At 46.7% G+C, this 239,183-nt stretch overlaps 1 protein-coding gene across 5 annotated transcripts; it reads left to right on the forward strand.

Moving 5' to 3' along the window:
- The first annotated feature begins 42,766 nt into the window (after positions 1-42,766).
- Positions 42,767-199,897, forward strand: TOX2 (TOX high mobility group box family member 2). Of its 5 annotated transcripts, none has more exons than XM_015148957.3 (9): positions 42,767-42,948; positions 100,115-100,180; positions 133,827-134,072; positions 182,309-182,548; positions 185,314-185,541; positions 195,070-195,150; positions 196,008-196,403; positions 197,051-197,178; positions 198,939-199,897. In XM_015148957.3, exons 1-9 carry the CDS (start codon positions 42,850-42,852, stop codon positions 198,973-198,975), a joined length of 1,521 nt encoding a protein of 506 aa, XP_015004443.3. In that variant the 5' UTR covers positions 42,767-42,849; the 3' UTR covers positions 198,976-199,897. The 5 variants fall into 5 exon arrangements, with proteins under 5 accessions (XP_015004443.3, XP_028684268.2, XP_028684272.2 ...); XM_028828435.2 differs by having other exon boundaries at positions 199,139-199,897; XM_028828439.2 differs by lacking the exon at positions 42,767-42,948 and adding an exon at positions 43,843-44,166.
- The last annotated feature ends 39,286 nt before the right edge of the window (positions 199,898-239,183 follow it).

Raw genomic sequence — 239,183 nt, forward strand, 5'->3', positions numbered from 1 at the left:
AAGAGGTCCTTCACATCCCTTGTAAATTGGATTCCTAGGTATTTTATTCTCTTTGAAGCAATTGTGAATGGGAGTTCACTCATGATTTGGCTCTCTGTCTGTTATTGGTGTATAGGAATGCATGTGATTTTTGCACATTGATTTTGTATCCTGAGACATTGCTGAAGTTGCTTATCAGCTTAAGGAGATTTTGAACTGAGATGATGGGGTTTTTTCAATATACAATCATGTCATCTGCAAACAGGGACAATTTGACTTCCTCTTTTCCTAACTGAATACCGTTTATTTCTTTCTCCTGCCTGATTGCCCTGGCCAGAACTTCCAGCACTATGTTGAATAGGAGTGATGAGAGAGGGCATCCCTGTCTTTTGCCAGTTTTCAAAGGGAATGCTTCCAGGTTTTGCCCATTCAGTAACATAATGGCTGTGGGTTTGTTATAAATACCTCTTATTATTTTGAGATACGTCCCATCAATACCTAGTTTATTGAGAGTTTTTAGCATGAAGGGCTGTTGAATTTTGTTGAAGGGCTTTTCTGCATCTATTGAGATAATCATGTGGTTTTTGTCTTTGGTTCTGTTTATATGATGGATTACGTTTATTGATTTGCATATGTTGAACCAGCCTTGCATCCCAGGGATGAAACCAACTTGATTGTGGTGGATAATCTTTTGATGTGCTGCTGGATATGGTTTGCCAGTATTTTACTGAGGATTTTTGCATCGATGTTCATCAGGGATATTGGTCTAAAATTCTCTTTTTTTGTTGTGTCTCTGCCAGCTTTGGTATCAGGATGATGTTGGCCTCATAAAATGAGTTAGGGAGGATTCCCTCCTTTTCTATTGATTGGAATAGTTTCAGAAGGAATGGTACCCACTCCTCTTTGTACCTCTGGTAGAATTCGGCTGTGAATCTGTCTAGTCCTGGACTTTTTTTGGTTGGTAGGCTATTAATTATTGCCTCAATTTCAGAGCCTGTTTTTGGTCTATTCAGGGATTTAACTTCTTCCTGGTTTAGACTTGGGAGGGTGTATGTGTCCAGGAATTTATCTATTTCTTCTAGATTTTCTAGTTTATTTGTGTAGAGGTGTTTATAGTATTCTCTGATGGTAATTTGTATTTCTGTGGGATCTGTGGTGATATCCCCTTTATCATTTTTTGTTGTGTCTGTTCGATTCTTCTCTCTTTTCTTCTTTATTAGTCTTGCTAGCAGTCTATCAATTTTGTTATCTTTTCAAAAAACCAGCTCCTGGATTCATTATTTTTTGAAGGTTTTTTTATGTCTCTATTTCCTTCAGTTCTGCTCTGATCTTAGTTATTTCTTGCCTTCTGCTAGCTTTTGAATGTGTTTTCTCTTGCTTCTCTAGTTCTTTTAATTGTGATGTTAGGGTGTCAATTTTAGATCTTTACTGCTTTCTCTTGTGGGCATTTAGTGCTATAAATTTCCCTCTACACACTGCTTTAAATGTGTCCCAGAGATTCTGGTATGTGGTATCTTTGTTCTCACTGGTTTCAAAGAACATCTTTATTTCTGCCTTCATTTCATATGTACCCAGTAGTCATTCAGGAGCAGGTTGTTCAGTTTCCATGTAGTGGAGTAGTTTTGAGTGAGTTTCTTAATCCTGAGTTCTAATTTGATTGCACTGTGGTCTGAGAGACAGTTTGTTATAATTTCTGTTCTTTTACATTTGCTGAGGAGTGCTTTACTTCCAACTATGTGGTCAATTTTGGAATAAGTGCGATGTGGTGCTGTTGATTTGGGGTGGAGAGTTCTGTAGATGTCTATTAGGTCTGCACCAAGCAGACCTAATAGAATCTGGGTGCTCCTGTGTTGGGTGCACAGGATAGTTTTATATTTAGGATAGTTAGCTCTTCTTGTTGAATTGATCCCTTTACCATTATGTAGTGGCCTTCTTTGTCTCTTTTGATCTTTGTTGGTTTAAAGTCTGTTTTATCAGAGACTAGGATTGCAACCCCTGCTTTTTTTGTTTTCCATTTGCTTGGTAGATCTTCCTCCATCCCTTTATTTTGAGCCTATATGTGTCTCTGCGTGTGAGATGGGTCACCTGAATACAGCACACTGATGGGTCTTGACTCTTCATACAATTTGCCAGTCTGTGTCTTTTAATTGGAGCATTTAGCTCATTTACATTTAAGGTTAATATTGTTATGTGTGAATATGATCTTGTCATTATGATGTTAGCTGGTTATTTTGCTCATTAGTTGATGCAGTTTCTTCCTAGCATTGATGGTCTTTATAACTTGGCATGTTTTTGCAGTGGCTGGTACCGGTTGTTCCTTTCCATGTTTAGTGCTTCCTTCAGGAGCTCTTGTAAGGCAGGCCTGGTGGTGACAAAATCACTCAGCATTTGCTTGTCTGTAAAGGATTTTATTTCTCCTTCTCTTATGAAGCTTAGTTTGGCTGGATATGAAATTCTGGGTTGAAAATTCTTTTCTTTAAGAATGTTGAATATTGGCCCCCACTCTTTTCTGACTTGTAGAGTTTCTGCCCAGAGATCCACTGTTACTGATGGGCTTCCCTTTGTGGGTAACCCCACCTTTCTCTCTGGCTGCCACTAACATTTTTTCCTTCATTTCAACTTTGGTGAATCTGACAATTATGTGTCTTGGGGTTGCTATTCTCGAGGAGTATCTTTGTGGTGTTCTCTGTATTTCCTGAATTTGAATGTTGGCCTGCCTTGCTAGGTTGGGGAAGTTCTCCTGGATAATATCCTGAAGTGTTTTCCAACTTGGTTCCATTCTCCTGGTCACTTTCAGGTACACCAATCAGACGTAGATTTGGTCTTTTCACATAGTCCCATATTTCTTGGAAGCTTTGTTCATTTCTTTTTACTGTTTTTTTCCTCTAAACTTCTCTTCTCGCTTCGTTTCATTCATTTGATCTTCAATCACTGATACCCTTTCTTCCACTTGATCAAATCAGCTACTGAAGCTTGTGCATGTGTCACGTAGTTTTTGTGCCATGGTTTTCAGCTCCATCAGGTCATTTATGGTCTTCTCTACGCTGTTTATTCTAGTTAGCTATTCATCTAATCTTTTTTCAAGGTTTTTAGCTTCTTTGCTGTGGATTTGAACATCCTCCTTTAGCTCAGAGAAGTTTGTTATTACCGATCGTCTGAAGTCTACTTCTATCAACTTGTCAGTCATTCTCTATCCAGCTTTGTTCTATTGCTGGGGAGGAGCTGCATTCCTTTGCAGGAGAAGAGGCACTCTGATTTTTAGAATTTTCATCTTTTCTGCTCTGGTTTCTCCCCATCTTTGTGGTTTTTATCTATCTTTGTTCTTTGATGATGGTGACGTACAGATGGGGTTTTGGTGTGGATGTCCTTTCTGTTCGTTATTTTTCCTTCTAACAGTCAGGACTCTCAGCTGCAGGTCTGTTGGAGTTTGCTGGAGGTCCACTCCAGACCCTGTTTACCTGGGTATCACCAGCAGAGGCTGCAGAACAGCAAATATTGCAGAACAGTAAATGTTGCAACCTGATCCTTTGGAAGCTTTGTCTCAGAGGGGCACCTGGTTGTATGAGGTGTCTCCCAGTTAGGCTACTCAGGGGTCAGGGACCCACGTAAGGAGGCAGTTTGTCCGTTCTCAGATCTCAAACTCCATGCTGGGAGAACCACTACTCTCTTCAAAGCTGTCAGACAGGGACATTTAAGTTTGCAGAAGTTTCTGCTGCCTTTTGTTCAGCTATGCCCTGCCCCTAGAGGTGGAGTCTACAGAGGCAGGCATGCCTCCTTGAGCTACGGTGGGCTCCGCCCAGATCGAGCTTCCCTGCCGCTTTGTTTATCTACTCAAGCCTCAGCAATGGCGGACACCCCTCCCCCAGCCTTGCTGTCGCCTTGCAGTTTGATCTCAGATTGCTGTGCTAGCAGTGAGCAAGGCTCCGTGGGCATGGGACCCTCTGAACCAGGCATGGGATATAATTTCCTGGTGTGCCGTTTGCTAAGACTGTTGGAAAAGTGCAGTATTAGGGTGGGAGTGTCCCGATTTTCCAGGTACCCTCTGTCATGGCTTCCCTTGGCTAGGAAAGGGAATTCCCCAACCTCTTGGCACCCTTGTGCTTCCCGGGTGAGGCGATGCCCCGCCCTGCTTTGGCTCACACTCCATGGGCTGTACCCACTGTCCAACAAGCCCCAGTGAGATGAACCCAGTACCTCAGTTGAAAATGCGGAAATCACCCATCTTCTGCGTCGCTGAGGCTGAGAGCTGTAGACTGGAGCTGTTACTATTCAGCCATCTTGGAGGGTGACTTCAGCATATTTATTTTTAATCTGCCTGCCTTACTGAATCTATTATTATTTCTAACAGGTTTTCAATTCATTTTCTTGTTTTTTTTCCCTAGGTAGAAAATAATAAAATGTTTAAATATTAATCATTATACTTATTTTCCTAATAGTTGTATCTCTAATTTCATTCTCTTGCCTAGTGACATTGGTAGCACCTCCAGAAGAGAGAGCAAAACCAGTGGTAGCACCAGCCTCCTTAGTCTTTTCTCAGATTTAGGGGTAATCTCATGTGTGTCTTCCTTTTGAGAATGATGCCAACACTCATTTGATGTACATGTGCCAATGTTTTTGTTGTGGAACTATCTTTCTATTCTTGTTTTATGAAACATTGCCATCAGGGATAGATATTACTTTTAAAAATTGTATTTTAGGGCCATGCGTGGTAACTCACACTTGTAATCCCAGCATTTTGGGAGGCTGAGGCGCGTGGATCACTTGAGGTCAGGAGTTCAAGAACAGCCAGACCAACATGGTGAAACCCCATATCTACTAAAAATACAGAAATTAGCCAGGTGTGGTGGCACGTGCCTGTAATCACAGCTACTCGAGAGGCTGAAGCAGGAGAATGGCTTGAACCCAGGAGGCAGAGATTGCAGCGAGCCAAGATCATGCCACTGCACTCTAGCCTGGGCAACAGGGCAAGACTCGGTCTCAACAAAAATAAAAAATTGTTTTTTAGGTATTTATTGAAACTTTTTTCTTTTTATATTAACAGCCTACGAAATTTTGAATAACCCTTCCTTATTCTCACAATTTTTCTTTTAATGTCCTGTTTAGTTTATTTGCTGCATGTATATTCATAATTTATAGTCTTCCATTTTGTGCTTGTCTACTTTTAAAATATTTAATTCTGCATAATTTGTAAAATTAATTGAAAATTTTCTTTATGCATTGGGACAATTTAAATGGCAACACATTTCTATGATGTTTGGATTTTTGAAAGAGTTCTCCTTCATCTAATGTTATCATGGTTCTGCTTTCTGCTTGTTTGTTTTTCCTAGAACAATTTTTTTGAACAAGTTTTGCTGGTCCTCTTACTCATAGTCTTTCGGAATCATTTTATTTTACTTAAGTGTTTGTGGAGTCATATTTTATGTTTTAATTTAAGCTTTTAAAAAAATCTGTGTTTATTCCATTTTCATTGGTTGTCATAATAATTTCTGTTTAAAAACGTTCTTAGGTTATTTTGTTTGTTGTGATTCATCGCAGTATAATTTGCTTTGTATCTTTTGCTGTACTGTTCATAATTTTTACAGTAATTGAATGCCCATATAGATTCTGCTTTTAGATCTATTGATAATTGAATAACTTGATTAATCCTCGTTCTCCAATTCATGAGTTTTAGAAGTAAGGCCTTGCCCTTTGTCTTTCTCTATGAACAAGAAGGCCAGCTGCACGTTTTTGATTCCTCTCATTCTCTCCTCCGTCAATATCAATTCCAAATCCACCTCACCAGATTTGTGTATCCTGAATTTTTGCCCCAGTCTATTATAAGGAACTTGTTAATATTTGTATTAGGTGTCTGTCTTTGTCAAAGAACTTAATATTTTTGTTCTTTCTTATAACAATATTTTCCATGGCTATTTAGTCTTCATTTCATGTTTAGAATTTGAATGCAGTTTGGATGGATTTGGCTCTTACCCCAGGCTTTCTACGACACACCTTTCATGTTCAGAAATATGTACTTATTCAACTAGTTCTTGAGAGAGTGTTTACGTGATCTCCTCCTAAAATTTTCTGATGTTTGATAACAGCTTGTTTCCTTACCAGGTGACTGGCACCTTGTCTGGGCTTAGAATTTGGGGGCTTAGAACTTAGGACCATATTCCTTTTCTTCCTTTAAACCCTGCCTTGTCTTCTGGCAGTGAATTGTACGGCAGAAACATCAGAGTACTTTTTCTTCAGTGTAGATATTTACATACCTTTTTGTTTATAACCAAAATGAAATAATTTTTATCAGAATTTGCCTTGACATTGCCTTCTTTGTTCCTCTTTCATATTAGGAAATATCTCTTCTTTCATGTTTCGAACACTGTTTCTGTCTTTTTTGTCTTTTAATTTTTGAGATGCAGTCTCACTCTGTTGCCCAGGCTGGAGTGCAGTGACGTGATCTTGGCGCACTGCAACCTCCGCCTCCCAGGTTCAAGCAATTTTCCTGCCTCAGCCTCCCGGGTAGCTGTGACTATAGGCGCACACTGCCATGCCCAGCTAATTTTTTTTGTATTTTTGTAGAGACGGAGTTTCACCATGTTGCCCAGGCTGGTCTTGAACTCCTAAGCACTGGCAATCCACCTGCCTTGGCCTCCCAAAGTGCAAGGATTACAGGCGTGAGCCACTGCACCCTGCCTCTAGTCTCTTCTTTAGGAGCACCAGTTATCCTATACTCCATCTCTTTTTCTTTCCTCTGTGGTTTTCCTCAATCCTTTGTCTTTTGCTTCTACATTCTGCATTGTTTTCTCTCAACGACTCTCCATCTTGCCAATCTGGGTTCCTTCAGTGATTAATCTGTTCTCCCTCCCTTCCTACCCATTTAAAAAATGTTGCAGTAGCATTGCCTGGCTTCTTACCATTTTTTTCTTAGCTCTGCCCATTCTTTTGTAAACCCAATCCATAGTTACAGGAGCTCAGTTTTCATCCGTTTTCTTCTTTGGAGTCCTTGAACTTTTTCCCATGCCACTGAGAATAGAAAGTAGATTTGCCCCAAATTTTCATGTTTTATGGGTTCAGTGTACAGAAACATGGTCTTCATCTGTCTACCTGCTGTATTCATTTCCTTGTCACTGGTTGCTAAGTTCTTGCTTCTCGCTTCCTTCTCACCTTTGAATAGGATTTGTACTTGCCTTGAGCTGGCATGGGTAGGTTTTCCTTCACGATTCCTCACACTTTGCACTCTACCCTTATGTATTTGGGTAGCTTCAGAATCGTCTTACTAGAACTCTAAGTGAATATGTATCTGGGTGCATTTTGAGAGATTCAGAAGGATGCAAAACCAATAGAAAATATTGGTTACTTTAAAGTAAGATTGGAGGGAAATTCTATTGACCTTTAATTGAAAAATCTCTCTTAAAAGATGGGCAAAGGCCGGGCGCGGTGGCTCAAGCCTGTAATCCCAGCACTTTGGGAGGCCGAGACGGGCGGATCACGAGGTCAGGAGATCGAGACCATCCTGGTTAACACAGTGAAACCCCGTCTCTACTAAAAAAAAAAAAAAGTACAAAAAATAGCCGGGCGAGGTGGCGGGCGCCTATAGTCCCAACTACTCGGGAGGCTGAGGCAGGAGAATGGCGCAAACCCGGGAGGAGGAGCTTGCAGTGAGCTGAGATCCGGCCACTGCACTCCAGCCTGGGTGACAGCGTGAGACTCTGTCTCAAAAAAAAAAAAAAAAAAAGAAAAGAAAAAAGAAAAAAAAAGATGGACAAACATTATGAATATCAGATAGAATGTATAAATGACTAATCTGTTATGTAAAAAGATGTTTGACCTTGCCGATAGCTAGTGAAGTACAAATTAAAACCACACTTAGGCATCATCACTTGCACATCAGATTGAAAAAGATTTACAATTTTATAATGTCCAATATGGTAAAGATGTTGAGAAAGATACACTATTTCAAGAATTTTTTTTTTTTTTTAAAGGGAACTTGGAGACTGGATCATGTAACTTAATTTTAGGCATTTACAACTCAGACTGAAATGGGCCTATGGACAAAGTGGGCTAATTTAGTCTTTATGTATTTTGTTTTGGCTAAATAAATATTTCACATATGTTTAAGAAACCTTATAAACAAATTCAAGTACAGACTTTAGTTTGCATTAGGATTGCCTTCAGTTTTTCTGTACTTTTATGTTTTGCCTAAAATGTGATTTCTTCACTGCTTTATCAAGAGCTGGACCTGACCAAATACATCAACATTATAAAATAAATATACATATGGAAAACAGTATGGCGATTCCTCAAGGATCTAGAACTAGATGTACCATATGACCCAGCCATCCCATTACTGGGTATATACCCAAAGGATTATAAATTATGCTGCTATAAAGACACATGCACACGTATGTTTATTGCAGCACTATTCACAATAGCAAAGACTTGGAATCAACCCAAATGTCCATCAGTGACAGATTGGATTAAGAAAATGTGGCACACATACACCATGGAATACTATGCAGCCATCAAAAAGGATGAGTTTGCGTCCTTTGTAGGGACATGGATGCAGCTGGAAACCATCATTCTTAGCAAACTATCACAAGAACAGAAAACCAAACACCGCATGTTCTCACTCATAGGTGGGAACTGAACAATGAGATCACTTGGACTCAGGAAGGGGAACATCACACACCGGGGCCTATCATGGGGAGGGGGGAGGGGGGAGGGATTGCATTGGGAGTTATACCTGATGTAAACGATGAGTTGATGGGTGCAGCACACCAACATGGCACAAGTATACATATGTAACAAACCTGCACGTTATGCACATGTACCCTACAACTTAAAGTATAATAATAAATAAATTAAAAAAAATAAAAATAAAAATAAAATAAAATAAATATACAGAGCTTGAGGGCTTCAAGTTCCTGTCAAGGTGACCTAGAAGCCCACACTGATGGTTCCTGCCATGAACTCTACTCTGGAGAAACCACAGAAATAGGAGAAAACATGGATTAGAGGAACTAACAAAGAACTGCTTGGAAGCCCCTGGAAGGGTCTCATGGCTTCTTTGAGCTGAAGTGTGTGTATATGTGTGTGCACACACTCATGTATGTTGGGGGCAGTAATGGATGGGACAAGCAAAGGCAATGGTGGGAGGGTGGGTTAGAGCAGTGATTTGCAATCCTGGTGCACGTTAGATATCATATGAGAAGCTTTAAAAAATATTCACACCAGATACCAGGGAAATGTAGGAGAATGTCCTCCTCCTTAGTTGTTGAATTACTAGCTGTCTGCAACTTATTTCCAAATGCTTCAATGAAACAAAACACCCCCTAACAGAGAATAAGAGAGAGAGAGGATGAGAGCAACTGTGGCAACTTTTGGTGAATCCAGGTGAAGACAGCAGTGATGTTCTCTGTACTATTTTTTAAGACTGATTTGTTGGTTTGATTTTTGTTTTCAAAATACAGTGTTGAGAAAATCAATACTCACCTCCAACCCTTATCCCGGGTATTCTGATTTCACTGGTCTGTGATGCAGTGGCATTTGAAAAATGTTCCAGATGTGAGTGTAATGCTGAACTAAGATTAAAACCCGTGGGGTTGGCAGGAAGCTTTTAAAAAGTTCTACTCTTGCTGCTTCTCCTGAAGTGCCTTGATACCATCTTTGACTTCCACTTCCCCATAGAAATTGGAAGCAATAGTCCAAACCTCCAGTACCAGTAGACATGGAACAGCTGGGTGCTCTGCTGAGCGAGGAATTGATGCAAAATGAAATCCCAACCAGAGGAGTTGTCGGTTACAATGGCAGCAAAGAGCAGTGGCTAACTGTTGTTTTGTGATACTTGAGCTTCACTACCCAGAGGCTCATCCCTCTACTTAACTGACATTCATCCACAGGGACACAAATGACAGCCTGGCCCTTGAGATTCCATTCAGATGCTTTGCTAAACAAAGTAGTTGATTCCATTGTAGGAAAATGAATTCACAGGCCAAGATACCTAGACACCTGAGAAATACTTCTCTTATTTAAAAAAAAAAAAAAAAAAAAAAAAACTGAATGCATTCCACCTGAAGCAGAATTATTGAGAGATGGCTTCAGAATTTAAAATAAACATTATAAAAATAATTAAGAAAATAAGAGATGATTTTAAGCATATGAAGAGAAAGTAAGAAATCATTGACAAGAGCCAAGTGGAAATATCGAGTATGAAAAGTATAACGGCCGGGCGCGGTGGCTCACGCCTGTAATCCCAGCACTTTGGGAGGCCGAGGCGGGCGGATCACAAGGTCAGGAGATCGAGACCACGGTGAAACCCCGTCTCTACTAAAAATTACAAAAAATTAGCCGGGCGCGGTTGTGGGCGCCTGTAGTCCCAGCTACTCGGGAGGCTGAGGCAGGAGAATGGCGTGAACCCGGGAGGCGGAGCTTGCAGTGAGCCGAGATCGCGCCACTGCACTCCAGCCTGGGCTGGGCGACAGAGCGAGACTCCGTCTCAAAAAAAAAAAAAAAAAAAAAAAAAAAAAAAGAAAAGTATAATAGTTAAAGCAAAAAATACAAGAGATAGAATTAATACCAGGATGGAAACAGCTGAAGAACAAATTAATGTAATGGAGCACTAGGTAGAGGAATTATTCTGAGGCAGTAGGAAATGATGAAGAGGGAGAAAAATATATATTTTCAAAATGCTTTGAATTATGGAGGATAGAAGTAAAAGTGTTAGTATTTTAAAAATGAAAACACTAAGAGAAGAAAAAAATGGAGAAGATGAAATATTTAAAGAAACAGTGAAGATTCAACTTCCTAAAATTGAAGACAAGAGTCTCTGGCTTGAAAAGTCCTATAGAACACCAAAGAAAATAGATAAAGAAAAAGCTATACTTAGCTGGGTGTGGTGGCTCACACCTGTAATCCCAACACTTTGGGAGGCTGAGGCAGGAAGATTGCTTGCATCCAGGAGTTCAAGACCAGCCTGGGCAACACAGTGAGACTACTTCTCTACAAAAAATTAAAAAACTAGATTAATGTGGTGGTGTGCACCTGTAGTCCCAGCTACTTGAGGGGCCTGAGGCAGGAGAATTGTTTGAGCCTGGGAGGTTGAGCCTGCAGTGAGCCATGATCGTGCCACTGCACTCCAGCCTGGTGGATAGAGTGAGACTTTGTCTCAAAACAAAACAAAGCAAACCCCACAAAGAACTTGTACCCATATTAGAGTAAAATATAAGAACATCAAAGACAAATTCTAAATGTTTTTGAAGTTGAAGCAGATCACCAACAAACAAGAATCAGACCAACGTCAAGTGGGTACTACAAGTGATGTGAAAAACATGGAAGACTAGATAGAAATATAGTCAAGTTCAAGAAATAAATAAGGATAAATAAACTTGAGTATGGGTCTTAAATTAAGGGCAACTGACACAAGGCCCAAAGCAAAATATATAACTTTTGAACCAGCAAAAGGAAATTCTCCCTACCCAAAAGAAAGTTGGATAGAAGGAAAAAAGAAAAAGAAATTCCTATAAGTGCAAATTGTGAAATACATTATAATGTAACAATAATAATAATAATACATGAAAATGGATTAAATTCTCTAATTAAATTCACAGACATCTCAGAGTAGATGTTTTAAAAGAAAGAGACAACATTGTGTATTTAAAATAAGAAATAAGCAATACAAAAAGGCAAAGAAAGTTGAAAAATCAGACTGGATTCCAGGCAAATATGAAAATATTGATAGTCTGGCAATTTCAACATATGACAAAATAGCATTTAATGCTTAAACATCGTAATGAACAAAGCAAGAAGTTATATAGTAATAAAAGGAACAATATAACAAAAAACCCAATACAAATATATATGCACTTAAAAATATACACTAAAAATATATCAAGCAACAATCGACAGAGTCACAGGGAGAGGATGATAATTCATTATTTGCAGTTGAATCTTTTATTGTATTCCTCCCAGGAATGGACAGATTAGGTAGTCTAAAAATGATCAGAAATATTTTAAAAAATATTTTCTTTGCTCCCAGTGTTCTGAAATTTCACGATGATACGTTTCAGCATGGGTCTATTTTTGTCCATCTTACTTGGTACTCATGGGCCTTTTCAGTCTGGCAATTCTTGTCCTTCTCTTAGGGACATGTTTTATTGTTGTTTTGTTGCTGACATGCTCCCCTATGTTTCTCTGTTGTCTCTGGAACTCCTTTTATTTGGATGGCATCTTCTGGATGGTTTCTCTAGTTTTTTTTTTTTTTTTTTTTTTAACTTTTCTTTCCTATTATCTATATCTTTGTCTTTTTGATCTACTTTCTGTGAGATTTCCTCATCTATAGCTTCCAAGCCTGCTGCTGACTTTAAATTTTTTCTATCGTATTTTTAACTTTATGAGCACTTTCTTGGTTTCAGAATGTTGCTTTTCTTAAAATAGAATCCTGTTCCTATTTCATGTTTGCAATACTTCATCCCTTTGAGGGAACTAATACTTTTTAAAAAAGAGATTTTCTTCTTTCTGGATAATTTCTGTTTCTCTAAATACCCCTGTTCTGGTTTTTTTGCTGCTGTAAAATATTAAAACAATATGTGTATTATCTTATAGTTCTGTAGGTTAGATGTTCAATATGGGTTTCACTGAACTAATATGGTGTTGGAAGGATCGTGTTTCTTTCTGGAGGTTCTAGGGCTAATCTGTTTCCTTGACTTTTTCAGCTTTTAGAGATCAGTCACATTTCTTAACTCGTAGCCCATTTCCTCACATCTCACTGTCTCTTTTCTAGTTGCCACATCTCCCTCTGACCATGGCAAAGAAAAGTTCTTGGCTTTTAAGGACACATGTGATTTGACGGGGCTCACCAGGATAATCCAGAATAATCTACTCATCTCAAAATCAGATCATTAACAACTTTAATTCCATTTGCAACCTTAAATCTGCAAAAGTGCCGTGTAACATAATATATTCCCTGGTTCTGGGGATTCGAACATGCACATTTTGGGGGGCCATTATTCTACCTACCATACCCCATCCCCATAACCTCTCTCTTTTTTTGTTTAGTTTTGTTCTCTGATTTTCACTTTGGAGGTTTTCCTCACATGTCTGGTAATCTCTAGCTATCTGCACATACTTAGGAATGAGAGATTAAAAAGTTTATTGGAAGCTCTGAAAACATGAGTGGAGCTCATTGGCTGTATAACTGTGGATTATTTGACAGACTATTTCCCTGGGCAACCCCCATGTCAGTATCTCAGGGTCTTTCTTGTTGGGCTGGTCAATTCCCCAGAGAAGACTTGTACAGTCTCCTCCCTAGACGCAGAAGGCCTGGCCACCTGAGTCACACTATCTGAGCAGGTGAAGAGTCTTAAGAATTTCAAGATCTGGGATATGTGTGTTTAGACTTAATAATTCTCTTGTGTCTGTCAATTATACCTGTCATCCCTTTTGCAAAAACTAGACATTCAGTCATCTGCCTGGATGTAAAGATGCAGGGGGAAAATGGGGCAGGGGAGTCCAAATGTCTCTTAAACAGACTTTCAACAACTCTTGAATTATTAATCAAATATTCACCTTTACTTCCAGAGATCCTGGATAGCAATTGCTGAGTGATTGGGGGGCTCTTTAGTATAAACTAGGTTGGTTCTTGGATTTACCCTACATTGGCTTATAACTCAACTTTCTCAGTCCTCAGCTTGTCTGTCTGCTTTCCAGTTTCCAAAATTTTGATGTTGCTTTTTTCGCTATTGGTCCTTGTTAATAGATGCCTTATTGGTTGTTGTTAAAACCCTTTATTGTTGCTTTAATGGCATTTCCAAAGAAAGTAGAGCTCAAAGCTTGGGTTCAATTCATTATTTTTTTAACTGGAAGTTGGTACATTATTCCATATTTGTTGAACCCACTGTGCAACATGAGCCATGGAAGTGCCCTGTCCCACTGTGGATGCCTCTTCTGACTGACATATTTCTCTTTTTTTGGGGTGGACTAACCATATCAAAGAGAAGTCAAACTAAAGGAAAAGCTCATAACCACAGGCTTTCTGTGTTGAAGGTTGCTATGACTTTTAATGGCAAAACCCATGATTATGTTTGCAACAACTTAATAATATTCCCAACCCAACAAGTATTTGTTGAAGATGTTGGTCTATAGCTCTGAAAATAGTTCCCAAATGATATTTTCCAGTCTCTCTGATTCTGCCTTTGCCTTCCTGACATCCATGTGTGTGCCCACTTGTGTGTGCTTGCACACACACACACACACACACATTTTCTTCCTTTTTTAGAGTGTACCCTTATCAGTATTAAGAATCTGACTCAGAACGATGGGGAGGGCTTTGGTCTTCTTGTTCAACTATTACCATGGCTCAGAATGCTGTCTATGCCAGGAGATGAGTCCCTGATTTTTTTCATGGCCCATCCATGTCTTTCCCTCATGCCACCAAATTGAAGATAATGCTATAACTTTGCATTTAGTTTTATAGCTATAGGAATATCCAGGACTATATATGTTTAAATACAGGATAACCCAGAACATAAAACACCTCAATTCCTTTTCTAGTTGAGAATAATCTCCAGAATTTTGGCCAATTTAAGTATAGATAACCTTTAGTATAGATAACCTTTAAATCTCAATTTCAAATTGAGATTTTGAAATTGAGATTTACTTATAAATTTGATTGGAGTAGTTTCATTATATATACAATTTAAAATTATATATTGTAAAAGTAACTTAATTTACTGCTTTTTTCCTACTCATATGATAATAAAGTTGTAAGAAACAATTTTATCCAAACTCCTTACTGGCGTCTTGGACATTAGTGTCTCTGTCGTCAGTAGAGCCATTTTTAAAAATCGTCCAACACAGTTTTCCACAGTACATTGTCTTCATTTCCATTTGAGGCATTTTGACACATTTATGTTTGTATCTATATGTTTACTCCCACAGAAACTTCTATCCCAAGCCACAATAGCCCATTACGTGGGGACAGATTTTTGGTTGTTTAATTTGTCCTGATGATATGTGTGCATGATTTCCACAGACAACCATTTTCTGTATTGATTTTCAAGTGAGCTTTAGAAGGATTGTTTACAAAGACATTTGACACTTGCAATTGTGAGGTGATACCTTTAGCAATAATTACTAAATCTGTGTCAAATTTCTTTGCCTTCCTTATTTACTGATTCTGTCAGGTGACATCTCTAATCATTGCAAACAAGTATTGATTGAGGTCATTTCAGGCTGATGTTTCTTTGCCAAACAAGATTTTTGTTCAAAATAAAGAATTTGAGCCTGGGCACGGTGACTCATGTCTGTAATCCCAGCACTGTGGGAGGCTGAGGTGGGTGGATCACCTGAGGCCAGGAGTTAGAGACCAGCCTGGGCCACATGGTGAAATCCTATCTCTACTAAAAATACAAAAATTAGCTAGACGTGGTGGTGGGTTCCTGTAATCTCAGCTGCACGGGAGGCTGAGGCATGAGAATCACTTGAATCTGGGAGGCCGAGGTTGCAGCGAGCTGAGATTGTGCCACTGCACTCCAGCCTGGGCAACAAAGCAAGACACCATCTCAAAAAAAAAAAAAAAAAAAATTTGAACGTACATTTCCATAATAGTGCCTTTCCAAATTGGTCTTCTTGTTCAGCCTTATCATCATGGCTCAGAATGCTGTCTATGGAGGGAGATGGGTCCTTGATTTTTTTCATGACCTGTCCATGTCTTTTCCCTCATGCCTCTTCTTATAGATTACCCAGTCTCAGGTATTCTTTTATAGCAACACTAAATGGACTAAGACACTTTCTCTTCAGACATCCACAGGACTCTTTTCCATAATATGAGAGATTTTTTAAGGATGTAAATTTAGAGTAATTCTTTTCTGAGAGTTAATTTTTAGAAATTATTATATTTGGAGTAGATTCCACACTCAGTTGGTTTTATTGCTTATTGTTGATCCCCTTTTATCATGATCTTCTCATTTCTGGATCCAACACTTTGATCTAATAGCCAATGGGATTTAAGTGCCATGATTTTAAACGTCATCTACACACTGATGGTGCTCAGTGTTGTACTTCCAGTCTTGACATTTTCCTTGATCTTCAGTTTATATATTCATCTGTCAACTCAACATCTCCTAAGCCTAAACCTAAATTGATGTTTAATAGGCATCTCAAACTTAAAATGTCCAATATAGAATTAGTTCTCCAAGAGTTGGATTTTATAAAGCCAGGATGTCCCTTGGGTTTAGTCTCTTTGCATGTATCCACTGCCCATTTGGCCTCTCCACCATGTTATACTGCAGACCAGTAGTCCTCACCTTGGGTCATACCCTTGAACTTCCCAGCTTGCAGAACTGTGAGCTAAATAAACCTCTCTTCTTTATAAATTACCCAGTCTCAGGTATTCTGTTACAGCAACAACACTAAATAGACTAAGACACCCTCCCTTCAGATATCCACGGGACTCTCTCCATCATTTAATTCAGGTCTCTCTTAAGATCTTATCTTCCCAACTGCAGTATCACCCCACTGACACACACTAGTCACTCTGTAACCCTTCATTCTGTGTTCTTTTTCTTTATAAAACTTACCATTCCATGCCACTGCATTTACTATAATTTAAATATTTATTATTTACATTATACTCACTTGTTTATTTTCTGTTTTACCACCAGAATGTGGGCTTCATTAAGGCTAAAACTTTGTTTTGTTCATGATTTATTCTCAGTTCCTAGCACCAAGTCTGTGTTCAATAAATATTTGTTAAATGAATTAATGAATGAACAAACCAGTTTTCCATATGATGGATCACATATTTAGGTCTCCTTTCATCCTTTTTCTTTTACCCACTGCATTCCTGCTTTCCCTTTTATAATTTTCATCCTTCTTTTATCACTGCATTCCTGACATCTTATCAACATCGATGACTTGATATGCATTTGTTTTGCTGCAGTACTTAATTACTGTTGGCACAGTCCAAAATTCTGTCATAGCATTGTTTATTTCTTATATTATTAGTTTCTTACAGTAAAAACAATCTCAGCCAGGCTTCTGTTCATCTCATTCTTCTGCATTATTATTTCTTCTCTCATCTTACATTTCATAGGCTCTACATTTTCTTGAATTTCATTGGGAACTTAAACGTTTCTTTTAGCAAGTGATTTTCTTCAGAAGACCTTTTCTTTTGCTTCCTTGCAGAGGGTTTAGCTGTCTCTCAACATCCACACAGAACCCCAAAGTGAAGAATGGGAGATGTGTTGGTCTGAGGCATTTAAGGAAATCTCTCTTTAATCATTAGTAGCTAAGCTAAGCAAGCAGAGACTTCAGTTACAACATGTGACAAAGAATATAGACTTTATAGAATAATTCCAAAGGCCACTAAAAAAAATTAGCAGCAGCAAAAACAAATAATAATAACAAACTCTGGAGAGGGGGAGAATCTGATTTCCAGAGTTACCATATTATATTATTTTAAAGGTCAACTTTTTCAATAAAAAATATAAGTTATGCAAAGAAGTCAGAAAGTATGGCCCATAAACAGGAAAAAGGCACAAAAACAAGAGAAACTATACTAAGGAACCCCAAATGTTAGATTTATTAGACAAAGGCTTTAAATTAGCTATTTAAAATATGCTTAAAGAACTAAGGAAATTATGTCTAAGGAACTAAAGAAAAGTTTAAAAATGTTGTCTCATGAAATATAGAATATCAATAAAGTGATGAAGTTATTAAAACAAAAATTCTGGAGGTGAAAGTACGGTAACTTAAATGAAACATTCACTTAGAGGAGCTCAACAGAACAGTTTAACAGGCAGACGAAAAAGAAGTCAGCAAACCTGATGATAGGTCAAATGATACAATCTGTCCAAGGAAGAGAAAGATAAAAAGAATGAAGAAAAATGAAGAGTCTCAAAGACCTATCAAGCATACCGAGATATACCAACAATACAAAAATATGCATAATGGGAGTTCTAGAAGAGAAGATAGAGTGGCAGAAAGAATATTTGAGAAAAAAAAGGATGACTAAAACTTCCCAAATTTGATGAGAAACATTCATCTACACATTCAAGAATCTCAACAAACTCCAACTAGGATAAACTAAGAAAGATCCTTACCTAGACACATCATAATTTAACTATTAAGAGGCAAAGACAAAGAGAATATCTTCAGAGTATCAAGAGGGAAGTGACTCACTATATATAAGAGATCCGTAATAAGATTGTCAGCTGACTTTTAATCAGACACCATAGATGTCAGAAGACAGTGGGATGGTATAGTCAGAGCCCTGAAAGACAAACTGTCAACCAAGAATTTTATATCCAACAAAACTATCTTTTAAAAATGAAGGAGACATTAAGACATTCCCAGAAAGACAAAAATGGAGGCAGTTTGTCAGGTATTTCAGCCTGAAGGACTGAACATTCATTAGTATTTCTCTACAAGAAATACTAACAAAATTCAGCTTTTCTACAAGAAATACTAATGAATGAATGTTCAGTCATTCAGGCTGAAGTGATAGGATAACAGGAAGTAACTCAGATCCACCTAAAGAAATAAAGCTAACTACATAGGTAAATACAAAGGGAAAAATAAATACAAAAGGAAAAATAAATTTATTTTTTCTATGTAACTCTTTTTTTCCTCTTATTTGTTTTAAAGGACAGTGATATGAAGTAAAAATTATAAGTCTATGTTGATGGTCATACAACATATAAAGATGTAATCTGTATGACAAAAACAGTACAAAAGTTGGGGAGAGAATGAAGCTATATTGGAGAAAGGTTTATGTATACAATTGAAATGAAGATAATACTAATCCAAATTAGGTTGTTATAAATTAAGATGCTAATTATAATCTCCAGGGCAAACACTAAGAAAATAACTAAAAATATATAATGAAAGAAATGACAAAGGAATACTAGAAAATATCTACTACAAAAGAAGGTAATCGTGGAGGACTAGAAGAAATAAAAAACACATATAAAAACAAACATCAGCATGGCAGACATAAAGCCTACCTTATCAGCAATTACATGAAATTACTCTACATAATCAAAATATAAAACTTGTATGTTTCATTGGACACCATCGAGAAAAGTGCAGAATGAGAGAAAAGTTCAAATTATATATCTAATAAGAGACTTGTATCTAGAATATATAAAGAACTCCTACAGTTTAACAATAACTAGACAAATAACCCAATTAAAACATTGTACAAAAGATCTGAATATACATATCTCCAAAGAAGATGTACAAATGACAGTAAGCACGTAAAAAGAGGCCAAACGTCATTAGCCAGCAGGGAGGGTAGTGCAAATTAAATCAACGTTTTTTGTTTTTGTTCTTTTTAAGAGATGGGGTCTCACTGTGGTGATCAGACTGGAGTGCAGTGGTTACTCACAGGCACATTCATGACACACTGTAGCTTCAAACTCCTGGGCTCAAGTGATGCTCCCACCTCAGCCTCTCAAGTATCTGGGACTATAGGCATGCACCACTGCACCCAGCTTAAAACAATGAGATAGTACTTCAGACCCACTAGAATGGCTATGATAAAAATGTTGGACAACAATAAAGGTTGGTGAGGATGTAGAGAAATTGGGACATGCCTACAGTGATGGTGGGAATGTAAAATGGAGCAAGCTGCTTTGAAAAATTCTGGCAGTTCCTCATAAAGTCAGACATACAGTTACCACATGAACCAGCAATTCCATTCACAGGTATATGACCCCCAGAATTAAAAATCTATGTTCACACAAAAACTTGCACAGAAATGTTCATAGCAGCTTTATTCATAATAGCCAAAAAGTAGAAAGAACCCAAATGTCCATTAGCTGACGAATGGATAAGCAAAACATGGTATATCCATACAATGAAATATTAGTCAGCCTTAAAAAGGGATGAACTACTGATGCATACAAAACATGGATGAACCTTGAAAACATTTTGTTAAATGAAAGAAGTCAGACACAAAGAGTCACGTATTGTGTGATTCCATTTATGTGAAATGTCTGGAAAAGGCATATCCATAGAGACAGAAAGAAGATTAGTGGTTGCCAGGGGCTTGGAGAAGGGGTAGTGCAGAGTGGTTGCTAATGGTTACAGAGTTTCTTTTTAGAGTGATGAAAATGTTCTGGAATTTGATAGTGGTGACTGTTGAACTACTCTGTGGATATATGAAAAACCACTGAATTGCAGTTTAAGGGGTAAATATTATAGTGTGTGAATTAAATCTCAGTTTTAAAAATGGGATGGAGTTGTGCCTAGACCTCTAATGTGCAAGGGACTTCCTCCTATGTCCTACCTCTATCACCTGGACATGTCTAAGTGGCCCTCCTGTCATCACCTTGACCCCTCTTGGTCCCTGTATTAGTCAGGGTTCTTCAGAAAGACAGAACCAATAGGATATCAACATCAATATTGGCATTGACACCAGTATCTATATTGACAAAAATATTGATATATAGAGAGATGTAGACACGTAGAAAGACCAGGTGTTCACCCCACAAGCTCCTTCCTGTCCCCTTTGGGAGCTCTATTCTTTATATTCCCAGTAACTAGCTAGGATTCCGTGACTAGAATCGTCACTCCGATTCCCTTCTTGTTATTAGGTTAATGAGGGGATACATATTGAGCCCAGAACCTGGCCAGTCCAGGGCCTGTGGATGTCCTGGTGAGGGTGACTGGCTGACAGCTCCTGAGATGGAGAAGATGAGAATCGATGGTTCTTTGAACAGTTCATGGCTCCTGAGACCCTAACCTCTATGCATTGACTGGCATATGCTCAGCTTTTTTAGAGACTAGAATTAAACATCTAGTATTATTACAATTCTGCTCAAAACCTTCACCGACTCCCCATTGCGTTCTAAATAAGAGCCTAAGTTTAGTCTAACATTCCCTTTTCTAGAATATGATCCCAATCCACCTGTCTAGTCTCCTGTGCAATAGTCCCTCAGTTCCTGTCATTCTTCTGCAGGACACTCGACCAAACATTCCAGAAAACCTGGTGTCTCCCTCATGCATTGAACATGCCATTTGGCACAATGCCATTGAGAAACTGGACTTGGGATACAGGGAGACCTGGTCAGGAAGTCCAGCTCTGCCAAAGACTAGCTGGCTAACCTTGGGAAAGTTACTCTACCTTCTGCTTAGTTTCCTCATTTGTCAAAATGAGGAATGAGTCTACCTGTCTCAGTCAGTGGTCACAAGGTGTAAGCGACGTAGAGTATGTGAAGGGCCTTAGAGAACTAATTTAGCCTAGTCTAGCATCCCCTTCCTGGGGGAAGAGGCCCCCTCTCCTACTCCCTCCCTTTGGTTCTGTGGGCGGCCAGTCATTGCCACTTTTACTTCTCTGGACACACAGGTGAGGAAGTGGAACTCTTTGGGAACTTTCAAGTTGGAGTTAAAGAAGGATTGCTTCCTTAGGATGGAAGAGCCTGGAAGATGTGAAGTAGGGAGGCAGTGGTGCCCATGTGGCCCAGAAAGCCAGTATGTAAGCATGAAGAGAGCCCGGGCGGCATTTAATTTTGGGGTTCTGGTTATTTCTGCAGCCAGCTGCAGCCCTTTCCACATTAAGCAAACTCACCCATCGATTACCTTTTCACCCAAACTGGATTAAGACAGACTTCTGATCCTTGCATGACTGGTGAACTCAGGAGTCAGGGATTGGGGGACCCTTCCCAGACTCCTCGTTGCTCCAGGTTTGTGTTCTTATTCTCCACTCTTACCTTTCCCCTGAGATCTGAGGCTCTGTCTAGGCAGGGAAATAGTCATTTGACTTGCTCCTCCCTGTGAGCCAGCCTGGGGTTCAATCAGTGTTTGGGCTTGACCCTTGAGGCTCAGGCAGCATCAGCAGGGCAGTGAGAGCCTTTGCTCAGGGAGTGGAGGCACTTAGACAACTTTGAGATGGGTGCCAGGACTCCTGCCAGTTCCAAAGGAGAGAACTAAGTTTGGACTTCTATGACTCTCAATGGCTAAACCACCTTCATTTCCACTCAGACCCACCAAATTCAAGTTTCTGGAATTGAGTCCTGAGAATCTGCATGTTTTTCAAGATCCGGGTGATTCTCATGTGACCTAAACTTGAAAATCTCTGGGCTGAGTCTTTTATGAAGCCCTGAGTTCATAGTTCTACTTCTTCAGATTCCTGAGTACAGCAGTTTGGGGAAAGTTATAACCACAACAAGCCAGCAAGCTAGTTTCTTATGCTAATGGTCACACAGATCTCATAATTACATGGAGGACACAAGTGTCTCATAATTAGCGTCTGCTGTTCTGTTCCTGGGGGGCAATTGTTCTGCAACAATGGCCAGGCTCAGGGCTCGACCACCAGCGTCCCTCAGCTCACTCCCCTCCACCACATTCCAATCTCATGAGAGAAGAGCCCCTAGTTCTCAGGACTTTAACCCTCTCCTGCCAGGACCCCCCAGGGCCAGTGCTGAGGTGGGGGAGGATTGGGATCATATTCTAGAAAAGGGAATGTTAGACTAAACTTACGCTCTTATTTAGAATGCAATGGGAGTCGATGAAGGTTTTGAGCATAATTGTAATAATATTAGATTTTTAATTCTAGTCTCTAAAAAAGCTGATCTGATGCCGGGCATCCAGGGGGAAGTGGGAGAAAGAAATGTGGAATGACTGAGTACTGGGGGCAGCTAGCACTTTGCATTTAAAGCTGTGTTTCTCACTCAGACCTAATGAAGCATAACTTATGGGGTTGAGGTGCAGGAACCCCCTGGGAATTCTGATTTTACTAGGATTTGAGACTCACTGACCAAATCTTTACCTCTTTCAGGCTGACAAGTTGGCTAAAAGGGCAGGAGGACTTACTACTGACATGCATCTGCCACTCGAACCATCACAATAGCCTCTCACCTTCTCAGTGGGATAGACCCACTGAGAATGACCCAGTAGCAGGAGGCAGCAGGAGGTGGTGACAACACACATCGGGCCCTAAAACTTGGGTCACATCCTGGCTGCCATTCACCAGCTATGTGATTTTAGGAAAGTGGATTTACCTCTGAGCTGCAGATTCCTCATCTATAAAATGAAGACAAGAACACCCATCCTTAGTATTTGGGTATTTAGATCGTTTCCATTTTTATTTTTATTTTCAATTTTTTTGGGGGACAGAGTCTCGCTCTGTCGCCCAGGCTGGAGTGCAGTGACGCGATCTCAGCTTACTGCAAGCTCCGCCACCCGGGTTCCAGGTTCATGCCATTCTCTTGCCTCAGCTTCCCGAGTGGCCGGGACTACAGGTGCCCGCCACCACGCCAGGCTGATTTTCTGTATTTTTAGTAGAGACGGGGTTTCACCTGTTTCCATCTTTTAAAATTTCTTTTACCATATTCTTGGCATTACGAGTTTAGCATTCAAGGTTCTGACCAACAAGTGATTGCAGGGGTGTTCATGAAAACCCCTGGGAGAAGCTTTCACAAAATAAAGAACGGAGTCTACTGAGCTGGAATTTGTAAGGACACGACTCAGGAATGGAGTATTTGGAGAAAGTTCTTCAGGTCTTCCTAATCACACTTTTATCTTTTATTTAAAAAAATTATTTATTATTTATTATTATTTTTTTAGAGACAGGGTCTCACTCTGTTGCCCAGGCTAGAGTGCAATGGTGCAATCACAGCTCACTGCAGCGTCGACCTCCCAGGCTCAAGTGATCCTCCCGTGTCAGCCTCCTAAGTAGCTAAGTCTACAGGCATGTACTACCATGCCAAACTTATTTTTTAAACATTATTTTTGTAGAGACTGGGTGATAAGATTTGGCTGTGTCCCTGCCCAAATTTCAACTTGAATTGTATCTCCCAGAATTCCTATGTGTTGTGGGAGGGACCCAGGAGGAGGTAATTGAATTGTGGGGGCTGGTCTTTCCCCTGCTATTCTCGTGATAGTGAGTAAGTCTCACGAGATCTGGTGGGTTTATCAGGAGTTTCCACTTTTGCTTCTTCCTCATTTTTCTCTTGCTGCCACTATGTAAGAAGTGCCTTTAGCCTCCCTCCATGATTTTGAGGTCTCCCTAGTCAAGCAGAACCGCAAGTCCAATGAAACCTCCTTTTCTTCCCAGTTTTGGGTATGTCTTCATCAGCAGTGTGAAAATGAACTAATAGAGTGGGTTTTGCTCTGTTGCCCAGGCTGGCCTCAAACTGTCCTCAACTGATCCTCCTGCCTTGGCCTCCCAAACTGCTGGGATTACTGTTGTGAGCCACCACACCTGGCCCCCTAATGCATACTTTTATTCAAACTTATCTGTGAGAGGCCTGGAAGGACTTCGACATGGGAAAAAAAAAAGTGTGATTTTGCAGAGGCATTGATTTAAATTGTGTACACTGATGGGTTAGGGCAAGTTAGTTAGCAGGGAGTGAGCCTAGACAAGAACTCAGCATAGACCTGTCTGTCTCCTTTCTAAGATTTCCAAAGGGCTAAACACTTTACTTATTATCTTATTTAACCCTAAATTTGTATTGCTGCTCTGGGCTACTAGACCAGGTCCCTAGACCCATATATCCAGCTACCTACCTGATCTCTCTGTTTGGATGGGAATAAACACCTCCAGTGTGGCTGGTCCCAACTGAACTTCCGATTCCCCCTAAACCTGCTCCAGTCTCGACCTCAATGGCAACTTACTTAATGACAATTAAATTCTTATGATTTCTCAGGCATTTTGAATATATCCTTAAATATTCCCTTTCTCTCACACCCTACAACCTATTCTTGAGCAAATTCCACTGACTCTACCCTTGCAAAACATCCAGAATCCAAAAAGTTCTCATCATACTCACGGCAACCTCTGTATCCTAACGCACTTTCACCTCTCTCCTGAATAATTGCCATTGTATTAAGGCAATGTCTCTGATGCTTGTTTTTTATTTTATTTTATTTTTTATTTTTAAGAGATGAAGTCTCGCTCTGTTGCCAGGCTGGATTGCAGTGGTGTAATCTTGGCTCACTGCAACTTCTGCCTCCCGGGTTCAAGCGATTCTCCTGCCTCAGCCTCCCAAGTAGCTGGGACTACAGGCACGTGCCATCATGCCCAGCTAATTTTTGTATTTTTAGTAGAGACGGAGTTTCACCATGTTGAACAGAATGGTCTCAATCTCTTGACCTCGTGATCCACCCGCCTCAGCCTCCTAAAGTGCTGGGATTACAGGCATGAGCAACCTCACCCAGCCTTTTTATTTTATTTTAATTTATTTTTTGAGACAGTGTCTTACTCTGTTGCCCAGGCTGGAGTGCAGTGCTGAAATTTCAGCTCACTGCAAACTTCATCTCCTGGGTTCAAGCAGTTCTCCCACCTCAGCCTCCGGAGTAGCTGGGATTACAGGCCTGTGCCACCACGCCTGGCTAATTTTTGTATTTTTAGTAGAGATGGGGCTTCACCATGTTGGCCAGGCTGGTTTCAAACTCCTGACCTCAACTGATCTCCTGACCTCAACTGATCTGCTCACCTCGCCCTCCCAAAGTGCTGGGATTACAGGCTTGAACCACCGTACCTGGCCTAGAGAAGAGGCCTTTTTATCCTAGTCTCCCAAATTTCTCCGAGCTATGCCATGCCAACTCTGCAGGAATCCAGGCAATTCTAGTCAGTGTGGACCTGAAAAGGAACTGAATCCTCCGTGACTTTTTTGCTCATTGTTTCCACTTGTAAGGAATCCTAAGGAGAAAAATAGAAGAATCATGTGCACAAAGATATTTATCTCTAGGCTGGGCGCGGTGGCTCATGCTTGTAATCTGAGCACTTTGGGAGACCGAGGTGGGCGGATCATGAGGTCAGGAGATCAAGACTATCCTGGCCAACATGAAGAAACTCCATCTCTACTAAAAATACAAAAATTAGCAGGGCATGGTGGCACATGCCTGTAATCCCGGCTACTCGGAAGGCTGAGGCAGGAGAATCGCTTGAACCAGGGAATCGGAGGTTGCAGTGAGCCAAGATCGCACCACTGCACTCCGCCTGATAACAGAGCGAGACTCCGTCACAAAAAAGAGAAAAAAAGCATATTTATCTCTTAATTGCTGGTGATGATTTACTCAGTAGAATCCTTGGAATTACAAATCTGAGCTCCGGAGCCCAATGTTAAGAGGTCTGGGAGAAGAGGCCGGGTGCTGTGGCTCACACCTGTAATCCCAGCACTTTGGGAGGCGGAGCTGGGCAGATCACCTGAGGTCAGAAGTTCAAGACCAGCCTGGCCAACATGGTGAAACCCCCGTCTCAACTAAGAATACAAAATAAATTAGCTGGGCTGGTGGTGCATGCCTGTAATCCCAGGTTGAGGCAGGAGAATCGCTTGAACTTGGGGGTTGTGGGGGCGGAGGTTGCAGTGAGCCAAGATTGCATCACTGCACTCCAGCCTGGGTGACAGAATGAGACTCCATCTCAAAACAAAACCAAACATAACAAGAGGTCTGGGAAAAGAGAAAGAACCAGTAAAAGACCCCAACAAGAAGTGAGCTGGGAGGTAGGAGGAAACCGGGAACAGGAACGTGTGATGTCCTGGAAGGCAAATAAAAACGTGCCTCGAGGAAGATTCCTAGCAATAAGATCAGGAATGGGTCTACTAGCAAAAAACAATGAATCTCCACTGAAGGATATGAAATAGGACTTCAATAAATGAAGACACATCTTTGATAGGAAGTGTTAGTATAGTAAGGATGTCTGTTCTTAGATGCGTCTTTAACTCAATGTAATTCCAGTAAAAACACCCTACTCAAACTGATAGGAACTTAACGAAGTTATTATAAATCTGGGAAAATTGGTAAAAGAATAGAATTGAATTTCCTGAAAAGGAAGCATAATAAGTGGAACTTGCCCTACCTGTTTACCAAAACATATTATAAAGGTAAATTAATGGAAACCAAACCACAGGCGCATGGCATGATGAATAAGGGGGCCGCTGAGTGCAGACTCAGGCTCCAGCATCACGGCTGTTCAGTGGATAATGAAATTGACCACTTCACATCTGGGGAGGAAATAATGAATTACTTATTAATTTTTGTTTAAATTAGCTAGTCATTTAGATTTAAAAAAAAAAAAAAAAAAAGCTAGAAACTGTCCCTGAGTCTTACTCCAAAAGAGACTTCAGAAAAATGGAAGATAAAAAGAAAAAAAAAAAATCTATACAGTATAAAATAGAACACAACAGAATAGTTTAGTAATCTTTAGAAAAATAAAGATTTACAGATTTAATTACACAAAATAAAAAACAGAGCAAAATAAATCATAAAACTAAAAGATAAACACTACTGTGAAATAAAAAAATGTTTAAACATATATGAGAGAAATGATTAATATCATTAACGTTAACTTTGGAGTAGGAGTAAAGTTGGGAGCTACATAAATACTTTGGTAAGGAGAGGAAGAGCCTTAAACTCTGTCCATCAATTCCTTCCTGCAGATATAGGCTCCCTGCACCCGCACCAGATCAGGCCACTTCCAGGTGGGCAGGCTGGGCCAGGTTCCTAAGTACCTAGGCCTGAAAGCCCCATGTACTCCTCTCCTCCATCCTGGTGGTCCACCTGGACCCTCCTGTCCCTCCTCTGCACCAGGTGTGATGGTAGGGGACAGGAGGAGTCACCGGAGACCTCTTCTCTCAGAAAGCAAGACCAGGCTGGCATCCAAGCTAAAGGCAGGGGCTAGGAGTGCCAGGCAGAGGGATGGAGTGGGTTCTGGGTCAGAGGATTGGTGGGAGGAGAGGGAAGGCTGTGCGCAGCGGCAGGGAGGGGAGGTGAGGAGGGGGAAAAGCAGAGACGGGAGCCCAGGCAGCTAGAACGGGGAGGCGGCAGTCGAGGGCAGCAGAGGTGGGACAACTGAGGTGGTGGGAGGGGGGTTGTCCTTGCAGGCCCCAGAGCTGCCACTTCGCCTCTCCCAGTCATCCAATTTGCAATGAGTTCCCTTTACTACATGGAAAGTATCCTCCTGAACTTGTTTGCAGGAAACAATGCAATGCATGAATGCCCACTTGGAGATGTTAATTACTTATTTGGTTGATTTATTAAAAAATAATTTATTGTTTACTCTGAGTCACACTTCGCTAGGCACTGGGAACACTTGGAATACTCACCACACCCGTGCGTTTATAACTTTTAAGACAATGTGAGAATGCTTAGATTTAAAATGGAAAACCATAAATGACAAGGTTTCTCTGCCAAGTCTACTCAACTGCCTTTCACCAAGGTCAGAGAACTCCGGGGTGTGGGTTTCCTCCTAAATTTACTGAGGCTGCCACGGGCCAGGCAGCACGCTGGCCTCTGGGGTTAGAGTACTGGCTATCCTCATGCGTTTATTAATTTAAAATGAGGCCCAAACACGGGGTCACATGGTGTCCAAAAAAAAAATAACCTTTGGACCGACACAGCTTGTTTCAAAACAGCTGAGATCCGTTGCCTTTTTGGCATTTGATTTTTGGTGCTGGGCCAAAAAAAAAAGTGGGGGAGGTGTATCTGGGAGGGGATCATAAATGCAGCTATTTAATCTGCTATCACTTTGTAAGAGCCCCATTGAATTTTTGATGGGAAAAATGTTTTTGCCTGGGTTGAGCTTCAGGACAAAAAAGAAATGCAAGGAACACAGAGCAGAATTGATAGTGTTTAAAAATATGTTAAAAGATCTTATACTTTGTAACAAAGTCAGTTAGCTACAATGGAAGAATTCCTGACACAGCAGAGGCCTGGCCAAGCCCCTCCCCTCGGGGCCCCCGGGGAATAAAAGCTTCCTCCTCCAAGCTGTCAGTTGAAAGAAATCTTCCTGCCTAATGGCCATGTGCCACTCTCTTGATGCTTGGGAACAAAATTGTGATGTGGCAGACTACACATTGTTTTTCTAGAATAACACAGGAACAGATTCTGGAGAATCAGTTTAGACTTAGGTAATCTGGTGAGCCAGTACAGGACTGGGAAACAGATGCCCTGGGTTCGAGTCCCAGCTTCACGGGAGTGACCTTGCCCAAGGCTTGCTCTCTCTCAACCTGTTTGCTCCTCTGTAAAAGAGGAATAATGAGCTAAAGGAGCTCCATCTCCCAAGACTAAGTGAGGATGGAATATAGCAATCAGTGGGTGAGAGAGCCACTCATGCTTTGTTCCTTCCTCCCCACACACACATCATCTCCATGTTCCAGTTAGAATCTCAGGGAAGGCCAAGAACTGAATTCAGGGTGGCTGCTCATGTCCTTGGCCACTGGCACAAATCTGTGTCTCGAGGCCCCACCTTCCTCTTGTTTCTGTCACTTCCTATGTCAGTGCACCCAAAATCTCTGCTGGTCCTTCCACGGTGTAAAATTGTTTTGAGGAGGCGTCTTTCCAGTCTAGCACTATGTTTCCTAGCCAGCGTTGCATCTGGGGTTAGCTATACGAAAAGTTCTCATCAAGGGAAAGTGAGCAGAAGCAATGTGTCACCTCTGGCCTGGGGTTTATGTGAAGCAGGGGGATGGTGGAGCCAGTGATAGAGGAAGCCTGGATCCGATAGAGGAAGCCTGGATCCCTGAATCACCATATGGAGGAAAGCTGTCAGCAAACAAGGAACTGGACTTTTCAGTGAACTGGAGTAATCAGTGAGCAGGAAACAGACTTCTGAGATTAAGCCACTGAAATTCAGGGCTTATCTGTTGCAGTAGCTAATGTTACCCAGAAGATACACACCATCCACACACTCGCTTTCCCTGGCACAAGCTGCCCTTTCAAACCTCTCAGACATTCACAGATCACATCCACACAGATCCAGGGGAACTGGATCACTGATGTTATCAACTTAGTCATTGATTGAACAAATATTTATAACTCATCTGCAGTGTGCAAGGAGCAAGACTAAACATCCCCAACACAATGCAGATCGCACCCCTACCCTTTCTGGAGGAGGTCACATCCAGGCCTTCTCCCAAGTCCAGCTGCTGGCCTGAGGCCTGAGGCCTGAAGCCCTCATTCTCCCACCTGGGGATCCAGCCCACCCTTAGACCCTTGATCCTGGACTTTCCCTTCTTCAAAAACCAGCCCCTACTCACTGTGAACAATACACTCTAGAGCAGCAGTTTCCAACCCCTAGACCCATGGACCTCTACTGGTCTGTAGCCTGTTAGGAACCGGGCTGCACAGCAGGAGGTGAGCGACAGGCAAGTGAGCATTACCGCCCAAGCTCCACCTCCTGTCAGATCAGCGGCAGGATCAGATTCTCATAGGAGCGTGAACCCTATTGTGAACTGCACATGAGGGATCTGGGTTGCACTCTCCTTATAAGAATCTAATGCCTGATGATCAGAGGCGGAACAGTTCCATTCCTAAACCGTCCTTCCCCCATACTACCAGTCCGTGGAAAAATTGTCTTCCACAAAACCGGTCCCTGGTGCCTAAAATGTTGGGGACCACTGCCCTAGAGACTGTGTTCCCCTTAGGACTGCCACTCCCCCTCATTCGTGTAAAAATCCAACTGGAAGTCCTCACCATTCCATCCTCAGCCCTCTCACCTTTCCTCCAACTGTATCCCACGGAGACCTCCAAAACCAGAACCCCCTCCTTTTATCATTATCTGTCCCCCGCCTGCCTTCCCTTCACTCTTAATCTAGGATCGACCTGAGAGTTGAGCATTTTCACTGTGTCTTCACCCCTGGTACAGACGGCAGGGTGCATGTTCAGTCATCCCTGGCGGCCCCAGGAGCTACTAATAGTTCTCCAGGGCCTTCTCATTTGTCCTGATTCTTTTACATGGCCTCCCTTCAGATGTAGTGCCTGCGTCCCCCATAGCACACACACATTGCTTGGAGCTGAGGACATCACTGTCCACCCCTGGAAATGAAAATGTAAACTGCTGACGCCTTTGTAAGCTGACCTTGCCGCCTCTTTAAGTGAAGGGTTTAACTGTGTCCACAGATCTTGGCCAGCAGACCATAGGCTGGATTTCAACTTCATTCACTTCCTTTACACAGTACACAACCTATGCAACTATACATGGTCGACTTGGCTTTGAGCTCCTAAATTTGGCTTGTGGGGTCCTCCCTCTGGCTTGCCCCTCCAGCTGTATCCAGGCCCTTTCTGTCATGCCCTGGATTCTCCACCAATAGACAGCTTCATGGGGAGCCCTGTGTATAGTGGGCTACTTCAAACCACCCTGTCTTTGCTCTTACTGTGTCTTCTGACTAAAGAATTCTGCTTTGCTCACCTGGCTCCTGTTCATCTCTGAGACCTCGTTTGGGAGTGTCCCCATCCTGGAAGTCTTTCTGCATCCCTTCTTGCCTCCTGCAGCCTCCACTCCCAGCCCCTGTGGCCCCTGGGTAAACCCCATTGGCACTCATTGCCCTCCACTGCCGTTTCTGTCCACATATCTGTCTGAACACAGCCTCTCTCCAGCAGGGATCACATCTGTAACCTTGGTAGCCTGCTCCAGTTCAGGACCTGGCAGCAGAGGACAGCAGGAAATGGAATTAAATGAGGAAAAACGGTTTTAATCTAAAAGAGTGCTTGATAGGATGAAATGAATCCATTCTGATAGATTCACTCATTCATGATCCACTGGGTCAACAAATACTTCTTGAGCACACGCTGTGTGCCAGGCGCTGTGCTGGCCCCGGGGCACTGTGAACAACCATTTCTGGTTATGTGGAAGCTCCCAGCTTTAGCTTTCACATATATCATCGTACCAGAAAGAGAAGTGTAAATAGTGATTCTGGTTTGGACAATGTGAGAGGAAAGGAAAAACTGGGCCTAACCTGGAATGGGCTGGGGATGGAAGCCCATGATTCTGGGAGCAGAGGGAGGGTCATGGGCTGCAGCCAAGGCCTGGGAGCTGTTCCCCACCCACCTGTGACCTTCAAGAGTCTAGACCTGGAAGTTAGGGTCCTGGACTCCCAGGCCTCTCTCTCAAGTGAGCGGCTCAGAGAGCCTGAGCAAAGCACTGCCCTGCTCTTGGTTGCAACTTTGAGGGAGAAGAATCCGTGGCTGAATGAAACTTGAGCCCCGAGGTCTGATCTCAGTCCACGGGGGGACTGACCTTGGCATAAGTCCCTTGCTTTTGGGTACAGAGGCCACCACAGAGCCAGCGACAGCCAGGACCTCTTTCTGGGCCAGACCCAGGCTGCTTGCTAAAATTCGAAGAACCCATCTGCTTACCCAGTGCTGCTAGAGTTGCCATTTTAATAACCAAGTTTAGAAGATTCAATTAAGATTGGGAGCCTCAACCCTCTTCTAGGGAGGCCTCACAATTGGTGTTTTTCTTTGCGAAAGCATGAGTGGGGCCCTTTGCAGGGGTTTTTGTACAGCAAGCAGAGCCCAGGGAGAAAAAGAAAAAAAACCAACAACTTTAGTTCAAAGATGCCAATAATAGGGGATTTCTTTTCCCGTCTCCCCATGGAAGGTTGTCGACAGTACAGCCACAATCAGGCTGGCGGCTGGCCTGCTCAGAGAGGGGGACGTGTGCTCCTTTGTTAGGACGGGCTGAATAGGATGTCCCTGCACCCAGACCTGGTCTCCTGGCTAACAAAGGACCCCTTTATCACCCCGGGCAAAGAGTGCTGCTGAGGTTGCCACAGCAACTCAGGGACACAGACTTAACGTGCAAGTGACATTTCAGATGGTAACCGGGCATGCAAAAATTCAGATTTCTTTATGTAGAGTGGTTTCCTTCTCTGGATATTTTAAAGGAACCACATCGCAAACAAAAGAAAAAAAATAAGTAAACAATAAACACGTGGTCAAACAGCAAACAGAACATTGCAATTCAGCATGCTGGCTCCTCCCCTCCTGATGAAAAAGTTGGGCGAAAAGCCTTGCTGAGGGCATTGTGGGAGGCCCTGGGTGAGCTGAGGGTTTTTCTTATCTGAAAGGCAATCAGACATCGTTAAAGAAAGTTAGGGGAAAAAATCATCTGAAATTCCAGTCACTGGACACAGGACACTTTTCCTTGTCTCTGTCTTTGTGTTTACCAAACATTGCTACTGGATGATACGCCGCATGCCAGGCTGAGAGCTGGGCTGGGGCATGCAAAGAGATGTCAGGTTCCTGCTGTCCAAGGTGGATGGTAGAGTGCGTCCCATGTAAACGTGATCTCCATACAATGCTGCATTCCCTTTAGTTGAGGTCAAGGCAGAGGAAGTAATCGATGTGGCATGAGCAGAGGTGAGCAGGGAATAGTGGAACTTGGATCTGCCACCAACCCAGTGTTGACACTTTGTTGCTATTCGCTGGATGGAATGAGGGAGACCCTGAGGGAAGGAAGCAAGACAAAGAGGAAGGGCTACCTCTACATTCTTCTATAGTGGAAAGCATGGTAAATAGCACGATGCAGGCACAAATATTTCCCCAACTGCCACCATAACACACAAGGGATTTTCCCTCCACATTTTATGATGACAGTTTAATAAACAATGTGGAAAGAATATGAGAGCGAACACCTGTAAACCACCACCTGGATTCCACCATTACTTTCCTCTCCTGGTTTTATCACATACTTACTATCCATCTATCTGTTTCTCTATCCATTCATCAAGCTGTCTTCTTTTGGGGGTGCATTTCCAATTGCAGACATCCTTTCACTTCCCCTAAAATACATCAGCATGTGTTTCATCAATTAGAGTGTACTATTTGTTTATAATTTTTTAAATGTGAAATTTACATACAATGCAATGTACAAACCTTAAATGTATATTTTCTGAGTTTTGAGGAATGTGACTGCTTGTGTAACCTAAGCCTTCATCAAGATACAGTATAGTAGGGTTACCTCAGAAAGTTTTCTCATGTTCCTGCCTAGTTAGTTCCTCCACTTACCAACCATTATAGCAAAACTAATGTTCTCATGTTGCTTTCTAGTTTTCATGGTAATTAATTCTTCTGTTCACTTAATCAATTCATTCTTTAGTTACCCAGGGCCTTCACTGTCCCAGGCACTGGGGACATGTCCCCATAGGAGATGGTGTGTAAATGCCCTGGGTTTGAATCTCAGGCCTAGAGTTTTGTAGGGCAAGCCATCTAACCTCTCTGAACTCCACTTTCCTGACCTGTAAACTGGGGACGGTAACATTAGCAACAACCTCACAGTGGGTATATTATGTGAGATGATACATGCCAACCACTTAGCACCTAGTAAGTGCTCAATAAACATATTGTCTTGAGGGAGGCCATAGCTGAATTGTTGTTGTCAGCACTCCAGGACTTTAAAACCCTTTATTTTTCTCATGGCCATTAACTCGACTACTGTCCCTGTCTAATTTTGGCTATTAAAAGCCCTCCTTCTCTGAACGTTTTTGGACAAGGACATTTAGGCTTCTGCAGAACAATTTTCCAAGGCTCAGTAGAGAGTTGGAAGGGAGTGACCAGAGAGTAGTGCATCTTTTATTTTTATGTTCTTGTCTTCATGTGTCCCTTAAAGTCGGCTTGCTTACGAAGCCACCAGCTGTTGGGGAATGGTCATTACCATAAGGGGCTTTGCCAAAGGTCTTCTTCAAGGTGAGAAGTAGCAGCTAATTCTTATCTTTATTTTCCTTTGCCAAAGCCTGTGCTATAACAGATGATAGAAAATAAGGCACCAGAAGGGCATATAGGACCAAAGTGAAGTATTGTCATCCTTAGAAGGGGGAAACATTAGTAGACATTCTCTTGTAAAAATGAAGGAGCCTAAGATCACAAATTCCTGGGTCCAGGCAGCTCACCCTTGCTCAGAGCTGAGCCACTTGAAAATGAGTCCAAAAGCAAGGACAAGAAACAGCCATCTCTTTCACCTGCCTAACTCCTACTCATCCTACAGTGCCCATCTCAGCATCACCTCCCTCAGGAAGTCCTCCTCTGTGTTCCCAATTCACTTTGTACTTAACTCTATTATGTTTATCATACTATACTTAATTGACCACTTACCTGTCTGTCTCCCCATTTCAACTATGAGCACAAATCATATCTCAATCATAGTTTGAATCTCTAGGCATGTGCTAAAAAATATTTTTCTTATATTAATTTAACCAATATTGCCAAATGCTTTCTAAGTACTAGGTGCTTTACATGTATTATCTTTGTTTGCAAAAATGTTAATTTTTCTTCCCAGTTACTATAAAAAACTTGGAGAATATAGAAAATAGAAATATAGAATAAAAATGTAGTTTAATGACAGACAAACTTTAAGTATGATTGATTAAGAAGAGAAAGAACATATATAACAGATACAAGAGCATTTCAAAAATCACAAGATAATACTAAAGACATGTTTAACCCAACACGTTTGAAAAGCTAAGTGAAATGAACAATGTTCTAGAAAAGCATACCAACATTTACTAAGAAAAAATGATATGATCATCCAATTATAATTAAAGAAGTATAAAATTTTTTAAGTATACATTTTTTTTTATAATTTAAGAAGTTGAATCAGTTATTAAAATTCTTCTTTCCCATTCATTAGGCAAAATCAGTATAACCTTGACACATAAAGCTTGGCAACAATAGCACAGAATTTTATACTAATTTTGGTTATTAATATAAAAACCCTAAGTGAAATAACTTCAAATGGAGTTTAGCAGTATATTAGAAAATAAATTATGACTGGAGGTAGTGGCTCATGGCTTTAATCCTAGTCACATGGGAGGCTGAGGCAGAAGGATCACTTGGGCCCAGGAGTTCGAGGCGGCAGTGAGCTATGATCACATCACTGGACTCCAGCCTGGGTGACAGAGTGAGACCCCTGTTTCCAATAATAATAATAAAATTAGAACCAAATAGAAGTCCCAACAATTACCCAAGGTATTCAAGGATGGTTCATTATGAATAATATCTATATATATAGTACATATCATTAATAGGTTAGATGATAAAACCCAGATGGCTATTTCAACAGATGCCAAAAGTAAACCACATTGTAAACTACAATTAATTCATGCCAGAAAAAATATCTTAGTGACTAGGAATAAAAAGAAACTTTATTAATTGATAAAATATATTACCAAAAGCTACAGTAAGTATCTTACTTAATGGCTTAATGGTGGAATATAAGAAGTAGGTTCACTGAAGTAAGGAATATGACAAGAATGCCTGATATCACCACTTCTTTTTTTTTTTTTTTTTTTTTTTTTTGAGACGGAGTCTCACGCTGTTGCCCAGGCTGGAGTGCAGTGGCGCGATCTCGGCTCACTGCAAGCTCCGCCTCCCAGGTTCCCGCCATTCTCCTGCCTCAGCCTCCTGAGTAGCTGGGACTACAGGCGCCCGCCACCGCGCCCGGCTAATTTTTTGTATTTTTAGTAGAGACGGGGTTTCACTGTGGTCTCGATCTCCTGACCTTGTGATCCGCCCGCCTCGGCCTCCCAAAGTGCTGGGATTACAGGCTTGAGCCACCGCGCCCGGCGATATCACCACTTCTATTTAACATTGATTCTAGAGGTGCTGGACAATGCAATAAAAAAAGACAAAGAAAGAAGTGGTAAGATTGAAAAGGAAGAACAGAATCAATCACCCCTTCCAGATAACATGACCATCTACACAGAAAGTCAAAGGGAATCTATAGAAAAACAGAGCAAATAGGAGAGTTTTAAATTTTTTCTTGGATACAATATCAACTTTGAAAACTTTAATAGTATTCCTGTCTGTCTATCTGAATTAAAATAACTTTTAATAAAAAATTTAAATTCTCCCCAAGTTAATTGAATAATTAAATGTAATTTCAAGTAAAATACTAATGGGGTTTTCTTTTTACCTTAATCTGAAATTTGTATGACAGATCAGAAAGATGCAGTGAGGTGCAGTAGTTATGAGTGTGAATTTGGGAGCAAAACTGGCTAGTTGCACATCCTGGCTACAACTTGTTCTAATGGCAGGTAAGTTACTTGGCCTCTCTGTGCCTCAGTTTCCTCAGTTATAAGATAGGGACTACCTACCTCATGAGATTGTTGGCTAAGGGAGTTGAGCAGAGTCCAGGACTTGCATTCAGAGTCTTTCACATCTCATCTGGTATTCTTATATACAGGTGCCAGAGTAAGTCACTTTGTGCCAAAGTCTGTCACACACATGTTGGTCCATTAGATCTTTTGTCCAGCAGACACTTTGAGTGCAAATTATGGGCTTCTTTGGCTCATTGTCAGAAATAATGGACAAGTTGTCATGCTGTTGGCCAGAGGGCACCATGGCCAGGGCTCTAGGAATGCCAACTGCTGCCTCAGACAATAGCTACCCACCAACCAAGTTCCTGAAGGAGAAGTGTATAGCTTGTGCCCACCTCTTTGCTTAAGGGCTTTCTCTGGTTGCCACAGCCCTGTTGTGCCTCTCAGTCTGAGCTGCCAGGAATGAATGCCCCAGACAGTAGGCTTTAACCAAGTGTGTTAAGAGAGTTGGTGGGTAAAGACCCCAATTCCTTGTTCTTTGAGGGGATAACTCTGAGTATGTGCTCTACACTATTTCCAGAATTCCCCAGTGGAGTTAGGCTCTAGTCACTCACAGTAGTAATTTGTTGGATCATATGCCCTTTCTTGACTGTCTTCCTTTCTTGTCTCACTTTCCCACACCACTACCTGTGTGTCCTGGAATTGCTCTCCCATAAACTACTTGCACCAGAATCTGTGTCTCAGGATCTGCTTTTGACCTCAACTAAGAGAAGTTGAGCTTTTGAAGTGAGGTTTTCCCAGTGGACTTCCATTTTCTGCACCTCAATCCAGCTTAACATATTCTACCACATGTATGCTGGCTACTGGGAAGGAGGGGACAGAGACAGATGTAGCTAGGGCCTCACCGGAGGGCTGAATTGTGACTTCCCTCACTGGCAAACATGGCCCATCTGTGAACTGGAATCTGAACAATTAAATTCTTCATGCGTGTGTGAGTGTGTGTGTGTGTGTGTGTGTGTGTAGGAAGGGGTGTGTCTGTATGTGTGTATCTAGGAAGGTCTCCCCAGAGGTGGGCATGAAGCATCCAGGATTTGTTAGCCCCTGTGCTAGTCACTGGTGACACTGAGATGAGTGAGCTATGGTCTTTGCCTTGGAGAAACTCATTGGGCAAATGTGATGTTGCAGTTCTTTGAGATTCACACTAGTAGTCCTGCGTGCAGATGGTTATTGGAGCAGCGAATTGGAGCACTAAGTTGGAGTCTTAGAGAAGTCTTAACCAAACAAATGCTACTTGAATTCAGTCTTAAAAAATGAGTTGACATTTGTTAGGATTTTTATGGCTCAGAGAATAGGATTAAATATGCTCAGGCCCTTAAAGCTTCCACCTGTAAGTGACACACACCACTTCTGTTCATGTTCCATTAGCTAAAGTGTCACAGGGTCACACCTAAGTTCAAGTCTACCATGTGCCTATAAGGAGAAAGAGGAAGAAGATTCATTACTAGATCTAAGTGCTCCCACAATTGGGTATTTAGTTCCTCTGCCATAGTTGTTTTTTAGGGATTAGTCATTTTGATTTAAAGCCAAGACATCCCCTAGGTAAAGGAGCAATAGGTGGAGTAGGACTCATTTCCCTCTTGGATCCCATGGGTAAGTGGACACATCTTGTATTAACCATGTCTTATTTTCTGTATTCTGATACTTTGACATCTGGGGTCTTGCAGACCCTGGAGGGACTGCCCCTTCTAGGGTTAGTCAATACCTAGAAATAGGAAACAACTCACCTGTGAGCCCATGAGCATAATTTTCAGATGCAAAGCAATACAGAGCATACACCTCCAACCACCTGTATTATTGGGCTCTCACACTCCCACTCACTATCTACCTGCCCCAATTACTCCAGGGCCAGTACCAGACAACTAGGGACAGCCCCTATGCCCCAGAGCTGCTGAAATTATTCAAACATGCCAATCGTAAACCTGCTGACCCTGCCTTGTCTGCTCCTTCCTGCAGAAACCACAGAAAAGGCTCTTACCCACAGTTCCTTCTCCCTCTGCCTCCTGACTGACCTGGTGCTTCCCCAGTGGCCCCCAATGGCATGGCATGTCCCCTTCTCCTGACACCTGGGAGTATCAAACTATCTTTTCCATGGCAATCATCTCCTGATGTGTTGTCCTTACCATACCTCAAGGTTAATAAAACATATTAAAACCCATATATATTTTGATATCTCAGCTATTTATGATATCAGAACTGAGAGCTGGAAGATGAACAAACAAATACTCTGAGTCTCCAGACTGGACCAGTTGGGCTACTGGCTGAGATCTGAGGTTCCTCTCTCACAGATATTTCTTTGCAATCAAAGGGAAGAGAGGAGAACTGAAGCGCCACTCCCATCTTCAAGACAACAGATGAGGCTGTGGTGTTTCTTTGGGGGAACTGAGTCATCAGCTTCCTGTCTGATCAACTGCCAACATGAAGTGGCAAGATCAAGCTTTGGGGCCTTATTGGATTTTGCTGCTGGACTTCTCAGATATCTCCTTGGTGCTGGCTCCCTCCCCAGGGAAGGAAGTGGATATAGGTGACTGGCAGGGTTTATGGTTGCTGCTGCTGGCAGACTCCAGAGAAGTCAAATAGCTGCCTGTAGCTGACCCATTGCACATGCATCTTCAAACTCTGGTGGACATTGTTCTACACCTCTGGCCAGAGTTAGTGGGACTAACACTGTGGAAATATGGGCAGTAGGAAGTGCTCCAGGTGGAATTTCCAGACTTAGGTGTAGTCCTGGCTCTACTATTAACTGTCATGACGTGCATTCCTCACTGGCTCTCAATCTTCTCATCTGTAAAATGACCACAGCAGTCTTATTTCCTGACCCAGAGTATTTCTGTGAAGACTGATTTCCCCAACCTGCAACAGAGGTATCTGTAAAAAAAACTGGATCACAAGACCAGGAGATCAAGACCATCATGGCCAACATGGTGAAACCCTGTCTCTACTAAAAATACAAAAATTAGCTGGGCATGGTGGCATGCACCTGTAATCCCAGCTACTCGGGAGGGTGAGGCAGGAGAATCGCTTGAACCAGGGAATGGGAGGTTGCAGTGAGCCAATATCTCACCACTGCACTCCAGCCTGGTGACAGAGTGAGACTCTATCTCAAAACAATAACAACAACAACAAAAAAGCAAAATTAAACAAACAAAACATAAAACTACAGCAAGCATTATAACTAATGGTGAAATGTTGATATCTTTCCTTTGGAGATCAGGAATGGGACAAGAGTGTCTGCTACTATTACTTCTTTCCAAAATTATATTGGTGATATTAGCCAGTGCAACAAGGCAAGAAAAAGAAACAAAACTTCTAAGAATTGAAAAGAAAAAACTAAAACTCTCATTTTTACAGATGAGATAGAAAATGTTTTTTTTTTAAGCCAAAGAGTCTGCAGATGAATTACTAGAATTAATAAATGAGTTTGGCAATGTTGCTGGATACAAGGTCATTATATAAAAATCTATTTATATTATGTTTCAGGCCTATATTGCTAAGTAACAAATCACTCCAAAACTTTGTGGCTTAAAATAACAATAATCATTTATTACCGCTCATGTTTTCTGTGCATTTTGGATTCAAGAAGGGCTCATCTGCACAGTTCAGCATTTTTCATGTGGGTGCAGGCAGATAACAGATAGAACAGGAACAGTACGAGCTGGCACAGCTGGGGACTGGCTAGGAATCCCTCTTTACTTAGTATCAGGGTCTCTGCATATGATTTTTTCTGTGTGGGTTAGTTTGGGCTTCTTCAATGCATGGCAGCCTAAGAGTTCTTATATGATGGCTTAGTGTTCCAAAGATAAAAGTCCTGAGAGAGGTAGCCAGGTAGAAGCCCTATTAACTTTTATGATCTAGCTAGCCTCAGAAGTCACATAGATTCACTTCTGTCACATTCTTTTTGTTAAAACCCATTCACTAAGACTAACCCTTTCCCAAGGGGAAGAGTGTTAGACTCTACTTCTTGGGAAGGTTGTAAAAGAACTTGTGGACTTATTGTAAAACAACAACCCTGTACTGACAACAAACAGAAAATAAAGAAGCCATTCATAATAGCAACAAAAAATACCTAGGGCTAAATCTAATAAAAGATGTGCAAGGTCTCCACACAGAAAACTACAAAACATTACTGAGATAACTTTTTTTAAAACTCCAAATAAATGAAGGGACATACCATGTTCATGGATAAGAAGTTTTACTATTGAAAATGTTAATTTTATTCCAATTGATCTAAAGGTTCAAAGTGATACCAATTGAAATCCCAGCAAGATTGTGTCAGTGTGTTTGTATGTATGTATATAAGTAGGTACGCTGATTCCAAAATTTCTGTGAAAGTATAAACATCAAGAATAGCCAACACAGTCTTAAAGAACAAAGTGGGTAGACTTATTTCATGGAACATTTAGACTTATAAGGCCACAGTAATCCAGACATTGTGATAATGGCATAGGGAGAGAAAAATAGGCTAACAGAACAGAACAGAGAATTCAGGAACAGTCTCATGCACATATAGACTACTTGATTTATGACAATGTTAGCACTGCAGAAGAGTATGTGTGTGTGTGGGTTTGGGGGGGTGGGTGGTGGTGATCTTTTCAATAAAGAGTGCTGGTCATTTGGCTATTCAGATGAAAAAAATGGAGACAGGACAATGGAAAATTTTTTCTGATGAGGTGTGGCATTGTATTTCTAGAAACAATGCTGAAATTTATTTGGAAGTTCTTTCCTTTCTGAGCTATAATTTCTCTCTGTTGTTCCCAAGCCTTCAGTGAATGTCTGTTTCCCACACCTATCTTTTGTTAATGCATCTTTCTTATGGTCCTAGTTCTAGGCCAGGACCAACAAAGCCCAAGCAGCAGTTGAGAACTAAGTTCTAAGCTAGCTCCTGAGTGGGCAGGAAGCTCAAGTCCTTTTCTCCCAGTGGCATCCTATATCCTGATGCCACACAAGAATGCCATTCTGGCTGACTTCTGTTTCCTGGCCTCTCCCAGTCAGACATACCTGGAGCAGTCAGTGAGCAGTGAGATTGCTAGTGGAGATTGCTAGTGTAGACAATTCTTGCATGAAAAGGGGGATGGGGTGCAACAGTCTAGCAACCAGCAAGTGATATCAAGAACTAGAGGGTTTTTTTTTTGGTTGGGGAGGATCCCCGTTTCACAGTCATCTTTCTGACCCACCATCACAGTCATCCCATTCCAATCTCATTTTCTTCCTTTCCTCACTCCAAGAGACCGTGACTGCAGGCAAATCCTAGACCCCTCTTCAGAGCTTCCGGCTCTAGGCATTACTACGGCCCTCCCCTCCCTATCATTAAAAGGGGTGGGGTCCTTCTGCCTTCTCCAAGTGGTTTCAGTTCTGGATCCTTTGGGAGCAATGGAGCCCACCCTCCTGGAGCTCCATTACTGGTGCTGCAAGTCTTTGACTCAGTTTCCCCATATGTGAGTGAGAGTTTAAGCGCGGCAATTTCCGGGGGGGGGCGGGTGGCTCTCAAACTGACTCAGATCAGTGAGATGAGGAGGGGGCGGGCATCCTAAGAGCATCCTCCAGCGCTGGCTCGCGTCCCCCGGGGAAGGCAGCACCCATCTCTAAAGTGGTCCTGTCACCACCTTCCTCTTCTCCCCCGGCACCCACGCCGCGGGGCGGGGGCTAGCGCCGCCTCAAATATTTAGGGCAAGGGAGTGTCCCACTTCTGGGGAGGGGTGTCGTTCGGGCTTCTCTCTCTCCTCACCGTGGGTGGCGAAGGGCGGGACGAAAAAGCGCCGTCTGGACAGGGGCGCCCACTCAGGGATGCAGGGCCGGGCGGGGGACCCAGCGGCGACCCAGCCCGTAGGACGGACCTCCCCGCCCCGGCCTGCGCCCCGGGGCCCCCGGGCCCCCGGCCCTAGGCAGCGCCCGAGGCCGGAACAATAGCGCGCGCGGGCGGGGCGGGGGCGGGGGCGGGGGCGGGGGCGGGGCGGTCCTCCGGGCACCGCCCCCGGCCCGCCCCCCGCGCTCGCAGTCCCGCTCGCACACTGGCTCCCACCCGCCGCCCGCCCAGGCACTGCCCGCGGGAGCCGCCGCCGCCGCCGCCGCGCCCGCCATGGACGTCCGCCTGTACCCCTCGGCGCCCGCGGTGGGCGCGCGGACCGGGGCCGAGCCGGCCGGCCTGGCGCACCTGGACTATTACCACGGCGGCAAGGTAGGCGGGGGCGGGCGGGGGTCCCCGGCGGGCGGGGCCGGAGTCACCTGGCAGCTCGGGACTTGGGCGCTCTAGGGGTCCCACGGGGCCGCGCACATCAGCCCCGCCGACGGGCACGGGCGGCTCACATCGATCCCCTCGCGGCCAAGCTCACGCCCTGAGTTGTTGGGATCGCTGGCAGAAGTCATCCCGACAGCCACCCGTGCGACGACACAGTGGCCCCTCACTCACGTCCCACTGACAGCCTCGCAGTCATTCACAAGCTGACACAGTGGCCCACGGCCACACGCAGTCGCCAGGCAATGCTCACACGGTCCCGCCGTCCCACGCAAGTCACCCTGACAGTCACTTATACACAACGACACCCAACCACTCACCCGCAAACAGTCTTACCGCCACAGATGAGTCACCCACAGACGCTCCGATGCCCCACACACCGTGACATGCCCTCACCCGCTGTCACACTCAGGCACAACGGGGGACAGTCACACAAAGAAGTCGCTCGACAGTCACACGCTCGCAGCCACAACGCCTCACCCAGGCGCACGCTGTCACACACAGCCACCCCGCTGGACGGTGAGCCTCAGACACAGATGGTCCTGATGGCCACACAGTCACACGCGGTCACACCCAGGGACGGCCACACCTCGGTCATCCACAGTCGCGCGTCGAGGTTTAACTTCTCAGCGCCGCTGCACACTAATTGGGCAGTTTACTAATTGGCAGTCACTGCCCGGCGGGGCCTCGGATTCCGAGTAGGCGGCGGCCAATCGAGGCCTGTCCCCTCCCGGGAACGGTGAGCCGGCGTCCCTCCAGGCTGGGGCTGTAGTGCGGGACACCCTCCCTCCTCCATGTTTCCAGGATCTCCTCCCCCTACCCGAGCCAGGTCCCCGCTGCGCTGCGCCGGGCGCGTTCCCAGCGATGGAGGCTTGCGTGCCTGGAACCCCGAACCCGAGGCGTCAGGTCCCACTGCCCCGCCTGGCCCAGCCCGGATGGGCTGGGTGCCTCTGTGCAGTCCGCGTCCCCTTCGGTCGCCGGGGAGGGAACTTTCAAACTTAGTTAGGAAGCCACACTGTCCGCGCGTCCGCCAGTAGGTGCGTGGGTCCCGGGCCGGCTGGAGCCAAGCGCGGCTTTTCGTCACTCGGAGCCCGGATTGAACAGCGCGCGTGGGTTTCCCGTGGCCCCAGAGCAGACGCGCGGGCTCCGTGGCGATGCGGGGTGAGTGCGCGTCCAGTGGCTGGATCTGCGCCCCCCAGGGTCTCTCCCCAACCTCGCAGGCTTTTCGTCAGGCCCCTGGTAGTGGGGATGCGGCAGGAGGGGGGCGTCCTGGCGCGGATCCGGGGGCCTCCCCGGCTGGGCCTCCCGGAGTGCGCCCTCAGGCCCTAGGGGAGCGGCTTCTGGCAGAGCCTCCCCGCAATTCGCCAGGGGCGGGAAGAGTCCAGGCCACTAGGGTCTGCGCGATGTGGGGCGGTGGTGGGCGACAAATGAGGTCTCGCGAAGAGTGGGGGTGGTTCTCTTTTGTCCAGTGACCTGCAAAGTTAGAAGCCGAAGAGGGGGGATGGTAGCCTCAGGAGAAGGCCTGGAGCTGCCTCCAGTCTGATGGAGGAGAAATAGATTAAAAGTAGCAAGTGGAGTTTTCAGGGAGGAGAAGGTTGGGTGTGGGGGCAGCTGGTCTGTCTTCTGCCCTTGGCTCTGTTATTTTTCCAAACGTGAAGTTGGCGAGGTAGGTTACAGCCTCTGGTTTGCGGGTGTGGGTGGGCTGGGCATTTGTGCCTCAAAGTCTGAGTGGGTAGGGGCTTAGCCTGGAGCGCTGTGTTTGAGGGTGGTGTTTCTATAAATCTCGTCAGGGTGGGGCTGTCCCAAATAGGGGCCTTTTGAGGCAGGACTCAGCCGAGGCCCCTGTTTTATTACGATGCTCTGTAAACCTCTGACTCAGCACCAGAACCTGTGCAAATCTCGCCGGGAAGGGCCGGCAGGGAGGGAATGAGAAGCCAGCGATTCTGGTTTCTTTCTGTGTGCGATGTAGGACCCCTGGCCCATAGCTGAGGATGTGTCTAGAGTGGGGCGGGGCAGGGATGGGGGTGGGGATGCAGCTGAGCCACTGAATAGGTGAAAGCAAGGTCTGAGTTTGCACTGGGATGTGAAACCTGCTACTCAGTCCTTCAGGCTAGAGCAGGGTGAGGTGGGAGGGGAGAGGTCACCATACTCAGCTAGGGGCTAGAGGTGTTTTGGTAAGGGATTCCCTAGTGGGCATGGCCTTAGTGGTGGTGCTTGGCGGGTAGGACCAGGCGGTGACCGGGAACTCCCCTTTTCTGGCTCAAGAAGTGGATGGGAAGGGGTTGGGGAGAGAAATGCCCAAGCTCCACCTTTACACTAGTCACTATCAAAGCTGGAGGGGACACTGAGGCTCAGGGCGCAGTAGTGACCACACTTGGGGCCTGCAGGCCTGGCTGCATCCACGCATTGTGGGGTGGACACACCCACACATGGGGGGCTCTGTCCCTGGAGCCCAGATGAGGCTCGTTGCACAGGGAGCCAGGCTTTATATACATAAGGGCAAGCATTTGCCCAAGCGATGCCCCACAACTATGGGGCAGTTGACCTGGAAGGGCTCTTGGCGACTGTCCCCTTGGCGACCATCCCCTTGGCGACTGTCCCCTTAGCGATCCTCTACACAGAGATTCCCATCCTCTTTAAACCAAAGTCACGAACATTGGTTGTTCTTTTGGTATCTTTTGTTTGAGAAAATACACACTAATGAAAAGCTGTTGTGGTTTTATTTTTGCTTTGAAATAGATGTGTATTTTATTAATCACAGTATTAGCATGCAGTAGAAAAACAGCTTACCAGGTATGAATAAGACTCATTACTATTTAATGTAATAAAGGTGCTTTTTGAGCACAGGGATTTGTGACCCCGTGGCTCCCATAATCTGTGGCTCCATGCTGGGAATCATTGGTCTCCTCCTTCTTTGCATTACAGAAGGGGAAACTGAGTCACAGAGGAGTGTACTCACAGATTACACAGCAAGTAAGGAGCAAAGATGAGGCCTGAGCCCAGGGTTGACTCCCAGCAGGACACTTGTTTGGCTTTTTTGCAAGTCTCTGTCACGGTTTAGGGGTTTAGAGCCTGTAACATCTTTCTTAGGGTAACTGTGAACTCCTGGTTCAGATTTTGGCAAGGCATCTTACCAGGCTGGGGGACAGCTGGGGGATCCCTGCTCAACTATGGCAAACTAATGTAAACTGGCCATTGGAGCTGGGCAAGCCTGGGTTCAAATGTCCGTTTGTTGCTTAGTGACCTAGGGCAAATGATTTTTAGCTCATTTTTTACTGAGATATGATTTACATACAATAACATGAAGATTTTAAGTGTACAGTTCCGTGAGTTTTGACAAATATTAACACTCATGTAACCAACATCCCAGTCCAGATAGAAAAAGAACATTTCCGTCATCCCAGAAAGTTCCCTCACATCCCTTTGTAGTCAGCACGCCCTATGCCCACCTCCAGAGGCCACTACTAACCTGATTTCTGTTACCAATGCTTCCTTTAAGTTCAATTTAGGTATATTAACCATGTTTAAGTTCTAGAACTTGATATGCAGCATAAACATTTGTGTGTCTGTCTTCTTTTTGCTCAATATAATGTCTTCAACATTCATCCAGGTTGTTGCATATATCCATAGTTTGTTCCATTTAATTGCTGAGTAATATTATATTGTATACATATAATACAATTGGTTTATCCGTTCACTTGCAGGTGGACATTTGGGTTTGTTTCTAAGTTGGAGCTATTATAAGTAAAGCTGCTGTGAACATTCTTATGCAAGTCTTTTTGTGGGCGGGGAAAATCATTTAATATCTCTGAGTCTTGGTGTTCTCTCAAAGACAACATTGCCTACCTCTGAGTTTCAGGAAGGTTAAGTGAGGTGATACAGGTTAGGACAGTTCTTGGCACATACCAGCTACTAATTAGATAACAGTATCAACCATCTGGGGCCATTCCAGGAAGAGGCTTAGCATCTCTGTTCCAGCATCCTTCATCCCTGGACTGAAGGGATGAAGGCCTTCATCAAGGCCAACCTGGGTGCCATCTTCCCCATGTGGTGCTTCACAGCCAGCAAACTTCTCTTTCCTTCCAGGCTTCCCCAAGAACTGGTACCGCATAGGATGTGGCATGTTCTGCCATCCATCATTCTACCAGCAATATTTATTGAGCACTTCTTGGTGCTAGGCACTGTGCAAGGCAACTGATGCTGCAGCAGTGAACAAAAGTCACTCAAATCACTGCCCTCTGGAGCTTATCTATCAGTGTGGGAAGTCATAAATATATAGGTGAAATATATGCTATCATGATTGTTTGGAATATGACTTTTGGAGAAAAATGGAACAGGAAAGAGAGTTGGGGGTCCCAAGGCCTGGGGCTGGTTTGTGATTTTAAATAGGGAAGTTGAGGAAGGCCTTGTGGTCTAGAATAGTGTTTCTCAAATCTATGTACACATGAGGAATCATCTGGCAAGATTTTTTTCAATATTTTATTTTATTTTAAGTTCCCGGATACATGTGCAGGATGTGCAGGTTTGTTACATAGGTAAACGTGTGCCATGGTGGTTTGCTGCACCTATCAACCCATCACCTAGGTGTTAAGCCCTGCATGCATTAGCTATTTATCCTGATGCTCTCCCTCCCTCCCTCCCTCCCCCATCCCCTTGACAGGCCCCAGTGTGTGTTGTTCCCCTCCCTGTGTCTGTCCCTGTGTTCTCATTGTTCAGCTCCCACTTATAAGTGAGAACATGCGGTGTTTGGTTTTCTGTTCCTGTGTCAGTTTGCTGAGGATAATGGCTTCCAGCTCTATCTGTGCCCCTGCAAAGGACATGATCTTGTTCCTTTTTATGGCCGCATAATATTCCGTGGTGTATATGTACCACATTCTCTTTATCCAGGTTAACACTGATGGGCATTTGGGTTGATTCCGTGTCTTTTGTCTGGCAAAATTTTAAAAACAGATTCTTGGGCTCCACCCCCAGAGATTCGATTCAGTTGGTCTGGCATGGGGTCCTAGGAATTGGCATGTCTAGTGAGCTACCCAGGTGATGTTACTGCCCATCCAAGGACCACACTTTGTGTAGCAGCTGTTTGGTTGTTTGTGTACAGGCTTTTGTGGGCTCCTGGCAGGCAGGAATTCTGCCCAGCACCTGGCATGGTGCCTGACTCATAATTGCTCAGTAAATATGTGCTGGTGGGTGACGGATTCAGCTTCCCACCCACACAGCCCTGGACACAGCATCCTGTAAGGATGAGATCTGGACGAGCTTGGTTAGTGAACGATTGGAGGCCCTTTTTGACAAAAATTCATGAAGTGGGGTTCAACTACGGACTTGATCTGGACTTGACCTGCGTGAGGCCTGCCCAGCATCCTTGGTGGGTGAGATTCCGCAGCTCCTTTCTTCAGGGGCACAGGTGGCTGCTAGGGAGTCCCATGGAAGGTACCCTGGGATGGGTGGGCTTAGAGCTGAGATGGCTGGTCCCAGGAAACGCTAGATGGATGTCTGCATCTCTGCTAAGAAGCTCTCATTTACTTTCCATCTAAACATGTTCCCTGTAGCTCCTTCCCCAACCTGTGCTGGAGGCTCCTCCAGGAAGGACCCCAGGACTTTTGCATGGTAGGACCAGCAGCCCAAGCCTGGCACTGCTGCCCCCAATCTGCTGGGTGACTTTGAGCCTGTCAGTGCCCTTCTTTGGGCCTCTGTTTCCCTGTGTGCAAAGGGAAGGCAAATCGGTGACCCTCAGCCTAGAGGGATGGTGTGGGGGTGGAAATATAGTGAAATAAAGGCTGAGAACGTCCTTTCTAACTGTGGAGGGTGCACTGGGAGGGAATGCTGGTGGGAATGGTGCTTTTTGAGGAGATGGGCCTGCTATCCTTGAGAGGACAGGAACCACTGTGTCTGCCTTTACTTTTGTATTCCCAGTGCTAGCCTGACACATAGATGCTCAGCAAATATTTGTAGAATGAATGAATGAATCTAGGGCTTGCCAGTTGTAACCTGTGGCTTGAGGAACTTAGCATCTGTCTGGCTGTTGTCATCTGAAGACTTTGTGGGGCACAAGGAGTCCAGGTCAGGACAGGGCAGAGGCTCAGAGTCTTTGGCTGACCTTCCATTCCTAGAGGAGCTTTCCAAAGTGGGCTCAGAGGACAGAGCCTGGCAAACAGAGCAGCCTGTAGACGGAAAGAGGAGCTGAGCCTGCATGAAGGGCAAGGTCCTGTGCCTCCCCCTTGGTCCAGGGATCCCCCTGCTGTGTGGCTTCTTGCCCCATGTGATTCTGTAGGGCAATCTATTTTGCTTCTCTGATTTCCTGGAGTTGGTCTCAGGATATGAAGGCAGCATGGTTTGTGGAACCTGGCAGGCTTGGATTTGAACACTGCCTTCACCACTATCAGGGCGGGCAAGTTATTTAACCTCCCTGGACTCAGTCTCCTCATCTGTAAAATGGGGACATTGACATCTCCCCTTCGGAGCTGGAGGGTTGGAGATCACGTGTGTGTAGCACTTGGCCCCAGCAGGAAATGCTTTCATTTTCATCCACAAAGAGCAGCCCAACTGAAAGTTAAAATGCGAGAGGAACTTGCTTTTCTGCACCAGCTGCTGGAGGATGCCCCACAGCTGCCCCGCCATGTTCTTCTTCTTCTTTTTTTTCTAGAGACACAGTCTTGCTCTGTTGCCCAGGCTGGAGTGCAGTGGTACAATCATAGCTCAGTGCAGGCTCAAACTCCTGGGCTCAAATGATCCTTCTGCTTTGGCCTCCCGAAGTGCTGGGACTGCAGGCATGAGCCACCATTTCTGGCCCTGGGCTGCTGGCAGTCCCAACATCGGATGCTTCCCTGTCTTGGTCCCTAGACCTGATTTTCCTGAGCCTCTGGGTTGAGGGAGTGTCTTATTGAAGTGTCCGGAATTATGAATCGGGAGAGAGTTGCTCATTTCCTTCACCTTCTGTTACCTTCTTGAATCTGTGTAGCAGAGAAAGTGGGTTTTGGAGGCAGAGAAATTGGTTCAAATCACAGCTGCACCATCCACGGGCTTGGGCAGGTGACCTTATACACATCGCTTAGCTGCTCAGGTCTCAGTTTTCTTATCTGTACAAGGGGACAGAAATGCCTGCCTTCTGTTGTTGCTGTGAAGATCAGATTAAAGTAATCGGTGTGGAAGTTCTGTCTAATCTAGAGTGCTGTTTCCCAGCCTCCGCGCTACTGACATTTTGGACCTAATAACTCTTCTTTGTGGGAGTTGTTGCATGCATTGTAGAACGTTTAGCCGTATCCCCGGGCCCTACCGAGTCGATGCCAAGAGCATCCCCCTTCCCCGAGTAGTGACAACAAAAATGTCTCCAGACTTTGCCTCTGGTTGAGGACCAGTGATGTGGGAAGAAAGTGTAGCACAGGTAAACTAGAAGTTAGTGGTGAAGGGAATTGCGGCGCCGCCGCAGGGCCCGTCCTCTCTGGCCAGGGCTTCAGTCCACTGTCTCCCTTCAGTAATCCTATATCCAAGGAGTTGACAGTCATCTTATTTACATGGATTCAGACCTACAGGGTGATTTTTCAGCATGGTTTGGGAGCAACAGTAAAAACATATGGTAAGTGATTATTAACCTAATGAGTTGTGATAAATTTTAATTTTATATCTTAGTGAAACGATGTTGTATGACACAGGATAATACATTTTGATCAATTTCCCTGATATTTAAAACTTGCTACTGTACAGTTGCTAATTCTGGTGCCTGCTGGCATGAGCAACCTGATTGTGGTTTTTCAATATTTAATGGCCTGTTTACTGCTGGGTTTCTCAGATGTTCAACAGGTTTTTATTGAGTGCCTACTGGGTGCTGGGGATTCAGCGCTGTCATGGAGGCTCAGTGACTCCATAGAAAAGTTTTATTTACTGGGTGAATGGCTATGTGGATTTATGATCAATTGGCTCAAAATGCAGAGTAATGATTAAATATAAAATTGGCTGAGCAGTGCCAATGCCAGGAGTGTGGGATGGTTTCACAACGGCAGAGTCTTACAGGAATGCCAGGTGGGCTAGCTGGGGGCATGTAGAGTGGTAGGGGGTGTTCCAGGCAGAGGGAGCAGCCATTGCAGGGGTGGTTTGGGGATACTGTAAGCCTAAGGAGGGGAAACCTGCCTGTGTGGGAGTTGGGACATCAGCAGAGATGGTTATGAAGAGCCTTGCACCCAAGCCTGTGGGGCTTTAAGTAGAGGAGTGTGCCTGGAACCAGGGGTGCAGTGCAAAAGTATGGAATGCATCACGCTGCTGGATTCTGACCGTCCTCAACGACTGTCTCTTGGTCTTCTGCTGGTGGGAAAGTCTAATGACTTGCATTTGATTTCCCCCAGTAGCCTGCGATAGATACTCTGCTTCTCAAACTTTAGCCCACCAGAATCACCCGGAGCGCAGTTAAAACAGACTGCTGTGTTCCACTCCCAGAAGTTCTGACTCAGCAGGCCTGGGGAGGAGCTGAAAGTTAGCACTACCAGCAAGTGGATGGTGCTGATGGTGCCGGTCTGGGATCCACACTTAGAGAACCTCTGGTCTAGACTAGAACGTGGCAGGATTGTCCTGCCTTAACTGAGGACAGTGGGGATGTACTGCTGGCCTGGGGCATGGAGCCCTGGTGGGGACATGGTTAGGTGTCCTTCTCAAGCCCCTTGGTGGGTCGTGGGGAGAGTCTTCTTCACCATGGGGAGAGTCTCACATTGGGTTGCCTGGAAATGGACTCTGAGATGGAGAGTTGCTCATGGAAGGTTTGTGTGGGGAAGTTGCCTGCGGTGAGGTGGGTGGAAGGGGTGCACCTGCGGGGGACACAGGAGGAAACATGCTTGGGCGGGGGAGAAGCTGGCCTGGCCTGGCCTGTGGTTCTCATGAATGCCATCCCACAGGGAGCTCTGGCGCTACGGTGGCTCTTCAGTGTTACCCCAGACGGAGATGAGGGTACTGCCCAAGCCTTTGATTCCTGCATCATCCAGTCATTTCAGCATAAGTGAGAGGCCTAAAGGTGAACAGCAGGCAGTTCCCCTGGGCGAAGGAATTCACTGCAGCAGAGGGCAGTCCCATTGAAGGGCGAGCTGCAAGCCCAGCCGCTGATATTCCTGGGGTTGGGGGATGAGCATATGGAAGACGGCCGGGGAGTACCACTGTGACCATCTCAGGGAGATGCATCCTGTGGAGAAAATGCACCTTCCTTTTGGTTCCAGGAAGTCAAGGGCCAGCATGTGGATGACTTTTAGTGACTGTCACTCACTTGCTCAAGGTTCTTCTTTGTCTCATGACGTAAGAGAGATGTGTCACCTGCTCTGCGTAGGAAAGGCAGGATAGTTACTTTTTGGGTCCAAGGGAAGACGACTGGTAATTAATGGAGTTTTTAGGGGCTTAAAGATGCTCTACTCCAGGGTGGGATTCCAGAGTCCTTGCACTGAGCTGTCACATATCTTCCTGTCTGTTAGGGAGGATTCCAGATGGGTCTCCAAGGAGCTTCTGGGCCATGCTTAAGGAGGTCACCTCTGGACAAGAGCCAGGGCTTTCTCTTTGGGCTGGAGTCCTGTCTAGTTCAACAAGAGGCCGTCTGCCCTGCCCAGCCTCAGTGCAGGTCAGTGTCCCTGGCTTTGCCTTTCACCTTCACTGAGCTCCCAGGAAGCTCGGGGGCAAAGGAGTGGGTCACCTTTAGCCATAACATAGGCTATTGTGGTGTGGCTCCGTTCATTAACTCACTCCCAACTGCACTTCACTTTCTACCATTTCCCCCTTTCTCTTGAGTCCTGCCACTCTTTTATTTTTTAACCATTGGTTTTGCTCCTTGTAAGACACACAGAAGTATTTTAGAAGAGAAAAGACGCAAGTGAAGTCCCTGTCACTCTCTGTCCCTCTCCCTTCTCCACACACAGCCCTGTGTCCCGGGGTATCCACTGAAAAGGGTGTGGAGGGTGTACTTCCCATCAAACCCTTTCTTCACTTCCTTACTTTTAATACATTCGTTGTTTTTATTTCTGTAATCATTTTTTTATTTTCCTGGAATTCTGAGTTTCTTGATTGATCTCATCTCATCGTGGTCTATTCTTTCATGGATATGTGACTATCCTGAATCTCTTTGAAGATGGTAATTCGATTTTTTAAAAAGTGGTCTTTGTTTCCTGCATTTAACTCTGTTTTATTGGTGGTTCTTCTGTTCACTTTGAGGCCTCTCTTTTATGCTGATATTTGCTACAAATGCCTGGTGATTCTTGGTTGACATTTAAATTTGTAAATGGGAGGGGGGGTCTAGATCTGTCCTGTGGTTGCGAGTTTCCTCAACACGGGTGGAAGCCATGACGGCGTGGGTGGGCAGTGTGGATGCTGAGTAGAAACGCCCTGCATGTGCTGTGTGAGTGCAGACTCTATTGCAGTGTGGGATGAGCGTACAATGTCCTTAGAGGCCTCTTTGTCCCTCAGGTAGGCCAGCAGTTACCCCCAGGGCACTGGTGCACTTTTCCTTGTGCCCACCCACAGGAGGGAGTCTCCCAGGGAGATTTCTCATTTCCATTAGAGGATTCTTCTCCTTGGCATTAGCCTGGGGGCAAAACCAACAAACAGCTTCTCCCAGGGCTTTGGACAGACGCAGGGGCCCCAGCGCAGGCTTCCTCTCTCTGGGAATGTTCTGGGGTTCAGTTAGGTGTTGTGTGCCGGTGTCTTAGTACTCACAGCCTTCGCTGTCAGTCTGTTTCTTTGACTTCTTAGTTTTTAGCAATCTCGTAATGTTTCTGATCCCAGCCTTTTCTTATTTTCTTATGTGCCTAAGTCTTCCTGAGAACTATGCTGGGCACATTTGTCCCCATTTTTTAGGTGAGAAGACTGAGGTCCAGATGAGTCAAGTAACAGAAGGGTGGCAGAGGAGGTTGTTAGGCAGAGCTGGAATCTCGCCCGAGCTTGCTCTCCAGCTGTCAGGCTGCCAGGGGGAGCTCACTTCCTCCTGCTGCAGGGGTGGAAGAGTGGATCGCTGGTCCCTTGTCTTAGAGCGCCTTTACATCACAGCTAATTAAAATGTGCTTATGTCGAAGCTGGGCCTAATTTGCAGGAATGATTTAGAAACTTGTTGGAAATGAATCGACTCAGTAGTATAACCCAGGGTCAATCCCATGCATACATTTTATTGTTCCATCGTGCTGTGTTTTGACTTGAACTGAACTTTATGATGTGGAAGATGGACCCTGGGCTCTTTATGTCTCATTTATTCTGCAAATATTTCCTGTTTACATTATTTAGGAAGGTCTCCCACCCCCACTCCCATGCTTTCTCTGTTCTCTATGTCCACCTGAGATGGAAGTTCATTTTTATGCAAACCCAGATGTTGGATCCAGATGTGACTTTGAGTTTGATGGAAGTGCCTGGGTTCATATCCTGACACTTATAAGCTGTATGACTTTGGACCTGTCACTTAGCCTCTCTGAGTCATGGCTTCTTCATATAATCACATTTGCATCTCAGGTTGGTGGTTAGGTCTATGGGAGAGCAAGTAAGTCTTCCCCTCCCTCATTTCTTCCTCCAGGCACTGTTTAGGTCAACTGGGCCCTCTGTAGAACAGTGAGTATAGACCCTATACTAGGTTTTAGTGCCTTTATAAATTATACAGTCTAAGGAGCTTTTCAGTTCAGGATCGGTGTAGCGCTTGTTCCCATTGGGACTGTCTCTTTTCTCTCCTGTATCAGTTCCCTTCTTTCTCACTGCAGTTCCCACAGGGAGTTTTTAAGGACTAATGAAACATTCAGACTCACAAGATGAACACAGGGGACACTTGGCACCAGTGTCCTCGAAAGATTTGGGACACAGCCTGACACAGCCTGCCAGCAAGGCACGTGAGCTGTTCTCTTCTGCACGAGTAATTCTTGCAACAGTCTCTGCAGTGGTCCACGAAGGTGGCCAGGAGCTATTCTCTTTGTTGCCCCCTCCCTCCCAGGATCTAGTTCAAGTGCAGAGGGATGAGATACACAATGGGTGGCTGTGGGAGCCACCCTGGCTTAGAAGCCTTATTCTCCCAGCAGCCATATCCATTGTAACAATTCCCTAGGCTTAGCTTCAAGGACCCAGGGACATGTCAGGTGCAAATGTCACTGCATCTAGGAAAACCCAAAGTATGGCTTCTTTTTCAGATATTTATAACTTATTTATACTTCCTCCCAGTTCAAATGCAACTTACCAATCAGGGGTCATTTTTACCATAAGCAGAGTTGCCTGGTAACATAGTTAACATCCCACCTTCATCAGGTTTCCAGGGAAGTTATGCTCTGCAATTAACAAACGTGAAATTATCTTGCAACAAGGAAAAGGGTTTGGTTAACCCTTTCTTTCCCCCGTATTCATCATCCTCCTTTTTTTCCCCTGTGGGCTGGTATTTTTGGCATCTCTTTTGGAAGGACGAATGGAGTCCTAAATATATTCCACACTGTGTACATTTTCTGATTGATCTATATAATACACACACACCCACACACACACCCACACACACACATGCTGGGAGATATGCTTTGGACATACTGGCCTGGGATCAAATCTTGGCTTTGCCACCTATGAAGAGTTAAATTTTTTCATGTTTTCCTTCCTTCCTTCCTTCCTTCCTTCCTTCCTTCCTTCCTTCCTTCCTTCCTTCCTTCCTTCCTTCCTTCCTTCCTTCTTTCCCTCCCTCCCTCCCTCCCTCCCTCCCTCCCTCCCTCCCTCTCTCCCTCCCTCCCTCTCTCCCTCCTTCATACAGCCATCCAAAGAGCATGCACTGCCTGCTGTATGCAAGGCTTTGTGGTAGGTGCCAGGCAGGAACAGGTGATAAAGACACGGTCCTTGTCCTTGAGAAGCATGATCTTATTAGAGAGACAGAAATAAACAATTTCAAATGTGTGTAGTAAGCATTATGTTGAAGCAGCACAGGAGAGTGTGGGACCCCAGGCTAGGCTGGGGACAGTCAGGGAAGGCTTCTCAGAGGAAGGGACACTTGCCTGTGCTTGAAGGTGAGTAGAACTTGGCCAAGTGAAGAAGGTAGGGAAAAGCATTCCAGGTAGAAGGAACAGCATATGCAAAGGCATAGAAGGGGCTGAGAGTGTCAAGAGGTGAGGCTGAAGAAGGGAGCCAGGGGCATTTGGAAAGCTATTTATTATCTCTGATTTCAGTTTTCTCACAAAATGTGATGAGCAGTGCTTATTGTTTATGAAATTAAATGAGGTAATGATGTATGTTTAAGCACCTGGTGTAGTTAGCTTCAATTCCCTTTCCAAATCTGTCTACAGATGCCTAAGAGCCAGGCTTTGATTTTAAATGAGAGAAGGAATAAAAAGCACTGGAGGGCCTGGCCGCCCACTTGCACAGTGCAGGTTTCCTCCAGCTGCTCTCGTGTTGGTCGCTTTATTGCTCCTTTGGACGGAGCACTAAATGTCTGCACGCCGACCTGGATTATGTCCTTCAGGATCAGCGAAGCACATCATTGTGTTTTCTTAATGGCTCAATGCTAACAGCAAGTCACGGCCTGTTGAGGTGTCCTCTGGGACAATTTTTCATCTGCCTATGGCCATGCTTCTGTCTGACGCTCTGTCAACACGCCCTGTCATTTGCTGCTTTGTCTTGCTTTGCCGAAAGGTGGCCACCTCCCACATGCCAGCGGGGGAAACTTAGCTTTCCATGGAGCTTGGAGACATTTACTATCCAGTGACCAAAGGTCAGGATGAGCTGAGGAGCCATGGTGGCCACCATTGATGTCTGTATGATGCATAAATTGGATCCTGTCTCTTCTCCATAAAAACCTGCTCAATGGGGCCGGGCACGGTGGCTCATGCCTGTAATCCCAGCACTTTGGGCGGCAGAGGCGGGTGGATCATTCGAGGTCAGGAGTTTGAGACCAGCCTGGCCAACATGGTGAAACCCCGTCTCTACTAAAAATACGGAAAAAAAAAAAAATAGCTGGGCATGGTGGCTCGCGCCTGTAATCTCAGCTACTTGGGAGGCTGAGAATCACTTGAACCCTGGAGGCGGAGGTTGCAGTGAGCTGAGATCATGCCACTGCACTCCAATCTGGGTGACAGAGTGAGTCTCAAAAAATAAAAAATAAAAAAAGGCGGGGAGGAACCCACAAAGCAGCTCAATGGCTTTCTGTTGCAGCTTGATGAACTCTGACAAACCTAAATCATATCTTCTTAGGTTTCTGCTTAAAGCCTTCCAATGTCTTACCCTGGTGAGTAGATAACATCCAACTCCTTCTTTGGCCCATAAATCCTCACGTAAGCTCGCCCCGTCTGCGTTTCCAGCCTCTGTTCTAGGCACCAGGCTTCATGCTGGGAACATGGTGATGAGCAAAGTCAGAGTCAGTCCCCCTCAATGACTCCATTCCAGTCACCTGGCCTTCTTGCTATCTCTCAGACCCGCTGTGTTCTTTTGCACTTGGGGGCTTTGCACATGCTCTTCCCTTTGCCTGGAATGTTCTTGCCCTCATTCTTCACATGGTTGGCTCCTGCCCAGCCTCAGCTTCATCCTCGTCTTTCCAGAGTCTGACTTGCTCATCTGTGCAGTTATCTCGCCTTTTCTCTGCCATAGCCTCTGAGCATTTTTATTTTTTAATTTTTAATTGATTAATTAATTTTTTTGAGATGGAGTCTCGCTCTGTCACCCAGGTTGGAGTGCAGTGGTGTGAGCTCAGCTGACTGTAACCTCCACCTCCCAGGTTCAAGCGATTCTCCTACCTCAGCCTCCCGAGTAGCTGGGATTACAGGCACCCACCACCATGCCCGGCTAATTTTTATATTTTTAGTAGAGGTGGTGTTTCACCATTTTGGCCGGGATGGTCTCAATCTCCTGACCTCGTGATCCACCCGCCTCGGCCTCCCAAAGTGCTGGGATTCCAGGCGTGAGCCACCGCGCCTGGCTGCCTCTGAGCATTTTTCTTTGTGGCATCATATATCTGTGAAATTATTTGGTTGCTCCCCCTTCAGTATAATAAACTTTAAGAAGCAATAGGCTCATGCTTATTTTGTTTACCATTGCATCCCCATGGTGTCTGATCTATAGTAGGTGCTCAGTAAAAAGTTGTTGAAAGATTGAACAAGTGAATGAGGCAGGTTATATTTTTCAGAGATGACCACCGTAACATAGCCCAGGCTGTGTTTCTAAGAATAATCCACTCACCCTCTCTGGGCCTCACTTACCCTGTTTATATGTTGTTGCCAGGAGGATTAAACACATACATGTGAGGGACACAGTGTTTGGGCCCTGCAGGTGTCAATCCATGCGAATTTTAGAATTCTTATTGTAGAAACATGCCAGGACCATCTTCAGCTGAGCCCAAGGAGGAAAGTTGAGATATGACTCAAGAGAGATGATGTTTGAAATCCTTGTCTTCCTGGCTTTTAATCAATGCTTGACCCTTTGGGGCAAGGGCTGGCAGATGCAGCCCATTTTGTCCCCTTCCCATCTCCCTGGGAATGATGACCTTGCCTTTGTCAGGAGGGAGGCGTCACTCCCAGTTGCTTGGGCTGGGGTATCTGGGGCACAGTTGGCCTGGCCTTCAGAGATAATAAAATCTCTGTTCAGCCTGTGGGGATGTTTCTGTTGAGCAAACAGGACTTTTTGGTGGCTTCTCTCCTAAAGTTATCACTCCTCTTTAAAAAAAAAAAATTAAACTGTAAATTATGAACATTGTGTTACCTGCCAAAAAGTTTAGGAAATGAGGGAAATCACCTGTTATGATCTCACGGTGCAGATTCAAGGGCAGTGTTTGACACTTTGCCTTCTTAATACTCAAGGCTTGCAAACTGCACTGCCCTACCACAGTCCACTGGAAGCCCCTTACCCATCGCTTTCTTTCTACCTATTCCTGATGTTTATTGTTTATGCCCTTCTCTCCTTCCTCCTCTGTCCCATTCACTAGAATATCAGCTTTGCAAGTGTGGGGATCTCTATTGTTTGCTCATGGGTGGAGCCTTCAGAGTGACTCTGACTGCCAGGCCTCTGGTTTTAGTGTTTCCCACCCACCAGGCAAACTCCTACACACACATCTTTTTTTTTTTTTTTTCTTTAAAAGACAGAGGTTTGCTCTATTACCCAGGCTGGATTGCAGTGGTACAAACATGGCCCACTGCAGCCTCAACCTCCTAGGCTCAAGCAATCTTCCTGCCTCAGCCTCCTGAGTAGCTGGGACTACAGGCACGGGCCACTACACCTGACTAATTTTTAAATTTTTTGATGAGGGGTCTCACCATGTTGCTCAGGCTGGTCTCCAACTCCTGGGCTCAAGTGATCCTCCCACCTCAGCCTCCCAAGTAGCTGGGACTACAGGCATGTGCCACCACGCCTGGCTAAACACGCACGTCTGTTAAATTTCTGCTCAACTCCCACCCCCTCCTGGAGGCCATCACTGCTGTCCTCCCCTGTGCTATTGCCCTTCTCATCCAGCATCTGTGTCACTGTAGGCTCCCTGGGGCTGGGCTGCCCAGTGTTGCCAGGAGACATGGGCTTCGGAGGCCATGTCTGGGCGCTTGGACTTTGACTTGGGAGCAGTGGGAGTCATGGAGGTGTGCTGCATTTTAGAATCTTTGTAGTAGTTCTGTGGGCGGAAATATTGGATGGGGCAAGAGTGGAGGCAGGAGAATAGTTGGGAGGTGGTACCTGTGGTTCAAGGGAGAATTGATGATGGCTTGCAGCCACGCTATCCAATGAGGTAGCCAGTAGCCACGTGTGGCTCTTTTCATTTAAAATACGGGAAAATAAAACAAAATTTAGTTCATTCACACTAGCTATATTTGGAGTACTCACTAGCCACATATGGGTGTTTTAGCCCCTATTGGGCAGTGCAGATACAGACATTTCTATCCCTGCAGAAAGTTCTGTTGGTCCACTCTGGCTTGGACTGTGGTGATGGAGTGGAAATGAAGAGAAGGGTGTGGGAGGTAACAGGAGGGAAGATGTATGCAGTTTGGGGATGAGTTGGATCTGGGGTATGGTGGAGAGCGGGGTATCAAAGAAGACTCAGGAAGTAAAATTTCTGGGTCAAAAAAGAGTGAGCATTTTTATGGCACCTGATTCATGCTGACCTGTCATTTTCCAAAAGGGTCACCCCCACTCCCCAGAAGCATGAGAAAGTGCCCATTTTATCCTGCTCTCCTGGCGCAGCTTATTACCTTTTAAAAACCCTTCCATTGTGTGTATACCTCTTGCCAAATCTGCCTTCATTTAGGTCTAGCATGTGGACCCTGAGGTCTTTGTGATTGGGGACTTATATGTATATTAATGCAGATTTCAATAAAAAGAGTTATGTTTGCCATTGTGGTACGGTCTGATGCTGTTTAAATGCCTTTGGTAATATCTTCAATCAGACAGCAAATAAAAAACAGGAAAGTTAGTAATAAAAAATGAATTAGGACGATTAGCAAAAGGTGAACCGCTTCCCTCCTCAGGCAACAGGCAGAGTTGACGGAGCTTTGCAGGGTGCCTCCTGTCCAAACACACGCCTGGATTATTGCAGCCTTCGGGGCTGACTCTGGGGTCTTCTCTGCACATAGGACTTGGTTATTGCATTTAGTTTTGCAAAGGTCATGGACATCCCCTCAGAGGGGCTTTGAGGGGCTCACACCAGGATTGGGGGCTCACACCCTGGGGTGGGCTAAAGACAAGGGGTTGGAGAGGGGTTGATGCCCTCCCTGCCATTTCTGACTGAGGGCAGGTCAGCAGCTTCTTCCTCTAAGCAGAGACATCAGTGGGCCTTGCTCCCCTCCACGTATCCTACAGGGGCCTGGACAAATCTCATCCACCTCTCTTTCTGACACCTTCCCCAGGAGTGCTTTTGGGGAACCTTTCCTAGCTGTCTGGTGGCCGGGGCAAAGTCCCTTCAAGAAGGAAGTAGAGGCAAAGGCTGTAATTGACTAATGCAGACCCTGAGGCACCAAAGAGAAACAGAATTCTAGTGATCAAGTGTGGTCACTAGAGGTTAGAGCTCAAACCGGAAGGGTGAGAAGCTTCTACCTGGGTAATGTTGGGGATCACACTCACCTGGAGCAAAGGGGACCATGTTGACCCCCACAGGAGCAGCTGTGGGCAGCTGTGGGCATCAGCACTCAGCCCCTGGGGAGTGGGTGCACAGCCTGAAAGAGGGGTTCTGGGTGGAACTCGTGGTCATCCAGTCACAGTATCTTTGCCCGAGGATGGCCTTGAGGAGGGTGGACTGGGAGGCAGGACTCGGGCTCCAGTGTGGACTCTGCTGTGTCCCCTGGGGTGGCCGCTTCTCCTCTCTGGGAGCTGCATGTGCTGCAGGCTCACAAGGTGATGGTTGTGGTTGGTCCTTTGTCCTGGTCCTCAGGCTGTGATGGAGGCTGAGGGTGGGGATTGGGGGAGGGTTTGCACAGGAAGAGGCAGCTCTTATTTCAGAGCCCAAGGTCAAGGCGGGGGGCGGGGCGGTGGGGGAGAGAGAGAGATTGAGAGAGAGAGAGAGAACCCCTGAGGCCTGCAGTGTTCAGGGAGGGCTTCCTGGCAGAGGGAACCTTTAGGCGAGACCTCCAAGAGTAGGAGGAGAACGTAGAGGAATGGGGAAGGGCAGAGGCATTTATTTAGTATCCATCATAGGATGGGTATTTCACTTACATTATTTATTTAATATTCACAACAATCCTATTTAGAAAGCCACCTCCACTGTGCAGGTGAGGAGCTGAGGTTCGAGAGGTAAGGGCACTGGGCCGGGGTCACAGTGGGATTGGAACCCAAACCTGCTTGCCAGAAACATACTTTCTCTTCCTAAGGGACCACACCACATAGGGAGAGGGTGTGTGGAAAGGGGAGGGGAGCTGGCGGCCTTGGGAATTACTGCAGACCTGACTGGATAGGCAGAAGCTCGTATAGAGGGGCTAGGAGGACACTCAGTGCCAGGCTCTGGGGTTTGGATGCTGTACTGGGGAGCCATGGAGGGCTTTGGGGCAGGCGCGATGGTGCAGTGTCATACCCTCTGCCCTGGGACCCCCTTCCCAACCCAACTCTGAGCCTGCTTCTCCACATTGTCCGCCCTCCCTGGATATTCAGGCTTCGTGTGTGTGTGTGTGTGTGTGTGTGTGTGTGTGTGTGTGTGTGTTGGGGTGGCTGGAGTCCATCCTACACCCTTGCTATAGATCATTTTTTGGACATTTGGGCTACTCCGGGCAAAGGTAATCTATTTTTGCTGTAAGTGTTTTGTGGGGTAGAGGCCAGGCCAAGCTGCCAGCAGCATCCCTGGAGTCATGCTCTGTCCAGGAATCTTGGTGACAGCTGGGTGTCTGGCCACTGTAGTGAGCCTTCTTTCTCTCCCCTTCCCATGCAGCCAGCCCCGTTCTGTGCACTGGTGCCTTGGGGGTGAGTGGAGGAAGGAGCACAACTCATTATCCCAGATGAAGACAGACTGAGCTTGGGTGCGTCAGGACCTTGCGGGGAGGATTTGGTTCTGAATTATCTTCAGTCTTCTTCGCTCTGTTCTCCACCTCTGTGGCCTGAGTTTTCTCTCCCAGTCAAAGCTGGGAACATCCAACTCTTTCTCCGGCATCTTCCCTGTAAGCCTCTCTTGCATAGGATGTTATATAAGTGACAGTCACAGCCTGGAACCTGGCACGAGATGCTGATAGCAAACATGGAAACTGTTAGTGCTAAGCGGTGATGTGGGGATAAGATGGTCGAATGAAAGGTACCAGCAGAGTGGGGGTGGGGACGAGGAGGAACTACTGTTTATTGAATACTTAACTATGTGCCAAGCATTGTGCTATCTTATTTACTGTTTATTGAATACTTAACTATGTGCCAAGCATTGTGCTATCTTTTGTATACTATCTTATTTAACCCCTACAATACCCCTGCAAGTTATGTATTACTATTACCATGCCACAAATGGGATACCTGAAGCTCAGAGACACTTGCCCAAGGTCACACAGCCTGTAAGAAGCAGAGTGGATCTGCCTGTAATCCCAGCACTTTGGGAGGCTGAGGTGGGTGAATCATCTGAGGTCAGGAGTTCGAGACCTGCCTGGCCAACATGGTGAAACCCCGTCTCTACTAAAAATACAAAAATACAAAAAATTAGCTGGGTGTGGCGGCGAGCACCTGTAATCCTAGCTATTCAGGAGGCTGAGGCAAGAGAATCGCTTGAACCCAGGAGGCGGAGGTTGCAGTGAGCCAAGATCGTACCACTGTACTCCAGCCTGGGCAATAAAAGTGAAACTCCGGGTGTGGTGGCTCATGCCTGTAATCCCAGCACTTTGGGGGGCCGAGGCGGGTGGATCACCTGAGGTCAGGAGTTCAGGACCAGCCTGACCAACATGGTGAAACCCCGTCTTTACTAAAAAGACAAAAAATTAGCTGGGCATGGAGGTGCATGCCTGTAATCCCAGCTACTCGGGAGACTGAGACAGGAGAATTGCTTGAACCCGGGAGGTGGAGGTTGCAGTGAGCCAAGATCACACCATTTCACTCCAGCCTGGGCAACAGGAGTGAAACTCCATCTCAAAAAAATAAATAAAATAAAATAAAATAAGAAGCAGAATGGATCATGAACATGAATCCGTCTAGCTCTGAAGTCATGCTCTTTATTCTGCACCACATATTCTTGCGTGCACAGGGGTCTTTAGCTTCCTTTTGGAGACCCTTTCATGTGGTCCTCATTTAGACTCAGACCATTGACCCGAGAAGGCTTGGCATGGCGTATGTCATTCCCGCTGGTGGAGACAGGCAGACCTACCAACAGAGGTGAGTGCCCACCTTGTCCCAGCTCAAGCCAATGTTATAGGCCAGCAGGCTCAAACTCAGGGTCTGAACTTCCCTGATCCCAGCTGCCTCCCAGCCCCCAAGAGGCTTTGTTGTTTTCAACTTGATGTTGAGTAGACCAGACACATGTTCTTTGGCTGTGAGCGTATCAGGGCAAATGCTCTTCTATTAGGTCCTGTATCGGTTGTGTATTGCTGCACAGTAAGCCACCAGAATTAATGGCTTAAAACAACAACCATTTCATTAAGCTCATGATTCTGTGGGTTGGCTGCAAGGCTTCCTGGCTAGGCCGGTTGTCTCTACAGGCTCTCCCTGCATCGTGGTCTGTTGGCCAGTGGCCTGGGAGTTGGGTCATCTAGGACAGCCTCCCTCGCATGGCTGGCAGTTTGCCTGCTGCTGGCTGGGGGCTGGCCGGTTGTTGGCTCAGCTCCCTGCGTGATCTCCTGTCCTCCAGCAGGCTAGCTCGGGCATGTGCACCTGAGGCTCCCAGGCTCCTTGGTGCAGCAAGAAAGAGCAAACCCCAGTGTCCTGGTGCTTTTCAAGCCTCTGCTTGTGTCACATTTGCTGTTGTCCCATTTGTCAAATACAAGTGTATGGCCAAGTCCACATTCAAAGCATAAAGAGAGAACGATAAGAGGAGTGGCAACCTCACAGTGCCGAAGGCATGCATGCAGGACAGGAAGCAATGATTATGATTAGTGGTCATCTTTGTAATCTACATAGCTGCTCCCACTCTTCAGAAAGCAGACATTCATCGAGCCCCTGCTGTGTACCAGGCACTGTGGCAGGGACTCTGGGGTGAACAAGACAGGCCTCGTGCAGTGGGCATGTGGCCTCTAGTCTAGCCAGTGAATAATCACATGATGACACATAACGAAAGCAGAACAGGTGTGATGAAGGAGAGCCACACGGGGCCGGGAGACCAGGCAATGGAGAGCATTGCGGGGACTGTGGGAAGACTAGGAGTTGCTAGATGATGGGTACGGGGGAAGCATTCCAGACAGGGAAGAGCACGTGCAAAGGCCCTGTGGAAGGAGGGGCCCGGCACACTTGACCACCCTAAGAAAGTGCCAGTTTCTTTTAAGTGTTGGCAACCTTGGGCTAAGAAGGGAACTTCTGGTTTGCAGAGGTCCCCTGAGCATTCCCGTGCGGTGCAGTCTCAGGAGTAAGGTAGCCACGGGCAGCTCCTGGGTTTTGTGGGCTGGGATAGGAGACCCAGGAGAGATTGGTGCGTTGGGAAGGGTGTTGTGGGGACAGGGTTCAGCTTGAGGAAGGGGGAGGATGAAGCAAGGAAGGGTCAGTTGCGGAGGATTCGGGAGGACTGGTGTGTGAGGGAAGTGAGGGGGTTTGGACTCAGTCCTGCTGGCTGGTGGTCTTTGAACCGTGGATTGAGAATGAGGTGATCAGATGTTGGGGAGGCCCGTAGGGAGGGTGCACAGAGGAATAACTTGGGGACCCTCCCCAGCCACACCCCAGGTCTCCAACCCTAAGCCAGCCTCTATGTCCATATGCAAGGCTGGGAGGGCCATCCTGGGGGCAACTGGAGCACCGAGTCACCCTGGGGAGCTGCCTGCCCAGTCCCGTAAGCAGCTGTTGATGTTCCTGGAGCCTTCAATAGCTTCTCTCAAGGCAGATCAGGGGCTGTGGTTTTGGAAAAGGCCCAGCATCACTGGGGGCCAGAATAATGATCATAAATGAAGCAGCACAGGTTGGAAAAATGGGAGGAGTCAGGAATGTGGGTCCCTGCTTCTCGCCAATGTCTCCATAAAACCGTGCAAGTAGCTGCCCAGTCCTGAGCCTCAGTTTTCTCATCTGGAAATAGGGCCAGCTCCCACCCTCCCTGGGTTAAGTGAAGAGGAAGCTTTGAGGGCTGTGAATGTCAGCACCTTCAGTCTACTGCTTGTGGACAATGCAGGGACCCCAGTGACTATGCGGGGGAGTGACGCAAACTCTCCTCTTACCAGGACCCATGTCAATGGAACTTTCTTCCCAGAAATAAGCAGAAACCATGGCAACTGGGATACGTCACGTGGACTGGCAGCCTGTCCCAGTGATGGCCAGGAGAAGGGCCCGGCACAGATGCGGGCCCCACTCACAACTCCACCTGCTGTGGGATGACCCACCGGGACCCCTTAGTTCTCCCCTTCTGCCTGAGGTAGGACTGAGAAGTTCAGGCCTGACTTTGGGTTTCCGTTCAACCTCAGATTTTACTATTACTTAATAATGAAATGCTTGTCCCGGAAAGCATGTCTCAAATGAGATAAGTTGAAGCAGTCCTGGCTCCCGCCCCATGTCCTGATGGGTGCACTAGGAGTTATGAGGATGCTGCTGGAGGTGAGCACTGAAATGGCAGCAAATCTACTCTGAGAGGGAGGGCGCTGAGCCTGTGAGCTCCTTCAGTCTTCAGACAGCCAACGAGGTGGTGGCATTAACACCCCACTTTACAGAGAGCCTCAGCTCTTTACCCAGGGTTCACAGCTAGTATTTGAGAGAGCTGGGATCCGAACCTGCATCTTCATGCCCCAGGACTTATTTCCACACTGGCTTTAGCTGAAGTGGAGGCCCAGCCACCACGTGGCAGGCAAAGAGCATTGGTCGTTCCCTGCATTGAGGGGGTGACTGGTCTGTGATGCCTGCCCCCAGCACAGTGGGTCCAGGCATGGTGGAGGGGCGTCTGAGGCGGCTGTGAAGGCCAGGGAGTTTTCCAGCCCTAGTGTTCTGCCTTATGGCCTCCTTGTGCGGCTCTGGCAGGAGTGGGACAGGTGCCCTCGCTTCTAGAAGCATGGTCTTGCCTTAGCTGGGAGTTGAGGGTGGAGCTTCCTGGAGTTGCTGGCTTTACCTGCGTCTACAGCCATCCAGACAGGATGCCAAAGCCCCAGCTTGGGTAACCCCCTTGTCTCTTGGAGCCCCAGTGTCCTTATCTGTAAAATGAGGAGATTAGTGAGTGCCTCAGGGACAGTGTAGCATAGTGGTGGTGGGCATGCCTGTTAGGTCCTAGGACCTTAGTTCCAATTCTCTCTGTGACAGTTACTAGCTGTGCACAGCTAGTAAGTTACTTAACCTCTCTGTGCCTCACCTTCCTCCTCTGTAAAATGGGGATAATAATTGCATCTACTTAATTTGTGGTAAGGTTTGCACAGAGATTTCATCATATTGGAACTGGAGGAGTTGAGTAAGTAGAAAGGATAAAACCTTGGTCTAGCTTCTGCCAATTTCTGGGCAAAAGCTGAAGTTAGCACAAAGTCGGCCCAAGCACTCTCTGCTGCACTCAAAGTACAGTCCTGCTGCCGGAACCCAGCCGGGGGGAGGGTGTATATGTGTAGAGGATGGAAACTGATTAAGAATAGGATGGATGCCAAGACTAGTGAGGCATTTTAACAAAATGCGGCTGGAATGTGGCATTGTGTGTAAGTCCCACAAATGAATACATGTGGTGGGGCTGGAAGATGAGCGAGGGTTCATTTGGTGGACCGTTCGTATAGTCAGACATGAGTTTAAACCGACCTTGCAGCTTAGAAGCTGTGTGACTTCAAGAGCTTCCTTAATGTCTCTGAGCCTGTTGGCACACCTGAAAAGAAAAACAACTCATTTCGTTTTGCTAGATTGTCTAAGGATTAAAGAGGTGACAGAAAGTACCAGTGCCTGGCACAGAGTAGATGCTTACTAAACACCCCAACAGTGTCTTATGGGGTGCTTCTGTGATTCAGTCGGTGCTGCTACTGAGTGACCACAGGGATATGCTCAGATATGCTGCAGAGGTTTCCTTCTGTAGTTAAGGGCAGGGAGTCATGCGCTGTATGAGACATTTTTCCTTAGGGAAAATGAAGTCATGGGACTTGTTCACCTGGATGGTGCAGTGCAGGGGTGTATGGGGCTTGCGGTACTGCAGACAAGTCCCTGGGACAGTGTGACTGAGGGATGGGGCCTTGCGTCTAGGAGCTTGGTGCAGAGCTCAATCAAGAACCTTAAAAGAAAACTGAGGCAGGAGAATGGTGCGAACCTGGGAGGCGGAGCTTGCAGTGAGCTGAGATGGCGCCACTGCACTCCAGCCTGGGCGACAGAGTGAGACTCTGTCTCAGAAAAAGGAAGGAAGGAAGGAAGGAAGGAAGGAAGGAAGGAAGGAAGGAAGGAAGGAGGGAGGGAGGGAGGGAGGGAGGGAGGGAGGGAGGGAGGGAGGGAGGGAAGGAAGGAAGGAAGGAAGGAAGGAAGGAAGGAAGGAAGGAAGGAAAGGAAACACAATGTAAAGCACAATGTAAAGACTTTCTACCTTGAGGGCAGTGGGGGCCATTGAAGGATTTTAAATGGTGGGACGTCACTTTTTTTGTGAAGAGATGGTGTCCTGCTCTGTCACCCAGACTGAAGTGTAGTGGTGTGATTATAGTTCACTGCAGCCTTGAACTCCTGGGCTCAAGTGATCCTACTGCATGAGGCTCCTGAGAGGCTGGGATTACAGTCATGCGCCACCATGCCCAGATAGGTTTTTTTTTTTTTTGGTCTGTTTTTCAGAGATGGGTCTCGATATGTTGCCTAGGCTGGTCTTGAATTCCTGACCTTAAGCAATCCTCCCATCTCGGCCTCTCAAATTGCTGGGATTACAGGTGTGAGCAATCGCACCTGGCAACTTTTTTTTTTTTTTCCCTAAGAAAACTCTACTGATTGGCCTGGAAAATAAATGGGGGAGGGTGAGCTAAAAAGAGGCTGCTATGGGGATCCAGGCCAGAAGGGTGAGAGGCTGAGCCAGAGTCGCAGGGATGGAGCGGGAATGAGAGGTGACTGCAGAGGATGAGGCAGTGATCAGGGCTCCCTAGGGGTGTGGTGTGGCGCATTGGTGGTCAGTGCTTTGCAGAGAGGAGGCACATGGGATTAAGCAAACACAAAATCCCAGTGGGCCTGAGGATGTAGACAGGGCACCTTAGAAGCGCAAAGCGGCTTTAGTCACTTCCCTTGGGTGAGATTTGTTTAATGGAAGCCTGCAGCTTCTCAGCACTTAGCAGGTGCTGACGGGGGCATCACAATATTGTGAAATGCAGCTGTGAAGCCGACTTCATTACCAGCTTACCTGGTGATGAAGCAGCCGCCTTAGTTAGCACTGATGGTTGGGTGTGACAGAGCTAAAATTGAACTTGGCAATTACCGCTCATGAGAGGTTCTCGGTGCTGGGAAAGGAAGGTTCCGTGGAAATCAACCCTGGTAATCACAGGGTTTAAAATTAGTCAGTTACTATTAAGGTTGCTCTGTCAGCGTATGCTTCAGGGTGATGTGAGGGAAGGGGGCGTGGAAGCTTGGGTTTGGGCCATTGTAGGTTACCTTATGTTCACCTGCACTGCATTTAAGAAAAAAAGTTGGTTCTAGGACAAAGGTTTGAGAGTCCCAGTGTTGATATCATGGTGCAGGGTCGCCATTTGGATAATAGGTGATTTTAAAGCCCTGTTCTTTTTCTTTTTTTTTTTTTGAGATGGAATTTCGCTCTTGTTTCCCAGGCTGGAGTGCAATGGTGCCATCTTGGCTCACTGCAACGTCTGCCTCCCAGGATCAAGCGATGCTCCTGCTTCAGCCTCCTGAGTAGCTGGGATTACAGGCACGTGCCACCACACCTGGCTAATTTTTGTATTTTTAGTAGAGACGGGGTTTCACCGTGTTAGCCAGGTTGGTCTCGAACTCCTGACATCATGTGATCCACCCATCTCGGTCTCCCAAAGTGTTGGGATTACAGGCACGAGCCACTGTACCTGGCCTAAAGCCCTGTTCTTTTTATTTGCGTAAGCTCACACCCTCTCTCAGCTTTGGCGTTTTCTATTGACTTGAAGGGGTTTTCTGACTCGCTTCTGGCCTCTCCTTGGGATGTCACGCAGGAAGAGCTCAGCTCTCTGTGGGTTCCTCCTTGCCCCAGAGGAAGGAATGATGTGATATGGTGGAAGGTTCCTGAGTCCTTCACAGAGTTGTTTTTGGTAAACCTTGGCTGGGACATCTAAGCAATCTCAGAATGTTTGTCTCCATTTTGTGAATGGAGAAGACAGCAAGGGGCTGAGATGGGCTTGGTTGCTGCTGTAGTGAAAATCAAAGGACAAAGCTTATAATGATTCAATTGTGAGTTTGCCTGGGCTGTGTGCACTGACCCTCATGAATAAGAAGATGGAAGTCAACTCATTGCTGTGAGGCTCAGCTTCCTCATCTGTAAAATGGGAACTTGTTTTGTGCAGGTGTGAGGATTAAATGACATCATCAAAGCACAGTAGAACCTCAGCATGGTGGCTGTTGGCTATTAACAGTGATGGTTATGGACCAGACCAGGCACTTTCCATCGATGACAGCTGCTTTGCACAAAAACCCCACCAGGAGGGAACTGTTATTCCCATCTTAACATTAGTAAACAAAGGCTCAGAGAGGATCTAAGTTTGGCCAAGATCTAAAGGTACAGCCAGAATTCAAACCCAGGCATTCTGGCCACAGAGCTCGGTCATTGTCCCTGCCCCTCACCCTGGGAAGAGCTGAATAACAAGGAAACAAGTAACATGGCTCATGCCTGTCATCCCAGCACTTTAGGAGGCCAAGACGGGAGGATTGCTTTAGGACAGGAGTTAGAGACCAGCCTGGGCAACATAGTGAGACCCTATTTTTACAAAAAAAGAAAAAATACAAAAATTAGCAGGGTGTCGTGGCACATGCCTGTAGTCCCAGCTACTCGGGAGGCCGAAGCAGGAGGATCTCTTGAGCCCAGGAATTCAAGGCTGTAATGAGTTATGATCACACCACTGCACTGCAGCCTGGGCAATAGAGGGAGACCCTGTCTCAATAAATAAATTAATTAAATAAATACATAAATTAAAAAAAAAAAAAGAAAAGAAGAAAATGAGCAGCCTGGACAAGCTGCCTCCGTGGATAAGAAGAGAGAAGCATTAAAACTGAAAGATCATTTCCAAAAGGCTGCAGCTCCTCCACAGGAAGCTGAGTCATCTCTGTTTTGAACCATAACCATCACGTTGCCTCAGAATCTGAAAAATTAAAAAAGAACTACAAAAATGCTGAGTTTCTTCATGGTGCAGAGGCCCTTCTTGTCTCCACCCCAGAAGGAGCTGAGCAGAGGGGCCATAGAGATGGGACCCCCTCCTCCAACCCGCATTAAATACCTCCAGCTGAAGATTTATTGCAAAGCCAAGAGCACTGCACCTGGAATCCGGTCTCACACCCTGGGATTTGCCTTGCTAAGCCTCCGTTATCCAACCTGCCAGGCAGGTGCACCTGCCCCAGCCCTGCCTTCTCTGTGGGACTGGTGCTCTCGGGATGTATAAGTCAGGATTGGGAGGATGCCTTCTCACCTGCACACCTGTGGATGATACGATCACAGCTCCAAATGCCTCCTCCCAGTACTTGTGGCAGAATCCAGTCCAGAATCTGGGCCTCGGCTTAGCTCCTATAAACTCTCTCTCCTACAGATGGTGGGGTTCAGTAAGCGTTTGATGAAGAATGCAGGGGCTTTCTGTGCTTGTCTGGTATCACCCAGCTTCTGCCTTTTAAAATGCCTTGTTCCTTCTCTATGTACTCAAACTCTGCCCCTTCTCCAAACCTCACCTTTTTCATGAAGCCCTCGCCCAGGCGACCACCCTGAGACCCTTAGCCGTGAGCACTGTCTCAATTATATCATAGTTACTCACCTCTGTGTGTGAGCCGGGCTTCCTGTGAGGACAGGGGCAGTGTTCTGTTCACACATTGCTCCAGCTTCTGGAATTATGACCTATGTGAAGTAGGGAGGAGGCAAAGGTAACAAATAGAAAGTTTTCTGAGTGAATAAATAAGTGAATGAATACATAAATGGTACTTGAAGGATTTTTACCTTTGTGTTTTCTTTGTGACAATCAATTATACCTTTCACTTATCTCGTTTCTGATGAACAAGTTTAACATTTAACAAGCAACATGGCTTCTTTCAACATCAACAAATGCCCATCATTTTCATGGCTGCATAGTATTCCATTCTGTGGACAGCTGTGATTTATTTATGCAATCCTGTATCAATGGACTTTATTGTCATTTTCATCTTCTTATAAATAACGATGCAATAAATATCCTTGTCCACACAAATTTGAGCCTAGAAAGTTCTTTCTCATCCTAAGCTTATAATAACTATTCATGGAGTTTGTTTTTGCACGCTTACAGCTTTGTGTGTGTATGTGTTTCTAAATCTTTGGTATGTCTGAAATTTTCATCCATCTTTGTATCACAGTGCAAAATGCACCTCTCTTTTGCCTTGAGACAAGGGCCATGTGCCTTGGATCTATGAGTTGTGTGCACTTTCTATTTGGTGAGCACCCACTATGTGTCAGGCCCCATGCTGGGAGCCAGGACCCAGAGATGAGCAAGAGAGACGATCATGACCATCAAGAAGCTCCGAGCCTAGCGAAGAACAATAAACACAGAAACAAAAGCCGTCAAACACATAAGCAGAAACCATTGGCTGGAGGAGTGTGCTATGGACAGAGTGATTCCGGTGCAGGTGAGATGAGAGGAACTCTCTGTGGGGAGGAAGGAGATCTTTGAGCAGAGCTGGAAGGATGAGAAGCAGTCCGTTGTGTGCAAGTCAGGGGAAGAGCATTCCAGGAAGAGGGAACAGCATGAAAAAGGTACAGAGGCAGGGAAGCAAGATGTTTTCCTTTCTGGAGCCTTTTGTAATCCCCCTTCCAGCCCCTCCCTCCTCCTGCAGACACGCTGGGCACTAGCCCCCTTTGTCACATGAAATTTGCTGTTCCTAGGCCGTTCTCTCTGTCACTTACTTTAGTATTGTTACAAGTGTTCAGGAATAGGATGATTCCCCAGAGCTCTTCCTGCTTAGTCTGGATCCTCTCAGCTCTGTGATGCCTCCTCAGCAGCCTTTGCTGCTTCTGAAATGTCCAAAAAATTAAAATTAGTTTAATATCACTCGGCACAGTACATGACACTTAATAGGTACTATTAGCCCCATTTTACAGGTGAAGAAACTGAGGCTCAGGGAAGTTAGCCATTCCAGCAGGCAGAGCTAGGATTCAAACCCAGCTCTGTCTTATTTCAAAGTCTGCCTTCTTCATGGAGCCCTAGTTTAACAGCATTTGTGTGAAAGCTGATGAGAGACTGCTGGTTAATCCTTAGTGCCTTGGGCCAGCTTTATTCCAAGCCCGATCAAGGCTTGTGGTGGGTGACCTTGGCCTTTGGCCTGATGGCTTCAGAAGAGTGGAAGGGAACGGGTTGGTGGGGGGGCGGGGGGCGGTTCTTCTTTTTTTGTTTTAAATTACAAATGTTATACATGCTTGTGGTAAAGAAAAAAAAATGAAGCAAGAAAGAAAAAGCAGCAACTGAAAATATCTCCTCCTCCCTAGTGTAACCGCTATTAACAGCCTGGTATCTTTTATAGTCCATGTTCAAACACATACATATATACCATTATTGTTTTTATAAAGATGGAACCATGTCCTTGACTTTTTCTCTCCTCCAGTTCCAAGTCAGTACCTACACGCCTTCCTTGTTCCATCGGATGTATTTCAATTTATTCAACCAGACCCTGGCTTTCAACATTTAGCTGTCTCTAATTCTCTCTGTAACAAGCAACATCCTTGGGCATGCATCCATGCACTGACTACAGGTATTTCTGCAGGATGGATGCTCAGAAGTCTAATTGCTGAATGAAAGGGCATGCAAGTTTCACACGTTGACAGGTGCTGCCAGTTTGCCTTCCGAAGGCTCTTCCAGTGCAACACCCCTCCCAAGGCAGTGTGTGTGAGTGGAGAAGGCTCTTAAGCCACAAGTGACGTGGAGCTGCGCTGTATTTAGGGGCTGCCTCCCCTTCTGCTCCCCGAGACCTGGCGTGGAGACCGCCACCAGGAGCTCCGAACACACAGGCCCAAATTGGAATAGGAGATGGATTTTGATAAAAGAGGTTAAATAACAGGTTTTTCCATTTCACCTTATACGAACGGGATGGGGGGGGTGGGGGTGCTGGGCCTCCAGCCAATAGAGGACCAAGAGTTGTCAGGAGGGCTTATAAAGCTTGCTATTTCTGGCATTTTTTCCTCTTTCTCTGCTGATTATGCAGCAGACTCGCACAGAGGCTGTCGCGGGCGCGTTCTCTCGCTGCCTGGGCTTCTGTGGAATGAGACTCGGGCTCCTTCTACTTGCAAGACGCTGGTGCATTGCAGGTGTGTTCCGCAGAAGGTAAGCAGCGGGTGCCCGCCGCCCCGTGAAGTGGAGGCGGTCAGGCCGTCCCTCTGGGCTGAAGACAGGTGATGTCTGGATGGGGGCAGGCAGGGACCTGGACTGGTGCTTGTCACATTTTGGAATGAAGATGCTTTAGAGGGGCCAGGAGGCCTGCAGTTGGCAGCTCCTCCTTGGAGAGGAATTCTGGAGGCGGTTGGGGCTGGCCTCTGGAGAGCAGGGTCAGGCTGTGGCCTTGGTGCCCAGGCTGCTCGGGAGCATTCATTCATTCATTCATTCAGCACACCCTACAGTGGGCCTGGCCAGGTGTGGGTTGGGGGTCTGGCTGATTCAGACTGGAAACAATGGGAGCAGTGATGGGGATGGCCCATGGCTTGCGAGGAGCCCAGAAAACACCTGGGCTAAAGAGTGACAGGGGCCTTCCAAGAAGGCAAGAGGGGTGAGAAGCAGCTGAGGACGTCACCAGGAATGCCCGAGCTGCCTCTTCCACTGGATTTTGGAGTTTGGGGAATCAATAAAAATTCCTCCCCAAATTTGGTGAATGCCACCTTTTCCTTTTGTTAAGGAAGGACATTGAAAAATAACCAGTTGGGATCTCCACGCACCATACTTTTGTAGAAGAAAGGACAGCAACAAATGAAAAAGGACCTAGTCAGACTTAAGGGGACACACATGCCCTTAATAGGTGGCAGAGATTTCAAATGCAGAAACCTAACTTGAATGGCCATCCCAGCTGTGCCTGGGAGGCTATCTTGGTGATGGGAGTTGGCTGGGTTGGGGGCGGGGCTTGTTGCTGTTGATGGCGCTGCACCCAGCAGACCAGGAGGCCCGACCTCTTCTGGAGCTCTCATTTATCACAGCCATTGGTGAAATCCGGCTTCAAGCATGTGCGTCCCAGCAACAGAAGCCTCCTGCTCAGGTCCGCTTTCCGTCATTTGGAACATCCTGGGTGAACCGGGAGAGACCAGGAAACACCAGCTTCTGTGCCTCCTGGGATGGTTTCCACCTCCACTGTGGCTTTGAAAGCCTGCATGAGGCAGCGGGCCCAGGTCTGCAAGGGAAGGCTGAGGAGCCAGCTGGCCCCAGAAAGTAGCTAACTGGGGTCTGGGTTAGGCACTGCTTACAAATCTCAGCTCGGCCACGAATACAATCTGTGACATAGGGCAAGTTCCTTGAGCTTTCCAAGTCTCAGTCTCTTCATCCATAAAATGGGGACACTGATGCCTACTTGTGTTGTCATGATGGTGTGTATGTATAAGCATTTACGTGTGTTCATGTGTATATGTATGCACACATGCACGTGTTCACACACTGCATAACACTGCCTGGTAGGTGGAAGGACCTCATTAATGAGGCATGAATGAATGAGCTAATAACCTAGGATGTCAGCTCAGCTCAGGAGGAGGGTGTGACTCACAGGGGCATGTGTTTGTGTGCATCTGTGTGTATGATCCAGGGAAATCGCTTCTTGTGCTTAGAGTCAGAGGCTCTGGAATCTGGGGAGCTTGAAGGGAGGGCCACGTCTGTTTCACAGCCCTGGCTGATAGGAATTCTTTGTGTTTCTGGTCACTTCCGTGGGTTCTTGACTGGGAGAGGAGTTTATGGCAGAGACTGGCCATTTTGAAACAGAACCAACCGATCCTTTTAGTGTTAACAATTCCTGAACAACTTACTGAATACCACTCATCAGCACTGTGTTGGCGGCGCCCTGGGAAAACAGCCAGCCAGTAAGCCAGCGTTCAGATTGCTACCTGACGACCTGTTTGCTGAGAGCCCCTGGCTGGGAAGGAAGGTACTGGAAGGAAGGGAGTCTTGGAAGGGAGAGAGTGGCTGAGAATTGCACCCCCACACATGCTCCCTGCCTGGAGAACAGAAGCTGACCCAGGTTTAAGACCTTGTTTGAAGTCATGGCTCTGTTCCTTGCTTGCTGTGTGACCTCAGCAGAGCAACCTCTCTGAGTCAGTTTCCTTGCCTATAAAATGACAGATTGTTAGGAGGACTAAGTGGGATAAAATATATAAAGCACATTGTTGGTGCTCAGTAAATAACGTGTTCTCCTGGGGAGGGAAGAGGCCCTGGAGAGCCTTTGCCTGAAACCAGGGTGTCTGCTGGCACGCAGGGGCCCAAACACGGTGGGCACCTGCTGAATATTTATGGGAAGAATGAAGGTGTGCAGAAGTGGGAGGCCTGAGTTGCAGGGCTTTTCCTGCCATTAGTAATTGCTGTGTGGTCTTGGGCCAGTTCTTCATCCCCTTTGGCCCTCTGATTCCCTCAGAAGAAGAATCCAGGCTGATGGCCTCAACCCCTGGTCTTCCACTGTGTTGGAAATCGGGTGTGTGGGAGCCTCCAGAGCAGGATGAGCTTCATGTTTGAAATTAATTTCCTTTCCTCAGCCGGCGGCATCCCTGATGACTCTCCCCTGCTGCGTTGTGCAGGAACAAACCGGTAATTAATGAAATTGGGAGCAGGGGCGTGGAGGCGAGGTTTCCCGTGGAGGCAGCTGGGGGCCTACTGGGGCAGCCTCTGTGCCACCCACTGGGAGGCCCAGGGCTGCCCAGGAGCTGCCATCTCTGTCCAGCCAGGGGGCCTGGCAGATGTTCACACATCTGGACAGTTGCAAAGTGAGGCCGGAAATATCATAGATGGGGAGATGGGGAGTGAATCCTCCAGCTTCTCCTGGGCCTGGGAAGCCATTTTCCAGGGAGGGCCTTGGGAACCTCCTGCTGTTGGGTGTTGAGCTGAGCCTGGAGTAGGAATTGGGTGGACCTGGATTTTCAGCCGTTGCTCTCTTGACTTCTAGTTGTGAGGCTCGAGGCAGCTCACTTAACCTCCCTGGGTCTTCCTTGCTGTGAAGAGAATGGAGGCCATGGGAGCAGCTGCCACCTAGTCATGGGGGGATTGGTGTAGAAAGGCAGCTTTGATTTGCATGTCCTCACCCCAGGGGGCTCATCTGGAAGGAGACAGTTACTCTCAATGGCCCTTCTCCTGATTCACACCCCCCCCACTTCAAAATTCCTCTTCTACTTTGTGCCCACTTTGTATATATGACTGTCCACTCCTCGGCTTAGGCCACAAATGTGGGATCATCTTTGACCCCTCTGTCTGCCTTACGCCCTGCATCTAATCCGCCTGCACGTGCTGCTGGCTATACCTTCAGGGTGCAATGTTGTCTCCCTGCTTCACTATTACCTGTCACTTGGGTGACTGCAGGAGCCTCCTCCCAGGCCTCCCTGCCTCCACCCTTCCCCCTTAGTCTGTTCTGCTCACAGCAGCCAGTGGGATCTCTGAGAACCGCCTGATGCGCACATCCCTCCCTGCTTAAAGCCTGTGGTTGGGTGTCTTTTATAATCAGCTGGATGCGTTCTGATATCTTTAATATACCCACCTGGGGGAGCTGGGCACCTGTCTGACCTCACTTTTTGCAGTCCACAAGCTAGCGTCTGCCTCCTGCAGAATCACTGTCCTGCTCCCTCCTAAATCCCCTTCCTCACTGACCAAGCTATTGTGCCTCTTCATTTTGCTTTCAGACCCCTTTGTCCAGAATGTGTCTCTTAGCCCTCGGACTCCTGTTTATTCTTGCAGGGGTGGTCACGACGTCCATGGCTTTCCCGAAGCCTTCTCTGATTTCCCCTGCTGTCTACCCGCAACTATCTGAGCCAGGGTCCCCTTCCCTGTGCCCACTTCAGTCATTGTCCACCCCATCAGTGCTGTGATGCTCTGGGAGGACATCACCCACGGCGATGTACCTTTATTCTCACACATGCTGCAAAGCCAGACAGCACAGGAGTATTAATTTAGGCAGTAAATGCAAAGACCTCCCTGCAAATTAAGGGCCTTCAGACCTAGACGGACTGGAGTAGGATCTTCAAACGGTGGTTTGATTTGGCTGTGTGACCTTGGACAAGTCACCTAGCCTCTCTGAGCTTGGAGGGTCACGAGGATTGACGAGATGACATGTATAACGAACATCCCCCTCTTTCCCACTTGCTGGATAGTAATGTTTCCAAAGACACTTGGAATGTTTAACCCCTCACATTTGCTCTGAGCAGAGCAGACTCAACAATGCGCACAAGGAGCCCACCACAGAACCCCAAACAGGAGCAAAAATAGCAGCCATCAGGGCAACCTGAGTTGCAGAAGCCACAGGAAGAAGCCGCAGGCCAGGCGGATGTCAGCTGCTCTGAGGCCCCGCTGAGGTTCCTCGGATGTGCCGAGCTATGCAGCCCTCACGCCTGCCCTCGCTGGCTCCCCAACCACAGCATCAGATAAGGCCGGTGGAAAAAGTGCTGGCTTCCTCTCTCTGGGGAGGGGTAATCTCAGTGCCATCTGTAGGGCACACTCCATCCCCAGTTGCCTCTCTGGCCTCCCCTCCCCCTCCCCCTGCTTGCTCTGCCCGTCTTTGCTGGTCTCTTTGCTGACCAAGGTTACACCTGCCAGTGGCTCCCATCTTAGGGCTTGTACACAGGTTGCTGGGCCCTGGAATGCTGTCCCCAACACATCTGCTAGGCTCACTCCCTCACCTCCTTCCAGTCATGGCTCCACTATCACTTCCTCAGTAAGGCCCACCTTGACTGCTCTGTTTAAACTTGCATACCCTCCATCTCGACGTTCCCAATACCCCTGACCTGCTCAACTCTTTCTTCTTTCTGTAGACCATGAAAGTCACTTATTGACTATGTACTGTTTTCTGTCTCCAGTGCAAGAGCATAAACTCCAGGGGTCTTTGTTCATTGCTGTCTCTCAGGAGCCCAGAATAGTGCCTGGCACCATTAGATGCACAGCAAATATTCTTTCAGTGCATGGATGCATGAGTGCATGAATAAGAACCAGCCCAGCAATCAGAAGAGGTTCAGGCCAGATTTTGGGGTGAGGGGGGTTTGTTTCTGGGCTCCAGGCCCCAGGGATGGGCTCACATAGTCATTGAGGATTCTGGCCCCAGGATTCACCTGCACTGGCCAGAAGCCCCTGCTGACCTTCAGGGCGATAGCTGTCTGGGGCCAGAGAAGCGTCCGGAAGCCTATGGTCCCCTTCAGGAGCGACCCTTGCGGTAGTTAAGAGTTTGCTTTGGAGCCACATTGTTGTGGGTTTGAATCCCAACTCCACCACTTCCTAGGTAGAGAGCCTTCACCTCCACCTCTCTGTATTTGAGTTTTCTACCTTTAAAACAGAGTAGATAGGCCGGGCGCAGTGGCTCATGCTTGTAATCCCAGTACTTTGGGAGGCCAAGGTGGGCAGATCACTTGAGGATGGGAGTTCAAGACCAGCCTGGCCAATATGGTGAAACCCCGAATCTACTAAAAATACAAAAAAAAAAAACAACAAAAAACCGGGTGTGCTAGCGCACACCTGTAATCCCAGCTACTCGGGAGACTGAGGCAGGAGAATTGCTCGAACCCAGGAGGTGGAGGTTGCAGTGAGTTGAGGTCATGCCATTGCAATCCAGCCTGGGCAACAAGAGCAAAACTCTGTCTCAGAACAAAACAAAAGTAGCGAATTCCAACCTTGCTTGGGTGGTGATTATGAGGGTTACGTGCAATGTAGGTAAAGTGCCTGACTCATGGTAGATGATCAGCACATGATAATTGCTGTTCAACTTACGTGTTTTTTAGAGAAAGGGTCTTGCTCTGTCACCCAGGCTCTAGTGCAGTGACATAATAGCTCACTGTAGCATCAAACTCCTGGGCTCAAGCAATCCTCCCATCTTAGCCTCCTGATGAGGACTACAGGTGCATACCACCATGCCTGGCTAATTAAAAAAATATATATACATATATATATATATATTTTAAGAGATGGGGCCTTGCTATGTTGCCCAGGCTGGTGTCAAACTCCTAATCTCAGCTATCTTCTCGCCCTGGCCCCCCAAACCTCTGGTATTACAGGTGTGAGCCACTGCACCTGGCCTAAACTTAACTGAGCATGTTAGGGTTTTGATGCTGTAACAACCCCCTGAATCTCAGTTGCTTATAAGGAAGGCTTATTTTTGCTCTTATTACATGTTCCATGACAGTCAGCAGAGAAGGAAGGGTTGGGCTCTGCTCCACAGATCACTCAGGGCTGTAGGTTGGCCAAGTCTTGACCATCTGGAACCTTGCTGGTCCTCTAGAGAGAGCCTGCAGATCTCAAGTTTGCTTTTCTATACTTCCACCCAGAAGGAGACCCACGTTGTTTCTGCTCATAACCCATTGGCCTAAACTAGACACATGGTTCCAATAAATGGCAAGGGGAGCCCGAGGTGTAGTGTCCTATGTGTCAGGAAGGAGAGGAGAGCCAGATATTGGAGAGCAGTAGTAAAGTCTACCACAGCAGGTGCTTCCCACTCTGCCTTCTCCAGACATATAGGCGGATTGAGACACTACTCACAGGACTCACTGTGGGTGGTTGAATAATGACCCTTAAGTATAGCCAGGTTCTAATCTTTGAAACCTGTGTATGTTGCTTTAAATGGCAAAAGGGGCTCTGCAGATGTGATTAAGGATCTTGGGATGGGGAGAGTATCTTGGGTTGTCCGGGTGGGCCCTGTAGAATCACAATGGTCCTTGTAAGTGAGGAGGGGGTACAGAGTCAGGAGAAAGTAATGTGAGGATGGAAGGAGAGACTGGGGTGACGTGCTATGAAGACGGAGGAAGGGACCACAAGTTAAGCAATACAAGCAGCCACTAGATGCAGGAAAAGGCAAGGAAATAGATTTTCTCCTAGAACCTCCAGAGCAACCAGCCCTGATGACACCTTGGTTTTAGCCCAGTGAGGTTGATTTTAGACTTCTGACTTTCCAGAACTGTAAGAGAATAATTTTTGTGTTTTAAGCCACCCGTTTATGGTGATGTGTGACAGCAGCCCTAGGAAACTAATATATCACCTTCAGTCAGAAAATCATTTGAAACCCACTGCATAGAAGCCTCCTCTGTCTGCTCAGACAGGACCGACCCTTTCCTCCTGTCTCTTGTGGCGCCCATTGCACCCATCTGTCATCACGTTCATGCACAGGCAGAGGTGTCTCTTAACATAGTCCTTCCACTCCCAACCCCCATGCTCCAACATGCACACGCACACCCTCAGCCACTCTTTGAGCCTCTCATTACTTGGGCTGATCCGGGTTGGTGTTCGTCCACGTCTGTAGGAACGCAGGGCAGGCTGGTGGCAAGGTCAATATAAAGAACTTATCTCTAGGCAAAGGGCCCTGGCATGCCCCAGAAGTGGCTCAGTTGGCGGAAGAGTAGAGGCCCCATGGGAGATGGTGGGAGGGTGAAGGATGGTGAAATCAGCAGGGACCAGGTCGAGCAGGACCTTGGAACCAAGAGATAGAGGTGAATCTTTGTTTTGAAGACAGAGGGGAGCCTTAGAAGGGTTTTGGGCAGGGGAGCGACTATGGATGACTGATGACCGAGATCTCCTGGTTTGTGACTAGGTTAGAAGACTGTCTTTGTCCTCCCATCTTCTGGAAGTCAACTCTATGCCAGACACTCCTGAGCTGTGCTTTTCATAGGATTTCTCGTGCATTCATTTTATAGAGGAGAAAGCTGAGACTCAAGGAATGGAACCTCATGGAATCCATCCTCCATGTGGCTAGCTGAGTCATCTTTTAAACTATAAATTAATGCATGTTACTCCCCTGCAAGAACTCTCCAAGGGCTTCCCATTTAGGATGAAATCTGAGTGCCTTATGGTGGCCCTAGGACCCCATGTCACGTCCTTGCCCCGCACCTCTGCCTACTGTGTCCTGCGCATTATTCCCCCTGCATGTGAGAGCTTCTACTTGTGGACCTCAGGGACTTCGCGTTGCTGCTCCCTCTGCCTTACATGCTCCCACCCACGACTTGTTGCCTGACAGCCTCCTCCTCTCCCTTCCGGGCTCCCTCAGTTTAATTGCGGCCTCTACAGAGAGACCCTCTGTCTCTGCACTTCCTGTGTTTGCTGCACAGCACTTAGCACAATGCAATATGTGACCACCTTTGTGTGTTTGCTTGCTTGTTGCCTGCCTCCTGCGGTGGACTCTGAGGCCTGCAGGGGCTGGGACTGTGTCTACCTTGCTTCTCGTTGTGTCCCAGCCCCCAGGACAGGACCTGGCTTGAAGTGGGGCACTCGGCAAACCTCTGCAGAAGGATGAAGGATGCGTCCTGGGTGCAGAGGATGCGGGGAGCTCTGGACCTTTGAGGGTGGCTGAAGGATCCTGGACCTGCCTCAGGACAGACACCATGCAGGGGCCAGCTGAGGAGGAGTGCCAGTGGTTTCTCTGGGCACCTGGGCAGCCCCATTCCTGTTGCACCTGGCCTTGACCCACTCCCTGTGCTGTCCACATTCCCTGTCACGTTAAACGCTCTGCCTGCCATTTCAGCCTCTGGGAGGATCCATGAGGGTGTAGGGAAAGACATCAGACCTGGGTTTAGATCCCAGTTCAGCCACTTAATAGCTATGAGACCTTGCACAGTTTCCTTTAACTTTCTGAGCCTCAGTTTCCTCCTGTGTCAAATGGGCATACAAAGGGACAGTCTCCTAGCACATGAGTCCTGGTGCTTGATTCAGCTTGAAACTGCCTTATCTGCAATCCAAAAAGCCCTGCAACCAGAAGTTGTTTTATATGCTGCAAACTCATTTGGCCCCCAAAATCTGACCTGAGCTGACGCGAGGCTCTTTGTCATCTTTACTTACCCCACTTGTGTGAATATTCATATGTTCCACTGCAGAAATATGAATGTGTTCCATTGCAGGTGTTGCCTGAGGCTCCACTGAAGCTATGGCATAATTTGCAGAATTTGCACTTCATTACTTTTCTGAAATTCAAACAAATTCTGAAACTGCACGAGTTCTGGCTGAGAGCTGTGGATCTGTGTGTGTGAGTCGCTGCTGAAAGCCCTCCTGGGGCACAGGAGGGCCCATGGAGGCCTCTGGAAGCTATTGCAGAGCCTGAAACCCCGCGTTTCCCCTTGGCTGGCTTCTGGTTTCTCGGCAGCCAGTGTCTTCTTAGCCACCTGGGGTTATGTTGGTTTTGCTGGTTCAGGGGCAGGGGTTAAAGCTTAGGGCAGGGTGAGCCCAGGTACTCAAACATTTCTGATGTGAATTTAAAAGGAGATTTTTTTTTTTAAATGAATCATCAGAAGAAAGAAATCAGAAGGAAGTGTGTGACCAAGGAGAGGAAATTAGGGTTTGCAAATTGCATGAGTCACCCCCTTTCTGACTCCTGGGTGATCCCTTGCCCTTGGCAATTTTCACTCATCTCTGAGACTCTCAAGGCCGTATTCTACACAACATGCTGGGGCTGTCGTGGTTTTATTCTGGCTCCAAACCTGCTTCTCATTCTAACCATCAGTATAAATTTCTATTTTTGAATGACTGCCACGCTGTTTTACTTATTGCGTTAGCCAGTGTTTCTTCCCTGCCCAAGCCCTGCTCAGACTCCTGTTTCCCCATCTTAGCATCTGCAACCCATTCTCCACCCAGAAGCCAGAGGCCAGTTTCTGAAGTGCAGCTCACGTTCTGGGCTTTAGTCTTACCTCCCCAGTCTGGCCCTTGAAGCTCCCTTGTGATAAGGCCCTGCTTGCCTTTCTGTCTTATCTTGCACCACCTTTCTACTCCATGAATGGGCCCTTCCCTGCAGCTGCCAGGCTTTGGTGAATGCTGTTCCCACTGGCTTCTGCCCTCGCCTGGCTAGTTCTGTGCATGTCGCGGGTAGATCTGCTTTAGAAACCACCTCTTCCATGAAGTCCTTTTACAAGGCCCTTGTCTAGGCCCCACGAACCTGGCTTCCCATCAACTTATCACCCACCCATATTCTGATTCCTGATCCTGTCCTCTTCCCTAGACCATGAGTTCCAGGACAAAGACTCTGTCCACCAGTTGCAGTGGCTCACGCCTGTAATCAATCCCAGCACTTTGGGAGGCTGAGGTGGGCGGATCACCTGAGGTCAGGAGTTCGAGACCAGCCTGGCCAACATGATGAAACCCCATCTCTACTAAAGATACAAAAATTAGCCGGGCATGGTGGCGCACGCCTGTAATCCCAGCTACTCGGGAGGCTGAGGCAGGAGAATCGCTTGAACCCGGGAGGCCGAGGTTGCAGTGAGCTGAGACCATGCCACTCCACTCCAGCCTGGGTGAGAGTAAGGATCTGTCTCAAAAAGAACAACAAAAACCAAAAAACTGTGTTTTCTGTATATCACTTTACCATCCCCAGCACTCAGAGTAAAAGACTGTTTTAAGCAAGACTGGTTTAAGCCCTCGAGTCCTCGTCCCCTGCCTCTGGCTGGCTGTGTCTGCCTAAGAGTGGCCGCCATATTGTCTTCCGTTAAGCTGGAACCTGTTTCCCGTGTCAGCAGTGGTATGAAATATCCCAGTTGCATTGCAGTAAGTTTGTTGTGTGTGCATTTCCCCACTTGCCATTGAATCAGGTGTCCCTTTTTCCCTTCCATATTTGTTTCTTAAGATAACACTTCTTGCGTGACTTTTGTTTGAATCCCATGTCTTTTTGTCTATTGGCATCTTGTTTTCTGTTTAATTTGACTGAGCTATTTCCACCTTGTATATATTAACTGTCTTAGAGTTGGCGCTGATATTTTCTTAGTCTGATGTCCTTTTCATTTTGGTTTTATTATGTTTTCTTCCACAGAAGATATTAATGCATATATATTTGAATCTGTCAATCTCTCTTCCTCTGTGATTGCTTTGAGGACTGAAGAAGTTATCCTGCCTCCACAGATCTGATAAACATTCTGTTCTGTTTTCTGATTGTTTCCCTGTAGCATGACTTTTTATGCTTAACTCTTTAATCTGTGTGGAGTGCATTTTGGTGGGTGTCTTTCTGTGGATATCTAGTTCAGTGTTCCTAAATAGGAACAGGATAACCCTCTTGTCCCCATTCTGTTTATTAAATAATTAGTCCTTGTCTCTTTGTTTGCAAAAGGCCAGACAAAATAGAGTAGCTCTTATAAGCATGAGCTTTAGCAGAATTAAGATTTTGGCCTTGCCACTTTGAGCTATGAGCACATTGCTTAGATTGAGCTTGTTTTTTCCTCTATAAAACAGGATGATGATATCTGCCTCCTAGGATCGTTGTAAAGATTGAGCAGAAGATCTTGTGTAAAGCACATCACACGTTACCTGGCATAAAGTAAATGTCCTCCTTAATCTTGATACGTTTCCGTACCTGACTGGGTCCAACATTGTACTTTTCCTTCTGTTTCATTGATTTAAAATTCTTGTTTTCTGTTACTGCCACACTGCTTTAATTGTGGCTTCATGGAATGTTTCACTGTCTGGCCAGATTGGGCATCCTTCCGCTGCTCTTTAAGAATATTGCTTTAAACACGCACTTGTTTTCTTTAGTGGATGTTGATTTTCTCTCTCCCATTCTGTACTGTAGCCCACCTCAGTGACTTCTAGACACCCCTTCTCCCCCCTCCCCAGCACACACACTGGTTTTCTCCACACCTGGCTGCCTAGCCTTTGCTCACTCTGGACTCACTGCCTCACAGGTACGTACCGACTGCTCTCATCTGGCGTATCTCCACCTTAGTGCTTTATCACCCCTCCGGGTGTCATCGTGCAGATACCCATTTTCCCTATGGATCTGAGCTTCCCTGGGAATTGGTTCTAGGTCCCTAATGCCCCTCCGCACCTGGCATGTGGCCACGTACATTGTAGGTGCTGAGGTCAGGGCTTGGGGAAGACAGGAATGTTCACTGTGCCGTTGGACTTTTGACAGTAACTGGGCTAAATCTGGCTGCTTCTGGAGGTGCAGGCTTAGAGGACCCAACAATTTGGCGGTTGTAACTCTGGACATGCTGTTGCCAATAACGGTGGGCCATCTATCTGCTCTGGCCTTGGTTTCCCCAGTGGGATTTGCAGAAGCCAGAGGGTTAAAACCCTCCCAGCCCTGAGGCCTCATTATTTATCTTAGAGGGTCCATAGTAAAGATGAATTAGAATAACTCATTGGCACATGCTATGCCTTCGAGTGCAGTTTTCTGATTTCTGGGAGAGAAAAGGCCTCTTAGGACAGAGCCCCCCACTGCCCTCCTGGGTCTCCAGGAGACAGCCCAGATCTGGATCAGAGGGGTTCAGCAGTCAAGAACAGAGGGGTGGCTCTCTGCCTGGGAAGGCAACTGGGGTGAAAGCAGGGAGCTAGCCTTTCTCTGCACACTGCTAGGTAGCTTGCAAAACCCTGCTCGTTCCATTCCTGTTCTCCAGTGGAGGAATCTGAGGATGAGAGAGGTAAGATCCCTGCCCACTGCCATGCAGCAGCTAAGTGCAGAGCCTGGACTTGAACCTAGATCTGCCCGCTTCCAGAGCTGTGCTTCACCAGTGTTCTCACAGCTCCCAGTCCAGAGGCCGATGTTGAGACGGCACTTAAAAATACACCAGCAGTGTTTACCAATACCGTTTCCTGTGTTATCTGGTACTGATAGAAGGAAGTGAACCTGGCACTTTGTCTGTGTTAGGTTTGGGGTTAGAGGCATAAGTGCCAAGTTCAGATGACCTAGAAAAACATTTCTAGGTCAAATTACAATTTCAAAGATTTCTTTTCTTCTTCTTTTTGAACTGCTCTAAGAGCGAACGCTGTCGTTGACATATTTCCCTTCCGACAACACGAGCCCTTTGTGGCGTGATTGAGGGCTTGTTTTGTAGTGCTGGGGAGAAAAATATCTTCCACATCATCTGCTGCTCAGTGTCTCAGGCATACTCGCTCCCCCCACACCACAGTGCCACCGACGTACGCTCACGCGGCTTTTAGTTAATGGTCTTTGGCAAGAATCAGTTTTGGGACTTGTTCCCAACCGCTTGGATGATAGATAATTGTCAAATACAAATATTGGCAGCGCAGGGCAACCTGAGGCTCTAGACCGCTGACCGCAGCCCAGCCTCTGGGGAGAGCCGGGAGCTGGGCAGCTGCATGTTTCGGGAGGTAACGGGGCAAGACCTGGCAGCAGCACAGCCTTCTCATTACAGTGTAGGCTCTGGAGTTGAACTTCCTGGATTTGAATCCTCACTCCACCCCTTCCTAGCTGTGTGGCCTTGGGCAAGCTACATAACCTCCCTCGCCTCAGTCTCCTTATCTGTACAATGGGAGCCTCAGTAACTTACCTCGCGAGGTGGTTGTGAGGATTACAGGAATAGATATTTGTCATTCAATTAAGAGTGCCTGGTTTGTCATCAGTGTGATGTAAACACTGCACACATTCGTTCTAAGGAATAAACGATCGTAGCCATAGTGGATGCTGTTGTGTATCACCCTAGTCCCTCCTTAGATCCAGGCACACATTCTATCTGCTGCTTAGAGTGCTAGCTGCCGCCCCTATCAGCTGAGCCTCTCTCTGGGCAGCTCCATGGTGTCTTTGGTGGAAAGAGGAAGCTTTGGCCAAGGTCATCAACACTTGCCCCCTGGGCATCCTGGATCCAATGGCCATCCCATGTGGGGATACACGGTGCTTAGCTCCCTGCCTCAAACTGGGACACCTCTGCTGGGCCATCCCAGTTCCAGAGCTCCCCTTGGGACAGGTGGAGGCCTCTGTTGTGACTGCATCACAGTTTGGCTTGTCCCTCTGGCCTGGCCTGCTCCCCCACTCTCTTATAGCACTTCCCAGTACATTTCTTGTCTGTAGATTTCACCCTCAGAGTCTGTTCGGTACCTGAAACAACAGGTAGCTATCCAGACACTGAATGGAATCTGATTTCCATTTTAAAGCACATGCTGATTTCACTTGCTTGTATTTTTGGAAGCTTTTTGAGGAGTGGCCTTGGGTTCTCCACCACGCCTGTCTCCGCCCTCTGTGTGGCACTGTCAGCATGCCTTGGTCACCTCCATGGCTCCTGGTGGGAAGAATGTGGCCTAGCTCCTGGGCAGATCATAAAACTTAAAACCGATGGAACAGCCCAGGGGCCCAGAGGGCATCACCCGTTCAACCCTTCCAGGTACAAGTGAGGAAACTGAGGCCTAGAAAGGGGGAGGCCTTTTTCAAGGACACACAGTGAGTGGTGCCTTTCCTTTCCATCTCTGAAGGTGATGGTGTCTCGGGATGTAGTGAGCAGGCTGGTCTTAAGAGTCAGACGTGCGGCTGTTGTGATATTGTGGTGCTAGGGTCCAACACATGTTTTACGGGGTGCCCCCATGGCAGAGGGGTGGCCAGGCCAGCCCGGGAGTGGGAATCAGCAGTGGCTTCTGGAAGGGGAACAGCATGGGAGTTGAATGGGCATGAACAGTGTGGAAGAGAGAAAGCAGGGAGTTTCAGGGGGAGACACAGCTGCCGCAGAGGCCTGGACGAGGCGTGCGGGAGAGTGTGGTCTGGGCAGGGAGCTTGGAAAGGCAGAAGAGGGGACGGGCGCGTGACGGGTGGGAGGGAGCCTGGACCGTCGGGCTGGCAGGTGGCAGAGGCTCAAGTGAATGCTGTGGCCAAGAATTAAAACTTTTCCCCAGTGGAGGGAATGGGACTCGATGGAGAGTGACTTGGGGAGAGCCACGCAGAGGCCTTACCCATCACAGTCCCCACTGACCCTGCACTGCCTGAGCCAGTTGGTGCTCAGTCAATGGTTGTGGAATAAATGAGTGAATGAATGAGGGAAGGGAAGATGGTGCTGAAGAAGGGGCCTCCAGCTGCACTGGGGCGGGCGACTGGGAGCAGGGACAAGCCCACAGGCTCTGATGAAACTGGCTCTTGGTTGGGGATTTTGTCCTTCTGAGCCAGACCGTGGGTCCCTGTCTTCCCTCTTATCACTGGAGAGGTCCATGGGCCTGGCTTCAGTGAGACTCCGGGGACTTAGGGAGTGCTGGTGAGACCAGCTGAGAGCGTGTACGTTGGCATCCCCCACAGCAGAAGCCCAGGGAAAGGCCTCACAGTCGTGAGCCCAATCAGATGAGGTCCTGGCCCTGCCCCTTGGATGGCCTCATCTCATTACACCTTGACCCACTTCCCAGTCCAGCTCCCGCCAGCCCCAGGCAGTGTCTGCAGCCCTCTTTGAACCATTCCCCCTCATAGCGCCAAATGAAAATGTTTGTTGAAAACAACATGTGCATAATTAAAGCTTAATGAGCGCTTGTCTGTTTGGAATGTGCAATTAGATTTACAATCGGGGATGGGAGAGAGCTCCAAATGGCTTTAAATGGAGCTGAGAGAGAGGATAATTTTTGCCATAAATCTGCAGTAATGCAGACGGTGTGTGAGCTACCAGTGGCAGTACCAGGGAAGGAAGAAATACAGGCCTGCCAGGCCTCCATGCTATCTATGCTAGGGGGCTGCCCTGCCCATCAGGCCAGGCCCTCTGGGCAGCTGCAGCTGGTGAGTGTACTGGGATGGGACTCACTGGTGGTCCTGGGGACAGATCTGCCCTAGGTTGGAGCTGGAGTTCCTGCCCGCAGCTTGTGAGATCTGTCATCCAGCCGACTGTGAGGGGCTGAGGGACTGGTGCGGAGTCCAGCTGCCCAGGTCCCCAGGATCCCATGGCTGGGGAGAGATTCCTGCGTCATCACCATGTTCACCCCCGGCCTGCAAACTGGCTTCAGGGCAGAGCCCTAGACTGGGATGTGGCCCTCTACTTTGTTCTCTGCTGTTTCCCAGTACCCAGAGCATACACAGTAAGGCATGAGTTAGCATTTGTTGGATGAATGAATGCCTCGTTACCAGACTCTTGCCTTCAGCACGTCACTCTCCCTCTGCAAACCCCATTTCTCCCATATCTATCACAGAGAAATGGATTTGGCTACTGCTGATGTCAACTCTTCCGTCTCTGGGGTTCTGGGTCAGGAGCAGACAATGACTAGGGCAGCGTCTAGACCAGCACCATCCAGTAGAAATACAATGCAGGCCATATACATGATTTTAAATTTTCTAATAGCCATGTTCAGAAAAAGTGAAAAGAAACAGGTGACATTAATTTTAATATTTTAGTTAACCCAGTATATCCCAAATATTAATATTATTCCAATACATCATCAATATACCAATATTGACAAGGTAGTTTACATTCCTTTTTGTTGTCATTATCATCATCCTTGCTCTGAAGTCTTTGAGATTCAGTGTGGACTTTACACTTACCCACATCTCAGTTTGGACTAGCCACGACTCAAGTGCTCAGAAGCCACATGTGGTAAGCGGCCACCGTTCTAGATGGTGGAGGTCTAGAAAGAGCACAGCTAGAGCCAGGTGCGAGGGGGCAATGATTCCCACCTCCCAGAGGAGCCCAGGTGCCTGGCAGCCCTTACCTGTGGTGCTATAGTGATCACTGCCATTTTTACACTACCCCTCCATGTCTTTTATTGACTGAAATAGGTGGCGCTGTCCAAGCCAACTCTCGTTGGTGGTGGAGACAAGGGTTCTGCAGGGGCTCAAAGCTCTGAGCTTGCTTACAAGGGACATTCCCAGCTCCTGTGGCAGGCAGTGCCCAAAGCGTTGTCCCTGCTTCTGATAGTTAAGGTCCCAGGCCCATAGTCATGAGGTCACCTTCTCTGGTTCACGTGGCTTGCACGCAGTAGGGGTGGGAAGCCAGGGTGTACTCTTAGGAGCCAGTAGCCTGGACTTCAGACTCAGCTCCGGCAAGTCTTGGCTGTGTGGTCTTAGGCAGATCCCTTAAACTTTCTGGGCCTCCGTCATAGGGGAGGATTTATCACCAGGCAGAATACAAATGTGCGTCGTACCCAGCAAAGCAGGCGCACCAATCAGGAGAAAAACATGTCTGAAAAAAGATGAATATCTGATATCTTAGGAACAAAGCATGAGAGTCGTCGTTGTTGGGAAAAATCGGCCCTCGCAGTTGGACTTTCTTACAAAGACTTTAATTTGCAAATTTTATTTCAAATTACATACAGTGGGTACAGGCATCAAGGGTCTTTTCCATGATTAAGACCTCAGAGATTTGCACAAAGCCCCACTCAGTTTCTTCATCTACAGAAGAGAGGTAGTTATAGCAACTGGCAGCATTCTTAGGAGGATTCAATAATACGAAATAGCTAACAATGACTGAGTGCCTTCTCTAGGTAGGCAATGTTCTAAGCACTTTCTGTATAGTTAATTCAAATGACAGTCATACCCATTTTGCAGATGAGAAAACTGAGACACAGTAATGTAGTTAAAAAACCCAACAGCTTGAAAGCAACAAGCCTGGGATTTGAACCCTGGCAGCCAGACCAGGGCCTGTGTTTGTATCCACTGTGCCATCATGTTTCTCCGTGTGGTGATGGGCCTGGAATTGGTGTACAGGGCCCGGTTCAGAGTGAGACTGAGGCTTCCCATGCCGTGCTCTATTCCTGTTCCTCTTCCATCTGTGCCGGCCTCTTTGCCTGCACCCCTCCCCCAGCATCTTCCTGGCCCCGATGTGTATTTCCCCATGAGACTTCCACATAAAACCGCACTCTCGGCAGGACCTAGGTTGCAGCTGCCTCTCTCTTTAGAGCTGTGTTTTATCTGTGCAGAATGAGCGTTCTCACAGCCCGATGTGGGGCAGGCGGGAGCAGTGTGTGCTGCTTTGATTGTTTCCTCTTTAGATCTCACGAGGCGCAGCTGTCAGTGCCTGTGACTGGCTAGGCTGATGGCTGTGCATCCCTGGTCTTTGATCTGTGTCTCTGTGCGGAGGGGAGGAGCAACAGCTTCTACAGAACAGCTGCTGCTTTGGTACCTGGGGTCAAGGCCAAGTTCAGACTTCCTGGGTGGCTTTGGACAAGCTCCCAACTACTCTGAGCCTCACTTTGCTCATCTCGATAGTGGGGCTGCTCATGGAAGCCTTGGGATTTCTAGGGGGTTCCAGTGAGATGGCTGGGCACAGCTCTGGGACAAGGGCTGGTATACAGTAGGTGCTTTCTGGCCAGTGCTCACAGCAGCCTTGGATGTCATATTCCCTGCTCCTTGCCTGGTCACCTCCTGTGCTTCCTACATCATGGAGCCTCCAAGTCACTTTTTCAGGATGCTTCTGTGGGAGGACCCTCTGCCTGGCTTCTGCTCCGCTTAGCTAACCTTATCCTGGCCTTTGTCACATGTGCCAAAGAAGAGGGCATCATTCAATACCAAAAGCAAGAAGCTGAATTCATTGGTATACTTTGCAAAGGTAGTCTCCCCAAATCAAGCAAGAGCTGATCTTTTCAGGGTTTGGGGAAGCGTGGAGTCCTGGGATAGGAGGACTTTCAGAGCAGGAGGTTCTGAGACTGGCTGGCTGTCCCCATGGTGGACATGTATCCACTGTGCCATCATGTTTCTCCATGTGGTGATGGGCCTGGAATTGGTGTACAGGGCCCGGTTAGGAGTGAGACTACTATTGATTGTTTGACTTTCAGAGGTGGGACTGTAAAGCTCCCAGTGACCAATGAGGATGAGCTTTAAGCTTTTAAGTTTGGGGTTTCATTGTTTGCAGCTTGGGACTGTGGTCAAAGAACATCTTTTCCTTTGTAGATTCGGAGAATAGGAAGGTTTTATTCTCCCTCCATAGCTGTCATCTTCTCCAAAGGACTGAGGGTTCCTTGAAGGCAGGGGCTGTGTCATCATTCTGGCATGCCTGGCACCTAGCACACTGCCTGGCACACAGTAAGCACTCACAAGAGATCGTTCAATGAACAGTAACTGTTGCCTCCAAGTACCTTTGCTTTTATCTCTTTTCAGAGCCTTTGTGATGATCTATTTGCATAGATTTCCCAAGGGGCAGTGGCAAAATTCACTTGTAGATTCCCCAGTGGCTGGGAGCATATTCCTCAGTACAGGATAGGTGCCCGGTACACGATACAACAAAAGCACTGCCTTGGGCTCGTTTTGCCTTAGCACATTTGAATTGAGATCTTAGACCCAGGACCAAGAGTGGGAGTGAATGGGCGGAAGACGTGGGAGGGACAGGGTCAAGGTGAAGAGGCTGACCTTGAACAGGAGGGAGATACCTTTTCAGACTAACAGAAAGGAAGTCGAGATGAGCATGACGTAAATAACATAGGGAAGGTTGGGAGAATTGAGGGAATATCTGATGGCTTCAATTCCTCAGTGACAGAGGAGACAATGTCGTCTGCTAGACTGAGGGAGATGCGGGCTGATAAAGGGATAGGAGTTGAGTATATCATAACAATGATAATAGGTAACATTTATTAAGCACCTGTCAAAAATAGTTAATATCTGTAACATAATGCTTAATAATGCTAACTCATAGCTGATGTCTGATAACGGATACCAAAAACCTTATGAGGTAGCAATGTAGCTGCCATAATTGTTGTTTTATAGGTGAGGAAAGGAAGGCAAAGTGAAGTTAAAGTCACTGAGCTCATAGGTAGTGGAACCAGTTGTCAGATCAGTGCTGTTACTCACTGTGTTACACTGCACACAGGAGTTGAATTAAGTCCAAAGCTGATTTTAGATGGAAGCTTTTGGTTAGGTCCAAGAATATGGGTTTATAAAAGCAAGCAAGACAGTGTTAAGGTTGGAGTTCGTAGCCAGAAATAAAGAAGGGGCTAGGAAGAGATGGATTTCAGAGATGGATAGAGATGGATAGAGAAAGGGAGAGTGCTCCAGGCTGATGGTGGGACGATGTGTAAGAGTGGGGGCACTTGCTGGGTATGGTGGCTCATGCCTATAATCCCAGCACTTTGGGAGGCTGAGGCAGGCAGGTCACTTGACAGCAGGAGTTTGAGACCAGCCTGGCCAACATGGTGAAACTCCATCTCTACTAAAAATACAAATTTACCAGGCATGGTGGTGCATGCCTGTAATCCCAGCTACTCAGGAGGCTAAGGCAGGAGAATCATTTGAACTTGGGAGGTGGAGGTTGCAGTGAACTGAGATCACGCCACTGCACTCCAGCCTGGGCAACAGAGCAAAACTCCATCTCAAAAAAAAAAAAAAAAAAAAAAGTCAGAGCACTGGAGGCTCCCACTACGCTGAGGACCCCACGGGAACTGAGACTTGGGGCTGTCCTGGAGGGTCCTGGATATAGGCTAAGTAATGTGGAGTCTCTGCAGGGTTTGGATCTGAGGAGTGAAGCGATTGCCCAAAGATCGCTAGTGATAGCCAAGGTGTAAGATGGATTGTGTGACATGGACCCACCAAGATGGGTTTGTGGTGCCTGTGTGTGCCCCCACACTGTGCATACCACATGCATTGTTTACCTTTGTGTTCACACTCAGCATACTTTTAAGGAAGCTGAGCAGAAAGATGTAGCAGGTGATTGGATCAGAGGGATGTAGATGGCAGGGAGACCAGAGTCACCCCAGGTGTACTGACTGTGGGACTGTGGAAGGTGACAGTTTCTAACAGGGGAGTGCTGGAGAAACAGAAAGTTCATGTACATGTTATGAGTTCAGTGCTGGAGGTGTTGAATTTGAGGTGCTCATGGGCAAATAGGGGAGATAGCCAGGGAGAAAACTATATATTGGAATCTGGAGGTAATTTGGCTAAAGATGAGGATTTGAGAATTGGTGATGTTGCAACCATGAGTAGCCATGACATTGTCCAGAGAAAGTGTGAATCGAGTGAGAAGGAAATACCAGACCCACAGTTCTATGCACCTATCCATTTCTACCCAACCACTCAACCCATTTTATCCATCCAGGAACCCACACATACAGGCATCTATCTGTGCATCCCCAACACTCATCTCACCCATCAGTGTTCATCTCATCCACCATCCCAATATCTTCCCATACATTTGTCTGTTCACACTCACACAGTCATCCCATTTCACCTATCCATTCATCCACTCCTCCCTCTCATCCCAGCCATCCCGTCCATACATCCCAACCACCCATCTATTCATCCATCCATCCATTCCTCCATCTCATTAATAAACCATTCATTAATCATTTTATATTCATTACATGTTGAAATCATGTTATGAATATGTTGAGTTGAATAAAATATAGCATTACAATTTTTGTCTTAATATTTTTAAATTGTGGCTACTACATTTAAAAATAATGAAAAGAGTATAATTGGATTGTCTGTAACACAAGGCATAAATGCTTGAGGGGACAGATACCCCATTCTCCATGATGTGATTATTACATATCGCATGCCTGTGTTGAAACATCTCATGTGCCCCATAAAAAACTGTGGCTACTAGAAAAGTAGAATTACATATGTGGATCACATTTGTAACTTTTATTATATTTCTGTTGTACGGTGCTAATGTGTACAATCTCTCACCCATCTGTTCATTCACCCATATATCCATTGCGTCTATTACCCGTCTATCACCCGCTGATCATCCATCACCCATCTATCAATCATCTATCCACCCATCCATTCATCCACCCATCTGCCCATCCATCCATCTCATCCTTTACTCCTTCCTCCTTTCCATCCATTCATCCACCCACTTATCACATCTGTTTACCCCACAAATATTTTATTTATACCTGTCATGAATCAGTGACTCTGTGGTCATAAGAATGAGAAAACTGAGGCTTAAAGCAATTAAGCAATTTGCCCAGCGTGGCACAGATGGACCTGGGATCTGACTGTCTAAGATCGGGGCTCTTCTCTTTGGCTGCCTATTTGCTAAGTTTCCTTAAAAAATCCTTTGGGGAAGCATGGTGTGCTTAGGTTGGGGGGTGGCTGTTGGAATAGGGGCCAAGGAGCCCTTTTCCCTGAGGGGACCACACAGGGAAAGGAGAGGTAGGGGAGAGACAGATCATTAGAAGCCCCTGTAAGCTGTGTCCCTGGTGGCCGTCATGAAAGGGTTATCCCTACACATTCGATATTTGCAAAAATGTGGGTTCTTTCAGATTCCAAAACTCATTTCCATGACAAAACTCTTGGGAAGAGAAGATGAAGGCCTGGCTTTTGCAGAACAATCTTCCAGCTGTAATGAGGACTGAAGATGGCAATGGGAAAAGGAATTATAATTAGAATATGAAATGGGGAAAATTAATCTATTCCAGTCACTGGTAAGAGGATGTTCTCCTGGCGTTCATGGAAATTCTTAAGCTGTTGTTTCTCCCTACATTTTTTTCTCACATTTTAAAGCATAGGGAAGGCTGTGTGGTATAAAAGAAAGGTTTTTGACCAAGGAACTGATAAACTGTGAAATATGCATAGAATTGAACTTCATGTGCATCTTTGCTTTGTATGTCTCTGTATGCACATGCAGTATATGTTTGTGTTCACATTTATGTCAGTCATATTTAAATGGCTGCAGATGCGTGGAATGTTTATACAAATTTGGGCACACCCTGCTTTTCTTGTGTGCATGCTGTGGTTATTGTGTGTCCAGTTGTATAAAGGATCTCTGACATGTGCCACACTCACGCTTGTGCTGTGTGTGCGTTGGTTTGTGTTACCTGTGGACATGGTACATGAGTGAGTTGAACGCTGCTGTGTTGAACACTGTGCTGCGTGACATGGGTCCACACAAACATAGGTTTGTGGTGCGTGTGTGTGCTTCCCACGCTGTGCACACGGTGTACATCATGTACCTTTGTGTTCACACAGTGTATGCACTGTGGTGGGTGTAGATGTGGGTGTTTTTGATCTTGTCTGTGCACATGTGGAGGACGAGGTAGCCCTGCTGTGTCTGAGGGCAGAGGTGACTTTGTGACCTCTGCCCTTGGCTTCCAAGTTCATTTACCCAGAAAAGGTCCCAGATGAGGAGGGGCTGAGGGGGTAAGCCCCAGGCCTTAGAGTCCTGGAAGCCAAGCCAGGGGGAGCCTGGGAACCCTCAGTGTCCGCCATCGATTCCTTCATGCCCTCCAAGGGCTCTGATGTGGTGAAACCCTGGCAGAGGTGGGCAGAGAACAGGCCTCCCTGCCCCTTCAGGGCCTCTGCTCACCACTGCTCGGCAGCTGGTTCTAAGCCCAGCAGGCTCCAGGGCACCGTGCAAGGTGCCCAGGGGTGACTGAACTGAGGAGACCCAGGCCCTGCCTCAGGAACCTCTGCCAACTTCTCAAGTGCTCCTTGAAAGCCAGAAGCAAGCTCTACTCCAGCAAGTGGCAGCTCTTTCCTAGACATTGGTTGAATCAAGGAGTGAATGAATAAGACAGTCTCTGGTGACCTCATGGGAATCCACTGCCCACCCCCTTGCCTGCCCCTGACACACTCGCATCAGAGACCAGGCCCCCTTGCCCTCCATCTCCAGTGCCATTCCCACTGCTCTCTCTGGATAATTCCCTCCCCAGCTGTGTGATCTTGGACAACTACTTATCCTCTCTCTACCCATTTCCTTGGTTTTAGCAGGGAAAAGAATACTTTCTTCATTGGGTTGTTGTGAGGATTAAATGAGGTCTTTTATGTAAAGCATTTTGCTCAGTGCCAGGAATATTCAGTCACCAAATATTTATTGATTGTCTACTGCGCTTATTGGGGAATGAAGCAGATGCTGGCCCCTGCCTTGCGGTGGCTCTGTTCTTACCAGCATTTAATAAATGGTGACCATTCAAAGGTTTTTTGGACATCTTTCCCTCTGTTTCTTATGTATATTCCTATACTATACTGTTCGATTACTATTGCTTTATAAAATGTTTCAAACACTTCATTAAACTTAATGTTCCTCCATCTCCCGTTATTCTTTCTATTAGGGTCTACTTATAAGTTACGTGTGGTTTTAAAAAAGTTTTACTTTTGTCAAAATGATCAATGGCCATGGTCACACATCAAGTCAAGTACCCAGGAGCTTTTGCTGAAAGCGCCCCTACCCTGCCTAATTTATAGCCCCATCCCTAATGCCAGGCTCTGGGAGATTTGGAGATGACCAGGACACAGTTCCAGCCTCCATGTTGCTTCCACTCTAGGACAAGTGACAAATGTGGAGACAGTCTGTGTTGTAAGAGGAATAGCCAGAGGAGGTGAGAGCATGGCAGGCCTCCTGGAGAAGGTAGCCTCTAAGCAGGGTCTTGCAGCATAAGCTCTGGGTGCAGTGTGCTGGATGGAGTCCTGCATTCGGGGTCAGTGCCCAAACTCTAGGCATGGAACAGCCTTTTCTTTTAATCATCCAGCAGTCACTGAGGGGCTCTCCCTGTCCCTGTGCTGAGGAGGCTCTTTGGTGTAACCATCAACCCAACTGCCTAGATGGCAAGATAGAACTGGTCAGAGGCTATCTGAATGTGGTAGTGGCTGAATGTGGTAGTGGCTGGTAGTGGCTTTATTTATTTATTCAACAAACATTTATTGAGTACCTTCTCTGTGCCAGGCACTGTTCTAGGAGCTTGGGAGGCATCAAGGTACAGATAGACAAAGATCCCTGATCCCTGGGAACCTCCATTTTAGTAGGAGGAATCTAACAGTAAGCAGTGAATATAGTAAATATAGAGAATGCTAGAAGGTAATAGGGGCTATGGAACAAAGACCAAGGGAAGGCGGGGCGAGGACATCGAAAGTGGTGGTAGAAAGGGTGGTGGGCTCTCAGCCCACAGGGGCTGGGGCTGGCATCTGAGCCAGTTGTCAAGCAAAGCTTCTGAGTGAAGGGGGCTGGGTAAACTGACATTTCACATGTTTGTGGGCGTGTGGATTTCTGCAGCCTCTGTGAGGGCAGCTGGGTGATGTCTGTCTAAATTACAAATGCACATACAGTTGGACCCAGCAATTACACAAATGAATCCTACAGATAAACGCACACCCGTGCTCAATGACGGATGCACAGAAATATTTATGGGAGCAATATTGGGATAGCAGAAGACTAGAAACTACCCATGTGCTCAACTGGTTAAATATATGCGTTATATCCATACTGTGGAATACTGGATACAGAAGAAAGAATTATGTTCTGATGTAAAACATTTTCTAAGATGTGTTGCTAAGAGAAAAATAAAGTGCAAAGCTGTATAGCATGCTGTCTGAATAGAATAAATGACTCTAAAATGTGTATATGTAGACAGTCTTTGAAAGGATATAAAAAAGCTGGTAGACATTGCCTCTGGAGAGGGGCAGTGGATGGCTGAGAGGTGGGGTGGTGTTGCTTTTTGTACTCTTGGAATTTTGAACCATGTGAATATGTCCTAATAAATAAATGGTTCAATTAAAATAAAATGGCTGTTTGCTATTGGTGCCCCACCCAGAACCCTTTACTGACCAGCACAGACATCTCCCACCCGCCTTGAGCAGGAGCTGCCTACAAATGGCTCACAGGCAGTATAGTTCTCTGAAGAATTGTCCTTGGCCAATTGGGGGCCACCTTGCTTAGAAGGTTATCCCCTGAGGGCAGCCCATGGCAGATGACTTCCTTACCTGGGCTACAACAGCCACCCCTTGCTTCGTGTTGGAACTAACTCTGCAGTACAATTCATGCCCTAGAGCTCCCCACCAGAACAGGCTGAAGGACGTCTTCAGCCAAGACCACATCCTTGCTTAGCTGCACCCACTCCTGTCTGGCTTGCCCCCCACACTTACAGGTTATTCCTAAGGAGCACTTAATAACCACATGCATCTGAACCCTTGCCTCAGGCTCTTCTTCTAGGGAACCCTATCTAAGACACCTAGCTCAAAGGAAGGGAACTAACTGGAATTAAGTGCTCTCCCTGTTAATGTGTTGAGTCAAGTGCTCTACAGTGCAACATCCTATGAAGAGGGGCCTACAGGCATCACCCTCATTTAACAGATGAGGAATCTCAGAAGTTGAGACACCAGCTTGAGATCACACTTCAGGGCAAAGAGGGAGACAGGGGTCCCAGAGCCCACATCTCTTCCCCTGCACCTGCTCCTGAATTTTTAGGCAGATTTATAGGGAAATCTTCCTGAATCCAGACTCAGCACCTTCTTTGCACACAGGATGTAGTTCCTGTACATGGTCTCTACCAGAGTCCTCACTGCCTGTAGCCAGGCGTGGCCCTAGGGGCTGGGATGGCATAGGTGATGGGCCAAAACCACTCAGGATGGCAGGACCTGGAGGGCATGTCTGGGGAAGGCTGTCATGATCCCAAGGCTCTGGTGTTCTTGGCCTCCCCCAGCACACGGGATCAGCTTTAGCTGATCACCTGATATCATTTTTGTCAAGGGAGGTGTTTGCATACTTCCAAGAATGGGCAGCTCAGCACCTGACAAGGCAGCCTGCTGTGTCTATGGATAAGTTATAGAGGGCAGAAAGTTTTCATTCTAAATGTTTTCATTCTAAATGTGATTAACAGCATGAACCTGAACACTTGAGGGCCATGGAACAGGGGCTGCTCCTTCCACCCTAGAGGTAACCCTGCTGAAATGGGGCCTTGGGCATCCTGGGCTCTGATTTGGCTTCTGCAGCCCCCACAGTCCCCTGCATTCGTCCTGCCTTCCTCGGACTGCTTCTCCTGGTGCCTTCCTGAGAGCATTTTAATCAGAGCTGCTTCTCCCTCTCTCTCTATTCTAGTTTGATGGTGACAGTGCCTACGTGGGGATGAGTGACGGAAACCCAGAGCTCCTGTCAACCAGCCAGGTGGGTGCCCCATCCTTCCTGAACTTAAGATTTGGGCTGGCTGGAGCCGAGCTCTTCCTGGGTGGAGTCGGGGGTGCAGAGTGGGGGCCAGCACAGCCTGCTGCTGTCTTCTTTCTGAATGATCAAGAATAGCAAATAGCAAATCCTTAAAAGGCACAATCGAAGTGGGACTACAGTGTTCTCTGTAAACCAGCTACCTGGCTACTCTTGGCTTAAAATGGTTTGGGAACTGGATGAAACTTGAAACGTATTGCCCACACTCCCCACGCTTGGGGCAGCTTTTCAGCAGCAGTGAGTTGAGGTGCCTGCTGCTCCCTGGTGCCGCCTGCCTCTTGCCACCACACAGCAACCACGGGGACATGTTCTGGTTTGGATGCACACACCCATGCATAGGCATGCATGGTTCTCCTGCCCGCTGGGAGTTGAAGGCCACAGGGGAGGGTTGTGGACAGGGCACAAGGGAGGAGAGCAGAGGCTTCCTGTGAGGGCCTTGCTGGTAGCAAAGGAAGCAGAGTCATTCCTGGGCAAGGCTGTCCCAACCCCAGCCCGTTGGGGGTCACAGATGCCAGTTGGAATCAGATTTTCCACTGAGAGCCTGGTCTCTGAAAATTAATGTTTCTCTCAGCTGGGAGCATCCTCACTATAGACTGTGATGCCACAGAGGGTCCTCGCTGCAGGCTGAGGGTCCAGGCAGGGTCTCCTTGCAGAACCTGATGCCAGGGTGGGCCCTCACCGCAGGCTGGGATCAGGGAGGGTCCTCACTGCAGGCTGGGATCCCAGGACGGGTCCTCACTGCAGGCTGAGATCAGGGAGGGTCCTCACTGCAGGCTGGGATCAGGGAGGGTCCTCACTGCAGGTCAGGACCCTGGGGAAGGTCATCCCTGCAGAATCTGATTGATGCCAGGGAGGGTCCTCACTGCAGGCAGGAGCCCCAGGGAGGGTCTTCACTGCAGGCAGGAGCCCCAGGGAGGGTCTTCACTGCAGGCAGGAGCCCCAGGGAGGGTCTTCACTGCAGGCAGGAGCCCCAGGGAGGGTCTTCACTGCAGGCAGGAGCCCCAGGGACGGTCTTCACTGCAGGCAGGAGCCCCAGGGAGGGTCTTCACTGCAGGCAGGAGCCCCAGGGACGGTCCTCAGTGCAGGCAGGAGCCCCAGGGAGGGTCCTCACTGTAGGCTGGGCCCTAGGGAGGGTCCTCAGTGCAGACTGGGGCCCCAGGGAGGGTCCTCACTGTAGGCAGGAGCCCCAGGGAGGGTCCTCAGTGCAGGCAGGAGCCCTAGGGAGGGTCCTCAGTGTAGGCTGGAGCCCCAGGGAGGGTCCTCAGTGTAGGCTGGAGCCCCAGGGAGGGTCCTCAGTGTAGGCTGGAGCCCCAGGGAGGGTCCTCAGTGTAGGCTGGAGCCCCAGGGAGGGTCCTCACTGCAGGCAGGAGCCCCAGGGAGGGTCCTCAGTGTAGGCTGGGGCCCCAGGGAGGGTCCTCAGTGCAGGCAGGACCCCAGGGAGGGTCCTCAGTGTAGGCAGGAGCCCCAGGGAGGGTCCTCAGTGTAGGCAGGAGCCCCAGGGAGGGTCCTCACTGCAGGCGGGAGCCCCAGGGAGGGTCCTCAGTGTAGGCGGGAACCCCAGGGAGGGTCCTCACTGCAGGCGGGAGCCCGAGGGAGGGTCCTCACTGCAGGCGGGAGCCCCAGGGAGGGTCCTCAATGCAGGCGGGAGCCCCAGGGAGGGTCCTCAATGGCAGAATGTGATAGCAGGGAGTGTTCTCATTGCAGGCATGGCATCGTGGAGGATGGTTCCTTAAGGCAGTGGTGCTTGCTGGGTCGGACCAGCTCAGGACACTGATTGGAGAGCCAAGGAGGGTTATAGTTGCTGAGAAACTTGGGAAATGGGAGGGCAACCCCGGTCCTGGAGCTGACCTCACCCTCTGTCTCTACCATTGTGGGGGCTATGGCAGTCCAAGTTGGGTGGCCCCTCAGCCATCAGGCCCGGCACATATTTTCCAGCTGGGGCAGTAGAAGCCTATTAACTCACAAATATTTATGTCCCTATTCTGTGACAGGTCCCATGGAGGCCATAGACGAGTAAGACAAGGGCCCGTGGCCCTAGGGGGCATTACTAGTGAGGAAGATACTGTAGTCTTAGTGGGGCATGGAAGCTCTGCTGCAGGGTGCTGCGCCCCCTCTCCTGCCACTGCAGGATCGCTCATGCCAGGGCCACCATACCATGCCCCTCTCTGGCCTGTCCCTGTGTGAGCATCATGCCGCTGCTGCAAAGCTGCCTTTATATTGCATTGACATGCACCAACATGCGAGACTGGTGGGCAAGACTCCAGGCCCTGAAAGTGGTTATTTTGGAAGAATCCACTGATGTCATTTAATTGTACATAATCAACTGAAATGTCATCTCAGCAGACCAGAGTTAGCCCTGGCATCTCATCTGAGCCTTTTCACAATGTTTAGATAGTATTTTTGTTAACATATTGAGCCCTGGTTTTCAGAACTATATTATGGTGAATTCTGTTCTGGAACCTTCTGGAAAGCATTGGCAATGTCCTTCCACCAAGAAGGGAAAGTGGGACTCAGTGGGGCTGTGTGTCTGCTCTAGGTCTGGGCAGATGGGAGCACAGTATTTTGGAGAGGAGACTTGGTACAAATAAATGTCACTCTCCCCAAACCATTAAAAGTCATATCCTCAACAATTCCCCCCAACACTTTGCAGCTTGCAAAACCTTTTTCTCAATGGTTATTTCAGCTAATCTTCACAACAGCCTCAAGAATGAGTAGTCATTATTGTTCAGTCAATTTTATAGATAATGCAACTGAAGATCCAGGATGCTGGCTGATTCAATCAAGGTGACTCAGCCAGGGAGCACTAGAGCTGGCATTCGAACTTGTGAAGCTCAGACTCAGAGCTCCACAAGCTTCCCTTGCCTTGTCCACTGACTTGCCTCAGCCTAAATGTCACTTCTACAGAGAGCTCTTTGTGACTGCCAAACCCACGTGAGGTCCCCTTTCCATGATTCTCATTAAAATGGCACCAGGTCTTTTTAATTCATGATGTTTATCACTGTGGTCTACTTATCTTGTGATGACTTAGTTAATGCCTGATTTCCACCCTAAACTGACCACCATGGGGAAAGGATCTGGTCTCTCTGGTCCAATGCTATGTATCCCAGTGGGGCATAGTGTCTGGAACACCGAGAGCACTCAGAAAATATTTGTGTAATGCGTGATGGTAGCCCCTGCTCTTCTCTGAACTTCAGTGTTCCTAACAGTGGAACAAGGTGGTTGGACTTCCTGAGGGTCCTTCTAAATCTTTTATGCTGTGACCCAGAGGGTCTCCCTAACTTAGGACTTTATGAAGAAGATATCAAAATTCTCTGAGATTAATTAAATCTAGCCAGTGGCATGAGCCAATCTTAATGTGAACAAATTTGCAATTGCAGTTAGATTTCTTATAGTGTATCTGTTAGTTTTTGCTGCATAACAAACACCTCAAAACTTAGTGGCTTAAAACAACAAATGTTTATATAGTTAATGATTTGGTGGGTCGGCAGTTTAGCTGAGTTCAGTTGTATGGTTCTTCTGGCGTTGCCTAGGATCACTTTAGCAGCAGCAATACGCTGCCAGATCAGCAATGGGCCGGTTGGTTTGGGAGGGTCACCTGTGCTCCACATGGTCTCTCCGCCTCCAGCAGGCTAGCTCCAGGTTGTTCACATGGTAGGAGAAGGGTTCCCAGAGCAGCAAGAGCAGAAGTTGCAAGATTTCTTGAGGTCCAGGCTTGAAATAAACACACATCTACTTCCAACACATTCTGTTGGCCAAAGCCAGTCACAGGACCAGCCTTGAATCAAGGAATGGGGAAATAGCCTCTATCTCTTGGTGGGAAAGGCTGCAAAGTATTGTGGCCTTTTTACAAACTACCACATGTAGGAAACATATGGGATATGATTCATGCTGATTTTATTGAAAAGTAGACTTTTCTGGTACCAATAGTTCCCTACAGCTCAGTGGGACCCTACTGGCTTCTAGTCTTTAATGATGAAAGTCCTATATATTTCCTTCCTCTTTTCCCTGGAGTGCTTCTTGAACTCACGACACACACACACACACACACACACACACACACACACACACACGAACACCCTTTCACAATGTATTGTCTCATCAACTGCAGAAATTGTATTGTCCCAACCCTACTGGATTAATGATTGACATCAACATTTGGGTAAAATGAAGCTTTCACAGCCACTAGAGGATTCAGAGGATAAACACTCTAAATGGAATAAAATATTTTTTGTAAATACAGTTAAATACAAGGTTCACCCAATCAGCAAATGTTTATTGGGCACGTGTTATATGCAAGGCTCTGAATATCAGTGGGAAGCCATTTCTGGAAAACATTTGCTTCCAGAACATCCAATCTTTTTTTTTTTTTTTTTTTTTTTTTTTTGAGACAGAGTCTCACTATCGCCCAGGCTGGAGTGCAGTGGCCAGATCTTGGCTCACTGCAACCTCCACCTCCTGGGTTCAAGTGATTCTCCTGCCTCAGCCTCCCGAGTAGCTGGGGTTACAAGTGCCCATGACCATACCCAGCTGATTTTTTTTTTTTTTTTTTTTTTTGTATTTTTAAGACAAGGTTTCACCATGTTGGCCAGGCTGGTCTTGAACTCCTGACCTTAAGTGATCTGCCCATCTTGGCCTCCCAAAGTGGTGGGATTACAGGTATGAGTCACTATGCCTGGCTCAGAACATTCAAATCATAGTACAAACCTGCTCTTTAATGTAACACTTCTCCTGAAATACCATCTTCTTTACTTAGAAACCGCAGCTGAGACAGAGGCTCCCGTAGGGTATGTATTAGCTGACTGTGTCCCTTTTTGAGAACTTTCACAGCAGCTCTATGGGCTTGAAGTTTTTTCTGCAAATGCATGCTCCATTGTTTGGTTTTTGCAAGTCTCCACAGAAATTTTCGCATAGCTGCTTTAGCTTTTACAAATGATCACACTCCCTCTCCCTCCTTGGACCTTGGGTTACTTTTGTACCAGACTTGCCAGGGTGGCCTGAGAATGAGGTATAATTCTCAGATACGGCTGTGTCCCCATCAGCAGCTCCAGGTGGTAGAGGACCTGGTAGAGGTCAGTTCTTTCCTGTTGAGAGCAGACTCTGTCCAGGATTTACAGGAATGGGTATTTCCTGATTATGTGACCCAGAAAGAGTCTCCTTCTTGGGATGAGGTGAGGAGGAAAGGGAGTAGTGGACTTGGGACTCAGCAGACCTGGATTCAAATTCGAGCTCCTCCATGCCTCAGCATGAGCCAGATTTCCTTATGCAAGTGATAGTAGCTTCCTATCAAACGGGAGGAGTAGTGCCTGCCTCCTAGAGTGTCATGAGAAGTAAATGAGGTGTGTGTGTGTGTGTGTGTTGTGGATTCTCTTGCTGCCTCCCCAGAGTCCCGCTTATCATTCAGCTGCTGTGAGTGTTGGCTGCTACTATTCACAGCTACTCCTTCTTTGGAAAATTGGAACTGTGAACCCAGGAGAGGATAGAAGGAGAGGTCTAGAAACCAACATCCTTATCTCAAGGAGTGACCAACTCTGCAACTCCTCATGGGCTCCAGCTAATCCAGCCAGACTCCAGCTGAGGCCAAATCCTTACTCAGCTCCTCCCCTGTCGTGTCCTGCCTCCCTTCCTTCTTCTGAGAGCCCTCTTCAAGTCATTTTCACAGGCATCCCCATCTCAGGCCGTACTTCAGAGGAAGCTAAATTGAAAGTATGTAAAGCACCAGAGTTCGGAAAAACTAGCTATGACTTGTTTTTATTACCATATATAATGCTTTGGTCACACAAGAACCTCTGGTCACCTCTTGCACTCATTTACAACTTGGTGTTTTTGTATGCATTGTTTCCTCTGATGGGAATCCCCTAGTGTTTTTCAACCAACAAATGCCTATTTGTTCCTTCAGGGCACTGCAAATGTCACCTCCTCATCACAGCCTTCCTGGCTGTGTGTGGAGTTTTCCATTCTCTTGGCTCTAAATACCACTTCTGCCAAAGAGCTCACATTTTTACAGGAATTATTGAAAGAACTTTGTGTGTGTGTGTGTGTGTGTTAGAGTCAGACTGAATGTCATGAATGATATCAGATTTGCAGTATTAAAAGCTCTCAATGACAAGAATGAATACAGGGAGACCAAGTGGGAGGGTGTGGTAATAGGCCAAGTAAAGGATCAAGATCTAGACTGTAGCAGAGGGGATGGAAAGAAGTAGATGCATTGGAGATAAAGTTGGTGGGCAGTGATGGACATAGAGGGAGAGAGAAATGGAGGGGAAAATGATGACTCCTAGGCTTCTACCAAGAGCCCATTTTCAGGCATGGTGGTACCATTTTCTGAGTTGGGGAAACCCTTGGGAGATGCAGGTTTGATGATGCCAGACTTGGATGTGTTACATTTGAGATGCTCATCCACGTGGAGATGTTCAAGTAGGTAGATGATGGTACAAATCTGGAGCTCATGAGAGAAGTAAATTTGGATATCTTCAGCCCATGATGTCAAAACTTTGGGAGTGAAGGAGATTTATGGAGAGAGAGGGAAGAATAAGAAGAGCAGAGGATCAATGACTCTGAGATGTTGAGCTCCAACATTTGAAGGCAAAGTAGAGGAGGAGGAGAAGGCTGTAAAGTAGATTAAGAAGGAGTGGTTTGAGAAGTAGGAGGAGAACTTGGAGTCTTAGAAACCAAGGGCAGAGTAATTCAAGAAAAAGAGAGGGGATCTACGGGAAAAGGATGTCGGATCCACAGTTCCTTGATAACGGGATCACATCAAGTTAAAAGGCTTCTGTATAGCAAAGGAAACAATCAACAAAGTGAAGAGACAGCCCACAGAATGGGAGAAAATATTTGCAAACTACCTGATGAGATTAACAATCAGAATATATAAGGAGCTCAAATGACTCTATAGGAAAAAAAATCTCATAATCCAATTTAAAATGGGCCAAAAATTTGAATAGACATTTCTTAAAAGAAGACCTGCAATGGCAAACAGGCACATGAAAAGTTGCTCACTATGACTGATCATCAGAGAAATGCAAATCATAACTACAATGAAATATGATCTTGCCTCAGTTAAAATGGCTTATATTCAAAAGACAGGCAGTAACAAATGCTGGTGAGGATATGGAGAAAAGGGAACCCTCGTACACTTGGTGGGAATGTAAAATTGTACAACTACTGCAGAGAACAGTTTGGAGGTTCCTCAAAAAACTGAAAATAGAGCTACCATATGATCCAGCAATCTGACTGCTGGGTATATACCCCAAAGAAAGGAAATCAGTATATTGAAGATGTTGGCACTCCCATGTTTGTTGTAGCACTGTTCACAACAGCCAAGACTTGGAAGAAACCTAAGTGTCCATCAACAGATGAATGGATAAAGAGAATGTGGTATTTGTACACAATGGAGTACTATTCAGCCATAAAAAGAGAATGAGAGCCTGTCTATTTGCAACAACATGGATGGAACTAGAGATCATCATGTTAAGTGAAATAAGCCAGGCACAGAAAGATAAACATTGCATGTTCTCACTTATTTGTGGGGTCTAAAAATCAAGACAACCCATGGAGATAAGAGAGTAGAAGGATGGTTACCAGAGGCTGGGAAGGGTAGTGGGGCAGAGAGGGACACGGGGATGATTACTATGTACAAAATAGAAAGAATGAATAAGATTTAATATTTGATAGTACAACAAAGTAACTATAGTCAATAATTGCATATTTTAAAATAACTAAAAGAGTATAATTGGGTTGTTAGTAACACAAGGATAAATGCTTGAGGGGATGGATACCCTATTCTCCATGATGTAATTATTATTGCATGCCTGTATCAAAATGTCTGATGTACTCTATAAATATGTACATCTATGTCCACACAAAAATTAAAAATAAATGATTTGATAAATGTTAAACATTTAAATATACTCAAGGGAACCATAAAGGCACCAGCAAAACAAACCTTAAGGTATACTTTACAACTTTGGTGTGGGGAAGGCATTTCTACTATTCAAAGCCTCAGAAGAAAAGACTCAAAATTGGACCATAAATTAACATAAAACTAAATTAATATAAATATAAAAATTAACATAAAATCAACATATGACTTTTGTATGGACAAACCAGCATAAGTAAAGTCAGTAGACAAAAGTTGGGCAAGAATATTTTCAACTCACACCATAGTTGAAGAACTAATCACCCTTATACATAAAGAGTTGCTAGAGATCAGTTCAAAACCCTGGTAGAAAAAAAGGAAGGAGATATGAACCAATAGTTTACAGAAAAAGAAATACAAGTGGCTCTTAAGTAAGTGAAAAGTGCTAAGAATCATTCATGAGATAAATCATAAGAGAGCCATTTTTTACCAATTGGATTGACCAAAATCCAGAGGTTTGATAACACACTCGATTGGAGTTCTTATGGGGAAACAGGTACTTTTATACATTGCTGTGGGCAGGGTAAATTGACAACATCTATAAAAATTACAAACACATTGACCTTTAACCCAGCAATTCTTTTTTTGGAAATATGCCCTACAGATATATCTGTACATATGATAAATGATGTATTCAAGACTATTCATTTTGATATTGCTTTACTAAAAAAGATGTAAAACAGTAAGTACAGTGTGCTACCATTTATACAAAAAGGTGATAAGAATGTATATTTCTATGTGCTTGCATTTGATTAAATAACCTTGGAAAGATATATGGAAGCTAGTAGTGGCTTTGCATATTGTATATGCATGTACCTCCATGCATGTGTGTGTGGTATGGGAACTGTGCAGGTGCTGGGCAGGGATAGAAAGAATACTTTTCACTGTATCTTTTTATGTTTAGGGAGTTTTAAACCATGGCAATTTATTATAACTTTAGAAAGTTAAATAAAATTTAAATAAAAAGGAGGAGAGAGTCAATTACCTCGAACACTTCTGAGGGATTGGGTGAGATGAAAGTTGAAATGTGTCCAATCATCTTAGCAAAAGGGAAGTTACTCTGGGCTTCAGTATAAGCAGTTTTCATGTGCAGAGTCATTGTGCAGGTCCCATGGGCAGACTGAGAAGCGTGAGGTGAGGACATGTAAACAGTAAATATAGACAACTTGTATGAGAAGTTTAGCTGTGCAGGACAAGGGCCAGGGCCAAGCTCAGTGAGATGAGGATTCCATCGAAGGGATTTTTTTTTTTTTTTAAAGAAAGGCCTTTAGAATATTTAGTCATCAATGGAAGGTGTCAAGAGAGAGGATGAAGCTCTGGGTTTAGGAGGGGGAAAGGCTAAGGGATGCTTTCAGATTTCAGAGAAAGTGGGAGGGTCTGGATCCTGCTCAGAGGTGGCAGCTCTGGCCTTAGCTGGGAGTGCTGGGTGTGGAGGACAGCAGAGAAAAGGAGTGTGGCTTTGTTAGGTGGGTTGGCTGGGAGCAGAGGGTGTCTGCAGAGTCAGTCTTCTCAGAGAGTTGGTGGGCCAAGAGCCAGGGGACTGCGGGTGAGAGGTGGTGGGGAGGTCTGGGGTATTTGCTGTAGGGCATGGGAGAGAGAGCTCCTGGTGCTGGTGCTGTGGGAGAGACGGGTGGGTTAATCCAGGGCAAGAGGTCTGCCAGGCAGGTGCGTCAGAAGGACACAACAGCTTTTTCGCTAAAAAGAGACTGTCATAAAGGATCAGAGAATCTAAGCTGTGTATAGAGACAAGACGGGGGCCCAGGGTCCAGTGCAGCGGAAGAGCTACTGGGAAGCAGCTGGATGGCAAGGACACCCTATTCAGAGTGGGAAGCTGGCTGGTGATTTTGGAAGTGAGCAGGCCATGGCATTGGCAGGGGCCTGGTGTGCCTTGGGAGCAGGGAGCTGCATGGGGGAGAAGGTCCTGGGAGGCGAGGAGCCCACAGCTGAGCACAGCATGGTGGCTGAGCTGAAGGGTTCTGGAAGGATGCAGAGGTGGGGTGGATGGGAAGGTGGTACCCAGAACTGAAGACTGGAAGAATGAGGGGCTGGATGCTGATGGGACTGGGTGTGGTGGGATTTATAGGGACAATCAGCAGGGGTCTGAATGGATGGGGCAGTGGAGAGGGAGAAGGATGTCAATTCCTCTGAAATTCCTGTTGAGGCAGGAGGCAAGCAAAAGACGTGTTCTAAGGCAAGGCTGGGAATAGGGTACTTTGTTCCTAGAGTGAGAATCCCAGTGGCTACAGAGCTGTTTGCCAGGGGAATGACACTGCACAGTTGAACATGAAGATTCTGGGGATTTACACATGAGGTGCTCCCTGGGGTGCCCTCAGGTCTCTGGGGTACAGTGTGTGCCACCAAATGTGAACCTGCTGGCTGTGAGCCTCATAGGGCATGGGCAGCACCCAGTGTGTCCCCTGGCCCCTCTGCTCCTGTAGCATCCCTTCCCGATGCTCCAGCAGAATGTGTGCTGGAGTGCAGCCATCATGTCATACAGGCCAACATCCTCATGCTACAGAATGAGGCTTCTCAGTGCCTTGCACCACACCTGCATGTAACAGACACACAAGAACTTGGAGTTCGTGATTCTTGCTCTTGGTTCCAGCACCACCATATGTTTGTGCAGCAACCTTTCTTCAAAGATCCCCAAGGTTGCCTGGTCTGTTTCTCCCACCACTTGGATCAAGCATAGACCTAGGGTGGGGAGATGGTACCATCAGGAGGCCAGAAGACAAGGAGCTGGTGAGCCTGTAGAGGAGATCTCAGACCTGCCGTTCCCTGAGCACTGAGGTCCTTGCGGCCTCGAAGTCACAGCCTCCTTCCAGCAGGGGGCAGTGTCAGATGCCCAGAATGGGAAAAAGAGTCAGGAGCTCTGAATTCGAGGTTCCACCCTGCTGTTAGGCCTTCACCTGTGCTGGTCTCACTCTGAACCTGTTTCCTCATGTGAATAATGAGGGTAGATGGTCTGCTTTTTCCAGCACTAAATAATGATGATAACAATGATCATTAACATTTGCCCTGTACCTTCTTAGGCTCAGGCTCTGGGGCTAAATGTTTTCCATGACTGGCCTCATTTCATCCTCATATTAACTGTGTAGGCAGGCACTATTGCTGTCCCATTTTACAGAAGAGGAAACTGCAGCACAGAGAGTCAGAGGAGGGTGACACTTTTTGAAACTAATAAAAACCCTCCCCAGGAAATGTATTGGAGGCAGGCCACCCTGCTGCTACTGTTGAAATCTAAGATTTCCGTCTTAGTAACTCTAGCCTCTGAGTCTGTGTACACTGTAAAGGGCAAAGATGACAAGGCCTTTATTGCTTTAATTAAAACCTGGGTGAAGAGCTCGCGATTCATATTAAAATGAAATTGTGTTTTGCCCGCTGTGGTGCGGAGAAGGTAACAGCAGTGATTACCGCTAAGATTACAAACAATCAAAGAGAAAAGGCCTTTTGCAAGCATTTCCTATTAAAGCCACAAACATCACACTTTAAAAATAATTATGGTTGTGTTATCAGAGCATGATTCATGAGTTCTGAATAAATACCGGGGGCCTTAAAGGAAACTATTTCAAGACCATAGATTTTGTTCACATCTGATGAAATTTAACATCACTTCACAGTTGGAGAATAAAATACAAGGAGGGGGAAAAAGCCTATCCTATGGATATGGAGAGAATTGAGTATATGTCAGATTGAACTAATGAGCTCTCCCCCATCAACCCTAAACACATGCTCAGAGAAAATGGCCTAACTTCTCTTATTTTCATTGAGAGAAAACTGCCGAGGAGTGAGTACTTATTTCACCAATCTTAATTTTACATCCCAATGGCCGAAAATGTATTTATTTTAAAGCTCTTGATTCCTGCCTGTGAGATGTTTAAATATTCGAGGGCACAGGCATGGAGGCATTGGGGGATGGATGTGGGGAGGACTTTGGTCTGCGTTTATGGTGCCTCCCCTGTCATAAAGATATTTTTCATACAATGCAGTGAATGTTTATGGCATATAGTTTTGTTTCCTTCCAACTATTATGAGAGAAATTGAATCCCAGGAAATGTTCACTCTCTCTAAATGGGATGGAAACAATGATGATGATGTGGGAAGTGCAGGGGCTTGGGGGAGGGGATAGCAGTGGGGTGGACACGTGATTTCAAGGATTTTCTTAAAAACAGCACTCTTCCCCCCTCCCAGTCACCTCGAACTTAGCATCCCCTGTAGGACCTGGGTTTTTGCTGGGCAGGGTCAGAGAACAAAGATTTTATATATCGTTCATTGCTGCATGTGAGCTCACCCGTGACCAAGAAGTGGAAATGAAGCCAGGCGTGGGGACTTCCTCAGAATGGGACTGGGTTCTTATCTTCCGGAGGGTCAGGATCCCGGGTCTGGCTGCTCTGCCTGTGTCCCTTCAGACTGGTCATTTGTCCTCTCTGGGCTCTGGTTTTTGCATCTGTGAATGGCAATTGGATGAATATCTCTGAGGGACCTTCCGGGTTAACTTACAGCCACGGGCTCAGCCCCCTTCACCCACCGCCCGAGCACCCAGGAGGGATGACGGTCTGCCCCAGAGGTCAGAGACTGGCCTTCCCCACCTGGCTGAGTCACACCAATGCCGAGAGGGCCCCGCGATGAGGCTAGAGGCTGTGTGTCACTTTTCAGCCCCCAGGGATGATGATAAGACGCTGGGTTATAAAGGTAATGACATGAGAAGGCAGAACTGGGCTCAAATGATAATCTTGACACACGTGGCTGGGGAAGCTTGGACAGGTTAACCAAGTTTTCTGAGCTTCAATTTTGTCTTTAGAAGTTCCTCAAAGTGATGCAGAAGTAAATTAGATGTGTTTATACCAAAGTAGTTATTCTAGTGCTTGGCATATAGCAAATGGTAGTGATCCTGAGGTGCTACGAAAATACCCATTTTATAGATGGAAAACATTATTTTCAGTAAGGTAAAATGGGACAGGTACATAATCAGCCCCAAGTAGGGGCCCGGAAGCCCTCAGGTCAGGCGAGTAATGCAGGCCTTAGAGGATGCATCTGCTTGTGAGGTAGCAGGGTCTGTGCCGACAGCCACCCAGTGACGCTGAGCTCATAGTTGGGAGGGTGCTGAGAGCAGACTGGGGAGCTGAGGTGCATGGCTTTAAGAGGAGTGTGGGTCTGGCTGGGGAAGGATGAGCGGGCCATGAGAGTGACTGTTGCCTTTGGAGAGAGAGATGGGGAAGGAGGGCTCTGAGGAAGGTTGCTGTGCATTGGGAGGTGGGATCTTCCTCTTATAAGTCCCCTGAAGAAAACCTTCAGTGAAGTTCTTCATAACTGCCCAAAGGCTTTAAAAGTTAGCACGACATGACCTTTGGCTATTGACTGTTAGGATGGCCCTCAAGGGTGGGAAGTTTGTGGCTAGTGGTTACACTTGTGCTGTGTGTAAACTGAGCAGTTGTAGTTTTATTGTTGCCACTAGCCTTCATAAACCATTGTTGGTGATTGCAACGGGAAAGATATAATGGGAAGGGATGAGGAAGCCTTTTAAAATGTATGTATGTATGTATGTATGTATGTATGTATGTATGTATGTATGTATTTTTTGAGATGGAGTCTCACTCTGTCACCCAGGCTGGAGTACAGAGGTGAGATCTTGGCTCACTGCAACCTCTGCCTCCTGGCTTCAAGTGATTGTCCTGTCTCAGCCTCCCGAGTAGCTGGGATTACAGGCACGTGCCACCATGCCTGGCTAATTTTTGTATTTTTAGTAGAGACGGGGTTTTGCCATGTTGGCCAGGCTGGTCTCGAACTCCTGACCTCAAGTGATCTGCCCACCCCAGCCTCCCAAAGTGCTGGGATTACAGGTGTGAGCCACCGTGCCCGGCTTTAAAATTTATTAACATGATGCACTCCTACCGAAACGGAGAACATGTAAAAGATAAAGTTGACAAGGATCTGGAGGAACCGGTACCCTCACCCACTGCTGTGTAAATTGGTACCACCATAGATGCCATTTTGCAGTATCTAAAGCTGAACGTAAGTCTCTGTGACTCAGTAATTCAACTCCACAAATGCCTTCATATGTTCACCAAAAGATGCACATAAGAATATTCAGGCCAGGCATGGTGGCTCATGCCTGTAATCCTAGCACTTTGGAATTCTGAGGTGGGAAGATCACTTGAGCCCAGGAGTTCAAGACCAGCCTGGGCAATGTAATGAGACCCCTGTTTTAAAAAATTAAACGATTAGCCAGGTGTGGTGGTACATACCTGTTATCCCAGCTACTTGAGAGGCTAAGGTGGGAGGATCACTTGAGCCCTGGAGATGGAGGCTGCAGTGAACCATTGCACTCCAGCCTTGGTGACAGAGTGAGACCCTTTCTCAAAAAAAAAAAAAAAAAAGTTTATAGGAGTGTTTTTCATTAAAGCTCAAAACTGAAAACAATCCAAATGCCCATCAACAGTAGACTGGATAAATGATTCTGAAATATTCTTACACAGTGGAATACTATGCAGCAATGAGAATGAATGATGTGTAACCACATGCCATCAAGCAGATGAGTCTCACAAACACGTTGAGTGAAAGAAACCAGACAACAAGACAGAACTTTCTAGACAATGCCATTTACATACTGCACGTGAACAGGCAAAACTAATCAATGGAGATAGAATGTGAATTGCAGTTACCCTGGAAGAGGGGTGGGGAGTGACTATAGGGACTTTGAGGGGCTTCAGAGGTGCTGGGAAGGTTTTCTCCCTTCCTTTGAGTGCTGTTTACACGAATCTGTTCATTTTATGAAAATTCATTGAGCTGTACATTTATAATTTGTGCACTTTTCTGTTGTATTCCATGCCTCAATAAGGTATTAAAAAAAAAAAGAAAGATCAAGGCATTGTATTTTTACAAGTATCTCAAATTTTAGAGACAGGGCGAGCAGGGAAGGGAACCTAGCCAGGTTTGGTCATTTGTATCTTGTGTTAATCCAGTCACTAGGGTAGTATGTTCCCACTGGGAACATGGATGGACAAACCTTTTACGGCCTGAACAATGTATTTAACTTCCTGGGAGGGGAGGAATTATTTTAGCCTCATAATGGATGATGAGCTGTGAAATTGCTCTGGCTGTGGCTTGCCCCAGGGAAGCAGGTGGCACGGGCTTCCCCAGATCTGCTCAGCTCTGCAGGCTTTGGCCTTCCACTTCTATTTCCCTGTGGACAGAGTTTTAGGAAATGTTTGAAATATCAACATTTTTTCTTTTTTTTTTTTTTTGACTGAGTCTTGCTCTGTCTCCAGGCTGGAGTGCAGTATCACGGTCTTGGCTCACTGCAACCTCCACCTCCTGGGTTCAAGCAGTTCTCCTGCTTCAGCCTCCCGAGTAGCTGGGATTATAGGCACACGCTACCACACCCAGCTAGTTTTTGTATTTTTGGTAGAGACGGGGTTTCACCATGTTGGCCAAGATGGTCTCGATCTCTTGACCTCGTGATCTGCCCACCTCGGCTTCCCAAAGTTCTGGGATTACAGGCATGAGCCACCACGCCCGACCAAAACATCAACATTTAAAGCACGTGCCTATGCATGTGTGTATGTGTGGTTTTTGTGATACTGTGCTGCAGTGCCAGAAAATCTTGTTAATGGAACATGTGAAGATATCTATGGAAAAGTTTCTCTGGGCACAGACACACACATGCTTGTATACAGACACATTCATGCACAAATACAAGCAAATACAAACACAACTTGTAGGCATGCTCAGTGTATGGAAAGGCACGTCGAGCATTGCTGTGTGCTTCTGGGCAAGTTACTTAATCTCTCATTGCCTCAGTTTCTGCAGTGAAATGGAGATAATAAATCACCTGGCTCTTGGGCTAGTGTGAGCAATACTCTCACACGTGCACAAGCACACACAAATGAGATTTTAGTTTCTGTTTATTTGCTTAATGGCTGCTTTCCTCCTAGACTGTGGGTTTCGTGGGGGCAGGGACCTGGCACATGGTAGGAGTGGAGTTGGTATCTGGTGAGCTAATATCTGGTGATGAACAACTCTCAGAAACCCACTGGTACAGATGCTGTTTAGACACATTCACAAGCACATCTGACACACTCATTCACGGGTGTAGGCGCATGCAGGAATATACACGCACGCACTCAAATGTGTCCAGACTCAGAACTTAGGAGGGTGGATTTAGCTGCAGTTTGGGGACTCTGGACTAGAAGGGAGAACACTGGGTTTTGGTTATGGCTCCAGGTAACTCTAATTTATTATGTGACCTTGAGTAAGTCTCTCCTCTTCTCAGAGGTCAAGGACTCCCAGCTGCATGTGATGGACTGGATTTTGAACCATGGTTAGTCTGAGTCAAAGTGCTTTTAATGATTCAGGCCGTGCTATCCCCAGTGTGGTCATGGACCTGCATCATCCCCTGGAGCGTGTTAGGCATGCAGTGTCTCAGTCCCCACCCAGAATCTGATTTAGGGTCTCCTAAATCAGAATCTTTGTTTTAACAGATCCCTACTTGATTTGTGTGAATGTTACAGGTTGAGAAGTGCTGGCCTAGTGTACCTTGCCTTCCCCAAGCACTGCAAGGGGAAAGCCCATGCTGAGGGGATTCATAAGCTGGTGGGGCGCCGGCACATGCCCACCCTGAAGAACAGTTAGAGAATGGGAGAGGAGGCAGTCAGAAGCTGCCTGTGAAGACAGAATCAACATGGAAGCTCAGCATCACACATGCAGGAGCCCGGTCCCTTCTGTTTATAAAGAAGCAGAATCACACGGTTGTTAAGGGTGCCAATTCACGAGCTAGGCTTTTTAATTTTAAAAACAGCATATATTAGGGCTGGGCACAGTGGCTCATGCCTATAATCCTAGCACTTTGGGAGGCCCAGATGGGTGGATCACTTGAGGTCAGGAGTTCGAGACCAGCCTGGCCAATATGGAGAAACTCCATCTCTACTAAAAATATAAAAATTAGCTGGGTGTGGTGGCATGTGTCTGTAATCCCAGCTACTCAGGAGGTTGAGGCCAGAGAATCACTTGAATCCGGGAGGTGGAGGTTACAGTGAGCCGAGATCACGCCACTGGATCTCCTCTTGGAGATCTTAATGTGACAGTCAGGGCTGTGGTCTCATCTGATGGCTTGACTGAAGGGGGATTCACTTCCAAGTTCCATCTTTTGATTGTTGGCTGGATTCAGTTCCCCTGAGCTGAACCATTGAGTTGGAATCATGGCTCCATCCCTTCTTACCAGTTGTGTGACTTTGTGCAAGTTTCACATCTCTGTGGCTCTGTTTTTTCCTCTGTAAAATGGGTATAATAATAACACCTGCCTCATAGAGTTGTTGTGAAGATTAACAAATTCATGTGTGAAAAGTACATAGGATAGGGATACCCCTACCCATGGTAAGTGCTATATAAATGGTTTCTGCTATTACTTTTTGAAAAAAGCTTTAGAAAAGCAGGTCAGAACAATGTGAGGATGGGGGCTGAGCTATGTTTTAAAAAATTTTACTAGTAACTCTGTAGGTTGCAGCACAAGCCTAGTTCAGAGTGGGTGCTCACTACATCTTAGGGGAGTAGATGAGCTCTGGGTGGCAGCCTCCTGATGGGATGTTTGGGGCATAGTAACAGGAGCATGGGGTCCAGGCTGCAAGAGGAGCAGGCCTTGCTCTATTCTGCCCAGATCACTGGGCCCCATTTGTTGTGCCACCACCTAGGAAGGCAGTAGGGTATTGTGTAGAACTCCTGTCACTGTCCCCTGGGAGGACAATGGCATGAGCAGAAGGGCCAGCATACCCAGGGGCACGGTGACACCACAGAATGCAGTGTCTGGGGGCTACAGTGAGTTCACTGTGGCTAGTATCAGGCAAGGTTGCAGGACTTGGTTCAGGAGGCCGTGGATACCAAGCCGAGGCCGGGGCCCCTCTCTGAAGGGTCTGAGCAGGGCAGTGTCCATGGAGCAGTGTGCTCTAGAGGTCTTCACTGCTCAGCCTGGTGTCCTGGGATCTCAGGGCACTCATGAGGACCGTTCTTGGAGAACTTAAGTGCCTTCATCCACGGGCAGCTGGCGCTTGGCACATTTTTAGGCAATGCTACTTCTGTCGTTTTCAGAAGGTAGAAATGGGAAAGAAAAAAAAGCTGCAAATAGACATCATTTTTCCAGAAGCTTATTTTAAGACAGAAACAACTAGAGAGCCTACTCATCATTTTTGCTGCTTTTAAAATCAGCACTGCCTTGTGTGTGCCTGGGTACCTGCACACAAGGAGCACAGGCATGAATTGAATTTGATTTTTAAAATCCCTTGATCCAATTGCCCCTTTTTACAGTTGGTGTAACTGAGGCCCAGAAAAGGGGTCAGTGACTTGTCCAAGGTCACACAGCCTGTCAGAGGTAGGGGCTCAAATCTTCATGGGGAGATGCTAAGATAAGGATTGGGAACCAGGAGACCCTGATGGGCCAAGTTAGAATGATTTCATGCTGAACAGCGTCTCTGACGGGGAGGCTGCTTCAGACCTTTGCTGACTTCTTCCAGCTTGCAGGAAAGATGGTGCAGCACCGGGCCCAATGCCATAGCAGACCATTAGGACGTTCATTCATTCACTCCAAAACATATTTACTAAGCACCTACTGTGTGCCGGGCAGTGGTGTAGGCGCTAAGATGAAACTGTGAACAAAGCAGTCAGACACTCCAGTCCTTACTCATTCATGCATTCTTTTATTCAGTAAATGTTTATTGAGGACCTACTATGTGCAAGGTACTGTCTTTGGCCCTTGGAATATATCAGTGACCAAATGGTGGAATTTATATCCTAGTGAAGGGGACAGGCAATAATCATCATTATTATTATTATTTTGAGTTGGAGTCTTGCTCTGTCATCCAGGCTGGAGTGCAGTGGTGCAATCTTAGCTCACTGCAACCTCCGCCTCCCAGGTTCAAGCAATTCTCTTGCCTCAGCCTCCTGAGTAGCTGGGATTACAGGCGTGCACCACTATGCCCGGCTAATTTTTGTATTTTTAGTAGAGAGGGGGTTTCGCCATGTTGGCCAGGCTGGTCTTGAACTCCTGACCTCAAGTGGTCCACCTGCCTTGGCCTCCCAAAGTGCTAGCATTACAGACATGAGCCACCGCAACCAGCCATAATCATTATTTTTAAAAAGTAAAGTATACTGTATGTTTGCAGTTAACAGTTCTGTGGGGAAACTGAGCAGGTACGGGAACTGGGTGTGCCAGCAGGAACTGCACTTGCAAACAGGGTGGCCAGGGAAGGCGCTGCTGAGAAAGTGACATTTGAGCAAAGACTTGAAGGGGCGAGGGAGTGAGATCTGGGAAAGGACATTGCAGTAGAAGGAACAGCCAGTGCCAAGGCCCCACAGTGGGAGTGTGCCTGGCATGTTTGAGGAATGTGGTTGGAGTGGAGGCAGTGAGGTGGAAGAGCTGGGAGACTTATCTGAACGACGGCTGGGATGGTCAAGAGCAGCTCCCAACCACGTGTGATGTGGACAGAGGTGAGTGACCCAGGACAGCATCAGGAGTGATCGTGTAGGAGCCAGGATACCCCCACCTCCCTTGTAAGGCCTCCCAGCATTGACATGTGGGCAGGGCATGTACATATGGCGTGGCATCCCTTGCAGTGATTTAAAGGGAAGTCTAAGCGTCTCACAATGTCTTGGAGCCAAAGGAGCTCCCATTGTGAGGCCACTGTGGGAAAGTAGTGTGGCATAAGGAAGGATCATGGCCTTCAGATCCAGCCAGGCCCGTGTCTGAAAAATGTCATGGTTGAATGTCTTAGTAATACCAGCATGGAGAAGCCATGTTCTAAGCATGATGTGGAAGCCAGAAATCATACATTAATACATTTAATGTTATTAACATAAATGTAAAACCCTTGATATGGCAGAAGTTATAAATCAAGTGACAAATTGGGAGTAATATTTGTAGCATGTAATATGCAAATACATAGAATAAAACAATAGAAAATGACAGAGGTAATGGTGGTTTGAGAACATGAAACACATTCATGTGGGGTTTATAAAAAAAAAAAAGGGTGGAGGGCCAGATTTGGTCCATGGTCTGTGATTTGCTGATCCTAACTGTTTTAGGAATGTTGACATGTCCAAAACTGAGTTTGTGGTCCTCCTCATACCCACCAACCATGTTTCCCCCTCAGTATTTCTCCACCAGTGGCTCGAGATGGGAACCTGGGAGTGATGTTCGAGTCCCCCCTGAAGGAGAAAGGCACGTGGCATATCAGACACCATCCAGGCTGGCCATAGCGATGAGGGGGTGTCATAGGAGGTGAGACTGGAACGCGACTGGGCTGGATCATGCAGGACTTTGCAGGCTGCAGAGAGGATTTCACACACACTGTATCCTGAGTGTAAAGAGGACATCACCTAACAGGAGTATCACTATCAGTTTTGTGTGTAGAACCTCTACCCTGGCTGCTATGGAGAGAACAATTTGGAAGGAAAGAGATTGGAAGTTAGGAGATCATTGAGGAGGCGATTATAGCAGTCCGTGTGGGAGGTGATGACCGCTTGGACTAGGCTGGTTGCTCTGCAGATGGATCATGGTGGGAAGATTTGAGATACATGGGGAGGTGGGGCTGGCAGGACTTTGTGACTGATTGGAGATGAGAGTGAGAGAGGGAGGAACTGAACATCACTCCCAGGTTCCCAAATTGAGCCACCGGTAGAGGAGTACTGAGGGAGAAACAGACTTGGTGGGTACAAGGAGGACCATGAGCTCAGTTCTGGGCATGTCAAAGAAATCATGGGCCTTTGACCAAATCTGACCCTCCACCTGTTTTGTGTAAATAAAGCTTTACTGGAACATGGGATCCTCCTTAGTTTAAATATGGCCTATGACTACTTTCATGCTATAGCAATAGAGTTGAATAGTTGTGACAGAGACCATATGATTCACAAAGCCAAAAATATGTTATCTGCAGAAAAAGTTTGCTGGGCCCTTGTGTAGGACATCCAAGGGAAGGAAAGTATCAAAGAGGCAGTTGGATATGTAGCTATAAAAACGTCATTTGAGGCTGGGCACGGTAGCTCACTCACGTAATCCCAGTACTTCGGAATGGAAAGCAGGGAGGATTGCTTGAGGCCAGGAGTTTGAGACCAGTCTGGGCAATATAGCAAGACCCTGTCTCTACAAAAAAAAAAAAAATTGGTAGGACATGATGGCACATGCCTCTAGGCCCAGCTTCTTGGGAGTCTCAGGTGGGAAGATCGCTTGAACCCAGGAGATTGAGGCTGCAGTGAGCTGTGATCATGCCACTGTACTCCAGCCTGAGCAACAGAGCAAGACCCTGTCTCAAAAAAGAAAAGTCAATTAACAAAACAGAGTTTGGCACGGTGGCTCACGTCTATAATCCCAGCACTTTGGGAGGCCAAGGTGGGTGGATCGCTTGAGCTCAGGAGTTTGAGACCAGCCTGGGCAACATGGCAAAACCCCATCTCTACCAAAAATACAAAAAAGTTAACCAGGTGTGGTGGCTGGTGCCTGTAGTCCCAGCTATTCAGCAGGCTGCGGTGGGAGGATGGCTTGAGCCCAGGAGTCAGAGGCTGCAGTGAGCCAAGATCATGCTACTGCACTCTAGCCTGGCTGACAGAGCCAGACCCTGTCTCCCCCCACTGCCACCCCCCCCCCCCACAAAAAGTCTACCACTTATTGGAAAAGTAAGCTTCCTTAACTCACTTTTAACTGTAAGATGGGGGCAATGCCTGGTTCAGGCTGCCTCTTCTCATTCAAATGCTGTTGCCCACAAGTTATCCCCAGCCTTGCCACTTTTGCTACTTAAGTTCTGCTGGGACTGCCTCTTCCTAAAGAAAAGGACCCCCAGACCCACCCACCAATCATGTATCCTTCCAGAGCCTCCCTGTCCCTGCACGGTGAATCACCCAGGATGCTGCTGGAACCGTAGCTTGAGTCAGATTGTGTTCTGAGCCAGAACACATGGGGATTATCATGTTTGTTCCCAGATAGAGTTTTAGTCAACAAAACTCCTGTCTAATGTGACTGTCTGTCATTGTCCCATTATGATGCCTCTGTCTGCCCCGATCCAAGCATTTGAGGGTCAGGAACAGCCACAGAGCAACCGTGGCTGGCAGCGTGGCAGACTGCGGGCGGGAGGGTGTTAGACGCGCTCCTGTGTGAGTGCCCTGGCTCGGCTTGGAGGTTCTGCCTGTAGATAAAGGCTGAAAAAAGATATTACATTCCCCTCCCCCACCTCCTCCAGAATCCATGCTTCATTTTAACGATACGGCTTTTCACTCCCGTTTGGCTTATATATGATATGGGCTTTTAGTTTTTTATTTTTTAAGAAGCAAATTTAGTCCAGGAGAATGACAGGCCAAGCAAAAGGCATAATTGTCCTGATTTTCAGAAGTGCTGCAATTCTGCAGATCAGATGTATGGTGAGACTCGAATCAGAAAGATTCTATTAAACATGTCTGGGTTGGATGACACAGGGGTATTATCTGAGATGATTAATTTGACTCGGTCATTATGGACACAGACAAGCCTGACAAAATTGCATTTCATTCCCCGCAGAATTCATGAAATCACTATCCCCGTGGTAAGAAGTTACAGTGCTAGGAGCTCAACTCCAGTTGATGGGATTTGGAGTTTGGATAAGATGCCATTCTCTGTTGTGAAAACAGAGTTGAGAAACACTGAATTGCACTGCAGTCTTTTAGCTGAGATGACTTTTTAAAAACTTTTATTTTAGGTTCAGGGGTACATGTGAAGGTTTGTTATATAGGTAAATATTTATCATGGGGATTTGTTGTACAGATTATTTTATCACCCAGGCATTCAGCCTAGTACCCATTAGTTATTTTTTCTGCTCCTCTCCCTCCTCCCACCCTCAAGTAGACCCCAGTGTCTGCTGTTCCTTTTTTGTGTTTATGAGTTCTTGTCATTTAGCTCTCACTTATGAATGAGAACATGCGGTATTTGCTTTTCTGTTCCTGCATCAGTTTGCTAAGGACAATGGCCTCCAGCTCCATCCATGTTCCTGCAGAAGACATGACATTCTTTTTTATGATTGCATAGTATTCCATGGTGTATACTGTGTATATGTACTACATACCACATTTTCTGTATCCAATCTGCCGTTGATGGTCATTCAGGTTGATTCCGTGTCTGCTGTGAATAGTCCTGCAATAAACATTTGCATACATATGTCTTTATGGAAGAATGATTTATGTTCCTCTGGGTATATATCCAGTAATGGGATTGCTGGGTTGAATGAATGGTAGTTCTGCTTTTCGTTCTTTGAGTGATTGCTATATTGCTTTCCACAATGGTTGAACTAATTTACACTCCTACCAACAGTGTAAGTTTTACCTTTTCTCTCTAACCTTGCCAGGATCTGTTATTTTTTGACTTTTTCTTAATAGCTATTCTGACTGGTGTGAGATGGTATCTCATTATGGTTTTGATTTGCATTTCCCTAATGATCAGTGATGTGGTAGCTGAGATATTTTGGCTGGTGTGCGTTTTACTTGTTAAAATGGCAAGATGGAAGGGCGACCATACAGTTTATTGGCCAAACCAAGACACTGTTTAGAGTGAAAGAAAACACTGGAACAAGAGGCGTAGAGCAGGCCTGCCCTGGCCTAACCCAGGGTTCAGGTGTGTGTTGGGAGGAGCTGGAACAGCGGCAGAGCAAAGCTTTGGCTACTGGTAGGCAGGGCTTCTTGTCCTCATTTTCATAAGTGCTACCCATATGACTTTGGATAAGTCATTTTTCCCTTTTGAACCTCAGTTTCCTCATCTGTAAAATGAAAATGCCATTTTTTACTTGTTCTGCTTATCATCCAAGGTCTTTTTTTCTTCCTTGGGGGTGTGTGTGGGATTTATGCTGACTTTCTGTTCGTGTGTTTTCCCATTTGTTTCCTTGTGTAGCTCTCTCGGCTCTCAGGTGGGGTTTTGTAGACAAGGGAAACTGAGTAGTAGGCATTTTGGATAAATTGCCAGAAGCCCTCAGCAAGTAAGAGTCCCCATGTCAGTGTAACTCCAAAGCCAGAGCTCTTTCTGCAGATCAACAATGTAACTCTCAATATATGAGAATTACAGCACCTTATGTTTCCATGTATTTCAAATATTGCTCCCAACAAAGCTTGAAGGTTGTTGGAATACATAATCAGGATTCAACTCTAGGGACACAAGTTGGGTTCTCCTAAGAATCATTTCTCACCATGCATCTCCAGGGAGTGAATGCCACTTCTCCTTTTATGCTACACTCCAACTCTCAACGAGCTCTCTGGAGAAAGGTCAGATCACCCACTACTCACTCCCTCAGTGAATCTTCACCTCTTTCTTACACAGCATGGTGGTGGGAAATGGAGATCGATAGTCAAAATGGCAGCCTGAGAACCTTCATGTGAGGACTAACTGGGATAAAGTAGAAAGCCATCACTAATAAAAGAACACTTCACCAAGCAGATACAATAACAATTGATTTATAAATACATAACAACATAACTTTGAAATATATGAAGCAAAAATATATAAAGCAACATAGCTTTGAAATATATGAAGCAATACAGCAGGTTGATAAAATCACAATCACAGTGGAAATTTTTAAAACACTTCTCTCAGAAATCAAAGGATCAAGCAGTAAAAGGAAAGTAATAGTTTGGAAGATTTAAATGGTAGAATTAACAAGCTGAAAATTATAAATATTGATCAAAATTAGCCTGATATACTGTATCGAAGGAATTCTCAATGGCTTTTAAAGAAGTAATATATTTTTCATTCCCTTTTGGGTATCGTTTTCTTTTTTCTTGTCGGTGGTTCCTTATTAGGCTTTTCAAAAAACTATCTCTTCCTTATATTTCTTATCTAAAATTTGTTTTCTATTTTATTACATTTTCTCCTACAGACTTTCAGTTTATTTTATTATTCTATTTCTACCTTTTTGAGTTGAGTGCTGAGTTTGTCTTTCTTGTCTTCTAACAAATTCATTTCGATAAAAAGGTATAAGTTTTCATTGTCCATCTCTCAAAAGTTTTATCAGGTAGTATTCTCATCATTTCAGTTGTGATTTCCTCTTTAACACAGAAGTTACTTAGATGATTGCTCTTAAAGGGTTTAAGTATGTAGGAGGATTTCCCTCCCTCCATTTTTATTCTGCTTGTTTGTTTTTGTTAATAACTAGGTTGGTGCATGTACTAGTCTGTTCTCACATTGTTAGAACTATCTGAGACTGGGTAGTTTGTAAAGAGGTTTAATTGATTCACAGTTCTACAGGCTGTACAGGAGGCATGGTTAGGGAGGCCTCAGGAAACTTACAATCATGGTAGAAGGGTGAAGGGGAAGCAAGTACATCTTCACATGGCAGCAGGAGAGAGGGAGATGGGGGAAGGGCTACACACTTTCAAACAACCCGATCTTGTGAGAACTTATTAATCACGAGAACAGTAAGGGGGAAATCAGCCCCCATGATCCAATCACCTTCCACCAGGCCCCTGCCTGAACTCTGATAATTACAATTTGACATGAGATTTGGGTGGGGATGCGGAGCCAAAGCATGTCAGTGTATTTAGGTCTTAGAATGTGATCTATCTAATGTATACCTTTTGAAGAGTTTGAGATTCCCTTTGTAGCTTACCTGGTTATATTTTGTAAGCGTTCCATGGACATTTGAAAGGAATAAATCAAAAGAGTGAATTGTGTTATTCAAATCCTCAATCCTCACTCATTTCTATCTGACTTGATTTGCCCATTTTGTTTATGGTTTTCTACGAACAGTTTTTTACATTTTATATTTCTGTAGTTTTATCAATTTACATAAAAGTTTATGTCTGTGATTTCTTCTTAGATTTATACCATTTATTGACTTAAGTATTCCTTTTGATATTTTAATGCTTTTTTTGCCCTGATTTGTACTTAATTTGTAATTAATTTTGCCACTCTGCTTTTTATTGGCCTGCTCTATCTATCTATCTATCTATCTATCTATCTATCTATCTATCTATCTATTTTATGACAGAGTCTCGTTCTGTCACTCGGGATGGAGGACAGTGGCACAGTCTCAGCTCACTGCAACCTCCACTTCCCAGGTTCAAGGGATTCTCCTGTCTCAGCCTCCTGAGTAGCTGGGATTACAGGCACTCACCACCATGCCCAGCTAATTTTTGTATTTTTAGTAGAGATGGAGTTTCACCATGTTGGCCAGGCTCATCTTGGACTCCTGACCTGAGGTGATCTGCCCACCTTGGCCTCCCAAAGTACTGGGATTACAGGCGTGAGCCACCACGCTTGGCTAATGTCTGTTTATTTTTAATCTTACAGGTCATTTTATTTTAGGCATGTCTATTATAAATCATATGCTGTATGTATTTTAATAAAAATATTTTGTCTTTTAATAAAGCAATTGAAATCATTCCTATTGTGTTATGAATATTTAGTCTTAATGCTGCCATTTTATGAATATTCTTTATTATGTTTGATAGTTCAATCCTATTTTTTTCGCAGATTTTTCTAGATTGATAAAGTTCTGTTTTCTTCTACTTTGGTTCCTCCAATGGTGTAAAATTTTGCTGTTCCTTAAAATTATAACAAATAGTTAATAAATGAATTCATCAAAGTTTCAAGGCAAGGTCAGTATGGAAAAATCACTTGTGTTTCTATAAACCAACAATGAACAACCCATAAAGGAAACTAAAAAAAACAATTCCATATATAATAACATCTAAGAGAATAAAATATGTAGGAATAAATTTAACCAAGAAGGGGAAAAAACTTCTAAACTGAAAACTACACAACATTGCCAAAAGAAATTAAAGATCTAAATAAATTGAAAGATATCCATGTCTGTGGATTGGAAGACTTAATATTGTTGAGACGGAAATACTATCTGAGCATCTACAGATTCAGTGCAATCCCTATCAAATTTCCACTGGTCTTTTTTGCAGAAATGGAAAATCTGATCCTCAAATTCATATGGAATTGCAAGGGGGCCTGAAAACACCAATAATCTTGAAAAATAACAGGCTGGAGGATTCACACTTCCCAATTTCCATAAAGCAACAGTAGTCAAAACAATGTGGTACTGGCATAAGGACAGACATATAGACCAATGGAATAGAATTGAGAGTCTAGAAATAAACCAATACATCTATGGCCAGTTGATTTTCTATAGGGGTGTCAAGACCATTCAATGGCAAAAGAACAGTAGGCTGTGTGGATATTGAGAGCAGAGTATTCTAAAGAGAGGGAGCAGCCATTGCAAAGACGCTGGGGCAGAAATGTGCCTGGAGTAGCTGGAGTGGTATGAACAAGAGGAATAGGAGATGATGATGTCAGAGAGGTAAAAAAGGACATGTGGGATTGGGGAAAGCAACACTACATAGCATGGGGTGGGGGCCATTGTTCCTTATCTGAGTGAGGAGAGCCCTAGAGGGTTGTGAGCACAGCTTATATTTTAGCAGGGTAATTCTGGCCCTGGGGTGAGAATGGACCTTAGCAAGGGTGGAGGCAGGGAGGCCAAGAGGCCAGGAAGGAGAGTGCTGCAGTCACCCAGGGCAAAGAGGGCGATAGCTCAAGGTGGAACTGATGGCATTTTTGGACACATTTTGTGTAGCATGTGAGAGGAAGAGAGGGGTCAAGGATGACACCTTGGTTTCTGGCCTGAGCAACCAGAAGGATGGAGTGGCCATTAGCTGAGGTGGAGAAGACTGTGGGAGGGGTAGGTTCTCTCTTAAATGTGTTAAGTTGTTTGAGATATCAATTAACATCTAAAGGGAAGGACAAATAACAGTGGGCTATATGAGTCTGCATTTCAGGGGAAGGTCTGGCCTGGAGGTAAGAACTGGAGCTCAGCAGCATACAGATGGTCCATAATGCCACAAGTCTGGATGAGAGCACCAGGGAGTGAGTGTGTTTAGAGGAGGGTCTAAGATCTGAGCTCTGGGACATGTCATCATCAATAGACTAAGGAGAAGAATGGGAACCAACAAAGGACATACAGAATAAATGGCCTGTGATGTTGAAGGACCAATATCTCTGGTGTCCTAGAAGCCAAGTGAAGAAGTTTGTTCCCAGGGAGGAGGATGCACTAATTATATCAAATTCCACTGATAAGGTCAAGTAAGATGGCCAGATGAAGACTGAGCATTGACCACTGGATTTAAGAAGATGGAGGTCATTGATGACCTTCCTAAGCAGTTTTGGTGGAAGTGGGATGAAAACATGATTGGAATGGGTTTGAGAAAGAATGAGTGGAAAGGAAGAGGTAACTCTTCCCAGATTTCCTGTAAGATTTTACTGATATTTTTAACTGGGAAAGCTCTCACGAATTGGCATCTCTTTCTATATTTTCATGAGAATGCCAGTGGTAGAGAGAAAATTAGGCACCTTGGAATGGCCAATTTGGTAGGAAAATACTGGGTTTGGAGTCACAAGACCTGGCTCTGAATCACAACCAAGATCTAGCTATGTGACACCTCTACTCTCTAAGCTCCATGTCCCTCATCTGCAAAATGAAGATAATCACTTCTCTACAGAACATGTATGAATTAAATGGAGAATGTATATGGACATGCTGGGCTCAGTGCCTGGCACATAGTAGGTACTCAGGACAAGTTGTTTTATGTTCAGTGTCGTGCATGTAGGATTTGATTGCATTCAGAAGAGGCATGTTCATGTTTGCATGCTTAGTTATTTTTAAGTGTGCTAATTGCCTCTTTAAGTGAATTGTCATAATTGTGTGATTCCAATATTTTGATGCAGCATATGCTTATTTTTCCAAAAGGCTTCTGGTCAATTGGGCCAGTTCCAGTGGATTGAAGTTTTGTTTTTTGACTGAAAGGAATGGACTTGAGCAATCACTTAGCATTCACTGGGCACCTGCTCTGTGCCAGCACCTATTGTAAAGATGCTGAGGGACAAGGAGGGAGGTGGCAGTCAAACACAGGAACAGCAGGTGGTTGAGGGGTGTCTAGTATGTTGGGAAGGACAGCTGTGGTTTGAAACTAGAGCCTGGGACATTCCCCCATTTTCCGTGCCCATTTATTGTGTTGTCATGAGTCGTTACTGTGCACTGTGCTAGGCACTGATGACAAGACAATTAAAGGACTTCCCCAAAGACACAGAATAAGTAAACAGCAGCTCACTGGCTCAAGATCCTCATTCATGAATGTTCCTAACTCACATAACACAGGTCTGAGCACCACAGGGTGATGTGTGTCTTCAGCCTGACCACGAGATGGGCTGGGAGTGGATTTTCTTTAGGTGGCAATAAGCCACAGATGTCGTATCACCCCAGAAAGTGGAGTCCCACTGCTAGCTTTCCATTTCAGAGTCACCACCTCCGGGAAGCCTTCCCAACCCCTCTGCCCGTTCTAAGGCAAGACTCTACTCCTTTGATGCTTCCTATACAATCCCTTGTGTGTGTGTCCCCCCATAGTATCAGAGTATTCATGACCACCTGCAACCATTTTGACTCTACTTACCTTTTGCTTGTGTCCCTGTCCCCCATATCCCAGTGTGCCACTGTTTACTTATTCTGTGTCCTTGGGTAAGTCCCCACCATCTCTGAAACTCCAGATAAGGGCAACAAGGATAGCAATAACTAACACTGATATCACTGACTGTGTGCTCGACATTGTCCTGAGAAACTTACATGTTATTGATTTGTTTACTCTTCATAGCAGCCCTGTAGATACATACTGTCATTACCCGCTTTCTCACACATGAGGAAACTGAGGCACAGAGAAGGTGTTTTAGTCTGTTTTGCATTGCCATAAAGGAATACTTGAGACTAGATCTTTTACAAACAAAAGAGGTTTGATTGGCTCATGGCTGTGCAGGCTGTATCAGCATGGCCCCTGCATCTGCACAGCTTTGATGAGGCCTCAGGAAGCTTTTACTCTTGGCAGAAGGTGAAGGGGGGAGCGGGCATGTCACATGGCAGGAGAAAGAATGAGAGAGAGAGGGGAAGAGGTGCCAGTCTCTTTAAACAACCCGTTCTTGCGTGAATGAATAGAGCGAAAACTTGCTCATTACCACAGGGAGGATCCCAAGCCACTACTGAAGGATCTGCCCCATGACCCAAACACTTTTGGCTTAGCCCCACCTGTAACAGTGGGTCACTTTTCAACGTGAGATTTGGAGGGGATAAATATCCAAACTGTATCAGAGGGTAAGTAATGTACCCAGAGTCACACACAGGCAGTAAGTGGCAGAGCCAGTATGCAAATCCAAGCTGCCTGGCTCTTAACCACTGCACCACACTGCCTCCTGTGTGATAGGGACAGTAGTTCCCACCTCCAGGGCAGTTATGAAGCTTGAGTGAGACGCATGTTTATGGCGTCCACCCCAGGACCTGGCTGGCAATTCAACTCTTTTTTTTTTTTTTTTTTTAAGATGAGGTCTCACTCTGTCACCCAGGCTAGAGTGCAGTGGCACAATCACAGCTCGCTTCAGCCTTGACCTCCTGGGCTCAAATGATCCTCCACCTTAGTCCCCGAAGTAGCTGGGACTTCAGGTACATGGCACCACACTCAGCGAATTTTTTTTTTTTTTTTGGAGAGATGGGATTTCACCATGTTGCCCAGAGTGGCCTCAAACTCCTGGGCTCAAGCAATCCTCCCATCTTGGCCTCCCAAAGTGCTGAGATTACAGGTCAACTTATTGTTTCTGAGCTCTTATTTTGTGTTCTGACTCTGTGCCAGGTTCTGACCGAGGCACTGGGGATATAGGGAGTAAAACTCACATTAAACATCAGACAAATAATCACACAAGAAGTCAGTTAACTACTTATATGATGAGTGCCTCCAAGGAAAAATTCTGGGCGATCTTGGGTGTGTGAAATGGGGTTTTATCTACCTTGGAGTATCAGGGAAGACATTTAAACAAAATCTATTGTGGAGAGATGAGTAGGAGCCATGGGAGAGACAACGTGGTGGCCGGAGCAGTCCAGCAGAGGGAACCACATAGGGGAGAGCCCAGAGGCAGGAGAGGTCACTGTGGTTAGAGGGGTGGCGGGGCCAGGCCATGCAAGGACTTCCAGGGCTGAATCTGGGACTATGGACTTCATCCTGAAGGCAGTGGGGAGCTCACCATTTGATGTAGGATTGACAGCCCGTGATGATCATCTTGATAGAGACCACTCTGGCTACAGAAAGAGAATAGAGCAGCCCAGAATGACCAATGAAAAGGGCTGGTAAGAGGTGGTGGTGGCCTGGACTAGGATAGCGGCAGTGAGAGAGAAACAGATTTTAAAGATATTTTGGAGGCGTTTCATTGGATTTGAGAGATGCCGGAGGGTGACTCCCAGGTTCGTGGTTCTATGAACTAGATGGAAGGTAGTGTCACTTGATGAGATGGGGAGGACACAGGGGCACGGCAGGGGAAGGGGTATTATGATCAACAAATGAGAACATTGACTGGGCATGGAGGGGCTCAGCCCTGGAGCTCAGATGAGTGACCAAGGCTGGAGGGTAAATGCAGCACCTAGATGAGAATCGAAACCCAGGCTGGTTGAGGTCCACCTGGGGAGGCAGCATAGGGCAGGAAGAGAGGGGAGTTCAGGACAGCCTGAGGAACCCTAGCATGAGAACAGAGAAGGCGAAGGTGAAGCAGGAAGGTGGGCACGGTCATGGCCTGTTCCCAGATGATTGTTTGCTCATCTGTGAGATCATCCCACTGCAGCCCTGCAGAGGGAGGCAATGAGCAAAGGGCCATATGGGCTCTGGGTCCCGGTGGTGGGTCCCAGGGTGGCAAGGCACTTACCCTCTCAGTCTGGTCTACCACCGTAAAGGGTAGTGTAGGGCTCCTCCCCATGGAATTTAGGTGTCTTGTGCTTTCTGCCATTGCCACAGGCTGTACGCACACCCAGCTATCCCCACTGCTCAGTGACTTCACCCAGCAGACACTTGGGACTGGCCACCACCAACCAGGTCCTGTGACAGGCTCAGTGACCTTCACTATTTTAACACACACTCTTGACAAACAATACGGTGATGCTAGAAGATGTTATTTCTTACATGCTATTGTGGTTTAGGTTTCCCCTCACCTCTATGTATATTTCTTGATTAAGATTTAGCACTGTAGGTAACAATATATTATGTAGTTATACAGTCTGAAAGAGCTAGAAGGAAGATATTGAATGTTCCCAACACAAATGATAAATGTTCAAGATTCTGGATATGCCAATTACCCTGATCTGATCGTTATGCATTATTTGTATCAAAACATCACTGTGTATCCCATAAGTATGTACCGTTATTTTATGTTCATTTGAAAAATGAAAGAAAAAGTGTGAAAAACATTTACCTTTAGATTTACCTTTGATATCCTTCCTCTGTTCTGGAACATTCTCAACTATTATCTCCTCAGTTCTCCCCTGACCTATTCTCTCTCTCTTCTCCTTCCAGAATGCTGATTGAACAGGCATCCATTAGATACTCTTACTCTGCCTGCTGTGCACATAAACTCTCTTTCATATTTCCTTTTTGACCCTCTATGCCGAACTCTCGATAATTTCTTCTGAGTTATCTTCCAGTTGACACATCTCTCTTCTGCTAGGTCTAATCTCTTCCAGAGTGTAGAAATGGAAGAATGACTCCTCAAGCCAATGTACCCTTGGTACTAAAACTCCAACAAGGACAGTATGAGACAGGAAAATTACAGGCCAGTCACACTTGTGAACCTGATACAAAAGTCCTAAACAAAACATCAGCCAACAAAACCCAACAATCTATAAAAAGAATAATATGTCATGACCAAATAGGGTTTATTCCAGGAATGCAAGATCGATCTACCATTAGAAAGCCAAATTACATGTTTACTACATTAACTGAATTGAAGGAGAAAGGTCATTTGAACCTGTCAGTAGATGCAGGGGGAAAGAATTTGATAAAATTGAAAAGCCGTGCACGATTTTAATAAAGCCACACACTTTGACCCACCAGGAGGTCCCTCAGCTTGCTAATGAATACCTCAAAGAAGCCGTGGCAAATGGCATCCTTTGTGGTGAAATATTGAGCTCTTTATGGTAAGGAAAAAGGCCAGGATGTCTGCTCTCACCATTTCTATTCAGCGTTGTCCTGGAGGTTCCTGGACAGTTTGGCAAGGTGGGAAAAAATAAACAAGGAAGTATTGGAAGGGAAGGTGCCCAGGTGACTCCTGGTTTCTTGCTTGTGCTCCTGCGAGGATGTTTGTGCCATTTACCAAGATGGGAAAGACTGAGAAGCCCCGGGCTGAGTGTTGGGAGCACAAGAGAAAATGGCCTGGCTTCCTTGGAAAGATCACCAAGAATGGAATCAGGACACGTCAGCTCCATTCCCAACTCTTCCCCCAACCTTGGATGGACTGCTTTCCTCCCTGGACCTGAGTCCCCGTCTGTGAAATGGGTGGGCCGGAAAGATGGATCCAAGGTAGGCTGTGATGGCCAGATCTGGTGGGAAACCAGAGAGAAGCATGGGAAGCTGGCCCCCATTCTCCAGGAGGGCAGGCTTTTGTGTGCAGAGCCTCTGGTGGGAGGAAACATCTGTTTGGGGATAGGGCAGGAGTCTGACCAAGTCAGGGCACCGTCTTGACCCTCTGCCTTTGCAGAGGCATCATCCCTTCTCTCCTTTGCCACAGGGTTGCTATCGTTATTGTCATTGCTGTCATTGATGTTGTTGGGTGTGTTCTGTGGTTGTAAGGCACTGACCCCCCACCAACATGTCTTTTTGATGTTTTAGACCTTCAACAGCCAGAGCGAGAACAACGAAGACTATGAGATCCCCCCGATAACACCTCCCAACCTCCCTGAGCCATCCCTCCTGCACCTCGGGGACCACGAAGCCAGCTACCACTCGCTGTGCCACGGCCTCACCCCCAACGGTCTGCTCCCTGCCTACTCCTATCAGGCCATGGACCTCCCAGCCATCATGGTATCCAACATGCTAGCCCAGGACAGCCACCTGCTGTCGGGCCAGCTGCCCACGGTGAGTCCCTGTCACCTGCTGCAGTTCCTGCTGATGACAGCAGGGAGGGGGTTGAGAGGGAAGCAGAAGAATGTTGATGTTTTGATAAGAACCCTCTACTCATGGGCAGGGTCTGGGTTCAGCAGTTTGCTTGCATGGGAGTCTGTGGGACACGGCGGGTGGGCATGGAGAGAAATCTAATGTCAGCACGCTCCTTCCTTCTGGAGCTCTGGGTACAATATTTCGGTATTGATTTGCATTATTTATTAATAGGATAATCTCATTTTTATTTTTTAACAGTTTTATTGAGGTATAATTTATATTCCATACAATTCACCCATTTGAAGTATACTACTTAATGGCTTTTCGTATATTCACAGAGTTGTGTGACCATTAACACAATTGATTTTAGAACATTTCATCACCCCATAAAGAACCACTAGCTAGGCACAGTGGTGTGTACCTATAATCTCAGCTACTTGGGAGGCTGAGGTGGGAGGATCACTTGAGCCCAGGAGTTCTAGGCTGTAGTGCACTATGCAAATCAGTTGGCTGCACTAGCTTTGGCATCAATATGGTGACCTCCTGGGAGTGGGGGACCACCAGGTTGCCTAAGGAGGGTAAACTGGCCAAGATCGGAAACAGAGCAGGTCAAAACTCCCCTGCTAACCAGTAGTGGGATCGTGCCTGTAAAAAGGCACGGCACTCTGGGCAACATGGCAAGACCCTATCACAAAAAGAAAAGAAAAATGTTGTATTGCCAGGCACGGTGTCTCACGCCTGTAACCGCAGCAGTTTGGGATACTGAAGCAGGAGGATCGCTTGAGTCTAGGAGTTCAAGACCAGTTTTGGCAACATAGCAAGACCCTGTCTCTACAAAACAAAAAAATTAGCCAGGTGTGGTGGCATGTACCTGTAGTCCTAGCTACTTGGGAGGCTGAGGTGAGAGGATCACTCAAGCCCGGGAGGTCAGGGCCGTGGTGACAGAGTAAGACCCTTTCTCAAAAAAACAATAGGAAGAAACATCATATTTTTGGCCGTCACTCCCAACCCACCCCCTGAAATCTTCAGCCCTAGGCAACCACTAATTGACTTTGTGTGTTTATAAATTTGCCTATTCTGGACATTTCATAGAAATGGAATCATATAATTTAAAAAAATTGTATCTTGCTTAAGCTGCCAGAGAAGAGGGTGATAACTGAGTTAAAGTTCATGGGATAGGTAAAAATGTAGCAGGCAGACGAAGGCAAGAAAGAACCTTTCCCAGATTAGGGGAATAGCAGGTACAAAAGGAGGGCAGCAAGGGTGCTCGTGCCATGCTTGGGAATGGTATGTGGTTCATTCTTTTTATTGGGATAAAGAGGAAGGACCTGGAGTGAAGGAGAGAGAGAGGAGATGAAAGAGCTCAGCAGGGCCTGCATCATAAGGGTCCTGAATCCCATTCTAAGGAGATATATATCCTTAGAATGGCTGATTTGAGGCCAGGCATGGTGGCTCACCGCTCTAATCCCAGTACTTTGGGAGACCGAGGCGGGCGGATCACTTGAGGGCAGGAGTTCAAGACCATCCTGGTCAACATGGCAAAATTCTGTCTCTACTAAAAATACAAAAATTAGCCAGGCATGGTGGCACACACCTATAATACCAGCTACTCAGATGGTTGAGGCACGAGAATTGCTTGAACCTGGGAAGTAAAGGTTGCAGTGAGCCGAGATGGTGCCACTGCACTCCAGCCTGGGCCACGCAGCAAGACCCTGTCTCAAAAAAAAAAAGTAATAATGGCTGATTTGAGCCATCAAAATCTATAGAAGAATGGTAGAGCAGTAGAGCATTTTTTTTTTAATACCATAGAAAAAATCTCCTTAAGGGAATTCTAGTGCTGCTTCTCAACAACTGGGACTTGTGTTTATTTTTGCTATTTTCCCCTTCACACTTAATATTACGTACTAGTCATGACTCTTACATTCATTTTTAAGTGACAGGGACCAAACTCAAACTTATGCAAAAGAGTCTGAAATATCCAGGGAGTGGATACAGGGTTTCAGGCATGGTTCAATCCAGGAACCCCACCAGTGTCACAAGGCCCATTTCCACACAACAGGCTTGATGGCTGCTGGCAGCCAGCGTCTTCCCTGACATCTCTGGCAGAGAGGACCATGACAGCATCGCTGGACAGACCACTACGTCTAGGAGGAAGCAGTTCACTCTTTTGTCATCTTGAGTCCCACATGCACCTGTGGCACAGGAGGAGGGCTGCTTAGTTGATTTTCCTAGCAGAATCTCATGGTTTGGGGTGGCTTGTGTCTACCTCTACCATGACTGTTCAGAAGCCACAGTCAAATCTGTGGCCCAATTCTGGCAGACCCCTGGGACCTTAGGACGTGGCTTTGTAGTCAAACCATCTCAACTGTATTTTGTTTATTCTTCTTTTATTGCCACCAAACTTCCTTGTTTAAAAAAGCTGGTGTCCTCTGTGTAATTTTGTAAGGCACGTCACATTTTTTTTGTTTGTTTCTGAAGCTAGGTGGGAAATAAAAGGAGACAAGGAAGGGAAGGAGGATGGGAGGAAACCAACTTGAGATCCACATTTTATAGTGTTTGGTTCTCACGAAAGAGTTCAATGAAAATGGATGCTCGTTTCTGCAGACATTTTTTCCTGGTGGGTCCATCAATAATGCAAGTCCTCAGCTTCCTCTTCTCTCTCTCAAACCTAGCGATTCAGACTCACACCGCCATGTCTGGAATGGTTTTAACCCATTTATGCCTGAGGTTGCAATTTTTTGAATTTTTGCATTCAGACCTTGGCAATGAACTTGAGCAGTAGGATATAAATAACTCCCAGATGCTTAGCATTTCAATAATGGAACACTAGGCATAAATGGGTTTCCAGTTCGTTAGAATGTTTGTACCTTACTTGCTTACCGGGCTCATTTTCTAGCAGGAACCTTACTGCTCAGGACCATCCCTGTTTGGGATTTATGGTGATACAAGCGAGAGCAGGGTCAGGTGAGCACCTTGTCATCTGCTAGCAGGGATGTGGTGCAGGGGTGAGCATGGCTACAGTTTGGGGCCACTGTGTCGCTGCCTTTGGTACTGGGGTGAATGGAGGCAGTGTGGGGTGGTGGTTGATCCCTGACACCCGAGTTAGATCCTGGCTTCACCTTTGAAGCCTCGGTTCCCTTGTCTTGGAATCATAATCGTACCCACCTGAAGATTGTGATGAAGTGTATCAGAGATAATGTATGTAAAGTCTTAGCAAATGTCTGGCAGAGAGTAAACATTCAATGAGCATTTGCTATTGTTATTTGTAGTAAAAATGAATTCCCACTGTAACTAAATGGCAGTGTTTTCCCTTAAGTCTCATTTACCTAAAGGAGCAGACTGCAGACACCCTCAGGTACATTTGTAGGGCCACCTGATTATAATAGCTCTGATCATTACAAAGCATGTTATCTTTTTATCAAAGATGACCCCCTAATCTCCCCTCCTAGGAAATGCTTTTGTTGGGTTCTATCCAAATAGGCACTCGCAGTCGCTTCCCAGATTTTCTTTAAAACTAGCTCATGTTTAAGAGGCTTCACAAATTCAGATAGCCTTAATTCTTCCATTAGTCAGACTTTGCAAGGGTTCACTGAATTTTATATTCCCTCTTTATGTCATGAAAGATAAGCCAAACTCTATTACCCAGGGGAGGGCACCCGGACCAACTGGGAAAACCAGATAAGAAGATGTACATGTGTTGGGACTATCTGGTGAAGAGAGACAAGGGGCTCTTCAAGACGAAGTTTTTAAATTCATCTGAACCACAGGACAAAGGGGCGTGGCTTTATGTGCGTGGGCATACACGCTACGTGGGTGACGCTGGAATTGGTGTTAACACCTGCTGGGTGTCAAGCACCGTGCAGAGGGCTTTCAAATGTTTTCTTGCATAATCCCCCCAAGAAGCAAACCGAGGGATCATGATAATACTATCATGAAGGGATGGAGACCCCAACGTGGCAGGTCATTAGTGTGCCACGGCTGCTCTAAGACATTTCCACCAACTTGGGGGCTTAAAAAAACAGATTTATTCTGTCACACCTCTAGAAGTCCAGAGGCAGTCTCCTTGGGCTGAAATCACGGTGTCAGGAGGAACTCACTTTCCCCAGAGGCTGTCGGGGAGAACCCAGCCTTGCTTCTCCTCCGGCTCCTGGGGGTTGCTGGTCTTCCCTGGCTCGTGGCTGCATCATTCTGATCTCTGCCTCTGTCTTCACATTGCCTTCCCTCTGTCAGCAAAACTCCCTTTGCCCCTCTTCTAAGGACATTTGTGATGACATTTAGGGCATTTGGGGATAATCTAGGATAATCTCCCATCTCAAGATCCTTAATCACATCTGCAAAGACCCTCTTTTCTAAATACAGTACCATTTACAGGTTCCAAGGATTAGGACCTGATATCTTTGGGGGGCATTTTTCAACCTACCACAGTGATCCTCAGCTGTGTGACAGCCTTCATTGAGCACCCACTAGGTACAGGCATTGTTCTAGGCTTGGGACCTACAAGATGCCCTTGAGGGACGCCTGGTGCCGATGGAGAGAAGGTGAAGAGCCGATTTCTAAACTGTGGTACATTCTTTAATAACATCAGCGTGTGGTGCTCTGTGCCCGGAAGAGGCCCCTTAGATGTGGGGTTATCACTTCCTAGAGGAAGTGTCCCCTGATGCAGAGTAGATTCTATAAGTACTTGGTGAATGAATTACTGTCATACAGCTCCTAAACAGCAAGGTCAGAATGCAAACCCAGCTCTATCCCCTGTCATCTATCCACCTCTCAGTTTTACCAGATGACTGAGGGATGGTGCGGCCGGGCTGCAGAGTCACAGGTGGTACAGAGGATGTGCTGATGGCCAGGGTGCTTCAGGCATTGTCTGCACAGATTGAGATACACTGAGGATGTCATCCCTGGAGAGGCGGGCAAGGCCAAGGCATTTGACAGCCATCTCATAAATGCCAAAGCCCCTTTGGCTCTGATCCCAGAGGCCACCAATTCTTTCTGGTCCCCTGACCTGGCCTGTTCAGCCTTGCATGCATGTGTGGGAGTTAGTCTTCTGGTTTAAAGGTGTGGCAGCTAGCAGGAGTCATGTACAGTATTGGAATCGAACCCCTTTTACAAAATTAAATATGCTTAAGGTTTCTCCCTCCACTTGAGCATCTTAACTGATTAAACATTCATTTCCAAGACAAAAAGAGTCAATTTAGTATGAAAGATATATTTTGCCAGTTTAATTTAAAGTACTGCACCTCTGTCTGACCCTGATTTTCATAACTCAATAATTTTATCCTGTGTTGATTGTCTCATTTCGAGAGAGATATTGTATGTATAAATCAGTTTCTAAAATACCCAAAGAAACTCGAAGAGTGGAATTTATTAAGCTGCTTCTGTTGAGTCTGAAATCATTTATTTTGGAGTCGTGCTTGGGAAATGTTCGAGCTTATGCTCCTGGCTTACCCAGGAGAGGAATTACCCTGGGAGATGACAGAGTTGGACGTTCCCAGACAGATTCCTGGGGAACCTGCACCTTTTGTGAGACCAGAGAAACTCCTGGGAGAGCCTCGGCAGATGGAGGCTGGACCCAACCAGAAATGAATTCTGGCAAAGCTCCCCCGACAGTAGCCATAGATTCTGGCGATCAGGGAAATGTGGGTTTTTCCTGCACCAAGCCCTGTGGGTCCCTGGAGCTGTGTGGTCTTGCTGTGGGACTCACTTAGTGCAGGAGAGGTATGCAGGTGTCATTCATGCATTCTCCTCCCAGCTTTGACTCCTGTTTGCTTTCTTTGGGATCTTGGACAAGTTACTTCTCTCCCAGCCTCAGTTTTCCTATCTATGAAATGGGGATTGGGATTTCAGCTCTGGTGAACTCACAAATAGGAAAATGGGTATAATTGTTTTGTTAGCAGTGATGTACTAGACAAGTACATGGATTTGAAGTTCAATAGTCCCCCCACTACCAACATCACACATACCACTGGCCTAGGGGGGCTCAAATCCTATCAAACGCAGTACTTAGTGCTGTGTTTCAGATCCTTTGTGCTCTAGGTCCCTGTCCCAAAGCATCTTGCCAGGATAGGCCCTTCGTGCTGCTCACACAGGGCTAGGGGTTGTGGCCCAGGGTCCCCCACCCCAAGCGAAGAGCCTTTCCATGCTGGTGCTCTGAGCTAGGCTGTTGGGAAGGGGGCTGAGCTGTACCTTAGTTGCCACTTGACCCCCTTGCTTTAGAGATGGTTCCTGTGCCCAGAGCCTGGGGGCAGGGCTTAAAATTGGGAGTGGGGACTTGATCCTGGGGGCAGGGCGTTGGACTTAGTGTCTGGGTATTGACTCTGGGAGATCCTCAATATACCTCCTAACACCTCCCCCATTTTCTTCCTATTCTGAACTATTCCCCTCCAATCTCCTTTCTCTCTCCTCTTCCCTGCCACTTTCCTCCTCCCCAAAGAAGGCATGGTCTATCCCTGTTAGATTCTCACAAGTTGAGACATAGGAATGCCCTCCTGAGTTACAGGCACAAGGAAATAAGACCCTCAACCCTTGGTCCTCTGGTCTTCTGAAACACAGGGGGCAGTAGGGACCCCCTAGTCCAACCTATTCGTTTCATTACTCTTAATACATAACATTTTTGGTTTGGTCTTGTCTTATGATTGTATCAGTTAGCTTTTGCTGTGTAACAAACTACCCCAATACCTAGTGACTTAAAACAATAAATTCTTATGATTTCTCATTATTCGGCAGGTCAGCGAGGTAGTTCTTTTGATCTGGACTGATTCAGGTGATTTCTGAGGTCCAGCTTACAGCCTGCCTGCAGCTGCTTATTCTAGAATGGCCTTATTGACATTGCAATGGTTGACTCAGTGTCAGCTGAGACCAAAGGAAAACGATTTGGTCACTCTCATATCTCATGATGAGAGGTTTATGTCTCAAAGCTGGGCATCGTGGCTCACCTGTCATATCAGCACTTCGGGAGGCCAAGATGGGCAGATTACTTGAGGTCAGGAGTTCAAGACCAGCCTGGCCAACATAGTAAAACCCCATCTCTACTGAAAATACAAAAATTAGCTGGGCATGGTGTCTTGCACCTGTGGTCCTAGCTACTCGGGAAGCTGAAGCAAGAGAATCACTTGAACCAGGGAAGCCAAGGTTGCAGTGAGCCAAGATCATGCCACTGTACTCCAGCCTGGGTGACAGAGTGAGACTGTCTCAAAAAAAAAAGCGGGGGGAGGGGGAAGAGAGATGTGTGTCTTCTCATCATATGGTGGCCTAGTATCGTTCACATGGTGATGGACACAGGGTGCCCAGGGTAGCAAGAGAGGGTATGCCCCAATGTGCAGTACTTTTCAAACCTCTGCACGCATCCTGTTTGCCCCTGACGCATTGGTCAAAGCCTGTCACATGGCAAATCCCAGAGTAAGGGCTGGAGAAATAGATCCTACCTCTTGAAGAGAGAAATGGTAGAGTCACATCGTAGGAGGGCGTGGACGCAGAGAGGCAAGAATGTGTAGCTAATTTTGTAACCTACCGTGATGACATTTTGGGTTTTCTCTGTGCATTTTTGGTTTCTTGGCATACAGTATCATCTAGTAGTCAGGTGCATAGGCTATGTGGTCAGGCCGACCTAAGTTCAAATCCCAGCTCCCCTCCTCATTACCCCCAACGCTGTGACCCAGAGCAAGGGGTTGATCCTCCCTGAGCCTCGGTTTCTTCATCTGTAAATGGAGATGTTGTTACCTGCCTCATAGGAGTTTATAAAGAGTCAGCGATCCGATGCAGGTGAAGTGTCACACGTAGGCAATTGGTAAATGTCAGCTGCTCTGTTTATTACTTTATCCACTTCATTGACGGGGTTGGGGTGGCTTCAGCCTCATCTCTAAGTTTATCCAGGCTGACCTGCTGGTTACCAACTTTGTCGGAGGCTGAGGTGGCTGGGGATAGCGGGAGGGCCCCCAGCTGGGGACAGGCAGGGGAAGGCATATTAATTACACTAGGACCTCTGTCAGGGCTTAGAGCTTAAAAGCAATAGCGAAGTGACAGTTCCACTGCTTGCCAAGAAAGCGGGGGCCCAAGATGCACTGCTTCTTGGCATCGTGACCAAGGGAAGGATCCATCTTAGTCGAAGCAGGAGGTTACCAGGGGCACTTCTGAGTTGGGCTTGTCCAAGGTGCCATGTTTTTGTCTAACGTCCCTCTGGGGATGGAAGCGGGGGGAGCACTGATCTCCCAAACGGGTGTGTGAGGGTCCTAAACAGTGGTAACCAGAGACCCAGGGTTTCCTTTGTATTTATCAGAGTCTGGATGAAACTCCTGGCCCCTGTTTTTCAGAGGCAGTAAGCGAAAGAAATACGTCTTTTTACATTTTATAAAACTCAGAAAAATGGCTTTAAACAGCTTTTGCTCCCCTACTATAATTATTTATTTTCAAACACTCCTGCAGGGGACTGCTCCGTTTTCTTACCCTGAACTCGTTTTTCTCATAAATGAACCATCACTTCAATAAATCATTATGGAAACAGAGACTAACACCGGCTCTGAAAGGTTGAAAGATTTATGTAACACATTTATGTTTCCCATTTTCTCATTCTGGTACTCGGCTGCAAAAGCTAAGCTAATAAAAGCTGCTATTAATATTTCTTGTTGCCTAGCAACCCCAGAGCGGGAGTAATAGCTTCGGCTAGAAAAATAGATGACCGATAAGGAAAAATTCAATTCTTTTATTATCTCAGGGGGAAATGGCCTTTTACTGGAACATTATGATGTACGAGTGTGAAGTTGAACACAAAAGATTTTTTTGTATGTGTTTGTTTTTCTATTTTTAATGAACATTATTTTACCTCCACTAACTCTTTTAGGGCACTTCTCTTTTCTTTCGTAAACCCCCCATCCCATCCCTCATGCTTAATTTAGCAGCTATAGTAGTTAAGAATCTGTCAGCGTTCTTTAGTTTAAAAATGGTTTTTGCAAAGGTTTACAACTCGGTCATAAAAATTCACTCCCTGTTAAAACTCAGGCCAGTGATAAGCTAACACACTGGCTGGTTTTCCGTGAACAGGATCACGTTTGTTGACGAGATAAGATTCATGGTTTTCCCTATAAGAAAGGTCGGAAAGGAACAAAACATGCTCTTCTGCATGTCCCAGTTTTCTCTGGAACCAGGGACGCTGTCTCTTTTGAGAACTGTTTGCTCTGCGGTTTGGGATGTGTTCACACTGGGAGAGGAGGGGGCACAGATATTCACTGAGAACCTGCTCTGCAGACTCTTGGCGCCATTCCCTCCTCCCAGCACCCTTTAAGCTAGGAACCGTTAGGGTACCTATTTTTCAGATGCAGAAACTGAGGCTTAAAGGAGCCAAGGGATCAGGCTGAGGTAGCATCTCTTTTATTTTGTATTTTTTAATTTTTAGTAGAGACAGGATTTCACCATGTTGCCCAAGCTGGTCTCGAACTCCTGAGCTCATGCAAGCCGCTTGCCTCAGCCTCCCAAAGTGCCAGGATGACAGGCGTGAGCCACCACACCTGGCCTGAGGCAGCATCTTAAACCATGGTGTTTCCCACCTGTGTTCTTTAGCACTGGCGTTCCCAACTTCGGCACCACTGACATTTTGGGTGGGATACTTCTCTGTTACTGGGGGACTCCTGTGCCTTGTAGGATGTCTAGCAGCATTCCTGGCCTCTACTCGCTATTCCTGGCCTCTAGTAGCGCTACCGTAGTCAAAATCAAAATGGAAAATGTCTCTAGACATTGCCAAGCATCCCCTGGGAGAAAGTCACCCCTGGTTTAGAGCCTCCACAGCTGTTCGCTCTGCTGAGAAGGCTGTTCCCCCTTGTCCACCCAGTGAACTCCTGTTCTTGTACGAGGACCCAGTTCAGAAGTCATCTTATCACATAGGCTGCCTTGATGCTCTGGGCCGGAACTAGGGTGAGGCATGTGCGATTCGTGCCTCAACCATAAAATTTAAGGGTGTGTCCAAAAACTCAGTCATCAAGATAAAAATAGCATTTTAATGAAATATTTTGAAAAGGCAAGATTAACACAGAAAACCATGATGAACAACATATCAGAAATGTAAATTAAGGTGGGATCAGTCTGAACTCATGGCAATATGTAGTTGTGCATTTACCAGCGGCGGTAAATGCCCCTGGATGGCCTGAAGGCTGAGCCCGGGCCTTGTGTCTTTCTCTGGCCCCAGCATCTAGCAAAGGGCCTGGTTAGCAGGTGGCTTTCAATGTCTGTTTGTTAATTACTAATGAATGGGAGAAGGGAATTACTTGTCCAGGGTCACATAGCCAGAAAAAGGATAGAGCTGGAACTTGAACCTGGGCCTCTGACTCTAAGCCCAGTGCTCCCTGCACCTGCCTGGCTGAATATGAGTATGGGGTGAACCTTTGTTGTCTGCTGAGTAGCGGCCTAAGCTGCAGAAGATTGAAAGATGCCCTGGGGTGCTCACTGTCTAGGAGTGGCGGGCAGGGAACAGCGGCCGTGATTTCAGCTTGGCGTCAACCCGACTTTCCTTGTGGCTGTTATTTCAGCTTCACCACCTTGGTGCCAGGCGAGAGCTGACGTGGGCAGCTCAGTGCCATGTGGAGCGTCCCCAAGAATGTCACAATGGCCAGCCCCTTGCAGCACTGCTCATGCCCACGGGGCCAGGTGCCTCACCTTGGCCTTTGAAGGTCAAGAACCACACCTTATTTGATCTTGTATCCTCTCAGTGAACTTTTCCTAAACGAATGGGTGAATTATTTATAACTGTCATGTAACATTTATTTAGCAGTTACTATGGAACTGGCACCTACTTAAACCCTTTCTATTTATAATCTCACTTAATCCTTGACCCTGAGAAGGAGGTACTGTTATTGTTGCCATTTTACAGATGAGAAAACAGAGGCACAGAGGGGTAAATGACTTGGCTACACAGTTATCAAAATGATGGTGCCAGGAACTGAACCCAAGCAGCCCGACTCCCCAGCCTGGGCTCTCCATATCTAGCCTATGCAGCCTTCCAAAGTGAATCAGTGAATGAGCAAGGCAGTGAGCGGGACAAAATGGAGACCCGCTTTATCTGCCCAGCTCTGAGTTGAGCCATTCGTATTCATAAATAATCTCAAAATGAAGTGTGAGGCACTTGCAGCTTAAAACAAGAAATGGAAGAGGTGCTGAGCTCAGAGGACAGTCCCGGCACCGAAGGCTTCCTGGAGGTGGTAGCCTTGGGGGCCAGAAGACAGTGGGAAAGCTTGAGAGGAAGAAATTTCCTATTTGCGTGGACCTCCCTGTTCAGACCTGATCACTACCCCTTCCGCTGAAATTCATAAAACAATTTGTGATATTTTATGGTCGCTCAGCTGCCCTCTGGTACCCACCCTTTCCACCCCCTGCTGGGCTCCTAATCAGAGCACTCGAGGCTGAGTGCAAGGGCCAGGTGTTTAACTTCCACTCCAGGCAGGATGCCAAGCCTAACAGGGTATGAACTCTGAGAGCTGCTCCTGAGTCATGAGGGAGAATTCAGGGAAAATCACAGTGACATTCGTCAGCTGCAGCTTCGATATTACTGGGTGTAATGGCTCTTTCCTCCGAGTGCATATTCAGGACCATGTTTGGGAAAATGAGCTTTTAATGTACCGTCGGCATTGCTGAGAAGCCATCTTTGGCTTGGCAGAATGTCTGGAGCACATAAAACTTGAGATTTATTGGAGTCATTTTCCCCCTGCTCTGGCTGGATAATAAAAAGTCAGTCTCATGAGCTCTCTTTCTCTCATCTTGTGGCTTTGTCCATTTAGAACTCGGAGTCTTTATAAAAGGCAGCAAGACAAATACAGCTCATCTAAATATTAAAGCTCTAGGAGGGAGTATTGGGGCACTATGGAAGACTGGAGGCTGGGAGCGTTTCCAGGACAAGCGTGTCCCGTCAGAGATTTAAGCTCAGCAGCTGGGTTGGGCTGGGGCCCGGGCTGTGGTAGTGGCAGCTGCTTGCCCAAGCAGTAGCACTTAAGTGGGAGTCTGGGGTCCTGGGTCCTTGTTCTACCCCAGTGGGTGACCTTGGGTGAATTACTCTCTCTCTCTCTCAAAGACTCAAGTGAGATGGAGCTGATGCTGTCTGCTCCACAGACTGACTGTGAGAATCAAACGTGCCAATTAATATTTCTGATGCTTTGCTTCATGTGTGGGATGTAGCAGGTGTCTGAAAAAGGTTTGTTGACTGACTGACCGACTGACTGAAGAATGAATGAATGAATGAAAAATAAATGCCTCTGTAAACACCTCAAACTAGAATGCTACACCATTTTTGGAGACTAGGTCGCATGGGGACCCTCTAGCCTCTTCTGTCTTACGCTGCAGTCTCCTTCATCTCTTCTAGCCCTCCCATCGACTTTAAGGAAGATAGAATCCTGCTCATTTACAGAGGTGTTCCCAAGACTCAAAGGGCAGGGGACTTGTCGCAAGACACACAGCTAGGAAGTGGTGGAGACAGGATGGGACCCTGATTCCCCTGACCCCAATTGCTTTATGTCCTCAACACAAAAACATCCCTCACCCTATTCTTGGCCCAGGCCTCTGAGCTGGGATGGTGGGCAAAGGTGGGACCCTTTCGAGTGTGGGTGTTGGTCAAAGCTCTTAGCCAAGACAGGGTTAGGAGGGCAAAAATGTTGGCTCAATGGCTCTGTCTCCAAACTCCTGGTAGCAAGGAAAAAGGGAAGGAATGTCAGGTGAGTAGTCAGAACCTGTCATGGGGTGTGTGTGTTGGGCGGAGCTGTGCGACTGGGATGCTAGAGTCCTGAGGAATCTTTAACTAACCAACTAAGCATGGTTAGTTCTTCCTGTCACCCCGGAAACTGATAACAAGACCGCGAATCAGGAAGCCTGGGTTTAACTTCCTGTCTCTGCTACCACTAAGATATTGTGGGAGGCAAGTCACTTTCCTTCTGGCCTCACTTTCTTCACCTGTTGAATGGACAAAACCCAAATCACCCCAGGGAGTTGTGGAAAGGCTCAAGGGAGAGGGGGCCTCTAAAGCATTTCATGAATGAGCTCCTGAAGAGATTCAAGTCCCTGGAGGGTGTGGATCACAGCTGGCTCCAGAGAGCCACCAGGTGAGGAGGTAGAGCTCCAAGGTCAGGCAGCATCAGCTGCACATGTAACCAGCTGTGTGACCTCAGCCAAGCTGCTTAACCTGTCTGTGCCACAGTTTCCTCCCAGGGTTGTTGTGAAGAGTAAATGAGACATTAGAGATGCTATCGAAAGCCGCGCTAGAGGGGAGTCTGCCTCGTCCCACAGGCAGCGCTGCAGTGTGGATTAGGCCACAGAGTTGCTGGCATTTGTTCCCCAGTGTGAAGTGTGAATCAGCCGTGGGTCACAGGCCAGGAATAGGTGGAGCTCCTGCATAACTTTCTATGTAAGATGGCCCCCCAGAGGAGGGAGAGCATTAGGACAAATACCTAATGCATGTGAGGCTCAAAACGTAGATGACGGGTTGATGGGTGCAGCAAACCACCATGGCACATGTATACCTATGGAACAAACCTGCACGTTCTGCACATGTATCCCAGAACTTAAAGTAAAATTAAAAAAAAAAAAAAAAAAAGATGGCCCCTCTTGGCTAAGGGCGGTTCTTGAGAAAGGGGCAGGTGTGTGCCTTTGGCAGCCACTCTCCCAGCAGCGGATCCAGCAAGACAGACTACTGCTGAGCTGCTTCTGGAAATGTGATCCTAAGGCCAGCAGCAGCAGCATTGCCTGGGGACCTGTTAGAGATGCAGATTCTCAGGCTCCTCCCTAGACCTGGTGACTGGGAGACTTGGCTGGGCCCAGCAGCCCATGCCTAACCACACCTTCCGGGTCTTCTAATGCCAGCCCAGCACTACTGGACTGTGGTCATCCTCCGCAGAGCCCTGAGTTCTCAATTGTTTTAGGACACATAGGACGTGCTTGTGTTTCTGTTTGCCTTGGGGGTTTCATCACACTCTTGATGGTTGCAGACTTTTTCCTCCAGAGAATCTCGAGGACCAACACCTCTGCTTGTGGTTCCTGGTTCCTTTCTACCCTGTATGCCTCCCATTGTCACAGGCCTTGAAGCAGACCCTCTGGCAGGATGACAGTCCCGGCCTGTGGTCAGAAAGACTCCAGGTTTTCCTGAATTGCACGATGCCTCATCCTGGGGTGCTGCTTTATGGGCAATTGTGCATCAAGGGCCTAAGTAGAACCAGGAACAAAAATGCAACAGGGAAAAGCAAGGGGGCCTAGGGCAGGGGAGGTATCAGGGACATCTGTGTGACCAGAACACAAGATTCCTCCCACTGCTTATGGGGGAGAGGGGTGTGCATATTCTAGGGAAAGGATGGATCAGCGAAGCCCATTCTTCGAGATCATAGGAGGACAGAGTGTGATCAAGTGAACAAAGAGACTCAAACTAGACATTTGCAGCACTGGTAGCAACTGGCCCAGAAGAACCAGACCTTGGTCAGAAGCACAGGGTAACAGCAAATTATGGGGCCATAAACCGAGATTCTGAGACCGAAGGATCAGCCTGAGATGGTCGCTACCCCATCCCACAGGACTCCTCTTCTCCTTTGGGAACCCCAGACCTGAGCACACAAGACCCCCGGCCACTCCCTTTTTGTCTGCCTTGTGAACCTGACACCTTCTTACCTTCTGCTTCTGTATCCCTGCTCTGAGAAGCAGATTAACTCTAGCCAGTACATTGGCTGTGCCCTCCTGCATGCTTCCACTAGGTTGACTTTTTTTTTTTTAGACAGAGTCTCGCTCTGTTGCTCAGGCTGGAGTGCAGTGGTGCAATCATGGCTCACTGCAGCCTCCACCTTTCTGACTCAAGCAATCCTCCCACCTCAGCCTCCTGAGTAGCTGGGATCACAGACACATACCACCATGTCTGGCTAATTTTTTAATTTTTTTTATTTTTTAGAGATGGGGTTTTCCTGTGTTGCTCAGGCTTGTCTTGTACTCCTGGCCTCAAGTGATCCTCCCCCTTTGGCCTCCCAAAGTGTTGGGATTATAGGTGCGAGCCACCACGCCCAGCCTAAGTGACCTTGATCACACTAAACCAGAACTGTATCTTCCCATAACCCACTGCAAAATGAATTCCAGATGTGGTAGAGCAGGCTCGCTTTGCCCTCAGCACGTGGTGGAAGGCCTGCCACCCACACACGCATCCACAGCACAAGTGAGCAGTGGCCGGCCGATGACACTGGAGACAAAACTGTCCTTCGGGAACAGCCCCTTAACCGGGACTCTCCCTGTCTTCTCTGTGCCCATGGCCCTGCTGAGACGGAGTCAGCACGTTGCCAGAATTAATGTCACTGGCCTTGGACTTGGAGAGACCTGGATTTAAATGAGTTTCTCCAGCCACATGCGTGTTCAGCAAGTTACCCAGGCCCTGTGAACTTTAGTGTTTTTTGTGTGTGTAAAATAGATGTGTTAATCATCCTTACCTTGTGAGTTGCTTTGAAAATTAGATGCTGTCATAGTTATAAAGTACCCAGCATGGGAGCCATGGCAATGCTATTATTTGTCTCTAAGCACTTTACGTGTGAGCTGTCTCTGTTTTCTTCCCTGCCAGCCACATGGAGGGCTCTGTATCCTTTCTGGTTCCCTCAGGAAGTCCACCTTCTCAAGCACTGGTGAACTAACGGTGGATGCCCGCGTGGTCTCACAGGGGTACCCGGCACAAACAGTTGACTCATTTCTGCGTTTCCCTGCCTTATGATGCCACAGTCACTGTACGCCTGTGAGTGTATCCCTGCCCTGTGGCATGTTCCATGCCTGGGACTCCTCTCGATTCTGTCACACTGTGAGCCCCTCAGCCCTGGCATCTCCCCTATACTTACCTCTGTGCCCATGAAACCAAGGCTCCTCCACGGGCAGGACCTGCTTCCTTAGAAATGAGCTTAGTGACCCCTGAGTGGGGTGTCCTTGGTGTCCACCTTCCACCCCAAGCAAGTCCTCAGTGTGTTTCTATCAAACGGGTAAAATGTTTCTCCCAAAGACAGATTCTAGTTGTACATTAGTTGGAGTCTACCAAGAAGCAGGCACCAGACGGGATTAGACATGTAAGAGGAGAGAGAGAGGGAAAGGAAGGTGGGGGGAGGAAGAGAAGGCCAGAGGAGTCGGGGGTGCTTCAGACCATGATATAGGTCTGAAACCAGAGAGAAAAAGGATGGGAAGGAGGGAGGAAAGGAAAGAAAGAAGGAAGGAAGGAAGTGAGGTAGAAGGGAAAGATAGAGGAAGGAAGGGACAGAAGGGAGGCAGGGAAGGGATCCCAGCACTTTGGGAGGCCATCATGTACTTTCTGGCCGTGGTTCTTGCACACGTCCACCCGCAGTTGCAGTGGAGAAGGGCGTTCCAGGAAGCGCTCACGAGGGTCACCTGGGCTATGCATGGATTCCTCCCTGCCCTGTTGAATCACAGCAGCCCTTCCTCCTCCTGCTCTGTGGGACCAGTTTCCCTGCCACGATGGTGACTCCTCACCTGCTGGCCCTTGGATATTAGAAGTCCAAAGGACCATGGCAGCAGCCATAACTTGCGGTTCACTGGAACTGTTGCTGTGTTCTCTGGCAAGAGTGTACCCCCTTTTGGGGGCCAGGTCCTCCAACCCAGCAGAGCCCAGAGCTGCAGGGTCAGGAAGCATGATACCCCTAGGGGATCCTAGGGAGGGATAGTGAGCAGGGCCACTCCTGTTTCCACCCCTGGGCTCCTGGACTATGTATTGTTCAGAACGCCATAGGGAGGTCCCTGATTTAATACAAGTACCACATCCCGAAGGACAGCAGCCTGCCTTTTCCGAGTGGCGTCTCTAAGCTGAGGCTTCATCTGCACTTGAAAGAGGCCATTCCAGCATTCCTTGAGGCTGGTGGCTTCCGCATGGTGGGATATGTGATAGGGCCCGCGGTAAGGGGCCCATTCCCACACTGCTTTCACTGTCACAGTGGATGCTATGCTGTGTGGGGTTCCAGGCCTATGGATGAGGCCTTTGCTCAGCCTTACCTTCTAGGGAAGGCGTGCTTGGGATAAGGGTGGACCCCAAGGATGCCCCACTCAAGGGTCCCAGAGAGTAGTGCTGGCTGAGGCTCTCTAGACAGGAGACACAACCTCATGCCCAGAACATCTGTCCCCAAGGGGATGCACTGCTGATCTGTCCATGATCGGAGGGATCCAGTGTAGCCAGCTACTGGGTGGCTGGTTGGTCTTCAGGGCTCAGAACTGGTCTCTGTTGCTGACCCGTTGGACATTCAGAGCAGCATCAGCTAGATTGGCCTTGCTAAATGGGTGTTCATGCCACTGAGTTCATCTAGATCCTTCATCTTTTTCACCCTGGCTACTCCATTCATGTGCCCAGTGCCAGTGCTGTGGTGGCCAGTGGTGAAGTGTGGCTACCGTCAACAGCCTGAGCCATTTCATCTCCTTGACCATCAGTGCCTCTTCTGTGGCGAATGCTTTCGGATTGGTAAAATGCACGATTCAAAAAAATGACGCCCTAGGCTCACTCCCACATCTCCATGTGTATGCCGCCATCCCAGATCAGCTTGTCTCCGAGACCACAGTTCTTTTGCCTCCAGTCCCCTGAGCAGATAGCCAGGCATGGGCCATTGCCGGTGAATCTGTAAACTACGGATCCTCATAATTGGAGAATTTCTGTATTTGTAAATTGATAAATATTATTTACTCACTGAAATCCATTTGTAACCCAAAATCAACACTCGCCGTGCTTTCGTGGTCATTTGCAGACATGCACAGAGCAGCAGAAAATGTGAGTCATCCAGTGGGCACGTCCCCAGCAGAGGGCAAACAAAGGGACATTTTGCCTTCCGGTTTAGCCTTGGTACTGTAAACAAGTATCCTTTTTGTGGTCTATTTAGTGCTATGTTTTTTGCATTTTTGTGCTTGTTTGTTCCCGATTTCACTGTTTAAAATGGCCCCCAAACGTAGTACTGAATTGTTCTGTCTAGTGTTCCTAAATGCAAGAAGGCTGGAATGTGCCTTATGGAGAAAACAGGTGTGTCAGATAAGCTTCATTCAGCCTTGAGTTATAGTGCTGAGTTCAATGTTAATGAATTAACAATATATATTCAGTGAGGTGTCTTTGAACAGAAACACACATCAAACAAGGTTCCGTATTGATCGATTGATAAAAATATTGTGACCAGGGGCTCGTGGGAACCCAATCCTGTATTTCCCCTAGGAGCAACGAGTATTCACTAATTCAGTGTTTGCGGTGACTTTATAGAAAATAACTACCATGAATAGTGAGAGTTGACTGTATATTCTCACATCTCAGGCCACTTCTCCTTCCACACAAAGTACACGATTAGGTGCAGTGTCCACAGCTCATCACCACCTCCCTGGAAGACTTCTCCTCTCTAATCGCTTTCAAGCCCCACTTCCATGCATGCTGCTGTGATAGAGCCACTGTCCACTTTTGGCTCATGCCTCTGTATGGACCCGACTCATCTGTAAATCATACTTGGGTCTTTCTTCTTCTTTTAGCAGGTTGCACAGGACCCTGCACTCCTCAATACAGCCATGGGTGTGAGCTGTGGGAGGGACCCCGGTACAGTTATGGCATGTGACATGAGAGGCCGGGCTGTCCTCCCATTCCGTGTCCTCATGCTTCTGGTCCTGCTTGGGCTCTGTCCTGAATATGCCATTTCCATCTTAGGAGGGACTGCTGCTGGGGGCCTCTGATGTTATGATGAGTTGGTTTGTCCAACCAAACCCACCTCTTAATAGCCAACTCCAGATCCATGGCCCGTGGCCAAGTGTCCCATCTCCAGCACAGCCTGGTAACACTCCAGGAGCTGTTTCCTAAAAGTAAAGTCTAATTATGTTCTGTAAATGGTATGGCTGTACTCAGAATCCTGGGCACCTGTATTATACTTCTATTATAAGCTCTGAACGACATTTCATCCCATCACTGAGATGTCCAGTCAACACCCTAGGCTCTGCTGTATCCGATGGCCCACGTGGTAGGTCTCCTTGCATTGAAACCTGGACCACTGGGGAGCTCTGTCCTGTTCTGCTCCCCATGTCACCTAATACATGGGCTGGAGCATAGCCCTGGGTGTGGACTGTGAGCCTTCAGAACCTGAAGAAGCCTCCTGGGCCCTGCACTTCCTTTTTTGTGGTAGGGAAGCAAGATGCAGACATTTGTCTTTGACTTTGACTGGACCCCTGAGAACTTCACAGAAGCAGCAGGTCTCTGAATCTTCATATGGTCTGATATTTATTTTTATCTGGCTGTCTCAAATTGTATAACTTTTTAGAATTTGAGATTTGGGGGGTTTACAGAAATGCCCTCAGATCTACAGAGAAGATACTTTTCAGTGGTTGTAACTCATTTTCCTTTTGTTTCATTGCGTGGAGCTGAACTTTATTTTCTAGTGCTGATATCGGTGACCAGTGATCCCTGCCTCCTCACCCAATTTAATGGAAATGCAATTCACTGATGGCATGAAGTCAGTTTTCTTTAGCATCTTTTAAAAACCATCCTTAATTTTTCAGCTTACTCATAGTTTTTGTTGACGTTTTCAAGTACCTATTTAGTATGTATTGAGATGAATAGATCATCTGTCTTCCTTGGTACACTGAGGTGGGAAATTTCATTAATAGATTCCCCAGTATTAACGTGTTTGGCTTGATTATGGTGTGCATGTATATGTACACTTATAAAAATGTATGCATATACAACATACATATATTTTTTAATATGAGACTGGATTTGATTTAGTGTTACTTAGGGTTTTTCTTTTATATTCCTGAGTTTTTTTCCATAATCATGTGTCTTTACTTTTCCCAAATTCTGTGATAAAATGTATCCATGGCTGGCTTTTTATAAAATAGCTTTATCATACTTCTGTCTTGAGGTTCTACTATCTTTATAAGATGACTGTTACACTGAGATCTACTGAGTAATCTATTACACTATGATCTACTGACTATTACACTGAGATCTCATACTTCTGTACTGAGGTTATACCATCTTCATAAGATGACTATTACATTGAAATCTATACGGTTATTACCATGGAGTTGTAGATAGTATTACCTCATCTCTTTTATGGTCTTTGTATCTATAATTACACCCTGATTCATAATGCTAAAGTCATATATTGGTAGTTTCTCCCTCTCTTTTCTGTTCATCTTTACCCAGGGTTTATCCATCTTATTGCTTTATCTACATTGTTTTATTCGTTTTATTCAGAGGACTAAGCATCAGAGTTATGTTTCAATTCTATTACTTTTCTCTTTCTTAATGTTTTCCTCCTTTATGTTTATTAATCCCTTCTTTCTGTAGATGTTTAAATTTTTTATTTTGAATCCTTTAATTCATTTACTTTTATTGTTTATTGTTTAATAATAAAAAGTTTATGGCTGTACATTTTTTCTTAGTATGGCTTTGGCTGTATCCTATAAATTTTGAAATGGAGTATTCTTACATCTTTTACTTTCTTCCCAAAGCGTAGCTTTGTGGATTGGATTTAAAATAAAATGGCACATGTTCACTGTGAAAAAAAAAAAATTAAACCAACAAATAGAAGTAAAAATTGTTAAAACTGCACCATCCACAAATAATCATTATTAACCCAACCATTTACTAAGTATCTTTTCAGTTTTATCTTTGTGCATTGTACACAGACAATATATACAATACACAAAAATATACAATATACAAATATATACAATATATAAAAATATACACAAAATTTACATAAATGGGATCCAAACGTGATGCCTTTTCTTGTACTTTCCAGTGTGTTCTATTGGAGCAGTTCTAGGACGTGCCAATTTTCTGCACCAGTGTATCATGTGTGTACTTCCACGTGCATAATTCCAGGTCTTGCTCTTCCTTTTAGTGGCTAGATAACATTCCATCATATGGCTGTTTCATCATGTACTTACACAACCTTCTGTTGATGGACATTTAGACTATTTCTGATCTTTTCTATTATAAACTCTCTCGGGATGGGCTGCTTGGGAGTGGTGGAAATGATTTTTTGAGGGTGGGATCTCAGGAGAGGGAGGCAGAGATGTTAAGGCAGACAGAGAAGTTTCCCTTGGATGCGTCGAGCCTCTGCCTGCCCCCAGGGGCGTTCTGGAGCATAAATTATACCACACAGTTGATCCCATCATAGGGTAAAGGGGTAGCCTTGGCACCCTCATGTCCATTTGTCATTGGCCAGAGATTGGGGGACTGAGTGACCTCCTGGGGCTGCAGTACCTGTTGGCAAGGGGTGTCCTCTGAAGAAGCGGGCAGCTGAGAGCCTTCACCAACCGATGTTCCCAGCAGCTAGGGGACAGGGTGCTGCTCCAGCAAAGGGGGCCCAGGAAGCGGACAAGAACTTCTACTACATCAGTGGTTCTTAACAGGGGCAGCTTTGCCCCCCTGGAGACATTTGGCAGTATCTGGAGACATTTTTGATAGTCACAACTGGAGTTAGTTTAGTAGAGGCTAGGGATGCTGCTAAGCATCCTATAATGTACAGGACAGCACTCCCACCCCTACCACCAAAAATTATCTGGCCCCATATAGCGTTAATGCCAAAGCTGTGAGACCCTGTACTACAAAAACAGTCAAGCATTTTTGCGGATTTAACCTTTCTATTTGTACATGTATCTCCTTTGGAATTTCAAAACTTCTTGAAACAGTCATGTGCATTCGGTTTTCCAAAATTCTGTCCTCCCACCCTTTCTTGGCTTTTGTTTTAAGCCCTTCACTGAAACTTGCCACTTCATGGTTTTTAATGACCTCCATGTTGCTGAATTCCAGAGTCAGTGCTCAGCCCTTGACTTACTTGCCTGCTCATCAACCTTTGACATCACTGGCCACTTTCTTAGCCTTGCTCAACGCTTTCCTCACTTGGTTGCTGGGACGCACACTCTCCCGCTTCTCTCTGTTCCCTCTGTGTGAGTCTCCTGGGTTTACCTCTGAGCACTGAAGGGGCCCCAGGGCTCAGTCCTCTTTTTATCTATCACAAGTACTCCATGATCCCATCTAGTTTTGTGGTTTTAAATACCCTCTATGTCCTGAGAACTTTCAAATTTTTATCTCCAGCACCAAGTATCACTGTGGTTGTCTAACAGGCATCTGAAACGTACTATCTCCAAAACCAACATCCTAACACTTCCCCTGCACTGCTCCTCCACTGCCCTCCACCCCTTCCCATCTCACCCAAAGACAGTTCCATCCTTCCAGTTGCTCAGGCCATACAGCTAGGGGTCATCAACCCAGACCATCCTTCCTCTCAGTGAGAGAGCTCTAGGTGAGGATCTGGTTCACAACCTCCCAGTGCCTTCACATCTCCCTCAAAAAGTGAGAGCCAGTGACTTACAATGTTCACAAGACCCTGCATAATCTGCATGCCACCACCCCACCCCCCCAACTGCTTACTCGGCTCCAGCCCTGCCAGCCTCCTCACCAGTCCTTGAACATGCCAGGCACGAGCCTGCCTCAGGCTCTTTGCCACTCTGTTCCCCCTTCCTGAAACACTATTCCGCAGACATCTGCAGAGTACATTCTCATACCTCTGTCTTTCTTAAAAAGTGACTCAGATGTCATTCTCAGGAGGCCTTTCTAGCCACCCTTTCTAAAATTGCACCCCATCCCCTACCCAGCACCTTGAGCTCATCTTCCCTGCTCTATTTTCCTCCTTGGCACTTACCACTGTCTAAAGCACGATATACTTATTTGTGTGTCTAGTGTCACCTCTGTCTCTTTCACTGGAACGCCAGTGCCCTGAGGGCAGGGACTTGGTCTGTTTTGTTCACTGCTGTATCCCCAGAACCAAAATCAGTGCCTGGTGCATAGGAGGCATTCAACGATTATTTTTAAATAAAATTGGAATGAGTGGGGGCCAGCAGACATGCACGTTTTGAAGCATATTGCCAAGTCATTTTGATTTGGATGACAGACGGTGGCAATTGTGGGAGCTCTAGTGGATCAAGGTATTTTCTACTATTTCTCAGGCACTGTGCTGAGTGCTTCCTCATGCACTCTTTCTCATGAAACCTTGGAGGTAGACTCTGTGGTCACCCCATTGTATGGATGAGGCAGCTGAGGGGATGGAGCTGTGCAGCGTGTTCTGGAGAAGTGTTCAGACCAGGTGGGTCTGCCTGGCATCACTGCACTTAATCCCTACACACCGTCCAGCAAATGAGCACATCAGCTGCACCACCACTCATGGTGCCAGAGATACGAGAGTTCTCCTGCCCGTGTCAGCACTGAATTTTGTAGAACTTTTAAAAAATCTGAACTAATCCTATGTGCGAAAAATGTTATTTTCTCCGCTGCCACCACATGTCTGGATCCTTGGGAGGAATGAGTTACAGCTTCCCCCACCCTCAGACAGAACCCAGATCCTCAATGGAGGAGCAATTTGATGCCATCAGGAGAGCAGGGACCTTGGGGCTAGAAGATTGCAGCTCAAGCCCCAGCTCTATCCTGGGCAAGCTTCTTCGCCCTCTCAGCCTCAGCTTTCTCATCTGTAAAAAATGGTAACCATCAGAGCGCCTGCCTCAGAGGAGGGGTGTGAGGATAAATGAGGAGCCATTTGTGGAGGCTTCCAAACTGTTTACAGGTTGAGAGGCCCTAAAGCTCATGGTGGGGCGTGGTGGGGACACATAGTCCTCTGACATGGCCATGGAGTTCAGGGTAGGGGGAACTCTGATCTTTAAGCCAGCTTGGATTCTAAGATGGCCTGCTGCCTTGAACGGCTGTACCTGATTGGTCAACATTTGGCCATTGCCAAAAACGGGCTGGGGATAATGACTTCTTTCCACATGATTATAGCAGCACAATTCACAATTGCAAAAATGTGGAACCAACCCAAATGCCTATCAATCAACAAGTGGATAAAGTGGATATATATATACACACTATATATATATACACACACACACACACACCACAGTTTCTTATACAGTTTCTATACACACACAGGGACACACATACACACACAAACATATATACACACACAATGGAATACTACTCAGCCATAAAAAGGAATGAATTAATGGCATTTGCAGCAACCTGGGTGTGATTGGAGACTATTATTCTAAGTAAAGTAACTCAGGAATGGAAAACCAAACATTATATATTTTCACTCATAAGTGGGAGCTAAGCTATGAGGATGCAAAGACATAAGAATGACTCAATGGACTTTGGGAACTCAGGGGGAAAGGGTAGGAAGAGGGGGAAAAAGAAGATAAACATATTTTGAATTAAAGATTACTCCTTGATATTATTAGTGGGCATTCCTGTTAAATTGTGGATTTAAAAAACCCTAGGAATTTGTTTTACCTCAAAAATAAAAATAATAAACCTAAAAAAAGGGGGGGCTGGAGAACAGGCAATATGTGGCTTCTTCTGCCCCCCTGACGTTGTCTCAGAGGCCAGACCTCCCCAGACCCCCTTTATCTATTAATTTGTGGTAAATTAGGTGGTAGGAGCCACCCCAGAACTCCAAGTCCTGTCTATGCCTCAGGTCCACTGTGTGACCTCAGGGCCAGTCCTGACCCTCTCTGGCCTCCCTCCCTCTTCTGTGGGGTGAGGCCACAGAGCCCCATCCCTGAGCACCCACAGCTCTCCTGGGAAAGGAGCTGGGAAGCTTTTCCTGCCGCCTCCTCCCCACCTTGGCATTTCAATCTCAGCTTAACCAGGCACTTCAACAGGCACCACTTTTCTCGAGAGTTCATAAAAACATGTAAACACGGGTGAGGATACAAAATATTGAGCGACGAGGCAGTAAAACACGCCAGTGTTTGTTGTGTTAATTGAATATTCATGAGCTGACTGTTTAAATTACAGTTCACAACTGTTGCAGGGCCTGATGAATAATTTAAACAAGGGTGGCCAAAGAGATTTCAACACTGCATTAGCAGACTGCTCAGGATCGGCTTCAGAGAATTTATAATTAGCTCGGAATAGCCTATAATAAATTCTTTGGAAAGATGGTTTTAATTAGCACACGTGCCAATTCAGAATGGAGAATGTTCAGCGTTCGGGGGAGGGGGGTCACCCTCCCCTCCTTCTTACATTTCCCCGTCATGCGGAGGTCCCACCACCTGCCTGGGATCCCTGAGCCATGCTGAGCCCATGCAGAACCCACCACCAGGCTTCCTACCTTGAGTCTGTCCCGCCTCCACTTCCCCATCCCAGCTTAGGCCTCTCTGCCCTGGCCCGTGCAGCTGCAGGAGCCTCTGACCTGGTCTCCCTGCTTCTGTGTCTCCTGCTCCAGTTCATCCCTGTGGGGGCAGCCGGTGGGAACTTACTGGATGCAGATCTGATTCCATCTCTGCCCCATTTGGAGATCCTTAATTGAGGAGGCCCAGAGAGAGAAAGCGGCTGGTCGAGCTCAAATAGGCCCCAGAGACTAGCTGACTTCAGCCAGTGCCTAGGTGCTTTGGGACGGGTGAGGCATCACTGGCAGAAGGAAGGGCAAAGGTGAGAAGGCAGGAATGTTCAGTGTGTGGGGGCCAGTGGGGAGCAGGAAAAGCAGAGGCTTGGAGAAAGTGGGGGCCCGACCGTGGCGTGCCTCAAATGCTTCGAGGTGGAGGATGTAGGAAGGAGGTCCCACTTAAGGGATCATGGAGGCTGCCAGTCTGGGGCCCAGAGCTCCCAGGCCCACCTGGCTCATTCTTCAACATGTGCTGTATGCCCAACAGGTGCCATGCCTCGGGCTGGGCACTGGGGAAATGGCTCAGAGCAAAGCACCAGCCACAGTTCCCGCTTTCATAAATGGAGTACACACTCAGCCGAAGGTATGACTACAGCTGTGACAAGTTCAATGGAAAAAATAACAGGGTGTCAGGAGGGAGAATCAGCAGGGATCCTGATTTAGGTGGGAGAGCCAGGGAAGGCCTCCTGGTGGCAGGGGCATTTGAACTGAGTCCAAAAGTGAGGAGTGGTGAAAGAGGCCAACTGGTCCCAGGTGGAAGGAGCTGCTCCATTCCCAGAGCGGGTGCTGTGGCTGGGCAGGGGGCAGGGCTGGGGTCTAGTAGAGCCCCCAGCAGCAGCCTAGGGTGGGGCTGGACTGGTTCTGGGAGAGGGGCATCTGCCTATGTGGACCTCATTGCTGGAGGAGGAAATAACCTCGTTTCTGCTCCCAAACCCTGGCTGCAGCGCTTAGAGCTGCAAATCTTGAGCCAAGACATTGGAGTTTCTCTGCTTCATTCCATCAGGATCACTCACGCACTCATTCATTGAGCCCTCACACTGTTATTGAGCCCCTACTATCTACCAGGCACTCTTCTAAGCCCTGAGCAGTGAACAAAACTGATGGCAATTCCTGATTCATGGAGCTTACATTCCAGTGATATAGACAGACTAAGGCAAAGGAGTAAAATGTGCCCTCCCTGTCACTCAGATCGGGGAGGAAAGGTTCCCTGCCAGATTCACTGATGTCCCTCCCAGCCCTGGTGCTGTGGGCAGGGCTCTCAGACCCTTTTTGAAATAGAAACTGAAGATCAAATTCAGGTAGTTGGAGGAATCACAGCTTGGACAGTCACTTTTAGTTATCCACCTGTTGTGAGCAAGGGCGGCCAGTTCTGCCTCCTCAGCTCTCTCCCGTCCATGACATCTGTCCCAGGTGCCTCTTGACCCTGCCTTTGGCCTCTTGCCCTGAGCACAGGGAAACCTGCTGGGCCATCCTCCACTCACACACCACTCTGGCTCCCCAGTGCCTGCCAGACCAAGTCCTCATCCCCTTGTGATCTGCCCCTCCTGGCTCCCCAAGCTTCATCCCTTGGGGGCGAACTCTGGAGTCCTAGCAGCCCCCTGACACTCAGGGTTGCCACCGAGCTAATGCTGAACAACAAGCCTCGCCCTCCAGCTCTGCTTCCATCACAGCAGTTCTGCGGTTTGTCATTGTTTTTGGCCAGTGGTTCCCTCTCAGTTCTTCACAAAGATATAGAGAGATAAGTCACACAGATTAGTCAAAACAAGACGGATATCGCTGTGCTGACCTGCTTGGCGATAACAAGCATCACGCCCTTTCGGGCACTCTGTAACTGTGGGTAAGAGGATGTGGTGAGGCCAGCCCAGCCTACACCATGCTCCTCTGCCCTCAATAGTGAAAAGAGGTCAGACTCTGGGGTCAAACTGACCTGGGTTTGGATCCTGATCCTGCTGTGTGTGCGCTGCAGACAGGAAGCCATGGACCTCACCTCTTGGAGGCTCCATTTCCTCATCTGTAAAGTGGAAACAGCAGCAGCGACCTCACAGGGTTGTTAAAAGAACCACTCGACCCCAAAAATGAGAACGTGGCCTGTGAGTGGCAAAGCCATGTTACAGCACCCAGCTCTGCAGTTAGGATCCCCATGGGGAATTGCTGTGATGGGAACACCTGCCCTCCACAATTGCACTTTCTGCTCAGCATCTAAATAGAAAGTCATCCTGTGACACCTGCTTACTGTCTCCTCTCTCCCATCATGGTCCCAGCAGAGCTTCCAAGAGGGGGTCATCGACTCTGGCTGTCTGCATTTCCTCCCCTCCCATTCACCTTGGCCTCTGTCTCCCTGCGACTCTAAAACTCCTCTGATTAGGGGCACTGATGGCCTTCACATTGCCAAACCCATTGGCCACCTGCTGTCTTTATCATCCTTGACTTTGGCTGTATTAGATCAGGCTCCTGGTGTCCTCCACCGCTCAGGCCACCCTTTTGCACCCTCCTTTATAGGACTCTCCTGATGCTCCACACTCATGGCTGGGTACCACAAAGGAGCCCAGGCCATTTCCACTGCTCTGTCCCCTCTCCTAAGCACCAGACCATGCAATCGGCCCCCACCTGGAGACCCCCACTTGGATGTCATCCCCAAGCTCAGCTGTCCACAGCTGGCCACTCTCCCCTACTCTTAGCAGCCAAGCTGGCCTTTCTGAAATACAAGTCACTGCTCTGCCTAAAACTCTTCTGGGTTTCCAGTGACCCTCAGGATAAAGTCCAATGTCTTCCCCTGGTGTTCAAGGCCCACCCAGCCTGGCCCCTGCCTGTACCTCTAAACTCCTCCTTCCCCAACCCTCCTCACCCCTCCCACTATCCTTCACTCCTGCCAAATCAGGGCCTTTCCTGATGCCCAGTGTGCCCTTGACCCCTGATCTTACAGCCTCAGTTGGCCTGTGGCTTCCCTCTTGGCCCTCACCACCTCTGTGACTGTGTATTGATTTGGATGTAGATGAGCTCCACAGGGCAGGCACATAGCAGGGCTCAGCACAGGGCCTGGCACATAGCAGATATTTAATAAATACAGATGTGCCTGCTATAAAGTGGCACATGCATTCCTGAAAAACCTGCAAAGTCCTAAGAACAAGAGTTTATGGGAAAAATAAAGCTGGGACAAACTAAAGGTCTATGCAACTTTGTAACCACAGCACTAACAGAAAACCATAACATTCCTTATGTATAATCTGGACAATTAAAAAGCATTTGTTAAATTCTTCCTTAAAAACCCTCAGTAACAACTGGGGAGGCATTTTGATGGAAGGGGGTTTGAGGAAGGGTGGGGCTGCATTTTGATGGAAGCCGGTGTGAGGTTCACTGCTGAGTTACGGAGACAAGGGCAAAATGCACAAAGATGGAGAAGCAAGCAGTTGTCGCTTTTACACCAGAGCATGTGGCCAAGTGGTACGGTGGGGGAAGGTGAGCAAATGGGGCAGTGGAAGCGGCGCTGCTTCCTCCACTGTTTGCTGAGTCCTGCTCTGTTAGCGCCCTCCGTGTTCAGCCACCGTTCCTTGGTAGCATAAAATAGTGAAGCCTGTATGACTGAGCAGGACTCCTCTGCAATGCCACTTTCCCCATTCGCTGGAAGGGGTGAGATACTGTGTCACAGGAGCGCGCTGCGTTCGTCAAGTGGGTGAGTGCATTAGTAGCATGGGTTGTGCTATATTGGTGCGATTAGCTCATTCCATCTGTTTGTCCCGCTGGACTTGGTAGCCCCTTCTGCGTGGCAAGGTCTGTGCCTGCATTCTTTGGGTTTCAGGTCCTGTGGCTCATTGACCATCACCGTGTAGGTCCTCGGGCTATGACAGTTCACAGGCCACTGTTTCTGCCCTCAAAGAACCAACCAAGAATGCACCATGTGGCCCGTGGGAGTTACCCAAAAGCACTTGCTGGAGAAATGCCTCAGCTGCCCGTTAAGAGACTTACCAGAGTCCGGGAAAATGAAGTGGGCTCTGAACTTTGGAAAGAAGGGGTGGATTTGGGAGACCAGGAGGAGGTGGCATGTGCTTTTGGAGGCCCAGCGGACATGGAGGGTGAAGTGAGGGGGAGGTTGGTGGATAACTCATTCAACATTCACTGAACTCCCTGCTAGGTATCGTGATGTCAGGTGGCTGCGGTCTAGGTACCGGCAATACATCCGTGAACAAAACAAAGATCTTTGCCCATGTGGAATTTACATCCTAGCAGGGGGAGCAAGATAATAAACAATAAACTACTAAATAAGTCATGCAGTATGTTAGCAGGTGTTAAGTGCTTTGGAAGAAAGAACAGAAGCATAATGCATTGGGGAATGCTGGCCCGGTGTGTGGGGCAGGGGAGCGGGTTGCAGTACTGGGTAGGATGGCCAGGGAAGACCTTCTGGGAAAACTGTGGTTTGAAGGAAGTCTTGCAGGAGGTGAGGGAGGGAGCAGGGTGAGCACCCCCTGCTGGGTGGGGGAAGAACATTCCATGCAGAGGCAGTGGCTAACCCCCAGGGTTTTCCAGCTCAGCACTACTGACATCTTGGACTGGATTGTTCTTCGTTGCGGGGCTGCCCTGTGCATTGCAGGATATTGACCAGCTTCTCTGGCCTCTACCCACCAGATGCCAAGAGCGTCCCTGTGGTTGTAACAACAAAAATGTCTCCAAATAATGCCAAGTATCTCCTGGGGGCAAAAATGCACTGAGCTAGAAGAGAGCCCTGTGGTGGGAGCCTGCTCGGGTGTTGAAGGAAGAGCAAGGGCTGGATGTGATGGAGAGGAGTGTAGTGGAGGAGGCCAGAGAGGTGCCAGGTGGTGGTGGTGGTTGAGTTTATAGGGGCTTGTGGCTCAGTAAGGACTTTGGCTTTTACTTGAGATGTAGTAGGGAGCTATAGCTGGCTCTGAGCAGAGGAGAGAGGGTCTGCATTGCAGAGATGGGGAGCACGGGGACCCCCCCCACAGCCCCATCCCAACCTGAAGAGAAACCTCACACCCCTGGTTGAGCAATCCCAGACCCAGGGCTCAGTGACCCGTATTTGCAAACCTTTCTTCAAAGACAAAACCAGCCCCCAAAGGGGACAAATTGCTTTTCATTTCTCTGCTTCTCTGCTGGTGGCTTCATATTCATAACACGATGATCAGTATCACCAGGAATGGGGTTGTTGCCTTAAAGGATAAATTAGTCTGACTCTTAACTCAATAATTAAAACTGTGATGGCGCTCGGCCTGCAGGGATAATATACTATTATTATAGTCGTTTGTTTCAATTAAATGCTTACTGATTTTACAATAGCAGCTGGGCACCTGTGCGCTACAGCTATTATTCTGAACAAGATATCTAAATTTCAGGAGAAATTTGTCAGCGTGCGAAGGATCTCCCGCCAAGCATGAAAGTGTATTAGAAATACTTACCGACGAGGCTTTGGGGCCGGGGGCAGGCACGGGGGAGACTTGCTATTGGTTCTTTTTCCTCTCTTTTGTGCTGGATTTTTTTTTTCCAAAAAGGAGATAATTTTCAATTATTTGACGCTTAAAGCCCCAAGACATCTCAGACAGCAGTGTGCCCCTGGGAAGAATGGCACGGGGGAGCTTTAGTTATGACTTCCCAGATCATTGATTCTGGGATGCAGTAAGCTGAATCATGCCTCACCAGATGCCCATGTCCTGATCCCTGGGGCCTGTGACTGTGTTACCTTATCGATCAAAACGGGCTTTGCCGATGTGATGAAGGTAAAGATCTTGTGATGGGCGTATGGCTCCGGTTTCTTTGTGTGAGCTCAATGATGTAATTTCAGAAGTACTTACAAGAGGGAGATGGGAGGGCCCAACACACAGAACCACTGCTGATGAGACCACAGAAGCAGAGAGCAAAAAGGTCATGTAATATGGGACCACAAGCCAAGGCATGAGGATACGGTTCATCCAAAAAAAAAAAAAAATTATGGAAATGCTTCTCCCCGGGAGCCTCCAGAGAGAACTAGCCTGCCAACCCCTTCACTTTAGTTCAGTGAGACTGATTTTGGACTTCTGACTTCCAGGAGGTGCATGTGCTGTTCTTGCTTCTGCAAGGGAAGGAATTTGTGTTATTTTACAGCATTAAGTTTGTGGTAATTTATTACAGTAGCAATAGGAAACTAATACACAGAGTCTCTGCTGCCTTCTCAGAGGACTGAGACATGTCGACTTTCTCTGGGGAGGCAGATATGCCGCAGACCATAAGGCTTCTCGTCAGTTGTCAGTGCCCAGACCTGTTGCCTGTGGCCACCCCCTTAGCACCTGCAAGCACACTTACCCTCCACCAAGTCCCAGCCTCTGGATACCCCTTGATCCTTATATCCCACCCTCCCCATCACTCCAGCCCTACCAGGCTCCAGGCAGCTTGCAGAGCTCATCACACTGGCCCGTGCCTCGGTGCCTTTGCATGTGCCGTTCTTGCTCCTGATATACCCTCTGCACCCTCCTTATCTTCGGCAGACTTCAAGAGTCAGTTCAGTTTTTGTTTTTCCCTGTGGAAAGGCTTCCTGGCTCTCCAGGTATTGGAGGGGCTCCTTCTCTGGCACCCCACAGGACCCCAGGCACACCTGGGTTGCTGCACTGGTTAAAATTGTGGGCTCATTTCTGCCTCCCCCACCAGAAGGTGTACTCCTGAGATGGGGTGTTTCTAGCTCAGGGTCTCAGACATAAATTGTGGGCTCATTTCTGCCTCCCCCACCAGAAGGTGTACTCCTGAGATGGGGTGTTTCTAGCTCAGGGTCTCAGACATAACAGTCCTCAGGGAATGGTTATTGAATGAATGAATGGAGTACCAGGAGCAGCTTGGAGCTCCGGGAGGTCTAGAGAAGTGAAATGGCCACAGAGAGTTGTGATGAGGGCAGCTCAAGACAGAGGCCTACAGAGGACATGAGAAACAGGCTCGAGGCAGTGACTCAAGGAAGCTCAGAGTCAGAGGACAGAACAGTGGCCAACTGCTGGGTCTCTGTCACCATTTGGGCCTCTCTGCCAGGTCTAGACTTCTAGGCTGGACTCCAGACTCTTCTCCTTCCAGGACTGTATGAAGGGGCTTTGTCATTGACTGCTCACATCATGGATGTGAGTATGGTGGGCTGGATAAGAATCCCCCGCAAAGATGTCGACGTCCTAATCCGCAGACCCTGTGAACATGTTAGCTTCCATAGACACTATGTTGATTCCCGAAACTTAACACATTTCTGCCTGTGCTCATCACCTTCACTCTGCCCAAACCTGCTCCTCCTTCTATGTCTCCACCTCAGAGAACTGCAATAGGCACCCCTTATCACCATTTCATCCCAGGAGTCTTGCTTGACTCAGCCACTACTCATCCCACACATTCCACTCAATCACCTATCAATATCAATCTTCCTCAGTGCCTCTCGGACCTACCTGGTAGATTTGGCCACTGTAGACCATACTGCAGCCCCCTCTCTGGGACCTCTTGTCTCCTCTCTCAACTGCTTCATCCATGTGCAGCCAGAGTGGTTCCATAGGGCAATTCTGAACACATCCCTCCCCTGCTGAAATCCCTTCGATGGCTCCCCATGGGCCTGGGAGAACCTTCCCCAACTCTGGCTCTCAGGCCTTTTGCTGTCCATCCCTGCTGGCCTCTGAAGCTGCAGTGAAGCCACCTTGGGTCCTGCCAGGTCCATGTCAGCTCCACGGCTTTGCACAGACTGTTTCCTCTTCCTGGACACCCACAGCCACTTCACCAGCTAACTCCTGAGCAGCTGCAAGAGTCAGGCCAGACTCCACTTCCTCTCGGTGGTCACCTTCTTCTGCAGACTAGGTGGGAAGGTCTCTGCACACGTCTGACTCCTGTTCGCCCCACCACCACCACGCAAGGCCTCTGGAAGGAGGGACTGTGTTCCGGTCAGCCGTGTGTTCTCTAACCCAGCATCTGCACGCGGCACTGGACATGCTCAGCAAGGGTTGCTGAAGGGCTGGAGGGAGGCGCGGCTGATGCATGGGGAGAGGCTGGTTCTGGCCCGGGCATTGGGACCCTGCTCGATGCCTGGGAGATGCAGAGAGCTTGAATGTGCTGGGTAATGGGGTAGCATGGGCCAGCCAGGTGGTTGTCATCAGTCAGGTTCCCTGGAAACAGACTCTGAGATGGAGATTGTGTACAGCAAGTTTTGGGGGAGCACTCTCAGGAACGTCACCCATGAGAAATAAAGGAAGCAGCCTGGGGCAGAGAGAGAACTTGAACCAACGTGCATTGCTGCAGAGGCCTCAGCCAATCCTGTGAGCTCTGGAATGCTAGGATGCCCCTTCTGAGATGTCCCAAATTGAGTCAAAGGGGCTGGGCCTTTGAACCCCCACATGACTGAATGTAGACCACCCCTTCAAAGGACTTGTAACCATGGGGGAAGCAGCTCCACCAGCCACAGGCAATTTCTGAAGAGGGGTACAGCTGTGAGCTGTCAGAAGCCCATATGCCCAGCAGCTGGAGAACTGAGTGCCGTGGTCCTGAAGGGGCCATGGGGGCGTGCAGGGGTCACAGCTGCACTGATTTTAGAGAGAGGCTGCAATGCAAGGTCAGAGCAAGAGCCCAGCTTGTGGCCAGCACAGGGCTTGGCCAAGTGAGAGCACACTGAGTAGGTGTTCGCTGAGGCTGTGCTGGGCAAGTGGGTGCAGCAATGGGGAAGGGCTGAGGACACAGGCCTGGGAGCCACACAGACATTCATGTGAATCCAGCTCTGCCGCCTACAGCCAAATTACCTTGGGCACGTGACTTCTCATGCTGAGCCTCAGTTTCCTCGTCTGTAAAATGTTGATGATAAGCACCCCTTTCTTGCATGCCTGAGTAAGAAGAAACTGTGGTCAACAGGTCAGTGTCTGGCAAATGCTACCTGCCACATAAAGGATAGCATTTCTACCATTGTTTCTACTTACCACACTCCACTACCAGAAGGGTTGCCGGTCTGTGGCCCTGGGCCAAAGGTCCTCTGCCCATTTTTGTAAATAAAGTTTTATTGGAACACAACCACAGCCCTTCATTTGCATTCTTATCTGTGGCTGCTTTCCTGCTCCTGCAGCAGAATTGATTTGAGTAGTGATTAGAGACCATCTGGCCCGCAGAGCCTAAAATATTTACTATCTGACCCTTTACAGAGTTTGTCAACCTCTGGATCTGACAAATAGAGCAAATATTTGTGAAGCGCCCTCCTGTGCCATGCAGTGTGCTGTCATTTTTAGTGTCCTTGGAGCCTCCCTCTCAGGTTTCAGAACCTTCTGTTGTTTCTCACCTCTTCTTTTTTTTTTTTGAGATGGATTCTCACTGTGTCGCCCAGGCTGGAGTGCAATGGTACAATTGCAGCTCATTGCAACCTCTACCTCCCGGGTTCAAGTGATTCTCCTGCCTCAGCCTCCCGAGTAGCTGGGATCACAGGAGCCCACCACCACGCCCGGCTAATCTTTGTATTTTTAGTAGAGACAGGGTTTCACCATGTTGGTCAGGCTGGTCTCGAACTCCTGACCTCACGTGATCCACTCACCTTGGCCTCCCAAAGTGTTGGGATTACAGGCATGAGCCATGGCGCCCGGTCATTTCTCACCTCTTCTTAGCCCAGTGGAGATCTAGTTCAAGCTCATACCTTAAGCAAGTTCATGAAGGGATGAGAAAAGGAAAACTTTTGTCTTGAACACCCACTATGTGTCTGACTCTGTACAAAGTTACCTTTTCATTTGATCCTCACAGCTGCCCCATGAGGGCAGGGTCATTGTTACCCCGTGTTGAAGCTGTTAAGATCTGTATGGATACAATGAAAAACAGCTCAGCCTCAGAAGACAGGCAGAATTCTGGCTTTCCCACTTTCTGGCTGTGTGATCTTAGGCAAGTCACTTAACCTCTCTGGGTTTCAGTGTCCTTACTGTCAAATAGGGGTGATAAGAGTGCTTGCATCAAAGATTTGTTGGTGACTCTCCTAGCATGGTTCCTGGGGTGTAGTGAGCCCTCACTGTAATACTAGATATTATCATCATTATTATTATTTCTATCATTTTCTGTAAAACAAGGACTGGGATCTAATGGAAAGCGCTACTCTTTTAAATTACTCAAGGTCAGATAGTTCTTTATAGCAGTATGAGAATGAACTGATACAGAAAATTGGTACCAGTAGTGGGGCAATGCTATAAAAATACCTGAAAATGTGGAATCAACTTTGGAACTGGGTAACAGGCAGAGGCTGAAAGCGTTTGGAGGGCTCAGAAGAAGGCAGGAAGATGTGGGCAAGTTTGGAACTTCCTAGAGACTTGTTGAATGGTTTTGACCAAAATGCCGAAAATGATATGGACAATGAAGTTCAGTGGTCTCAGATGGAGACGAGGAACCTATTGACAACTGGAATAAAGGTCACTCTTGCTATGCTGTAATTTCTGATTGTGCTCAGAAATTAATGAGAAGTGCTGGGTGCCACGCCTCACACCTACAATCCCAGCACTTTGGGGAGCCGAGGAGGGTGGATCACTTGAGCCCAGGAGTTCAAGAACAGCCTGGGCAACATAGAGAGACCCTGTATCTACAAAAATACAAAAAATTAGCTGGATGCCATGGCTCCACCTGTGGTCCCAGCTACTAGGGAGGCTGAGGTGGGAGGATCGCCTGAGCCTGGGAGATGGAGGCTGCAGTGAGCTGTCATTGCACCACTGCACTCCAGCCTGGGCGACAGAGTCCGGGAATTAAGGAGAAGTTTCTGAACCCTCTCAAACTGAAGCAGGGACTTAAATAAGAGCACAATTGAACAGAGCCTTTGCTGCCATCAGAAAATACATTCCACACTGTATACATCTGTCAGCACACCAGATTGGACCCTATACATGTATACAACTCTGACCTGTAAACAAAAAGAAAAGAAAAACATTTACTTGTGGGGGGAACATTCCACCTTTCCGGGCTGAAGAAAATTAAAAAAAAAAATTAATTGTGGAAAAAAAGAAAAAAAGTTTCCACCTTCCTGGGCTGAGTGTGAGGCTGTGTTGAATGATAACTCGATCGGGCCTCGGAGGACGCGGGACGGCTGCCAGCTCTGTGAATCGGCAGAAGGCGGGAAGGAGGAAGGTGTGATTTGTCTTGTTCTCTCCTCACGGTGTGGGGTTACGCTGAGCACACGAGGCTGCTCTCCACAGAGACTGCAAATGGGGAGTTTGTGAAAAACGCCCGTGTGTTCCCGCAGCCCTGCGAAGCTATTAAGCTCTGCGATCCTAATTACGTTCACAGCCGCCTCGTTCCTGCTGCCTCCTCCTTCCTGGGGCGGGTGCAGATGTGGCTCGGGAGCGTGGCCATATGTTTCCATGAGGGAAGCGGGAGGCTGGCTTCACTTGGTTCCCAGACATCTCATGAGTGCCGGCTGCCTGCCCAGCCCTCTGCCTGGCGCTGGGAGGCAGGTGTGTCCGCACTCGCGCAGATGCTGGGAGGCAATGTGGAGAGCTCTGCGAGAGGCTTGGAAAGAGGGTGAGGCCAGAGGATGGAGCCGGAGAGGGAGGGCTTCTCTGAGGAGGTGAGGTTTCCGATAAGCCATAAAGGAGGATGACACAGAGGGCAGGTGTCCAGTCTAGAGAGAAGCCCGCATGTCCCCAGGGAACTCTGGGAAGAGGCTGGAGAGGTCGGGAGGAGACTGTACAGACCTTCAAGGGGTATTTTACACGGCTCGGTCATGGCTAAGTGGGCCCGTGGGAGCTCCTGAGAGATAGACAACAGGGAGGTGACATTTCATGCCCCAGAACGGTCACTGCAGGGGCCACCATGGCACCTGGACTCAGGAGACCATGCTGGAGGCTGGAACCAGAGCTGCGTAGCTTGAGATAGCCCTGAAAGCAGACCCTGACACAAAGGTTTGGGTGCAAGAAGTTTGTCTCGGGGTGAACCCAGGAAGCCCTTGGAGGGAAGAGGGCAGGTGAGATTGAAAGGAAAGAAAGTCATGGGTTGTTACCACTGTGGGCCACAGGAATGGGGTCCTGCTGTGGACCGTCTGAGAGACTTGTGGATGTGATCTGGGAAGGATGTCAAGTCTTCTGGGACGCAACTCGGAATCGTCCCACTGAGGGGACAGGAAGTCAAGGTTTCATCTGCAAACCGTTCTCACTGGCTGAGGGTCATTCCTGGGGCCCCAGTTGGTTAGCAATTCCAGCTGTTTGGACCAGAGAACACAGGGAGGGAGGGAAGCCGTCCACATGTACAATGACCCTCTGTAGGGACCCCCGAGGTGGGCCGAGGGCCGAGGGGCAGGGCCCCCACTGCGTCTGCTGCAGCTGATCAGGAATAAAGGCCGTAGCTGCTAAAAGTGTTGGGGCAGCAGGGTGTGGATTCTGACTGGAGTAGAGGTCTTGTGAACTGGTAGAGTTTTCTAGAATGCATGGAGGGATGGACAGGGTCTCACCACTTCTGTGTCCCTCTCTTGTGAGCTCACCTTTCTTCTTCTAAAGGCTGAAATTGGCTTTAAGCAGAACACGTTTTTAGGTGCAATGCGGGAATTTTAGAATCATCATGGGGAATGCCCCTATCTGTAGGTGTCCATGGAGGAGTCACAGACTCACTTGGAAGGAAAGTAAGATGGGAGGAAATGTCGGACAGAACCTGAGGAGCACCAGCGTTTAGTGGGTGGGCTGAAGAAGAGCAGGAAGGACTGGCTGGAGAGGCAGTTGGACAGCCAAGCACCAGGCCCTCGATGGAGAGAAGGGGGCTGGAAGGGGAGGCAGCAGGCGCAGGAGTTAAGGGTGGAGAAGTGTCTTGGGGAAGGCATCGTAACTTAGGGAGGAGGGTGATACTTTAGAGAGGTTCAGCTCCACGTTTAGCAGCTGTGTGATTAGGGGCAAGTCTCTTGGCCTCTCTGAGACTTGGCTTTTTCTGCTGGGGATGATTATATTCTGCCTCCTGTGGTAGCTGTGATTAAATGAGTCCTATGTGGACATGCTCAGCACAGTGTCTGGCACATATTAAGTGCTTGATAAAAATCTCTCCTCTTCTTCCTCCTTCTCTTCCTCCTGATGAGGATGGTGGTAAGGACACTGATTACAACGGTATGGGTAGTAATGAGGACAGATGCCAGGTGAGTCGCTGGTGGGAGGAGTGGCCCAAGGACAGTGAGGAGAGACAATTCTTTGCACAGCTGGCTGCATGGAGAGGAAGGAAAGTTGGGGCAGAAGTTTTTAGGGGACCTGGAGCTAAGAGAGATTTTAATTTGAAGATGGGAGAGGAGTGATATTGATGAGATGCATCCGGCAGACAGAGGAGACGGGAGCTGAACTGATGGAGGCGGAGGCTTTCTAGAAGCAGAGCCTGAGACGGGGTTCTTGTGAAGGTTGTTTACTGAGGGAGGGGCTGCAGGAATCAGGGATTGCAAGGGAAGGGGCTGAGCATGGATGTAGCCTCGGCTGGAGACTCGCTTCAGCCTGATTCCACAGGGAGCCCTGGAGCGCAGATTCACTGCAAGCAAACAGGGTGGCCTTTAGCACCCCTGTGCCAGTCAAGCAGTGGTGAGGTCTACTGCAAGGCGGGCTGTTGGTGTTAAGGAGATGTCATAACCTCCTGGGAGAACCAGCTCCCATTTGGCCACTTTTCTGGAGATGGGGGCAGGTGCCAGTGCTCCCAGCACACAGGGGAATGAGTACAGCAGCATGGTAAAGGGGGTGGGGTCCGGCACCAACAGTGTCCACTACAACGGGCATCCTCAGCTAACAGGCCTCAAATTAGGGGCACATTTTTCACCTTGGGGAAATTAGGACAAAGTTTTTTAAATGCCCTAGAAAACCTGGGATGCTTAGTGGCTGTCCCCATGTCTTGCTGGTTTTTATCTATGAATAGCCAGTCATGTACTGTCTTTATGAAGGGAACTGTCTCTCTAATTGACTGTGAGACCCTGAAGTGCAGTTGGGGAAGTGGGCGCTCTCATCCCCAAAGCCTGGCATTGTGTCCATCACAAAGCATGGACTCATGAAAGGTCCGACCATATATTGAGAATATATTTGTAACTATAGCAAGAATGAAGCTTCTCCACAGAGACTTGACATCCTTCCTGGATCGCATCCAGTTCTGCTGTTATGGCTTTAATTTTATTAAATAGGTCCAACAAGCATTTGCTTTTGCAGTATGCAGGCTTGAATCCAGGAATTAGGATATAAAGAAAAGTCACTGGACAATTGTACAAAATCTGTAGTTCTAAAGAAGGCACATTCTGAGAATCTTACTCCAAAAAATAGGCAAAAACATTCATAATAAACTTCAATTATACGGCATAGCCATGTGATGAGAAGAATTTGCAATCAGGAAAGATGGCTTTCAGGTAAAACGTGTATATTAGTCTGTTCTCATGCTGCTAATAAAGACATACCCAAGACTGGATAATTTATAAAGGAAAGAGATTTAATGGACTCACAGTTCCATAGGGCTGGGGAGGCTTCACAATCATGGTGGAAGGCAAAAGAGAAGCAAAGGCACGTCTTACATGGTGGCAGACTCTTGTCTTGTACAGGGGAACTCCCATTTATAAAACCATCAGATCTAATGAGCTTATTCACTATCACAAGAACAGCACAGGAAAGACCCACTCCCATAGTTCGATTACCTCCTGTTGGGTCCCTCCCACAACATGTGGGAATTATGGAAGCTACAATTCAAGATGAGATTTGTGTGCCAAACTATATCGAGATGTGACCACTGGATGTAAAAGTTCAGTGAAAGCAGCGAGCACCACTGGTTGTAACCAAATAAGCAAAGATGATCAGCTCCAGGTTTACTCCTAAAACTCCAAGGGAGAAGTTAAAGGGCTCAAAATTATGACTGAAAAGATAAAACATCCTGATGATTCAATGTGTTTAATAGGAAGCTTAGCAAAAAGGCAATAATCAAATAATTGTAGAAAATATCACTTATCTGAAGAAAGTGGAAAGTGTTCCAAAGGACCTAGCGAATATCAGCAAAATTAAATCTGTTACCCACGTGTAAAAAACATCATAGTGCAATGTTTTTAGTTCAAAGAAACTTTGAGATTCAAAAAAGCCGTTATTGTTGTCATTATTATTTGGGGGATCGGATTTTATTCTAAGAGGATCAACAAGCCAATGAAGAATTTTGAGGAGGATGGTAGCCTGGCCTGATTTATTTGTGTGTTTTAGAGAGGTATTAATTGGTTGAGATGTGAGGAGTGTGAAAGATGCAGGATTCATTATGGAGGTGGAACCAACAATGGCGTGTCCTGGCTAGTGCCTGGGGTTGTAAGGGAAAGGGAGAAGACAGGGTTTATGTTCAGGTTTGTGGCTTAGGTGACAGCAAGAATGCCAGTGCCATTTTACTATTTTGTAAAACTGGAGGAGGAACAGGTTTCAGGAGAAACACACTCCATTGCAGCGTGTGAAGTTTGATATGCTTGCAGGGCATCCGAGGGAAGATGTCACTCAGGCAATTGGATGTGGGAGTCTGGAGCCCAGGTTGGAGGTGAGGGGATCAGGCTGACCCTATTTCAGACATTTCAGGGTGCCTAATAGGGCCAATTCAGTCACGTGGGTACCAGCCATTTCCCCTCATTCCAGACTTCCCGGAACCCATCACATTTAAGTTTAACACTCTGCTTGGAAGAGCCCATATTGTTGTTGCTGCTGCTTTGGCTCTGCTTTTGAATAAATAAATATTGCAGGTACAAATTAAGGTCCCTTTGTACCTCTCTGTCCTCAGAAGGAAATAACCACTATTCTGTAGTGGGTGTTTTTAATGCTTTTTCTACATTTTCATATATCCTTGAACACCTGACAGTGATGTTTTATATTTTAAACGTGTTCATAAAGGCATTATACTATACGTGTCCTTCTGAAACTCTCTTCACTGGTTACTGTCTTTGAGTTCATCTGCACTGGCAGATGTAGGTCCAGGTTGGTCAGGTTAACCCTCTACAGAATTCCATTATGTGAATACACTGCAGATTTTTCCATCTCTCAGTTAGTGAATGTTTACATTATTTCCAGTTTTTTTGGAATTAAATGCCATAATGATCATCTTTGTTGTAATGCATAACTTTCTAAAGGTAACATCATAATTCTCATATAAATATAAGATGAAAGTGTGCCAGAAATTCATTTAAGTCATGATTAATGAGGAATCCGGTAAGATATGACAACAGATCCAAAGGCAAATCTGAAGAATGGACACATATGTAGGCAAACAGGATAGTGAAATAAATTTTCTAAGAAATGCAAAACGGGTTAATAGCTATGGAGCCACTAAACATAATGTTTGCAATCACCTTTTTTACAGGGTGCGATCAATTATATCCCTATGAGACAAAATTTGTTTGCATTTTTATAGACAAGAATGAGTTTCACTCTACCTCACACCTATTAGGATGACCTCTATTGAAAAGAGTGGGAGAGAGAGAGAAACAAGTGGCGTGGATGTGTAGAAACTGCAGCTGGAACCCTTGTGTGTTGCTGGTGGGAATTGAAGTGGTATAGCCACTATGGGAAACTGTATGGTGGTTTCTTAAAATTAAAAACAGAGTTACTATATGATACAGCAGTTGGAATTCTGGGTGTCTGCTCAAGGGAATTGAAAGCAGAGTCTCCACAAGATACGTGTGCATCCATGTTCCTAGTGGCATTATTCATAATGCCCAACCAAGTGCCTACCAGCAGATGAATAGATAAGCAAAAGGTAGTCTATACATACAAGGGCATATTGCTCAGCCTTAAAAAAAGGGAAGAAAGTTCCGATTCAGCTACCACATGGATGAACCTTGAGGACCTTTTGCTAAGTGAAATAAGCCAGTCACGAAAGAACAAATACTGTGTGATTCCACTTGTTTGAGGCACCTGGACTAGTCATATTTCTAGAGACAGAAAGTAGAAGAGTAGTTTCCAGGGCTGGGGGGAGAGGAATGGGGAGTTCTTACTTACTAGGGATGGAGTGTTAGTTTTGCAAAATGGAAAGAATGCTGTGAATGGCTGCTGGTAATGGCTGCATAATAGTGTGAACGTATTTAATGCCACTGAACTGTACACTTAAAAATGGTTCAGATGGTAAATTTTATGTGTATTTTATCACAATTTAAATTTTTAATGATTAAAAAATCAGTAGCACTAATATCATCTTTCTAGTGATTCAAGAATCACTTGAACCCGGGAGGCAGAGGTTGCAGTGAGCCAAGAGCTTACAAAGTTGTAAAATAACCTAGACAAAGACATATACTCCTATAGAAGCAGGTAACCCAGAGGTCCGCTGGACAATGCCCCGCAGTTCATTGAATGACACTAATTTGTCCATTTGAAGGCTTTTGCAGTTTTCCACACTGTGTGTACGTCTTATGCATGTGGGAAAGTTCTTTATAGTAAACATCTTGGAGTAGAAGTCTAAGTTATAGGATATCTGCATCTTCAATATACTGAGTATCGCTAGGTTGTTTTCTAAAGCGTTTTACATACTAGTCTACGCTCCTAACAGCAGTATACGCAGAAACATAAATGGTCTGGTAAACTTATGAAAAGGTGGTCACCCTCACTAGTGATCAGAATGGTAGAAATCCGAGGGACTTTGAGAGACTTTCACACTTAGCAGGTTTGCAAAAGTTCAAAAATTCGCCATTATCAAGAGTTGGTAACAATATGAAATCACCGAGTCAGGAATATCTGATAGAAGAATTCTAAAGCAGGTGGCTGGGAAGAAAAAGAAAACAAGCCCTAACACATAGCCCTGAGGCCAATTTGACCTTGAGGAGATAATGCCAGATTCTTGTTTAAGGCTTATAGAAGGTGAGAGTGCATAAGCTGTGGGGTGGGAAGAGGGGGATGTTTAGAGAATACATTTTAAAACCTTCTGTCCTGGGCCGGGCGCGGTGGCTCAAGCCTGTAATCCCAGCACTTTGGGAGGCCGAGACAGGCGGATCACGAGATCAGGAGATCAAGACCATCCTGGCTAACACGGTGAAACCCCGTCTCTACTAAAAATACAAAAAACTAGCCGAGCGAGGTGGCGGGCGCCTGTGGTCCCAGCTACTCGGGAGGCTGAGGCAGGAGAATGGCGTGAACCCGGGAGGCGGAGCTTGCAGTGAGCTGAGATCCGGCCACTGCACTCCAGCCTGGGCGGCAGAGCGAGACTCCGTCTCAAAAAAAAAAAAATAATAAAATAAAATAAAATAAAATAAAACCTTCTGTCCTTTAAAACAGTTCACTTTAAATCTGTTTCTCAGATATTCGTATGATTAATAATCAAATATATATGTCACAATATATTAAGAACTGGATTAGAAACCAAAATCTACCTACACACAGTTTACAATTAAAATTATGCAGGACAAAAATAAAACAGTGCAAAATTAGAGTGATAATGATAGCAGATAAAGTAGGATTTCAGACAGAAACATTAAGGCAAAGATGCTTATTTTTTTTTATGAGCAAGGAGAAGCCACAGTAAAGACATAGCATTCTGGGACATTTACAGGATAAATAACTTCACATTAGTATGTATGAAGAAAATCTGTTTAAATTTTAGAGAGAAACTGCTGGAAACACAATAGGAATGGCAGGCTTTATGGAAAACAGTATGGTGGTTTCTTAAAAATTAAGAACAGAATTACTATAGATACAGCAATCGGAATGCTGGGTGTCTACTCAAGAGAATTGAAAGCAGAGTCTCCATGAGATACGTGTGCACCCACGTTCCCAGCAGCATTATTCATAATGCCCAACCAAGTGCCTACCAGCAGATGAATGGATAAGCAAAATGTCATCTATACATATAAGGGTGTATTGCTCAGCCTTAAAAAGGGAAGAAAGTTCCGATTCAGCTATCACATGGATGAACCTTGAGGACCTTAAGCTAAGTGAAATAAGCCAATTCTTTTGAGATTTTACACCTAAAGTAGTCAAAACTGTTTATTGAATAGACATATGGAGACGTGTACAATATACAGTATTATTTCCAATATACATGAACAGTTTTAAAAAAATGGATCATACTTGGGTGACAAAATAGTCTGTACACCAAACCCCTGTGACATGCAATTTGTCTGTATAATAAACCTTCACATATATCCCTGAACCTAAAAGTTTTAAAAAAAAGGAAAAACAAATTGATCATATCCTAAGCTATAACAAAAACCTCACTACATTCCAAAAAGATAAAATTCTAGGATTCATGGTCTTTGATCATAACAAAGGATACATTAAATAAAATCACTCTTCCAAATAATTTTAGGGTAAGAAATAAAATAATCAGCATAGAATATTTTAAAAATATTCACATGTAGCTAAAGTTCTCCTCAGGAGAAAAATCATAGTTACAGAGCAGGGTTTCTCAACCTCAGCACTATTGACATTTTGGGATGAATAATTCTTTGTTTGGTGGGAACGTCCCTGGCCACTACCCAGCAGATACCTGTAGCTTCCCACCCTCCAGTTGTCAGAACCAAAAATGTCTTCAGAGAAATGCCTCCTGCATGGTAAAATTGCTTGTCTCAATTCCTGCCCTAGATGTTTCTATTACTAAAAAAGAAAGTGTGAAAATAGCTTAATTTGAAAACCTATGTAAACAACAACATATGATACCTCAAGTCAACATTAATAGAGAAGAAAGCAGAATTTAATGAATTATGAAAGTTGTCAATTTTTTAAAAAATTTAAGAGCTGGTTCTTTGGCTAGACAGTTGAAATATATAAAGTTTTGGCCGGGTGCAGTGACTCATGCCTATAATTCCAGCCCTTTGGGAGGCTGAGACGGGTGGATTGGATCACTTGAGGTCAGGAGTTTGAGACCAGCTTGGCCAACATGGCAAAACCCCGTCTCTACTAAAAATACAAAAAGTAGCCAGATGTGGTGACATGTGCCTGTAATCCCAGCTACTCAGGAGGCTTAGGCAGGAAAATCGCTTGAACCCAGGAGGTGGAGGTTGTGGTGAGCCGAGACAGTGTCACTGCACTCCAGTGTGGGCAACAGAGGAAGACTATGTCTCAAATGAAAAAATATATAAACTTTTGAGAAGGAAAATTTTAAAAAGCAACATGTATTCACAATATTACAATTGTGAATGGGAATGGATGAAAACCATAGAGTGTATTTAAAAACATATTATCCAGTTATATGCTAGTATGTGTTAGTATCTGGATAAAATGAATAAATGTGTGTGTGTGTGTGTGTGTGTGTGTGTGTGTGTATGTGTGTGTATATACATATATATATATATATATATATATATAAAACATTTACCAAAACTGACTCAAGAGAAAATGGAAACTAAAATAGACCTATTAGCCATGAAGGATATTGTGAAAACAAAAAGCACTGGGCCTCAGATGGTTTTCTGTTTAAGCTCTTTCATTCTCTAAGGAAAATGTAATTTATATGTTGTTTATTCTGTTCTAGGGCATAAGGGAAAAGTTCATTTTCTAAAGCTGATCATAACAAAAACACTATTTGACAAAAGTAACCCTAAAAAATAAAAACTAAGAGATATGTTATAAAAAAAAGACATGCCAGACACATTCAAACACATATACAGGCAAGGACAGCATTATTAATATCAGACTTCACGGAATTTGAGGCAAAAAATTAGACCAAAAAAGATAATAGTTTAATCCCCATAATGAAGATATAATTGTCTGTCTGCTTTTTGCGATAAAAACCAACATCAGGGCCGGGCATGGTGGCTCATGCCTGTAATCCCAGCACTTTGGGAGGCCAAGGTGGGCAGATCACTTGAGGTCAGGAGTTCGAGACCAGCCTGGCCAATATGGCGAAACCCCGTCTCTACTAAAAATATAAAAATTAGGCATGGGGGCACCACCTGTCGTCCCAGCTTACTTGGGAGGCTGAGGCAGGGGAATCACTTGAACCCAGGAGGCAGAGGTTGCAGTGAGCCCACTGCACTCCAGCCTGGACGACAAAGCAAGACTCCGTCTCAAAAACAAAACCAAACCAACATCAAATGCCCAAAACAAACACTTTATGCATTAAAGGGAAATTTTTTATGGAAGCAGAAAAAATTGCAGGCAATCTGGACAAGACTGTGTAAGATTAAAGAGCCAAAAAGGTAAGGAATCTAAAGAATAATCACTGATGGAATGGATAAATATTATACTGCTGTATTCATCTGCAAACACGCCCTATTCTTTGTAAGGACTGTGGAATATGTACACAATTTAATCATATTTGGGTCCCAAAGAAAACCTTAACAAAATCTCAAACTTGGTGAATAGTACAGACCCCATTCTTTCCTCATTTTTGTTACTAGAAATTGTAGCCAAAAGAAAAAGAAAATTAGCCACTTAGAATTTCCAGAACTCTTTTAGTTAGATTCTCTTTTTTAAGTTCCAGGGTATATGTGCAGGGTGCGCAGGTTTGTTACATAGGTAAATGTATGCCATGGTGGTTTGCTATACCTATCGACCCATCACTTAGGTATGAAACCCAGCATGCATTAGCATTTTTCTTGATGCCCTCCCTCCTCTTGCCTCTGACAACAGGCCCCAGTGTGTGGTTTCCCTCCCTGTGTCTAAGTGTTCACATTGGTCAGCTTCCACTCATAAGTGAGAACATGAGGTGTTTGGTTTTCTGTTCCTGCGTTAGTTTGCTGAGGTTGATGGCTTCCAGCTCTATCCATGTCCCTACAAAGGACATGATCTCATTCCTTTTTATGACTGTATAGTATTCCATGGTGTATATGTACCACATTTTCTTTATCCAGTGTATCATTGATGGGTATCTGGGCTGATTGCGTGTCTTTGCTATTGTGAATAATGCTGCAATGAACATACACGTGCTTGTATCTTTATAATAGAATGATTTATATTCCTCTGGGTACATACCCAGTAATGGGATTGCTGGGTCAAATGGTATTCCAGAACTCTTCTTGAACAACTCTTGGAACAAAGAAAGTAGATTTTAAACGTTCTAATCTGAGCAATGTTATATGAAGTGATGAATATATTAATTATTTCACAGTGTATATATGCATCAAAACATATCGCACATATAAATATATACAATTTGTCATTTGTCAATTTAAAAATATAACAAAATTGAGGGGGAAGCAGCAACTATAAATCTTTAAAATGCGGAGGAAGGGATAAAGATAAAATGAGATATTAAAGAATTAGAAAACAGAGAAGCAGAAGTGATAAACTTGAGATTTGATTCTTTTGAGGAGAAAAGAAACAACCCACATAAAACTGAAAGCCCATTTGTTTTCCTAATGAAGAAAAAATGAGAGAAAAACCAGATACTTGATGTTAGAAATTAGAAAGGGGAAATAACCACAGATGCAGAGGAAAGAAAACTCATAAGAGTATGCAAATAGGTACGCCTCACTGAACAGGGCGTGGACACATATTTAGGTCCAAAGTCATTCTAAATGTGTGTTTAGTGTGAGAAATGCTTATATGTAAAAACCAGTAGTTTGCTTATATTCCAAAAGCAACCAGTTAGAAAATATCATGGGGAATGGAGTTAACAATAAAATTGCTGACCTGTAGGAAGGAAAGTGCTCAACTTTATCAAGAAATTTATTCAATGTATTTAACACATGCTTATACAACATAGGGCTCACGGTATGCCAGGTACATTTGATCTTTAAGAACCCTAGCCTGTAGGTTTGCTCATATCCACATTTTACAGATGAAGAAACTGAGGCACAAAGAGGTTAAGTAACTTGGCCAAAGTCACCCAGCTGGTAGATGGCAGGACCAGGATTCAAAATGTAGTTAGCGTCCAGCATCTGTGGGCTTTGCTGTCATGCTGACTGCTCAGTTCATGCAGAGACATATCACATTCCAGGAGGGAAGACTCAGTCTCATCAAATGATCCAACATAACCGGACTGAGCTCTCTGGCAGGGGCTGAAATGCAAAGCATCTGTCCGAGGTGAGAGTCAGTAGAATGGCACACAGCCACGGAGCTGCCGTTTTCCCACGAATGCACTGGGGCTCCATTTTGAGATTCGCCTGTCAGGGATCGGAGCAGGAGCCATACCCATCACTTCTCCTCTGCATTCCGTCCTCCCAGTCTGCTAGCACAGATGTGATGGAGTGGCAGGACAGATCCTTCCTAACTCAAATCCCCTGTCCTCCTCTCTTAGATCCAGGAGATGGTCCACTCGGAGGTGGCCGCCTATGACTCAGGCCGGCCCGGGCCCCTGCTGGGTCGCCCGGCAATGCTGGCCAGCCACATGAGTGCCCTCAGCCAGTCCCAGCTCATCTCGCAGATGGGCATCCGGAGCAGCATCGCCCACAGCTCCCCATCACCCCCGGGGAGCAAGTCAGCAACCCCCTCTCCCTCCAGCTCCACGCAGGAAGAGGAGTCGGAAGCGCATTTCAAGGTATGTGCAGTGCAGGAACAGAGCCTGAAGCTGCTCTCCTGTCGGCAGGGAAGAGGTCCTGTGGGGAAATGGGCATCACCTCCCTCTAGTCAAGACTAGAAAAGCCCGATGTCTTGGGACTGAGCAGGCCTTCCGGGTGGTGGTTGGGATATCCGCCGCAGAGCTCAGTGGTTTTCTGTTAAGACACCCAGGCCACGCTGGAAGCCAAGGAAAAAGCACATTGGCAGGTGGAGCACCTGGTCAGGGGGATGGCACCTATGGGCCTTGGGACATAGGGCTTTGGCTGCTCCATGTGCTGAGTGTCCTTGACAAGCTGTGTCCCCTCGGGGCTCCCACAGCCTTGTGTGTAAAGCAGAGAAAATTCCAACAAATGTCGAGGGGATGGGGTGAGACAATCCTGTGAAAGTTGGCAAAGCCTGACTCCTGAAGGCCAGTGGGCGATTTCAGAGGTGTGGACGGCTTCAGCAAGGCCATTGGGGTCACATTTGCGGCCATTTGGCCCTTTTAGGAGAAAATATTCTGACAAAACTGTGTGATCCAGGAGGCAGCACCTCTGGGCCTAGAGTATTCACTGACCTTGAGGGTGGGGTGCAAAAATGACCCCGCCCCCCCCACCGCAGTGGGAACATGGGTTCCCCCAACATTCCTGGAGTCGACTGGTTTGACCTCTTCAAGAACATGGTAGACATGGTAGGGATGAGAACCTGCCACCTGTCCAGGCTCTGGCCCTTCTTTGCATTGACTCCAAATCCACCTCCCAGTGAGAGAACATCGTGTCTTACCAGGGAGGAAAACAGAGGCCCAGAAAGGCCAAAGACAGAAGTGTTTGCCTGGGACCTCCCAGCAAGCTAGTGGTGGAATCAAGACTTACCTCCCTTCGTGCGTCCTACCTCTGTCGATCCAGTGTCCCTTCCACATGGTGGCCTCCCAGAGACCTGGGGCCGTAACCCTGGACTTCGGGGGGAAAGGGAGTTTACCTCTGGATCCTGGCCCAGCTTCACCCTAAGGATGACTCAACCTCTATTATAGTTCATGCAGGAACAGTTTTTGTTTAACAAACACTCCCTACAGGCCAGACACTGCTCTAAACACGTAACAAGTATACGTCCATGTAATCCTCATAAAAGTCCTCTGGGACAGGGACTGTTATTATCTCTGTTTGGCAGAGGGGGAAATAATGTATCTGTTATCATACAGCTAGTAAGTGGGGGAACCAGGATTCAAACCCAGGAGGCTGCAGGTGTAGGCCAGTGCATGTGCCCTCAACCCCCTGCCCTGCTGTGCCTGTTCAGGACTTTATCAATGACAACATGCCTCTTCATCCCTGATCTTGCTAGGGCCACACCGTGGTGCTAACATAACTGGGGCTTGGAGAAGAGGGTGGCTGCAGAGATAAGCCTCAGGAACAGAACCATGTTCTTCAGACATGGATGCCTGATCACGCCTACTGGCCCATGGCTTTATCATCAGTTCAACGTGTCACCTCCATCTTCTTGGCTCCTAGAGCCAGAGTCTTCACTGCAGGGTCCAGGGCTTTTGACCAAAGTCCCCTGTACCTGCATGGCTTGAGTGACCCAACAGAGCCCCACTGAGGTCTGTGGTGGGCAACCCAACCACCCCCCCACCCTGGAAGCCCTAAGTCAGTGTTCACAGGATCATGGTCCTGCGGTCTGTCCAGGGTGAAGCCACTGGCTCCACGGCTGACCCAGTAACAGTCGCTGTAGCTTCATCCCCTCCCCACTTTACAGGGGTCCAGGGACTAAGCTACCTGCTCAAAGCTGCACAGCTGAAACATGGAGATGGAGACTAGCCTTTTGTAATGCAGGATCCTTTTTGGGGATTATTTGTGATCACAAGTGGGAGAGCATATATATATAGATAGATACCTATCTAGACACATATCTATATAGATATATATCTATCTAGACACGTATCTATATAGATCTATATGTATATAGACATGTATCTATATATAGATCTATATCTATATAGACACATATCTATACACATATCTATATATATCTATATATACACACATATATACATGTATATATACACATATATACAGGTATATACACACGTATATACACACATATGTGTGTGTGTATATATATTTACACACATACACATGCACACACACTCCAAACTTGGAAATAGGCCCCCAAATAACTGCACATTCTTTCAATGTCATACCAAAGCATTGGCTCACAGGCTTACTCAAGAATTATCTGATTCTCTAGGAAAGTGGACCTTTGCTTTGATTCATTATTCATTATTGATTAGGGGATTTTATAACTCTGTAAAAGAAGAGGTTACCTTGGGGGGGAAAAATGTAATAAGAGATGTGATTTTTGTCTGATAAGGCAAATTAACTTTGCCCAGTAGAGATGCGAATTTCTGTCCAGTAGAAAAGATTAAAAGTCCTAAAGGTGATAGTTTTAGCGTTCTATTGGCACTAACCACTTTTACGTGTAATTTAGCAATCTAATTCCAGCATTCTTTCCATTCTTTCAGTGACTATACAGTCATCTTCTCCTCCTGCATTTCTCTGAATCAACTTTACAATCATGCTGGTTCTCTTTAATGAGTTAAACACCCACCCAGGGTGTGTGTGTCTGTCTGGCCATTGCCCTTTCCCCGTCGCGAGTGGTTATCTGTGCCTGAGCAGGGCTGGAAAAGCGCAGCTTGGCTGGAGTCTGTGTGGATTGCCTTTGGCAGGAGGCCCTTGGGCTTCTTTGGTTATCTGACTCTTCTCACTCGGGCAGATATCGGGAGAAAAGAGACCTTCAGCCGACCCAGGAAAAAAGGCCAAGAACCCAAAGAAGAAGAAAAAGAAGGACCCCAACGAGCCGCAGAAGCCTGTGTCGGCCTACGCACTCTTCTTCAGAGACACTCAGGCCGCCATCAAGGGTCAGAACCCTAGTGCCACTTTCGGTGATGTGTCCAAAATCGTGGCCTCCATGTGGGACAGCCTGGGAGAGGAACAGAAGCAGGTGAGCCTCCCTCTCTTTCTGGGCCATCCCCTGAGGCTTTGTGGTCCTGGAGCCAAGGACACACTTTGAAGGTCTGAAACCAGGCCCAGCCCTGGAACTGAGACTCTTGCAGAGGTCCTTCCTGGGCTCAGTTGCCCATCCGTAAACTGGGAAGCTGGCTGCCTTCCAATTCTAGTAACCAACTGCACTTACTAGCAGCTTAACCACTCTGAACCTCTGCTTCCCCCTTGATAAAATGAGAACAAGTATCTCCATCCATCTTGTCCCTCCAACCCTCAAAGTCTGGAGTCCAGGCCAGAGCTTCCTATCCCACTGACCATGTGCCTGTGGCCTCCCCTAAAGGCCTCCAGGGAGAACAGAGAGCAGAACTAGCTGGTAGGCAAAGGGAGCTGCCAGCTGTGTGACCTCAGGCTGACCACCTAAACTCTGAGCCTCGGTTTTCATGTCTATAAAACAGGGGTGATGGCAACTCATTCTCTGAGCTCTTGTCTGGGCTGAGCTCTCCCTCCGGTATTTCACTGAATCCTTACAACACCCTGTGGAGTAGCCATTGCCTTCCTGTTTTGGTAGAGACACCAAGAGGTAAAGTGACTCGCCCAGGGTCACCAGCGTGAATCACGGTAGTCAGGATTTGAACTCACATCTGTAGAAGCAGGAGGCTCAGTTGGGATGTTGGCATGAGAGACATGAATCAAATAAGCAGATGAGTAAGTGTAAACTTACAGTTGTGATTGTGCCACGCACCAGGAGGATACATAGTTCACGAGAGTCGAAAGAGCAGGGACGGACATTGTCCCTGGGGTCCGGTCTCCAGGTGAGACCTGAAGAGTGAGTTCTCTTTGGAGGAGGGGAAGTGTTCCAGGCAGGGAGGCCTGGTAAGGGAAGGAGCTGGAAAAGCACAGGGGACTGAAAGGAGACCAGGATGGCCAGAGAGGGGACAGTGAGAGTCCCCATGGCAGAGACGGAGCTGGAAAGGAAGGCAGGGGCCAGATCACGCTGGGCTTTGCAGACCTTGGAAGGAGTCAGGCCCTGTTCTAAGAGGAGAGAAAGCCAGTGAAGAGTTTTATGCAGAGGAGAGACCAGAATGGCAGCATAAGGCAGGTAAGAGTAGATGTGGAGGGTGCACAGTCATCCAGGTGGGGGAAGGTGGGGCCTGGAGCATCTTCTAGAATGGTTTGGGGTAGGGGACATCCTGGCAGCCTCCTTGCATCTGGCTTCCATTCTGAGTAAATGGAGATGCCAGTCACTGGATGGGAAATATGGGGAAAGTAGCAGGCTTGGGGCAGAGAGATGAATTACTGACTTATTTGAAACATCTCCTTTACCGTATTCTAAAATTTTAGGTAATTTTGGAATATGTTACAATGCAGAGAATTTATTTGTGAGATGACCCCCACCTCTGGTAGGAGAGTAGGGAAATGAGACAGGGAAAGGAGGGCAGCCAGGAAAGGGCACATTGTCCCAGGAGAATCCACCATGGGCAACTGGAGCACAGTCCCGCTGAGAACTCAGGAGCCTGCTTAGAATGTGCCAGGCCTCAGGGTCATCCTGTCTGAGGGGCAAGGGTGCTGGGGTGGACACCAGCATTCCTTCCTTCTGCAGCACCTCTGACCTGCTACACATGCCAGGCTCCTGCCACCAGAGGGACCCCCAGGCAAAGGAATATAGCCGGTGGCAGCTGGAAGTAGAGCATGTTTGTAGGACAGGGGTAAGGACTGGGGGATATTGGCAGGGCACTGCGGCTTTTGCTACAGGGACATGTCTTTTTCACTTGTGTGTTTTGTTGGCAACCAACCAATTCCCTTTCAAAAGACTTCAGGTTTTTTTGTTTGGTGGGGGAATTTGCTTGCCCTTTTATACAGTCTGGGGAGACAGTGGTCTCAGGTGCTGTGTCCCTAGGCATTCCTTTCCTGATGCTTTCTCTGACTTTGTTCAGCACAGCCCAGAGACAAGCAAAGGCGGTTGAGAGTCCCAGCCCCTGTGTTGGTTTCATTTCTGCTTACCCACCTGGTGTTTTATTTCTAACCCAAGAACTTGGCATATAATTTATTCCCATCCAATAATGGGCATATCTCTCCTTTTACTTAATGCATTTATAAATGGCATGTTTCTCCCCATTTTCCTAGCAAATTGTTGATGTATAAAAAGTTAGGGATTAAAATAGTAAGCTTGGCAGTTACAAATTAATCATTTCTGATCATTTTTAATTCCTGAGTCTTCTAGGCTTAAAAAAAGTGTCTAATTATCTACATATTTATACACATATATCTTTTACAAACAATAATTTTGTCTCCTTTGTTATTTAAGAGACAGGGTGTTGCTCTGTCACCCAGGCTAGAGGTTAGTGGCATGATCATAGCTCATTGCAGCCTTGAACTCCTGGGCTCAAGCACTTTTCCCAGCTCATCTTCCCAAGTAGCTGGGCCTACAGGCGTGCCGTGCATCACCATGCCCCACAAAATTTTTTTCATTTTTTTTTTATAGAGACAGGGTCTTGCTGTGTTGCTCAGGCTGACAAACTCTTAGCCTCAAATGCCCCCCAAAGTGCTGGGATTAGAGGCATGAGCCACTACATCCAGCCTTGTCTCCTTATTTTGTCTCCTCACTTCTCAGATTTCTAATTTTGTTTTCTTTTCCCAGTTATGTTGACTAGGACTTCTAAAAAAGAGATGTTCAGCAATGGTGGGGATAGTGGTCTTCTTACTTTGCATTACCTCTCATGTTTCACTATTAAGCATAAGGCTGGATGTTAGCTTGTGTCAGTTTTTGAAATCACATTTAGAAATGTGACTTATATTCTTATTTTACTTTTAATACACTAACAACCAAGAGAGGTAGTGAGAAAATAATAGGAAATAAAAAACCCCTGCCTATCCCCCAAACGTTTCAAGCCTAGATGATGGATAGGAAAGTTCTTTCAAATCATCAAAGAGTTAATAATTCCAAGACTTAGAAAAATAAGAAAACCTTCTCACAAATCCTTATATACAATGTAACCCTGACACTAAAACATAATGAAGCTAACTGCATCATTTAATTTTGAATGTGTAGTAAACAATACCAAAATTTAATGGTTTAAAACAATAATCATTTATTCAGCTTATGATTCTGAGGGTCCATGAACTGTTCTGGGCTCAGCAGGATGGCTCTGCTGCTGCTCTTGGCTGGGCTCACCCATTTGCATCAGTGGTAAACTACAGTAAATTAGGCATCTCTGCTTCTGGGAGTTGGATGGCTGTCAGCTGGAGCAGTGGAGCCAAACTGGGCCATGTGTCTCTCATCATCCAGCAGACTAGCTCATGCTTATTCACATAGCAAGTCAGAGTTCCAAGAGCAGTTTTAGAGCAGAAAAATGATGGAAAGGAGGCAGGACTAACTTGCAGCTCCCACTCGGACAGACAGAGCAGCACATGGAGACTCACATTGTGAACTTTTGCTCCAAGAACTACCACAGGAACATGCTAGGAAAGCCAGAAGAATCCATAGACCCTTTGAAGGAGGTGGATTGCTGCTGCAGACTCTCTGGGACAGCCAAGGAACTGTGAGAGTTGGCTTGCTTTCTCAGCTGGGAGGCCTGTAGCCTGGGGCAAGTTCTCAGCCCTGTTCACTGGCTGCCTGGAAATAAACTCAGTGCTGTTGGGGGTGCATGGTGGGAGTGAGACCAGCCTGTGGCTGCCAGCTTTCCCTCACTTCCCTGATGACCTGTGTGATGCAGCAGAGTCAGCCATAATCCCCCTGGGAACCACACCCCCCACAGCATCTGCAGCAAGCCCCACCTAAGGAGAGTCTGAGCTCAGACACGCCTAACCCTGCCCCTACCTGATAGGCTAACAGGGCAGGTAGAGAAAGACCAAGACAAAGGACATAATCTCTTGGGAACTCTATGGCCCCGCCCACCACCTGACACTAGGGCAAGCTTGTATTCTCCCTATACTACTGCAGCTGATGCACTCTTGAAAGTGCCACCTCCTGGCTGGAGGCCAACACAAAGCCAGTGCACTTAAAAATACAACTAAGGACCCTCACGGAGTCCACTTCACTCCCCTGCTACTTCCACCGGAGCAGGTGTTGATATCCATGGAGAGACCTGAAGACAGATCACATTACAGGACTCCTTGCAGACACTCCCCAGTACTAGCCTGGAGCCTGGTAGCTCTGCTGGGTGGCTAGATCCAGAAAAGAAATAACAACCACTGCAGCAGGGTTCTCAGGAAAACACATCCCTAGGGGAAGGGGGAGAACCCCAAGGAACAGAAGAATCTGAACAGCAGCGCTTGACTCCCAGATCTTCCCTCTGACATACTTTACCCAAATGAGAAGGAACCAGAAAAATAATTCTGGTAATATGACAAAACAAGGTTATTTAACATCCCCAAAAGATAACACTAGTTCAACAGCAATGGATCCAAACCAAGACAAAATCTCTGAATTGCCAGAAAAAGAATTCAGAAGGTTGTTAAAATAAAATTATACAGGATATGAATAGAAAAGTCTCCAGAGAAATAGCATAAATAAAAACAATCACAACTTCTAGAAATGAAGTACACAGAGAAATGCAAAATACACTGGCAAGTCTCAGCAATAGAATTGAACGAGTGGAAGAAAGAACTTCAGAGCTCAAAGACAAGGCTTTCAAATTAACCCAATTCAACAAAGACAAAGAATTTTAACAAATGAACAACGCCTTCAAGAAGTTTGGGATTATGTTAAATGACCAAATCTAAGAATAATTGGTGTTCCTGAGGAAGAAGAGAAATATAAAAGTTCGGAAAATATATTTGAGGGAATAATTGAGGAAAACTTCCCTGGCCTTGCTAGAGATCTAGACATCCAAACACAAGAAACTCAAAGAACACCTGAGAAACTCATCACAAAAAGAAGGAAAGGAAACCCTATCAGATTAACAGCAGATTTCTCAGCAGAAACCCTACAAGCTAGAAGGAATTGGGGTCCTTAAACAATTAGCCAAGAATTTTGTATCCAGCAAAACTAAGTTTCATAAATGAAAGAAAAATACAGTTCTTTTTTTCAAACCAATGCTGAATTTGCCACTACCAAGCCAGCACTGCAAGAACTACTAAAAAGAGCTCAATCTTGAAACAAATTTTTGAAATACACCAAAATGGAATCTCCTTAAAGCATAAATCTAACAGGACCTCTAAAATAATAACACAATTTTTAAAAAACTACAAGGTATTTGGGCAACAAATAGCACAATGAATAGAAGAATAGTACCTCACATCTCAATACTAACATTGAATGTAAATGGCCTAAATGCTCCACTTAAAAATACAGAATAGCAGAATGAATAAGAATTGACCAACTGAGTATCTGCTGTCTTCAAGAGACTCACCTGACACATAAGGACTCACATAAACTTAAGGTAAAGGGGTGGAAAAAGATACTTCATGCAAATGGATACCAAAAGTGAGCAGGAATAGCTATTCTTATATCAGACCAAACAAACGTTAAAGCAACAGCAGTTTAAAAAGACAAAGAGGGACATTATATAATGATAAAACTAGTCCAACAGGAAAATATCGCAATCCTAAATGTATATGCATCTAACATTGGAGCTCCCAAATTTAAAAAACAATTACTACTAGACATAAGAAATGAGAATGACAGTAAAACAACAATAGTGGGAAACTTCAATACTCCACTGACAGCACTAGACAGTGCTGTCTAAGAACTAAATGAAATTGAAACCAAATACAATATATAAACAAAAAGCTGGTTCTTTGAAAAGATAAAACTGATAGACCATTAGTGAGATTAGCCAAGAAAAGAAGAGAGAAGATCCAAATAAGCTCACTTAGAAACAAAACATGAGATACTGCAACCGATACCACAGAAATACAAAAGATCATTCAGGCTACTATGAACACTTTTATGTACATAAACTAGAAAACCTAGAGGAGATGGATACATTCCTGGAAATATACAATCCTCCTAGATTAAATCAGGAATTCCGAAATAGAAGCTCTGAACAGACCAATAACAAGCAGTGAGATTGAAATGGTAATTTAAAAGTTACCAACAACAAAAAAAAGTTCAGGACCAGATAGATTCACAGCTGAATTCTATCAGACTTTTAAAGGACACCATTCCACAAAATAAAGAGGGAATCCTTCCTAAATTATTCTATGAAGCCAGTTAATCACCCTAATACCCAAACCAGGAAAGGACATAACAACAACAAAGAAAACTACAGGCCAATATTCCTTCTATGCCCAAAATCAGCATAGAAGGAACATGCCTTAAGGTAACAAAAGCCATCTATGGTAAACCAGAGCCAACATTATAGTGAATGGGGAAAAATTGGAAGCATTCCCCTTGAGAACTGGAACAAGACAAGGATGCCCACTCTTACCACTTCTATTCAACAGAGTACTGTCCTAGCCAGAGCAGTCAGACAAGAGAAAGAAAGAGTATCCAAATCTGTAAAGAGGAAGTCAAAGTGTTGCTGTTTGCTGATGACACGATTGTATACCTAGATAAACATGAATGCAAAAATCCTGAACACAGTACTAGCTAACTGAATTCAATGGTGTATCAGAAAGATAATCCACCATGATCAAGTGGGTTTCATACCATGGATGCAGGAATGGTTTAACATACACAAGTCAATAAATGTGATATACCACATAAACAGAATTTAAAACCAAATGATCATCTCAATAGACACAGAAAAAGCATTTGACAAAATTGAGCATCCCTTCGATTAAAACCCTGAGCAAAATCGGCATAGAAGGGATGTACCTTAAGGTAATAAAAGCCATCTATGATAAATCCAGAGCCAACATTATACTGAATGGGAAAAAGTTGAAAGCATTCCCCCTGAGAACTAGACCAAGACAAGGATGCCCACTGTCACCACTTTTATTCCATGTAGTACTGGAAGTCCTGGCCAGAGCAGTCAGACAAGAGAAAGAAAGAAAGGGCATCCAAATCGGTAAAGAGGAAGTCAAACCATCGCAGTTTGCCGATGGGATTATCATATACCTAAAGACTCATCCAAAAGCCTCCTAGAACTGGTAAATGAATTCAGCAAAGTTTTGGGATACAAAATTAATGTACACAAATCAATAGCTCTGCTATACACCAACAGTGACCAAGCTGAGAATCAAATCAAGAACTCAACCCCCTTTAGCTGCAAAAAAAATTTAAAAAAAAATAAATAAAATACTTAGGAATATACCTAACCAAGGAGGTGGAAGACCTCTACAAGGAAAACTACAAAACACTGCTGAAAGAAATCACAGATGAAACAAATGGAAGCACATCCCATGCTGATGGATGGGTAGAATCAATAGTGTGAAAATGACCATACTGCCAAAAGCAATCTATAAATTCAATGCAATTCCCATCAAAATACCACCGTCATTCTTCACAGAACTAGAAAAAACAATCCTAAAATTCATGTGGAACCAAAAAAGAGCCCTCATAGCCAAAGCATGACTAAGCAAAAAGAACAAATCTGGAGGCATCACAGTACCCGACTTCAAACTGTACTGTAAGACCATAGTCACCAAAACAGCATGATACTGGTATAAAAATAGGCATATAGACCAATGGAAAAGAATAGAGAACCCAGAAATAAAGCCAAATCCTTACAACCAACCGATCTTTGACAAAGCAAACAAAAACAAAGTGGGGAAAGGACACCTTAATCAACGAATGGTGCTGGGATAATTGGCAAGCCACATGTAGAAGAGTGAAACTGGATCCTCATCTCTCACCTTATACAAAAATCAACTCAAAATGGATCAAAGACTTAAATCTAAGACTTGAAACCCTACAAATTCTAGAAGATAACACTGGAAAAACCCTTCTAGACATTGGCTTAGGCAAAGACTTCATGACCAAGGAACCCAAAAGCAAATGCAACAAAAGCAAAGATAAATAGATGGGACTTAATTAAACTAAAAAGCTGCACAGCAAAAGAAGTAACTAGCAGGGTAAGCAGACAACCCATAGAGTGGGAGAAAATCTTCACAATCTGTACTTCTGACAAAAGACGAATATCCAGAATCTACAAAGGAACTCAAATCAGCAAGAAAAAAACCAATCCCATCAAAAATTGGGCTAGTGAAATGAATAGATAATTCTCAAAATATACAAATGGCCAACAAACATATTAAAAAATACTTAACGTCATTATGATCAGGGAAATGCAAATCAAAACCACCTTACTCCTGCAAGAATGTCCATAATCAAAAAAATAGATGTTGGCATGGATGTGGCAAAAAGGGAACCCTTTTACACTGTTGGTGGGAATCTAAACTAGTCCATCCACTGTGAAAAACAGTGTGGAGATTCCCCAAAGAACTAAGAGTAGATCTACTGTTTGATCCAGTAGTCCCACTGCTGGGTATCCACCCAGAGGAGAAGTAATTGTACAAAAAAGACACTTGCACACATATTTGTAGCAGCCCAGTTCACAATTGCAAAAATATGGAACCAGCCCAAATGCCCATCAATCAATGAGTGGATAAAGAAAATGTGGGGTGTGTGTGTGTGTATGTATGTGCATATATACACACACACACACACGCACACCATGGAATACTACTCAGCCATAAAAAGGTAGGAAATAATGGCATTTGCAGCAACCTGGATGGAATTGGAGACAATTATTCTAAGTGAAGTAACTCAGGAATGGAAAACCAAACATTGTATGTTCTCGTAAGTGGGAACTAAGCTATGAGGACACAAAGGCATAAGAATGATACAGTGGACTTCTGGGACTTGGGGGAAAGGATGGGGGCGGTGAAGGATAAAAGACTATACATGAAGTACAGTGTACACTGCTCAGGTGGTGGGTGCACCAAAATCTCAGAAATCATCATTAAAGAACTTATGTACAAAAAAAAATTTTTTTAAATAAGAGTTCCAAGAGTAGCAAGAGGGCTCACTAATATGTGATCACTTTGTCAGTCTCTGCTTGCATCACATTTGTGCTTTTATTGGCCAACACAAGTCACACAAGGCTAAGCTCCAAGTCGTTCACACCTCCTTGTTTCTACCAAAAGCCATGGAAACAAGGAGGTGCGAACAAACGGGGACCAATCCTACGATAACATATGAATCTAAGTCTAAAATTTTTAATAAAAGATAATAGCACACCGAATCCAGCCTAATATACTATGAACAAGTAGGTTCATTCTAGGTTGCACAGGTGACTCAGCATTAAGAAATCTGTACTGTGCTGGATCAGAATGGGGGCTTCAAAGGGCCTTGTCTTTCTGTGATCAGTTGTGCTGATGTAACGTGGAGACCCAGAGAGGTGAAGCATGTTGGCCAAGGCCACACAGTGAGTTGCTGAGGAACTGGGATATGGCCTGGTCTCCGCCATTTCTCTGCAGTGCTCCCAGAATGGGGCCAGTGGCTGGCCGACTCAGTTTCTGACCCCACCCCCCTCATCCATTCATGATCCTTGAATCCGTGCCTTCCCACCCCAGGACCCTGCACCACATCTCTTCTGCAACTTTCTCCCCAGTGTTGCTCATGTGTTGACTCTTGTAGGCCTATAAGAGGAAGACAGAAGCAGCCAAGAAGGAATATCTGAAGGCTCTGGCAGCCTACCGGGCTAGCCTCGTCTCCAAGGTAACACCTGGAATCTCCAGGCACAGCCCTGATCAGAGTGGGGCCACTTGAGGAATGGAGCAAGAACCGGGGCCCGTGGGAAGGCCAGCACCCCAGGTCTTAGAAAGGATGGGTCAGAACGACATGGTCATGTCTGCAGGGCACCTACAGCGTGCCAGGCTCATTCTGGGCACTTTACATACATTTCTTTCCACTGGGCTCTTCCAACGAGAACCCAATACCCAGAGGGGTTGAGCAATTTGCCTGAAAAGATCCAGTTTGTTGAAGTGGCTGCACTAGGATTCAAACCCAGTTTTGCCAGTTTTATGTGGCCTTTACTTCTGACCGCTGATGGGGCTTGGGATATGCTACCCCAAAATATGGCACCTCGTCACCACACCCCCGGCCGCCTCTGTCAACACCAGCAATGTAGGAAGCTAGGTGTGGCCGTGGATGCGTGGCCCAAGTGGAGGTGGGTGTTGTTCCTGCTACAGAGGAGATGGCACACAAAATGGTCCATAAAAGGCCAAGTAAAAGGCAGTTCAAAGTCAAGGGAACAACATCTGCAAAGGCACAGAGGCTGGAAGGAGCATGATGAGAGCTGGCTCAGTGGGATGGTGCTTGTCCCACTGGCCAGGCTGAGGAGCATGGATTCCCCCATGGGGAGGGGGCCCCCCAAAGATAAAAGCAGTGGGTGGCTGGATGGTCAGAGCCAAGGTGACTGAGGCCCCTGTGCTAGCTCTGGTTAGTTCAAGCTCTCTCCCAAGAGAGCCAGCCAGGGGCCATGTCAGTGGGTTGCAGAGCCTCCTGGCCTCACAGCCCAAGTTCTGGCTCGTCCCTCTTCTGTTCTCCAGTGACTGATACCTGTCTCCTTCCAGAGCTCCCCGGATCAAGGTGAGACCAAGAGCACTCAGGCAAACCCACCAGCCAAAATGCTCCCACCCAAGCAGCCCATGTATGCCATGCCAGGCCTGGCCTCCTTCCTGACGCCGTCGGACCTGCAGGCCTTCCGCAGCGGGGCCTCCCCGGCCAGCCTTGCCCGGACGCTGGGCTCCAAGTCTCTGCTGCCAGGCCTCAGTGCGTCCCCGCCGCCGCCACCCTCCTTCCCGCTCAGCCCCACACTGCACCAGCAGCTGTCACTGCCCCCTCACGCCCAGGGCGCCCTCCTCAGTCCACCTGTTAGCATGTCCCCAGCCCCCCAGCCCCCTGTCCTGCCCGCCCCCATGGCACTCCAGGTGCAGCTGGCGATGAGCCCCTCACCTCCAGGGCCACAGGTAAGCAGGGAAGAGCAGGAACAGCCCTCTGTGACTGTGTGGGGAGGGGAAGCGGCTTTGCCCTTTCAAACCCCAGCCCTGCCACTGACCGGTGATATAACCTCAGCCTTGGCACCTGACCTCTCTGAGCCTCAGTTACCACATCTAGGAAGTGGGTCTCGCACACCTTATCTGAGATGCGCTGGCTGCAATGAACAGTTCACAAGTTGCCAGACTGACTCTTAGGATATTCCAGTCCCCGCTTCCTGCATCCTCAGCCCTAGCCCTGGCCTTTCCCAAAGCCTTCAAGACCTTACCCCTGCTAATTGTTCCACAGAGATTGCTACAAGGTTCACATGGCCCTCAGAGGTCATTGGGCTTAGTAATTCCATTTTACAGATTGGGAAACTGAGACCCACAAAGGGAAAGGCCCTGAAAGCAAAGTCCTTCAGCCCCTGATTCAGCCAAGACAAGGGTTGAATATTTCTCAGGGTGCTCTACTGGGAGCAAGGCAGCAGCCCTGGAGGCAGAGAGGCAATTCTGGGTGACATGAGGCAGTGTCTCTTCTGTGTGGACACCCTTGGACACAGGGGCTCCCACCCCGGGAGGCCTGGGACAGTCTGCCCCCTTATCTCTCCTTGGCTCATGGCCTCCTTCCCCATCTGTAGGACTTCTCACACATCTCTGAGTTCCCCAGCAGCTCGGGATCCTGCTCACCTGGCCCGTCCAACCCCACCAGCAGCGGGGACTGGGACAGCAGCTACCCCAGTGGGGAGTGTGGCATCAGCACCTGCAGGTTAGTCCTCGCCTGTCCCTGCATTTGTCCTGCCAGCCAGGGAGACTGGGAATAGGATGGCCAGGGATGGGAGAATGGCCACGGGCAATGTGGACAGGGAAGGACCCTGCAGTCACTGTCAGCCCTGCCGAGGGGATCGAGATCTCAGATGACACCGCAGAGCCAGGCCCCGGAAGGACTCTGCTGGCCTGATGCTGAGGCCTGCTTGGGAAACTGATGAGTCTTCAGTCTTGCTGCTCCTTCGTTGCTCCTGTTTTTTTCACAAATGCTTCCACGTGACATTCACAGATGAGTCCTGCATCTTAGGCCGGTTCCCTAGAAGCAGAGCCTGAGGCAGCAGGGATTGGGTGTCCTTGGTTGGGGATGTGTTGGGGAAAGCCTGCAGGCGAAGGGGGTAAGGGAGGCAGGATGGGGTGGGGGAAGGAGCCGAGGGGGGAGGTGGCCTCAGCTGAAGACTCGCTTCCGCCTCATCCCATGAGAGCCCTGGAGCATGAACTGTGCCAGAGTGGCTCTCACCTGGAGGTCAGGGAACTGGCTTTTTTAACCCCTTCATCAGTCAGCCCTCGGCTGTGGGCTGCCCCGGTGGGGAGTGGAGCCCACTGGGCAGGGCAGCTCCCAAGACTAGAACAGCTGAGAATGCAGGATAGGGGACCTGGGTGAGACACGGTGGGAGAACGGACCCACTGTCTATCCCAAGGAATTAGACACCTTAGAGACCCCTTTCCCCTGCAACCCAGCATCCTCCCTAGTCCTCCTGTGGGCCTCCGTTCCCATCCTGCACTCCACCTTTCAAACCCATGCTAACACCTCCCTCTAGAAGTCTTCCTGGATCCACGCCACCCCAGCTCCGGGGAAGAGGGGCCTTTCACTCCAGCCAGCAGGAGAGGGAGGATGCAGTGAGGAGGGACACTTGCTCCTTAACCCGCCAGCTGGGTTCCCATTCCCTTGGCAAGAACGAGTCCTCCAGCCACACCTGGGGGATGTAGTGCCAAGCAGCTGTTCCAGGGATAGCGCCACCCCCTGGAAGCCACAGCGCACTTGTTGGGTGGCCACCTTGCTGCTGAGAACCCCTGCCCCCAGCCCTAGCCTCGGCCTCCCAGCACAGGGCTGATTCCTCTGCTGACCCCGCCAGCGCCCTTGGGCACTGAACAAGTGGCCACCGTGCATGCCCCGTTTCTGACATGCCTGGGGTGAGATTCTACGTGGGTGGGCGGACTCGGCTCAGCAAGAATCCCTTCCCTGACCCCAAGCAGGTACAGACCTTCCTACCCCAGCCCTTTCCCGCCAACTTTCCTTCTCAAAAGTCAGAATACTTAGGGCATGTAGGGGAGTGTCACGCAATGTCCAAGCCTCCTGAGGCTGGCCCATCACATCCAGCATGGAGGTCGGACTGCAACAGGGCCCTATTTTAAAAACATAAAAGGCACCTGTCCCTCCCTTAATTCAGTTTGAGATTTACAAATTCCTGTGATTAAAAACGGATATGAGCAATGGTGACATCAGCGTGCGCCTCGATGAAGGACAGACACACTACTGCCCTTTCTCCCAGAGCTGAGGCCCAGGTGGTCCCCTGCTGGGATTCCAGGACGGGCTTGGTGCAGAGTGGGGTGGGGGTGGGGGAGCAGCTGCAAGTCCCTCATTGTGCTGCAGGGGGCAGCTGAATCTGGTGGGGGTGGGGGGTGTAGAGTGCAGGGGTCCTGGTGCTCCCCTGGCCTGGGGAGGTACCCAACAGCTTTGACAGCCCCTCCTCTCTCTCACAGCCTGCTCCCTAGGGACAAATCGCTCTACCTCACCTAATCCCGCCTCCCCACCATCCCTGAGGCTCGCTGGAAGGCACTGCTCAGAGCCTGAAGGGCTGACAGCAGAAAAGAGGCCCTGGCCAGAGGCAGGGTGGCCCATCCAAGGGAGCAGTGACACACCCATTGCCGGGGGCTGAGTCTCTTCCTCGACCTCCCACCAGACTCTGCAGAGGCAGCCCACTGCCCGCCGCCAGCCCAAAGAACCTGCAGGAACCTTCTGCCCGCTGACCTGCTTGCTCCAGGGTAACTGTGGACCCTGTCTTCGCCCTGCGCACGGTACCCTATGTCTGGATGCCTGGCCCCAGCCCCGGCCCACGTGGGCTGCCCCTGGCAGGGTCACTTACCAATGGACACCCACCCCAGATGCATGGGCCAGGGGGCCGGCCCCCGTCATAGACGTGCACATCGGTTTTCCAGTGTGAACAAAAGATGACGAAACCTAGAAACCGTTGGTTCCGTGTAAGTAGTCGACTACGTGTTTTAGAACTGTGCTGAAGACATCTGTAAGATTATTTTGTGGGAAAAAAAGTAGTTCCCTTTAAGGTAAAAATCATTTTATATGATCCTTAGCACATTTTTAAGTTTTATCTTAAGGGAGACGTGCACAAAAGCGGCTGCCAAACCGTTTCGTCATCCTCACAGCAAGGACCGGACGATTGCTAGCCACCCCGGAGCACCGCTCTCCTTTTAACCATGTGTTCATCTATTTTACATTGCCAGCGACGACTTTTGTCTATTTATGGAGAAACGTTGAGAACAAAGTTGCAGCTTATCCTACCGTGTGCGTGGTTTTGGGGTTTGGTTTGGGTTTGGGTTCTTGACGTCGTTTGCAGCTGTTTCCTGGCCCTGGCGAGTGTCTGTCTTGGTGCCCAGTGCTTCTCTCAAATCTCTTTATAATAAAACTTCTGAAAAGCTGAAAACAAGTCTGTGTCTCCTTGTCCTTGGTGAGTCAGGGTTGAACCCCCTAGAGCCCCTCGGGCCAGATGGACTCAAGTCAAAGTCTTGCCTGACCTTTACCAGCCCGTGTGGGTTTGTGTGGGTGATGGGAGCACCCTGACCTCAGTCTTGCCCTCTAAGGGGGTCACGGTGGTTCAGACCCGTAGGGCTCTTGTGATGATGAAAAGGGGTGTGGGCAAGAGTGCCGCCACACAGGAACTTGCATCGGCTGGTGACAGTGGCGAGCCCTTCCTCTGGAGGATGGGGCCTCCCAGGCTTGTGGAAGTGAGCGGTGGGAACCCAGGGAGGAGGCCAAGGGGTTCTTCAAACCGGAGTGTAGGAAGCATCCTAGACGGGATTCTTTAAACCAGGTTTCCCAGCAGATATTAGATGGTGATACTAACAACAACAATAAAAGGCAAATAATACCTGACTGCTTTAACTACATCTGGAAAAATACCAATTGCCTGGTGGAAAGCTGCAACGCTTGCACCCTGCATTGCAGCCATTTTGAGGTGGGGGCAGGTGCCGCTGCTCCCAGCCAGGCTCGGGACTCAGAGAGAGCGGGCTACACCCTCAGGACAGCTCTCCCAGCCTCTCACTCTCCAATCACGGTAAACCCCTCCTTCCAGATGACGGCCCAGGAGTGGGGTGCAGTTTCCCCACTGGAGGGCATTTTGTAATCCACTTTGGAAAAATAAAAAAGAAAACCCCAAACAAACCAGCCACCTGCCATCCCGTCAGCAGCAGCACCGCAACGTGCGGCATAAATATTTCATGTGGTTACAATTTCCTTTTCTATGTGGAGCTTGTCAGTAACATGACGGCTTAGACAGTTTAATATTCAACTCTTGCTTCCACGTTTGTGAAAACAGCATCACTGGGATCCACGCAGACAGCCCACAATGACAAGAGTACAAGGCCCTCCTTGTAAAGTGGTGCTGAGGCAGAGGCCTGCTGCCATCCCTCACAGCTGCACCAGGAGCTCAGGAGTCTTCTCCAAGCGTCCACACGCCAACCAGCCTCTGGGCTGCACGGGACACACAGAGGCCTCGAGCAGAACCTAAGCACCCTGCCTGCAGATACCAGGGACTGTCGCATGGGTGCGTTCTGGGGCCCCAGAGAGTGGAAATAGAGCCTAAAGGCTGATTTCAGGGCCATGGGGTGGACAGCAACTGTCTTAGTCCATCCCAGCTGCCATAACAGAGCGCCATGGGCCAGGTGGCTCACAGCAACACAAACTTACTGCTCACATTTGCGGAGGCTGGGAGGTCTAAGATCAAGGCCCTGGCAGCTTCGGCGTCGGGTGAGGGTTCACTTGCTGGTGCGTAAACATCCATCCTCTCTCTGTGTCCGGCAGGGTGGGAGGGGAGGGCACTCTCTAGAATTTAACAGCACTCACCCGAATCCTGAGGGCTCCACTCAGTCACCTTCCAAAGGCCCTGCCCCCAAATGCTGGCCCATTGAGGGTTAGGATTCCAACAATCAAATTCTGGGAGGACACAATCCTTCAGTCTGTAGCGCCGACTACAGTGGTTGGCACTGTAGTGGTTCCCCCTCTCCCCGGGCTCTTCTGTTGCCAGAGCCCATCCCCAGGTCCTGAGTGCCATCCCAGTCGTTACCCCCTCGAGCTGCCACAGCTAATGACCAAATAATGGAGATGCCAACTCTGTGGTCCCATTCACAACCCCAGTCCCTGGGAGCAGCCTGAAGCCGCCTCCAGCAGCAACACCATCCTTGCTAAGCTGCTTCCTCCCAGCCCGCCCTGCTGAGGATGTAAGTCCCTTCTGAGAGTACCCACTCAGGAAATTGCTTGAACCAGAATCCCCACCCAGGCCTGTATGTTTCTAAGACAGCCGCCTACCATACTGGCTATGCCCATGGTCCAAGTGGGGCCACATCAGTATTGCTCCAAATGTCTCTGGCTCTGGCCTCACCTGCGACTACAAGACTTTCAGCCCTGGAACAACCACCCACTCCTGGGGCTTCCCTCCTTCCTAGGAGGCAGCGTCTGCTGCATGTTTTACGACTCCATCCTGCAGTGACAGTGGCCACGACCCACAGAGCCTCCAAGAGCCCAGGGTCACACCTGCTGTGAAAGCACTGGGGTCTCTGCCATGGGCTCTCCCACTCCCCATCCCTGTGCTCCCAAAGCTGCCAGCCCTGGGTCCCCCAGCCTCGTCGTGGGCCAGGTTCTCCCTGCAGCATCCTCCACCTGCCAGGGCCAGTCTGCGGTCGGGGTCCCTCACACCTTGAGGCTTCAAGTTATTGCCATACCCTAGAGCCGTGGCCCCAACATTGTGAACACCTTTACCTCCTGCTTGCAGCCTGCCCCCACTGCCCACAGAGCTGGCCCAGGGACCAACCCCACTCGCCCTTCCCAGAGCCAAGCGCCTTCCTCAGGTTTCTCCATCTCACACCTCCCCCTACAAACGCATCTCGGTCCAAGCAGGAGGCACAACCTGGGCTGAGGCTGAGACTGTCCCCTGACCACCCCGGAAGGAAGGCATGGCTGGTCCCAAAATTGCCCACTAGTAATTCCTCCCTGGAGGGATACACATACATTTTTACACTGGATTGGAATGTGGGCAACAGATTAATTTTCAGAGCCCGCGATGCTAAAATTCGATGCGTTCATTCAGCAAGAATACAAACAGAGCAGCTCCTCTCCGCCAGGCCCTTGGCTGAGCACCGGGGATGCCAGCAGGATGGGGCACAGTCTGCCTTCCTGGAGTTAAGGTCCATTTGGGGAGACAGAGATGGAACACATAATATTATATTAGCAGCTTCATATTATAAACCACAAAAGTATAAATTTATGAATACCGTGTGACCAGTGGAAAAAGGGGAACCAGGGGAATGCAGAACAGGGGTGCCCCATCCTGCGAGGGTCAAAGGCTTCCTGGGTGAGGTGACATCTGGGCTGTGCCCCGACAAATGACTAGGGCTGGAGTTAGGACTGGCACGTGCTCCCGTGTGCCATGCTTTCCTGAGCACACAGCCCCAGAGGCTGTGACTCTGCAACTGTGAACCTCACCAAGAATTTCAGAGAATTCTCTCTGGAGGAAATTGAGGCAGAATCCACATAGCTGCATGGGGATCTTTTTGAATTGGAAACAGGGTGGCTGTGCTCAGATTGAAGGTGAACCTCACGAATGGTGCTTATTCCCAAACATTCGCCCTCTGCAGCCATCTCCTGGGGTCCAGGCCAGCTCTGACTCCCAGCGTGGTGGTGTAGGGTGATGCATGTGTGGACGGTGAGTGTGGAGGTGGTGTGAGAGTGTGCAGTGTGGTCTTGTGTGTTTCACATGTGTGTAAGGGTGAGTTGTGTCCATGTGATGTGTGTGTAGCATGTATGGATGCATAAGTGTGCTGTGCATGTGGTGGTATGCATCTGTGTACATATGCATGCCTGTGCATGGTGTGCTTGGCGAGGGCAAGCTCTATGTATATAGGTATGTTATGTGGCATGCATATGTGTAGCTAGTATGCATGTGTGGGACACACATATACACAGCACCCAAAACACATACAGATGCATGCACACACATAACACATACACTCACACATCAAACTTGGCACATTACACAGACCCACATCACACACACACACATGCATAGCGTATGGACGCACACCACATACCACACGTACACCATGCCGATGCACACGTGCATGCCGCATGTACACACACATGCAATAACACAAACATGTATATACACACATCACATACATACCACATATAAGCCCACCACACACATACACACACATACCAAATGCATGCAAATGTCCTTCATACCCTCCACCCACTACTCAAGTGCATCTTACACATACATGCCCATCTCATGCAGACATACATGCATGGACACAAACCACATGACCGTTCATACTGCTGCACAGCACACGCACATACATACATCAGTTAGCATGGAATTATCTGTTCTTGAAGGTTTGAAGTAACTCCCATGCATAAAAGATCTGACGTGCTGTTACAGATTCAGGAGTTTTAAAAAAATGTTCAACCCATCAGTAATTAACCAGCTCTGCTTCCCAAATTACCCAAAACGAATAACCTCAAGCCCACGAAACTCTGAAGCGTTGTCAGAGTGAGAGGCAGTGTGGGGGCAGTGGCTAGGAGGGAGGGCTGCTTCACAGCCTGCCTGGGAGAAGATTCACTTGGCTGCCTACAAGTTGTATGAGCTCAGGCAAGTTGCTTAACTTGTGTTTCCTCATGCCTAACTTGGAGATAATAGTCTCCTCTTCAAAGGGCTGTTTGTAACAATGAATTAATATAGGTAAAGTCCTTAAAATAGTATTATCATTATTATATAATAATATTTAATCTCTGCACTGGAAGGTCAAGTTTCTTGCATTGTGTACTATTCAGGATGTGCTAGGCTACGCTGCAGGAACAGCTCCCATCTCAGCAGCTAAACCCAACAGAGTTGATTCCTCCAAGCCTCCTCCAAGTCATCAAGACTATCTCAGCAGCTAAACCCAATGGAGTTGATTCCTCCAAGCCTCCTCCAAGTCATCAAGACTATCTGGGAATCCAAGATTCTTCTGTCCATTGGCTCTGCCACCCCCTTCACCCTTGGAGCCCTCCCCTGGGTCCTCTATAGTCAGCCAGAGGTGAGTGAGCTGGGGATCCTGAAGAAGCAGGAAACGAAGTGATGCCTGTCACTGTTTCCCATTCCCTGATGGCCACAACTAGTCAGCAAGGATGGGAAATGGAATCTTTCCAGAGAAGGAGTCCCCAACCCCTGCGCCCGTCTGTGGCCTGTTAGGAACCGGGCCACACAGCAGGAGGTGGGTGGTGGGTGAGCGAGCATTACCGCCCGAGCCCCACCTCCTGTCAGATCTACCGCGGCATTCGATTCTCATAGGAGCATGAACCCTATTGTGAACTGCGCATGTAAGGGATGTAGATTGCACGCTCCTCATAAGAATCTAACTAATGCCTGATGACCTGAGGTGCAACAGTTTCATCCCGAAACCATCTCCCCGCTACCTGCCAGCCGTGGGACAGTTGTCTTCCACGAACCTGGTCGCTGGTGCCAAAAAGGTTGGGGACCGCTGTCCTAGAGGAAACATGCCCTGGAGGAAAAATGCAAGTTTGTGGAACTCACAGCGATGCTTTTGCCAAATATCACAACACATTTTCAGGGGACAAACATGTTGCCCGGAGAGGCCAAGGTACATGCTGGAGGTCACATAATTTGCATGAAGCCGAGAATTAAAATGACATCAGACCCCACATATCTCCTTTTCCAAATTTCCTCCACTTGCACGTAGGAAGCAAAACTCCAGGAGGGAGGAGAGCTCAGGCACTAAAGCCCTGGGGGCTTGACTTGCAAAAAGCACCCAGATCATCACTTTACACACAACCCCAGCAACTTTATCTTCCAGCCTCTAGCATATAAGGGAAGTCAGCAAAAAACTGTCTGCTAGAGGCGGGCACACGAAAACCACGAGAAGCAACGCTGGGCAAGGGAAGGAGATAGAAGAACTCAAACTTAGCGGTCTGGGGACATTTGGTGCAGGATCAAACAGTCCTATGCACACCGGCTGCCCCTGCAGGCATCATCTAACATGCTTCTAATTTTGTCTTAGGTTACAACACGTGTAGGGGGACATGCATGAGTTACTAGACACATTTATTTCTGCAAAATGGCCTTATCCTGGCAAAGTGGACCAGATGACCTGTCATTGTCCTTCGAATGAAGGAAAAAGATGACGACATTGGGGAGTGGATAGTCTGGAGAGAGGGGGCTTGGCTGAGGACCAGAGAGACCAGAGAGGACTTCAGGCACAACAGAGGTTGCACAGCATCCGGCAAAAATCAGAGACTGAGGATGGCAGCAGCTTTGGGGTTCTAGGACCACCCTACCCTTTCTGGCTGTGACACCTGGAAGACTTTCCACTTGGAGATCTGGTTTCCTCATATGCAAAACTGTAATGGTAATAGGTGTGGCTCAGCCTACTGAGTAAAGAGACAGTATGTGTGAATTGCCTGGACAATTTAATATAATAAATGCTGTTTGCTTATCTTTCTCTTGCTTTCCTTATCTGAAAAATGGGAATACTATTACCATTCCCAGAGGACACTTTTTGGGATTGCAAATCATGGTGTATTTGTAGGGGTCTGGCTCATAACGACTCACATTCTCATGTTTTATTATGTGTGTTTTTTTTTTAAGAACCTGGCCCTGAGAATGAAGAGACCAGTGTCACCCTTAATCTCTCTGGTCCCTGTTTCGCTCGGCCTGCAGGGTACAAGCTTTGCTTCTCTCCTCCCCAGTCTTGCTCCTGCTACCAGAAGGTGCCTCCACCCACCACCCACCTGCCCATCTCTCTGCCAGCCTGGCCTTGCCTGTGTTTGACCTTCTGCCTTAGAGCTCTGCTTCCAAGTGGAGGAAGGCTGCCTTCCAGAGGTTTCTATTAAATACAAAAACAGGTCAATTGGCATTCATTCAGCAAGCATTTAATGAACTATTAAGTGTCAGCTACTGTGGCAAAGTGACAAGTGACACAGACCAGGCAGGTCTCCAGCCTTCTGGACGTCAGGATAGCAGGAGAAATAAGCCCTAAACAAGGACACGCGCAGACGCAGAGAAGACTTCCGATTGGGAGGCTGCTGAGAAGGGCCAAAAATCGCTGCTATGAGCAAGAAGAAAAGGAGGCCTGTTTTAGATGGGGAGAAGGTGGGGAAGAAAGGCCTTTTGAGGACGTACCCTGGAGGGTCTGCCCCAGCCTGCAGTCATTTTCCTGCAGGGCTCGGAGGTGTGGACGCACACGGGTGCTGACCAGGGAGGAGCCACTGTCCATCCTTCTCATGAGCTCCAGGGATGAGTGTGAGGGGCCAGGGGCAGGGAGGTGATGTGTGGCCCCACTGTGAATCAACTCCTGCCACGCTTACACCCTCTTTCTCCTCTGCGGGGATCCCTGGTCACCCTCCTGGGCAACAGGAAAGATTCCAATCAACATTTTCTTATACGAATACGCTAATGAATAAACAGGAAGTGTAAGGTGGTGACAAGATATGATAGGGTGACATGACAGGAGACAGGTAGCATGTGGCACCTCAAAGAGGGAATGGGGACAGGTAGTGTGTGGCACCTCAGAGAGGGAACGGAGCTGACTGTTGAGTGGAGACCCAAAGGAAGCAAAGAACAGGCAAGGACAGTATCAGAACAGAGTTCCTGGCAGAAGAACAGGCACACAGACACCTGGGGTGGGAAGACGCTGGCTTGCTCTGAAATAACAAGGAAACCAGCATTGGCTGCAGAAATGGCCAAAGGGGAGCATGGCATGAGATGAGTTTGAGAAGCCGGCAGGGGCCTGACCAGGCCGCAAGAGGAGTTTGGACTGTGTTGTAAGAACAATGGGAAGTCATCTAAGTTTAGGAGACGCATGACCCAAATGGCAGTTTTACAGGATCCCTCTGGCGGTTGAGAGGGGAGGGGAGGGGATGGTAGGGGTGGAGGAGTGGGCTGCACAGTCATCCAGGGGAGAGGAGGTGGTGACGTTAGACAAGGGTGGTGACCGTGAAGGACAGGAATCCAAATTGCCACGACACAGAATGCCACTGGAAACTGGACATGTACTCGTGGGCACCATAGGCGAGAGCACTGGACAAGGAGCCCGCAGTCCTCGAGTCAGAACCTCGGCCCTGGGGCCTGCACCACTATGCATTCGCCACGTGACTGTTGTGCCCCCTGTACCCAATACCAAGGCTGACTTTGAGGCACGGGAAGGGAATCAGAGGACAGAAACGAGCTTTCTGAAGTTCAAGTGCAAAGCAGTTAAAGAAACCACTTTGAAGAAGTTCCAATCAACAGAGGAGGGATGCAGGGGCCAGCTGTGATTTCACTGTTTCGTTCTGCCGTGGTCTGAATTGTGTCTCCCCAAAATTCATATGTTGAAGCTCTGACCTTCAAGGTGATGGTATCTGGAGATGGGGCCTTTGGTAGGTGACAGGTTGAGAAGAGGTCACAAGGGTAGAGTCCTCATGATGGGATCAGTATCCTAAGAGGAGACACCAGAACTCCCCTCCCGCCCACCGGGTGAGGACACAGAGAGAAGGCAGCCGTCGCCAAGCCAGAAAGGGCCCTCACCAGAAACCAGCCACGTGGGCGCCTTGATCATGGACTTTCCAGCCTCCAGAACTGCGAGAAAACAAATTTCTGTTGCTTGAGCCGCCCAGTCTGTGATGTTTTGTTATGGCAGCCTGAGCTAAGACACCCTCAGCATTAGAAAAGGCCCTAGGGGGAGAAGCAAAGGGGACTCAGACCTGGCAGTGTAAAAATTACGCTGGTGGTGCCCTGCACAGGCCTTTCACAGTTTTAAAATAGAAGCAACATCTACATGGGTGTAATGGTGCTAATTTTCAAGGTCCTTGACTTCAACTTTAAAACTTCAGTAATATAACTGCGGCCGGGTGCAGTGGCTCATGCCTGTTATCCCAGCACTTTGGGAGGCCAAGGCAGGCCGATCACCTGAGGTCAGGAGTTCAAGATCAGCCTGACCAACATGGAGAAACCCTGTCTCTACTAAAAATACAAAATTAGCCAGGATGGTGGTGCCTGCCTGTAATTCTAGCTACTCAGAGGCTGAGGCAGGAGAATCACTTGAACACGGGAGGCAGAGGTTGTGGTGAGCCGAGATCACACCATTGCACTCCAGCCTGGGCAACAAGAGTGTAACTCCATCTCAAAAAACAAACAAACAATAAAACACTTTAATAATATAATCAACCCTTGATATCTACAGGGGATTGGTTTGAGGACCTTCTACAGATACCAAAATCCACAGATGCTTAAGTCTCCTACTCAAAATGGCATAGAATTTGCAAATAACCTATACATATCTTTCTGTGTACTTGAAATCATCTCTAGATTACTGATAACACCTAATCCAATGTAACTGCTATATAAATAATTGTTATACTGTTTTGGTTTTATTTATGTTAATTTTTACTGTTGTATTTTTAAAAAATATATGTTTGATCTGTGATTGGTTGAATCCATCATGCAGAACCCACGGATATGGAAGACTGACCACATATCCCTGCCTTAAAAAGTCAAATCAGGCTGGGCGCGGTGGCTCACGTCTGTAATCCCAGCACTTTGGGAGGCTGAGGTGGGCGGATCATCAGGTAAGAAGATTGAGACCATCTTGGCTAACACGGTGAAACCCCATCTCTACTAAAAAAAAAAAAAAAAAAAAAAAATACAGAAAATTAGCCAGGTGTGGTGGCAGGTGCCTGTAGTACCAGTTACTCGGGAGGCTGAGGCAGGAGAATGGCATGAACCCAAGAGGCGGAGCTTGCAGTGAGCTGAGATTGCACCACTGCACTCCAGCCTGGGGTACAGATCAAGACTCCATCTCAAACAAAAACAAAAACAAAAAACAAAAAACAAAAGTCAAACCAGACCATGAAGCTTATAATGATGTCAGGGTGTCCTCTGCCCTTCCCTCCTTCAATCTGTGACTCTCACCACCTGGGGGTAAATACTCTCAACTCTTTTTAACAACTGAATATGCACACACTATTACTTGTTTTATAGATTTTTTTTTCTTTTTTCTGAGACAGAGTCTTGCTCTGCCGCCCAGGCTGGAGTGCAATGGTGCAATCTCGGCTCACTGCAACCTCTGCCTCCTGGGTTCACGCCATTCTCCTGCCTCAGCCTCCCAAGTAGCTGGGACTACAGGCGCCTGCCACGACGGCTGGCTAACGTTTTGTATTTTTAGTAGAGACGGGCTTTCACCATGTTAGCCAGGTTGGTCTCTATCTCCTGACCTCATGATCCGCCCACCTCGGCCTCAAAAGTGCTGGGACTACAGGCATGAGCCTAGCCGATTTATAGATGTTTTAATGCCTTTTATTCACTTATTTTCATGGAGAAAGAGGATTTAGTGCTCCTCCTCCATCTTGCTTCCCCCTCTGTGTCCTCCCAGTGAACTACACAATCACTGTGGTTAATCAATATTCCAGGCTTACATTATTCCTATTCTGTAACTGATGTTTGCTGATGGGTCAAAGCTACGTATTTTTTTCCTTGAATAATTTTTCATTTTTGTTTTTCGTGTGCTTCATTTTCCTCCCTGTCACTCATTTTCCCCCAAAGCTCAGAGCTGTAAACCCCTTCTGATTATGGCCAGACACTTTGTGCTCCAATCTGATCTCTTTCTCAGGCAGATTCCAGCCATCATCAGATGCTTCATTACTTAGCAAATCCCCCTGCTTTTCTTGGGCCCTCTCTTTGCAGGATTCCATCCGTTCCTCCTTCCTGTCTTGCTTCTTTGTTGTGGTGGAACGCATCTTCCAGGCCCTTTCTAAGAAAGGATGGATGAGAAATAAAGGTGCAGTTCTGCAGATGTTTTCGTCTTACCCTCACACTTGATTGATGGTTTGACTGGGTGAAGCTATCTAGGCTGAAAATAACTTTCTCTCTGAATTTTGAAGGCACGGCTTCATTGACTTCTCGTTTCCAGCCTTGCTGCTGTTGAGCGTAGAATATTATTCTGCCTCCCATTTCTTTGTGTACTGCTTACTTTTTGCCCCCTTCTCTGGTAACTTTTAGACTTTCTCTTCATCCACCATGTCTTGAAACCTCACAGGGATTTAGGTGGGTCTTTCCTCACTTTGTGGGTGGTAGGTGGACCCTTCCAATCTGAAGAGAGCCAGACCGCATCTCCCCTTCCAGCTTCCTCTGTCTTACTCCTCGACCATCTTTTTGAACTTAGAAACCAAGAATTTGGCTTCTTTATGCTCTCATCTATGAAGAAGTGGTTCTCATCACTAATAGTAAGAGTGTAACAAACAAAGCACATGCATTAATTCCTCCACGTGTCTTACGCAGGGGAGTGGGGAGTAGGAGGGTGGTCTCCGAGCTCCTTCCTCTTCCCCTGTCAGGCTGTTTTTTTGTTTTTGTTTTTGAGACAGGGTCTTACTCTGTTGCCCAGGCTGGAGTGCAGTGGTGTGCTCTTAGCTCACTGCAGCTGCAACCTCCTGGGCTCAAGCGATCCTCCCACCTCAGCCTCCCAAGTAGCTGAGACTATAGACCCGTGTCACCACACCCGGCTAATTTTTGTAGAGACAGGGTCTCATTACGTTGGCCAGGTTGGTCTTGAACTCCTGAGCCCAAGCAATCCTCCTGCCTCAGCCTCCCAAAGTGCTGGGATCACAGGATTGAGCCACTGTGCCCTGCGAGGCTGGCTGTTGACCACAGACTTACATCCTCAGCTCAGCCCGCCCTGTCTCAGCCCCTGCCCAGCCCACCTTTGATGGACAGCATATTAATCAGCTTGGGCTGCCATAACAACAGAAATGGTTTAAACAACAGAAATTAATTTTCTCACAGTTCTGGAGACTGGGAGGCCAAGGCCAAGGTGCTAGCAGGCTTTGTTTCTTCCGAAGGCCTCTCTAGATGGCCACCTTCTGTGTCCTCACACGGCCATCCCTCTGTGCCTGTCCGCCTCTGGGTTCTCTCTGTGTGTCCAAGCCTCTTCCTCTTATAAGGACACCTGGCAGATTGAATTAGGGCCCACCCTAATGGCCTCATTTTGAACTTAATCGCCTCTTTAAACACCCTGTCTCCAAACACAGTCATATTCTGAGACACTGGGGCTTTGAACTTCAACTTGTGAGTTTGAGGGAGCAGAGTTCAGTTAGATGGGGTGCTCAATGATTAGAAACCCCACGGTGCTGGTTAAGTCCAATCACTGGTTCCCAGGCCAGGTGAAAGGAAACAGAAGCAAATCAGGAAGGATTCTGTGTGAGTACACAGTAACCAGGCCACTCTTCTGGGAGGGTAGTGCAAAGCCGAAATGCGGCATGCTCCACCTCCAGCTCACCACCGTCCAGCCCAGGAAATCCGCACATCTTTGCGGGTGCCATGCACGCTGTGCTGACAGAGCACAAGGGACATTTACTGATAGGTCCAGGGCAGACATTGAAGGACAAGGCTCCTTCATGTATCTCCACAACGACTCTCAGCCACACCATTTGTTCACTTTCCTGGGTGCCTTCCTAAACCTCCAAGCTTCCCTGGAATCCCTTGACTCCCGTCCAAAATATAGTATTAGTATAAAGGGAGTCGACAAACTCATGACCACAAGCTGCGAATTCCAGTGACGTCAGGGTCAGGCAGGTAACATAAGCAAAGGAAGGAGATGGGGGACATATGAGAGGGAGTGGTGAGGACCGGGGCTGAGTGGAGAGGGGCTGCCCTGCCAAAAAGCATTTCAATTCAATGTGTGTTGGAACACTGCTAGCCAAAAACAAAAAAACCACCAAACACAAACCAACCAACAAAACCAAGTTTGCTGACCAAATGCGGCCTCCAAGCATCTAGTTTGTGACCTTCACTGAGGATATGGTTAAAAGAGCAGGCTTTGAAGACACAGACCTGGTTTTGAATTTCACTGTTTCTGTGAAACGGTCTGGTCCAAATGTTAGAGATGTATGAGAAATATATGAAATAAAGCATGTAGTGCTTAGTGCAGGCCTAACACATAGCAAGTGCTAAATTAATAGTAGCTATTAATATTACTGTGGTAAATAAATGTAGTGACGTGATTTTAAGCCTTCTCAGCAACAGTGCGGCGAGTACTCACGTGTGGAGTGGTGGTGTCTCCTGGTGGTCATAATTAGGAACTGCAGAGCAGTGTAGCAGGCCTAACAGAATGACTAGGAGCCAAGTGGGCTTTAGGGTCAGACAATGGGTTTGAATCCAGTTCTGCCATCTGTGAGTGGGTGACACAGGTCATTCACCTCCACGCTTAGCCTCCATATTCAACTGCCCTACACCAACAACCCCACGGAGTGGCTCTGACAACTTAACAAGACAACGTAATATCACTTCGTATGCAGTAAAGCCCTTAATAAGTGCTACGATCCTAGGATGATCCTAGCATGACGTCAGAACTCAGAACACCCCAGCACCACACTGTCAACATCTTTCTCCCTTGTGAGAAGGTGAAACAGGTGGGTACCCAGTTATGTTTTCTTTTATCGGGTGGCAATGGGAAGGGGTTACCCCAGACCAGAGCCCCTGACCAGAAAAATAGACCTGCTGTAGACACCTGAAATTCACCGGAGCAAAGTATTCCTTTGAGTTACGCATTGCTCTATCCAGGCTTCTCTTTTAAACCGGAAGTTCCTCTGGAAGGGTGACTGTATTAGCCCCAAATACCCACGTGAGGATGAGTTTATCAGCTGCTCCCCGCCTCGACAGGAGGGTCTTGGGGGACACTTTGTGCTGTCATTATCTCCATTTGGGCCCCCCACCCCAGTCACAGCCTTCTGCCCACTTGCCATTGCTGGCCTACAGAGCTGGCTTCCTGCCTGCCTGGGATGGGAGACCCTGTCTCAGTTGTCCCCAGGAGGTGGAGAACCAGAGGCCAGACCTGACCTGAGGCAGCAGGGTCCCCTCTCCCGCGGCCCTCTGGGGAAGCGCCCGGCACCCAGGCCTCCTCAGCCCTGCTCCTCCACCCCAGGCCCTGAGCTCTTCTTCCAGCAAACAGCAGCGGCATCTGTCTGGAAACACAGGAAGGGGGCCTCCACTCGTATCCTTTCCTGCCGCCAGATGGAGAAATAAAAACAAGAATAACAGATCATGCTGCCAGAGCACGTGTGCTGGGGCCCGTGCTGGGCACTGCAGACTCACTGGTTCATTTCATCATCTCGCCAACCCCATGTGATAGATACAATGATTGTACACATTTCAGATGAGAAAACTGAGGCTCAGAAGGGTGAGTGACTTGCCCAAGGTCACAGAGCTAGACAGCAGGAGAGCCTGGGTGGGAACCAGGCAGACCACTGACTGACCCTTCACCATGGTGCAATGTTTACCCGGTGATGAGCCACCCCTTCCACCTCCAAATCCAAGAGGCCTGCCGCTGACTGACCAAGATCCAGCCCATTACTCTACCATCAAATCGATCACACGTGAGCACAAATTATCGCATTGACACTGACCCACCCTGACAAATGTCACTGGCCAAATGTGTAACTGGTCATAACTGACAGATGGACAGACATTTGGCTTGGGAAAGCTAGGGCCTGGCTAATCTTTGCTTTTAAAAGATCTTAATTTTTTTTTAATTTTAAACTTAAAAATTGAGGTACAATTTACATTCTCTAAAATGTCCACATTTTAGGTGTACAGATTGATGTGGTTTTGTTTTGTTTTTGAGATGGAGTCTTGCGTCTTGCTCCGTTGCTCAGGCTGGAATATAGGGGCGTGATCTTGGCTCACTGCAACTCCACCTCCTGGAGTCAAGGGATTCTCCTGCCTCGGCCTCCCGAGTAGCTGGGATTACAGGCATGTGCCATCACACCTGGCTAATTTTTGTATTTTTAGTAGACATGGGGTTTCACCACGTTAGGCTAGTCTCAAACTCCTGACCTCAGGTGACTGGCCCACCTCAGCCTCCCAAAGTGCTGGGATTACAGGTGTGTGCCACCACGCCTGGCCACATTGATGAGTTTGACACACATGTATGTCCCAGTCAAGCTACAGGATATTCCTGTCACCTGGAAATCTCCCACACCCCTTTCCAGCCAACCCCTGCCCCTACTGCTCTAGGCAACCACCGCTCTGATTTCTATCACTACAGCTAGGTTTAGCCTTTTCTAGAATTTCATACACATGGAAGCACTGGGTATGCACATGTGTCTGCTTCTTTCACTTAATGGCTTTTAAATTCATCCATGTTGTTCCCTGCCTGTCTTTAATGTCTTCCTTTTTGTCCCTGAACAGGACTCCATTGTAAGCGATCAGGCGCAGTCTGTTTTTCTGTTCTCCTGGTGACAGTCATGTGTTTCTAGGTTTTGGCAATTATGCCTAAAGCTGCTATCAACATTCTTGTACAAGTCTTTTTGGACATATGTTTTCATTTATTTTGGGTAAATACGTGGGAGTAGAAATGCTTGATCATAGGGTAGGTATGTTTAACTTCAAAATAAAACCTGCCAAACTGTTTCCCCAAGTGGGTGTATGATCTGGTCAATTAATTTTAACTACTCATCTGGTGAGCCAGAACTACCTACCAACTGACCCCCTTTCCAGACAAATACCATGTGACTCCTGAGCTGGGCTTCTGGGGACTAGAATTGTTCCCGGGGACAGGCTGGGTGTTGACCAGAAGCAAAGGATGGCATTTGGGAAGTTGTCTGGCTGGCTGCCCGCCTTCTGGGGCCTGTGCTGGGCACTGCAGACCCACCATCTCCTTTCTGCCCCAGCTCCTCTTGCAGGCTTCTGAGGCCAAAGAACTTCTGCCGGGCCAGACATCCCAACTCCCTCTAAGGAGGCCCTCAGCAAGATGCTCATTCGGTCCCTTGCATCAGTGCCAGGTGGAGAGAATGTGACCGGGGCTATCCTGAGGCTGGGAGGGGAGGCAGGAAGGAGAAGGCAGGACCTGTCTAGACCAGACCAGAGTTCCATGCTCAGGTGTGAGGTTGCACAGCCCCATGGGACTCCTCAGATCTGGGAGAGGGAATTATCTCACCTGTGAGAGTGGGGACAATACCGTCAACAGCTCAGCCCTGGCCTCGTGTCAGTTATCGATTGCTGCCTAATGAAGAATCCCCAAGCTTATGGGTTATAATGATTATTCATTCTATCTTACAAACCTGTGGGTTGACTAGATGGTTCTCCTCCTCCATGTGGTTGGCGAGGGCAACAGGACACTGGAGTTGGAGCGAAAAAGACAGTTTCTCTCCAGATCCAGAGCTCAACTGAGATGATTGAAACATCTGGGGTGGACTGGACATCTCTCTTCTCTTTCTCCATCCGTGTGGCCTGTTCATGGAGCCAGCTTGGGCTCCCTCATCACATGGTGGTCTTGGGAGCACTGGGCTTTTTGGTTTTTTGTTTTTGTTTTTTTTTTTTTTTTGAGATAGGGTCTCACCCTGTCACCCAGGCTAACATGCAGTGGCATGATCACGGCTCACTGCAGCCTCGACCTCTCTGGGTTCAGGTGATCCTCCCACCTCAACCTCCTGAGTAACTGGGACTACAGGCGCATGCTGCCATGTCTGGCTAATTTTTTTTTTTTTAGAGAATGGGTCTCACTATGTTGCCCAGGCAGGTCTTGAACTCCTGGGTTCAAGTGATTCACCCACCTCAGCCTCACAAAGTGCTGGGATTACAGACGTGAGCCACCATGACCAGCTGAACTGGACTTCTTACACGGTGTGGTAAGCTGAATAGTGTACCCCCAAAATTTATATCTGCCCAGAACCTCAAAATACAACCTGATGTATGGTTGTATATGACCTCATCTTAACTAGTTATATCTGCAAAGATGAGAACAAAGTCTTTGGAGATGTAACTAGTTAAGATGAGGTCATACTGGATTAGGTTAAGCTCTAAATCCAACGTCAGATGTCCTTCTAAGGAGGTTAGAAGACAGACACACACAGGGATGAAGGCCATGTGAAGATAGAGGAGGAGACTAGAGTTATGCCAACACCAGCCATGAAATGCCAAGGACTGCCAGGAGCCAAGAGACAGGCATGGAACAGATTCTCCCCCAGAGCCTCCAGAAGGACCCAGCCCTGCCAACACCTTGATTTTGGCCTTCCAGCCTCCAGAACTGAGAATACATTTCTGTTGCCCTAAGCTGCCCAGTTTGTGGTACCTTGTTATGGCAGTGCTGGGAAGCTAACTTGCTTGGTGGCTGGGGTCTGAGGATGAAGCAGAAGCTAATGGCATCTTGAAGGCTGGGCCCAGAACCGATGGAGCATCACCCCGCCATGCTTCATCGGGCAAAGCAGGGCCTCTCAGCATAGGCACCATTGATACTAGACTGGTCTCATTCTGTTTGGCGAGGGCAGAGGAATTGAAGGAGGTTGCTCTGTGTGTTCAGGATGTTTAGTGGAATCCCTGGCTTCTACTCATAGCAGCCCCACCAGGCCCAACAACTAAAAATGTCCCCAGAGATTGCCCAATGTCACCTGGAGGACAAAGCCACCCTGGATTGAGAACCGCTGGGTTAAAGTAAGTAACGGGATCAGCGCAGCTCCCAGGGCAGGGGCTGTACGAGCGCGTGAACAGCAGCAGGCTCCGAGGGCCACCAATGGGACAGTCACCCGCTTCAGGATCACCTGGAACTTGCCTTGAGATTTGCAGGATATACCCCACAGCCCCCAGATCTTTTTTTTTTCCCTAGAGACAGAGGTTCCCTGTCGCTCAGGCTGGAGTGCAGTGGTGCGATCATGGCTCACTGCAGCCTCGAGCTCCTGGGCTCAAGTGAGGCCTCAGCCTCCTGAGTAGCTAGGACTACAGGCACAAGCCACCATGCATGCCCGGCTAATTTTTAATTTTGTAGAGATGGGGATCTTGCAATGCTGCCCAGACTTGTCTCAAACTCCAGGCATCAAGTGATTCTCCTGCCACTCAGAGTGCTGGATTACAGGTATGAGCCACGTGCCTAGTCCCCCCCAGACCTTCAGTCCCACAGGTTCCACCTTATGAAGTGAGTCCCAGGTGGGGGTCAGAAGCTGGCGCCCAGGTCCAGGACCCCATGGAGGGTTACCTGTGACTTTGGGTGCTTCTGCACACTTGTTGCCAACTTGAGATGCCGAATTCAAACCACCATAGAGCTGCTCCCTGTACCAGGTGAGAAGTGTAGGAAAATGGTTTGAAGCCACGTGGTTTGCCCTGGGCAGTCTAATAGGCAAGAAATGAATGCACATGTGTCTAGGTTGGGCACTGCACAAAGAACGCCACATCTAAGGGCAACAGGGCAAACATACTAACTCACATGAGTGGCAGAGGTAAAGATTCATGGGCTTCCACCCGAGTCCTGGGGCAGCATAGGAGAGCCTCTGCCCACCTAAACCAGTGCTGGCAGCCCCAGCCATGCCGCACGCTTGGGAGAACACGTTCACCCTGTGCCGCACCCTCCGCTGCCCAACCCCAAACCTACATTGTGGCCTCGGCGTGGCAGGTGGCTGGCGGGAGCACACCGGACAAGGGGGTAAGGGAGTGTGAAGCACAGAGCGCGGCATCTGTGTGTGCAGCGGAGTTCACCTGGGAGGAAGCAGCGTAGCATTTGCCTGATTTCTTGTATGTTGCATACACGCTGGACACTGACTCAGAAGGGCTGCTTTTTTTGCTTGTTTTAAAATGATACATTTTCACATCTCCATCTCTGTAGCCATGACCCGAAACAAAATGGAATGTTTCCATCACCCCTGATAGTTCCCATGCGCCCCTGTTCATCAGTGATTTCACCCATCCCCCTCCCCACCACCTCCCCAGGTAAACACCACCCTAACTGTTATTGCCATAAACTGAGTTTGCCTCCTTTTCTATCGTTTTATATAAATGGACTCATATTGTTATCTTTTCTGTCTGGCTTTTCTTCAGCACCATTTTTTCAAGATTCATTCCTGCAGCTGTGTATAGCCATCCCTTTTATTTTTATTTTTATTTTTGGCAACCAAGTCTTGCTCTGTTGCCCAAGTTGGAGTGCAGTGGTGCAATCCTGGCTCACTGCAACCTCCACCTTCCCAGTACAGGCCGTTCTCCTGCCTCAGCCTCCTGAGTAGCTGGGATTACAGGCTTGCGCCACCGTGCCTGGCTAGTTTTTTGTATTTTTTAGTAGAGACAGGGTTTCACTATGTTGCCCAGGCTGGTCTCAAACTCCTAGGCTTAAGCGATCCACCCACCTCAGCCTCCCAAATCCCTTGTACTTTTTATTGGTGTGCAATATGATAAAAAACTTGGTTTATGAAATTGCAGTTCCTAACTGGATGCTACTGTTTACGGCCCAGTGCCAGACCCCTACCCCCTCTTCTCCTTCCCGAACTCCATCTTTACACTTTGGCCATGACCACTGTCACCCAACTCACCTAGAGTGAGCGTCCCATCCCGCCTCAGTCCAGCTTTCCCCCAGGGCCACCTGTGATCGTTCACGCTGTGCAATGCCATCCTGACTCCAACAATCCCTGGGGGAGAGGTGACTGATATCCTAACTACCCTGCTCCGATTATGGTACATGGTATGTGTATACCAAAATATCACATGTACCCCATCAATATGTACAAATATTGTATATCAAAGATGGAGAACTACTGTAAAAAACAATGACTGGAGGAAGACAAGACTTTTTCCAGTTTACAACCTGGTGCGGACTGGCTGGCAGCAGGTTCTCCACTTCCCACAGCCAGAGCCCTTTAAAAACGGGTTTGGCCCCAATGCCATTGCTGCAGCTGGAACGGGCACAGCTGGCTCATCTAGGATAGAAAGCGCATGGCCAGCTTTGTGTGAAAGGAGAGGAAACTCTCCCCCTGCACATAGCTGCTGCCGCTGGATTCCAAATTCCTTGTCCTGCCCTCCCATCTTCCCCGAATCCTGCCCCAACTTATCCTTGAAGCACTGTTCCACTGCAGCCCGGCACACTCCCACCAGAGCCATGGGCCACCAGCCACCACCCTTCCAGGGCATACAGTGCGGCAGAGCACATAGGCCACGCCACTGGCAGTTCAGCCACCTCACGCAGCCTCAACTTCCTCATTTGTGAAATGGGCACAACGACAGCAACTAGCTCATTTGGTGGGAAAACGTAAGATAATCTAGGTAAAGTCCTGGCACAGTGCCTGGTGCACAAGTCGTCACTGAATATTACCTTTTGGTTGATCTGTGCAGGACAGTTCTCCAGGTGGCCTTGGGCCAACCCACCAACCCAGTTCTCCTCACCTGTCACCCCACCCCCCTCTCCCCCCACTTATTTATTTATTTTTTATTTATTATTTATTTATTTATTTTGAGACAGAGTCTCACTCTATCACCCAGGCTAGAGTACAGATGTGCAATCTCAGCTCACTGTGCAACCTCCACATCCCAGGTTCAAGTGAGTCTCCTGCCTCAGCTGCCCAAGTAGCTGGGATTACAGATGTGCGCCACCACACCTGGCTAATTTTTGTATTTTTAGTAGAGTTGGGGTTAGGCTGGCCTATGTGGGCCAGGCTGGCCTTGAACTCCTGAATTCAAGTGATCCACCCACCTTTGCCTCACAAAGTGCTGGGATTACAGGCATAAGCCACGATGCCCGGCCACCCGCTTTGTTGCTTGATTCTCAGGACTAACTTGGTGAGTGCTAGGAATGCAACATCCTGAGATACGTAGGAATTGCTGCAACAGCCCAGGCTCTATTCCCCTTTCCCCTACAAACAGAGTATCCTTAGGTGTTTTAGCCCAGCCTATTGTGTTACCCCTGAAGTATACAACCTGGGCTGGGCTATCTTTTGGGGTCTCTCAGCTGTGGTACAATTGGGGCACACACAGAGACTCCATTCACCCCGGGGAAGATTTCCTGAGCCTGGGGGACTGGTTTGCAATGAATCCCAGGCTCCTGTTGTCCATTGCTGTCTGTCTGTAAGTAACAAACCCATTTCATTTCATGTAGCTTTTGTGCGTGGGGGTTCTGCCTCACCGGATTCAGGCAAACTGGTCACCAGCGCACAGAAACCCTGCTCCACAACCTGGGATCTAGTTGAAACTCTGGCACTAGTGCCAATTTGAGTGGGCTCAATGCCTGGGCAAAAATGCACTTCTACCCCTGTCCTTCAGTTTCTTCATCTATAAAAGAGATGGTACGCAGCACCTTGGGAGGCTGAGGTGGGTGGATCACGTGAGGCCAGGAGTTCAAGACTAGCCTGGCCAACATGGCAAAATCCCATCCCTACTAAAAATACAAAAATTAGCCAGGTGTGATGGTGCATGCCTGTAGTACAGGTGACCGATAAAGTCACTTCCAAACCTCACATCCTATAAAGCTGTGATTCCCAGAGGCTGAGAACTCACCACTACTTTTGTACTTTCATTTTAAATATTTAAATCTTCAATCCATTTGCAAGTGACATTAGTACAAATATGAGCCATGGATCTAAGTTTACTTTTTCCCCAAAAGGTTGCCCAGTTGTCTCTTTGCTATGTATTAAATGTCCCATTTCACCTTTTTGAGTGGAACTCCTTTAATTAGAAAATTGGGTCCATTTCTGGATTTTAAAAATCTTATTCCATTGATCCATTGATTTTACTGTAGATTTTTAATATACTTCAGTATTTTTGTGGGTCAAGCAACCTCTAGTTTCCTTCTGAAATATTTTAGACATATGAACAGTACAGAGAGAATATAACTAGCACCTAGGCAACCTCTACCAATCTTAAACTTCAGTCAGAACTCAACCCCCTTGATTATTAGGAAGAGTCTGCTCTTACCAATAATTATAATCAAGGTTCCCACATGTTTCATTCTACCAGTTGCCATCCTCCTCTGAAAGTAGCTGCTTCGAATTTATCATTTCCATTATTTAAACACAAATGTAAATATCCACGATATATAATATTGCTTTATGTGTTTTAGAATTTTGTGTAAATTTCTCTTACTATCAATATCATTCTCCACTTACAGGTTTTTGAGATATATGTAATGTTGGTATATGTAGCTTCTCATTCTCATGGCGCTAAGAATTAAATGAAATAATCCTTGTATGCAATTAGAAGTGTCTGGAATGCGATAAACAAGGTTAGCTGTCATTATCAATATCACCGATCATTATTTTTATTATCACCATTCCTACAATAGGGATCAAAGGGATCAGAGGTTCACACACGACACTGTTGAGGAGTCGCAAAATGGAGCCCTGATTTCTTTTAGGATAACAGGAGCCGTTTTCCCTGCTCTGAGGTATGTTTGGATGGGAACAGTGGGCTCGGTGTCACCTGTTCCCTGGTGCTGTGCACAGCTTGCAGGAATGGCTCTGATTTTGTTTAATGACTCTGCCATGGACTCCCAACTTGGCCATATGACTTGCTCTAGCCAATGAGACAGCAGCAAACACTATGCAAGCAGAAACTTCAAAAGTGCTTGCTCACTGGCCTTGCCCTCTTACTGCTCTTGGTCAGACCCGCTACCATGAGAACAAGCCCACGCTAGCCTGCTGGATGATGGGAGACCCTGCAGAGAAAAGGAAGGTGCCCCAGCTGACATCAGAAAGCCCTGTGCCCATCCAGCAGCCAACTTCAGATGTATGAGTGAGTTCCAGCTGAGATAAGCCAAACTTGGCAAAATCGCAGAACTGCCCACATGAACCTACCGAAACTGCCATCCCAGAGTTGTGAGCTCAATAAATAGTTGTTGTATTAAGTCACAGAGTCCGGGGTGGTTTGTTATGCTGCATAAGCTAGCTGATACACCTGGTTATCTGACAGCTCCACCAACCACTGACTGTATCCGCAGACTTAACTCTTGGTTAGATGACCAGAAAACAATATTCCACGTGCGTGAACCACAACCCACAAGAGACAGGCTCCCTTTCAGAAACATCAAACGATCTTCAACAGCTGGCAGGTCTGAAAAGCTCTCACCCATATCATGAGTGTGCAAAACATGCCTTGACCAATGATAATCACCATGGGGCACCTTCTGGGGGATGGTGGTATCCCCCCAAAGAGCAGACTCTTCCCAAGGTAACCACAGGTGATGTATCGGTGTTTCTAACTGGTCCTAATCCCAAATCCATGTCTGAAACCTCACCTTATACCTACATATGAACTTCATGGGTGCAAACACCACGCCTGGTCATACCAGAAAGCAGAGTTCCCAAAAAGGGTAGATGTCCTTCTGCACACAGCAAAGACGTGTTGGGCCATGCCTAGAGGAAAAGGAGGCAGAGGCTGCAGAGCTGGAAGCTCAGCTGTTTCCAGGCCCTGGGCTGTCAGATCGCTGTCCACAGCCTTGCCAGGAAGTGCCCCACAGTCCCACATTTGGAAGTGAACAAGCTGGAAGGGTGAGTTTCCAACTGGACACAGCTGGTGACGATCAAGATCGTGACCCCAGAGAACTGCCCTCAGGCTCTGCAAGGTCCATTCTCACCACAGGTGGAGTTATTTGCCTGCATAACTGAGGAAGTCGGGCCCTCTCTCCTGCCCCCAAACACAGAGGAGGGACCATGCACTTCCTGACATTGTGGCCTCAAATCCCATAACCACAAGGGCCATCCATTTAGGGACAACATTGATGTCTGCCTCAGGAAGTCCCTTCCCACTCCACCTGCCTGGGAACACTCCCCTCTCATGTGACTGCTTCTGGACTCACGTTATAAACAATTCCTTTTTTAAGGGCCTGAAACACTGGACTAGAACCACCTCCCCCCCTCCAAAAAAAATGCAAATCCACAATACCAAGTACTATACAAAGGTGCTCTCATTATGCTTGGCTCAAAATGATTCACAAGAGGAAAGGAACCGACGCCATATGTACGCGTGTCTAAGAATAAGACAGACGCGCTTTCTCTACACGTATGCTTCCCAAAAATTAATGAATGCAATCTCTCATCCTAGTCCTTTACAGATTTATCTAAGGTTTCTTCCTGTGTTTGAATTCCTCTATTAGAAAAAAATTAAAGCAAAATGTCCCTATGGCTAGAAATTAAATATTTATGGACGTATTACAGAGAGCAGTAATTCGCCACCCCCTCTCTCCACACCAATGCAACTCTTACAGTATAATTCCTGAAGACTACCTAGTATAACTCTAAGTAATATATTTACACTATTCTTTCTTGATTTATCAGCTCTGACAGTAGTTCTTCCCAAATTCCTCTAAAGGTTTTGATAGATTACTTTCATTTTTTTCTGCTCCTTGAAACATCACACCTTTAAACAATGCACTTAAACCTCAATTAAATGAGCTTTTCTATTATAATAACTTTTGTCTCCCTACTACAATTGATGAAAACTCCCTTCCACCTCCCCACCCTTCTTTCATTTTATACCTTTTGATGTCTGTTAGCTGCATCATAACTTTTACCTGTAATTAACTCCTTAATTGCCAGGCACTATTCTGTGTACTGGGGATACAACCTTCGAGAAGACAACAACATTCCTTCTCTCGTGGAAATGACCCTTTAAGGGAAGCGGAAAATAAAAATATAAGGATGTGCAGAATTTCTGAGAATGGAAACACACTGGATATAAACAAACAGTCATGTGCAAGAGACTGTACCTAGAAGCAGGAAGCTCAAAACTAATTGGGGGCCAGGTGCGGTGGCTCACTCCTATAATCCCAGCATTCCAGGAGGCCGAGGCAGATGGATCACCTGAGGTCAGGAGTTCGAGACCAGCCTGGCCAAAATGGTGAAATCCCATCTCTACTTAGCCAGGCATGGTGGCACATGCCTGTAATCCCAGCTACTCAGGAGGCTGAGGCAGGAGAATCACTTGAACCTGGGAGACAGAGGTTGCAGGGAGGCAGAGGTGGTGCCACTGCACTCCAGCCTGAGTGACAGAGTGAGACTGTCTCAAAAAACAAACAAAAACACCTAACTGGGGAGGTCACAAAAGGTCTCGCCCAGCAGACCGCACTTGAGCTGAGACCTGGATAACAAGAAGCCCGTGACTCTGCAGGTTGTCCAGTCTGACTGTGGGAGCAGACACTGTTCTTGGTATTGAGGGAGCATGTCTTCCCCCGGTCTCACGTAGTTCCATCTCACACACGCACTGATCAGCAATCTGCCAAGTAAGGGAGACACTCTGCAAACACCTGGGGTGCTCTGTGTAATTCTCTTCTCTCTGGGACTCTGTCCTGAGAAGTCTGCCTACCTTGGTTTTCCTAGGCTCTCAGCCAGTGTCCTCAACTCACAGATTCTGCCAAGTTCCCTGTCTTGGCACTGCAACCTGAAAACTCACTGGGTCAACTGTAGAATGTATTAGCCTGGGCTACCATGACAAAAGATCACAGATAGGGTGGCTTCAACAACAGACATTTATGTTCTTCCACTTCTGGAGGCTGGAAGTCCATGATCAAGATGCCGGCAAATTCAGTTTCTGTTGAGGACCTGCCCCCTGATGGTAAATGTCCTTCTATGTCCTTCCGTGACTTTACTCTGTGCTTGCACTGGGGAAAGGAGGGTTTTTTTAGTGTGAGTGTGAGTGTGAGTGTGTGTGTGTGTGTGTATGTGTGTGTATATGTGTGTTTTTAGTTAAAGAGGCAAGGTCTCTCTCAGTTGCCCAGGCTCGAGCAATTCTCCCATCTCAGCCTCCCAAAGTGCTAGGATTACAGGGGTGAGCCACTATGCCCCACCTCTTCTTTTTCTTATAAGGACACCAATCCTATCTGACTAGCGTCCCACCCTTATGGCCTCATTTAACCTTAATTACTTCCCTAAAGACCCTACCTCCAAATATATTCATATCAAAAGTTAGGACTTCAACATATGAATTAAGGTGGAGGGTGGCACAATTCTTCCATAACAGGGCTCACTCCATTTGTTTCCCATTTCTCAGTGACCACTGTCCTTTGCTGATGGATGTACAGTGTCTTGCAAACCATTGTTTTGTCCCTTCTTTGGTTGATCCAGAAGGGAGGTTACCTCTGGTGCCTGGTACTCTATCTTGGCTGGTCTTAGATTTTTCACATTTTTGTGCATAAAATAGTATCATAATTTTTTTTAATTTTTGTTTTATGGTCATTTGCAATATTTTGTATGTTTGTGCCTTTGTCTTTATTATACTAGCTAGTATTTTTTTCATAGAAACAATTCCGAGTTCTGCTATTTCCTTTCTTTTTTCTGATTATTCTATGTACTTGTGTTTATTAATTCTCCCTTCCACATCTTTTCATTGATATTTGTTTTGTTTTGTTTCGTTTTTGAGACAAAATCTCACTCTGCCACCCAGGCTGGAGTGCAGTAGCGCAATCTTGGCTCACTGCAACCTTCTCAAGTGATTCTTCTGCTCAGCCTGCCAAGTAGCTGGGATTACAGGCACCCACCACCATGCCCAGCTAATTTCTTTTTTTTTTTTTTTTTTTTGAGACGGAGTCTCGCTCTGTCGCCCAGGCTAGAATGCAGTGGTGTGATCTCGGCTCACTGCAAGCTCCGCCTCCCGGGTTCACGCCATTCTCCTGCCTCAGCCTCCCTAGAAGCTGGGACTACAGGCGCCCGCCACCACGCCCGGCTAATTTTTTTGTATTTTTAGTAGAGACGGGGTTTCACCGTGTTCGCCAGGATGGTCTTGATCTCCTGACCTCGTGATCCGCCCGCCTCGGCCTCCCAAAGTGCCGGGATTACAGGCTTGAGCCACCGCGCCCGGCTGCCCAGCTAATTTCTATATTTCTAGTAGAGACAGGGTTTTACCTTGGACAGGCTGGTCTTGAACTCCTGACCTCAAGTGATCCACCTGCCTCAGCCTCCCAAAGTGCTGGGATTACAGGTGTGAGCCACTGCACCTGGCCCTTTTGTTATTTTTATTGTTGTTCATTTCTTAACTGTGAGTTGGAAATTAAACTTTTATCTTTTTAATATATTTATTGCTATACCTATTCAATGGTATAAGTTCTTAGCTAACACTATATTGGCTGTGTCCCAGTGATTCTGATATGTTTTTATTCATAAAAAAAGCTTTTAATTTCAATAAAACATACTCCAGAAAATGCACAAGTCTTGAGACAGCTGACGAACCCATTACAGAGTGAACATACTCATGAAACCAACACCTGGATCAAAAATAGACATTGCCAGCATCCTAAAACTTCCCACTGTGCCACTTCCCAATATCCCTCCATCCCCCAAGCAACTATTATCCTGACTTCTAACACAATAGGTTAACTACGCCTGTTTTTGAACATGATATAAATGATATCATGATGGAGTCTCTTAGGTCTGTCTATTTTCACCCAGCATTATGTTTGTATAATTTGTCCATGTATCTGCATGTAGAAGAAAAATGTGTTAAAATGTTTTTGTTATGACTGAAATAAATAGAAAATGAAAAATTGCTCCTTAAAAATCTACGTTATTACAAATGTTCCAAGCAGAGTTCATGATTTGGGGAAGAGGTTGAATAGGTTACCCAATAATATGCAACAGGTTAAAGACAGGAAGTACTCCAAAGTCACATCAGAAAAATAGAAAGATGCCTACGTAACTGGAAAGAAACTAAAAATTTAATAATTTGCATAACTTTTACTCAACCCATTTATATTATTTTGACTTTTAAAAAATTGCTAAAATGAAATCTTACATTTATCAAGTTTGCTCATGTAGGGATTATGCACAGTAAACATACATCCTCTTGGCCAGGCATGGTGGCTCATGCCTGTAATCCCAGCACTTTGGGAGGCGAAGGCAGGCAGATCACGTGAGGTCAAGAGTTTGAGACCAGCCTGGCCAACATGGTGAAACCCTGTCTCCACTAAAACCACAAAAATTAGCTGGGCATGGTGGCAGGCACCTGTAATCCCAGCTACTCAGGACTGGGGAGGCAGGAGAATCACCTGAACCCAGGGGCGGATGTTGCAGTGAGCTGAGATAGTGCCATTGCACTCCAGCCTGGGCAACAGAGTGAAACTCCGTCTCAAAAAAATAAATAAAATAAAACAAACATACATCCTCTTTATACAATGCTTTTGGAGAGAGACTGATCATATGATGCAAATCACTCCAGACTGGAAATAACAGTCAAGTTTGAGTCTCTGTCCATCAATGATAACCAAGATGAAGTTAATTAGATTCAAATATTTTATTTTCAAGCATAAAATAGGACATTCGCAAGACATGCTGAGGTTTTTTCTCTAGTTCTAAAACATAACATGATCCTAAGTATATTTAGACAACCAAAAATTATATCAGAGACATGAGAAAATCTGGCAAGAGAGTGATTTAAAGAGGTGGACACAGCTCACCCTCCGTATTCATGTTCTACTATTTTTGCTATTAAGTTTTCTGGTATTAAAAATTACCAAAACGTAGTGGATTAAAACAACACAAATATCTTACCTTCCCTTATTATCTCACAGTTTTGTGGGCCAGAGTCCAGCAAGGGTCTCACGGGGCTGAGATTGAGGTGTCAGCAGGGCCGTGTGCCTTTCGGGAAACTGTAGGAGGGTATCTGCTTCCCGGCCTCTTCCAGCTTCCAGAGACCCCCTTCCTCCATCTTCAAAGCCCGCAACGCAGCGTGTAGACGACCCTACTTCCATCACCACGTCCCTTTCTCTGACCACAGCTGCTACTGGTTGTCTGCTCTTAAGGAGCCCTGTGATTAGATTGGATCTGCCTGGACAATCCAGGCTCCTCGCCCCAACTCAAGGACAGATGATAGCAACTTTAATCAATTCCCTTTTGCCATGCAAGGTAACATACTCACAGGTGCTGGGGACTAGGACGTGGACATTGTATTAGGCCATTCTTGCCTTGCTGTAAAGGAACACCTGAGACCGGGTAATTTACAAGAAAAGAGGTTTAATTGGCTCACGGTTCTATAGGCTTACAGTTTCAAGGATGGCATCAGCGTCTATCCAGCTTCTGGGGAGGCCTACAGGGGGCTTTTACTCATGGTGGAAGTTGAAGGGAAGCCTCTGTTACACGGTGACAGCAGGAGAAAGGGAGGGAGGTGGAGTGGGAGGGAGGGGATGTCACACGCTTTTAAACAGTCAGATCTGATAACTCACTCACTATAACCAGGACAGAACCAAGCCATGAGGGATCTGCCCCTATGACCCAGATACCTCCCACCAGGCCCCACCTCCAACACTGCAAATTACATTTCAGTGTGAGATCTAGGGGGACAAATATGCAAACTATATCAGAAATCTTTAGGGGCAGTATTTTTCTTCCTCCCGTGCTTTTTTCAGCAATCTTGATGGAATAACTCCAATTCTAGAGCTAGCAGGATAGTGAGGCTTAGAAAGTGCACTTGATTTTGTTTTTAATCCGCCCTATCCAGCTCCTGTCCTGTCACTCAAATCTCCAGGGTCCAAAGCCTAGATGATCCTTTATTTCCTGTGAAACAAAGCATCAGATGGCGAAGGCTCATGTCTCCACCAGGCCTTAAGACCAAGGACTTCCTGGGCTCCCTGAGGGAGTCTGCTCAGTGGATGCTTTCGAATGATCTGTACCAGCGACTGGCAAACCTTTTCTGTAGGGGACAGAAAGGAAGTATTTTAGGCTTTGCGGGCCACATGGTATCTATCACAACTACTCTGTGACCAGACGGAGGGCCTTGAGTGTGAGTTGTCCGGGTCCTCGGCGTTTTGAACAAAGAATTGGACAAAACACACAGTGACAAAGGAACGAAACAAACAAAGCAGTGAAAGCAGGGATTTATTTTTTATTTTATTTATTTATTTATTTTTGAGACAGAGTCTCACTCTGTCGCCCAGACTGGAGTGCAGTGGTGCGATCTTGGCTCGCTGCAACCTCTGCCTCCCGGGTTCAAGCCATTCTCCGAAAGCACAGATTTATTAAAGTGGAAAGCACTCCACAGGTGGGAGTGGGCCCGAGCAAGCAGCTCAAGGGCCTGGTTACGAAGTTTTCTGGGTTTTAAGTACTCCTTTTGAGGTCCCTATCGGCTACAAAAATTAGTACCAAACTCATATTTTGCTTTATAGAAAATAAAGGATCATCTAGGCTTTGGGCCCTGGAGATTTGGGGAACAGGACAGGAGCGGGATGTCAGGTCCACAACTACGCCAAATGTCCTGCTTGGGGTCAGGTTTGGGCCCATACTGAGGTCCAAGGGGAGTGGGTGGATGGGCAGATAACTGAAAAACACTGGGTGGGGTGCTGTAGGCAGGTGAGATGTAGTTTTATTCAGCAGTTCTCTCATCAACAGCTCTTACACACTCTTCTCTCATCAGCAGTTTTCTCACACTGTCTGCCCTGTTTTAGCTGCTTGAGCCGGCTGCTCCCACACACCGCTGTTCTGCCTGCTCTCCCTTGCCTTCAGGGTCAGCAGCTTAACTCTTTCTCTGGGCACAAGCTAGTTTCTGGCTCCCCACTGCCCGCCTGCAAGACGGACAGTTTGGCTCTCTCTCTCTCTTCCTCTGGGCACCAGCACGCCGACCATGTCGAGCCACGCCCAAGAGCCAAGCCCAGCCATGTCCCTAGAGCCCCGTGCAGTGTCAGCAGGGCAGTCATACCTTTTACAGACAATAGTGGCATAAAGCCAAGTATGAACTTACACAAACAGGTGATATAACAAGTGGAGGTGTGAGCCTGCACACCGATCCTGCTGAGTCATGCAGGCCTGGATGTCTGCCTCGACCTATTCCTTGACCAAAGCGCATCCATGTGAAGGAAATAATGTATACAGTGGTCCATTTCCAAGACAAAGTGCCTTGAATTGGCTTAGGTCAGAAACTACAGAAGAAACAAGATATATTAGGCCTCTGCTTGGATAGCCGATGCCTGCTTGTCGGCCTCTCCCTTCTCCCCTTCCTCCCTCGCTTAGTTGCCCTCACTCAAACCAAAGACATTTAGTCTAAAATGAAAGTTTACTAGCCTGCAAAATAGCTCACTTTGTTCTTATCAGCCTCCCCAGCTACTTAGGTCATTAGGTCATAAGTCAAATACTTAAAAAGCCCCTGAGCGAACTAGGATTGCAATGCATTGTGGGCTGCAACAAAATGTAGCAAGACAACCCTAATAAAGAACATCTAAGGCCCCTATCCACCATCAGTAGGTGAAGTCCGGGAAGTACTTAGCCTTTGGGGAACCTGGGGAGAGACCCGTGCACTAGAGGATGAATTGCTTGTTGTGACTGTGCTGGGTGCACCTGCTCATTAGACACCCAGTCTTGCAAGACGGTCATTAAAAGTCTCACTTTCACTATTCCCTGGGTCTCTTAAGTCCATTCTTTGAGTTCGAACGCACGAATTTGTTCCTCACACACGTGCCTTACACTGGATAGGACTGATTGAAAACAAATACACCTTCTAAGTTTCACCTTCCTGCTAGCTCTGGAGTTGGAGTTACTCCATCAAGATTGTGGGAGAGTGTGGTAGGAAGAACAATGGCGCCGCTACAGATGTCCATTCTTTATCTGGATGAAGGATTTGGCCCGTGGCTAATTAAAGGCTGCAGTGAATTGGTCTGCAGTCATCCGGAGACATAGTGGAATGGCACCCTATGCAGATGAGGGGGATGGCCGGCACTTGGCCCACAGCCAATCCGAGGCACTTTCCTTTCCATCTGAGACATGGTGGAAGGTTGTATGGAGAGTAACCTTTGATTCTTTGTGATCCCAGCATGGCAAGATGAAGTTTTTCCTTTTGGTTTAGCTTTTGGAAGTTGGTGTTAATTGGTCTTAGAGTCCCTGCCCCCCCCGACCCAAGTGTTTCCCTTTTGATCCAGCTTTGGGAAGTCAGCACACATTGGCCTTAAGTTCCCAGGTCCAAACCCTATTCTCCTGCCTCAGTTCAACCTGTCAATATGAAGATTGAAAATACATCATTAAATGAGCATAGCTGTGGGCCAATAGAATTTTTTTCATAACACTGAAATGTGAATTTTACATGATTTTTCACATCATGAAATGGTCTTCCCTTGTTTTCCACCCTGACCACTTAAAACAGTAAAAACCGACTGGGCGCGGTGGCTCACGCCTATAATCCCAGTACTTTGGGAGGCCGAGGTGGGCGGATCACTTGAGGTCAGGAGTTTGAGACCAGCCTGGCCAACATGGTGAAACCCTGTCTTTACTAAAAATACAAAAATTAGCTGGGCATGATGGCACATGCCTGTGATCCCAGCTACTCAGGAGGCTGAGGCAGGAGAAATGCTTGAACCCAGGAGGTGGAGGTTGCAGTGAGCCAAGATCCCACCGCTGCACTCCAGCCTGGGCAACAGAGTGATATTCTGTTTCAAAAATAAATACATACATAAATAAATACATATGTAAAAATTATTCTTAGCTCAAAGAAAAAAAACACAGACATCGGGCCAGATTTTGCCCATCAGCCATGTTTCGCCAGCCTCTGATATTCACAAAGGGTTGTCCTCTGTCTGCTGAGTATGACCTTACTTGGCTCAATACCATACACCTGAAGCAGCAGGCTGGACTCAAATCTCTGCAGCTGGGAGAGTTTTTAAATGCAGCTACAAAGTTTTCCTGAATATTAGATATATTTGCAGGTTGCCAGCTTGTTAGATAAGCACTCACAGGGCATTGTGCTCACTGCTATTTTGCCCTGATCAACACTTTTACGTCGTGACCTATAAGAAAGCTCAGAGAACCTAGTGGCCAGGAATAGCAAAGGAAAACAGTTACGAGAGGAGGTAATTACCCTCTCTCCTACCAGAGAGAGAGGGTGGAGGGTGGAGGTTAAAAAGGTGGGCCCTGGAGTCACAGTAAATTACTCAGGGTAAATCATGTAAATTTTCGGGCCACCAGTTTCCTCATCTGCATAATAGGGATGAGGATAGTGTCTGTCTAATTATATCATTGATAGGATTAAATGTCATGCATTTAAAATACGTAGTGTCTGCTTGTTAGCTTTAAGTGGTTGGTTTTCACTACCTCCACTATTAACTACCCTGGGATAAAAAAGCAAAAGGAAAAACAAAGACAATTTGTACAATGAACTCCTAAGAAGGCGAAAGAGTTAGTGGAAGAGATGAGAACACTTTAATAACAAATACATAAGAACTTTCAAGAAAATGCAATTGGGTTTGGTGACTTTCTGGAAGTAGAATGTTTGAAAACTTAAAAGAAATGTCCAATAGTTGGACTGGAATAAATGGGAATGATGGTATAGTAAGTGATAGGACATCTCCTCATAGGGATGAAAGAACAGGTAGACCGGGGAAGGGAGGACATTTAGAAGGCAGGTGCAAAACACCCCATGAGAATCCAGGGTGCAGGGAAATACAGAATTAGAAGAGTTGGACAATTAATCCTATTTGAGAGGATATTTGAGAGGATAAGTTCAATTAGCTAAACACTGATTTTTTTTTTTTTTTTTGGGACAAAGTCTTGCTCTGTCACCCAGGCTGGAGTGCAGTGGCACAATCTCGGCTCACTGCAACCTCTGTCTCCAGGTTCAAGCACTTCTGCCTCAGACTTCCAAGTAGCTGGGATTACAGGTGCACCACCTGTAATACACCACCACACCCGGCTAATTTTCATATTTTTAGTAGAGACAGGGTTTCACAATGTTGGCCAGGCTGGTCTCGAACTCCTGACCTCAAGTGATCTGCCCACCTCAGCCTCCCAAAGTGCTAGGATTACAGGCATGAGCCACTGCACCTGGCCTGAAGTCTCAAATTTTGACACCAAAAGAGCACATTGTTTCCAGGACAGGATTAATTCCTAAAGAAATCACCTTAGACACATGCTCTGTTTAAATTCTGAAGACTGAATCTTAGAAGATCTGACACGACTTCAGAGGGAAAGAAAAGAAGAGTTCACTCACAAAACTAAAAGAATAACTAATGGAGAAAGGACTCCCTATTGAATAAATGGTGCTGGAATAACTGACTAATCATACGCAAAAGATTGAAACGGAACCCCTTTCTTACACTGTATGCAAAAATCAACTCAAGATGGATTAAAGGCTTAAATGTAAAACCTAAAACTATAAAGACCTGGGAAGATAACCTAGGAAATACCACTCTGTACATAAGCCCTCACTAAGATTTCATGATGAAGACTCCAAAAACAATTGCAACAAAAACAGAAATTGACAAATGGGACCTAATCAAACTAAAGAGCTCTGTACAGCAAAAAGAATTATCAGTAGAGTAAACAGAAAACCTACAGAATGGGAGAAAATATTTGCAAACTATACCTCCAGCAAAAGCCTAATATCCAGAAACTATAAGGAACTTGAACAAATTAACAAGCAAAAAACAACCCCATTAAAAAGTGGGCAAAAGACATGAACATTTTCAAAAGAAGACATACACATGGCCAGCAAGCGTATGAAAAAATGCTCAATGTTACTAATCACTAGAGAAGTGTAAATCAAAACCACAATGAGATACCATTTCACACCATTCAGAATGGTTATTATTAAAAAGTCAAAAAATGACAGATGCGAAAGAGGTTGCAGAGAAAAGAGAACACTTATACACTGCCGGTGTGAATGTAAATTAGTTCAGTCATTGTGGAAAGCAGTTTGGCAACTTGTCAAAGAACTTAAAACAGAAGTACTATTCAACCCAGCAATCCTATTATTGGATACATACCCAAAGGCATAGAAATCATTCTACCATAAAGACACATATATGTTCATTGCAGCACTATTCACAATAGCAAAGACATGGAATCAACTTAAATGCCCATCAATGGTAGACTGGATAAAGAAAATGTGATTCCTATATGCCATGGAATACTACGCAACCATAAAAACGAACAAGATTATGTTCTTTGCAGCAACATGGATGGAGCTGGAGACCATTAATCTAAGTAAACTTAACATAGGAACAGAAAACCAAATACCATGTGTTCTCACTTATCAGTAAGAGCCAAATATTGAATACACATGAACATAAAGGAGAGGACGGGAGTTGCTGGGGCCTACCTGAGGGTGGAAGTTGGGAGGAGGGTAAGAATAAAAAAATTACATATCAGGTCCTATGTTTATTACCTGGGGGATGAAATGTCTCTACTGCAAACCCCCATGACACGCAATTTACCTATATAACAAATCTACACATGTACCTCTGAACCTAAAAGGGTAAAAAAAGAAATTGTGTACCTTTAAAGCTTATTCACAAATACGACTCTCAATATATTAGCAATATATTAAACATATTTGTTTTTCAATAATATATAGGTAGAAATTAATAATATCTACTTTCACATTCAATATTGTGCATTCCTTACAGTGCTTGCCCCTGATTTTGGAGATTAATGCTGCAGAAAATACAGAGCCAAAAAAGGCATAGGTAAGCAACAGAGCTGCATGATCCCATCTGTATTCTAGAAGTCCACTAGAAGAGTGGAGGAGGACAAATTCCTAGAAAGACACAAACTACCAAAACTGACTCAAGAGGAAATAGATAACCTGAGTGGACCTATAAAAAGTAAAGAGGTTGAATTACTAATGTCTAAACTTCCCATAAAGATTCAATCTTTGTAGGTCGCATGCTTCTAGGAAGTCATCCATTTCTTCTAGGTTACATAACTTCTAGGCTACATAACAAAGGAAATAATTATCAGACTGAAGAAACAATCCACGAATTGAGAGAAAATATTTGCAAACTATACATCTGAAAAGGGGCTGATATCCAAAATATATAAGGAATTCAAAAACTCAACAGCAGGCAAACAAATAACCCAATTAAAAACGAGCAAAGGTTCTCAACAGTCACTTGACTAAAGATTAGATACAATTGCCCAACAGATATATGACAAAATACTCAACAGCTCTAATCATTAGGAAAATGCACATTAAAACCACGATCAGATTTCACCTCACACCTGTTGGAATGGCTGTTACCAAACAGATGAATGACAAGTGTCAGTGAGGATATGAAGAGATGGGAACCCTTGTGTACTCTGGGTGGGAATGTAAATTAGTACAGCCATTTTGGAAAACAGGTTGAAGATTCCTCAAAAAACTGAAAGAACACCTTTGTCCTCCAACAAAGGTGTCATTGTGGGGTCCTTCCTCTGTAGTCAAGGCTCTCTGGGTCTGTGAATTTATTTAGGTCTGGGAACTAGGTATGAGGCCGTGGCTCTCTATTGCAGTGACTCAAGTCAGGCTTCTACCTATCAAACCTACAGTTTGTCCAGTAATACTTTAGCAGATGGTCCAGCTATTTCATCTCCCCAAGGACACGAGGATTGATTAGCTTCTGGTAAAAATCCCTGCATGTCGAACCTCCTGATTGCTATTGGTTCACGTTGCCCACTACAGAACTTGCAGTCACCTTGTCTGTGAAAGTTAAGTACTGCCACTTAGCTTCTACCATCTTGAGATCCTTTCATTCTTATTGAAATCAGGAAAAAAAATAGTTTTTTATAACGTAACAGTGCCAATTATGAGCCATTAATGAGCTGTGTAACAACCTGGGAATCCAGGTGCTATAGTTTGAATGCTGCTGTCTCCGTCAAACTCATATGTTGAAGCCTAATCACCAATGTGATAGTATTAGGAGATGGGGCTTTTGGGAGTGCTTAGATCATGAGGATTTCACCCTCATTAATGGGATTAGTGCCCTTATGAAAAGGGCCCCAGAGAGCTGCCTTGCCCCTTCCACCATGTGAGGACACAGAGTGAAGGCTCCATCTGAGAGCCAGAAAGCAGTCCCTCACGAGATATCGCATCTGTTGGTGGCTTGATCTTGGACTTCTCAGACTCCCAAACCATGAGAAATAAATTGTTGTTTATAAGGTACCCAGGCTGTGGCATTGTGTTACAGCAGCCCAAATGGACTAAGACAACAAAAATGAACAAAATAGGCACATCCCTAAGTGCACGGAGTTTACAGCCTAGTGGCGAAGGCAGATAAGCAATAACCACACTAATAATTGTATTTAATGGGTCTGAGACAGACAGCTGTGTGCCAAGAATTATCCTGGAAGGATAGGTAGGGGTAAAACTCAGAGTCCTCTCCATCCCTCCCCTTCCAAACTCACAATGCTTTCGTGTATTTTCACAGCCTCCTGCACATCCCTCTGTCCTGGCATGTTTAATGCTAGGCCATCATGTAAGACATTCCAGGTCTTCTTTCCTAGAGTATAAGGACTCTTGTGTCTCTTTGATCCAAGAGCCCATGAAAGGTCCTGGAAGTCATTGACTTCCTTAAATATTTTTAAAAAATAAATGGAGGAACAAAGAGGGAGAAGATACACCACTAACTGGGGAATGTCCAGGTGTTCATGTCTAAGAAAAGAGTAATCACTAGCTTTTCCCACTGTCTCTACCTGGATATAGGGACCTGGTCCAAGTAAATACTAAGAAAGATCATTCTACTGACTGATATTAGATAGGATTGGGGGAAAGAAGAGGCAGAGGAAAGAAGAGAACATGGAGGAAAAACTGAACTTGTGAAATGAAATAATGAGTGGAGTTGGAGGGAGGGTCCTTGGTGAGTATCAGTGCAGCCCAAAAGGATCAGGTGGTCTGAAGGGATAATGTCATCATGGCTGGAGACTGGACACTCAAGGAACCCCCTCCTCTGACCGCATTATTCTCTGTGACTTCTCCTGCATTGGTAGATTGGGTTTTTATTCCCAATTCTTCACTCCTTATAAAATAATCCCAGGTGTGGTGACTCATGCCTGTAATCGCAGCACTTTGGGAGACTGAGGTGGGAAAACAGTTTGAGCCCAGGAATTTGAGGCTGCAAAGAGCTATGATGGTGCCACTGCACTCCAGCTTGGGCAACAGAGCAAGACCCTGTCTCAAAGAAAAGAAATCATATATCCACTCTTTTGTGGTACCTCCCTCTAGATTTGGAAGAGTCTACTTCCCCCACACCACTGTTGTTGGGCTCAGGCATGGGACTCGATTTGGCCAATAGGATCTAAGCAGACATGATAGGAGCAGAGGCTTTCATTCCTGCACTTCGGCCATGCACCGTAAGATAAACATGCTCCGTTGGCACTAGTCCCAGCATGAGAAACAACTGGAGGAAACCTGAACCTTTCCCTTAGCCTGAAACACAGCCAACACAGTCAGCCCACAGATTTATCAGCAAAAAAAAAAAAAAGTTTGTTGTCATCAGGGTTGCTTGCTATGCAGTATTATCACAGCGATATTGCACTACTACACTTACTTTCTTTTTTGAGAATTTCATTCCACTCTCCTTTTCTGCTTAACTTCCATGTATCTCAAATGATGTTATAATTTCTTTTTGTATTTCTGATGAGGCTCAAGGATCTCCTTTTCCCCTCATCCACATACCTAAAAACCACCTTGTGCACATAACCAGTCCCACCCATTTGTAATGGGCTCTGTACAAAGGCCACATTAATTGCACCCCCTCATCCACCACTCCCCCATTCCCACACACATACCCATGCTCTGCCAGGAAACCTCCTGCGTAGAGAAGCATCTGGGGTATGGGAAGAGCTTTGGCGTGTCAGAAAGGTCTCAACAAAAGCATGAAGTTTAAGAGCCATTGTGTAACCTGCCCTGGGTCATACATTTTAACAGATAGAATGTGTTTGGCCCCAAGTAACAAAAAACCTGATGAACAAGGACTGAAATCTTGAGAATAGTTATTGTTTTCTTAACAAGAAGTCTGGTTGTAGATGGTTCAAGAATTGATTTAGTAGCTTCAGAATCAACTGGGTTGGCATCTTGGCAATTCTCTTGACTTTCCTTTCATGGTTGTGAAATGGCTGCCACAGCTCCAAGCATCAGCACCCAAGACCCCCAACCTGCATCCAAAAGCAAGAATAAGGGGGAAAGCCAAGGTAGCAAGAGAGGCTTTGTTTGCTTTCATCTCTTATTTTATCATAGAAGAAAGTCTTTCTCAGGAACCCCCAGGTGAGCTTTCCCTTATGTTTCGTGGACAATTCTGTCTCCTGGATCACAAGGCTACTCCTAGATGCAAAGGAAGCTAAGAAATGAGTTTTGCTCATGTCTCTGTAGTGGAGGCAGAGAGAGCAGGAGCGTCAGGAATGGCTGTTGGGCATGTGGTAGACAGACAGATGCATCATGCATTTATCCCTTCAAGAAGGACTTGCTTCTCTGAAGTGGGAAGTGTGATCAGTAGACAACTTCCAGCTGTCAGTTTCTTTAGGGTCTGCCCCAGCTTCAGAAAGCTGTCTCACCCAAGGTCATGCCCTTCCCAGAGCAGCCCATATCCAGTGTATTAGTTCATTTTCATGCTACTGATAAAGACATACCTGAGACTGGGCAATTTACAAAAGAAAGAGGTTTAATGGGTCTTACAGTTCCAAGTGGCTAGGGAAGCCTCACAATCATGGTGGAAGACAAGGAGGAGCAAGTCACATCTTACAATAGATGGCAGCAGGCAAAGAGAGAACTTGTGCAGAGTAACTCCTCTTTTTAAAATCACCAGATCTCATGAGACTTTATTCACTGTCATGAGAACAGCACAGGAAAGACTTGCCCCTATGATTCAATTACCTCCCACTGGGTCACTCCGACAACATGTGGGAATTTAAGATGAGATTTGGGTGGGGATGTAGCCAAACCATATCACCCAGTAACTGAGCAGGGGAGGGGTATAAAAGCCCAATTGAAGATGCTCTACAAACTATCCTTGCTCTGGAGCTCCCACTGGGTTGGACTTTCTCACGCCTGCATCAAGTTAGACTTCTTCCTCTGCCCTATTCTGCATTCTCCTTCTTCCTCTCACAGGTTTTGATCCCTAATAAACATCTTGCAGCCTAGGTGACTCTCAATGTCTGCTCCTGCAGAATCCAATCAGTGATGGCATCTTCCACATGCAGCAAGGAAGTGATATACCCAGGATTAGAAACTAGGTCTGTCCAATTCCAAAGCCCCAACCCACCCTCACTCCCCAACCATACTGCCTCTTTGGCCACCA

The sequence above is a fragment of the Macaca mulatta genome, chromosome 10 (genome assembly GCF_049350105.2).
Source record: "Macaca mulatta isolate MMU2019108-1 chromosome 10, T2T-MMU8v2.0, whole genome shotgun sequence".
Classification (NCBI taxonomy): domain Eukaryota; kingdom Metazoa; phylum Chordata; class Mammalia; order Primates; family Cercopithecidae; genus Macaca; species Macaca mulatta.

Coding starts and splice junctions, on each gene's coding strand:
- TOX2 (XM_028828435.2), top strand. CDS start 42,850: ATGGACGTCCGCCTGTACCCCTCGGCGCCCGCGGTGGGCGCGCGGACC. Junction 100,181..133,826: donor AGCTCCTGTCAACCAGCCAG/GTGGGTGCCCCA, acceptor TTGATGTTTTAG/ACCTTCAACAGCCAGAGCGA. Junction 196,404..197,050: donor CCTCACCTCCAGGGCCACAG/GTAAGCAGGGAA, acceptor CCCCATCTGTAG/GACTTCTCACACATCTCTGA.